Raw genomic sequence first — 288,358 nt, forward strand, 5'->3', positions numbered from 1 at the left:
GTGTTAAAATTTTATGCTAGCCTAAGAATGTGTTGTGGACTGCTTGCAAAAATGCTAAATATTCAAAATTACCTGATCATATATTTATGGCTTAGAACACTGCATGATTTATGCCGTCTACTATCCACTTAAAGGCTTCATCATTTATTTTTTTGTCTCTTTTACATTCTAGTCTCAGAAAGGCACAGGAATGGTACCATGGTAAAGGGGGATGCCATTCCTTCATCTTAGAGGATTGTATGGCCTAAGCCGTGTCTGCAGAGCTGAGCCAGATTCTTCCCTTGCTGAACGTAGGCCTGCAGCTCTTCTAATGACTTGCATCACGGGTACCCAGTGGAAATTAGATGAGAATTTGGCCATTGCATCCAAGTGTTTCACATCTATCTTTTCTGATAATGTTATTACTCTAATACAAGGGGTATATCGCAGTTCAACACCTTATCTTCAGAAAGAGTCCCACAGCACTTCACGGCATAGTTATGCAGTGCTGCTGCCCATAATTCACTAGCGTCCTACTAAAGACCTGCTAATGGGATTGCTTTGGATTTAAATTCGAAACAGGTCCTTTGCTTCTGCTACTCGTCAGTAATGGCCCATGCTTATGGGAAAGAAACCAAATACATCTTATGTGAGAAAAACAAAGCATATGGTGCTAGGACAACTTTATAGGGCCATCAAGCTCGGTGACTCTTCAGCAATTCATTCCTCTATCTGCCTCAAAATCTGTTTTCACTGTATTTCATGCATATCTCAAGTGTATGAGAGCACTCTTGTGAGTTCCTCCCAAGCCTGTAGCTCCCATGCTATGTGCTATATATGCTTGTTCTAGTTAGAACAATATGGCAGTTTTGTACCTCACTACAGGATGTCTAGTTCTGATTAAATGAGATTCTCTGCATTTTGCATGTTTTTTGTCTAGAAGCATCACTTTTTTGCCATAGGCCAAATTCTGACCTCGTTGGGCATCCTTTATGTTTGCAACAGCCAAGTCTTGTGTGTCTTCCTTTAAAACAAACATTACCTCTTCCTTCAGCTTCATCCTTGCTGTGTGTACAAGTCCTGCTGACCAGGTGGTTACTGATTTCACCATTGGAACAGTTTCTTGATAGCCTTCATTTTCCCCTTCCTATAACATACATGGCAAGAGGTCCTGAGTTTGCAAAGCCAGCTGCTGCCAGCTTTGTATTATATGCGCAGCACTTGTACAGATGCCATCAGCCAAAGCCCTGTTTGTCATCTTCAGCCTTGCACAGGGATTGGGGAACTGGCAGCCTCAAAAGCCTTGTTTCTTGTTCATCTCTTTTCCCACCTCTTGCTCTGAAACATCCCACAGAGGTTCAACAGGGTCCCTGTTGTGTAGCCCCACATCTTCTGCTTGTGAGAGTTTTAACAACACTTCCTAACAGTCACGAGGTCTCTGCAGACTCATAATGTGCAATCCCAGACCAAAAGACCATTTCAAGTAAGGCTGCTGTGGGTCTCTGATGTCAGATCAACAGCTGGAGAAGAGACCTCCATATGAAGAGCAGGGATAGAAATAGCTCCCAGTAACGGTGTGTGGGCAGAGCGCACATTTCAGTCTAGGGGAGAGGGGTAGGATGCTGGGACATGTTGTGACAGGTCCTTGTTTGGCAGTATTATACCATCTGCACACCGTAACTAATGAAATACCATTCAGAGCATGGAACAAGAATCTGGTTGCCCCAGTCTGTGGGAAGCTGTCCAGGTGACAGAGGGGAGCTCAGCAGAGAAAACTAGGATGGTCACTTATGACAGTAAAATGACTACGTTGGGGATTGTTCACAACCTGTTTATGCAACGCATCTTCCTAAAAATTAATGTAACCCTGGGCACTCATTGGCTGCGTGAACATCTACCCTATGGGTGGGGTCAGCACAGAATCCCCGATCCGGAAAGCAGAACAGACTCTGTTCTACTCATTGAAAACCGCTGTTCCCATCACCTGGCTAGCTCCCACTTGCAAGAGTCTGAAGGACTTCTCAGCTCAAGTGTGGTGCTACAAGGTGACTTGTGAAATGCCTGCTAACACCATTTAAAGCTCAGGCTGAATGGGTGATCTCTGCAGTATAATTGTCAGCTTTCCTTACCACACGGATCAAAGATGCTGCGTTCTGGGAGGTCAGAAAGTCAGATTCAATGTGGCCAACTGTGATTTTAAACTGGCAGCTTTTGCAAACAAGGGAGTAGTGAGATGCAGTCCATGGCCATGCATGTGCGGTATCTCTGGCAATGCGCTTACCATGACGAGACCAGCCTTCTCCTCTGTGCGAGTAAAGTTTTTGTTGACCAGACATTGTACGTCCACTTCGAGCTGATAGTGGTTGAGTCCCAACGCAACTTGGAAGGGAAATAAATGGAAACATGAGACCCTTAGTTAAAATAACATTTGAAAAAGGAAAAGAGAGTTTCAGTGATTTGTATTGAGAATTGTGACAGGGAAGAAGAGAGGTCACCCTGAAAAATTTAAGGACTTCTAAGCAGGCTTTAATTTGTACAAAAGAATCTGCAGTGCACCTTGAAGCAATGGAGCCATAAATCATGCCTTTCCAGGGCTCATTTATCACTACAATTCACTCCAGGATTTGGAAAAGGAGGTAGAAGCATCCCAGCTGTTTTGTGCAGCGAAGTGTCATTGATAAACGCAAGTCTCCAAAGTAAACAATAAAATATCAATTATAAGTAAGACATTTGCAAGGAGGCTGCATAGAATTAGGTTTCCTGTGCACTGCAGAGTTGTCTAGATAGTCTCGCCTTCCTTACTGGTGACATTGATTCCTCCATACTGGAGCAGTTCTTGCATCTGAAAACAGGCTACCCAGACTTCACACCCACTTTCTTATCAGTAGCAGGTGGGCAAAGCAAGGCTCAAGCGAGGAACCAGTCACGCCGTCCTTCTGTCCTTGTCACGCGCCTGGCAGTGCAGCTGAAGCCAACATTAACACTTGTAGTCATTTGCCATCGCAGAGGTCTCTCTCTTTTGAACCCTAACATTTTCTCAACAACTCTGCACCCCCTTCCCAGGGAGGGAATGATAATGCAATTAATTCAAAACATATACACGCAAATAAAGCCACGGATAAGCCAAGTACCTTCTGGCCACTTGGGTAAGCCAGAGCTGATTTTGCTGCCCTTGCAGGCGCCAGCCCAGGCAGAGGTGTACCGGCCGCGTGGTGTGCTGGTGGCGAGCTGGGACCCACCCCGCTGTAGCAGCAGTGGGCTTGGGGAGCTCCGCAGGGCTGGACGAGCTGGGGGTGATGGTGCTACCAGGTGTGCCCGTGAGCCTCCTGCTCCCTCTGACCGCGGTGCGTGACAGTCAGCCATCAATCGCTTGCAGAGCTGCTGCTGACTGCAGTCATGGAGAGAGCAAAGGGGCATTTTGAATTCACTTTGCGGCATACTACACTTTACGTGAGGGGAGGGGGATACCGCACTCTGTTGATTTTCCAAAGTAATGTACAGGAATGTAGCTGCATAATGAATATCAAAGATTTTAATAACCTCTTGTGTGACTAAATCACACCAAAATGCCTCGGAGTTCCACATGTCCATACATTGGTGCAGCACCCGGCACAGTGAACTCCCACTTCTTGTATCTCAGCAACAATAATAAACTGAGAGTATAAACTCAGTCAGAGTAGCTTGTGACATGTTCTTCAGCAAAGGCTTTTTTTGTTTATCCGAGGTGTTAGTTGCCATTGCATGCTAAAAACTCATGTAAATTCCCTGCAATTCATTTAATTTGTAACACTATGTAAACACGCTGGGTAAGAGAAAATGCACGGTGCGGTGGAAAGGTTTCACGGGTGCGAGGCTGCCGCAGCGCCTGTAGGAAGTTAAGGTGTTGCCAGGGGTTAGTGCCCAGAGGCCGGCGTTAAGCAGAGCCCCGCAGCAGAGCGTGCTGCAGGCGACCCAAGCCAGAATCCCTGCACGCTAGCACTGGGCCTGGAAAAGGACTTACCCTCGGCAGTTTCTGGCTGCATCGGGCAAAAGAGCGCGCTGCTGGGCCTGCGGCACTGCCGTGGTGAGCACCAGCTCAGGGATCGCTGTGTGGTGCTGCACAGAGCCTGCCGGGTGCCCAGCTCCCAAGTGTCTACAGGTCAAGTGTGCCTCAGGGCTCTTCCCTGGCCGCTCTGGTTGCGGGGGACTTGACTGCACACTCACTGACAACTGGGATGTGTTAAGGCTTCCTGTGGTTTTTGGTGTGGGGTGGTGTGGGGTATCCTAAGCTCAGTCCCTCGCCAGACCCGTGCTTGCATGGAGAAACACTGTTCTAGGCACTTAAAGAGGAAGGAGGAGTGTGCCGGGCTTTGCTGCGGCGGCTCGGTGTCCTGCTGGAAGCTGCAAGAGCGAGCAGCCCTCCAGGGACACCTTCCCCCCCTGAAGCTTCTCCTAAAGACAACCTGTTTGGCACCACTCTGTGTCAAACATGCAGGTACAACCTGTCCCTCATGGTTGAATGAAATCTATAAATAAGATTCAGCCCAGCAAATCAGCAGTGACCCAGCCCCAGAGGGCCTCACGCTGCCCGTTTAAGAGGCAATAATGTCTCTAACCAAGAACAAATTTTCTTAGGCATCCCCTCTGAAAAAAGAGGTTTGCCTTATGCTGCTCTGCTGCTGTGAGTGCTATAAACCCAGTGCAATACCACAGCGACGGTTCTCAATTGATGCTGGTGCAACAGAGCAGGTTGTAAATGCAAAGAAATACCCAATGTCGGTTTAGAAGAAAAAGAGCAAGTTATTTATCATCAATAGATAATAAGAATCCTATGGACTTGCTTTAGTATCTATTTGCTCTGGGGGAATTCAGGCTGCAAATTATGGATGATTTCTTAATTGCAAAGATTTATAATAAAAAAAATTACAGCAGTTTCTTTTTAATTGCTTGCAAAAATTCATGAATATTATTAAGCAGCATAATTTTTCAAAATGCTTTTGTCCGTTATTTTTATTAGGTATTATTGTATTGTAGGACTATTTATGTTTTGCCAGCAATCTAGTTACTGCATTATTATTTAAGCTCATTAGCCTAAGTGGCTGAAGGAAGACTTGTGTGCTACAGAAAGCTCCTCTGTCTCTGCAAGCTAACCAGCTTGTTGCAGTCCAGTTTGTCTTGGATGCCTTCTGCTGGCCAAACAAATCCAGCCCATTTTCAAGACACCATTGTTTTATGGTGGTACAGAAAACCATAGGAAAATAGCAGGAATTATTGTTGGTTTTCTTCTTAAAATTTTCACTGTTAGGTGGATAGAGAAGTTGTGTTTGATTCTGTGTTTTTCTACCATTGTAGCTCCAGCCAAGCTCAGATGAGGTCAGGGCTGCTTTGTGCCAGGCGCTCACCTGCACTGCTTAAGACTGTGCTGTTTAAATAAACGTTTTGGAGACGGATTGAACTCCCTGCGTGTACAGGAGAGGGAGAAGCTGCAAGGTAATCACTTGGGCAGGAGGCCGGTAAGGCAAGCCATGCTCCCAGCTGCTCTTGTGACTGCTATTTATGGCTGTAAACAGCCGCTGGTTCGTAGATGGTGGGTGGCCTGGGCGCACCCTTCAGTGCTGGCCTGTGCAGCTGTCTGAAATAAAATGTGAATGACATCCAGGTGCTCACCGTTCACAGTGGTGTCTCAGAGATGTTGAGGTTCACGTTCAGGTCTTCACATCTGGGCCACCCTGTGGCAACTGACTGCAGAATCTTTAATATAGCTCTATTTCTGCCACCAAATTTGTTTGACAAGGACCCTTAGTCCTGACAGGGCAGCTTTTCACCTACCGTAAGGGGCTGGAATACCTTCAACGCAGTAAAACTCTGCCCCACTAGTTGCATCACTTCATTACAAACAGCTGCTGCAGTTCAAACTGATCAAGTATGAAACATGTATGTGTTTAAATCTGAGGACAAGTACATTTGTTGGTATTTTATTAATTTATCAGCATCTTGTGAATATCCCTTGTTTTCTGTAGCAGCCATCGGTCCCTCTCCTAGAAAGCACAAGATGCATAACCACACCATGTAGCTAACCTGAGTAAATAATAAACAAACATAGCAGAATTCAATAATTTAAAACACTATACTCAGAAAGGATTAGGTAATTTCAGGGAAATCAGCCTGGTTAAATGTGGCTAATGCACGAGGGCTAAGCGCCTTGATGACTTCGATCTGTTTCGCAAGACAGAAAGGTCTCCAGGCTCCGAGCTCCCCGTGGGCAGGCGCAGATGGACCATGGCCAGGGGGAGGCCAGGGCTCCATTAGCTTCCCCCAAACACCAGCCGGGCTCGTGGCTGCTCGCCACTGCACACCCTTCTCTGTTTAGGTCAGGGCTGCTGGTCACAGCCTTATTTTATTTTAACGAGCCTGCATGTTTTTTTTTTTTTTAACTTAGTCCCTGATGAAATGTTTTCCTTTCTGTGTTGCCCCTAGTTTTTTGTTTGTGGGGTTTTTTTTAAGGAAAATTCATTCCAACAGTTGTTGTCTGGTGTATCAACTAATCAGGGTCTCATTTGGTTTATAGTTGGACAGTCCCAGTCAGTAGGCCAGGTTCAGCCCTTCTGTGAACCTTGAGGCAAGGTCATAAATATCACTTCTTCTGTGTCTATGCCGTCAAATCACTTCTGCTTGAGTTGTAGGGCCTCAGTATCTCACAGAATTTGGCTGGGAGGTTATACGGGCTGTTAGTCAGTATAGAATTTTAGATAAGATACTGAAAGTAATTGTTTTCCAACTTACTCTATGATTTAGGAGACAAAATGGAAAACAAACCACCCCAACTTTCCCCTGCCCTCCTCGTTAAACAGTGTCTTCAGTATCGCCTCCAAAACCAACCTGAGACTGTATCCTCCCAGCATTAGTTCCTAGCAGACATGTGAACACCTAACAGGGCAGGAGTTAGAGACAGTGTTGTGGTAGCCTTCTTCACTTGCTTGTTAAAGAGAGCTGAACTAATTTATTCAGCAAAGGTGGAAGCCCAGACAGCCCCAACTGAGCCAAGGTGAAAATGGGATCATTGTGGCTGATGATGAGGCTGCGTAAATTGTCTGTTTTTTCCAGATGGATCCCCCTGTGTTGGGGCTTCCTACCCTACAGTTCTCATCTGGGATGTAATTTGTCCTTTACGAAAGGCTCACACTGTCTTAATTCCTGGACAGGACTGGATTTGAGCCTGGGTGAACCCTAATCACTACTTAATGCTCCAGATCTGGGGATTTTTCTGACCAGACTGAAAGCTGTGCTGAGCCGTGCACTGGTGATTTTCTCTGTCTCAGGAAACTCCCCCCAAATGTTTCCTGACTTGCCAATGAGCCCTAGTTTTCCAAAGGCAAAAGGCCAGTACATCCTTATCCCAGCAAGTTAGTCGACCTCCTGCAGGTCCTGATGCTCTGCTACAATCTGTTATCTTCATTGTTTCCCTCTTCCCATCACTCTCAGGGTGTAAGTTATTGATTATTCTGCCGGGGGTTGCTAAACCAGAAAATTTTGCTATCTCAAATGAAAGTGCGTATCACAGCTTATTTGCTGACCTGCAGCCAGATTATCCAAAACATTTTTCCCTTATATGTGAGCAAGATTGACTGCCATCAGGCATGACAACAAATTGTGAAAAATAATCGTAGCGTGCTTCTTTATCTCATCTCAGATAGAGGGTATGGCCAGATTAAACCTGACCTTCATTACTAGCGAGGACTTGGAGCAGTCTGTTCCAGTTCTGTCCTATGTGATTCCGTAATTTTTCAGTTCTGGTTCGTAGCCACATTACAAGAAGGTGGTTGTTTCACTGAAGTACCAGCGCCCATTCGCACAGAGATGCCCAGCTGTATCCCTCCTGCTGCCTTTACTGCCCTGTGCAATGCAAAGCACAGTCATTGCTCAAGAGTCCAGAGCACATCTGCAGGATCCCAAGGGGATCTGGGGAATGGTGTGTGGAGCATCTTGTGAACACCAGACTCCAAGCATGGCAAGTCAAATTTTGGCACTTCTGATGCAGCCCAAAGTTGCTTTTGAAAAACTCCTATGATAGAACGTGATCAACAGATTTGTTGTAGTGGGAAAAGTTGGAAAAGTGGCTTTCGTGCTGCCTCTTCGCTGACTTCCCCTGGCTTTCTTGACTGGGACAGCAGGAGCTGTCAGTGCCAGCCTGGCCTTGGCTCTTGGTTTGAAGCAGTGACTATGCTTTATGGATTTGTCTGAAGATGTATTAAGTCCTACTCTCTAGTTTCCCAGCTGCATTCTCTACAATCAGCAGCACACATTAAGTGCAATTCCAAAGCAAAAAGAGCGCTGTGTTAAAAGTAACAGTGCTGGGTTTGGGGGCAAAGCAGCACCTTGTGCATTTGCTTTAAAAACATAAAAATAAGTTTTAAAATCTTGACTCATTTTAAGTGGTGAATTTCGGAATATATTCCACAAATCAGAGCAGAGATCTTGGATATTTTACAAATAATTCCAAGATTAATACAGATATATATCCCTGAGTGCAAGGACTTTAATATCAATCCCTAATCTCCCAGAGAAGCAGTTTGACTTTACCTGACAGCACTGTGAAAGATGATCTGCTTCTATGTGACTAGTATAGAAATAGCAAAAGCCATTTCTTCTTTTTTTTTTTTAATTCAGTTTTTAGTATAGCTAGCCCACAGCTGCTCAAAGCCACATTCAGAGCCTTCTGTTGAATACAGGAGGCTTTGGATCAAGCCATTGGAAACTTTCCCACTAGTAAATTAGACCTAATGAAGTGAGCGACAGCCCTCCATGTCGGTGGGTCCTGAAATTCAGGCACTTCAACATAAGACTGAAAATGCACCTGAAAACGAGGGAGAGCCGGCAGAGAACAGGGAGCTGGGAACCGATAGCCGTGGGAGATCTCCACTCTCAAGTAGTTTGTTTTTCCTCGCTCCGCAGAGGATCGCTGCCCCGTTCTTTCATTCTCCCCAAGTCATTTACGGCCCATTTAATTGGCTGCCAGTGGCTCTCGCTTTTATACGTACAGGCTAAAGCAAGACAAACTGTTTTTGTACAGCCTGTTTATGCATCGTCCAAAAGAGATTTACAGCCAAACCAACCCAAACCCTTACCGGACTAGACCAGAGAACATGTGTATACGCCGAGTAACACTGCGCAGCCCGAGACCCGCAGGTCCACCCAGGAGCAGGCACCCTTGCTGAGGGCCGTGGGGTTGCTGCAGAGTTTTCGGGGCTTGCTCTTGCCGTAGCGTGTACCAGCGTGGGCCCTGACCGCTCCGGCGGGCTGGCTGTGCTCTTGACCAGGCAGCGCAGCAGAAGGTGATGGATTGCCTCTGAGTCTTCTCCACGGCGTTGCTTTGCCACTGGGCTAACCCAAGGCAAACTGCTTGCTTTACTAGCTAGCTAATTAAAATGAGAGACCATAACATATCCTTCTGTACAAAAATAACAACAAAAATGTAACAGTTAGGCAGCTCTGTGAGCAGAGGTTGTTTAAAACTCCAGCATATTCTGCCTGATGAGCTTCATTAATAACACACCAAGAGACCGAACATATCCTCTGACGAGACATACCGTGATGACTAAAAATTTAACAAAATATTAATACAAATTCTATATATTGGCTCATTGATACATTCTTATATAAGGGTATATGTTATTTATTAGCTATTTTATTAATATATTAATAAAGGCTTTTTGCAATAGCACTATAGAGGATCTGAGAAAACAGCTGCTTATAAACATTTTCACTCTGGTTTGGATTGTGAAACTTAAGATATGCCCACAGCAAAACAGACTGACTGAATGGATCCATATACTTACGTTCTGATCATGCAACATCCAAGGTATATATGTAACTTCACCTGCTATGCACACTTCTCTTGAAACCAATGGGATGATTCACTGTCTATAAATTAAGCCTAGAGTGATATAACAGCATTGTGAATGCTTACTCTAACCATTTGTTATGATCATGGCTACATGCTAGCTGAGAACATGGTGCTGTTGTGCTTAGCATTGTACATGATTGAGAGATTCCTGAAAGAAATTTATCATTTAAATAGAGAAGATAAGGGTAACCAGACTTAAAAGCAGGAAAAAAACAAAGCAAAACTTAGAGAAGATAAGGGGCAGCATCAACTGAGTCAGTCATGTTGTAGGGACAATTCCTTTGCACCAGGGCACGTGGTATTTGATTGCCAGGTGCTGCTGCAAGAAATACAGAAGTAGTAAAAGCTGCCCGTACCCTGAGAAGGAGCCTGGTCTTTTATTTGAAGAATCCTTGTATGTGCCATTTCTATGGGGTTACCCACATAAACCTAAGTCTGAATTTCAAAACCCCATTTTGCTGAAGTGGGCTTCTGAATTCAAAAGCTAGCATATAGCAGTTAAAAGAACATGGATAGATCCATTTTAGCATCCCAATTTGTATGGAAACAGGTGTATAATATTATAGAACAGTTATATTAGCAGATATATTTTCTGTAAATTTAAATGTCCAGATTCAGGTCTGAGAGGAAACAAGGGGCAGTTACTCCCTTGAGAAACCTGTAAGTGACTGAACACAGGGTTTTCCAACAGAAGTGCCAGGCTCCCCAGTGTAATTACAGCCTTGCCACTGTGCCAGGGGAATGCTTTGCGGCAAACCTCACATTACGCATGCATATTTCCAGCAGATTGGGAATTTGCATAACCCTTCCATAAACGACCAAAAATCTAATAAGGAATCGAACCTAGTGTCGGCTATGGCCACTATATCACGGTATCCGAAAATACAGCTGTGCTGTGCCTTGACCTTTTCTGTTTGGAATTCGGATTTTCCAGCCCCTCTTCCATCTGTTTACAGAACCAGCCCCTCTGGGAAACATAAATAAATAAATCTTATCCCCTGTGCATGCTCATGACATCAAATGATGTAATAAAATGAAATCTCTCTCCTTCTTTCTCCCCTTTCAATATTTATTCTGGGGATTTATTGTTTTCCCTCCTTTTCAGGCTTCAAGGTTTTCCTCTGATAGATCACCTCACTGTGGAGCATTTCTCATACTCTCTGTGCAGTACCTCTCAAGCTATTATTTTAAAATGTAGTTGGAGCTGCTTTAGGCTGAAGACAGTGCAGAGTTTTTCATTTTTCTTTCTAGCTATACTGGAGCTGCTTCGTGAAAATTTCAACTCCATTTTTAATCAAAATATTGTTAACATTTAATAGTGATTTCAGGAAACACCTGGAGACCAAAACACTTCCGTATGCTTATATGTGGGTCCTGTTCCCAGGGTTCTGTTACTGTCATAAACATTTATGCCATCCTGAATTCTCAACTGGCATGAATGGGAATTTGTTTTGGGATAGAGATGGACTGATTTAGATCCTGTGAGTATCTAGGATTGTGATGAAAAATCATAAAGTGGAGTGCACAAGCATTCAAGAGGAAGAGCTTTTATTTTACTTTCTGTGCTGTGAAGAGTTCCACAAAGATGCTTAAAGCTATTACACAATTCAGGACATGCATGGGTCAATACAGGGTGATATTAAGGCTAAAAATCAAGGAATACACTAAAAAGTGCCCTAGCAGAAAATGGCTCAGATCATCTCACGGGTCTTTTCTACTTATAAACTTGTCCTAGAGTTTTCTGAAATTAGAATACAATATTTTTCCAATCAAGGTATTTTCCCAGCGATTTGCAGTAACTATGCCCCTGGCTGGCAGGGGTTGTGAGTAGCAGAGGCTGACGGGATTACTGCACAGGAGCGAGGAGGTAGAGGCTTACACCAGAGAAAGTTGCTCCAGAGAATGTGGCACCTAAAAGGACATATCACTGAAAGGTCGTTTAATGATGCCATTTGTCCACCTTTGAGCCATCAAGTCTCCAACTGAGGAAGGAAGCCCCAATGCTGCGGGCTGGCTTCTTGTCTCCATCTCCTCATTCTCCTTACTCTGTAAAATACAAGGTTGCCTCTCCCTGGGTAGGACAATGACTTTTTAGAAGGCAAAGGCAGACCACAGACAATTAGATTTCTCATCTGCATCATAACTGCAGCAGCAGTTCAGGGTATTCAGGCTTTGGTCAGCACCCCCACCTCAGAGGGCGGAGGCGGGCGGGGGCCTCTGGGCCGCTGGAACGGCCGCGGGGCTGGCGGGGGCGGTTTGGGCACAACCAGGAGTCGTCGCACCTGGCCGGTCTCCGGTGTTCATGTGCTTTGCGGGAATGCCAAAATGGGATTATTGCTGGCGTAATATTGAAGCTTGTGTGTACATGCTCGCTTTCAACGTCACAGTTGCTTAATTTCAAGGGAGGATTAAACAGCAAAAATGTAAAGTAACTTAGGTCTAGATTTGATCCACACAGGGGTTTAATACACTGAATCCAAAGCACAGGAGCAAAGAAGCTACCTGAGGCAGGGTTTCTGTAATGTTTAAGCATCAGCATTGCCATCCAGACCCCCCCCGAGCGTCGGTTGCCTGACTCCTGAGGGCATCTCGTTTCCCTTGCCCAGCCCACGTACAGGTAGGTCTGCCTGGCAGCGCCCAAGGCAGCTACCGGTGCTGTCTGGCGAGCGCTGCGGGGGGCTTGCCTGGGCAGGGAAGCCCTGCTCTCGTCTGGCTTTCCTGCGGCTGGGGAGCCTCGGAGAGTCTGGAGCGGCTTTCCGCCCTGCGGGGCCTGGGCTGGGCTCTGGGCACAGCCAGGGCACATCGCTGTGGCCCTTCGCTGGAGTCAGACGTTGGAGCCTTCCCGTACGGCTCGGGGAGGAAGGGTGCCAACTGTTTGTATTTAGTGCAGAGATTTTGGGGTTTCTTTTTTCCTTTTTCCTTTTGTGTATTCACTGAATTTCTCAGTGAAAGTGCCTATTTCTTGGTGTTGCCTTTTTTTTTTTTTTTTTTTTTTTTGCCTGTTGAAGATAGGATTGCTTCTCACAGTGCACTCTGATGCCAAGGAGCGCACGTAGGAAAGAGGAGAGAAACCTGGCTTCCCGTCTCTGCCCGAGAGGTTTCCCATAAAACAGTAACTATTTGTGTTCTTTTTCTAAATGCAGTCAAGGGAGTTTAAGGGTGCCCTGTGCCCTCTTAACACTGACTAACTTTTTTTTTCATAAGAAAACTAGAAAATACTTTTATCCCATGAATTAATTGTTTAGCTGTATCAAAGCTTTAAGCTTTCAACAACAGGCCCATTGTTGAGTTCGCGTTTTCCGAATAATCCCCTGCAATAAAAGCCACTGTCTTTCCCTGGGAGCTTCAAGGCAATGCAACAGCAGTTGCTTGACAAAGGAATAATTTCGCTACGATCTAATTAGCAGCTCATAAAAGATACAATCTTCTTGAAAAGAGTATATACCATGGGTGGTAATAAGAATTTAAAGCAGTGACATATACACAGAGCTCATTCAGAAATTGAAGCGTATTGCCTTTAATTTGTAGAACAACTTATAAAAGTAATACATGTGTTACTGCTGCATTATCACCGTGAATACATTGCAGATGAGCTGTGCAAATAAGCAAGAGTTTACAGTAACTTTATTTACACCGTTTTTTACACAAACTTTGTTATCACTCAGAGGGTGTCCTTGTGGGCTGCTGGAGAGTACTGAATATGAAATGTTGCAATTCTGCATATTCAGGTAGAAATAGGATTCTGAGAATCTGTTTAGCCAGCTAAGGTACGAACAAGTACAGGGACCTCGCTGTCTTCTCAGAGCTACTCCTGTGCTGGGATGTGAGCAAGCAGCAGACCGAAACCCTGTTTGCTCAATAAGTTCTAATGACAAGTTAAAAACAGTCAGAGGTCCTTTGCAGATGAGTCATTAGAAATGAAACAGGAGACATTTCTTAGGTGCACAGAACTGTTAGCCTGCTCCAGCTGGTGTCACCTCCTCATTCAGAGCTGACACTGGCTGAACTGTGTATGACTGAAGGACAGATATGCTTGTTTTAAGATGCCTGGCTGAAGATTACATCTGTTCTTCTAAAATAAATATATTCTCTTATATTATCAGATCTTGAACTTTCCATGTATTGAAATCAGCAATGAAGAACCTTGGAAACCTGTCCTTTCTGATAGCGGCTTGCAAACTGAGCTGGTCATCAACACGTGGCCAAAGCTTCTATTTCTGGCTTGCCAAGAAAGCATAAATCCACATACTGCCTGGTCATGTGGGTAGACCTCCCTCTAGCCCATATTTCAGCAAAAATCACCGGTGCGTGGCCATCTAGATAGCTCCTGACATTTCACAGTATTTCTGATCTATAATACTTGCCTGCGGAGGTTGGCTTACAAATATGATTGTAAGCTCTGAGCCCACTGTCACAGTAGTTGCTCATTCTATAATATCACCTTCTCCTGAGAGTGCATAGCTCTACTAGTTTAATTCACACATGCACTTAGATAACACCATGACATGTGAGACAAAATACAGAGACAGGAATAATTTGTTTCGACTGTATTTCTAGGTCTAGTGGTTTTCACTGATGTTAAGCAATCTTCTGTCATCAAGGGATTTTTTTTTCCCTGACTTTCTTGGTGCTGTCAGGAAAGCTCGCCTAGCCACTTACAGTCTAGCTCACAGATATAATAAAGGGCCAGCTTCACCCCTGTAATAAATTGGTATTGCTTTGTCTGGATCAATAGAGCTGTACTGATACACTCCAACTGCAGACTGCCCACTGGTGCAAAGCATAGACCAAGGAGCAAGTTTTAAAACTAAGTAGAAGAGATTAAAAAACTGTACTCATTTTTCCGCTCTGTACCCTAATCTTTCAAAAGAAACATTACGCACCAGAGCCACAATTAGAGACATTGATTAGGAAAATGTGGCAAGAGCAGGGAAGTATGTGTTTGATAATTAGGATCAATTTCTGTGTCAGGGCACTCCTATTTTAACTGAAAACCTGGAAAATATCCAGATCCTGGTGCAATGTTCTCTGCCAAGGCATTCATGCTTATGCTGGACTTGGGTTATTTTGTTGTTTTATCACAAATTTCATCTCTGTTTTCTCTGAGTGTTTGTGTTTCAGTATGTTCAGTATATTTTAAACAGTTTTACTGAATGTGAGGGCAACCAGTGACACATTGGACATCAGCTGTGTTTTGTTAAAGATCATTGAAATTAATGAAAGTTAACTGTTATTTGTAATATCAGATAGCTTTGATCTCTGACCTTGATTTATGTACTTTTGCCATTGGTGCTGAATACGTGATTTCTGGGATGAGACACATAGCAATTCCATCAGCGTTATGTGCCAGGAAAACTCCTGGATTGCAACAAGGCTAAAGTGTTGCTAAATACAGTTTTTTATCATTTAGTGAAATGGAGAAAGATGAGAGAAAGGTCAAGGGGAAGAGCATGTTAACCGGAGCCGTAGGGGATGACCCCAAAGTCCATGAAGGTTAATAAAGTTTTTCAAATGGTTTCAGACAACTTTGGGGAGAAATGCAAAAGCCTTGTGTCCAGACACTGCTTTGTAGGATTGCACTGGTACGTGCTGACGAGGCAACATCAGCATGGATGAGGTCGCAGTGGAATAAAACAGAAGTGTGCTCCCACCTTTTTTTCAAACCATTTTATCATCTGTGTGAAGATGGAGTTCAATGTGAGCCTTGTATTCATATCCTGGAGATTATTCCTCACCTCGGTGAATATGATTTAACATAATGGAGGACATGTACCTGTAGTTGTAGTTTCTAACCTTATAGGTTATTTCACAGGGCATCAGATGAACGGGATAAAAAATGAGAGATGCAGTTCTAAAATAAAGTGTCAGTTCTAGAAATGCAGTCAGCATGACTTAACTCTCCTTGCATCGGAAGTACAGTGGGAGCAGAATCCGGCCACGTCTGAGAGCTCCTGAAAATCTCGTTATGTGTGTCCTTTTTATTGTTTACATCTTTTACATATATCATGTAGCACCAGGCTAATAGCAGTAGATAAGAATTACTTCTTTTTTTACACAGATCCTTTAATTTAGGGACACCCAGCAGTATTCTAGTGTTCAGGTTCTTTCCTCCACTATTTGTAAATCAAAGTCTTAAGCTGTAGTGCTTTATTGAATACAGTGACAAATAGGGATGAACTGCATTCTCCCCTATAGTCATAAAATTGATTTAATATTTCAATTAATCTTTGCTACACTTTCTCCAAAAATTTATGTGAATACATTCTGAGTAAGTCATCTTCAGGACTTAAATAAATACTAACATAAATATCACTTAATTTATTTGTTCTCTATAAAATTTCTTTATATCACTCTTGCAGTCAAATGTAAGTATTGGTTCCACCAACCATAACACAGAAGTATCAGACGAGATTGCTTTAACAAAGGGATTTTCACATTTTCATTAAATACTTTTGCATTCATCGTCTGGTTTTGATATCCAATGAAATGGTTCTTCACAGCTTTGCAGAGGATGGAAATTATATCGTAATTTATGCTTTAGCATCAAATTAAAAAAAATAAATTAAAATAAGTGAAATTTTTCCAAAGAAGAGAAATGGGAAGGCTCTCATCATTAGGGCTTTTCTTATTTTCCCTCTGATACAAGATTGCAGAGGAGCTGACAATATTTCATGAAGCATTCTTATGTATGGGCATTTTTTGATGTGAAGTGCTATGGTTCATATTTTTTCTGTAATGATCCTTCATGGTCATAATTGGGTGAAAAGGAAACATATCGCTCCTACTAGACTGTGCTGAGGTAGTCCAGAAGTTGCAAGATGGGTTGGTATGTGGATGGATGTGTTGTTAACATAAGATTTCTGAAATCTGATGCTTTTTGCATAAGTACTTTTCCTCTAAACCAGAATCTTAAATTCACTAAATGTAGCGAGCAATTAACTGTGCATTAGCAAGCTATTTGTGGAAGCACACGGTATGAATCCTCCCTCCCAAGCTCACCAAACGCCTCACCCTGCAGTCGTTGCAGTCCTTGGCAAGGGATTTACTGACTTCACTAGAGTTTAGATCATTCCGTACTAGTCTCCTACTATGAACGATAGAGAGTTGGATTGAAAGTTAGGGTTTGGGTGTTTTGTAAAATGTAACATACTGTCCTGAAAAGTAGTCTCTAATGAAAATAAATTAAAAAATAGTATATACAGGAAAGGGCTTCTTTCTCTCTTCCTGGGTCTGCCCTTCTGGATATTCTTTCGGTACTAGTTTGTGATCTAGTGATGGCTTTGAACTCTAATGCTATTAGAGATACTAAGTAAGGCCTCCATCGGGTAGGAACCACAAGGTCCTGAGCAAAGCCCTTGCTCAGGACCTCCACACCCAGTTGCAGACACAGTGCAAGGTTCATTTCTTCATATTTTTCAGAGGGAGTAAATTAGAAAGCTGGTTTTGTTCTAAATGCAGAAATGATCCTATTTGTAAGAGTCCTAGGGAAATACTCTGGTGGTACAGAGTTATATTAACAAAAAAGAGGGTGAGCTCCCCTATTGCAGACCACGAACTGAGAAGCGGTCAGGCTGCCCAGGGAAGGATGATGGCACTTCCCTACGCTTACTCGGAGCAGCAGTGACTGGTTTTCCGTACTACATTTCATATGACTTGTAAATGATACTTCCTTGTGCACATGACTGCAACAGATAGTTAGACATATTTACAATACTTGAAAGAAAAAGTACCCAGTACACAGGGTTGAAAGAATTGTTGAAATACAGATTTCTTTTTCTCTTCTGTTTCCTCACAGTCTTCCCATTTTGCGAACTTTACAGTTTAAGAAATTGCGTTAAGGGCCTTAACCTACGTTGCAGTTCAGCTCGTTGAGCTCAGCTGCAATTGAAAAAGCAGGCTGCTCACTCCGGCCGATGGGGGAAGGAGAAGATTCTCTTTGAAGTGGACCTGTTGGGGCGGGGAACTAGTAAACTGGAGAGGCTGCTGGGAGTAGTGGCAGAGATTGTCATCTTGGTAAGAGCAAGCACACTTAGTGCTTATTATCCCACTTTACAACGTAGAGACATATTAGGCTCTAAAATATTTGTGGAAACAGCAGGTACAGCTAAGATAGTTCTTTCATCTATCGCTAATGAAATATGTACAAAAATGTTGAGGGGCAGCACTGTTAGCTGTGCATTTGATGCTTTTAGAGTCATTAGGCAATTATATGGCTCCTAACAAGGAGTCTAACTTGGGACCACCATCCGTAAACTTCAGCTAATGCACAGTGTATCTGTCCATTTATTAAGTGGTGCTTTTACACTTGGGCTCGCTGGTCTCTGCTTTCCTGCTGCTGGTCGCCAGATGGAATTTAAGTCTTGCTTCATTAAGCCCTAAACGGCTTGGGCCATGTTTGACTTTCTTGCCTTGTGGTACTGTCATGCATCCAGCAGAGGCACACGAGACATCGGTGCCATGCTCCAAAAGTTACTGAGACCTTTGCAGTAAATGTGCTGCGAGGAGTAATAGGTTCTTTCCCCCTCTCAAAGCAGAATCTCAGTGTCTTGACCCTCAGCTGAAGAAAACACTCTTCCCTTCTTGCACATATCCAAAGAAGGGGTGGGGTGAGCTAGCTCAAGGCTGCATGGAGGTGAATCTTACCTTAGAGGGACAGCTAACCAAAGCTGATGGGGAGACTAGTCTGGTGAAGAGCTGTGAGGAGGGCAGGGGGAACCTGTAGTACTTTTAAGTTGTGTGTGGCATATCTGAACTTGAAGGAAATGTGAAAGGAAATGAAAAGAAAGGTAAATGCTGATATTCTGATACTCAGTAAACATTCAACTATGTTGAAAGCATGGATCAAATATGATATTGGCATAACATTAGCCTCATGAAGCTGATGATAATTCTGTCCTAATGCTGCTACCAAGTTCTGTGCACAATTATAGAGGTCCAGTACAATTAGTGTCAGCTAAATTAGGTTAAAAATAATCAATAGAGACTGTCATTTTGTGTGTCCGTTTAGATCACACAGGGGCTTTTTATAAATCTCAGTGGGAAGAAAAATAGTCGGTTCTTTTCCATTTTGGTTCACACAGTGAGGGCACAGATGTCTGGCGTTTTTCAGTTGCGTTTTTGCAAGTGGCACCATGTTGCCACGGGGTGCAGTGCCAAGCTGGCATCCTCGCACTCCTCTCTCTCAGCTCAGGGGGAAGTCCTCACTTGTTCCTCCTCTCACCTGCCAGCATGGGCTGTCAGTGAGCAAACATGGAACAGACCTATTTAAAAACAGAACATTGCTCTTTTCATGCTTTCTTCTCTGAATCAATCCACAATATGTGCTGGGACTACACTCCTTTTAAACACAGCAGCGAGCCCCAGCAGCTTCAGGAGGCTGTAAGGCTGAGCACGAATTTGGTCTCCTGCACCCACATAACCTGGGCAGGAAGTCTGACGCCTCAGCGGAGGCTCTGGCAGCTTCCTCTGGGTGTGCTTGCTGCAGCGGGCAGGACGGGATCCACCCTGGAGCTGGGCAGGTAACGAAAGGTCCCCAGCAAGCCCTACCTGAGGTGGAAGTACCGGTGTGGCATGCACAGGGAAGGCATGGGCCTGAGATGTGCAGGATGCTCTGCATGCGAGAGCCTCTCTCACTTGAGGCTAACTAGTCTTCAGGGCTGAAAAAAGGGATGGCATGTACCTGCATGTACCACTTAGCTTCTCTCTGTACCTCCTGCAGTCTTGAAAAACTTTCAGCTTCCTTCCTGCGCTCTGGCTGGGCCTGGTGCCTCCTCCCTGCTTGGCTTCCTGGGCAGGGGCATAACAGAGCTTTACATTTTGGAAACACAGGAGGGAAATCCCAGAAGAAAGGTAGCCAAGGAGAGAAGCCAAGTAGTGAATGTGAGGGGAGTGGTACCCACGGCTGCAGCTCTTGTCCCAAGTTTTGCCCAGTTTACCAGTTGCTTTGTGTCTTCCCCCACACACTCCACTCTCCATCTGCACTGGACTGAGCCAGTCAAATCCCTTGCTGCTGATGCCAGCAGCTTTTCCTCTTCTGTATTAGTTTTGTTTTCCAGCATTTTTTTTCATGTTCTGTCATATTAACAAAGATCTCCTTGGACACACGCTGCCTGCCGCCTTCTGCCACGTAAGTATCTCTGAGAGAGGCGGAAACTTTGCCGCTGCCAGAGTAGGGCAGGGGACCCACTCTCCAAGCACCTCTCCAGCTCTGCGCTCCCTGCAGAAACGCCAGTGAGCCGCTGGCCACGTGCACCGCTGGTGAGCCCAGGCCTGTCCCTGGGCACCAGCTGTGACCACCAGCTCATCTCTGGGCAGATCCTGAGGATCTGTCACAAGGCAAAATCACTGTAGATGATGAGAAGCAGCATTATGGTTGCTTTTTGTGTGTGCCCTCCTTTCTAAAGTCCTCTGCCAGCAAAACCACTCTGAATTCATGGTTGTGCAGTCAGACTGCAGAAGGGCAGAAAAGTTCATTCATGGATTAGCTTGTCAGTCATTTGCATGTTAAGGGTTAAATGTGGCACAAAAAGCCTGTTTAAATGTCCTTTAAGCATCCCTTAAACTTCCTGCTTTCCCCTCTTCTTGGTGCATAGCCAGGGCTTTGCCCTGCTGTGAGGCCAGAAGCCTGTGTGAAGCTGCCAGGTCTGCCTACAGCACAGGGCAGAGCAGGAGGGACGGAGCATGCGGCTGCCTGCTGACAGCCCGCAGCTGCCATGGCCTGACTTTGGCACGCTGCCCGCGGCGGGCACGGCAGCCAGGCCGGGGCACGGTCACACTGCTCTGACTTGCCTTTGCAATTCTCACCCATCCAGCGAGAGCAGTGAGGATCCTGTGTATCCCAGGTGGATCTTGGCAGGAGTGGGGATGTTGTATTACATCGTGGGCTGTCCGGGTGGCCAGTGCCGCGGGGCTGCTGGAGAGCAGACTTTGTGACCTCTCATGGTTCACCCGCTGAAACAAAGCAAACCAGTGGCATATAGACACTGACATGGGTGAGCAATGCTAGCGATCAGTATGTTGCAGTGTATAGTTAAAGCACATACAGCGGCCTGGTATTTTCTTCAGAAATGTATCTGCCTCTGGAAGGGCCCCCTGGCACTGGGAGTCCTCGTCTGGCCATGACGGTGCTTTGCCTGGGCTCGGTGCTAATCCTGTTCTTGGAAAGGGGATCCACAGGGAGGGCAATACCAGCTGTAGCTTATGCTAAGCTAGAGAGGTACCTAAGCTCAATGTCAGCCTGCAAACTACTGGGGGCACCTGCTGGGTTGTGGTCTTTTTTTTTTAAGTAGCTATTACAAGAGCTGAGCATCTGATTCCCTTTGAATCTGGAACGCTTCAGATGGAGATCAGCTCTGGCCAGCACATTGGTGTTAATCCATTGTTTTGGTTGTGCATTACTTGTACAGCAGAAAAGAGACAGACCCACCTTTCCAAAAAAACCCAGCTTTGTATTTCCCGTACTGCGGCATGCAGGCTTCCACATTGATTCTGAGATCTTTCCCAAGCACCTGAAGTAGTGGAAGCAAATAGTTCCTTATTTTATTGACGTGGGAGAAAAATCAGTATCTCCATGCAAATCGGATCTTTTTTCCTTTTGATTAAATGATATTGCATCCACAAAAGTCATTAGAATTCCAAATACTTTGCAATTAATCATGAAGAGAGTAAATGAATCATTGATTTAACATTAAGAGAGATTTTTTTTTTTTTTGGCAGTGTATTCTCCTGCCAACTTACGTTACCAGTAACTATTCAATAAAGAATAAAATTATAAATTTGGTCTGTTTTAGCATGTGCTTCAAACTTCATAAATATCAATACAGATACAGCCAAGCAAATCTTCTTGCTGATTGTGAGCTCTAGCTGACAATATACCTAGCAATACAGGTTTTCAACAAAAAGTAGTGATGGATATAGCTTTCTGATTTGTCTGTTGATACAGTTTGGGCAGTTTTATATATATTTGCATGGTTTAGGGGTAGCTCTTTGGGCGAGAAAGGGTATGCGTGGAGGTGGCAGGGGGATATTATCTGGCCTACACCAAAAGACCCACTGGCTTTTTGTCGGTAGTGCATGTGTGTGCGGGTGTGTGAAAAACTGCTTATCAGCATATGCCCGAAAATCCACAGAGGTATTGGTGCTGTTGACTGAGTATGTATTTGTGTCCATATGGAAACTACCTTCATTGGAAGGGAAATCCAGAGAGCTTTACAAATACTGCACATGTACATAAAAGGTGAAGGTTATGAACTTAAGCACTCAAAAATTAGGAATTGTGCTCAGTGCTGTATAACTGACCTATAGATTTTACTTTTGTGTATTAGGCAGTGCGACTTCTGGACGACGGTGTCCCTGCTGTTGGGGCGTTTGCCATTCGTTATATTGAGTCAAATGTAGGTGAAGAAGGCTGCAGCAGGCGAGGGTGGAAGAGAGGTTTGAGCCTCCCACTCCATGCTCTACATCTGCCATGTCCAGTAGTTGTGTGACGATATGCAGCTGGATCAGCTTGCCGATCTGGAAGAAAATGTCATTTTTATTTTGGTGAGTTACTTTTCTATGAGCTCAGTGAGCTGGATCCATGCAGTGAGCTGGATCCATGCACTGCACAGTTGCACAACCTCAGGCAAGAGAAGCTGCCAAAGCATATGGCAGGAACAGGAGAGAAGGGAGAACAGGACCACTTTTTTCAACAAGAACCCGCAGCTAGACTGGATGTAACGAAATTCAAAGCCGTAGCCTTAAAAGGGAATATCGCTCATGTGTCTAATGGAGCATGCAGTCATGCGGCAGCCTTTTCTTCATTAACGTGGTCCCCAGCCAATTCTCTGTCCTCGATTTACAGAAACGTCATTGTACTGAGATTTTTACTCATCTGTGAAATACAGTCTTTGGCCACTGGTTCACAATGGGTTAGTTCCTGTGCAGGTGCATGTACAAACACAGAGACTGTGCACTGGGAACCAGGCTGTTGAACCAGGGATGGTTCATTTCCTCCCTTTTCCTTGCAAACAAGACATTACATATAATCACTGGATAAGATAAAGAAACAGATCAGAGAAAATACTAGAAATAATGGAAAAGGCACTCTCAATTTAGGACAGAAGAGTGAATATTTGGAAATCTGATGTGTATTTATATCAGAGAAAACTGTTAAAAGGCTAGAGGTTTATCTAGCATAAGAAAAAAGTGCATTAGTCTATAATGTGCTCTAGTAAGATCCTATAACTTTATGCACATGAATATTTACCACTGAAGATAATGATACTGCTTTTGAAGTTAGGTACTTGATTTTAGGTACCTTGCTCAATCAGAGCCCATTGTATCAACTTCTCTTAATGACTGTTGCTTGGATTTGGTCATAGAAAGTTTTTATGGGGCTCCAAGGTTAATCTACCAGTATCTTTCTTTTCTCCCATCCCCAAAGTGCCATAATAACGTCAAGCTTCCTTTGTACCTTGTTTTATGTTTTTGTCAGGTCTGTCGGTCCTTGAGCTTAAAAATATTCTCCATGCTTATAATACATGATGGGGGGGAGGGAAGGCAGTTGGGGCCAGAGTATAATTACCCTCTTCTGTAGCTTTTGGTGCATTTCAAGTCCCACTATCACCTACAGGTGAACTAAAATGTCAGGCTTATAAAAATACAAAAAATGTTAAAATATGTATATATCCATAAATCTATTTAAGCAGAATCAGTGATGGATGAGTGCGTTTAAATTTTAGAATCATATTTCTGCTAACTTACTGGAAGAGGAATCCTATAATTCACTGGAGAGTCTCATTCCTGTGAATTATTGTCTTCATCATTTAAGGAATATTTAATCTCCTGAAGATGATCTCCAGCCACTGTAACCTGTATTTGGCTTTCAGCTATATTTCTTTATCTTCCTTAATGTATGTGATCTTGTGCAGTTCAGTCCGGAAAATTGGAGTCCCTGCTTTCTAGTTTCTGGAACTTGTTTATTCAAGAGTACTGTTTAAGTAAACAGAGTACAGCAGTAGGACCAGCTTCTATTTTCTCCCTCCTTCCTTGTGATCATCACTTTTTTACTTCACCAGCATTACCTGCGGCTCCTGAGCAGCACTGTATGTATCTTACTTCTAAAGGAGCTGACCTGGGAGTGCCTCAAGCACACAGAATGTGCAAAAAAGGAAGCCGTTTAGTATGCCTAAATGTCCAGTCATTAAACTAGTGACAAATGGTTTGGTCTAACGGTTAAAACACTGGGCGTGGTGACAGGATTAACAGCTGAATTCCTGGCCCTTCCACACCTTGGGCATGTTACTCACCGTTCTGTGACCTCACGTCGCAAAGTGCAGGATAATGTCTTCTACCCTTTGCCTGTTTGCATTAGCGACTGTAAGGTGCTGTAGGCTGTGTAATTACATCTGCTGTGCCTGCCAAAGAGACCCTAATCTTAGCTGGGCTTCTAAGTGCTGAGTAAAGTTCGTCTCGGAGGGACTCATTTAGAGAGGATCCACAGTCTTTGTGACGCAGATATTTAATATTTTGTTCCTTATTTTGAAATGCAATAGCGCTGGTAAATGCTACAGTTGGCAGGAAAGAGCTTTAAAGAGCAGTGCGGTGGACGTAAGGAGGGGCCATTGGACCAGGCAGGAGGCTGGGCTGTAACCACAGCGTTCAGTCCAGGGCCCCAGGAAGGAGGGAGTCCCCAAGCTGGCTTGGAGGATGTGATTCCCAACATAAATCCTCCTGGGAAGAAGCCCTGTGCTCTCAAGTCGTGTCTTCCCATCCTTGCTCTGGAAAATAAGGATAATAATAGTTGAGCTATCTTCTCTGAGTGTTGCTTAATACTTGAATACTGCTTTGATCCCATGGAGTGTTGAGGATTATTGCTCTGTATAATCCCTATAATTCTATTATTCCATGAGTGAAATGATTCAAATAAAATTGGAAGCATCTTTTATGCAGACCCAGAGCCAAAGTAGAACTGAAATTTTATATCTGTAGGTAGTGGAAGAAATTAAGCTCAACCACAAAAACTTTGTTTTATATGAGTCATTCAAAGTCTGTGGGAGTCTGTCTTCATGCCAGGGGGCTTTGGATGGGAGCAGTAGAGGCAGGTAAACCAGCCAAAATGGAGAAAGAGTCGCTCTGATACTACTTCCAGTTCTCCTACATGGTGTTCACTATGCCCTAGATCTCTTTGAAGCTTCTTGCTATTTTTTGTGTTTGACAATCTCCATGGACATAAGAAAGGAATAAAGTAATGTCCACAAAATTACTGAGGCTACCCTCTGAGCCAGGCTTCAAATCTCAGGTCTGTGTCAGCTCCAGTTTCACCTCAGATCACCCTTCGATAGGCTATGAAGATCTCTCTAGGAAGTTTTCATTTGGGTTCTTTCCCTGCACTTCTTTTTTACCAAATGTGCCTTTCTGAAACTTCTCAGAAATGTTTGTGTCTGGTGAGAAGTGGAGCCATTGGAGATGGGTTAGTGGGCAGAGCAAGGATATTTAACGTGGATGATAGATGAACGCCATTACAAAGCTATTACCATCACACAACGTGTAGCTTAAATATCTTGAGGATACGCATGGTTTTGCTAGTAAAGAAATGACTATGTGAGTAGAAGACATTAGTACGGGAATGATTATGCTAATGGCACTGTGCCAGGCTTATGAGCAAGGAGCAGGGGAAGCTGAGGTCCCTGGAAACCTCTGCACCCTGCAACTCAGCCTCACCATTTGTGGTGGATATAAAGAGTATCGTGTCTTCTTTCAGGCTTGATTTCTAATTGCGAATCAAATACTGTGGCTGAGATTTTATTATTGCTTCAGAAAGTGCCACAGGGTCGTGTAAAAATCCTATCATCAAACGTTTGCCCCTGTGTGGTAGGGTATGTGCCTGGGATTTCCTGGGTGGCTAGGTTCGAGCACTGGCGGTCCTGGCGGTGGCTGGTACAAAGGTTGGTGTGAGGCAGCAGGTGAGGTCTGTTCCTTCTTTGCTCATGCCTGACTAAAATCTGTGAGATACTTTTTAGAAAGGATGAGCACCTTGTTGGGTTGAAGCCATAGGAAGCTTCTAGGGCCAACAAGCACTGGATGTGCAGGGCCCCCTCTGAATAGCAAAGAAGCAATTTCCAGTTTAGCTCTCTTCTTGCTCCGCCACCCGACGACTCTGCCTGCCATCCCGCAGCCCTCGGTGCCGCTGAGTAATAACACAGTGTTTTGCTTCTTAGTAAATATCTTTTAAACCGATGAATTCAAAAAGCACTTTAGATGACATTTAAAATTTAGAACCAAATGACTGAGCCGTGAATAATGAATCTCGCACAGTAGATGGATGGCACGTTACCGTGCAATTCTCTCCCTCTCAGTCATTGTCAGCTGAAGCATTTTTCTCTTCCGCTTGGTTTGCCTCCTTCCTTCCCTCCCTCGCCCCCAGTATACACAAGGCCTATTTGGAAATACTTTATTTTGAAGAGCATGTGCAGAGGGAAACTTTCAAACCAGTCAGACCTAATCACAGATCCATTTTTCTCCTTCTTTTCAGTCCTCACCTGAGGGTGTTGTTTCTGATGCCCATCTTTAAACCGGGACTTTCTCCACGTACCAGCCCGGCCTCACCCGCACATTTGCCAGCAATGTCTCTCAGGTGCACAGTGGGGCAACGCACCGCCCGTGCCCCTCCACCCCCTTGGACACACTGCCTCTGTCACATGGCGGAAGACAGTGAACAGGCAGGCCCCTGCTATACCATAGCTTGTCCGGACAAATTGGAGGTGCCACCTTCAATGCCCAGCAGCAGCTTATGTTTTGGGGCAGCACAAGGTTGCCGTGGCCTGTCTGCAGCTCGGCCGGACAGGTGACGGCTACAGCATGCCTGTCCCAGCTGCCATGTCCCTGGCCATGGCAGCTCATGTCATGCCGTCCCCTGGCCTTGGATGTGTCTCCTGCCGCTCATCACTCTGCCAGACCCACCGCTGCTGATCGACACTGCAAAGAAGTGTTTGTTTCCTGGATGGCCCCTGCTTAGCTCCCTCACTCCTTTACCTGGCTTAACTATGTCCCTTGCTGCAAACCTTCAACCCTCCGCAGGCAGGGCAGGCAGTACTCACAGCACCCCCTCCAGCTCCCCGCTGCGCCCAGGCCTCTGCACCACGGTAGGCAACATTCAGCTGAACCCCCAAGTTAGGCTGTGAAACGTCGGGTCATGCACCCTCCCCCCGGCAGCCAGGAGCCCCTTCATTGCCAGCAGGACAGGGAGCAGAGCAAGGAGAGAGGGGGCGATTAGGGGAGGGCTGCTCAGGCTCTAGCAAGCAGGCCAGTAACAGCATCCCCCGCACAGACAGCGCTGAACCTGAATTCTGCCATCTCGAATTGAGCTGGGTCACGGGGGCAAAGGAACAGATCCTTTGTGTTGCCAGGCCCCACAACTGAGGCAAAGGGAGATAATGAACTGAGCAGGAGGCTCCATCAGATGGGAGCAGGTCTTCAGGCTTGAGTTCCCCGATTGCCTTCAGCTGGGAGTCAGTTGTGTAAGGGCTGTATTTCCACCCCAGAAAGGCTGGGGGTTGTCAGCTTTGCTTGCTTGCTGTGTGTGCTGTCCCACTGTCTGGGTAGGGTAGGGCAGAATTCTTGCAGCATGTAAGAAGTCATGCTAAAAAAGGTAAAAATCTCTCTGTATTTATTATGGTATCAGTTCCTTTTTGCATTCTCCTTTTTCATTGATTGAATGTTTCTATTTGGAGGGGTTTTCAATACCGTATTGTGTGTTATCTTCCAGTGCTATTGCCTTGTTCCAGAAGGAAGCTGTGGAAAGTGCAGATTTTGATATTACTCTTATTTTTTTGAGGTAGAAGAAATTTTAGTGGAGGACGATCAGGCTGGGTGGGCTACTGTGAACATCGGCCCCTGGACTGACCAGTCAGACTGGAGGAAATGCAAGGCTGGATGTGAGCCCTGGGGCCCTGCTACTGTATTGCTTTTAGGTGCCTGGCAGCTCCTGTGCCTCCTCTGGCAGTTTTAATGCTGCTGTGGTAGTGTTTGAATGCTAAAGCCAGTAAATTCCACCCAAGGATAGAAGTAGCAGCCGGTCAAGCTGGCTCACACATAACTCAAAGCAGGAAAGGTTGTGTTTGTTCCTATTCTGCTGGTTGCTCTGCTAAAAGTAATTTCTCTGAGGTAAAAAACACCTTCTTCTATGCCTGAAGTCTACTGCTTTGCTTGTGCTCCTTGTCTTATCTTCCTTGAGACTTTTTTAATGATTAAATTAGAAACGTTAGTGAGGAAATAACATATTTTAGGACTAACTTTCAAATTGACTCCCTTGGTTGCTCTGTAGGTTCTTAAAATATTTTTTTTCTCTTTTAGGGTTTCCTATTGTTTCAACACCCAGATTAGAGCCTCTTTCATGTGGGAAATGCTTTTCTTCTATGAAGACCTGCAGAATATTTGCCCAGAGTGGATGTGAAAGAAGTGCCCTTGTGTGGTAAGTACCCTCTTGGAGGCTAGTGCTCTGTAGTAGGATGAACTTCCAGCTCTGTGTGGCATCAAGTAGCAATCAATGGCTATTTTGCTCTGTATTTATGAGGAAGGTAAATGAATGTTGCAAACTATTGGTTACAAACCCTGCTTTCACATTAAGGAGCAAGAAAAAAAGGGGATTTTTTTTTTTTTTTTTAGTATATGTTAGCTGTCAAAGCTGCCTCTTCCTAACTTATGTATGCAAAATAACAATGCAGAGCCAGACTAGAAGATGGAAAATTGTCTTTTGAGACAGTTATTTGAAGCAATAGCAAAGTAGCACTAACTGTATCTGAACCTCAACCCATTCAACCCTGCAAACCTTAACAAATAATTAGTCTCTGCAGAGTTACGTGAAAAGCAATAAAGCTTATTTTTGTAAGCAGGGAGGAAAAAAACCTGGAGAGCTAGACCCTGCTTTCAATGTCTAGGTATTCTAGTGTGGTTACAACTTCCAGCTGGACTTTGAGATAGTCAGAGGAGAGATTTCCCCTTGAGTATGGTATAGCTGAACCAACATAAGAAAGGGTGACTGGAAAAGGGCCTGCAATTGGAAATCCACCGATAAAGATGAGGGAGAGGCAGTGTTGCAAATCCCAGGGTTGTTACAAATAAAATAAGATTTCCCAGTTTTCATTAAAAATAAAAACTTAGCTGAGAATTTTAAGTCAGGAAATGGCTTAGTGGTATTGGACTGCTAGTGAGCTGTGAACTTGACTGAACCAAATATATTGATTAGGGTAATAATTTCTTAACACTTATTTACCCTTCATTAAATTTAAGAAAAAGTACTGCCGAAGATAATGCACTTAGGACTCGAGGTAGCTACAACTTCCTACTGGTCAACTCACTTTGTGCTCAAACTAAGTAAAAATAGATAACATGGTGCAGTTAGGTATATAAGGCAAGCTGGTATCGTGAAGTGGGAAGAGCCTCAGGTGTTGAACTATACACTGGAGTTACGTTCAAGTAAATCTGTATTCTGTGCACATACCACAGGGTATTGCATCACGTTACTGAAATGAAGTTTATTGCCGTGGCATGTAGAATAGGTAGTGCTTTTATATCCCAAACATTGCTGGCTGCAATAGCAAGCGTAAATGGGATGACTGTAGTTACCAGGGCCTCTAATAGTGTTGGAGCATGATGTGGGAATTGTATTGTATTCAACAGCTATTTGTTAAGGTCTCGGAAGTATAAATAAGTAAATGGTTTCCAAAGGCTAAATAGGCTATTCTGCTGAATTGGTCTTAACCAGCAATGTTGACAGAGCATACAAGCCCATGTGCTAGTCCTTGGATAGCTATTCAAGCTGCTCTATGAAATCAGGAATCTTTCTGTAGGTTGTGGGGGTTTTTTTATCCAGTCTGTGCTGGAAATGCTCAGAGTGACAGTCTCCTAGTGTTAACATAGTATTTTTACTTTTTCTGTATTTTAGACGGGTTTAAAAGCAAAGGAAGAAACACAGACATTAACCAAAGATCATTTCCAGGGTACTGATTTAACTCTTAGGACTACAGTGCTTTTAGACAAATTGACTCCTATTTGCAGCTCTCTTGGGTTTTTTCTTTGCTTTTTTCTTTTCTTTTTTTTTCTTCCTTCCCCTCAAAGATGCTTCTTCCCTGGCTGTAAAGGTTTCCCTAATTCCTTACCTCACACCTCAAAGGAGGAAAAAGGGGGAATAATCAGTGTCTGTATGTGCTCAGAATGGATGATCTTTTACAAAAGACATTGTACGTCATAGCAATAGATGCTGAGAATGTGACCTTTGTGTTTAGAGAGTGATTAGAGAACATGAGCCTTGGTTCAGCACAGCACTTAAGAGTTTACTTAAATTAAGGAACTGCCTTTGGTGGCTTATTTGCAGTCTGTGCTACGTCAGGGCTTAACACTCACAACTGGATAAGATGTTTTGAAATATTAGTTGATTTATTTTACAGAAGTTTTTTCTTTACACTTGGAAAGTGTTCACAACAAAATGTTTTATTGCAACATCAAATGTTTTAGAAACGTGATTAATAAAGAGCTTGCAGGAATTGAATTAGCAGGCAAGAAATTGCTTGTATTGATTTACTCCATGTATATGCAAAAACTCTTATTGTGACATGAGCTGCTTCTCCTCTCGCCACAATTCCTGGCACAAGGAGAAAGCAGGTTTCTAGCAGATGGTATGGGGGCAGTTCAAACTCTGTGCTATGTATGTGATGGCAAAGGCGTGGGGCTGTAAGACAGAAGGCCTCGCTGAAAAAAGCCAGTGTATTGCACACTATGGCTAGGACCCAGGAACTGACTCTTCGTTGGGCTGTTATTGACACTGGAAATACTAAAAACAGTTTTGGAGCATATTCTGTTGTGAGCAGGTGTGTAACGGCAGTACAGCTTCAAATCCATGAGTGTAATGGACACGGAGATTTTTTTTCCTGAAATCCTTTACAGGTAAAACTGTGACCAGAAGAGAAAGTTTTCTGTTACTTACTTCCCTTCCCTGGGAGTATATGTGGGTTTCTAGTTATGCCGTGAATAGCATAGTGTGAACAGTTGAAAAGCTACTGAGCAGCACAGGTGGGTAGCTTGCCAAACCCAGGGTGGACCAACTCGAGCTTCCCCTTCTTTGGGGGAATGCAGCTGACACAGCTGATCTCAGCCTGATGGTGAGAACTCCTGCAAGCGAAGGAGAATGCTTGCTGTGCATTTTTGCATAACCAATCCTGTGAATGATTTTCTACTTCATTTATTTCATAGCAGAGCTTGCAGTGTCTGAGCTTGGACTAAACACACAGGACTGTTTTGGACGTGCCTGAATTTCTGCTGAGTATTTGTATGCGTGCAGTCCTGGGTGCTGATTTAAACTTCATGTGGCAAATGTAATGGAGGGCGTAAATCTTCATCTTCTCATCCAAACCATAAAAATTACATAATCCTGTAGCTCATGCTCAAATGAGTCTATATATGTATGTGTTTATATAGGGGGTCATTACTGAAGTTCCTGCTGTTAATAGGTTCCTACACAATCCCTTCCAAGAGAAGTAAGCCAAATAGCTTTGCTCTCTCACCATTCCTACAGAGGCAACCATTGGGTCCCAGCAGGGATGTTAGCACCAACCAGTCTGTGTTTTGAGTGAGACACCAGGAAGCACAGCTTTCTGCGCCAGTATTTCAAGAAAACATATGGCAGTATCCGATGCTCATGAAAGGCAATCGTGTAGTCAAATACTGAATCAGGACTTTCCCACTGCACAGACTTAGAGGAATCCAGTTTTCCCACACCACTGGATTCTAGTGCAAAGCTATTTTGCATTTTCTACTGTAGGCCTAATATAAACTTTCTTTGCAGCTAACCCGTGTAGAGTTTGAACTCCCTATCATCAGCATTGAAGTCTTGAGGCTAACAAAGCCCAAGTCCATTAGCTAGCCACAGGAATAGATAAGTGAGCTTCTTACACAAAGAAACCACTGAAGACTGTCTTCTGTTGTAAGCTGTATTTTAATTTCTGTGTTTTAACACGTATCATGTTAAATGGAATTACTACAGGGCAAACACTGTTGTTCCTAATATCCCATTAGGATGATGAATGGGCTAGCACTTCAGAGCAAATCTGGGGGAAAGGATGCTTACCACTGCTGTACCTTTACTGTTTGAACTTGCATTGAAACTCACTTTGGTCTGCCGCCCTGAACTTTTGAAATTTCTGCCTCATTGCTATTGTGCTGCCCACATTGAGCTTTTTTTATAATTCAGTGTTGAAATAGAGTTGTTGCAAGTGGGCCTCTAGACTTATGGAATAAGTTTAAATATATATTAGTTGCCTTATTCTGTAACACAGTCATGTTCTGACAGCTCTTCTTAACAGGATAAATAACTTTGTCTTATGAGAATCTCTTGATTATATTCCTTTGCTAAAGAGCACTTTCACAACTAGCATTAATGACTTGGTTTCTAGTGATAGAGTATTCCAACTTCTTTGAGATCCCTAGCAGTTTGAGCATCAGGTGACTGCAGGACAGCAGGAACTTTACTTTTAAGCACCTACTGTAGTGTTACCTGGCCTAGTAATTTTTCTGTCCTTCAGGGCTCGGCAGTAGAGTAGATTTTGCTTCAATGTAGAATGACTTTGTTATGCAAGGTAATTATTTTCTTCCTTTAATTTTGAATGATGTTTGGGTTTTTTCCAGCCTGTAACCAAAGTATCAGCACAGCGTCAGCTGTAGATGGGATTATAAGCAAGAATTGCCAAAGCGTGTATGGATATTAACGGAGTCAGATGTTGCATGGGGGTTGTCTTCATTAAAGTACTGTATTAGTAGCTTCCATTATGTTGCTCTCCTGTGGTGCAAGCATTCTGGATCAGAAGAGACTTGCCATTTCACATGCACTCCAGCTGTTCCTTTTGCCCACCACACTCAAGCCTAGTATTTTCTTATTTTTAATGAGTTACGTGTGTGGAAAGCCAAAAAAAAAAAAAAAAAAAGCAGAGGGAGATTGTTAGATTGTTTCCAGCATGAAGAAGTTGGGTGAGATCACAGAAGGGCTCAAGAAAGTTTTTTCACAGCCGTGTGAAATACAGAGCTGCCAGGCTGACTCATTTCCTTGGCAGCTCATGGTGACAGACCAGCAACAGGGTGGTTGCCTTTGTCCCTGATGCTTTTGTTTTTGAGAGCACTGATGATTTCTGTCCTATTTTCTAGTCTCCTTTTGTTCTTTCTCTTCTGTTTTCTGGGTTCTTTATTATTCTGTTTTGATTTTGGTTTTGCCATCCTTCAGGAATGTTTCCCATCTCCTTATGTCTCATCTTAAAACTACACGTGGTTTAGGGCTCTGACTGATGGTCCCAGGATGCCTGGTTGTGGCTTTGATGCATGTTGTAGTCAAGCGAGCTGAAATCCCAACACAAACCAGTGCCCAATCTAACACAACTATTAGGTTTGTCATGCAGGGAGGAAAAGCTGTGCCCAGTGGAGCCAAAGCAAAAATGAAAGTAGTGTCCCTTTGTAAGGACTGGTCTAAGCAAAGTACCCCAGCCACGACAGCACACATACTGCATGCGTGTGCCCTGACTGCCTTTGGTGGCTCTGGGGGCCCCTTTATCTGTCCTCAGTGGCTCACTTGCACTGGAGCACTGTGCTTTGGTACCTTGTCTTCTGCCAGCATCGTGCCTCCTTCACCCAGCAGAGCCCTCCCAAAACAGGGACAGATCAATCGGAATGTCCTGACAGTGGCGATGTGTGGGTATTGCACTGATGTTCAGAAGTTCTTACCTGGTGGGGTTTGGATCCTCTCAACCATGCCGTATTTGAGGCAGGGGCTTGCAGAGCAGGACTATTGCTGTTTTGAAAGCCTGCTTCATCTTACAAAGAACCAGCATAATCATGACTGCAAACCTGAATGCCAAGCTGTTCCTTGTGCTTCACATCTCTTGCAACTTTGACTAGTTGCACAGCAATCTGCAGAAAGCTTGCTGACAGTAACACAAACACTTGCTGGCTTGTGCATGGGAGTATTCCAACGCCGGGCATGCAACCAACAGAGCATGTAAGCTTCTGTTTCTCTTTCTTTGAAATATCTTTCTGCTTCATATAATCTTCAGAGAAAAGGATTCAAAACCTCCATATTAAAGTCCTCTACCCAGTGGTCATGAAGGACTGCAGAATAGACAAGATGTCTCTGGTAGCAGGGCCAAGGGGAGTGGATGCTGTTGCTGTCATGTTGCTTGTCACACTCTTAGAATGGAGTAGGGCTTGAGAAAGTGGCACTGAGCTGACACAGGTCAAGCAAAGTGGTATTTTTAAGGTCCCTACCCTCTAGCTATGCCTGATCAGGCTTTAAAACATCAGTTGCTTCTGTACTGCTTCAGACTCTGCTGTAAGGGAGTAATCTAGCCCCTGCAGTATCATTTGGAAAGAAGGTTGGGTTAAAGCTCTGGAGGTTTGATAGCGGACCACCAGTACTTGAAATCTGAGAACTCTGTATAGTCTGGAGGCCTTTATAGCTGTGCTGAATTACCACTGGCCTAAAATACTGCCAGAATTCATTACTTGCCTCTGGAAACCATTTGTTTGCATTCACTGCACAAAGCAAAGCAGGCCCAGGGTTACAAACAGCTTGGTCTGTGCCAGGGCTGTAATTCTGTTGCACTGGTAAATGCCATCGTCCTTTGCAAGTGCCATCGCTCCTGACGTACACAAGCAGCTCAGCTAGCTTCACTAGCTTGGTAGCAGAGCTTAGGTCCTTGGGCCTTATGGAAAGGGATGTTTAGACTTAGCTTGGCAGAGGATTTCAGGAAGGGATGTGGGGGTGGTTCTTGTGACAGGCCTTGGAGGGAGGAGGTAGGGAAGAGCTGCAGAGAGGCTTCCTGTGCCTTGGAGCATGCATCTGGGCACTGCCTGTCTCTTGTGTTTGAGTACTCTGTTCACAGACCAAACCTGTTATTGGAAGGAAGAGACATAGTGTGTATGGTGAGCAAATGAGCAGTAAACACAACTATGAAGTATGTATCCACAACAGGTCGCTTCTCTTTAGCAGCCCAGTCCTGCTCTGGTGTAAGGGTCAGATGTTACACCTAGCAATTTGCTGGGATGCTCGGCATCACTAGTACCGCTAGCTGAGAAGCTTAGTGTCTTCATTTTAAATTGTGCTGTAAAGCTAAAAAAAGGGGGATAATAGATCTGTTTTACAGAAGGGGAGACTTAAACTAAGAAGAGCTTATATAACTGTCCTTGTGGAAACTTTTTTAAAAAGCAGAGTGTAAGCAAGTGAATGGTTAACCAGTCCCAGTGTGCACTGGATGAATACAATCACTTAATGGGTAGGATCTGTACCTCAATTCTGTCTCTTATGGAGAATTTAATTCCTAACAACCAGAGTAGTCCCCATTGTGCTGAAGAGAGCTTTTGGAGCAAGGAAGATTATATCCTTGGTAGAGGAGGGTGAAGCTAGAATACATTTAAATGAACTGGACAGATGCAAGTCCCTGGGACCTGATGGGGATGTACCCATGAGTGCTGAGGAAGCTGGTCCATGTCATTGCGAGGCCACTCTTGATCTTTGACAAGTCACCGCAATTGGGGGAGGTTCCTGAGGGATGGAAGAAATCAAATGTCACACTTATCTTCAAGAAAGGCAATAAAGAGGGTCTAGGGCAATAAATGTCAGTCAGCCTCACCTCAATCCCTGGGAAGCTGATAGAGTGAATAATAATGGAAGCCGTTCCCAACATACTAGTTAACAGGAACATGTCTGGGAAAAGTCAGCATGGATTTACAAAAGGGAAATTATGTCTGACCAACTTGATGGCCTGCTACGATGAGATGACTAGTTTGGTGGACAAAGGGAGAACAATGGATGTTGTTTATCTTGACCTTAGTAAAGCTCTTGACACTGTCTCCCACAACATCTTCATAGACAAAGTGATGAAGCATGGGTTTAAAAACTGGGCAATGAAGTGGACTGAAAACTGGCTGAACTGCCAAGCTCAGAGCTGGAGGCCTGTCACTAGTGACCTATCCCAAGGGTTGGTACTGGGGTCAGTACTGTCTCATGTTTTTGTTAATGATGTGGCTGATAGGACAGAGTGCACCCTCAGCAAGGTTGCAAATTATGTCAAACTGGGAGGAGTGGTTGATATACCAGAGGGTTGTGCTGCTATTAACAGGGACCTTGCTGGGCTGGAGCAGTGGGACAATAGGGACTTCATGGTGTTAAGCAAAGGAAAATGCTAAGTCCTACCCTGAGGAGGAATGATTCCACCTACCTGTACATTCTGGGGGGTGAGGGGCTGGAAAGTAGCTCTGCAGAAAAGGACCTGGGTGTCTTGGTGGACACCAAGTTGAGCAGGAGCCATCAGCGTACCCAAGTGGCAAAGGCAGCCAACAGTATCATGAGCTGCTTTAGGAGGAGTGATGCCAGCAGGCTAAGGGAGTTGATCCTTTCCCTCTACTCAGCACTGGTGAGGCCACATCTGGAATACTGGGCTTCCCAGTACAAGAAAGACATGGACTTACAGGAGCAAGTTCAGCAGAGTGACACAAAGATGGTTAAGGGCTTGGAGCATCTCTCATAAGAAGAGGCTGATAGAGCTCAGATTGTTCAGCTTATGAAAAAAAAGGCTCAGGAAAGGTTGTATCAATGTGTTTAAACCCCTGATGGGCAGAGTGAAGAAGATTGAGCCAGATGTTTCTCAGTTGTTCCCAGTGAAAGGGTAAGAGGTAATGGGCACAAACTGGAATTTGGAAAATTCTATTTAAATGTAAGAAAACTTTTACTGTGAGGGTGGTCAAATCCTGGAACAGGTTGCCCAGAGAGATTGTGGAGTCTCCACCCTCAGGGAGATTCAAAACCTGACTGGCCACAGTCTTGAGGAACCTGCTGTAGGTGACCCTGCTTTGAGCAGGGCATTGGACTAGATCTCCAGAGGTGCCTTCCAACCTCAGCCCGTCTGTGATTCCCTGAAAGGGCAGTGGTTCAGTGCAGACACAGTGGTTAGAGCACTATCTTTAACATAACTCAATGCTCTGCTCTTATTCCAAGAGGCCTATCAGCAATCTAACTTGGAAATCTGCATTTCCTGGCGTATGAGATCACCCACCCATGGAGGTAGAGTCTCATTTCCTGAAATAAGAGCCCAACAGATTGAGCAAGCTCTTGCCCTTTGCTTATCTGTTAGTTATATAACCACATAAATATAACAGTCACTTTTCTTAGCATCAGGTACTTACTCTGTAATTGGTATCACTTAATGTAATGTGTTGTTCTCCCCTTCTCAGTTTTAATGGTTGATGTAATTGCAGTTTTGCAAACAGTGGTAGCATACCAATGCAGTCGCTTCTGCATCAAGTACTTGGTGCTATTCAGGATACGCTAGTGTAAGACTCGGATGATCACAGAAATAGGACCAAATTGTGGATGTAGATGACTTGTTTGGTATCATGAAAGGAATAATACTAAGACAGTCCTTCAGAAAGAAATCCACAATACTTAAAAGATGATTACTTTATATATTTTTTCCTACATTTTTCCCATGAACTTTTCCTATTTTTTCCATGAATTGTGGTTTTTATTTCAGTTAGAGAAATTGCTGCAGTATTAACCCAACTACCTGAATTTTCATATGGGATAGGCAGAAGATGCCACTGTAAAGAGAAACTCTGCAGACAGTGGGATGCAGAAAAATTACAAAAATGTATTAAATAATTTGAAAATTCACAACTGCTGTAAGGGGTGTATGTCAGGTGTTTGAGCCAGCACTTTGGTTACAGTTGCAGAGCTTGTGGGGAGTATCTGGTTTCACTGAACATGCTCACCTGTGTCTGACATGAGCTCCACCAGGCTTTGGAGCTGCTCCTGTCTCTGCTTCATTCAGGGTGGAAAATGAGCTACTTGATATCAATAGTGATTGGATTAATACTGACCCTGCTAGAGAATTAAAATTGCTCCCTCTTCTCTAGTCCGGGCTGTAGTGCCTAGCTGGTGGCAGTGCCATTTGCTGTTTCATATATGTGCCCGCCACATCGAATACAGTTAGCCTTAGCAGGTCACTCACTAGGGGACTTTTGGATATAAATGACATGATCAAAAGCTCAGTCTGAAGCTGTGTTCAAATGGCTCGCACCTGCTGCACTGAGGACAACTGCTTAATTAGAGGAATATCATAGCAAAGAAGAGGAGATCTAGGATGGAAATGAAGGTTTGCATTCAACCTTGCCCCAGGAGTTGATCAAACTCGCATGTTACTTACTTTTTCATTTTATTGTGTCCTGTGAGAACCCCTGCCTGCCACCTGGCCTCCCACTGCGCAGAGATGAGCAGAATTGAAGATGTGCTGGAGGCACCAGACATGACAGCGGCAGAGGGAACTAAGGCCTGTGGATTTGCCACTCTGTTAAAGTTACAGCCTAAGCTGTGAAGCAAAAAGCTTGCTGGATAATGGGAAAGGAACCTTAGCTGGGGGAGCAAGGATCATCTCAAACATCTCAAGCATGTCTGAATAATGCTTTCAGAAGAATAGGAGCTTTTGTGCAAGAAATAAAATCTAATCTTTGTCTACTTTGTACTGGACACTGATATTACCAGTTTTGAGCTGGGGAAGAGGAAAGAAATTGCTATACTTCATTGTAAATCATCAGCAGAAGAGTGAAATCTTGGAAAGGCAGGCAAGGTCCTAATGAGAGCTGTCCTTTGAAAACTTTCCACAGAAAAGAGTAGGGATTAGCTCTGGTCTGAATATTAACTCGGTTTTAGTAAACAAAGTGTGCTTTCATCTGCAGTGAGGTCCCAACTAAAATGCACTTGCAGTTGTTTATACCAGTGGTATTTAGGACCTCAGTTCAGTGCGGGGACAGGACACTTCCCTGGAATTGCCTCACCATGTCTCATTAACTCAGGTTTACTGGGATTTGATCAAAACCATAATCTCACCTCCCTGCCCACAGTGCCTTATTGTCTTTAACAGAAACAATCAAACACAGCGCCAAGCTGCTAATTTTCCCCATGTGCTGTTAAAATACAGTGCAGTGTCTGCAACATCTGTAGGTGATTCCATGCATGAAGGAGTATATTGATGCCTCTGCACAATACTAGGCTGGGGTCACTTCTGAAGCATTTGGTAATACTTCTGTTGAGGGAAGAAGCAGACTGTTTTGTTGATAGCACAGGCACTTCCTTTACTTAAAATGGATCTGAGAGCCTTCATTAACTGTAAAACCAGGGTGCAAGCTGGCATGTGGGTTCATTAGTGTTCTGCTCGTTTACCCTGGTGCAGATTTTGGCCTGTTTTCTTGCACTATGTATAGACAAATCCAGCAAGTTTGGAGGGTCCCCCCACTTTCCCACTGAATAACTACGATGTTCTTGGGAGCTTTGTTTTTACAAAACTTTCAGCCTATCCAGCAACACAAGTGTGTGAAGATGTACAGTGTGCATGCCGTTAGAGTCAAAGCAGTTATTTCCATGCCTAAAGTTAAGCACACTGACTGCTTAGAGCTGGCAGAGCTGGAATAATGGAAATATTTCTGGATTTCTTTTTTGTGGTGAGGACAAAGCAAGCGCCAAAAAAATGTTTGTTCTGCTAAATTGACATATACCTGTCCCGGAAAGTAGCTGTGCTTTGCATGGGTTGAATTTATGTGAGGTTTTCTATTGCAATTACATAAGGAAAACTCATCCTAGCCTGACAGATCATAGGTGCATAACTTTAATAGCAATTAGTTCCACTGATTAGGTTATCTGAATGGCTGCCAGAGATATCGATCAGGAAGAAAGCTGCTTGGAATAGCGACATCTGAAAGAATTGGTTTTAAAACAGTCAGAAATATAGCTATTGATTGAGTGAAGGGGATTCTTCTGGCCTGTAAGAAAGCAAAATCGTACACTTAACTCAGCAGGATGCTGTGGTGTGAGCTTTGAGAATAATCTTTAAAGAATGTTTAAAAAAAAGCAGCAGGGGCAACTGAACATCTTTCAAAGAAAATTATGAAGGAGTATAGGAAGCCAGGGTCATTTTCCTGTTTTTTTTTCTCAGCCATCCAAATTGGAGATTAAAAACATTACCTAGATTTATTTGGGAAGATGTAAAAGGGAGCATTGTTCAGAATCTGTCAGAAAAGTCCATATCCACATCAATTTCAGGGGAATAGGAACTTTCCTGGGACGGGGAGATGGCTAAGTCATATTTGCAAACTGAGGAATATGGAAATTAAAAGTGCCTTGTGGTGTTGAGCAGCTAATTGAGAAGTCAGTACTAGGATTTGTTCTAGAACTAGGCAAACAGTCCTCTGCTGGTGGGAGGGATTTTACCTGGATGTGTTTTCTTCAGGCCTCTGATTATCTGCCTTAATTCATGCCCGCACAGAGGGATGGCACATGGCATTATATTGAACCTCCACCAGGAGGAATTTCAGGTAGTAAAATGGTTCACTCCAGTATTGCCCAGAGCAGTTAAAGAAAAAAAAAATGTCTGTTTTCCCCATTCTTTCTTAGGTAGTCATGGCAAAAGCAAACAAATTTAAAATACAATCTGTAAAAACTCATGATCCATACATTTGATGCATGTACTCAGAGTCTGTCTGTTATCAGCCATGGTCTGATATGCACGACAGTTGCATACGTGAACTAAGCAGTTGTTTGAAAGATGGTAACAAAAGTTATGTGTTGATGATGCTTATGTTGCTGTGAATTGAGCATAGACAGTCTCTAAACTGATCTCTCCTGTCTATATAGCTAGAATGAGCTTGAAATGGAAAAATTGAAATTTAACGTGGGCTTTTAAAAAACTCTGTCCAAAGAGAATTGTGTTTCTTTCCCTTTCCTTCCCGCATGCTGGAGTAGCGTGCAGTCTTTGCCCTGGATGCCCGCATCAAGCAGAGGTTGCATACCATGGGTCTCCCTAGAGCTGGGGCCTCTGGGACGGCTGGGTTTGCTGCGTGTGGGCAAGGCAGTTGGGCTGAGCCTGCTTTGGAAAGGGAGGGTTAAAATATCTTCCAGCTGTTTTGTCCTATACTCTGTGTGTAAAGAAACACTGTGCTGGTCTTGAATTACCAGCCCTTACCCTCTGTGTTCTAGGCTGGTTCTTATTTAAACACTGTTAATTGTTGTTGTTTATGAACACATCAAAGGTCTCTGAAAACGTCAGCCAGGACTGATACCCCTGCCTCCTCAGTGCATGCATGGAGTGGAACAGCTTACTGCTTTTCATGAACTTGTCGGCTCTTTTCATGTCACCATCTCTCTTTTGGGAATGGGAGAAGCAAGATGTGACAACGTAAAGTGGCTTTTTCCAACATCATGCAAACTGCCTATGACAGAGCTGGGAAAACTGACCCAGAACATCCCAGTCCCAGGCCAGGGCTCCTGGCCCATCCTCCCACGTTAAAGTGCAGGCGGGGGAAAACGCAGATCCCAGAGCCCCGCTAAGCATGTCGCCAGCTCTCATTTCTCGTGCGCTCGGCCAGCAGCCCCTGCAAGGCTGTGTAAGGCTGCCAGTCTCTTTCCGGCACAGGAGGAACACCCTTGTTGGGGGGCTGAACTTTTCTGAGCGTGGTAGCTGCTCAAGAGTTAAGACTTTGGTTAGTGCTAGTTCATCTGCTGGCTTGGCAGAATGAGGCGGGGAGTCAAAATACCCCCTCCACTTCAGCAAAAGAAAAATCCTGTGACTTTAGCATAAACAGCTCCTCAGCTGAAGCAGCTAGGGATTTGAGCATGAAAATTTGGCATGGAAATAGCCTTTCATTAGAATCATGTCTCTGAGCATTCCTGTGAAAAACTGCTTTTGATCAGCAGCAGAGGTGGAAAGTACTGCCTGGCAGAGACTGCACCCCGGCCTGCAAACTGCAAACCTGCAGGTGCATTCACTACCCGTGAATATGATCGTTACCCCAGGCTGTTGTTGGCAGGGCAGGATTCGCTGCTCCTGAGAGGGCTGAGGCAACACGGATACACCCATTTATAAACGGGGACGAGAAATGCCGCTGCTTCTCTGCAGGGCTGTGCTGCTGCGGTGGGGGCGTGAGGGGGCCGTCCGGGTCCTGCCGGTACCGGCTGCGTGGGGCCGCGTCCCCGCGCGGGAGGCTGTGGGCCGGTCTCCCCCCTCCATCGGCCGCGGCCGCTAGCGGCGTTCCCCGGGCCCGCCGGGAACGCTTGCTAACCGGAAGAAGCGGGCCGTGCTCGCGCGGGGCCGGCGGCAGTTCCCGCCACCGCCGGTGCCGGGCCGCCATCTAGCGGGCGGCGGCGGGGCGGTGCCCGGCCGGGCGGGCGCGAGAGCGACCGTGGGGCGCGAGGGCAGCCGTTGGTTTCAAACGGCGAGTGCCCGCTGGGCGCTAGGAAGGGGGTGGCGGGAGCCGCTCCGCGCGGGCGGGCGGTTCAGTTCCAGAACACCCCGCTGTGCCTGGAAGCCAGGCGGCGGCCGCCGCCGTCCCGGCCGGGAGAGCCCGGCGCGGCCGGTCGATTTGCAGCGAGCGCCGAGGTGCTGTGCGGCCTGCTGCTCAGGGAGCGCCCTGGCAAGGTAAGCTCTTCTCGGCCCCCGCGTGTGCAGGCGCCTGAAAGCTTTGGGTGCTTGCCGGCGATCATTTTGGGTCACTCTCTTCTTGACTTTATCTGTTGTAGCTAAAGACCTACTACTTTTCAAAATGCATAGTTAATTTTGGTACCTAAAGTATCTGGAGAATTAGGCGGTATCAGTATTGCATCTACCATATTCAGTCAGATTAAGCCTAGTACTGTCAGTCTGAAACTTTCATAACCTGCTACTTAAAAATCATCATCAAATGGATCTTAAGGTTTAGATTATTAATGCCGATACATTTGGAGTTTTTATTTGCCCTGTGAGTCTTGGAGCCTTCTAGAGGTGCCTCGAAAACTCTGAAACCTAATAAGATAACCTGTGGTAATCAGAAGACTCCCAAACCCAGTGCACTAGCATCAGTGTGTTGTTACAAGCTCTTGTTTGTAATTAGTAAGTGCTCACAACATACTGGGAGAAACTTCCAGCTCCACTGAAAGGCAGGGAACAGCAAATGCTCCATGCTCATTTCAATGCGTTGTAGCCAAACTGCAACAGGACAGAGGGACAAATAAAGCCACTTTTAGGATTACAACCCAAGTTAATTACTGTGGTCGCACTTAGTGACTGCCAACAGGACAGGGAATGCAGTAGGAGAAGGGAAAGCACTAATAGAGGCAAAGCCCATTCTCTAAGCTGTTGCCAGTTCAGGAAGGTATGAAGCTAACTTGTTCTGGCGCAGAAATTTCAGTAAATGTGGGCTCTCTGGTGGGCAGGGTTAAGTGTACATAATGGTCTGCTTAGCCTAATAAATCCATCATACAGAACTGATGATTGATAAAATAAGCACAGCCAGCATAGCATGCTGGGGAGAAGACTGACATGTACTCCTACATTAACTGATTGGTTGAAATAGCAGTTTTGTTTTCATTCCTCCCCCAGATTAGTGGCTAAAAAAAACACCACCCCTCAACAGTAAAAACAAAATGTGCATAAAGCAAGGATAATGGTTTACAAAACGTACTGTGGTCCTTCTGACAAATAGCTTAATTCCCAGCAAACGTACAAGATAGTTTGCCTTTAGGTGGTGGAGCTAGTTGTGGTCATTTAGTGTCTTTGTCTAAGCAAACTTAGTGATTGTACCCCACTCCACTGAAGCAATTCATAAACAGGAAATACCAATACAGCAACCAGTAGCATTTTGCCCAGAGCAACATCTGTGCTCCAAGCTGCTTACCGTAATACTAAACGGTACAAATCTGTTGATTTGATAACACAAAGACAAATGGTAAATCTGGATCAGCATTGCATATATCCAAGATTAAGCATTTCTGAGTCAAAGCCTTCAACTCCATTAAAAAAGAAATAGGCCTTAATTCTAATCTTGGTATAGTGGTGTTAGTGTGGAGTTACTTTGCTGATTCCACAGACATTACATCATCTTCATTAAACGTTAACTGAGATGATTTGAGGTATGTCAGTCTGAGCTCTAACTCCACCAGCCACAGTTGTCTTAGTTCATTTTTCTACCAAGTAAAGTCAGCCTTGTAGTTGTTTAGGAAAGACTGGAGGTGCACGGAATTCATCATGGCACTGTTTCCTTGCAAAGGAAGCCTCCTGTAAGCTGACTACATGTTTGAAAAACATATACCTGTCTACACACTAACCAAATGAGAGATGTCAAAAAAAAGCTAATAAACATGTCAAGACAAAACAATTACACTTAAATATGAATTTTATTGCTAAGGGTATTTTGCTATAAATTAATAATGAGGACATGTAGTAAAACAGCAGTTAAGATAGGGAATGCACAAGAACATGAAGGATCTCAGGGGGGAAACATTTGCTGCATGCTACCCTCCATGACTTACACATATCTTAGTCATATCATGAAGAGGGAAAGCCACAAATACATTTGAGGAACACTGGTGTGAACCTTCTCCTCTACTCAGCTTGCTTAGCTGGTTCCCTCCCCTGTTGAATCTCTCCTGAAGAAGAAACACAATGAAGCCAGTGTTGTGTGACATCAACGGTAGCTCCATCTAGATGCAGCACAGAATGTGCTTCAGCACTAGAAAAGATGCGTCTTTGCCAAAAGTCAGCGCAGTTGCTCTGTACATAAACACTTTCCACTCCCTCCTCTCCAGTTTGTAAGCCTTTATCCACTCACTAGAACAGACTGGCTCCCTAGCCCCCCATGTTGTAGCAAAGGCAGCCAACAGCTGTTTTCACATGGAACTAAGAATTTGGGAGGGGGCCCTGGTTCACCTCTTCAGTGTGGTTGGACTTAACCAGAAGGCTGAGCATTTGCCCCCCACTTTCAGGAAGCCTGGCTCTGTCCAGCTGTCTATAACTGAGAATCCACAGGTAACTAGTCACGGATGAGCATAGAGACTCGAGACCTCTGTAAGCACTGCCATTTTGATTCCAAACGGGCTGTAATTGATATACAACAGATTTAGTCATCCTTAACCCATATGTGTACACTGCAAAAAAGAGTGGCACTGTAGTGGGAGGCCAAGTATTGGGGCCCAGGCAGGACAGCATATGCTTGGGTGCTGTGCAGGTGTAACTGGAATCAGAGCATCATGAATAGCACTATTCAGAAACAAACACCTTTGTAGGACTATCATTTCAATCTGTTTTGAAAATTATCTTCATGCACCCACTGCCTCTTCCCATCACTGTGGTGTCACCTATCTCCAGAAGCTGGCAGTCCCTCTAAGCCCTGAAATCCACTCTGGCCCTGTTCCTTCAGCTCAAGCCAGCATCTACACAAACGGCAGACAGAGGAAGTAGTGAACTAGGCAGAGAAAGGCTAGTGAGTCATGACTATGTATCCAGCAGGGTATGATTATAAATGTGACCAAACCTCCATTCTGTTCCTGAGCAACAGGAGCTATGGCCGTGTCTTCAGGAAGCAAGTTTATGAGCTTTAACCACCCGTGAATTCAAGTGGCTATCCCTGTGCTGCTGCTTTGTGCACCAAGATGTTTCCACTTCTGTTTCTTCAGTGAGATCAGAAAGGCTACAAGCACCTGCAGTAAGATAACTACTCTCTTGATTTTATGCTCTAGCACAGTTTTGTACATTTGCTTTCTAACTTCTAAATGCATATGGTACTGGCATAGAAAAGTAGCTCATGATTTTAGTATAAAAGAAGTCTATTCTTACCAAGATGGAACTAGAATCTTCAGCTTCAATTTTTCTTTCCCTTGAGAAGGGGTAAGGTTATTGTTTTAATGGAGACTTACTTCAATTTGAATTAAAAAGATCATTTCTTGCTTTGAATTCAACCCAGAAATGTTTTGCAATCAACAAAGTCGTTATCTTACACACTTCACTTGAAGAAACTGGGGACCTAGATACAGTTATCTCCTGAAAGCACAAAAGACGTTCTCCTGCTGTGATCAACAGCTCTTGCAAAAAAAAAAATCAAAAAACCCACCAAAACAAGAAGAACACCCAACAAAAAAAACACAATAAAACTCTGAACTTAAAATAAATTATTAGCTGATTCACTTTGTGCTGCTCTTTCACAATCATTATGAAATTCAAAAGAAATTACAATGATGTTCAATTGTTTTATTCTCCCCCACCCCTTACAAGCAAAGTATCACACAGGGAGAAGAGGAGATGGAGGTATTCTGCAGAACTAGTTATATTGTGAAGCGCAAACTAAACAGCAGTGTAGACCTGTAATCAGCTTCAAGGTTATTATCTCAAGGCTTAAAAAGGATAGAAATGTTTGTTCACTTAAGTTCCAGACAGTCACCATCTCCTCCTGAGCTCAAGGGTACCAGGCTTCTAGGAGAACTTCAGTAAGGTAGTCCAATTTCTTTTGGTTTGGACTAGCTATAGGAAACTTCTGCTTTAGTCCTCTTTTGAACCTCCAACAAGCCCTTTCAGTCCATACCACTGGCAGACCTTATGCAGCTCGTATTAATCTGTGAAAGGACATGCATGCACATTGGTTTCGGCTCTGAGCCAAAGTTTCTTGGAAGAAGTTTACATTCCCTGGATTAAGCCCACTCTTAGTAATGTATCCAAGATTACATCTGTGTGTTTCCTTCTGATGATTTTGGTTTGTTGAGTTGGACTTAAGAGTCATGAAAGCTTAGTGCTTCCCCCAGCTGCTATCCAAACTCTTGTCCAAGACATTGGACATTGCTTAAATATATAGAACAGAGCCAAGACAGCTTTAGGATGAAATAAAAAAAGTTGGGGCTTGATCTAAATTTATATGGGTGCAAATTCTCATTCTTTTTCTTCTTTCCTGACATACCTGAAACCCTGTGAACCTTAAGGAAATTAATCTACTTTTGAATGAAAGCATAAGAAAGACTTAACATATTAAAACAGTATGAATACAGGAAGCTGAAAGTGGAAGTATAAAAATAAGTCTTCTTACTATAAAGCATTCAACTTGGGCACCCTGCCTCTTTCACCTGAATAAGAAAGCATGTGCATTTCTTTAGAGCTTGCTTTCCCCTGCCAAGCACAGCTCAGTACAGATTATAACAGGATAAGGTAACAGGCCACATAACACATGTAAGAGTTGCACTCCAGGTTACAGTCCATAGCACAGCAGCCAGCAGGAGCACACTGTGTAAGGAACCAGTCATACAAGCAAAGCCAGCCAGGTTCCTTGGGAGTGTTTTCCTTAACAAGTCATGGAGGGAAGAAGAGACCTGCTGAATGTGAGGGGGAAGTGTACATAGAACAAAGGGAGGCTCAGCTGTGCTCAAAACTAGATGCAAATAATGAACCTGGTTCAGGAAACCTTGGATGCTGAGAGGCAGACATTATATCCTAGCCATGGCAAGGCAGCTGACATCCAAGTGCCTGTGTGCAAGGTCTACTTGTGCTGTTTGTCTCTCCCCTCCTGACTATTACTGCCTGCAGGTGGGTTCTGGTAGGCCCAGTGGGACAAGGGTTGTTCAAGTTAGTTCTCCTCCTGCAGACTTTGCAGAGCGATAGCAGTAATAAGCAGAGACATTAGACAGTGGCCTCATCCTCAGCAATGCAGTCAGTACAGTGTCTGAGGAGACTGTTCTATAGACAAGGAAGACCCCTTGCAAAGCTAAACATCCATTACTTCCATCTGACCAGAGAAGAGTGATTCAGGATAAAGAGAGAGGTGAAACAACAAACATTGATCTTCCTTGCCACTGGTCATTCACATTTCTGGGAGAATAGAAGAACTGAGGAGTGCTACTGCTTCTTAGCGGTTTGCTTACACATCTTCAAAGACAACCTCACTTGGATGGTGTGAAACAGGTATAGGACCCCATTTAAGAAAATACACTACCATCTGCAGGCAAGTTTGAAAACAAAAAAATCCTCAAGCATAGCAGATTACTAATGCCAAAGAGTTTCTGCTGAGCTGTGTGTTTGTACAGGGAATGTTTAGAAGCCAGTAGTACATATATACTAATGCAGGGCCCCTGTAAACCTCCTATTTGGACCAGATTTTAGACCCTCAAAAAAATCTATTTTTTCCACAGTTTTTACAGTGCCAGTCTATTTATAAAGCTAGTGACTGCTACAATGTTACATTGGTGCTCATGTTGGTCCTTATCAGTACAAATCCTTGTAACTCCAAACATCAGAACAGAATTCAAGAGCAGCACATGCCATCTCCAACCACGTAACTAAATGGTGCCTTTAAACTCTCCTTAGGACAGTTAAGAATCAGGTATTAAGATGTCACTACCGAAAAATAACTATTGCGTTTCTTAAAGTTTAACAGTAAACAACATTGCCAATATATTATTGCACACAATAAAGGTTTTTGGAACTACAAAGATAAGGAACGGGTAATCTAGAAGACCCAGAATAATGATCCCAGAGCCATTCCAGTCGCTGCTCCAGCAAGCATGCCCACTGCAAGATCTCCATCGCTGTCACGGTAACGCTCTCGAATGATGACATGGTTTGCAGGGGGTTGGCCATAAGGTCCTAGGTAATAAAAGATTGTTAGGATGAGGAAAAAAGAAATCTGTATCTTAATGCTGTGCATTGCAATTTCAAAATGTGCCCGTTCTTTCACCCTCTTCGTTCTACTGAACACTAAGATTATGTCAGCTACAAAGGTAGAATACATCTCTGCTTTGGATTCAGCTTCCACATTTATTAAATAAATCCAGAGACCTAGCAACACTTCTAGCCTCCTAAGAGTTTAGTATCTGGGAGAAAAGCTCATCACAAATGTAAAACTGAACATTGTTCTGCATTTATATTAGCAAAGAACCTATGAATTACTTGTATCATTCTATCAAATGCTTAGTGGATTTAATGCAAGAAGTGGGTCTAAAAACTGATTCCACCTTGAAGTTAAGGCAAATAGTGTAGTTCACCCCACAAAAAAAATCTTTGGCAGCTCTTAAGACAGTGGTTTGTCAGAAACTGTGTATCAGTTATTTACAATTACTGCCTACTACTTCAACTCAGCCTTCACATCCTGTTGTGTGGCGACAGCTGCTACGTTTCTTTTCAGATGAAGATTGGCCCACTAGTAAGGAATTAACCTAAGACTCAAGAAACTACCAATTGACCCAACAGACTTGTGCAAGCTCCACCTGTCATGTTTTGTGACTTAGCTCCTACCTCCAAAGCAACCATAATAGTATTGCTTTCCCCTCCAGACATTTCAGGAAGATTAAGTATTCTTGAAGATATTGCATTGTTTTTTGTAACAGATACTGAAGTAATTCAACTAATACAACTGGAGAAGGCTCACACTGACTGTCAACAATGCATGACTGGGAACTTCATGAGAAGGATTATGTCAATTCAGAGAATGAGCAACGAAGCTGAACGTACACGGGTTATGTTAGTTGATGGGGGTAAACTTGACCCCTAAGATTTACTTGCGGTACCCCTAGTGAAGGAAAACATTGGGGCTTAGTTACTATGCCCAACCTCTAACTAGTATCTTAACCCACTGGACTTGCAAACTTTAGGAGAGTTACTATTTAATGCTGCATTTTTACCGTACAGGTTTCTGAGGCTTGATTTTCAAGGCCTGATGGTAGTTTTTAAAAATGGTTTTTGGGACTTTCAACAAGCTGCTGCTTTTCTGAGAACCAGCAGAACACCCCTTCCTCTGTGTTTGCATATATATATGTATAGCTTAGGACTTCGCTAACTTAGATGGGGAAAGCATCAAAAGCTTCAGGCTGATGCACCTCCCTTGTAACAAAAAACAGAAAAGGCAAATGAAATAATCTGACAAATGTCAAATGAAAAAAAAAGAATCTCCCTCAAAACTGAAAAAGATTCTGAACAGAGATTCTTGTTTGCAGAGCCAGGACATCTTACAGTTAGTAAGTTAAATCTTCTGATTTATTATTACCCATACTACTCTAAAGCCCTGATTCTGTAGGATTTGAGCTCTCTATGCAGAGCTAATACTAAATTAAGGTGACTAAGCTTAAAAGCACACCCTAAAATTTTAGTCTCTTTCCTCTTATTGGGATTGAAAGCTATACAAACCTGAACAGAGAAATAGAAGACTTCACAAGGCTGAATGTACTGCCTTACAGCAATTTCAGCATGTGGGGAACGAACCAGTTACCACCCTGCTTGGGGAGCGGATTTATCTCTGAAACTTGCATTTAATTCTGAGGTCATAGCTGAACATCAGTGTTGAAATAATTAAGCTAGGTATAAGAGCAACAGATGAATCAAAAGCTCCATCAATGCCCAGTATGGAGTACTGAATAAATCTCGTTCTGGCTCTTCTATCTTTCCTTAGAAAACATGCTGCCTACTGTAGTTAGAGAGTTCTGTGTGCTTGAGGCAGAGAGTTTATGAAGTAATGTAAATACGTTGGGATCACATTGGGAAGGTTAGATCACTTAATATAAATCTCACTGCACTTGCTTTGTTGTGAAAGCATAAGGGTTCCAGTTACAAGTCAGGTCAGGTTTCTTTCTACCACTCTGTTCTGCAAGAGTGGTGGGTGATAAAGGATGGTGATTAATAGAATTAAAGCCAGAAAGACTGACTCAAATAGCTTCTACGGGAAGGTGAAGGATATGATTGATACCGATTACCTTGGTACGGATACTGATAGGGAACAGCATAAGCTTGTCCGTTGGAGGCATAGAAGACTTGAGGACCAGTAGGGGCATACGCACCATTGTACTGATCATAGCCGTAGCCATAAACCTGGTGAAATTAAAAATACCCATTACAAAAGTCATCTTTGTTATGTATCCGATTATGCACTTTGTTCAATTGTTCATTTCTAATGCAGTTAAAGTTTCACTAAAGTATCCAGTCTGTTCTGGTAGAACCTATCTACTCCCTGGAAAGGATTTAGAACAGCTGCTTGAAAAAATAAGTGCCTCTAAGCAGCATTCACTCTTCACCCCTCCTGGATGGTAAATTTTAGAGGCAGGGCCTGGATCATCAGGCAGAGTCACAGCAGCCTTACCAGCTTCTCCTCTCTGCCCTCATGCCAACAACAGCTCTCTGGAGAGCTCACAAGTGCCAGGTAGGCAGCAGCTGATCCCAAGAAACTCCAACCAACTTTCCTCTAGCACACTGCAAGTAAATATCAAATTCAGGACAAATACTCTGTAGCTGTATGTTTTGGAAGCAATTTTGTTCTCCAAAAGAGGAGGCCTGCTGCTAGTCCTGCTACAGCTCCCAGTACCACATCTAGTTCTTAACAACTATTTTTAACAGTGCGGGGCTGGAGCAGAGCACCTATAGTGCAACAAGTAATACTACCCTAAACTATCCCTTTGTGTATCACTGCACCTGGGTCAGAACATCCAGAAATCCCCAATATATACTGATTCAGCCCTGATGCTGCTCCTTCTCCACTGTAGAAGAACTGTGCATCCAGAAGCTAGAGTTCCTGTGTTGCTATGACATGTTGGATACAACAAAATCCTTATGTGTCAGAAGTGACAGCTCCAGTCATTAAGTCCTATTTTTAAAACTTCTGATTTTATATCCTCCCAGTGCCTACACAGTGTGAAAAGTGTAGTCACACCTCCTTATGTTAAAAGCTGCATGGCCAATATTTTTCAAGATTAACTAAATAACTTCTGCCCTGTCTTTAAGAAGCTTAATTTTCCAAGTTCACTGAGCAGCCATCCCTTTATATAACTCCAACCAGCTCTGCCTCATCCCTTTCCAAGGAAATCCGTAGGAGTGACAGTAGATTATTAGTGCCTTACTCTCACTCTCCTTTTGTACAAACCTTAAATCTGGCTCTAACTGTGAAACACTGCGCTTTGGGAGTAGTTTGGGTGCTTGAAGGATGGCCACTTTTGCAACCTCACTTATTTTAATGCTTCCCGACTGCAGCTCTTACCTCTGGTGATGGTGTGGCATAAGCTGTATAGGGAGGAGGGGCTGAGGAAATGGCTGTCTCATCATACATCACGTCAGATCCCATGTAGCCCTAAACACCATGGAAAGGTAGCAGTTATCACCTGTTCCTACAGGCAGCCAGTGAGAGCAGTGCAAGTATTAAAACTCAGTGACCCTAAGGAAAGAGTAACCTTTAGACATGCTGCATGTTAAGAAAGCAGTGAGTGCCTTATAAAGCGCTGCAAAAAGAAACTACCTGGAGAGCAGACCTGGGAGAACACAAATGCCTATCAACCAGAGGAAGCAGCCATAAGTTCTTACCTCTGTGTGTGTGCACACACACGTGCATACATGTGCATGAAAGCACACCAACTCCTTCCCTCATTTCATAGCCTCAGTTTTAGAAATTACCCTCTTCTTCATCCTCCGTTTTCAGATAAAAAAGCCTTCACAACTAACCTATCTGCTTTCTGGCACCCTGGAGTGATATCACCAAGAGCAGATAAAGGAAGCGAATGCAGTAGCCAAAAGTGATACCTGAACATTTTAGCAGAACACTGTCACAGTTCTTAGCCACCTCTCACTTTCTGGCTGTGAGGAGACTTTAAAAAAATGCAGTAACAGCGGTTTAAATGTAGGGATTTGAGGGGCTTGGTTGTTTTTAGGGAATTACTTTGCAAATGCCACCTATAGTTCTGTTCCTTTTTGAAGGCAGCCATGAGGCAAAGGTGATAACTTACTTGAATCCATCAACAAGTTGCTCTCAAAGATAATTAAGGTTTGTTACAGTAGCCTTGTATTCTTGCCCTTAATACCAGGAATCTACAGTGGTGCTCTTAGTCAGTGCCCTATCACAAGAAAAAAGGATTTATTTTTTTTTTAATTTACCAGTGAACGCTTTAATAGCTTGATAGAGAATGTTCTTACTGCCTTTTGTACCTGGACTGTAGAAAGACTTTTGAGGGCATACTATGGCCGTATCCCCGGTCAAATTTGTGGTGGAGATTCTAAGGATCACTTGAAACACACTGTTGAAAGCACTGTATGAAGAGGCAGGTATTTCTACCACCTGAGAAAAAGTCCAGCAAATGCTTACATCTTAGCAATAAATTTATTCTGTTCTGCTACAGGGAATTCTGTGCAGAATTATGACATTCTATGCAGAATTATATGACACAAGTCTGCAAACGTCTAAATGACAGAGTTCTCAAAGCTAGGGTGATCATCCTGCTATTCCAGTAATGTTATGAGGCACTGCTGGATGCTCGGTGGTTTTGAAAGCTGTGTCAGACACCTACAGATGGACTCAAACCCAGTTACCCCGTTAGCTCAAGTCCTTGTTGGAGACCTTAAATAGCTTTGGAAGGTGCTAATTCATGATATTACTTGTGCAGAGGGCTACCTTCCCTACTTTCAATAGCAGCCTTGGCTGACAAAGGTGGTGCACTGCCAAGTTTTGCATGCCATCTAGCAGGGCTGGCAGCTGAGTGTGAGACATGAAAAGCAGCAGCTCCTGTCTCCTGAAACCAGGAGTCAGTGTCTCACACGTAAGCCAGATAAAGCCCCTAAAACTAGAGCAGACAGACCATGAGTGTTGTGTCCTCTGCGTGAGGACAATTCCTTCACTTCTCATTTAACACCATGGAGCAGCATCGCATGGCTGCAGTCAGAGTCAACTGTGTCCAGAGTAGTTTTGATACAACAAGTGCTTGCTTTGGGTATCTACATATCTAAGTTATATCATATGACTGATGCCTCAATACAGTGGCAATGTTAATGTGACCCATGAAAAACTGAGGTAAGCTTCTACAAAACCCAGCATTTCCCCATGAAACAAACATCTCAGGTTGGTTTAGTCTAGCCATGTAAGGAAAGCTAGTGCTGAAAGAGTACTCTGGAAGGCAGTCTGGAGGAAAAAAAAATTGATGATACCCACAAGGGGATGGGTGTGGTTCTTTAGAGAACTCCCATAGAGGCTTTTACGATTCCTGACCTCTTCACTCTCCACAGCAAGCATGCTGATGCAGAGGTAATACGCTCCTTCTTGGCATGCCTGCATTCCCCTCCAAGCACCTCTAGCTCCTCCCCTAGTCTCTGCCAAGAAGCATTCCACAATGTAATGGATCTGCATTAACAAACAGCTTCTTTGCAGTAAGCTTCCTTTAGCACTGTGCCTGGTAGGCAACAAACACTAGGAGTGGAAAGTGCATTTTTACTGGTTGCAGAAGATTTACTTTTGCCCGCAGCCTCAGTGCCCACTTCCTTTACAGACCAGTTTCCCAAACATTCACTTCCACCCAGAGAAATCATTCCCTGAAATTATTTACTTTCACCCACCATGTATTTGCCTGGACTTGGCTGCAAAGTGACAAGTCTTTGTCAAAATGACTGCAAAATGACAAGTGCATGTGATCCAGAGGGTCGTTCTTCTCCCCACCCACAAGCCTTATCATCATGCTCATGACCCTCTTTGTCTCTAGCAGAGAATGATGGAACAGGATTTCAGAAGTAAACTGCTGGACCACACAACACTGATGTGTTGCTTCTCTACTAGTCTTAGGTAGTACACTTACTGTGTTTGTTCTGGCATCCTGGAGAGCAATCTTCCATGCCCTGCAAAAAAAAAACCCCATTATTTAGTGGAACACTGATAAAAATTAATGCCAGTTTTCTTTTTAGGACTATGAAAAAACCAAGGTTAGCAGCCAAAAGTACTCCAGGAGCAGAGTTTAATCAAAGCCTAATGATACACTAAAATGAATGCACAAAGGTGTTACACCAAGACTGAGAAATAATTACTTTCTTTGCAGAGCTGAGAAGGAATGAGGAGGAACACAAGAAAGAACAGATGCAGTTTTGGAGGTCCTCACTGCAAACACAACAGCCAGGTAATACGCAGCTATGCTTAGGATAAGGAAAAGGGAAGAGATACACCAAGAAAGTTGTATCTCCTGCCTGAACAGTTGCATCTGTGCTAACTAGAGGGTGTGGGTCTTGATGCTATTACAGTTTGAACAGAAGGTACATACACTTCACACAGATACTCCAATGCCATATGTCTGGGAGCGTGCTCGATGCACCACGCATTCTTGGCAAACATTCATGATAGAAGTTATCTAACTATACACAGCCAGGCCCAGATGAGAGTTCACAATAATGGAATATTATTCCTTTCGCTACTGGTTGGAATGTCCTTGGGCTATGCAGGGTCACATACAACTTGAGGAATGGGAAAAGTGAAAAAAAAAATCTGTTTAGCAAGTCTTGCATTAACCGTATTAATAAGATTCTTTTACTCCTCCTCACCCTTTGGTGTTTTCAGTGACTTAACTTGCAGTTAGTTTTTTATGAGCTAGGCAACTTCTTACAGGAAAGCTATATTTTTTGTCACTGAAAGCCTGCTTTTACTTGCTTGAAAACCTTCTTAAAACGTGCCTCTGAAAGTCCAAAGGAAGGAAAAAAATTAGGGGGAGAGAGAAAAAGAAAGATAAAAGAGAAAGAGGCAGCAAAAACAATATTCTCTGGCAGACTTACAGGCAGTCATCTGCACTCTCTGCACAGAGGTTGACTGTCTTCCCATCACGGCAAACAATCTGCAGTAAACAGTCTCTCTGCTTCCCCTCTGGAGGCTGGAAATCTGAGTCAGAAAAAAGAGATGAGTTATGAAATATCTGTAACCAGAATTCCATGATCACATTTACAAGAAGGGAGGCAGTTCATGCAAAAGTCTGGACAAAATAAACTAGGGCCAGTTGTAGCTGCTTTCCATGGCATCAGAACAAATTAGAGAAGGAAATAACCTGTTCTCACTCTTTAGTGTCCTGAAAGTAAGGAATGATGTTCAGAGCTACTAAGAAATGCAGGTGTCTTAACAGCAGAACCAATCCATACTTAGCAAGAAGTACTCTCCAACACTTGTGTCACATCAACTGGAGTACTAACAAATGCTAGAAGTGAACTTAGCAATACTCAAAAAAAATCTGGTTTCCCATTTCTAGTCCTGCCTCTCACTCCAGCCAGCACTATAATTACACCAGTAACACTCTATCATCAGACACTGAAGTCTACTGTGAACATCCCATTCTCATGTGCGTGCCTGCCACCTGCATATATGGTACACTGTCCTCACTGAGTTTTAAAAGGAAGTGTCGAATCCTAACCTAATCTATCCCATGGTGATAGCACGCCCTGGGTATCTATAAGAGAATTTAGTAGTTGGGGGAGGGGGGTGCAGTAGCGTTGTAAATGGTATGCTGGGCAGGCCCTGAAGTTGTAAAGAATCTCTGAATACACAAATCCTGCAGGTTTCATTATTACCTCGACATTCATTCCCCACTCTGAGGTTGATGCAATGGATTCGCATGTGGATTTTATCTTCTGTATCATGGCGATTTTGATCATCATAGAATATTAAGCGGCCATCAGACCACAGGTCAAACCAGTTCTTCTTCCAACGCCGTAAAATAGTACCTTAAAAATCAGACAGTCACTTTTGAGGGCACATATTGTGAAGTATTTATGTCCTAGGGTTATTAAAAAATAATCCAAGAAATACTTCACAGTTGCCCCAGACATTCTGAGGTGCCAAGCAAAATGCTGTACTACAACACCTCCACTTCAGAACATTACAGAATTGGGTTCCATATTTTATCTAGTATTCAAAGTCACAACTAAGTTTATTTTAAATGCATAACCTGGCACTTTAGTTCTAAATTGCTGCAAGAACAAGCAGAGGGCATGAATAATTGAAGACATTAAGTTAAGGTGTCAGCTAAAGTTTCGAAGTCTCCCCTTATACAGCACTAATTACAGAGCAGCATCTGAAGCTGAATGCCAGTCAGACATCTCAGATACGGTATATCCTGTTTCCCACTGGTATATCCAAAAGGTCACAGGGAAATGCTGTCATGACAGGTTGTTTTGTGAAGTGTCGTAAAAAAACCCAAAAACCAAACCCCAACAAAAAACAACCCACAGAGCTAGAGACTTGTTTTAAGAAAGACCTGGGAATTACTAAGTTGCTCTGATGTTTTCTGAAGTTAGACACAGTGGGTAGAAAAGAAGGTAAAAGGCCCATGACTTACTTTGCCGGAGCAGCCATCCGCTCTTCACAAATGCCATTGTTGCTTAATCTAGTGGACAGAAGAGGAAGGTGAGGGGAAGAAAAGCAGTCTTCAGTATTTCACGGTACTACATTAGAAAGAGCAAGAGGCATCTAAAGGTATAATATCATATATTATAGCTGCACGTACCCAGATAGTATTGCAGAGAGACAAGGTAGATCTCAGTTGAAGATATTCAGTAAGGCACAACTAGTATTCTAGGACTCAACAAATGGAAAAAATGTGCTATTGGAGCAATCTAATGTGACTATCAGAGACCACTTTTAAGTTTAACTGGAAAAAGCACAAGCTTACAGCTCCCACTCTTGCAACATGGGGAAGAGACAGACTGGAGTGACTGTTTCCTGACTCACCACCAGTTCCTTACAAAGTTGTGTTCTTGACATACGTGTGCTTCCTGTATTCTGCAGTCTCAAGTTACTAAGTACCCTCACTTCTTCTCTACCTCCCTTTTTCTGTAGTTCCTCTTCTGGTTTTTTCATTCACTGGCTCAAAGTCCAGCCAAAACAGAAGCTGAAACAGTTTAATCTTAAACAGGAAGGAGAAAGCTGTTTTTATTACTTGTATTTCTTCCAAATCGTCACTAGCTCCCTCCAAGATGAACTGAAAGAAGTTCAGCCCATAAAGTGAAGATTCTCATTTCTCTTCAACTTATAAATGAAGCCTGAAATGGCATGGGAAGGACCCTGCATTAAATTCAAGTTATCACACATGACATTGGCCACTACACTCTGGTTTATGAGCATACTAAAGAAAAGAGATGAAGCATCGGACATATTGGAGGATGAGGTTTTATTTTATAGCATAATGGTGTTCTGACTATTGTTCTAAAATGGATTAATAAAAACACAGCTATCTGGATGCAACTGAACTAGAAAAGCAAGAACAGAAGCATTTTAAGCCTTCCTTAAAGAAGGCTGCGTTTTTTAGAAATTATCTGCGGGACTTGTAAGCCAATATGAGAGACAGATACTTAAACCTACCAGATAACATTCTACTTGTAGCAGCATAAGAAGAGGGGAGGGAAGGTAGCATAGCAGATTTGATAGAGAAGCTCCTCCCAGACAAGAAATGTGTTTAAAGCTGGGGGAGGAGGGAGGGGAGGAAACAAAGAGAGTTTTGTTATCTTCTAGTAAAACAAAGTTTGTAAGCATCCACTTATTTTCTGATAGATGTACATAATGCCATCTATTGGCTATTACTTGTAGCTGTGTCCTCTTCACAGTACTGGGCAAATACTTTAACACACAAATAAAGACTATAGCCAGCAGGATTTCATATATGAAGGAATGCCACATCCACCACAGGCTCAGGTGTGATAGTGAGAACTGCCTGCAGGTAAACTTTAAACTCCCAAGATAAACGTCTTACTCTTGGCTTTTGTACCAGCTGACTGGGAAAACAAACATTTAGCTGACAACCCATTGAAAGGGAGTGTCAAACTCCTATCCTGCTTTAATCCTGGTCATCAGGTCCTGCTCTGAGGTCTAAGCATGCTGTTGTTACCTGTCTGCAGAGGGAGAGCTTCAAAACTAGAGGCCAATTTATTCTTCCAAAGTAACACAGCAGTACAAAGGACCTGAGCCTCATTCTCCCACCACCCCAGTATATGCTCCTCTGCCCCTAGATTCTCCTTTACAAGGAAATAGTCTCCTTGCTCTTCATTTTCACAGAAATGTGTCTCTCCAATGGTCCTTCCATGTCTTCCCGTTTGCCCACTAAGGTGAAATCACTGTGTATTTCCAGAGGCCTTTCAATAGTCTAAGAGCCAATAAAGAACTTGCATGAACTTCAGTTCTGTTCCAAGTGCTAGATTAGGCCATTTAATGTTTGTTGCTGCTTTTAAACGTACTCTGTTACACAATAGCATAATTAGAATTAACTTAGACACATAAAGGGGAAAAAATGAGCAAGAAAACATTTCTCTTGACAAATTAAGCTTGCTTGTCATTACAGACTGCCTCACAATCAGAGTCTCACATTACAAAATGTATCACAGCTACCTAGGGCTGCAACGGCAAAAGAGGCTTCAGCAGCTGTACCGCACCCAGCATGTCATCTCAGACGCAACAGCTACATTTTCCCAACACGGAATTTAAGTGCCCAAAACTTCAGCTCTGGATAGAGAGCAAGGAATCACACGGAACAATCTGTCAGCACTGAAGCAGGAGGTGCAAAAACAATTAGATATTCTTGTCTGGCCCTTGTTAAGGACAAGCACTCACAGGAATCCCTATACAGTATTCACAATCAACCCACATTACGTTTAAAGGAGTATCTGCAGAACTAGAAGATAGCCTGGCAAGATCAGTTGCAACTGCGTATTGTTTGCTTGTTAAAGTTGCTCAGTGCAAACCAACATGGAAAATGGGATTTAAACAAAGATAAATCAATTTATCACCAACCTCTATAGAAGTTCCTTGCTGACTGAAATCTAAAACTAGTAGCATCCTGAACTGAATACAAGAGTAAATGCAGGAAAGGGGTAGGGCTATTCCTTCCTGCTCCCTAGAATAGCAGTTTTCCTTTTCTGCACAGAATATAACGTGGAATATCCAATAGTCTATTCCAGTTCACTGCTTGTTCTCAAACCCAGCTGGCTGGTGCGAAAAGCAAACTTAAAAACAAATCAAGTGTTTCTACCTGTAGCTTGCAATTACTAGAGCAATTTTGATGAATGCAGTCAAAGTAGGAATGGACACGATTCTGCAATCCATGTAGATGGGAGAGGCACAGCCATACAGACCCGCTGCAGAGCCGAGGCCCAGGCAAGCAGCTGTGCCCACCACAGCTCGCTCTTACTTTCTTCCCAAGACTTCAGGTAGAGGTGTGTTCACATGTAACCCTATTTGCCCCCCTCCCCCTTAAAACAAAGCCAGTTTTCTATATTTGGAACTCTGTGACTGCAACTAGCTACATGCAGGCCTAATTTTCCATGAAGTTGTGCTTATTTGAGGCAATGCCCGAGAGACGCGGCGCTTGGTTCATTGGCCGTTCGGTGCTGAGGCGCAGACGGTTTGGAGGCACCGTCCCACCTCCTCCCTCTCCCACTGGGGCCGGCTCCCCCCGCGACAGGCCTCCTGCGGCAAGCTGGCCCGGGCCCGGGCCGGCTCCCGGCTCTCCTGCCCCGCCGTGACGGCCGGCAGCTCGCCCAAAGCTCCGCGGCCGAGGCACAGCGGCAGCTCGGCTCCCCGCGCCCCCTCCGGCCGTTCGCACGCCCCAGCCCCGTCACCCGCCGCCGGGCCCTCCCCCGAAAGCTCCATCTCGCCCTCCGCGCACCCGCTAGCCGGGCCGACGGCAGGGGCCCTGCCAGCGCTGCCCCGGGGCGGGCCTGCCGACCGCGGCCTGCTCCGCGGCCTCACTGGCCTTCGCGCGGCCGCCGGGCCAGGCCGCCGCGCAGAGCCGGACCCCCTCGCCGTGCCCCGCCGCTGGCGAGGCGCCGCCGCACCCACCTGCCGCCGCCGGCCCCGCTCCGCCAGCGGGCAGCGCCCGCGCGCCCTGACGTCAGCCCTCCGCGCTGCGCCGCCCCGGCCCCGGGCTCCCCCCGCCGCCGGAGCCAGGGCCTTGCGGGGGGTGCCGTGCGTTCCTTGCGAGTCCGCGGCGCTCGGTGGGAACGCGTCTGTCCCCGCTCGGATCCCTCCGCGGGGGCAGGCGGTGCGGGACAGCGACCCAACGGCGGTTACCGTCTTCTTTCCCCAAGACGCGAAGCTCCTCAGCATCTTAAATGCACCCCCTTCTGCAAAGGTTAGCACTTGGCACAGGGTCAGCCCCACCACACTGAGACAGTTGGGCTTTCCTCTTTTCCTCCTATCTTATTTATGATGATGAAAAAGACATTTTCTGATCTCATGGTATGGAGTTGCAACTGAGAGTGACAGAGCCACTTTGTTCAAGCAGGCACACAAGTATTCAAGGACCGAAAAGGCCTGCTAGTCTGTGACCTCTTATACAAAACAGCCAGAAACTGCATCTCGGTGATTCTTGCATGACTGCTTTAAACTCTGTTTGGGTTAGTGCTGCCTACCGACTGCAAAATCTGAACTGATAGGAGAATGCACTGTGTCACTAGTTAATTATCCTCACAATTCAAATTGTGTTTTCCATTTCTAACCCAAAATATATCACATAGTTACAGTTTAAAATGAGAAAATCCTCTTAGGGAGATGTAATATTTCCCCTGGACAATGGCACTTCCTATTAGAACTTTTCACAGGCTCATCCTGATAACACAGGAGGGAGCATGACTCCTATCATCACAGTTACTAAAAAGAAGAAAAAAAAAATCATTAATTGGTTGGCTTCAGCCAATCTATTTTTGTTTAAGACTGGACAATATAGGAATAGTATTCATCATAGTTAAAATTTCACTTTCACATCTGTCAACAAGCTCCTAGATTTCATCTATTCTCTTATCTTGGACACAACAGCAATTCTAACTGGAAATTACCTAGAAAGCCTGTGATAGTGTCATTCACGGCAGTAGTGTAGTGAATGCTTTGATGCATCTTTGAAGTGCCATAAAAGTGGTGAAGACAGAACAAGAGGGGTAAAGAGATCATCTATTTGTGAGTAGAACTGCACATTTCAGAAACAACCAGTAAATGCGATTTGTGTAGATCAAATTCTACAGCAAAGTAATTCCTGTTTATGTAGGGGTCCTTTCTCTGAGGCTAAAACTGTTCACTTTTTGTTGATGAAAAATTATTTTCAGAAACATGGATGTACTGGGTTAGAGGTGGAAGATAAGACAAACTTTAAACTGGTGGAAGGAGCAGTTTTCATCTGGAACAAAAAATACTCCTCTTGAGGATTTGGGAGCCTCAGCAGATCCTATCCTTGGTGAGCAGTCACTAGGGGACAGCTGCCTTTTTGGCATTTGTTCAGTGTTGGCTCTCTGGGTTCGTATAAAACTTCAGTTTGCAGATTAAGTTTAAAACCATTGTAGAATTCATTGAGAAACTGTCATGGTGTTTCCTGAATTAATTACCTCCATGGGCACAAGATTTTGTTTAGTGGCTGTTTGGGACCATGTCCTATACAATGTTGACCTTAGAAACTCAGTTAGGGCTGTGAACCCAGAGTCAGGGCCAATGTCACCGAAGTTCTGTGCCACACAGGTCCTATCTGAAGGTGCACTACAGAGGCACAGATCCAGGAAACACCAGATCTTTAGTTTGCCAGAAACTCAGGTTCAGTTCGCTGGAAACCCATGCAAATATATATTAGGCTTATAATGTCATTACATTCTGAACTGGTTTGAAATAAATATATTGGGCTCTGCATTTGCTCATGAAACTTTCATCAGGAAGTTTCTAACTAACTGTGCTGCAGAGCTGAAGGCCTGAGTCTTAGTAACCTGAGCAAAAAACCTAAAATATTTAGATGAATACTATTACAAATGTGGATTGTTTTCAAATTGTTTGCCAGTGAAGCATGGAAGTGAAGGCTTTTGTTGAAATTTCAAGCCTATTCATAACTGCACCTTCAGTTTGGTCACGTTCAAAGCATGGTGTAAGATTCATCCCTCACTAAAACTTCCAAAAAATGTTCGAAATGTTACCACCCCCACCCCCCTTTTTACTACAATTCTTGTCCTGAATCGGAGAAAACAAGGCTGAAGTTCAACTTGCCAGTTGTAGTTAGAACAAACCAGTTAAAATTCAGTTGGAAAATTAAATTTCTAAATGCCTATGAAATTTCTATTTGGAAAAATGTATTTGGAAAAATTGAGCCATATGGTGACTTCTAATTCTTTGTCATAACGCAGCTGACAAAATGTATCTTTTCAATGCATGCTAAATTTTGACTGTCACCAACGTAAGCATTTGAATTTTCACCGTCATTTGAGGGTCTTCATAGATTCTTTATACGCTGCTGAAATTTAAATTTCAAATTTCCTACTTTGGTTCATAAAATATAATTCGACTCTAAACCAAGCAGAATAAACATTTTCATTAAGGATAAACAAATTATTTTAAAGAAAATGCATGCCAGCATTATTAAGTACTGTAATTAATGCTGTTAGTACTACTACAGCTAATACAGTACTCAACCAGGCTAAAAAAATCATATTAAGAATCATCGTTGCGTGCAAGTTAATGAAATGAAAAATATTAAAATCAAGAAAGATATTAATAAACTGAACAAACATCCATGGTTGCAACGGAAAGATCAGGCGAGCTGCTGCTGGAGAACACCTGAGTAAGAAATTAAAAGAAGTAGGACTCCAAATTTGTTATATGGTTATTACTGTATTTATTAGTTTTTTCAAAGCCTAAATATGAAGTTTATGGGCAAACTGAAAGTATTTAGGCATGAGGTGAGAATAGCAGAGCAGAAGATAGGTCCAAATATAAAGCAAGCTTGATTAAGTGTTTGTGAAACTAAGCAACTCTGTAATAGTTTGTACATAGCTTATAAAGTTTCCCTGATGAGAGGGAGATGGAAAAGAACATACTTCTAGTTTTCCAGAAGGTTGTATTGTCTTAGCCATGTATATAATAGTCCCAGACAGAAAAGTAAATCATAGACTTGGACAAAAATCTTTATCCAGACTGCCTTAACATACTTCCTTTTCTCCAGTGGAAAAGACTCCTAGTTAAGGAGGAGCTCTTAGCTCTTACCATTCCTGTGGTTCAAAAATTCCTTGGTACATTTTACCTGCAGAAATGAATCTGTGTGATCAGCTTTTGTCACATTGTTCAGATGTGAGATGAGTGTCTATTTAGCAACAGAAGGGGGTTCTTGTGGTGTCATACAGAGGTCCTGAAGACGACTGCAGTATGCAGGTAGTGCAGGACAGCATTCCCTCTGAAGAACTACAATCCAGTCAGGTCTCCTAATAGGAGTATTGTCTTACATGTGAGGAGCTGAAGTGAAGGGCCCAGATCTTTAAATTGCTTTGGGTTTTGTTCCACTCAAATTTGCAAAACATAATGTATCCATATAGCAAAATATAACATGTAATTGCAAAACATAGCATATCTGTATACCATATCTGGAGGACCAAGTTGGCTTGCAGACTGCAGAAACATTCTGCTCCAGCTGAATGTAGCTAGCAGCAAGACCCCAGCAGTGCAGACTGTAGCACTTGCTAGCAGCCAGGCTCCCAGGGATGGTGGAGGCATATTATAATTGCAGACTCACAGGAAGGGCTGTGCCACTTGCCTTCCCAGCTCTCGTCAGCCTTGAGAGCTGGGTTTTGCTAAAGGTGGTATGGGCAACAATCGACTGTGTTGACAGAACAGATAAGCGTTTTTGGAGCAATTCAAAACTTAGACATCTGTGTCTTAGGAAAATCTGTGGCCCAAAGCTTCAGAGAAAAGCCTAAATTGATTTTGACAATGGGACTTGCCTTTAAGCAGAACTATGCCTGAATAGCTCCAGCATACCAACAGCAAGACTGAGAGTTGCCCAAGTGCATGAGAAGGCTGTGGAGAGGTGGAGGATGCTTCTTCTTGACCTATAACTGAAACCGTGCTTCCTCTCACTTGCCTCCTTCTGGCCTGTGGTTTGTAGAGCACTCCAGATGCCTCAGTATGCTTCTACAATGAAATGATCTCTTCAGACACTTAGTCCGGAGAAAAGAGCATGGGGAGTTACATGCAAATAAGATGCTGTCTGCAGCTTCCTGGTGCAAGGCCAGAGTAGCCCTCCAGGCAGCAGATTGCAGAGTACACTCAGAACACCAGACAAACAGAAAGTCCAACCAAAGGCTGAGGAATTTTCTGGGTGAGACACTGGGATTTCATTGTCAGCTTCTATTGTTCGGATCTGATTAAAAACAAACTGGCAGGAGAAAGACCACGTGCTTATCAGACATCCCTGCAGGTCACGCCACTAGAAAGCCATTTCACTGTTTGTGATGTGGCTTGTTTGGCAGGAGCCAAGTTTTGGATTTCACTTTTATTTGTAGGCAGTTTTGAAAAGCACAGGATTATGAGGGATGGGCTAGGTCCTTTGCAACTTGCAGAAAAGTCCCTGTCTCATCACAGCCATTCTGAAGAGGAAGAGGAAAAAACCCTTGTACGACATACCTCTGTTTTCCACTAATAACTGTGTTTGGGCCTGACAGCCAGCCATCATCAGTGGGGTGTTTCCTCTGACTTATCTGGGCTCTGACTCTCACCTTTACTTTACATTGGCTGTACTATTCCATTAGTATTTAAAGACAGTACTACATGCACAAAGGAGAGGATTTGCACTCATAGCCAAAAGAAAGACATGGCAAATTGAGAGGGAGAGGTCAAAAGAGGAGTTACGCTCCATTTTTATTGAAGGGACTAAAGCACAGGTACAGTAAGATTTAGACACAGTCACTTAGAAAATCTGTGCCAATGTGGTGAAATAGGTCTACACCTCCTATTGCCAAGCCACCACGTATTTGCGTTCTCTCATCAGACTGCTATAGCCCGGTGGCCACCACTATACTTGCTCCTGATCTATATTTTAGTCTATCACTATATTTGAACCTAGGTAAGAAAGCTTCGGTTACATGCTGCTTGTTAGTGAAGATTTGGACTTAGGGCAGGAGTTGGCTTTGGAAGAACTGTGATGAGAGGGCATCTGTTTTGCCTAATTTCTTTCTTGAAGCTCATTGGAACTGCTAACTTAAAAGTCAATTCCCTTATCTTGCTCTGAGGACCCAGCTCTGTATTGTCTTCAAATGCATATTGAGCCTGCCCTCTTAAACCCAGCCTGATAAACACTGGAAATCATCATATCTTCAGAAGGTTTTGCATTAGGCCCCATATTTTTTCCTTTCTCTTCCAGCCGTCAGACATTAAAACACCTTGTGACAAAGTGGAGGGTGACTACCCGTTTTCTCCTGGGAGTTGCTGTGCTGTGTACTAGATGCATTGAAATGTGTAGGAAGTGTTTGTATTTGATTCCTGCTTTTTATAGGGACAGACTCAATATCTGCATCTCCCAGAAGCCTCTGCATGCCTTTTGATTAAGCAGCAGGAGCTCTGGCTAAGGATAGAGCTTCTTGAATAACAGTGTTTTATTTCTACAGCTGAGCTCTGCTATACAGTCCTGAGGCGTTCTGGTTTTCTCCAAGTGAAAATAGAAAATCTGACAGCTACTTTTCAGAAACAGTCCTGAAAGAAGGCCAGCACATTTTGCACATCCAAACCCAGGTACTCTGAATTCTTTGCTAAGAATAATTTCTGCCAAACTATGTATTCCCACTGAGACCCTCTGACCAAGTTGCAGTACTAGGGCCACCACACAGCATAGGGCCATTTGTTGTTGCTAAGACAAGCCAGAAGCAAATTATCTCCCATCAGAACAACGAAAAGGTGAGCGTGGAAGTGTGCCTCAGAAGTGTCTCTCTTTGTATGTAGGTATCCTAAATGACCATTCTCAGTTAATTCTCCTGCTTTTCAAACTTCCACTCTATTACTTCTGGGACTGGATGTTTATCTTGCACATACACAGACATTGAAGCAGAAACGTTTTAGGCCTGTGGGTTGCAAGAGGAAGAACAGAGAATGCAGCACCTAGCATCAACATTCAACTTGCAGAGTTAGTAGAAAGAGGTGGGCACCCAAAGAAATATACAGGAAAATCTACTCTGTCTAAGCAAAACTATAGATTGCATATCAAGCTGAAATGTTCCAGATATGAATCTGACTGGCATGCAGAGTAGTTCCCTTCCAGCCTGCACCTAGGTTTCCCTCTTGTAGAAAGGCTGCAAAGGATGGAAGTACATGCCTAGGTTGAACTAAGAAACATCCCTTCTCTCCTTCGCCACTAAAATGATAGCACAACAGTGCTACAGGGTCTGGCAGCCTAAACTTTGCTAAGATTTGAGTCAAACTGGATTTGAGTCAGAGAAGAAATGTTATCTCCTTTTGTTTCCTTGCTGTGTCAGGTCTGGAAGCGCTTGCAGGTTTCTATAAAATGCCATCAAAATGAAAATTGTAAAGATTTCTATTTGAAGCACTGAAGGTATTTCCCCTATGTTAATGTGTTGGGCCAGCACTGGAAGAGACAGCCCTTAGTTACAATGTAGTGAAAAATACTATTGCTGCATGTTTGTGCAACAAATGCCTATTTGTGCAGTAGCTGATAAATCTAGAGAGGATAGTGCTCTCCATATTGTACATTCTTTGCATATACAAAAGCATAAGAGACAATTACTTGACAATTTCTATGTACCCTGCAGAAAGCATTCACCAGAAACCAGTGAAGGGAACAATCAAGCTCCAGGCATGGAGCCAATATGGAACTGATTTTTACAGTGCGTGGATCGATTTCTGAAAACCTCATCTATATGAAAAAGGCTTCTGAGCACACACTAAAAGCTCTTTACATGATTTGACCCATGATCTAACAACAACCAGTTCTGTTACTGTTTGTATCACAGTAATTACAGAGGCTTGGGCGTCTCTGTGCTCTGTATGCAGACAAAGAGGCAGCCCTTCCTCCAGTGATTTATCATTTAACAGATATGGTACAAAAACAGTTGATACAACCCATCTCTGAGACCAACTCACCAGATAAGGTGCCATTTACTTATTTTGACCAGGTTGGTAAATGGGCTTCAAAGCAGAAAACTGTTTTCCAAAACCATTCAAGCAAGAAAAACAGAGAGAGTAATTTCAGGGATTGAAATCCTGAAATTAACTGCTTGTGCTCACTGGTCATTCTTTAAATCCAGAGTGGGACAGCTTTCTGGAAGATATGCAGTAAAGGTGAAGGAAAACATGCTGCATACATGGATGAACACGTAGTGGGCTCAGTGTGTGCAAGTTAGATTAACTGAATGTGCTTTTGGCTTCAAACTCAGTCAATGAAGATAACTGCAAATCTGGAGACACTTCATTTCTGAGTCCCTTCATGATACCCTTTTTTGTTGCCAGCCACTGAGCCACTGTAATATGATAATTCCACTGCTGACAGAGCCTAAATGAAGCCAGCCAAGTTATAATCCAAGTTAAGATTTCCTGGGAGCTTCCTCAGGCTGTCCCCATTTGTATAGGTAGAAGTCCAGATTTGCCAATTTTTAGGTGCCTAAAGAAGCAGTTAGGAATCAATTTTATAAATAATCTAAGGAGGTGCATCATCTTGCTTCCTAACTTTCTGAGGCACTTTTCAAATGCTTTCTATGGTACCAATTCATCTCATCAAACTTTGGACACTTCATTTAGTTACTGGGACAGTGATGTAGTTGCTTTAGATTCCCTCTATAATCTCCAGAAGACAGAAGGGCCTCTCCAGGGAGTGCTTCCACCCATTTTGATTTCAGTCACTTCTTAAGGGTGCCGTTCTCTCTCCACTGAATAAACAGAAATCCTAGAGTGATCCTTCTCCTAATTTAGGTGTATCAGGGGCCTACCACTAAGTAGAAGAAAACCTGGATCTAGGGTTCCTCACTGTATCTTGAAGTGTTTTGAAAACATGGTCCAAGACAACTTCTTTCTTGAGAAGCACAGAGCACGGGGGTTCATGCACTCATTTTGACTCAAAGAGAACATTGTCTTCAACTTAAGTAGTGGCTCTAACACTCACTGTTGCTTACCTGAGGTGGTTAGTGCAACAGTGTAATCATTTCTCCAAAGCCTGCATAAGAATCTGTTAGCTCTTTCCTTGGGGAAGAGGGAAGGGCTTAGAATTATATTTAGTACTCTCATTAATACTGCATTGCCCTGCAACAGCACTGAGCTCCACCCCATACCTAAATAATGCTTGTCGCGTTAAAAAGCATAGGTAAATTTTAAAAATGCTGGAAGGCATTAATATTTACATTACCCTTAAAATGCACATACGCAGGTGATGACAGCAAGTTCTCTTTCTTTGTATGAGTCTAGTACACGTTCCTTTTACCAAGTTGAAATACCTAGCGCTTGTGCACTGTAATAATCATTCTTGGAAACTTCTGTCTTCGGGGGCTGGCTGCTGTCATTGCCACGTTGTGCTGCTAATTGACTTGCATGCTTCCTCTTTGTTTTATCCGTTCAATCCCTGTATGTCATTAATGGTCTTACGCCCGGCCTTTGTGCTTTCAATTCAAGATGATGACAGAAAGAGCTGTAAACTAGATGACCTACAGCAGTGCCCTTTCCTTATGAGACAGTAAAAAGCCTCCCCAACAGTTTACTTAGGAACTTGTCAATTTTCTTTTATACTTCATTCATGGAGCATGTGTGAGAATAAACCACATCATCTCCACATCTAATACAACCATAACAGAAATACAACATGGAATTCAGGCTTTGCAAGTGGATTTTTTTCCATTTACCTCCATGCACTTGCCCTCATCAAAACTTCCCTTGACCTCCTGGGAGCCCTTTGCTTTCACACAAAATGGAGGCAAAAATCATGCCAAGTTTAAATAGGACTCCCATTTTGTACTTGTCTCAAAAGACTGCCAGCTAGGGAAGAAGAGGATATCTGGTTCCTGTTGTCACTCTTTATACCATGAAGCTGAAGAAAAAATCATCACTGCTGGAGTCATCTCTGCCAGCCTCAGCTGAGAGGACTGGCAAGGAGTGAGGTACACACTGAAGGGATGGAGACAGTAGCCTAATTATTTTCATGTCAGTGACACACTGAGTGCCCTCAGTTTACCAGGGTATAAACAGAGCTTTCAAGGGGCTGAGGAGAATACTCTTTTGATTTACATCTTCCAGCACTCTTGTCACATGCATAAGTTCTATGAAAGCAGCATGTATATGGAGGATGCTTATTGCAGCTGAGAAGACATTACTAGTTTCTTTAAAAACTCAATTTCACAGGAAGAATAGATCCAGTGTAATGAAGCCCATCATGACTGACTTGCACAGAGAAAGGTTCTCACTCTAGGAGCTGTTATTATGGTGAGATACAGTTGTTATAAGCCAGCAATACTGCAAAAATGTCTGACTGCCTATCTAAACAGAAAACTTGTGGAAATATAACCCTCAGAGGATATACTGTCTACCAATATGTGCTTATATACCGTCTACCAATATGTGCTTATCAGCAGCTTGTTCGTATTTGCTTTGGACTTGTTTGAAAGTAATTGAATAGGGGAATAATTGACTATTTTGTTTCCATATTTTGATTCACTTTAAAACCTTAAAAACCTTTTAACCTTAAAAACCTTAAAACTTTAAACCCTAAAAGCCGCTTTAGGCTCTGGTTCATCAAAGCCCAGCAAGGCGCCCTGTGTCTGTAACATCAGGGTAGTTTGCATTCCCTCTTTGTCCTTCACCCCTCGGTGTCTACATCAGTTTGTACCCTGGCTGTAGTCTGCAGAGAGCCAGCTGGATTTCAGGGTGTGCAGATGCAGGCACGGGTAGTGGGAGTGCAGCTGGCTGCTGTCATGGGACTCCAGAACAGGAGCTGAATTGAAGCATCAACAAGAACAGTGTGGCTGCAGCCACTGTGCCTGTCATGAGGATCTCGCGTTTGAGGGTTTTGTTTTGTTCTTAATCTTTGTTGATGAAAGCTTCTGCAGCAGCAGAGAAAAAATCCGTGACTCTGAGGTCAGCCAGCTGAATTGGGAGGAAAGTGCAGGGGCAATTCCATGGAACTGATCAGACTTGTGCCACAAGGTCATGTACCAAGAGGTTGTTTAGATAGGGTGTATTTGGTTGATATACAAGCCTTCTTGTTGCGAGTTGCAGACTTGACACGGTAGTTATTCACATGAAGCCTCTGGAAAAGCAGTAATGTTCTGTTCTTATCTTGAAAATGTGACATATTTTACTTGGTAGAATGAATTGTATTCTAGGTACTCCTTAGATGCACAGCTTAGGAAGAGTTTCTGCTTGAGATTTTTAACATATACGCTAGCAGATTCAGAAATTGAAATGTAAAATCCAAGGCACTGTGAAGATTTGAAATAGTCTTAATTTTATGTGGTAGTTTAACATCAAGTATGAGAGAATGCAGTTGAAAACACTGCTTATATCAAGATAAACAATAGAGTATTTTTATTTAAGTAATAACTTACAGATAAGTCTCAGTAAAGTCTCACTCTTTGCTTGTTCACTAAACAGAGTCACAATGCGACATCAACTGAGAACTGTATTTTTCTGTGGTAGAGGGCTATGAAACATGAGCTATTTCATTAAAAGTAGCCTAATTTTATCATAAAAATGTTTTCTGAACCTGAACAAATATTTGTTTAATGAGGGACTTAGTCACAATAGGATTTCACAATTTGCAGCATCAGAATAATGAAAAATATCCCTATTGAATGGAGTTTCAGGATACAGTACTTCCCTGGATATTACTCAACAGTAAGAAAAAAGCAATGCAGAATGTGATATGGGGGGAATATGTTTACCTGATAAAGGTTGTGTCTAGATCAGATAGCATGAGATTGGTAATTAAACATGAGGGGGAGGCCACCAATTTTGTGGGTCAGGCTTTCCACTGAGAAGTGAAATGTATTCAATATTGTCCAAACCAGACAGAGCTGAAGTCCATTTCCCTGTGCTTACTCACAGCTTCACTGCTGTGGTCAGCCTTGTGGCTAATGTCTAATTAACAATTAAATAAGTGACTCTTGCTGTTGGGATTGGTGTTACAAGAACAGAGGCTTGTTATAAGCAGGGTTTATCACAGGCAGTCTGTGCATGCCATGAGACCTGCCAGTATAGCGGACTAAAGAAGGTTTTAGGTACAGGCTTGATAGAGAGTGAACACAAGGAAGAACTATTTAATAATTTTTAGTGAATATCAAGTTCTCCTAATTCTAATAAAGTTCTGACAGTAGTTCTTGAAGAAACCAGTTCTCTGTGGGACCTTATTATTATCACATAAGTGTCAGCATTTGGCTGGATTACTTGAACTTCCGAAGAAGAATATATCAATAGGCAAACGGTGAGCATTATCACAGAGGAGGTGCAAAGAGCACTGAATGTTCACTGTTTCTTTAAAATGTCATGGAAATGTCTGGCAGATAATTATAATTTGCTTTTCTACAATAACGATTCAAGGCTGTCATCTCTGCCATTATAAGTCCTTGGACTAGGAACTGTCAAGCTGAGTTTATTAATCTTAGTGGATGTTTCTGCTTTAAAGTGCTTCAAATGTGTGTTTGAGTAAGACAGGTATCTATCAGAGCAGAAGTGTAGAATCATTACCATCTGGAAGTGTCTCAGTGCAGTGTCTCACTGTCGTTAATTTTAATAATGTGGAATAACTTCAAAAACACTGTGAAAAGTGACAAAGCCGAAGGGCATTCAGCTGGCAAATAGCACAGCTTTTGGAAAGGAGTTTGCCCCCCAAAAGAAGAAAAATAACAAGTTCAGGAGTTTTGCAACTGGTATTTCTTTCCAGATAGCAATAACACTTCTTCCCCATGAAATAAGTAAGAATTGCAGCTGATGTAAATTGGACTCTGTCTCTATAAAATGAACTACTGGCTTGTAACCTGCTGTATATAACAAAAGGAACGAACTTACTATATAAAAAAAGAAAAAGTAATATCAAAGAAATTTAAGGACTCAAAGTTTCAGTGTACATCCACATGCCTGCAGGTCTTGACCTGCTGCCCTTCTTTGAATGAAAGACTTTTTTGAATGTGGGACAAGTGGAGCTGGTCATCAACTTTCACCCCCTGAGATGGGGACAGGGATTGCAGTCAAACAGGTGCAAATTTTACTGCATTCAAACTCAGGCTGGTTTCAGGATTTTAATCACATCTTTAAAGGAACTTCCAACCTGTGGGAACAAGACCTTTCACTCACTGATTGTCTAGTCTTGGCACATTGAATATGCCAGCTCCATTTGTGTACAGATACCTGGTGAACACTGGGGATCCAACACAACATTGCCAGGAGCAGCATGTGTGTCTGTTAGCAAACACTTCTGTGGCTCTGAGCATCTGTCTCAGAAGGGTTTTTTTAGTACCGGAATGATTCCCAGAAGACAGACAAGATGGTACCATCTGTGTAGTCTTCTGATTTCCAGCCTTAGTGCTTGCTGCAATCTCACTGGGTATATCTTTTATGTAGGAATAACTTGCTCAGTTTATGCTACCAACTGATTCACGTTTAGAATCGTCCTAAAAATTTCCAGGGCCAGTGGTCATCTCCCTGCCTCTTTTGTCATTCTCCGGAAGCTTGTTTTGATGGAAATGAGTCATATCCTTAGAGCACGCTTTACTCATTATATTGTCAGAGCAGAAACACAGATAAGGAAAAAATGTACTCGGGGAGAATTACCAGGCCATGTACTTAGATGTGACACAAAATCCCTTGAAGAAGACTTAGAAGAGAAAATGTTTAATAGTTACCATTTCAGTAAATAGCATAGGAAAAATAATAAATCATACTGTGCTGTGATTCTTAACAACAGATGTATCTATTATCCTAGCCTTATCTTCATTTGGTTGCAGTTTTAAAACTTTGCATAGTAGCTAAAAATATGGAGAAACATATTGTACATTCTTTAAGAGGGGCAATTAGTCTCCTACTGGAGGAATGTCAGGTACTGTTTTCCTCCCAATCAGGGCAGTTTCAAGATGAAGCTAAACTGGCTTTTTATTTTCCATCCCAAGTTTCCATGGTAACGGCATGTAATCACCATATTTGTAAATAGCAACTACCCATTTAACTTCACAGCCACTTTGAACGTTTTTTGCCACAATTTTAACATCCTTGAAATGTCCAACACTGTCTTCTTACAATTTTACTGCCAGTATATATAATTATTTGTGGATATTTCTGTTTATGAAAGCTTCAGTGATGTAGTAGCACTGTAATATGTATGTGTATAAGTGTGTGTTGTGTGTGTGTGTACAGGCATACGTGCACGGACACATATTTATGATGAACATTGTCTGGTGATAGCACATTGCATTATACATCTTTATTTTTCAACTTCTTATAACTTTGCCCAGTTGAGGCCACTCAGGTTGAATGCCATGCAGCCCGATTTACATTCCAGAGATTTCTTTTGTGCTGATAATGTGACATTTCAGCTAACCTTTTCCGATTTTAGCTCAGAATGTGGCTATGGAAGAAAACGACATTTTGCCTTCATGGGGAAGATTCTTACAGCTTTTTCAGCAAGCCCTGGCACAGGTTTGTAGAATACAGGGATGATGCCTTGCTGTCACAGACAGAGCTTTTTGCTGTCCTCCTAAGAATTAACCCACATTTGGCCAAGTTTTACTCCTCTGAAAAATTTAATCTCTCATATACGCAATCTTGCCTTCCTAAAATTCATAGCTTGAATTTGCTAACGTTTCTATCTGCATAAAGCACTATTTAGTCCCTGAGAACTCCTACGTGCTGACTGGCTGCACGTGCGCCATCCCCGATGGACTGAGTGCGCACCAGTCTACTGCTCCAGGGCTGAATGACACTCCATCTCTAGCTGCCTGTGCTGGGGCTCAGTGTAGACACGGGACAAGAAGTGAAAGCCGGAACAGAGAGAAAGGGAGAAGGGCTCTTCTGTGAGACCTGCACATATGGTTAACATTAAACAGGTATTTAAAGGCTTTGCAGAGTAAGGATGCAGTGCATGTTTTTAACAAAGCCGTTTCCCTGAATGTCTCAAATCACATCCCTTGCAAACTTCTTAGTCTCTTTCCCATTTCCACCCCATCCACCTTACATCCCCAGAACACCGCTTCATGTGGAATTATAAAACAAAATTATAGCTTTTCGTTTTGACCTAAGTGGTCTGTATTGGAATCTTGTCAGATTTTTTCTGTTTTCCATTAGGAGAAACTGGGAATGAAGTAGGGTACATTCTTTGATGTAGCCCTTTTTCTTCCCCAATACAAAGGTCCATTTCCTTGGGCACAAGAGGAATTAAGCAAATACAGTTTCTCTACTCATAGTATATAGTCTCTTCCAGTTAGCAGCTGGCAAGACAAGTTCATTCTGGCCATGATCCTAAAGCTAGTCCTTACTGCCACTTTAGCTTTCTCTGGCTCCTCTGGTGTTGCCACTGTCCTGGACACAATGCTGTCGAACTGCATCAGCCTGCCTACTGCTGCACTTGCATGCAGCTGTCGGTGAAATCACTTTTCCCACCCAGCTTGGGTTGCTGAGTGCTCTAGTATACAGTCTGTATATTGGGTGGCGACACGTAACGTTTATGTGGTCTACTGCATAAAGAAATGTAGGTTTCCTACATTTATCCTGCATAAAAGACAACTGTTTATACCCATAAATGCCAGAACATAGCCCTCATTCACAACAGAAAATTATTTTTAAGAAAAAGAAAAAATACCAACAGAAAAATCCTTGCAGGTACACCGAAGTTAAACGATTACACGGTGCAAAAATGCATTCATGTACTGTTAACAAGAATTACCAGCGCCGGATACATTTGAAATGTGCTTCAAACTTGGGAATACCAGAAAAATACTCATGTTTTCTCTTTTCTTACTTCCAGGTTCTAAAAAATAATCCAGATTTTTGCAGACAGACTTTTGTACTGAAGCAAATACCTTTTGGCATTTCTGCACTAGTACTGTTACCTAGTTTCCAGTAGGTTGGAACATGGGCAATACAAGCTTTTGTCTGTCTCCAAAAGACTCTGGAGACTTAAGCTCCTAACTTCTTGCTGCTTGATTTAAGTCATTCTTTGTTGTAGTGTCTGGAAAAATAAACAGAATCAGGAACTGATGACCCTAATAATAAATAAGATCAAATATACTCCTTCACTTTAGGAAAGAACAAATGAAAAAGAGTGCCAAAATTAATAGATATTTTTGTTCAATATATCAAAATGATAACATTCTTTGTCTTTCCTTCTTCACAACACTGAATTCACCCTATTTCTCTTTCTTCTACAAAACAAATAAAAAGCAACAGGTTAGTGACAGTGCTATTATTCTTACTCTTGATTCTGACAAATATAGGACAAAATTGAATATAGTATTCCATAACGCTCTCTGGGAATTGTAAAATATTCTACTGATACCAGTCTGAATTATAGTAAACATTTATCTGTAGGAGTTTACTTATCTTGAAATTGGGGGAGGTCTAACTAGTTCTATGCAGAATTTTTATTCTTAAATTCTAACAAAAGAATTTGTTGGTTCTATTTGTAGAGGGTCATGGCGACTTACAGCGCTATAAAAGCAGAGCAGGCGTTCACTCTGCCAGAACAACTGCTAATGGCCTATAGTTCTGGGAAGTCTCTCTCCTCTGCTTTTGAAACCAAAAGAGATTATTACAGTGCTTTCAACAGTGTTTTACAAAACGGTAGCTGATGATTTGTATCTTTAAAATAAGTCACAACAGTAATGAACATTTGTAAAGGCCCACTAAATGCCACAATGGTCCATGTTGTAAGCTCTTACTAATAGAAACATAGGAAATATGTGTTTCCTTATTATTTGCTCTACCCTTGAGCAACTATATACCTAGTCTACAAAAGCTGTCCATGTGTTTATCAATAGGACACAGTGGCTTAAAATCTGCCTTCATTTAATGGAAGAGAAATCTAACCAGTAGGTTAAGGATTTTACCTCATAGTTTTATATTTATCTGTGTAATAACAGAGTACAGTTGAGATGATTCATGAGACCTTGATATTTACATACATTCCAAATTCTGTTTAATATCATGTCTGTCTTTAATTTTGTAATTCCTTGCTTTCAGATGTTTGGGACCGTCTTATCATGTTTTCTGTTACACATTTTCAATCCCCACTATGATGCAGATAGTATTTTGTCTAGTTATTTAACTATATATATTAATTACTTCCATCACATTGTGCTTTGGAATTAAGAGCCAACTTGACTGCCTGTGAAAAAACCCATGTATATCATGGAGAAGGATGTGCTGTGGCATAGCATACTTTCCTTCTGTTAGCTATGCATAAAGTAGGTATGCACGCAGTGAAAATACTTCTGATGCCCATAAAACAGAATCAAAAGAAATGGTTCTACTGAATAATATATCTTTCATGTCTGAATTTGAGTTAGATCAGTGCTACAGCTGGTGTCCATATGGACTATTTTTCTCAGAGACTTTTGTGTACCTGAAGATATACTGTTATGGACTTGTCATTGTAGAAAAGCAAGTGTCCCATACATAAATCTTCAAGGAATTAAACTCATATAAAAGGGAACGTGTCCACTACTGAGGAAGGGAAAGAGTCAGGGAAAATAGCATTCTGAGATATTTTCATACGGTTGATATGTCAGCAGGGTTCTGGCATATGTCCTCAGAAAATCAGAACACATTTGCACATTTCTTCATCCGCGTAACACCTTTTGAATTGTGTTTGTCACCCAAAGCGTTTGATCAAAAAATATACTTTTTAAAAATTTTAATGATGGAGAGAGTGATAAGGCCTACAGAGATGGCATTTTGATCTTGTGGAAAAAAATAAGAATGAGAAGCATGAGGAGAGGTTCTGGATGGTGAAGAAAGGGGTAGGAATAGGAGAAGCCAAAAACGAGAAGTGCTTGTTTTTTATAGCATTTACCAGTCTTATTGAGGGCAATGAAAACTGCCTACATCTACTTTTCAATCAAGATACCAACTCTTAGGGGTATTTTTTAATTACACGCTAAATTGAGACTACTGAACAATGTAGACAAGCTATTAAAATTTATCCTGAATTAACATGACCCTCCACACACCTCCATTGCATGCTTTTACTTGCATGCCAGTAAGTTTTGCTTCCTTTAGAATGTGTATTATGGGTTTGAAATAAATATACAGACAACACAGTTCAAAACCACCAAAAACCACCAAACAAAGTATTAAGAAGACAGTAAATGACTATCCATTAGTTTATATACAAAACTGGAAAACAGCTACCCAGATAAAAATAATTGTCACGCTACTGCAATAGCTTCTAATTGCCACTGGGTGGTGGCTATCCAAGTCAGTAGGTAGGTATTACAGATGCACAGATTTCCAGAACAGTGCAAGCAATTCCAAATGAGACAGATGATAACAGAGGACATTCTCAGCAGTGCAGAATAGTGGGGGTTGGGGTGTTGGGTGTTTCAAATAGTGTGGAATATTCCGCAAAACATAATAATTCATTTTGGAGCAAGTATCATCTCACTGTAGGTGGTATCCTTCGCTGTACTGCCTTTATCATCACTTTACTAAAAATTGAGTGCCCTCCAAGAGATATATTGAAGTGTCTAAGATGACATCTTCTCAAGCAATTTTTTTGTATCATTAGTGTGATTACAGCAGTTATGACCTCTGATCCCCCAGACAGGTCTCTCTCCTCTTACCCAAACAAACCCCATTCAGAGGAGAACTATTGCATTGTAGTACTGGAGACAGTATTTCTGAGTCACCATTATACTCATTCCTGTCTAGATATTAACGGTAACATTCTTTTTGTATTGTAGCTAGAGTCAATGCACTAGCTCTCCTTTTATTGTAGTATTCCTCTGTGACTGACCAGCATGATTGATGAATGTCAGTTCACATTTCTGGAAAGTGTATTACAATAAGATGGAAACATCTGAGAATAATTAGAAAAGAGCAAGCTGTCCTACCTGTCATAAATGTCAGTAAGCTGTGAATCAATTTGCAATCCTGCTACAGAGAACATTATCACTTCTACATTTTGCTACTGAAACTATGACATTGTACAAGAGAAATATCAGGTGGTCTTCAGTTTTATTAGTTTTTAAAAACAATGTCCATGTTTTTGTAATTTTTTTCCAGCCACATTTCTATGTTTGTATTTTGCTGGTTGACAAGGGTTGTGCACCATAATACCAATTTATAGTTAATATAGGAGACTAATAATTGCACAAACCAGACAGCAACTGGCTTATATATGTGCTGCCAGTGTGTAACAGTTCAGATTGTTGCTTTGTCATCTCTTTGTTCTTACATTTTTGGTTTGGCTTGAATATTTTCCACTGTGGTATATAGTATTACACCATGAGACAAGTTTCAACTTACAATTTAGGCATAGTTTGCAGAATGCTATCTAGCGTAAATAGGAATACCCCTACGGTTTTTAATAATAATGCATGGTGGGATAACAGAAAAGGGTGTTAGTAGCATTGCATATCCCCAAGCAAGGGAAATTTAAGTGAAACTAGTAACCCAAGTTCAGTAGGTTTCTGAGGTGCCCTGTAATGTCAGGTAAGCCTACGGACGCCAGGCCCATCTGTGTGGGCTGCATATGGGCCAGGGCTCAACCTGTTGTACTGGAGACCTTCTTTAAGAAAAAGCTTATCTGGTATCTTTTATTGTCATCCCTTTTGGGGTTTAAGGAGTTGTTGGTTTATCCATAACATTCGTCTATCCAGACTGGCAGTTTGTAACAGTATAAAATACTATATTCTGCTCAAATACCCCTGCGGTGCGCAATCGCCAGTTCTCACCAGAGGTATGACGCTTGGCCGTTTGCCTCCTACCTGTCGCGGTTTTGATGCCAGTATCATGCTCTCCGGCAGCACGCAGGGTTACATATTCGTGCACTACTTTACTTAGGATCAATTAATAATGTATTTGCTGTCACGCTGGCAGTCCACTCATTGGTAGTATTAGTCATGGTGCCTGTCAAGAACAGCTCTGAACTAATGGCACCGTTTGTACAGACTTTTCTGGACAAATTCTCTCTGTTCAGGCTGCCTCCAGATGCTCACAAAGTTATGTTTCCTTAACAGTTGTTGAACAGTGCCAAGTGTTGTCTTGGCTTGGGCGTTTAGCACAAGTGTGTGCAGCTTCATGTGCCATTTTTTTAAGGACTGGCAATATGAATCTGCGTGGCTGTCACTTTGGTCTCTTTTGCTGCATATTCAATAACATCCACAGTCTCTGAGCAAAATTCATCTACCCTGCATTGCTACCTTGTCCCATCCTCAGCAGATACTTAGTGCTTATCAAAAGGTTAATTCTAGATCTTTTAAGATGAGAAGTCTGAGTCAGAATCAAATCATGACTTTGGCAGTTCTGGTTAGGTGTAAGAGTTGCAAGGTTGGCTTCCATCAATGAGTTGGAGGATGGCGAATTCGTTAGAAAGCTCCCTGACCTAAAATCATAAAATCTGTTTAAGCTGGCCTTGTTCCTCTGTTTCAGTTTTGTACCAAGTTCAGATTTCTAGAAAAGCTTCATAGGTTTGCCTGCTCTGAGCAAACAAAAACCACTGAAAGTAAAAAAATTCATGAAGAGTTACTGCATTCACAGAACTACGGTCCAGGTGCCTTACTTAGCTACTGGCATCCTTGGAGGGGCTATTTAAACCATTTATCTTTTTCCTCCCAAGTTTTAGCTTAGGCAGATCTTCACCTTCTCCATTCTGCCACTCGTTTTGCCGGTGCGGCTCCGCAGGCGTGCCGGGCAGCCTGACAGAGGTTGCCTTTATTCATTGTCTGAGCTCAGCATGTGACGTGACCTTTCTCACTGCACAGGAACTGTTCGGCACGACCTTGGCCCAGGTCCCCACACCACCAGCGCACAGCAGCAACTGTCATGCCTGGTACACGCCATCCTTTTCCCGGCCGCCCAGGTAGACCCAACAGCCATTAGTTCTCGACACTGTTCTGTGGGCAGAGCGAGCTGTGTGGCTTGAATGTGGCCCAACCCCAGGGCACACCTGTTCCAAGCAGGAACCGGGGCTTTGCGGGTGCTCAGCCAGGCCCTTCCACCAGTTGTGCTGTGCTGTGCCGGACCCCGAGCCGCCGGGAGGGCTGGCACAGGCAAAGCCCCTTCCGCAGGGGAAAGTGCTCGGCGCTGCCGGCAGGAAGAGTACTGCTGCAGCTGGCAGGCGCTCGGCGCTCCATCCTCTGGGCCGGGACCACAGCGCCCGGAGGAAACGAGTGCCCCGTGGCAGCCCTGGCCGGGGGCTCCCCCCGCCAGGAGGGGGGCGAGACCCGCGGTAACTCCCTCGGCCCTTCCGTGACTCCCGCCGCTGCCTAACGCTAACCCTAACGGTATCTCGAACGCTGACGCGGCCCAGGTGCAGCGCGAGCCCCTCGCGCCTCTCGCGCTGCGCCATTGCCAATGGCGGCGGCAGGGAGGCGGTGTCACGTGCTGGGGGGGAGCAGCCCCCGACGGCTTCCGCGCACGTGACAGCGGCTTCCTGCCCGCCCCTTGGCTAGGTGCGCGCGGCCCCTCCCCCGCGGAAGTGACGTCGGCCGCTGGGTTGGTGCGCAGTTGTGCGGTGCGGCCGGGCGCGGAGGAGCCGGAGTCACCCGGCGCCCACTGCCCCCCGCCCCGTCCCCCGCAGGCAGCGCCCGCCTGGCTCCGCCCGCCGCCCCGCCCCGCTGACGCCTCCCGCACCCGCGTACGTACGTACGCACGCACGCACGCACGCACGCACGCACACACGCACGCAGCGAGACAGCTAGCGACGGCCGGGCCGCCACCACGAAGCGCCGCAGCCCGGTGAGTGTGAGGCGCCGAGGCCCGCCGCGGGTGGCGCCGGCTTCCGGAGCTGCTTCCTCCCCGCCGCGCCGGGCCCGTTATGTAAGGGAGCCCGGGCCCGGCGCCACCTCCGCGGCCTGCGCCGCCAGCCTCTTGGGCGGGCCGCGCCGCTTCGCGGCTCTCCTTCAGCCATCCGGGCGACCCCTTCTCCGGCGGCGGGGCCATCCCGGGGCCCGGCACAGGGAGGAGCCCTGGCACCGCCGCGGGTGATGCCGCGGAGAGCGCTGCGGCCCGGCGCGCCGCTCTCCGCCAGGCGGGGCAGCGAGTAACCTTCAGCGTCGCTCGGGGCCTTGGAGCGCTTTCCGTAACAGGTGTCTGGAATGGCCTTTAAACGGTGGCAGGTGATGGGCTAATGGAGCAGGGAGCCAGTTACCGGCCGCCTCGCGGCACCGGGGTGGGCAGGGCCCGCGGCCGCCCCGGGTCTCGTCCCCTTGTTGCTTTCTGCTGCTGCCGGGAGCTCGGGTTACCTCGGCGGAGTAGGTGGTTTCTGAATGCATGGGGCGGCCCTAATGCTGGTTTACTGCTGTGGGCTGAAGACTGTCCGGTTGATAACTTAATAAAAACTAAGTATAGCTTCATGAGAGGATCAGCCGGTTGGATTTTCAAATACATACTATCAGCAAGCTTCAGCTGTGTGTGAAAGGCTGTGTGTGGCTTGCATGCTGTATCTGCCCTGTTACCTTTATATCCGTGAGCTGGAGGAAGGAATAAAATTTTAGTTGTCAGTAGCTTCTAGGAAGAGTTGTGAGACAAAAAGAAAAAAAGGCCTGGTGCAAACTGTGCTTTTAGTGCTTTTTTAGAACAGAACTATAAGCACTGTCCAAATGATGAAATATCTGTTCTGAGAAAGTTAAAAACTTAGGTTTTAAGTAAGGGGTGGTATGCGTCTTTCAGCATGAGAAGAGCTTGATTTAATTTGTTCTTAAATGTTCAGTAGTAGTGTACATGTTCCCTAATTTGACTAGACTTTCTGTCTGCTCTAATGTGATTTTACTGTAAGATGTATAACTTTTACTGTCACAAAACTTCCATGCATGTATAAGGCACGCTTCCCAACTTATACTTTTTGTGGTAGTAATTACGCACTTTAACTTTCAGGTTAAAAAGCAGGAGGAATTAAGAGGCCTTTGGAAATTTTATCTCAATTTGGAACTTGTGACAGTTTCATCTTATTTCAAAAAGGAATGTGGAATAAACTGAAAAAAAAATTCATGAAAAAATGCTTGGTAGGATAAAAATTTACCAAGCAGTATTGCTTCAGGATTTAACCAGAAAGTTGAGAATATGATTCCTTTGTGTAGTGATGTCTTATCCTTCCAGGTTTTTTTTTCTCTTTCTCATAGTTAATTAACTTCCCCTAAATTTGGTAATTTGGCTTGTAAGATTCTTACTGTGAGAAATTGTTAATTTTGCTGCACTACTCTGCTTCTTTGAAATGAGAGTATAAACTATCTCAAAGTTATGCAGCAGATGCAAGGATTTGAGCTGACAACTTTTGTCCCCTTGTGCAGTAGCAACAACGGAAATTGTAAACTTCAAGAAATGCTGGACTGTTTGTTTAATCTATCCATAGGTAGTGGGGTTTTTGAAGAAAAAAGGTTTTGGTAATGTTCTGGGTTTTTCTGAAGAATAGAACAATGTCACTAACGTGCAAATGAAGTTGGTTCACAAGCAGGATCTTAGTATTAAATTTTTGGTATGGGTTTTGTTTTTGTGAATGACATATAGAACGAATTCTGTTGAGTCTCTGATATATAATCGTATTGTCTCTGTCCTTACTGATACTGGGTACAAGTAGTATTGGTGTTACTGTATATGTATTTAAAATCTGCTATTATTAAAAAAAAAAAAGGTAACAACAAACCGTTAGTAGAATAGGCTTACAGACAAGAACTGTATTCATTAGAAAGGATTAGAAAGTCTAAACTGCTCTATTCTTTATAGTCTTAAAAAAAAAATTGCACCCACACAAAACATAGAAGGGTGATTGCAGGTGTCTTGTTCTTTCTGTTTTTTGACAAGAACATCTGCTAACTTGAGCAGGGGAGGAAGACTTGTATGTGAATAATGTTTCCAGCTTTGTATTTTACTTTACGTGTGAGCTTTGCCCAAAGTTGTCAAGTGTCCTTTTCCAGGCTGCGGTCTACAGCCTTGGTCTGTACTGCCACTGACTAGTCCTGCTCCCCTCCTTGCATTGGAACTGGTCCTGTCTTAGCCTTTTGGTGGTGTGTGTCTGCTCTCTCACGCTTGGTAGGAAGAAAACGTAGCAACCCTCTGCCCAAAAAACTCTAGCAAAACCCAGAATTCTGCCAACTGACTTAGCTGATGTAACTTACTGAGGGGTTAGAGTGCCAGTGCTGTCACAGCGCAAGGAGTGGGATTGCTTCCCAGAAGAATGGCAGTTCTGTGTAAGCATTGATTCCAGCTGGCTTCAGTCATGGACTACCATAAACCCATGCCCTCTTTTGAACAGGAGTAGTACTTGCTTCCTGGTAAAATTCAGTGACCTTTTATGAGGTCTTGGATGAATGGAAGAAATGAAGCATACGCTACCTGCAAATATCAATGCAGTGTGGCAAATGTTGTTTTAGACTTCATGAAATCTTGAATGCCCGCTGATATAAGCCCCCTTGTTTTTTAAAGTAAGTGTGACAAAAGTGTCTGTTACTTGGCCTAGGATTTGCATCAAATGGCCTATTTTGGTGGCTGAAATCTTAGCAGAACATAATGCAACTGAGACTTTAATCATTGTCAGATTTGAAGAGCAGAAGTATCTTGAACTATTTTCTTTGTTACTTAGCAGTGGAAATTATTTTATTTTTTTTTACATTACAAGCTACGAGACTTTTAGGAATTGCATCTTACTTCTGTTAAGCTTTGACTGGAAATCAAATGGGTAAAACGTAGAACATTATTAAGATGGTAATGAATAGTTAAGGAATTGTATGTAAGTGGAAACTGGGTCGTTTGTACAGTTTCATAGCAAACAGCATTCTAAAAGTATTCCAGGATGGATAGACGTTAAATACTGTAATGACTTAATGTGAATCTGCCTAAGTTCCAAGAATGAAAACATTAGTGGACCACGATAGTGTGCTTTAGGCAAGGTACTTAGACGTTCTTCCTCAACTCTTGTGATAGAATTGTCGTAAAATGAGCACAAAGTGGCATTCAGTAGATCTTGTTCTGATAGTGTTTCTGCACAACTTTGAAAATAAATAGTAAGAAAATATATCTGTTACAAAGGAATGTGCAGTTTGTTTTACAGTATTTGCATTGATCTGTGGGGTTTTATTGCATGTATCTCCATAAAATGATATATAAAGCAGAATTTCATAGAAACGTGCTCATTTTGAGTGCAGCAGGAAAAGCTATGTGCAAAAGCATATCTAATTCAGAGTGCTAGAGCTTCAGCATTAGCAGTGGTTGGCCTTTGTGCTCAGCTTCCTGAAATGTGGATTTAAGAGGAGGATGATTGTCCTGGTATCTGTCCCAAGATGAGATTTAACAGGCTTGATCAAAATTGAGTTTGATTGTTTGGCTTTGGCAAGAATGGAGGGTGAAGCATTTGCGCTTCCCAAGCATGCTTGCGTGGTCTTTAATTGGAGCATCTTTAAGTATGATTACCTTCATTTCAACTAAAAGAATTAGTTGGCTGTAATACAGTTGACTCTCTGTAATTTATATACAGATGATGCACGGTAGGCACTTATTTACATATACATTAACATGAGAATGCTTTGGAGGGGATGCCAACAAAAAGGTTGAAAGCCACGATTCTTTGGGTTCACTTTATCCTAGTTTCCCTAGCGTTTGATGTGGACTTCAAGCATTACAGGGAAGTGGACTGCAAGGTTCCGTATTTCAATGCAACAGATATCCTTCCAAGTAAAATTACGGTAAGAGTGGGATGATTGCAACCACTGGGTAATACTATATAATTATACTTACACATGTTGCGTCCTTCAGAAAAGACATGAAAATAATTATTTTTAATTAGAAGTGATCTGAAGTTTTGTCTGCATTAGGAATACTCTAAGCACTCTTTGTAAGCTGGTGGATCTCCACTTGTATTTCAGTGGTGAAAGCTAGACTGTGAAGGCAGATGTGGTGAAAGTGCATACCTGTTCAACCAAAGCTGAATTAATATGTGTAGAGACACATAAATTTCAAGGTGTGGATGTATTTGAAGTGGAAGTTGACATTGTTTCCAGTAAGAGGCAGCTTGCAGGCACCCAGTGCCACAGGTTGTTTTTCCCCTTACTTAAGTGGAATTCCTTTCTCTTAATCTCCACTTCCTTTGAGATCAAGTCTGAGTTGTCTGACCTTTTCTATTCATTTTCTGTACCTTTTCAGCTTTGTGTGGCTTCTGTTTAAGTCATCCCCCAGAACGTATGTCCCTGTGTTCTTCTGCATTCATTGACTACTAATATTTCTAACTTTTTAAAATTTATTTTTCACCCAAATATTTGCAGAATGCTCTTGCTGGTTTTCTAGTCCTCTCTCTTTATTGTCATTGCCATTCAGAATGGCAAGAGCATTACAGGCTCTTTTTTCCTCCTAAGTGCTATAGAGACTGCAGGGAGGAGCAGCATATTTCTAGGAATATGGGGGTGTGGGAGAGTGCTGTTTAGACTTGAGTGGAAGGGTATATCCACCTCCCTCGAGACTTTTACCCCACAACTTGGAAATGCTGAGACTGAAGTGAAGCTTGAACCTCTTGCAGGTTTTCTAAGTTTAGAGACAAAATGTGACAAAACCAACATTGAAAGAGGCGTAGAGATGCAAATGAGAAGGAAATGCAGGGAGATAGTAAGGCAACAGACTGAAAGTTTTCAAGTATCCTGCTTACTTAGAAAGAAGGATACACAGAAGAAAGTATGGGGAAAAAAGAAGTCTTGCTTCTTCCAAGTGAAATACTAGTCCAGCAAAAGATGTCTGATAGTTATGGTACAGCAGAGTTAATGCTATTGAAACTCCACGGGGCTTCAGTGGAATATAATGCCTTATACTTGAAGAGGACACATTTGCTGTAGAACATTTCCAAAGAGGTTTGTGTTAAACTTCTTTTTTGATTTGGTCAGGTGATTTAAAACATGCTGCTCTGGGGAACTTTCTTTATACTAAACTGGGTAAATGGCAGGTTGGCTGTTTTTTAACTCATTCTTAATGGATTCTCTTGTCTTGATATGTAATCAAGTATGAAGCTGGAAAAAAAATATAAGCTATTCTGTTTAAGTTAGTATTATTGTTAAGCGGGGGGGAAGTCCAAGAAACTGGTCTATCTTGTAATTCTCTTACATTGAGTTTCATTGTTTTGTGAACCTGATGATAAGCTTTCTGGCAGCATTTACTTTCTGATTTCCTAATTTTGCACATGTTTCTTTTACTTCTGTTGTGTTCTAGGTGCTGCTAAAACTCCTGGCAAACAGATGTTTTTTAGTGTTACAAGTTTTTTAGTGTTAAGCAAACTACTTAGGCTTTATACAGTCACTTAACATGGGTTTATCAGTGCAGGTATAGTAATAAACTTAACTGATTCCTGCCATGATGTATTCTGGAACTTAAGTAGTACATGCATAATTCTGACTCTTTCTTGCTTCGTAAACTTTATTTAGAAAATTCTGTTAAGCTGTGTTAAACTTCTTAATACACTCTTTGTTTAAGTAAGACAGCATCTCAAGATGTAGAAGAGGAAGTGACTCAAGTACCAGATATTAGCAGTTAGCAAGAAAGTCTGGTTTCATAGTGTGACCTGTCTTGCAGTTGGAGGCTATTTGTGGTGAAAAATGGGCACTTGCAGGAGGAAGAGTGGTGAATCTGTAAATATATACAGAACATCAGATTGTTGAAGGTATTTGGGTTAAAATATGTTTGGGGTTTTTTTCTAAAATATTAGAAAAGTAGTTGGGAATGGTACTCTCTTGAGAGGCACATGGTGGCCTTGCTTGTGAGCTGTGCTGCAGTGATTTATATTCCTAGAAGTATGTAGGCATACTAGAAAAAATTGAGAAACATCTTCAATGCCATTTTATTTTCCTTGGCGTTTATGTACAAGATCCTTTTTAAAACTGGCAATTTGGTTTTATTCCTGCCAGTGATGCTACCTATAGGTGCCTTTTTGGTGTGTGAATACGTAATGCAGAAATGACTGGACCCGACTGTCTCTGAAGACTTTAGCAGCAAGTAAACAAATAAATGTGAGCTAGCTGTCTAACACAGAAAGTCTTTTGCTGCTTAGTGCTGTGACACTTGGGCTGGTGACAGTGGATGAATTTAGTGCTGGTAAAGGACTGGAATCCCAGGCTTGAACTGCCAGTAGCAATAGACCATAAGTATTTGCATCCCTTGGGCAGCTGCTTCACGAAAGAAATGGGAAGAAACCAAGGTTGATAGATGGTAGATAGATGACAAGTGACTGATAGATGACATGGGGGGAGAAGTCCAACACATTTGAACTCCTGCAGCGGGTTATGAATTTGCGCACCATGGGGGAGCAATATTGGAAATATTTTGAAAGTATGCTCCGCAACAGGGAATGTTTCATTCCTGAGACATTTCTCTAGCGATTGATGCTTTGGAACTTCTGCAGTTTGTAGCTACAGTTCTAATGTTGATGAGTAGTGGAATTGCTGCTTTTTCCTCTGTTACTTATTTTCTTCCAGTATGCTTCCCCCATTTCCATTTCCATTTTAGTTGCTGATATTTCAAGCTTTCCCTATGCTTGAGTAAATACTTTTTTCTCTTTTTTTTGCCCCCTAATTCAGTTACTGAAATCATGAATCCTGTGTATAGCCCTGGATCTTCTGGGGTTCCCTATGCAAATGCCAAAGGAATTGGTTACCCAGGTAAGTAACTCTGTTTTTTAATAAGTTTCAGTTACACTGATCTTTCTTTGTAATCAAGAAGAAATAGTCACTTATAAATGGCTTCATGTGTGGTAATGTGTTTTGGGATTTGGGTGGTGGTTTTTTTTCAATGTAAAAAGTGACATTTCAAGAGTCATGTTAGTTGTTCTGATGCATTTCTAACTTCAGTATCTCTTCCAAAGCAGATTATTTTAGGAGCTCTAATAATTACACACTGTGAGGAGAAGAGTCGTCAGTCTATTTCTGCTGCTAGTTGGCTGACACTGTTAACCTTTCTGTCCTCTGATTCTTGTTCATGCTATCTGTTTTATGACTGCCTGAAGCATAGCATCAAAGGTGGGATCAAGAAAATGTCAAAAAAAGTTTTAAAAACAGAATTTAAATGTGTTTCTTGCTTTCTCTGCTTCTCATTTTGCTTCAAGCTTCTTGCCAGGGTTTTTTCCCTTCCTCTCCTAACGTGTGTGTGAGCAGGCTTCATTTCTGATGTCTCTGTAGTTCAGAAGTTGGATAAGGCAATGATTAGATTTGGACAGAACTTTCCAGGCCAAAGAGAAAGTCTGTGTGTCTCTGTGAGGCATTTCAAGCGGTATGTCTTGATGTGGTCTTTTTTTCTGATATCTGTGGGGCAAGGGAATTATTCCATCCTGGGAGAGGCTGGAGGGTCATTCAGCTCAGATGTCATGCATTGTAACCAATTAAACTTTTGTAGCTTTTACAGGGAGGCTGTTTTGTGATTTAGCTGGTGTCTGTGTTGGGAGCTAGAAATCATTCTGTGCTGTTACTGTCTATATTCTTTGCAGCTGTACTGTATTTTCCGACTGGTAATTACAGTGCTTAGATTTGGTTTTCAGCTTAGGTAGTGTACTGGAGTTCCTAGTTTCCTGTTCCACTTTTTGCTGTTCCTTCTTCTAAATACTGGTGCATAAACACATTTTCTTTACTGTTGATTGTCTCAAAAACCTTTTCATGTTTATTTTTGCTTTTCAGCTGCTTTCAATTTTTTTCCTCAAAGTAGTGTTTCTTGATTTCTACAGTATTAATAAGGGGAAGACACAAACCACGTTGCAATGTTAAGTCTATCAAGTGACTGAAATGGTGCAGTAATAAATTGTAAAGCTGGTGCTGTGTAACTGTAAGCCCTGCAGGACGGTTTTATTCTCTGTAACTGTCTTAGCTATATGGACTACAGTAATTTTAGAATAAGGCAAGCAGCAGTGGTTTACTAATTAATATCAGTTACAGTACAGTTATTTCCATATGCGTAGTAGAGGGCTTTTTCAAGGCTTTCTTTTGCTTTAGATAAAGATTATTATGAATTATTTAAATATGACTTTGTATTTTTATCTCCATTCTCTAAACACAGATTTATATTAACCACGGTTCCATTTGTAGTTACAATCATTTACACATTGCATTGGAGCTTGTTTATACTAATCTAAGTGGTACTTCTATTTACTTAGGAAAATGTACTATTGTAGATTCATAAACAGCAGTTTAAACAACATTACAACTTCTAATCTTTTATTCTACTGTTGTACGTATTGGAGTACATACTGAATTATGTAAGTGCTGTATGTTTGCCAGTCTTCACTCTGTTGTAAATTAGCATAACTAAAATATATGGAATTGAAGTAGAATTGTTACGGGAGTGCCTTAAATGTCATGCTACAAGTTGATCACTCAGAATTCTTCCTTACAGCAGGCAGTTTACACAACCCTTAAATTAAGCTGAGGCAATAAGGTCTACAGTGTTAACACTGTTACAGATAGTTTGCTGAGCTGCCTGGTTCAGGCTTAAAGATTGTGGGATAAATACAAAACACTGTAAAAAATGAAAAGTAAATTTGTGTGTTAGGATTTTTTTTTTTTTGAACTGTTGCATGACTAAGTGTCCCTTCTTTGCCGCTCCTAATTTAAAAGCTTGGGGTTGTCCATTCAGAATAATTGACTTTTCATGGGTCACATAGTAATAGAAAATAACATATCACTAGGTGGAACATATTATTTAGAAGCACTGTGTTTCTAAAGCTGTTGCATATTTAAGAGCTGCTTATATCATACTACACCTATTTGAGGTTGTTGGATGGGTTTACAGTGGCAAAGGACTCAATATCCAGATGTTCTCACATGGATGAAAGTTCTGTGTAGAAGGTAGAACTGCTGCTTGTCATATTTACATTTTTCACAAATGACTTGTTTCTTGAGCAGCTCAGAATGCTCTACTGTGGTGCTAAACCTGTGAAGAAAGAATAGAGGACTGAAAATGTATACAACATAAGTAATGTTGCAGATATGTAGAGTGTGAGTAAGGTGTAAAGCTATACTAAAGCTTTTCACTAGCAGCTTGTGAATTTGAAAACTTAAGAGCTATTTACACTCTGAAAAGTTGTTGTGAATTGCATATGTTATTTTTACCTTTGATTTTTAAGCCTAATGCTTTTCTTAGGTGGTCAGCATGGATAAGACTAATAGTAGTGCCAAGTGTATGTCACTTGATTAGTTTACAGAGTGCTTTACAAAACGAGGTTAGCGTATATAGTCCTGAGACAAGAAATTTTTATTGTTAGGAGTAATTGCTAAGGACTGTGGGACTTACAGCAAAATAGAAACCTTGGAAATTTGAATAGGAGCTTAAAACTAGCAGCTTTAAGCCTGACAGTGAAAATGCAAATAGTAATTGCCTTTTACCTGGAGAAGTTGAAATTCTTGTATGTTGATAACAAAATGTGGTAGTAACTCTGTCTAAATACAGACATTACTCAGTTTTACAGTTTGGAATAATGTAAATGATTTCTTGGGAAAATTAATAGCTATGATTAATTCATAAGTTTCAGTTATTACAATCTAAACAAACTTTGTATCTTTCAAGTAACTGTAGCTTTTGCTAATGCTGTTTTTCACCTTATGTTGCAGGCTGGTATATCGTGACATTTGTTCAGCCATAGTGGTTCTTGTGTTCTGGTGTAGAAGTGTTTACCTATCACTTTGCCAATACCTCAGTGAATCACTTGTTACTATTACCCATCATAGTACCTGCCTGAAACTGGGGAGCTTTTTTGATACCCAAGTGTAGTAACAAATCTGTGTCAAATGCAACAAGCATTTTGGACTAGCCAAGGTTGCTTTGTACTCTCTTCATGGGGTATCTCTGATCAGGAGAGTCAGTCACTCAAACTTCTAGGGATTTATTTCTGTGAAAAAGTGCCTTCAGATAAATATTTTATGTACATCAGGTCTTAAAACTTGGCAGGGGAGGAGGGTTGGATAGTTGCACAAAACTTTGTTGTCCAACTTGGGAGATTTGCTGAAACAGGTATGTAAGAGAGAATGGTGCTTGTGACTTCTTCGCTGTTCCTTTCATCTAGCATTCAGCTTCAGGTGGCTTGGGAGAAGAGGAGCCCGGTGTTCTAGTTGAGGAGGAGTGATTGAAGGCCAACTGTTTGTTTATCTCAAAAGTTGTACAGCGAGAACCTTTGAGAGTAAAGTCTGGTTAGACTGTGCAGTCAGTCTAGAAAATAACTTTGACATACTCTTTCTTCTAGCTGGCTTCCCGATGGGCTATGCAGCGGCTGCTCCTGCCTATTCCCCTAATATGTATCCTGGAGCAAATCCTACCTTCCAAACAGGTATGTGTAATAGGTATGTCAAAGCAATAACCTGAAGTTTGGAAGTTGTTAGAAACAAGAATGAGGAAAAGCTGTAGGGGCTTACAATAACATACTGTGGGATAAGTTTTACATTACTTTGATGATGACTCATAAGGATTCATCTGATAAATTAAAATGAGTATAATCTTGTCTTAAGTCATACTACTTTCACCTTCAGAGAAGGGAAAAGCTGAGTTTTTAGCTGCTGTTTCTCTATTTCAGGCTGATGCTTGAGGATTGCATCGCACTTCCCTTCACTGCTTCCTTTGTGATTCTGCTTGCTTTGCATCCTACTGGTTGTTTCCAGATTCCTGTTTTTTCTTCTGTCTTCAAAATTCTTCTTTTTCATCCTTTTCTTAAATCATACCTTTGCAAGTTCAGCTCGCTGCCTTCTTTCTGCCTTTAAAATTGTCTTGCACAAACTAAGTGTCTAGAAAGCCTGGTTGCTGGGTAAAACTGTTTTGTCCGTAGCAGATACTGTGGGAGGTTTTAGGTAACTGCACTTGCATGCTTGTCATTTAAGAGAAAGGGAATGTGGTGAGCCTAGGAAAAGGGAGATAGGAAAACAGACACAAGAGAAACGAAAAGCACTCACTTAAGTTGCTTTCATGTAGTTCTGCTTTCACTAATAGAAGATAATAACAAAATGGCAGCTGGTGGCATTTAATTTCCACTTAAACCAGGAACATAAATCTGATAGAACAGTACTCTCCATGTGGTTATTTTGCATATTAAGGAATTCCTTACATTGCTTTGTTCATGTAGATTCATGCCATCTTCAGGAGCTCTTTCCCTTGCTAGTTTTTCAGATGTACATGTGGCACATAACCACATTTGTCCCTGAGTACCCTCCTGTAACTTTCGGGGATAGGAAAGGATGGTGCTTGAAATTGGAAAGTTTACGTTATGGAAGCCTGCTTGCAGTATTGAAGTTCAATGTTGGTAATGTATGGCATTTCATTAACTGCCAGGAGACTCTTAAAAGGGCGTGGCAGCAATTAGTGCAGCAAGAGAGAGAAAGTCATCTAAAACGTTTGCCTGCAGAACCTGTTAAAAGTGTGTAGCTGTGCAGGTTTCCTTGGAACTGTGGAGTATTTCTGGTTGGTACAACCGGTGTCTCTGTTCAGTTTGCTGCTTAGAGACATAGTGAGGACAGAACTGATTTTGGCTTGTCTTTGGTCTTGAACTTAAGGTGGGGAAATGGATGGATATGATAAGTTCCAGTAATTTAAAAAAAAAAAAAATCTATCCTTTAGACAGGGGGTTGCTTCTGTGCAAGTGTCATATCTAGGGGTACCAGCTTGCATTTGCACTGGATTGCTTAAGAACTCTTTTGAGAGTGATGTTCAAGGGAGAGCAGTTCCCATCAGTGATATAGCTCTAAGCATGGGAATCGAAACCCTATGTGGGCTTGTTTTTATCTGGTTAATTGGGTTTTTTCCTCTGTGTCAGTTATGGATGTTGTAGTAGAAGTTTATGGTTTCTGGGGAAGATTCTTGACTTGTTAGACTTAATTGTGTTGTAAGATTAGTTTGCATTGACTGATCTCATGCTGTACAACAAAGTTAAAGTAAGAAATTTTTCATTTTTGTGTGAAAAAGGAGTAAAGACATATATAGAAGCTGTATATCATCTTTGAATGTCCTTAATTTTTTTTAAAGCTAGTGCTATTCAAGTCTTTATTGCTGTTGAATAGAAAATAAACTTTTATTTCAGAACTAAGAATAGCTTTAATTTTAAGTTACTCTTAAGTTATGAACTAAAGTTCTAAATGTCCAGATCTTCTAATTCAGGCAGATAACAACTTGAAGTACTTTGTCCTAACAGCTGGGATTTATTCTTTTTAATGTTTCTGATGTAACCGCTTGTTTGTAGATTCAAAGCTTTTGTAAATTCACATCATGCAGCAGTGTTTGAATATGCTATGACACTGCTGTTCAGAAAGTGTACCTTTTTACAGGTATCTTTCTTAAATTTCTGTGTTTTTTGAATAACCATGTGGTGTACTTTTAAGGTCTTTGTTCTCTGTAAGGGAGGAAAAAAAATAAGTGGGAAGGCAGAATACCTCCTGTACAGATGTACCACTTCACAAGAATGAAAGTTAAATTGCCTGTGCAGCTGTATCAGCGCATTTTGAGAATGAGAGGGCTTGATTGAGTACATAGTAGCAGTTCAGTAGTGATGCTTCATGCTCAGCGTTTTGTAGCTGAGTTTTTCAACACAAATAGCTCCCCATAGTAGAAATAGAAGTTACTTCCTCAGCATGCTCTATTCGTCAAATACTTAGGATCTCTAAAATCAAGAGTTCCACATAAGTGCTGTGGTAGCTTTCTTTGTGTCTCTAAAGGTGATAGATTCTATTCAAAATAAAACCATAGTAAACCTATTTCTTCATTAACATAGCAATTTTCAGTTTGAAGGGTGGAATGAAATTGGAAAGAAACTCATACTTCTGCAAAAAGAATAAGGGTCATCAGTCATCGTGCTGTCTGCACAGACTGATTTTTTTTCCCAGCACAAATGCCAGTGTTCTCTCTGCTATATGGCTTCAAATCTGTTCTCTGTATTGAAGTCAACATGTTCTAGACAGCTTTTAAAGTCAACCTAATCTCTATTCTGGTAGTCTAATTTTTTTCTATAATTACCAAGTGTGTTTTCTTCCTGTGTTGCACCAGTACTAGTTTGTACAATTCCCACTAAATAGAAATCTTATCTGTGGATGTTTCGCCTCCCTAGTGTGGTGGACCTGCATGAGACCCAAGATCTTTCCAGCATAGCATGGGCTAGGGCCTTTAATGCTTTCTCCAGAATAGGTCATGCCTGTTGTTTACTCCCTAAATGCCATTACTGGTGGATGCTGCTGCTAAGGTATTTGTATTCCCACTCTGGCCATTAAGCCATAGTATAATTGTGGGAGTGTAGCAGCAGCAATGGTGCTTTTCATAGATCTCCTCCATGCCTTGTCAAGCCCTTGTTCTGTTATCCTGAGAGCTTGTCTGATGAGGGCTGGAGGAATTACAGGAGTACTGTCTTTAGACAGGGTCTGAGCCAGCAGTTGCTACTTATCCCTGTAAAAATTGAACGGTTCCCACCATTTAGAAGGCAGACTGATGTGGGGGGCCTTGTAATAGGAATGCAAAATTCTTTCTGATGGCATCTGAAGTCTCATGTAATGTATTGAAGTAATGTGTAAAAATAATTCTTAAGTGATCATTAAGGGTATGCCTATGCATGTAATACACTAAAAGGAGATTTAAAGATACAAAAGTGCCTTTAAAGCCTAATTTGCAGTTGCAATGAACTCTGCAGTGCTTGTGTTTTAAAGGTATGGCCTTTCATATTTATTTTGACCAGTTCAGAAAATGCCAGAAAACAAACGTGAATAAACGTAAGTTGAAGTAAAGGTTGCAGATTGTGTCTCTTTGTTCTCTGAAAATCCATCTTGAGCACTTTACATGAATCTGAGTTTTGAAATTGGTTTTCTTGTGCTGTATCATCTTCTACAGAAGGTAGCGGGCAGGTTAATTAACGGTTACTATGTTTGCCAGTACAGTTTGGGATGCATTGAGAACTGGACTGATACTAACATGTGCCAAATCTTCCTAGGTAGGAATGCTGCCTAATACGCTGAGTCCAAGTATTTAATGATAACCACTACAAAAATCCAAATCCACTTTTTTATCCCATATCCATAGATTTGAAAAGTAAGTTGTACAAAAATACAGTTAATTTTTCATGCTCAGTTGGAGCAGTCGAGTGTTATGTCCAGGCTGTTATAAGCATTATGTAAATGATAGAACTTCTACTTGGGTAAAAATTGTTACCACTGACTTTAGGAGGCAGTGTACTGACAGCTGTTTTTCATGTTTTTAATGCAGATTTACCTTTGTTTCAGGTTATACACCAGGCACCCCATATAAAGTATCTTGTTCACCCACCAGTGGAGCAGTGCCACCGTATTCCTCATCACCGAATCCCTATCAGACTGCTGTGTACCCAGTTCGAAGTGCCTATCCACAGCAGAATCCATATGCACAGGTAAATAAACAAAACCAAAAAACCGTCTCCTTGGGTAGTATTTTGTTTACCTTGCAATACCTGCTTGAACTCTTAACTTTACATCACATTTATTTCTTTATGGATGCAGAGAATTTCTAGCTGCCTGCAGTAGGAATTCTTAAAACAGTGATTTACAGAGTGTGTGTGTGTGCACTTTTCTTTCTTGTGTGACAGTTACTCTGCACTTACTGATGTGTTCAGTCTTTGAAGGAGACACTAGATCACTAGGTTGAGTAGTTCTAAAAATGTGTGCTGGATGCTATAACTACCACATCCCGATTTCATTTTGTCAAAAATTGTCATAAACCTGCAATAATTTTATTTTTTAGGAAGCTTCTGTTGCGATTCAGGGAGTTACAAAGTCTCATATGAGGCAAACAGTTAAAAACTATTAGAAAGGAAAGAATTAAGACACTCCGGTAAACATATTTTGGGAAAAAGTTGGCCCTCTTTTTGTATAAAGGAAACTTGCCTGGCATGCAGTAGTTGAAGTGGTATGCAGTAGTTGAAGGAAGTTCATAAGCATGTAACAAGGTTTATGCAGTCCGCTTTGTGTATTTGGATTTGTCAAAAACCTTCGGTTTTTCAACTAAAAGCAGCTGATTAAAGTTGTGATGCAATGAGAGAAGTTCTGTCATGGATTAATATATGAAAAGATACGAAACGAAGGGAGTGAATGACAAATGAGCCCTTATTGAAGGTACAGTCAGCATTGGAGTTCTACAAAAATAGAATGTTATCCCAAATGCCTTAAGAAGGGGTTAAATGTTAAAAAGTTTGCAAGTGAAACACTAATAGGATGTTTTGGCTTCTGCTCTGTAAATACACTGCATCTTTAGAGTAATGCTTTTACTTTACAACACACTTGTGAAAGAAGACGTCATTTATCTTCCCCACCAGATATACTATAATTACTTAATTTACTTTTTTTTCCTCTCACAGCAAGGCACTTATTACACACAGCCTTTATATGCAGCACCACCCCACGTAATTCACCACACCACAGTTGTGCAGCCCAATGGCATGCCAGCAACTATGTATCCTGCTCCAATTCCGCCACCAAGAGGAAACGGTGTGACTATGGGGATGGTGGCTGGGACTACTATGGCAATGTCAGCAGGTATGTGAACTTACTCTTACGTTTGCTTGATGAATCTCTCCAGTCGAGATGGAACACAGCTGCATTACAAAAATGTGATGCTAGAGGTGTACTTGGCAGAATCATAAAATTGTTTAGATTAGAAGGAACATTCTTCACAGTGGGCCCAGTTAGATCAGGTTGTGTACTTGTTTAGTGATTGTTTTGGTCATCTCTTAAGGATTGGAGATACCACATCCTCTTTTTAGATACCAGTATTATGGTAAAATAGTTCTTGTAAAATATTACGGTAAAATAGTATCTGTATGGCATTTCACTTACTGTTACATCCTTTGCTTCTCAACTTACCAGTGCCAAGAGTCTGACTTGCTCTTCTCAATACATTTCTCTATGCCTAGTTGAAAACACCAACCTCTTAAGGCTGAGGAAAATGCAGTGTTTTCAGCCCACCCCTCATATCTCTGACCATCTTTGTATGTTGAGATGTAACACTTCATGTGTTTGCAGTACCTGCAGCCTTTCTGTCCATTGGGCAATGGTTAGGGATATCTGTTTCCTAATGCCACACTCTTTTAGTGGTAGTGTTTTGGAGAAAAATGTTGTTTAACCAATATCTAGGCCCATCTGTGAGTGTTTACTGAGGGGGTGTCATGCTTTGTTACTCAGTGGGTGTTAACTCATGAAGAAATGTCCACATTTACTCAAAGGACGCTCAATTCACTAATCTAAAAACAGAGCGCCATGAGCTTGTTTTCAGATTCTGAGTTTTATGTTGTCACATTTATAATTTAATTGAGGAATCTCAAAACTAGAGAAGTTACATCACAAACTGAGCTAACGTTGGAGTTTCGTAGGTGGGCAAGCTTATCCCAGGTGTTATTACTGTTTCTACAAAATGCTATAGAGTAGGACTGTTAAGATCCTGCTATTTCAGCCTATTTGTTTCTGAAGCCCCTTAGTCTGTAAAAACCTATCTGGAATAATGCAAACAAGAACTAATTTGTTCCGATTTATCAGTCATCTCCACTATCAAATATTCTTATGGCATGTAAAGCCTGCTGTGGGAAAAGGTTTTGCAGTGAATAACGCTTATGTTGCAGGGTTGCTGCTAGAGCTGTTTTTGAGTAATTGAGTATCTGTGTGTGTACTGGACTAAACATCAAAATGATTCTCTTGCATAAATGTTTGAAGGAAGATTGGGACTGGCGTGCAAAATGATACTGGTAACTTCAAGTAGGAAGATGAGCAAGCTGTAATTGTTTTTTAAATCAACTTTTCTCCTTTTTTTTTTTTTTCTTTTTCTGTACTAGAATTTCTGTTTACTGAAAAAATGTTCTTTTCATCCTAGGTACTTTGTTGACAACTCATTCCCCAACTCCAGTAGCCCCTCATCCAGTTACTATGCCCACATACCGGGCTCCAGGAACACCAACCTATAGTTATGTGCCCCCACAGTGGTGATCATCCTGGCAGTCAGTGTAAGTTACCAATTCAGATGAAAAGCAATTAATCTTTCTTACAAATGACAGCGTTGCAGGTTCTTTCAGGGTGGTATTTCAGAAGGTAAGCAGTCTGGGCTACTTCTACGGTATTCTATTTGACTAAGAGTACACAGAAATTATTGCTTATCTAATAGCTGTTAGCTGCAGAGGAGGGAAGCCTAGTGGGATTTCTTCAGCGGTCTGTATCTTCAGCAGTCGCGAACCAGGTATGTGGTTCATGATTGTCAGATATGAAAGAAAGAGCCTCAAGTTTGCCTTATTGAAATACATCTGGGGCTAAATGTATACGGTGTTTTGCATTCATTGGTAATTGTTAAATTCAGCAGTGCTGTGATTCCTGAGTGAAGCAATGTGTGTAACTTTGTAGTCGTATTTTTGATGGGTTAAATATGTAGGCACGGTAAGTGTTGTTGCCTTGCTCTGAGGCTGAATCTTTCTCATGAGCTGCTGAAACAAATACACAACCTTGAGTTAATTTCATGTATTCACTGTTTCAAGGAAGTCTCAGTTCATACTTCTTGCAGTCAGCATGGAAAGATCATTTCTATGGTGGACTCAAATTTAGATCATGGGTTTTGAGAAAAGGAGTTTAATTTTGAAATCTGCTATAAGGTGGGATGGATTTTGGGGGCATAATATGTGTCAAACTGACACAAAGCCTAATGTTTTGGGGATCCTCACTTTGCATGAATTGAGAACTGCTTTATTTGAAATAAGGGCTTGCCAGGCCAACTGCATTAGGAACTTTCACTTTTAGTCTGTTTATGAGAAAGTTAAACCAAAGTTAACTTTCTTTGGATTTCTGTTTCAGCACTTAAGAGTCCAGAGTTCTGTGATTACAGATGACTCTATTCCCTTTGAGTTAGTAATGCAACAGCCATTTCTCGCTTTGCTGTGATGCTACATACCAGCCTGCAGATCTGAAATGTTTCACATACAATACTTTGTCCAAGAATGACATATTATTACATAAGTGAGAGTTTTGCTGTGACTAAACTCATCGCAGCTGATAATCAAATTTAGCATAAAATACCTTTTAATATTGCACCTTTTTACATAAGACGAAACAGCTAGTGATGACCGAAAGCTGGAATGGACATGACAGGAGAGAACCTATGTAGTGAATTCTTACCCCAGAAGTAGGTTTCGCGTGACTGGATAAGTGCTAGGGTAGCATAATACAAAACTTAACGTTTGTTGTGTGTGCATATCAGTGGTGCATGCAGTGTTAGAATGCTCTGCCACACTCAAATAGTGTTTCATATAATTGAGAAATTTTCCTGCTTTTTCCCCCTCCCTCTTAACATAGGTTTGAAGATGGGAGATATGCAATCAAGAAATTGAGGTTTAAAAGTTGGTGCTGAAGCCCTCATGCCTCCAACCAGGACTTTTCTTCTGAATGCTTTCAACACTTGGCTAAACACTACTAATTCCTGATCACTGAAGATTTTCCAGTGCTGCATATCTTACATCTTGGAACTCCAGCAGTTAGTCTTAAAGCAAATCCTGTTTTGTGGACTGTCTTGCAATTTTTTTAGATAATTATAATGATAAAAAGGGAGTATAAATTTATTCTGATCCATATCTAGTTGAATGCATGTTAAAACACAAAAACAAAGCTTGCTCAATCTACCTGCAGTGACTGATGCAAAAACCATCATATGCAAATCCAAAGGAACCGAAAAGTATTTTACAACTTGTATCACTAATGCACTGTTGTGATGTATGCAGGGTCTTAAAAGGTAGAATCATGAAAATGAGTTTCTTTATAGAATACCATAATATACAGTAGATAAGTGCTTCAGCCTTTTTCAGGTTGATGGAGCTGCCAGTTTAAAGGGGGCATATTTTTATTTAAGTGATGTATTCTTTTCAAATTCAACTACTAAATTGGAGTGACTGGAAAATGAGTCAGACAAGCTGTAGAAATCCTGCACACAATTAGTTTACTTCATACCTTTTCATTTTCATTATATGGGTTCAGTGTTATACAGATGTTCTTAAGGATCAGAATGGAATGACAAAGGTACTGTGTGTGCCAGTAATTAAAGCAAACTTCCTTGAGGCAAAACTGGCTCTTCGGAATAGTAGGAGGTGACATCACCTGCATAATGAGTTGCGTGTCCTGGGGAGATATATATCCAGTACTATCTTTCATATGACGCAAGATGTGTCAAAAGTGAGACTGCCACACAGACTGATAGAAAAACACATTCTTTTAGTTCTCAGTTCAGGAAGTCCGTGCTGTTTTTCCTAAAGAATGTTTTAGTCAGTTGAAAATGTATGTGCAGTTGATCCAGCTTGCTTTCCTGAAACTTAAGAAATGCTCGGGCTTTCTACAACAAACAGGAGGAGTTCAGCTGCGTGTTATTCTGAGGAAAGCTTGTGCGCCTGATGAGTATGTTAAAGGGGAACAAATCATTTTAACACAATTTCCTTATTAGCTACTTGCAGTATGGACTATGGATATGCTGTAGTAGGGCTGCCAGAATATAGAGGTTTCAAATAGCTGTTCTTTTTTTTTTTTCCCTGAAAATATTTGTAATTGAAGTAGGAGCCATTTGTTGATTACAGCATTTTGATGTGTTTTCTTAGTAATTTCTTTTTTTTACCTCCTAAATTGCACTTGGAAGCACGTAAAATAAGACCGACTGCAGATTAGCATTTCATTGCAGTGAGTCATTTCTGATATTCTTTCTTGCAACTTCAATTTCTAAAAAGTACCTCAAAGCAAATGCTGTGGGGATAAAGGGCTAGCCTTAGAACCCATCTGTATACCAAAATTGTTATGGGGGAGATTTTAAATTTTTTAATTTGAATATTGCACATAAACCCAAGGTTTTTCTTAAACCTGCTTGACTTGCAATTCCAGAAAGATGCAATTTTGGTTTTTTGGATACATTCTGCCTGCAATAAATTATGCAGTAAATGGTTATAAAATGTTGTTCCCTTTTAAGCGTTTACACAGAGGTATATCAGGCTGTATTATTCTTGTAGGTTAACTTCTGTTCAGAAGTACATTTTTTGAAGTTGTATGTCTAGTTATGCTTTGTTTTGGGGTGTTCTGCTCCTATACAGATTTGGCAGCTGCTTCAGGGTAGCATCAGTGCTGATTTAACGCTGCCATTCCAGTACTCTGGTGGGAGGCTTACGTACCTTCATAACCAGTTGGTGGTTAGAGCCTTCAGTAACTTTATTTTTTTACAGTGAGCACTCTCCATATTTTGTACTTCCTTTTTTGTTTTGTTTTGTTTAATAAAGTTTAGGTTTATTTTGCATGAATCACTGTCAGTGGATGGCCCCCTTATTTCTAATGCCTTGAACATAACTATGTTGTTGGAATAAGTACTTTAAACCTTACTCATGAGCACTTACTGCAGCTTAGGGATTTCCTTATGTTTTCATGTGGAGCAGAAAACTACCCCAGACGAACTTATTTGAATCTGTACTGCTTTGTTCCAAGTCTGCTTAACAATTCCATTTCTGTAGTAAATTTGCAGCTTTGATTATTCAGGTGTGCCAGGGTACTGTGAACATTAATACAGGCCATTTGTCCATTTTAGCTAGAAGAGAGTGATGTTTTGCTGTCTTAGCATGATTTTAACAAAGAGCTGAGGTATGAAACAGTGCTATATTGAGAAGCTATAAAGAACAAGCTCAAAGCTTTGCTGTTTCCTGTCTCATCATACCATAAACTGAAGCTTTGAAAAATCATAGGAGAGAACTTTAATGAATGCTGCAATAGATAAGTAGTTAAGGAATAAGTATAACTTCCTGTATGTTAGCTCTAACTTCAGATTCCTAAATGTCATCTTGGAATCTGTCTCCGTATAATATTCCGTAATGTTTAGGCAGTCTCACTTGAGCACTTTTTTTTTTCTAAGTTGCATTATGGGGTTCATCCACGAGGGGGAAACCGTACCTTTTTGAAAAGGTACTACACCTTCCAGTTTTGATCAGTTATAATCTACTGGGAGGGTGGAGCATGTCTCCAGTAGTTGATACAGAAAGTAACCAAAAGCACAGCGCAGGGGGACGGGGGGAATAAGTGTGTATATATAACTATCTTAATGGTATTTTGTTGCAAATAGTAGAAAGCATGGATATAAACTGCGGCGGGGGAAATTGTACATCATTAAATAGGTGTTTACACAGTGAGGGTCTTATGAAACATTCTCTCCTGCTTTTTATATAACATTCCCTATTTAGAATTCCTGTATAAATAAATACGCAGTATGTGTTTGCACTAGAACTCCTCAGCAAATGAAAAGAGCTAGTGCAGTAGAGACATTTCAGATCAAGCTTCTCTTTAAAAAAACAAAACAAAACAAAAAAAAAAAAACTTTTATGGCAGCTTTATATGATTAAAAAAAAAAGTACTACTTTAAACCTGGAACTGAAAATAACTGTTGCAGCAATAACAGAGAAGTCCAAGAAAGATTTTTTTTTTTTTTTTTAAATTCAAATTTCAGGTGTTGAGTTTCGATAAAAGTATTTTTAAAAAACAGAGGTATTCCCTATGTCAGTAAGAACTGATGAAAATGTCTTTTAAATGTAGCAGCAGCAAAAGAAAAATGGCTAATAATTGGCACCAAAAATGTGTAGCCCTAGTCAATGGTGTGGTGGTTATTGATGAAACACTAGGAAGGAGAACAGAGAACTTACTACAAGATCTTGCTTATGCTTGTTGTAACCATCTCCTGTTTGAAGTTTCTAGGAGACGTGCAGGAATGCTGTTCAAGAAGCTTCTTTTTGAGTGTGCTGTGCAAGTTAAACGCTTAGATGCAGTGGTAGATGAAAAAAATCCTTTATTGTAGTTGAAGTCCTTCCTTGTATTGCTTCATCTGCTGAAAAAAAAAAAAAACACAAAACACCACCACCACCCGTAAGTACCACCGTGTCTTAGTGTTGTCTGAGAATAGTTCATGGTACAGAGTTGTATACCAGGGTACTCAACACCGACTACTCTTCATGGAGCATTCTGGCTTCACTGCTACTTGAGTAGTAAGGCCGCTTAAGGTATCTGAGCAAGAGATGGTCAGAATTGACTTGTAATCACTCCCCAGTGCTTAAGCACAGTATTATACATCCATTTGGGTTTAGAACGTATTTTTGCTCGAATAGGTAAGCACAGCGATCTAATACCACCACTTAACTCCAGGCTTAAATGCATGCCAGATTAGTAAATGCTGTGTATGTGAAACCTCCCATCGTAGGAACATGAACAGTACTGATGCTTCAGCTGGATCTTGCGGGAAAGAGGACGGATGCTGTGGGGTGGAATGGCAACTGGCAGTTGCCCAGGGGTGGTTTGTGCAGCAGGAAATAGGGATGATCCATGTCCAGCCTTCTCCATCAGGTGTCGCTGGCTGACCTCAGCATGTGCCGAGGGCCAGCAGCAGCCCCCTAATCCTAAAGTTGAAGTCTTTGTGAACACCTGTTCAACAGACATAAAGATGTAAGATCTTTCAGATTGTTCTCATTAATGTGTCAGCTTTCTAATCCTGTATTTTATCAACTCTAAGCTTCCTGCAGAGACCCTCAGGTTTGACGGGGTAGAATGCCAATTAACAGGAACAACTGCAGCAAAGTTAGGGTAGCTTTGTGCATCCAGCCTTGCCAAGAATCGAGTTCATTCTGAGATCTCCTCTGAAGTAGTGAGGACTCTTGGAGCAGGCTGTGTACACCTCTGGGGGGATGTCGAGAGAAACTAAGGTGTGTTTTACAGACAGAAGAGAGGGAAGAGGAACAGTACTTATCTGGGGACAAGGAAACGTTTTCTTGTGTGGGTTGAATATAACACTGAAACATCTGAATTCCACAGGTAGTAAGGGTCCATTTGTGATTTTAAAAAAGTATTTGAAACAATTTATGGGCTCTGAAGTTTCAACATCAAGAAAGTGAATGTGACTTTTCTAAACTGTTGTGACTTTTGGGCACTTAGCAGGCAAACTGGGAAAGCTTTTTTTTAGCTGGCTGCTGTACAGACTTGTTTTAAGTAGAATGGATTTGTTAGTGGGGTTTTTTTTATTGTAACGCTATTATTGGCTGCCCTCATGTCTAAGATTTGAAAAAGTGAGTGCATGCAATGGAAGTACAAGAGGCCCCAGTAATAGTTCTCCATGTTTGTTATGAAATAGACACAGGTTTCCTTTTTATGACTTTTCTTAAAACTGTCTTATGAGCAGTTGTATTGGTACTTTTTTTAAGTTTAGGTCAATGTTGTCTTCCAGAATAAGTTTTAAGGCATCACTCGCTCCTGCATTGAACTATTGCATCAACACAAAGAGTGGAGATTCCATTCTGAGCCAGTTCAATTGTGAAAATTCATACTTTTTTATTTTTTATGCAATTCAATGAGTAGATGAGCTCAGATTTAAATTCTTAAAAGCACGTTTATTGTAACAAGAATTGTTATGTATTAATACTTCAGTTTTCAATAAAGATTGACTTGTGTTGCTTATTGTGGTTTTTTTCCTACTGTCTTTGGTGACACCCTTTTAGGAAAGATTCTGTTGCTGGAGAGCCATACGGTATGGTTAAACTCTTGAAGCTAATGAAACCTGGTAATTGGTCAAAGCAAAGCAAAACGTTGAAATGGTTAAGTGACTTTCCTCAGTAAGGTTTCTCAATGGCTTATGAAACACAGAAGTAAAGGCTTCCCAGTGGGGAATAAGCTGCCCTAAGTTGCCCTGCCTGAGAGTATGGTAAAGATGGTGCAGCCCTGCCTCATTCCCTTTTGAAGCGTTTCCTGGGGTTTGAGTTTTTTATTACTTTATAGCTTAAAGAAAGTAGAATAAATGTAAAATTTCACAATGCTGTAGCATTTACTTGATACCAAATCAATGCTGTTTCAGAGGTGACAGGCCTTGAGCAGAAAGCTGTTCTAAATCGGTGTCCTGAGTGTTCCCCAGGAGGAAAAGAATTGAGTAGGTGTGAGGTGTGGGTAATTATCCTGTTTCTTTAGAGTGTGGGTGGATGTAATACGGCACTAATCTTAAAATGCAAGTTTGTATATTTGTGGGGGCGACAGGACTACACTACTTGAACTAACCGGCTATTTTCATTTATTGTAGGTCTCCAAAAATAACAATAACTTACCTGGTAATGTTCCTGTGAAAAGCAGCGCATGTGGAAGAGGAAGGTATAACGTCAATAACTGCATTGATCCATGGAAACAGAGTTTGATTTTTGAGATTATTGCTACAGGTGGTTTTTGTTGTTCAGTCAAGTAGTTCAGCTTCTAAAATAGTAGCCAAGCACCAGGAATCCCATGGACTTTTTTTTTTTTCCCCAAGCGTGTTTTACCTCAAGCTAATTGCTAGTCAGTTATCCTGGCATCATTTTTATTTTACAGGGAGATAAGTTTGGGGTATTTTTCTGCAGATTATTGGAGATGATGAAAATTCATAATCCCTAACCAGTGGGTTGCTGGAATCTGGGAGGATATAAAGGGGAAATACTGTTCTTCAGATCATTGATTATGATGATTCTTGAGTTAGAAGGATTCTGGTTCTTCTTGTGGTGCTTTGTTGTTATGAAGAATTACTTTGTGCTGTATCTGACACTCATAAGAACGCGGTACTGAACCTTTAAGTCTGTACGTGGGGTTTCTTGCTTGTTTGTTTCAAACGTATCTATAGAACTACCAAAATGGTGGGTCAGTAATGGACTGATTTCCTTGTCGTCTGTCGTGTGTCCGTGTGTCGTCCCCCCCCCCAGCTGATTTTGCAATGACATTGTGTTGCATGTTACTCTCTTGCTTGGTGAGGAGTAGCTGTCAGTTACTTGCTGTGATGGTTAGATGTATTATAAGAACTTCCCTCACTTTGGAGGCAGCTTTGAACCCTTGGAACAGCCAGAGCCCCTTTCAGAAAAGTAACTGCTCAGTGATTGTGAGAAAGAAGGCAAGAAGGTTTGAGTTTCTAGTTTTCCTGTAACTAATGATGGACAAAAAGAAAGTTTGCTTTTTCTAACATCTTGCTTTAGATTCTAAACTCCATGGCTCACTGTAGACAAATTGAGGTAACAGAAATAGTTTTGTTGGTGAGCTCCCCTGGAATCGGGAGTGATGTACCAATGATTATTTAGCCAGCAATTTTCCTTTGTAGGAAATGTCAGTCAGTGCTGGGATAGGTGGTGTTGCTGCATTGCATGGACAAGATGTATGACTTGTGTGTAGGAAGCTAAATGCTCTCCTAGATTTTATTTCAAAATCCATCAGGCTATCCTGTCTTATTCATACAGAATAGAATGAGGTCTGTGTGACTACTTGGAAAAAAATTTTTTTTAAATTGTGCAGCAGTAAGAGGTCTTTGGTAGTAACGGGAGCTTGTATTGTCTGTGTTACAGAAAGAACAGCAGACCTACAGGGAAGCCTGTTGAGCCTTGTGGGTAGAAGTAACCCATAGCTATAGGCCATGGTGGACTAAGAGAAACTTCAAACACAAAATTCACAGAGAAAACCTGGCACCGAGCAGCCCAAGGGTCAGCTTAAATTAGTGCAGCTGGACCTTCATTTTTGGGCTAATCTATTTTGTAGCATTTTGCAAAAGCTTGTTTCTTTCTGGGCAAGAAAGGTAAAATACATGGACAAATCGATGGTTCAGAAAGGGAGGGGAACACACCTCTCCACAATTTTGCTTTTACTGGCCTTATTGTAAGAATTGTGACAATGTGAACCTCACAGCTGAGATCAAATGCTGTACCTTCTTGCAGTGCGTGAATGCTAAGATGGCTGAACCTGGAGGTAAGGTTTTTCTTGATGGTGTGATTTAGTTAGCAAATGTTATTGTTTCAGGCTGCTAGAGGTTAAAGAAATAAAAAAAATATTATCAAGCCTAGGTAGTGGATGTGCAGGCAGGCTGCTGCTTCTAAGAAAAGAGGGGAGAAGCAGGTGTGGAAAGATAGAAGGAACTCTTAAGCAGAATACTGTTGCATAGCTACATTTGACTATGGCAGATACAAAGGCTTATTGTGTATACTCAGTAGTTAATGTTTTATGGGAGGATTACAGAATTAGGCAAGAGTAAAGTTGAATGCTTGTTTATTTCCATCTCACAAATGTGTATGTAAACAGTCACACACAAAGGTACACAAGTCTGGGTTAAGTACCAAAGGTGTTTCATTTGCACAGGCTGTAAAACAGGGAGCTGCTTTGGTGGCAAAGTTGTGCAAAAGAAAAGCTCACTACGTGTGGAGAAGAGAGGCGTAGTTGCAGGGGGGAAAATGACGGGAGTGTTATGCAAAAAGAACAAGCAGCCTGCGCCATGGGCTTTTAGTAATGTAGCTTGTTACGGAAGCCTGTGGGAGACGTGGTGAGAGCTGAAGTGTGGTGTGAAGTGTTGCCCCCAAGGCAGGGCAAGGGGCAATCGCTGCGTGGCCGGGAAGGAGTGCCCTTTGGCCTCTCCTGAGCCTGCAGCGCTGCGGCTGTGAATACAAAGGCGAGCGAGATCCAGGTTGCCGCTGTTCCTGAGCGCGACGTAGGCTCGCCTGTGATACCCCACCCCGATCTGTGCAGCGCTCAGCAGAACGATGCAAGGGTGCGTTCTGGCTCTGACCTGCCGTATTTTTGACTGCCTTCTTACACTAGCCTAGCTCTGAAATGACTTGTGTTTATTTGTGTCTGCTGCTTCGAGGATCAATTCCCTCCCCTGTGCTATCAAACTAAATGACCAACACTGCACCTTCAGGGGGGTAAAATCATCTGAAAACACTTCAAATTTTTTCAGTTAATTTCTATCTGTTACCAAAGCTGTTATTCTTTAACCCATTACTTACCTGAAGAACTGATCTTACAGCTTTGCTTAGGCTGGGAGCTCTGGGGGCAGGGACTTTCTACTGGTAGGCTGGGACAGGACATTGTAGTTGTGACCTTATGATTGTACCGTGTGGTACTGCTACTTGTCAATAGTAGTGGCAAGTCCTGCTAGTTCTAGTAGAAGACTTGAGTAGCAGCAGGTACAGGCTGAGGCTCCAGCAGTTCAATGAAGTGTGAACAGCTCCATTCTTAAAGCTTTAGGAATTGCTGTACTACCATATTCGCTCCCCAAGGTGGTATTGCAATGCTGTAACCCTCATTAGAAGGCGCAAGGCGAAACTTGACGTGAGAACTGAAAGCAGTTGGAGTAAAATAAGAAATTAGCGCTTGCTGGAAGCTGTGCCACCTCACATGCTGACAAAGTTCTTGCGCAGTCTGTGTAGCAGGTGGGACAATACTTGTCCGAAAGACTGATATTCAAAAATCAGTGGCAAGATTGACATACCTAATTCTGCTGTTACACAAAGATACGCTTCCACTACCGTAAATCTGGAGGAGCACAGCCTGATAGTTTGACTTAATATTGCAAAAGATGAAAGGCCTTTTTACTAAGAAAAGCTAATTTCTGTCATTCTGGCATCCCAAGAAATGTAGCATTTTCAGTCTGAAGCTGAGAATCTCTTGGAATGTCTGTTACTCGTAGATGCCTCAACTTCCAGTTGTTCCGATCCCTGACAGGGAGGCCTGACGCTCTGATGTTTTCAGGAAGCTGTTTTGGCACCCAGGTGCAGGCAGCCTGCACGTCGTGGGCTTCTGGGGGACACACTGACGTGCTGGTTCTGCGGAGCAGCGTCCTGGACAGCTGGAATTACCTGCAGTGTGTAGCGGTGAGGCAAGGAACTCGGCCAGACAGAAACAGGGCTCCTGCCCACCCTACACCCAGCCGTTCTTCAGGTAACGGATGAGGGACGATCTTAAAGGCTGCTTCATGGGAACTCTTCTCTCCATGGGAATAGATCTGTTTGTTATTTTGATTTAGTACAAAGACAGTTTGTACTGCTTTTGATGCTATCAAAACTTGAAGCAGAGGCATTTTTCTAGTGTATACACCCACCTTTTCTGACTTGTTTATTCCAAACTAATAGTTCAAAATAGAGATTTTTTTTTTTTTAATTTTTCTTTTGTCAGAGCAGAAACTAGATTATTTAGCAGCCACTAGTTCTCTTTATTTTACTGGTAACTTCAGCAGATCATTCTTCTGATTGGTTCACATGATGTACATAAAATTTGGGCATATTTTACTCCCTAAGAAACACAGCTGTTTTTCACAAGAAGCTTCCTAAATGGGTAGCTACGGAAGGAGGGTAACAGGTAGAGTCAAAACCTCTAAAAAAAACAAAACCCCAAACCACCCCTGGACCAAGTTGTCTTGTCCTCTTTATGTAACTCAATGCAGGAGTATTTTCAAAGTAGTTAGGTAGGTTCTGCCGTGAAATCCAGAATGACTGGTGCTGTTCGGACTCGTGTCATCAGGAGCTTCAGTTTGTTTTGCATGAAAATCTGCATTTCTGGCCATGTAGAGGGCTCATCTCAAGAGGAGTGGGTACTGAAGTCTCACGTCTCTGATGCTTCGTGCTTCAAATGGACTCTTCTTGTGAATCTGGTAACATCATGTTGTCCGTTAAGCTCAGAAAGCTTGACAGAAGCTGTACTTGACCTGTTGTTCCTATGCCAGAAACCTCCTTTTTACGAGTTCAGATGACGACCTTGTGAATCTACGTAATGTGTACACAGACGCTTTTTCCTATGTGTGCGTTCTCCCTGATGCTTTTAACTGACAGTACAATGCGAGTAACTCCATTCAAAATCCAGATGCCAGGGGGGAGAGGAGGGAAATTCAGTGTTGGTTAGTCTGTTACCACTGTCTAACACACGCACATTTTACTATTTAATCAGTAATTTAGGAGATGAGATGACTTTTGAGTGTCTAATCATTTAAAACCAATGGAGGTTACACATGATCTAATGCACAGTTTGTTCAGGAAATAATAGGTTTTGTGGTTAGCAAATCAGGAAGTAGTGCTGGGTAGAAAATAAAGGATGGGGTTTCTTGATGAAATCCTCTTCAGATTTACAAAGTGGTCTACTCATGTGCTGGTGCGTGGGTAGGTATGTTGAGCAGGGTGAGTTTGATCCTTACCTGTTCATCAGTGTCCCTGCTGTAACTCCACCTACTGTGCATGCTACAGGGTTTCCACCTCTTTCAGTGTCATCAGTTTTTACACCCGATTTCAGCCTTGCACAGGGGGACCAGATCCTAGCTCCTGATGTTTCTTGCAAGACTAGAATCCCACCTGAAGACACTGTTTAGGAAGAGTACTGATACGCGGTCAAGTAGCAAATGTATTTCTCTCTACCAGAAGTAAGTACCTCTTCATTGACTGGTATACTGTTTGGCCAGAGAAATCTGTTTTGGCACTTAGAAAGATTTCTATAAAAAGTTTCTCTCCATAAATCATTTGTGTGCACTGGTCAGATGCAAAGTAAGTTCTGGAAGTTCTGGTAAATAATCTGATAATTTAAACAACTCAGTGCATGTTTACTGTTAGAGTATTGCTACACAGATAATTAATAGTAGCTAATACTTATGTGTGTTTTAGCGGGAGGAGAGTGGGGCATTTTCTTTTGCCCCTCAAAGCTGCCACGCTTTAGGGTGCTGTGCCGCTGTCGTCCCCTTTCATTCAGCAGAGTAGGTCAGGATTTGTATTGGCGCGTGACGTCAGTGTAGATGTAAAGCTGAATGTATAAAGCAGCATAGAAATTAAAAATGGATCTGAAGTTACAGCAAGGGAAACTAAATAGAGGTAAGAACTTTTTTTCATAATGGGGACAGTGAGGTATTGAACAGGGACCCAGAGAGGTTTTTGGGGAACCTCCATCCTTGAGCACACTCAGGTAGCAACTGGACAAAACCATGAGCAACCTGATGCAACTTCACAGTTGGGCTTGTTTTGCGGTGGAGTGTGTGTTGGGGGGGGTGGAATTGCCCCATGGTCCCTTCCAGCCTAGGTTCACTGGTCCAGCCCAGCTTTCCTCCCCTGCTTACTTACTTCAAGGTTGATAAGCTCAGAAAATTGATTACTTCTGTGCCAACAGATTGTCTTCCTGGCCAATCAAAACAAACATGGATAAGGAAAGGAGGGTGCAGACACTTAGGGTAAACACAAAAGTGACAACTGGTGCTGGCTGTGGCAATGCAGCAAATGCAATTCAGCCCCGTGGATGCTGTGATGTCCCCCTGGAGTGTTGCCCTGCTGAGGATGAGTGCAGCAGCACTTCTTGGGCTTAAGCTAATGTCTGAGAGTTAGGCTGCAAGCAGTGGGTTGTTGCCTTGTAAGGTGTGTGCGTGTGCAAAGGCTTAAGTGTCTTGGAGCGGGTGAATGGTATTGCAAAAGGGCATTTACGCTAATGCTGGTGCGGCTGTGGGAACGGGGCTGCAGGTGAAGCTCCTCGCGTTGAGGAACACTATCTGCCGTGTCTGGGGTAGCTCAGTAGAGCTTTTGACCTGTGCCCCTGCCAGGATGTGGGGGCAGACTGCGTGTCTGCAGCCTGCGGAGTTTAGCAGAGGCTGTGCTGTGGACAAACAGCTCTTACTCGCATTTAGATCTGGGTTGAAAAATGTCCAAACCAGGTAATGCTTATGGCATGCAGAGCACTGGGGAACTTGGCATGGGTCCAGGAGGTGTCACTGTAAATTTTGGTACATGACAAGTAGTAGTGGGGTCTGAGCTTGGTTGGCTTCTTACAGAGGCTGATTTAAAAAAAAAAAAATTTAAAACCCCCCCCCCCCCCCCCCCCGGGTATTGACAGACTGTCCTCTCAAGTGTAGTGAACAAGTGTTCTGTATCTTAGTTCAGGTTGAGACCCAACTGTCAGAAGATCGTCATGTTGGCTGCTAAAGCTTAGGCTGCCACTAGGCTCTGGCCCGTGAGGGGAGCTTAGCGAGGACTCATGGAGGTGTGTGGGTAGGTGAGGGTGGTGGGTGTAATGTGCAAATGAGGGCTGATTTGGGGTTATTTGTTATTCTTGGTTGGTTGTCTCCCCCTCCCTCCACACCCCCACCCTGGTTTTAGTGAACCACACCTGTTTGTGCAGGGTTTGAAGGTCATTCCTGCAAGGTCCCTCTGACTTGTTTTCCCAACTAACTGCTGCATGCCATTAGAGAAGCATTTTTGACAAAAGACAGACCAGACCTGTAACTGTGCTGGTGCAGGTCACCATGAGGCAGTCAGCAGCCAGCCTCTCAAGGCTTTGCTTCCAGTCTGGTAAGCCCTGTTTTCCTTCTGTTGTTTGGGGTGAGCTGGGGGGGAGGGGGGGTCTAAACCTTCTTGTGCTTCTGTATGAGAGGGGAGTTTGGGGGTGTTTTTTTGTTGGTTTTTGGTGACTAGTCTCTGTAGGACTGTATTGAATGGGAATGTCTCATCTGGTTCTGCCTAGGAGAAGAGCATGGAGTTGGGTGTTTTCCCAGGAAGAAGGGCCAGGGAGTGGGCTGTGCAGGTCCCAGGAGGAGAAGCTGGCTTGTCTTTCAAGTATGTTTCTTACTTCTTGGCACTTGCTGTTCCTCTTTTAATTCCACATTGCTCAAAGTGTGTTTGCATATCCCCCTGCAGCTTTTCTTATGTTTCCTAGATGTGTTTTCCATTTAAGTAACTAGCAGCAATTTGGAAGCTGGTGACTTGCTAACCTTGATCAGTGTTCTAAGTGACCAGCACATCTCTGGTGTGATGGCTGCTTTGAGGGTAACCTTCTAGCGATTAGCGGTCACTTTTTAAGCTGCAAGAGCAGAATCTCCACAGTGACTTTGAAAAGAAACAAGTTCACACGGATAGACATGTTGGAGACAAACACAGGCTGAGAGTCACTTTTAGAAGTTTCTTTATGAAATTAAATGTTGCCCCTGGTCTGGGGGAAAGAGATAGTGCAAGAATGACTTTGTACATGCTACTGAATTCAGATATCCCTGGATGACCAGACTTTGGTCAGCTACAGCATCAACAAACACTGGATTTCTGAGCTCTGCAGACAATTAGTGCTCACTCACACACTAGCCTCATGTTGGAATGAGCAGGTGTCTTCCTTCCAATGTCACAGGATGTCTCCTAAGCTAGGGAATTCAGTCAGTATGGCTTCTAACTCTCACTATGGTAAGGCAAGTCTTTCCTTTTTGCTAACCAAGGTTTAAATGAATTCTTTTTGGGTACAGTTTGGGTAGTTAAAGTGAGGCTCTTGATGCCAATTTTAGGCCTTTTTAAAGGGGCTTTCCATTTTATAAAGATGTCAAAAACCTGTAGTAATACCTCTTGAATTGAGGGTCTGTGAGAATTTGCATAACAATAATGGTTTTAGTCTTTCAGAGTTGAACTGTAGACTCATGACTTCTGGGAGCTAGGTTTGCAAATATTGACCTTTCTTTAAAAAAAAACCAAACAGACAAAACAGGCATCAAGTTAACAACATCTGACAAGAACAATTACAGACTTACAAAATACACAGTTCTGATTTTTACCATAAATAAACACATTACAAACAATGAGCATTTTCATTGGCCAGGAAAGATGGCAGAATGATGGAGAGACGAGAATCTAAGGAGTTGAATATGGTATTAATTAGGCACATTTTTCTCTAACTTGTGTAACTCGAAACCCACTAGAGCGATTCTTGAACTTTTACTCATGCTGCAGGTTGATTGGCACAGTTTAATGTACTCTATAGTTCATCAGTGGTGGTGAACTAACGGGAAGGAGCAGTGCAGTACTCACTGTTGTCTTGTCTGAGCGCCTGCAAAGGCTCACTGAATTAGATGTGTGTAGGAGGATCAGGGGCAGTGGGGGTGAGCAGAAGGGTTTATCCCTCCATGGAAAACATATCATGTCAGTGGACACGGAGCCGGCAGGTGTATCAGTCAGCTGCCATCCCCTCTCTGGCAGCTGCCAGGCAGCAGTAGTATTCACAGCACAGAGGAGGGAGTCAAAGTACAGCTGATAAGCAAAATCTTTTCAGATGAAACATGTCAGGCTCCCTCCTGTGATCTCTTCCTGTAAATTTGCCTCTTGGGCGCTGTGCAAGGCTGGCTCCATGGGACTGGCACAAATGCACATGTGTGTGCAAGCACACACGCGGTGTCTCACCTCAGAGCCAGTGTGGTCAGTCAGTCTGCAAAATAAATAGGGAAGGCAGGAGCACATGTGCCATCCTCTGTAAACACAGGATCAGAAGAACCTGGGCTCCACCTCCCAGGACTGATGGATAAAGTGCTTTCTCAGAAGGGGTTCAGGCACAAACACGGGGCTGCCCTTATTTCCGGAAGGGCGTCAGCCTGCTGATGTTCTGCCAGAAGTTCGAGGGCTTGCGCTTGGGCTCTGCCAGCATGAAGACTTGCTGCTGAGGGAGTGTAGTAGGCAGGGTGGGATGCTTCTGACGCATCAGAAAGTCATAGTATGGCCTAGTGACGGCTGCAGTGAGGAGGAGATGGGAAGCATGTTAGTTGAGCACAGCTCCCTTCCCTGCCCAGTCCCTGGTAAAGCTACAGGGGAGCAAATTGAGTTTGTCTTAGTATTACCCTTACTTTCAGCACCGCTTTTTAGGATTAGAGTTGATGCTGTGCAAGTCCCAGAAACATGAAGCATAACTGACACGTGTTCTGTCAACACAACAGCAGGGCTAAAAAACTCATCATTAGTGACAAACCTAACTGGTGCCTTTGGTTGTTTTGGGAGAAGCAGCTGATGTGCATGTGCCTCTGTTGCCTGTTAAAACTTCCTGCACTGGGGCCAGTGCCTAGCCTGTAGACAGGGCTGGCTTGTGGGGTCTCTTCTACTGCTTTGCTCTGTCTGTTAGAGAGGGCTGCCCTCCTTCCAAATTACCCTCTGTTGTTTGCAGCCAAATCTTTCTTCTCACTTGCTTACTTATTTTGAAATTTAGCCAAACTTTCTTACTGGAGACTTAGCTGGGATTTACCTGCTGGCTGCTACCACCAAGAGGAAGTGGTTGCCTCGCTGTGCATCCAGAAGAAGGCATGTGACATCTCTTCCTCTGGATATAAAGAGGGATGGTGGCATCACAGAATGGGATAGCAGGAATCTTCAGCTGACAGTGCTGTGGGCACAGGAACTTTCCTTTCTGTTGCTTGAGTTCAGAGTCCTCTGGCTGCTGCTAAATGTTCCTTGTCTCTTTACTGAACAGCTCTGGCAATGAGCGTGGTACCTACTGTCAAAGCATCTTCCCCAGGCACAACTGCCCAAGCTGGAATAGTCCCTGTTGCAGTGACTTTTCTGACCCTCTTTGCATCAGAGGGATTACTACAAAACTTAATTTTGTCTTTTCACAAAGGCAGGACCATGCTGCTTGGAGAGCCTGGTTTCTAGGGCGAGGCCGTGAACTAGCCTTTGAACAGAAGCTGACGGCTTCTGCGTAACCAGCTTCTGGCACAGCGTTCAGCAGTTAGGTGCAAAGCAGCTCTCCTGTAGTTAGGAATAGTTACCTGACTCCAGCTATCTGAATCTGCCAGGAACTACACTGCAGATTGTCTGGCCTTTCTGAGGAGTTTGTTAATGCCACTTCATTGAAACTATTCCCATACAGACCCACCCCCGTTCAAGCAGCATTTATATGTGACTCACCCTTAGGCTTCCCAGTATGGTGCTGCTTGCTGGCATTCACCATTGCCTGCTTTTTCTGCACCTCTGTGATTGAAAAACCTGGAAGATAAAGTAGACTTTGGCAGCAGCAGGTCATCATTTTGTACCAGGGGAAAGCATGGCATAGACAGTAGGGGAAATACAGGGGTAGGAAGATGCCTGAGGTGAGAGGTCCCAAGCCGAAATTACTCCCAAAGCTGGAAGGGGCACATACTGCTCCCCCCAGCCCCAGCAGCACAACTCTTCCCTACCTCTCATGCAAGGTTTACTGCCTGCCCTCTCCCTGCAGTGCTTTGCTGGGTGAAGAAGCCAGTCCAGACCACTTGTGGTTCAAATCTCATTACGAACATTCCAGGTCAGGTTGGATGGGGCTCTGAGCAACCTGCTCTAGTTGAAGATGTCCCTGCTCGTTGCAGGGGGGGGTGGACTAGATGGCCTTGAAAGGTCCCTTCCAGCCCAAACCATTCTGTGATTCTATGATTATATGATTAAAGACATATTGGCCTCCCTAAGGACTGCTCGTGGTGGTGTGTTTTGGTTTTTTTTTTTCCATCGCACAAATTCTTTCAGAATGTGCAGTTCAGCAGCCCAGAGCTGCACTGGAGCATGGATTGGCTTCCCCACCCTTTCACTCCTAGGCAGTGGCTGGTGGTTAGAAGAAAAAAAACCCCACAACAAAAAAACACTGTCTCACAGCATTGCTCTTTCCATACCAGTCTCCTGGTCGAGCTGAACCTGTCTCCTTTCATTCTCAAACGCCTTCAGCCAGCGCTGTTTCAGCTCAGGCTTTTTTGCACAGAATAAGTGGACTTCCTCAGCATCTCGGCAGTGCAACTTAAATGCATTTTTCACACTGATATTGAAGTCCTTGTCCTTCCCGTCTTCTACATCCAGTATTTCCATATCATCCATGTTGATCCGACTCTTATAATACAAGATGTCCCGGCGCAGAAGGTCCTGTAAGAGACATCACACAAACCCATACAGACATTACTGTTTCCTGTCCTGTCCCTTCCTTAAACATTCATTTTCTTTGGTATGATGGAGTATGCAATCCACTTGGCAGTCATTACAGTCCTGTAAGAAAAGTTGATACTGGATTTGAATCTCTGGAAGTGCAGAGTGCTGAGCCTGTTGACACGGTTGGCAGTGAGGTTTCTTCTAGTGGTGGGGTCAGGATAGGCTGGCATCTGCTGTTGTGGGATATCAGCTGCCCTGCAGAGCTCTGAATGAGAAGCAAGCCCATGGTATTACACATGATCCCAAATCCTCATTAAGCCCGTGGCAGAAAATAGTGTTTGAATCCTACAAGTCCCAGTTAGAAAGCCAAAAAAAATCCTAATTGGCTTTTGGCTTTTGTGTTGGAAAGTAAATTTGGGAGCAGTTATAAAACAGTGAGGGTCTCTCTCTTGCCTAAGTTACCTTGAGGTACCTGTATGCCATGGATTATGAAAAAGAAAAAAAAAAAAAGAAATTTGGCATGTTCAGTTCTGAAATTCTATGGAAGATCCTTTCATCTGCTCTAGGAAGGACGATTGTTTTTTTTTTTTAAATACTTATGAGAAGTAGCATGGGCTGTACTTGCAGACTTACATATGACGTTAATATGGTTTTATTAATGCGTCAAGGCCCACAGCTCTTCATCAGAGCTGCAGTTACCTTCTGAATATGATACTAATCTCACATGGAAATGCGTATAAACACCCTCCCCCCCATATTTAAAAGAAAATGGGTGACAATACTCGTATTTGAGTTGTATGACATGAAATAAAGCCATATGCTAACCCTAGAAGCACTGCAATGCTTTTCTTTCTTGCTGAAAGAACTAGGCAAATAGTTAGTTCCTGCGGCTTATTGCTGTGGTCAGGTGCACAGCGCACACCAGGATGTCTGAGAAATGCACATAAAAATATCTGTGCCAGAAGCACATATGATGCCAGTAAGTATTAAGGAAACAACGGGGTAGAGAGGAAGTTCACTCAAATTCTTTAGCATTGTAATAGGTAGCATTTGTGCCTGGCTAGTGAGGTTACCTTCTTGCAGCAGACAAGCTGGTGATCAAAGAGGAAGAACATCCTCTGTTGGCTCTTGGCTTGAGGGTGGGAGATTTTGGTTAATTCCCCAGAATAGATGAGTTCTGAGCTTCTGACTAGGACATCTTCACCCTGAGAACAGCACAAAGAACAGGTTGGTCTCAACCATCCAAAAACAGGGGAGAAGAAATAAGCCCATAGTCTCATAGGAGAACCTCAGCTTGGCAGAGGGGCCTGTGTGGCTGTGGGGCCTGAATTCCTTCTGACAAAACTTTCTGCTCGGAATTTAAGTTTTGGAGGACAGTCCTTGTCACATCGAGGTGACTTGGCACCCAGGGAATGGGAACTGAATTTGATAAGAACAATAGTGTGTTAAATGAAAAAAGTCTCCTTTTCTAGGGAGTTTGCTCAGGGCAGGTGGTCCATCCCTGACGTTAAAGGGACATAAGCAGAGAGCTGAGAATTTAGCCTGACATCCTTGGGGAGGAAGACAGTTTGGTTTTACTGAGTCTAGGATTTGGAAAATAAGTACTTTTGTTTTGTTTATTTAGCAGATTTTTTTTAAAAGTTTACAGGGAACCTTGGCTTCCTTTGTCACTATATGAGAGCTTGCCTTTCTGTGAGAATAACGTGGCTTATTAAGCATTAAGGGGCAGTTCTGCTCATCTTGAGAGTTTGAAGTCACTCAAGATAAGATGGGGGGCAAGGGGAAAATAATAGGATTTCATTAACCTACATGGTAATTTTATTCTACAAGGAAAATGGGGAAGTAAAAATCCTAGGGAACATGCAAAGGCAGCTGGTCTAGCTGGGTTATGTGCTAGACCTTTTCAGTTGTACTAAAAGATCACATCTGTTGAAATAAAAACAACAAAAAAAACACATAGAGAGGCTTAGCAGAACTGAGGTAGGGCTAGCCAGTAATCCCTATGAAGATCTTGCTGTAGGCAGAAGCTGTTGGAGGGGGAGAAGAACGGCAACACAAAACATTGAATTCATGGGGAAAGTAGTCTCCTACCTCCCAGTCTTCTATCGAACTCTGCCACTGCGCAATTTTGTCAATGTTCTCCAGCCGCCGCTTTCTCTCATTGATGAGCTGAGCAACGTTCTTCATGGCATCTAAGGCAGCTTCGACATCTTTAAAATCCCTAGGGCAGGGCAGGGCAGAGGTGTTAGGCATGACAAAATGACATATGCGTATTGTAGCTACACTCCAAAGGAGTGCAGTCTAGCATGGCCTAGGGCTGGAGAGCAGAAGCAGGAGTCCCACTTGCAGTTCTGTCCCAGCTGTTTCATACTGGAAGTCGGAGGTACATGTTTCGGTGGGCAGCTTTTCAGAGGCGTGCTGGATTTGAGGCACAGATTATAGTCTCGTAACAAATCCAGGCCCAATTTGTAGAAGGAAAGGGTATAAGCAAACAAATCCAGCCACAGAGGTGTAAGTACAAGTTGCTGGAAGAATCTCCAGGGCTTTCCATGCCTTGTTTTTTTTCTGCAACATAATACAATATATTCATAATGCCATTGTTTTCATACGGGGGCTGGCTCTGCCATGGATGGGTAAGGCAGCTCAGCAATAACTGGCTTTATTTCAAATAGGAGCTGATGGTTTATCTGGAGGGCAGGACAGAAGCTGATCTACCCTTCCCCACGCACCTTCTGCTGCCACAAGCTACTTCTGCCGAGTTCAGAGTAGCTGGGAAGGAGCTGTTTGCACAACTTGACTCTAATGCAATTTTCAAAACATCTGTGTACCGCTTTAAAAAGCTTTCCGTTAAGAGGTCAGCTTCAGAACAACATGCTTATAGATCTAATAAAGACATGCTTAGAACCATTCTGAGAAATACCAGTGCTGTAATTAGGAGGGTGAAATTAAGTCAAGTCATAGTGGACCAATATCGCCACTTTCCTTTAATACAGATTTTTCATATTTTATTTCTGTTGCTAATTATTTTAGATGCTTGATTAAGTGACATAGTTATTTGAGCTGAGGGCAGTGCCTTCACCCTGAAACTGAGCAATGGATTTGGAGGCATCTGAGCTAGTGCTAAAGGGGAACCGAGTGTGCGTGGCTTGACTGCTCTAGGCCACGACTTCCCACTGGAGAAGCACTGGGCAAAATTCATGACTACCACTCAGCCTTGACATGCTATGGTATAGTTACATGGACCTTTTTGGGTATATTCAACCAGTGGTTTTGGAGGTAAATTTTTCAACACCACCACTGGAAACATTTAACTCTGAAGTACGTACGTGCTGGTATCACAGATATATGGGTCAAATAAAATAGAAAAGTACCATTATAAGGAGGGCCTTGCAACTCCAGAGCTGTAACATACAGGAACACCTAGTGCTACTGTCATGGAAAATGATGTATTTGATAGCAAAATACTTTTTTTTTCCCTTGGTTTCTACAAGGTAACACAGAAGAATCATGGTATCGACTGCTCTTGACAAAGCTGCCTTCAATACATGATTCTGCATTAGTCCATTTCTTTGAGACCAGTCTCGTTCCTCCCCACCATGCTGACCTACCTGTGTTGGGGGTTGGTGTATTTGAGCAGTTCAGCCAGCTGCAGTGGATATTTGCAGATTTTCTGCACAGGAGTCAGCAGAAACCCATCCAGAGAGATGTCGATCATCTTCTGCAGCAGGCGGCAGGCTTCGAAGAAGTAGACGTACTTGTTAACTTTGGTGAGGCGGGACAGCTCCATGCAGGCGTTGGGGTGGTTGTTGCAGTATTCAGAGTATATCTGAAACTCTGTTTGCTACAAGGGAAATGAAGGGAGTTACTGTCCCTCCTCTTCAGGTGATGGCCTGGCTCAAACTGCTGCGTGTGCGTTCCCTGTGTAGGTCCTGCTGCTCTATCACATGGGGCTCTGTGGTAATTTGTATCCTCCGCAGACTTTGAAGCCCAGAGATCTAAAGCTGGGGATGGGCAGCGTATATTACAGGTTACAGCACATGCAGCCTATCTGAGAGACTGAGACATTGCCATGTATTCTGGCCTGTGCTCAGCTAAATGTTTTTAATGACCGGATCGGCCGTTGCTGACCCTGCAATGATCTGAAAATATCAAAGCTGTAAGCTCAGGTCCAGCTCGAGATTTTGGAATCTTCCTACATTTTTGCCTAAAGTAGCATGGTCTGGCAGGGAGTACAGTGCTCCAAAGCTGAGGCGCTTTGCAAGTGTTCTTTCCATAGCCACAAGAGCTAGAGGATGTTTCACTGGGAGGTGGGTAGAGGTTGAATGGGGCAGGGGGTGGGGTGATGGCATTTAATTGGTTGAGTGGGGTTTTTTAAACACAGGTTCAGTTCTGTCTAACTGTCGATTTCTAAATCCTCTGGCTTAATCCATGCTCAGCTACCCCTTTCTCATGAAGTCAAATTTACTTACGTATTCCAAGAAGCAGGAGCCAACCTCACTCAAATGTGGGTGGTCTTTGTTGAATTTTTTCTCCAGTGCTTTAACAAATTTCTTCTGGCACCTGTAGATGTCCTCAATATTCCCAAAGATTGTCTTCAGCTGTTCTTCTGTAAACATGTCAGCTCTTTTGCGGCACTGCTTAATGTAACCCTAGGACAAAACCAAATTGGAAGGCTTCTTGGGCGTTTGCTCTGTGGCCTCTAGTTATCAACAGGAAACCCCATGGACTGTAGCCAGTTGTACACCAGGTTCCTGCACCCCCTTCTTGCATCGGTGCATCCATGTTTTAGCTATTATTTCCTCCTCTAATACCACCCCGAGTAGAAAGAGAAACCAAGCCACAGTTACATCACTGCCTTAAATGGTACAGTAATCCACACTTGGAGGAGTCCCAGAGCTGCTTTCTCTCATGTTAAAAACAGATTTACCTGTCTGCAGGCTGTGGGGTGTTCTGACCCCATCACCGATCCACTGATAGATTTCAGCCAATTAAATCCAGTTGTAGATCTGGTTTGGATGCTTGTGTTAGGAAATGCCTGGTTGACTCAAGGGAGGAGGAGTGCGCAAAGGGACACTACAGAAGGAGAGGCTGGTTTGGTAAGTGTGTGCTGCCTTGCCCCAGCTGGCTCTCCTGGAAGGCACTACTTTTTTGTGTCATTTCGGTGAAGAACTATGATTCCTGCAAAACTCTTACCAATTACCTTCATTTACCCCAGTGCATATGACAGCGTGTCTCCTTTAGAAGAGGTGTTGTTGCAATATTCAGCGTATTTGCAAGCGAAAGACCTAATTGGCTGAACATCCCCTAGTTGTTCGATCTGAGCATGACTTGCCTGAAGGCTGGAGTTGCTGATTATATTACCTCAGAACATACATTAAAGAGGACAGCAATGCTAGACGTTTACTTTTCTCTGGCTTGGGAAATTCAATTAATTCCATTTAATCAGAGCCCAACTGGGTGCTCCAAATAGAAAAGCATTTGGGGTATTGCTGTAATGAATTGTCTTCTGTTTTCTGGGCACACAACACCATTTAGCAGAGCAGGCTCTGATGGAAGTACAGTCTCATTTTCAGAAAAGTAAAGTTCCCTGCTTAGAGTCACACTCTGGGCAAGGATGAGACATACTCTGTTATCCTTCAAACACGTTCTTACATTCACGTCCCCCTTTGTCCCGTTACCTCACAAATGTCCTTCAGATGCTTGATGTAGTCTCTCTCTGTGCTTATGATCTCATTGATGACATTGGTCCTCATTTGGTCTTTGGTGGTCTGCCCCATCCCAAAGCGGCGGGTGCCACTGCTGGAGTCGTCCTCTTTGCCACCCTCTACTTTCAGGGGATAATCTTCCATGGGTTCATCCTGGTTTACTCGCAGCTGTGCCAGACACACAAGATGTTCACCATTTGTATTGCTAAACACAGCTGTTCCAAGGAAAAGAACTTTGGGACGGTTGACTGAATGGCAGACAAAGACTGAGCTAGGGTAAGGGAAGGATGGGGAAACTAAGGCCAGATAGTCAGTTTTGGGAGGGCACTTTACAGGCACATAACAGCTGCTCCCACTGTGTGACATGGGTGGCTTTAAGCAGGCCTCTCTTGTGGACAGAAGTCACAGAGTCCTCCAGGAAGAATACATAGAAAATCAGGACACGAATGGTTTATCAAGTGAAATCTGCCTAGGTACTTGTGAGGGGGTGCTCAGGGAGGGAGGGGGGAAACCAGCAAATAGCTGCTTTCTTATATAGCATCACTGTTGTTCTGATACTGTAAATAACACGTGGCCCGCTTCCCCTGTATCTGCTTCCCCAAGATTACTTAAAGAGAATTTATTGTTAATATAAAAGCAGATACAGACGCCAGTGGGAATACATAGTGTGGTAAGGAGTGGGATTACGTTACAGGGCTGTGTGGGAAACTCGCGGTTCCGCCATAGTGCCCATCAGATGGCAGCACAGCATGAGCACAGAACACCACCAGCCTTTTGTAGGCACACCGTCCTACAGAGCGTGTATTGTCAACAATAGCCAAGTACCTTGTACCTTAGTTAATAGCAGGCAACTATTGGAGCATTTCACTTAGGGGCTTTCTTTTATGTACTAGTGCTGTAGCTCTCAGAGTGCCCATGGAAGTATTTTGTGCAACTCGAATGATCAATCCCAGCACAGAAGAAGTGAAGAACACTGAAGCAGGAACATACATAACTGTAGGCATTTTTAGTACAATGACACAAAACTGCTTTAAGCTTTTAATGTAGTTTCTTCTAGGCAGGATTACTTGCCACTTGATACAGAGAGATCTACATACAAAAAATAGTGCATACCCATCCCTTGTCAGCATAAGCACAGATTACATTTACTCACTGTTTCCAGCTGCTGAAGCCCTCAAGATGTGCACTCCTGATTTTCCTTCACCATGAGCAGAACAACATTGGCTACTCTTAAACTCAGACCTTGGCCTGAAGCTTGTGTGGAGTAACTTGAGACACCTGCAGATTTATCCCAAGTGCCCAAACATACCAGCCTTCCCAGCAGTAAGCTTCAGACCCAGTGACAATTAGCAGGAAATCTTCACTCAGATGTTTGAAGAAGTGTTGTGATTACTCTGCTAAAAGAACTTGTTACTGTGCATCCCTAATGGGCTAGAACTAGTCTACTTTCCCCTGAAATTTTATCACGGATTTTTGCCAACCAGGACAACAATTCCACTCATCAGTAACATGAACAGAAAAAAGGCCTGTGTTTTGATTGTGAAAAAAGCAGTTCCATCCCCACCAGTGCTCGGAGTGTGGTCCTAGTAATCTTACTTGCAATAACATCCACTGTTGGTAATAGTTATCCAGCTGAGACTGCCTCCTGCAATCTATAACAAATCATTTCAAAACTTTTAGAGCACTATCTGCCCCACTTCTCCAAGGACTTTTGCTACAGACACCAGACCACCATGTATCACCTCCTTTCATGCTTCACCTGGTTTTGGGTCACTTGTGATCTGAAGTGACCCAGATAAAGAGCTAAAGGGCTGAGGATCTCTGCCCGTAGGCACCTCATGGCCTTTAGAGCACTGAGGAGCCTGCCCTGAAGTGGTGAAAGCAGTTGGGTATCCACACCAGCAGCCGCAGCCCACAGAAAGGCAAAGTGCCTTTCTCCTCACAGCAGGGAAGGAGTTGCACAGACGTTACCAGACTCTTGTTTTACACCTCACTCGCACAGAGAACTCGGATGCGTTTCAGAATGCTCTGTTGGAAGTTAATCCGACCTCTGCAGTATACAGCCGGGACTGTCTGGGATGTTCTGCATAGCTATTTCTATACCGTCTTTATAGCTGGCACCGAGGGAAAGCCTTGACCCACAAGCATCAAGTGTTTCATATCTCCCCTCATCAGCTGTCCCACATAATCTCCAAGACATTTTTTGTGGCTTTCTCCTCCATTTTTTTAAATGCCTGGAATACAGTGTTGTGTGGTGGGCCAGTAGTCTGCTGTTTTGAAGACTCCAGGGCTAAGAGAAGGTGGATGCATGAGTCAGGTGGCTGCATACTTTGAGACGCAGCATTGCACTGGACCCAGCACCAGATGGAGAAGGCTAAATTTGGTGCCATGCTTATCCATTGTCCAAGGTGGACACTAGAATGAAGACCTCTACCAGCTGCATCTGGGATTCCTCTAAGAGAGTGTTTGTTGATTGCTCCTGAAGGGGATGCTGTGTGCTTGGGCACAAACCAGCTGATACACATACAGGTAAGCAGGAGCCCTGGCGCAGCTCAGCTTAGCTCCAGATTCTGGTACTGAACCACCCTTGCCCTGATTTACTCATGTGAAGAGGGACTTCTCCACACTGGTGGCAGCTCAGCTAGGGGGGCCCAATGTATGTAGAGGAATAGTAACAAGATGTGTTGAACCAACTGCCTCTAGCAGTGAAAGTGCTGAGGAGTCGCTACAGAACACTAAACGTGGGGAAAAAGAACAAACACTTGGTGCTAATGGAGAGGCATAAAGAAACATCAAGCTCCTACCCGTACAAAGCTGGCTGGAAACCAGCCTTCGCTGTCCAGAATCCTCCCCCACCACCACTCCTTGTTGGTAGCATCCATTACTTCAATGACATCGCCGGCCTTGAATCCCAGCTCTTGGTCATCCATCGTGACGTGGTCCCAGAGGGCTTCTGCGTACACCACGCTGCCATCACTGATGAGCTGTGGACAGAACAAGACAAACTGTCGGCTCCCTCCAAGAAAGCAGTGCAGTCTGCCAACATGGCTGCAGCTTTGGCACCATTGCTGCTGAGCCAAACAAGTGTTGATAACGCTTCTTCCCCATGAGCAATGTGAAAAGGAGTTGGTGCTAGTCCGGCAGTTGCTTCAACTGACCTTGCTCTCAATAGCATTTATTTAGAATCGCTTGGTCACAGTATGTTTACTACCATAAAGAACATAAATTTGATGCTCTGGAATTTCTTACTGGTGACTTTGCCTCAGCCAGCCAAGAGAGGCTCAGGGGTACGTTGTTGATGGAGGATTCTCTTGTGCTGCCAGTGCAGCTCTGCTTTGGAAAGCCTTGAAATAAAACCTTGAGCATCAATGTTTAGAGACATACTTCAGAGCAGGAAGTACTGTGAGGCCTCCGACCTACTGTAGCATGGATAGAGCCTTCAGTCTTTAAGGTGGTTAAACTTAGCACCTAAGCTGCTTAAAATAAGTCTCCTGGTTAAAGTAATTATACTGAGGGACAACAGTTATTTACCACATGTCCCATAGAGGGCCTACTCTAGGAAAAAAAGGACCCCCAACAATAAAAAAAAACAAACCAAACAAACAAAAAAATCCCAACCCACATGGCTGGAGTCTGTGAGGGGGCTCTTGAACACAGTGACGATTGTGTCTGTACGTGCGTGATGCCATTCTCAACCATTCACACCTTAGCTAAGGCATAGCTAAGTAACACTTGGGCCCTGTTGCAGTGGTATATTTGTAAGCTCGTCCTGCTGGCCCCTACAACAGGGGTGCCTGCCTGATGCCCACAGGTTTATCATGTCAGTCTGTCCTTTGAATTGCAGCAACTGCAGAGTACACGCACAGACTTGTTGGGGCCTGAGCATGACTGTGAGTGTCTGAACACCAAGGATTTCCCCAACAAGGCAGAGTGTATACTGGAGTCCTACTGAAAAGGACTTTACTCAGCCATTCTGGAGTGGCAGTGAAGCCCTATTTTTCTCCAGGAAAATGGTGCAATGGTAAATTCTGGGAAGACAACAGAAAGAGCAGCCTATGAGGCACAAGAGAGAGAGAAAGAGAAAACCTGTATAAAACCCACTGTCCATGGTATATCTCACAACATTGCAGCAGGATCACCACAGCCACATAATGCTCGTGTCATCCATATGGGGCACCTTAGATTGCTCGGTCACACAGTTAGTTATCTACTACTCCACGTTACTATTTTTGCCTCTTCCCAAAGAATAAAGATGCATGTTGTAAAGGAACGTCAGGATAATTGTGCATACAGTAAATCAGGAGAGATTTAACAAAGCATTTGAAGGAAAATACAACTACAGTCTGCTTTTGGATACCACATGCCCCTTCACTGAACCAGAAACAGCTTAATGCAGTGTTTCCACTCTGACAAAAGTAACAGGATGTCGGGGAAGGAGAGGATGAGAGGTTCCCGCTTATCTACATAGCCATCGTGTTGGCACTCCCTACACTAGCTTTTCTCGGCTGCCCTCTGCTACACCACCACGGGGCTGGGCACATCCTTACTGGAGGTTTCTGATCTTCACAGGGGTGAGCTGTCACTGTGGTGAGGCCCAGCAAGCAGGGAACGTAAGGGACATGCTGCTGTCATACAGCCAGCCAGTGGCATAACAGGAAAATAATCCAAGGGTCTTAAACCATGTCTCACTAGTCTAAGCTCCTATAGCAAGGAGAGCCTTTGATCACAAGGCAAGTAGAGAAGTAGTACCATTAGTCTCAGAAAACCAAACTTCAAGAGATATTGATGAATGCACCATACAGGAGAGGCAGCTACACCCAGTCAAATGGCAGATATTTGTCCAAATGAGCTGTGGAGGAAAAGGGTATTTGAGCTTAAAATTAATGCATACAGCTGTTAGAGCTATGTGTGATGCAGTGAGGTGATGCTACATGTGTCTCAGTGGAGGGAGGGGATGAAGAGTCACGCAACAGCAAAGATGCAGGGGTTATGAATGTGTTAGAAACCACAGAAGCACCTGAGACTGGTCACACAGGAATTAGAGCTTCTCCCTGAAAAAAGGGAGAGCCCAACTGAAGTGTATCTACACCAATCAGTGCATGCAGCATGGGCAACCAACAGGAGGAGCTGGAAGCCATCATGCAGCAGGAATAAGGATAATAGTTGCCATCACAGAAATGCGGTGGGATGACTTGCACAACTAGAGCACTGCAATGGATGGCTCTAAACTCTTTAGAAGGGATAGGCAAGGAAGGAGAGGAGGTGGGGTAGCCCCTGGATGTTAGGGAGAGTTTTGACTGTCTAGAGCGTGACAATGGTGACGATCGGGTTAAGTGTTTATGGGTGGGAATCAGGAGGAACGCCAACAAGGCAGGTATCATGGTGGGAGTCTCTTACAGGCTGCCCAACCAGGATGAAGAGGCAGACAAAATATTCTATAAGCAGCTGGGAGAAGTCTCGTAATTGCTAGCCCTTGCTCTTGTGGAGGACTTCAGCGTACCAGACGTCTGCTGGAAATACAATACAGCGAAGAGGAAGCAGTCCAGAAGGTTCCTGGAGTGTGTGGAAGAGAACTTCCTGACACAGCTGTTGAGGGAGCCAACTAGGGAAGGCACACCACTGGACCTGTTGTTTGTGAACAGAGAAGGACTTGTGGGTGATGTGATGGCTGGAGGCTGTCTTGGGCACAGCGATCACAAAATTACGGAGTTTTTGATTCTTGAAGAAGTGAGGAGGCGGGGTTAGCAGAACTGCTGCCTTGGAGTTCCGGAGGGCAGACGTCAGCGTGTTCAGGGGTCTGGTTGACAGAGTCCCTTTGGAGCAGTCCTGAAGGGCAAAGGAGTCCAGGAAGGCTGGACATACCTCAAGAAGGAAATCTTAAAGGCACGGGAGCAGCTGTCCCCATGTGCCAAAAGACAAGCCGGCAGGGAAGAAGACCAGTCTGGCTCAACAGAGAGCTTTGGCTGGAACTCAGGAATAAAAGGAGAATTTATGACCTTTGGGAGAAGGGGCCGGCAACTCAGGACTACAAGGATGTCGTGAGGTTTTGCAGGGAGAAAATTAGAAGGGCCAAAGCCCAACTAGAACTTAAGCTGGCTACTGCCATAAAAGACAATACAAAAACGTTTCTAGAAATACATTACCCACAAAAGGAGGGCTAAGGAGAATCTCCATCCTTTACTGGATGCGGGGCAGGGGGAACATAGTGACAAAGGATGAGGAAAAGGCTGAGGTACTTAATGCCATCTTTGCCGCAGTCTTTAATAGTAAGACCAGTTGTTCTCTGCGTGCCCAGCCCCTGAGCTGGAAGACAGCGATGCGGAGCAGAATGAAGCCCCCAGAATCCATGGGGAAATGCTTAGTGACCTGCTACATCACTTCGACACCCACATGTCTATGGGGCAGATGGGATCCACCCAAGGGTACTGAGGGAGCTGGTGGAAGTGCTCCCCGAGCCACTTTCCAGCATTGATCAGCAGTCCTGGCTAGCTGGGGAGGTCCCAGTTGACTGGAAGTGAGCAAATGTGACGCTCATCTACAAGAAGGGCTGGAAGGAGGATCCAGGGAACTACAGTCCTGTCAGTCTGACCTTGGTGCCAGGGAAGGTAATGGAGCAGATCATCCTGAGTGCCATCACGTGGCACATACAGCACAGCCAGGTGATCAGGCCTAGTCACTGTGCGTTTATGAAAGGCAGGTCCTGCTTAGCTAACCTGATCTCCTATGATGGTGTCCCACTTGGTGGATGAGGGAAAGGCTGTGGATGTTGTCTGTCTAGACTTTAGTAAAGTTTTTACGCTGTTTCCCACAGCATTCTCTTGGAGAAACTGGCTGCTCATGGCATGGATGGGTGTACGCTTTCCTGGGTAAAAAACTGGCTGACTGGCGCAGGCCCAAAGAGTTGTGCTGAATGGGTTTAAATCCATCTGACAGCTGGTCACAAGCGCTGTTCCCCAGCGCTCAGCACGGGGGCCAGTTCTGTTCATTATTTTTATCAATGATCTGGATGAGTGGATCAAGTCCACCCTCAGTTAAGTTTGCAGATGACACCAAGTTGGGTGGGAGTGTTGTTCTGCTAGGAGGTAGGAGGGCGCTGTGGAGGGATCTGGACAGGCTGGATCGATGGGCTGAGGCCAACTGTATGAGGTTTAACAAGGCCAAGTGCCAGGTCCTGCACTTCAGTCACAACAACCCCATGCAACGCTACAGGCTTGGGGAGGAGCGGCTAGAAAGCTACCCGGTGGAAAAGGACCATCATTAAAAATGACGGTTGGCTGAACATGAGCCGGCAGTGTGCCCAGGTGGCCAAGAAGGCCAACAGTGTCCTGGCCCATATCAGAAATAGTGTGGCCAGCAGGAGTAGGGAAGTGACTGTACGCCTGTACTCGGCCCTGGTGAGGCTGCATCTCAAATACTGTGTTCAGTTTTGGGCCCCTCAGTACAAGAAGGATGCTGAGGTGCTGGAGCGTGTCCAGAGAAGGGCAACGAAGCTGGTGAGGGGGCTGGAGCACAAGTCTTATGATGAGCAGCTGAGGGAACTGGGGTCATTTAGCCTGGAGAAGAGGAGGCTGAGGGGAGACCTTATCACTCTCTACAACTACCTGAAAGGAGGTTGTAGTGAGGTGGGTGTTGGTCTCTTCTGCCAAGTAACTAGCGATAGGACAAGAGGAAATGGCCTCAAGTTGCACCAGGGGAGGCTTAGACTGGATATTAGGAAAAATTTCTTTCAACCGAAAGGGTTGTCAGGCATTGGAACAAGCTGCCCAGGGAAGTGGCAGAATCACCATCCCTGGAGGGATTGAAAAGACATGTAGATGTGCTGCTTAGAGGCATGGTTTAGTGGTGGACTTGGCAGTGCTAGGTTAATGGTTGGACTCAATGATTTTAAAGGTCTTTCCCAACCTAAACTATTCTATGCTTTTTACACATCACTTAGCAGGCATATTGCATATAGTTTGACAAGCTTGAAGCATACTCAGCGTTATGAATAAACCCTTTATTCGTATTTTTGAAATGTGTAGGTCTTGTCAGGCTTCTAGAAAGTTAGAGGTTTTAGCTTTCTAACATAAAATACTTCCCAGAGTAGGGAAGAGAGTGGATATAAAAGTGTATATTTTTCCAAAATCAGCTATCAGACTTCAGTTACAGAACAACAGCTGGGCTGTGGATGATGGTGGGTACTAGCTACTGTCAGAAAAGAGCTCTGCTGCTGCTTTGAGCAATCCACCTGTGCACAACCCATCCATTTCGCAGATGGTTTAGCAGTCCGACTTCAGTGACTAGTGACTGTGTGGAACTAGTGTCTTCTCTGCAGGAAGAGCAGAGCAGTAACAGGGTGATGGGGTGGCTGGAGCTGAGCATCTGGCCACCCCTATGAGAGGAGCCGATTAAATACACTGATCTCACACAGAGTGCTGGGGAGTTGCCTGCACTTAGGTAAGCCCTACTACCAGGTCACGCCAGAGCTGCTGCCATACAACGCTGAGTTATGTATCCCTGTGGGTAAGGGATGGCTGTGTCTGAGGAAACAGGCATATGCTAATAAATCTTTGGGAAGGCTGGCATTCAGCAGGCTTTCCAACATATAAATTGTGACCAGCACATAAAGAGCATGGTTCTTTCTGAGATAAAATACCTTTGCTGTGTGTTTAAATATGCCACTCTGGATCAGTGCCCCGAGTATGATATGGTAGCTCACGCACACGCCAGAACTGTGACCAGAGAGAGAATAAATGGACTTCTCTGTAGCATTTTGATGATGACACAAGCAGAGCACTGATGATGTGAAGGCATTTACACCTTACAGTACCAAGCTCTCAGATCTCAGTATCTTGATGAGAAGACGAGAGACCAAGCCTGACCTAGTGTTAACAGCATGTTAGGGTTGATACACTCAGCTCACAAGGCGACAGAGCCACATGGTTCTTCTCAGAGTCACTGAAAGCCATGGGGCTGACTATTGAACTCTCATTTTAATCCATCCACTAATACTAATATCTTAAATTTGCTCTATCCAACAACAGCCATACTGTGAATATGAGTTGCCAAATATAGGAGGTCACAACTGACCAATCACCAGCCTGGCCAAATAGGCACAGGCAAGCAGACAAGACACTACTACAGACAGTTCTCGTACAGAGGAGTGACTACTAAAAATACACCTGAAATACAGGCCAGGATTGATTAACTGACACCAAACACCATGCTTGTAGGGAGCAATGATCAATATGGAATAAAGCAAGAAATAAAGGGTGAAAAAAATACTTTATATACACTTTGGATTGTCTCAGTTAATTTAGTACAGCAGCACTTGAAACACCTCCATCACTGCAGGCTGACAGGCTCTGCCTGGTCTCCGCGCTGCACCGCTTCAGTCTGTGCTCGTATGCTGGGGGTGGGCAGGAAGGCAGACACACACGCTGGGACGTGTTCAGTGATCACCATGCTCAGTGCCCAATTGTCTGTTAGCCCTCAGTCTGTACCAGTCTGTACCTTGTACTACTTTTTTTCAGTTGTAGCTAGTCCAATTCCTAGGCTGATAAAGAAATACCAAATACACCCAGTCTAACAGTCCCTTTCCCAGAGCAAATACTCTGAGCCAGGACTGACGTTTCCATGGCACAGAAGCACTACGGTACTGCATGTCGCAGCAGCAAGCAGAGCTGCTCCAGCTGGGGCAGAGCGCGCTGCAGCATCCTCTCCGAGGAGCACGCCGTTACTGGGGGAAAAAGGGTTGGGACTCTCACTCCCTATCCCAGGAAGGATAAAACACTCCAGCAGGTAAAAAGGTTTTCTGCAAATTGAGCATCGCACAATCAACCGGCTATATCATGAGAGCTGCTTATCTTCCAGAGTAGCATGTATTAAAGGGAATGCTTACCATTTCCAAGCATGGCAGCTCCTCGGCTCAAGAGGCTCATCTCGCCACAGGTTTTGATCTTTGCAATTAAAGCAAGGTTTGAAAAACACCTATTAACTTCCATATGAAACAACATCTGTGTGCTGGCTTTGCAATGTCAAGGACAACCCAGTACACGTTCTTGAAGAGCCCCAAACCAGTCTCTAGAAGAGACACATTAGAAGACAGAGAACGCAAACCCAGCCACCCTACAGCTGCTTTAGCTACTGCAGCTGGCAGCTGTGAAAACAAACAAAAATTGGCTATTTTTCTTTGTTTATAACAACATTTAAGTTTGTAGACAGCAGTGTTTGCAACCCAAAGGCAGCACTAATCCTGATGGTTTGAAACTCAAAACCAACTGCAGCTCTAATACTGTGTTGGCCTTTCTGTGCACCTGCAGCCACTTTCCCTACTGCCCGTGCAGCTACGGCCTCGCTGCTCATTTACAAAGAACGTCAGATTGCTAAGGGAAGGCGCCGGTAGAGCAATGCTTGTGCAGGTTGCGCAGCGTGTCACAGAAAGATGGAGGGAGGAGAATTGCTGCATTACTCCTCCAAGCAATATCTATGCACAGGCTGCCAAAGAGGAGACACAGCCAGGGCTATTGCACGTAGCTGCCCCAAATGAAGTCCATTACAGTGGGCAAACAGCTGGCATGCCAAGGCCCGTGTCTGTCCGCTTGTTTGCATTCCAGCTATTCGGTCTCGCTCAGGCTGGACACCTTGACATAATTACCTCATATGTCCTGGTCTTGTTCTGACAGAAGCTCCAGGCAATATTAACAGAGATAGATGATCTCAACAACTTAGGAGGGATGAAGATGCCCTTAGGAAATATTTGTCTTTGAGCTACTCGGTTCTATTTGAGTAAAATTTGAATAGCTTTCTCTTGATAATGCCAAGCACACTGGATCATAGAACGCTAAAAAACGAGCCTAGGAGCATCAGAAGGTACTGCGAACAGAGCAGTTCAGGGAGAAGGTGCCAATAAAATGGAATTTACTTTTCAGCTCTGTGACTCTAATACAGACACCTTCAATGAAGACCACCCAAACCCAAGCCCTTCCTGGTGAACTAAAATGGTTGCTGTGAAGCCTGTGTTCATTGCTTTCCCCCCGCCCCGAACTTGTGTGTTACAGACTGCAGCTGAACTGGGTCAGCACATCAAACATTTAAACACTGCAGCAGTCCTGACCCTAGAGGCGAAGCCCCCCCCAGCTCCAGTTCCTTCACTCGTCACTTTGCTTCCAGAGCTTCTCTTCTGCCTTCTCTCATACAAAGTGCAGCAGAGGAGTTAGAGAAAACTCTTGCCCCAAAGTAGTGCTTCATTCTCACAAATACTTATTTTTTCTGAACGTGTGTAGAAGCCAGCTAGCCTCTCCCTTGGACTGAACCCACAGGATGGTTTTCAAATTGTCCTGACAACTTGCTCTTGCTTCCTCTCAAAACTTCTAGCTTTACCATTTAATGATGGACAACAGAGCTTAAATTTAGCTTGTAGAGCTTCCGTCATCTGAACAGCAGGCATTTAGTCTGAACGAGTTATCCTGATTGTCTTTACAGAGCATCTCTGCCTTTGTGGAGAGACACAGGCACCCCCGGGAAGGGTTCATCTAAGGCATCTATCTTAGCATGATGAATTAACCAAGCCCCCAGGGATCCCGTCTCACTTCGCTGCCAGGGAGGACTATGGGCTAGCTAGGACTTGCTGCCTGGTGCCAGAACCACTGTTTGCCACAGCCACAGCAAACACTTCACTGCTGCTTGCAGTTCCTCTGTCTACATGTTTCAGGGTAACACAAGCCCTCCTTGCCACAGCATTACACCAGACACGTGTCCCTGTGTGGGTGGGTGGCATTCATTGCTTCAGAAGCACAGACCTACACACCATGCCCCCAGTCAAGCCATGCCCTCGGCATTTGTTGCCCTCCTGCCTACTGTGTCAGCTGCATATTTTTTCAGCACAAATTTCAGAGCACCGATTAAGGACAGTGGAGGACTCTCAGGCATTTACCAAACAGTGCAGATCTCCATTCAAAATATTTTAATTTGACAAGTGATTCTCTGTAACAAGTCTGAGATGTCAGACTGCCAAGATCTTAATCCAGTTAAGTGTGCTACACTGATATTCTATAGTGCTGCTTTTTTAATCAGTGCCTGTAGTCAAAATCCTCATGTGACATCTAGTACAGCTGCCTCCATTTACCAAACTTTCAAAATTTGTCATCACATTTATTTGGTAAGAACTATTTTCCACAAAACCATTTTGACTGGCGTTAATTACATTACTCCCTCTTATTTATATCATCTGAGTCCTTGATTGCCCCTCAAAAGTGGTTTAAACAGATGGGAAGAAGAGGAGGGTCCCCCCGCAGCAGGCAAAGAAAGGCTCTGAAAGCTCCCTTTAAAGCAACCCTTGTAGGAAGCAGAGGAGGCAGAGCTGTGCTCCATGTTACTTCAATCTACGTGTGACGAGCACAGTGTGAGAAAGCATGCCAGGTACGAGTCCATCTGAGTCCAGTTAAATGTGATTTTTCAAACTCCAGAGTGATGCAGGTCATTCTCAGTTCCTCACCTACGATATGGGAACTGGTTATTATAATGCAAAACAAATTGACTGAAACTGCTTTAGATTATTTTACTTCTGGCTGAAATAGGAAATAGGGCAGAAAAGTTCTTATGAAAGAGAGGGGATAGCTCACCTGTAGCTGAGGACACCTGCTCATCTAGATCCTGTCAGTGCCCTCAGCACCCCAACCATCACTCTCCTATGACCTGTACATCAAGGGAGTCTGCTCATTTTGGGAGCTAACATCCTTAAGCTCTTGCATAAGGAAACAAGAGCAAAGCCCTTCTCAAACCTGTCGGCACTCTACAAAAGGGTGTCTTTATATCACATTTTATAGTTAAATGTTGCAGTTTCTGTTAGTGATTACAGTAAGTAAAGCTGTAAAACAGTTTCCATTTTAAGGTTCCATACAAGTTTGCAGAGGATACTTACTCAAACTTATGTCTATAAGACATTTATTTTCTGGTGTAAGTGAAATATATTTTCAAACTCTTTCCAAACAAGCAGATACAATGCTGAGTGACAGGGTGACAAAATGGCAAAGGAAATTCTATGCTGACGAATGTAACACAAGCAATATCCAACAAAAATTACTAACTAAATGAGCTGCTCCTCAGGAATGTCTCTGCAGACAGATTTAAGAAAACATCAGCCTTCTCCATCGGGGTTAGAAAGTCTGAATGCCAGGAATGACTCGGAAAGAGAGAAGGAAGAAGAGAACTAGGCAAGGCACAAAGAGCACAACAAATCAAAGGTGGAAGGGTTTCTAAGCCAGTACAAGCTAAACAGACCTTGAAGCTGCAATAGAGAAAGGTGGATGGAGGATGACCACGAGATGAAGGCTTACAAAACGGTTATTCATAATGCAAGGCTGGTCGGTGCCCAGTGAAATTGCCAGGCAAGCAATTTAGTACAAAAGCAGTAATTTTTCCCTGTGGTGCATAATTAAGTTGTGCCACACGATGCCACAGAGCCAAACATATAGATGATTTAAAAAGCAGTTAAACAAATGTATGTCCTTCAAGGCCATTTAAACACGTCGTATCTAGATAACAGCACACAAGGGAAACCCCGGCCACACTTGCATCTCCTCCTGAGCAGTTACCCCAAGTCACAGCTAAAAGTGTTACTGGCGGGCCCTACAGAGCTGGTCTTAGGGCTTTAGGGTAGCGAAAAACACAGAAGAAAAGAAATGTTGACTATTCGTATTACCCACAAATACCTCTTGAAAATGGCAAGCCCTGAAAATGTTAACTTGACAGGGACAGATATGTTCCCTGAAGTACAGCAACACTCTCATTCAGGTGGAAAATTAGCAATTGCCAATACAGTAATTACAAGGACTTTAGGATGTCCTGTGGGGTAGGGCTGTCACCCTCCTGGCTGAGACTTCTCAGGCAGAGGTAAGTGCAGCACTTCCACACGGCTTCGACATAACATCCCACACGCTCTTTATCCTACCTGCACAACACTCACCAAGTGTGTGGAAGAAGGTCAGTCCACGCACCTGGAGCAGCCATTTGCCCCTACCACATGGATGTCCAACCCCTGGCCTTCCCCCAACACCCCCCCCCCCAAAAAAAAAAAAAAAGGGAGGATAGAAGTGTACCCAGAGAAACTTGGCTGTTCAGACCCTGGCTGGGAGGCATTTGGGGAGGAGTCCCTGAGCGCAGGTTACAGAAGCGGGTATGTGCCACATCCCCGCTCAAAATGTTCAGAAAGGCCTTTACAAGTAGGAGCTCAAAGGACCTCAAAACCTCCTCAAGCACTCAAAGCCAGAGAACTTAAGTCATTCCAAAGCTTTAAATCAGCTTAAACTCAACTAAGGCCTTAAAGTGTTTTAAGCATTTTAAACCCATCTAAAGCCTTAAAGTGGCTTAAGGAGCTTAAAATACTCTAAGGCTTAAAAGTGGTTTAAGTATCTTTAACTTTTGGCTAACCCCACTCCTCGTACCTCTCCCAACTGCGTGTCACCCATCACACCGGGTTAAGGTAGGATCCCATTTACCCCAAACAGCCCAGATCTCTGACAGAATTGTGCTCTTTTTAGCCTCCCTCCCCTTCCAGCTATTCTGGGGTGCTTTGGGGAGCACGGAGCCCTTCTCTCCTGGCTCAGCACAGGCCCCACATCTTGCGGCCGACAGCTCTGACTGCAGAGCGGCTGGAGATGGGTGCACACAAGTACTCAGGGGTTTGTAACAGGGTTTGCTGGGCTGGTGCCGTAACAGCACCTGGAAATCAGCCACACACTTGTATTTTCTTTGGTTTCAAAGACTGGTCAGGAGTGAGGCCTGGGGTTGAACTCTCCGGTTTGAGCAAGACTTTGATCTAGGGCTCACACATCTACAAAGTTTCTAGTTTCTGGTTCCAGTTTGGCTGTAGATGAAAACCGTGTCAGACTGCCTCCCCTCTTCACCTCACCAACAGTTTAAGTCTACATTTACTGCAGAATATGAAACATACCTGGTTAATACGAGTTTTAAATTTTCTGATGCCCTGATTTTAATCGTACAACCTGGGAATGGAAATAGTCCAGGACGTTTCTGTTTGACTGTTCTCACACTTAAGAGTGACTGCTGATGCATCTTTTTTGCACTACCATTTCTTAGGTACCAAAACAGAAACTATTTTCTTTAGAAAATTGTACTTAATGTTATATTAACACATGTTTCTGTCACTGATGCTGCAAACTTGCCCCATTCTCCTCCATACCCTTGCTCTGTGCACTCCCACCAGCACATCCCCTTGGGACGTTTCCCATCCTTGCCCCTCCCTGCAGGACAGCTCCCGATTCTACTGCCTCTCCCATGACTTAAATTAAGATTTTTCCTTTCTGCGTCCTTTTTTGCTTCCTCTTTCACCATTATTTCTTTGGACAAGTGAGGAAATATACATACAGATCCCCCAGGACAACGTATCCAAAACAGTTCAGCTGCGGCTCATCTGACACAGGGATTTATTGAGGATAAATGTTGCATCCTGGCTCTTTGAGGAAGAAAAGGAAAGGGAACCCTGCAGTACCCAGAGCTATCCGCCCACTGATGACTGTTGCTATTCCCTTCCCCCAAAAGAAACAGTAAGTTACAGAATCAGTTATAGCTTGAAGGCAAATTAATCTAAATTTGTTTTACAAATAAGGTTAAAGAAAACATTTTAAAGCAGATACAAACTGCATTGCTAGCAAACCACTCTGAATCATCGAAAGGTCAGCATCTCTTTGGGCTCACAGTGGGCTGTAAGCCAGAAACACAGCACACTGCTTTCCTCTTCATGTGTGTGCATGATTTAATTTTAATGGAACACACTGCAAAGAACATGCTGAAATGTTTTTTATTGCTCCTATGTCCTGTGAAAACATCTCCCTTAGATTAACAGCACTGTGCCAAAGTCTGTACAACACTGGTAGGTGCTGGCGGATGTGCAGGGCCGACAGAGATTGATTAGCAATTTCCATGATCTGGCTCTCAAAGATGGACTCCCTGCCTCAAAAGAACCATGCACAGTTTAGTATCTGTTTCCTTTCTTCACCTTCTCCTGAGACAGAAACCCTGCAGGTTTTTGGTAACCCAAAACTTCGATTTTTGCCCCCCCACACCTTTCTTGTGATCTCTCTCCCAGTGCACAGACACTTTTCTTCACCGAACTAAGAATTGCTGTCCGCCCTTTTCTTTGAAAATGGGGCAGAGGAAAAAAAAAACCTTGTTAATGTCTCACTGTCAGGCAAAGGAGGCTGCCTAGCCTTTGTGTTTGGTTAGTATCTGTAAATATAAAAATAAGTCATATCTTTTGTAGTCCCTACAGAAAGTTCTTCAAGCTAAGTACACTCAAAAAAAAACCCAAACAAAAAACCACTAACCTTTTCATATTGTAAGTGTCCTGTGCTGGGTAAAGAAGATTGTTTCAAGAAGCAGCAAGTTCCTGGGATCTTCTGAGACTCTGTACTGTTATGCTTTTGAACATACCCATTTTATTCATTTGTCTCAAGTCCATGACATCTGGATGAAGATACCTAATGGCCTAAACAAAGCTAAAGCCTCAAACCAGAACCACATTCCTGTTTCCAAGACCGCATTGCAAACAAGCCTTTTAACTACAGGATACTGAAGCACCTGCTGTTCCTCCTGCAGAACATGGCTTCTTTTGTCCAAATAGGAAAAGATTAACATATCTCCTGTTCCCCACAGGTTCTCATTTTAGTCGCCTTGGCTCCCTGCACAACCCTCCCAGAGTGGCCACAGGTTTTTCAGTATGACAGAGTAGTTTTGCAAAAGCAGCTCAGTGCAGAGCACATTCTGGTAAATCAGGCAGCAACAGGATACTGCAGTTCCTGGCTCTCCTCTCTTGGCGTCTACTGCAAATCTTCTCACTACATAATTAGATAGTACTTAGTATAACAAGTCCTGGCTCCTGGGTGCTACAGGTGTGAATTGGGATACTAAAAATACTAAGCCATGACTCCTTAGCAGCCTGTCTTTTCTTAATCTCCTGCTGCAACTATTTCATTTGGTGACCTGAGGAAAGTTGCGTTAGGCTGCTGCTCGGAGATCCTTAGATCTCTGTGTAGCTCTTTAGATTCACGTGATGCCTATGCACAATATTTCTATTTCCATACAAAGCTTGCCACAACTCTGCAGACACACAACATACCACGACTGGGCAAGATCATGATTCAAAAGAACCACAAGGAATCAAATCCAGCTCTACTATGCTGTTCTGAGCCACATTACCACAAAGGCTATAGACACTGGGCCCATAAATAACATTCATATACTGCCCCTGCACAGGGGTCACTACAAACCAGCACCGCTTAGTAGAAGACAATTATACTAATTCCATTCTTGCGTGGATGCAACACCAAACAAGCACAAAATTTTCAAGTGTGGCTGTTATGGTGGTTTGCTCCATGCCCTGTGTCACCCTGGCTTTGCCCAGCAGCCTGCTCTGGATAGGAGCTGCTGCAGGAAGGCAGGCGGGGGGTGAAGGCAGCCCCTGTTCCCCCAAGCCGGTGGAGGCTCTACCTGCTCTGCTACCAAGGGACAGCGGAGGTTCAGGTGCTCACTGTGAAACTGGTGCTCTCTGGAGGGAAAACCATGCTGGCAGGGACTGCGCTAGGGTGTCCCCTCCCTGGAGGGAGAAGGGAAAGATGTGGGACCTCGCTGCTGCAGTAGGTGCGTGGGACCAGAGGCCTGCCCCAGGTTCCAGAGGGGCCAGAGCAGCTGGTCAACTGCAAGGAGAGCAAGCTCCCAAGTTTCCCTCTCCACAGTCCTTCACACCTGTCTCCTCTGCTGAAAGGTTCAACAACGTCCTCTTGGTACCTGGGAAGACATTTTTCTTTTAGCATTACCAGCATAGCTGAGCTGACTATCATGCTCAGCAATTATGAACGCAGAAGGCTTGCATGCGTGCAACAGGATAGAAAAAGCCACCATGGGCCTTTAACAGGTCCACGCTTCTGCTTCGAGTCACAGTTCCACCGCTGCCCAGTGCAGGGTGGGTGCACTATATGTGACAACCACCATCATGCCTGGAGTAAACCCAGCCAAAGAACAGATACAAAGACTCAAATAAGACATAATTTTATTCCAGAGCTTCCAGCACATTCTGTACTTAACAAGCCCAGTGACATGGCATAAATAACAAGTACTGCCCCTCTTAAAATCTTTCTAAAGAAAGATTATTACCTGCATAATGGGACTTCTTTGGTTGTTTTTTCTTTCTTCAAATCAAAACAGTGGAAGCATTAATTAAAAGTAATTGTTGATGGTATCATCCTAAATGCTTACTGTGTTTCTTATCTGGCCAGCTCATGCCTTAGATTCCAAGAATAAATCACAAAGACAGCAGATACCACATATCACCACAGAAATGAATTTAGCCTGGGAGAACAAATTAAGAAAAGATACAATCTAAAGCCCAGATCTCCCTTTGGAAACGATGACTTGGTCTCACTCCTGTTGACTTGCAAAGCTCAAAGTAAAGCAGTAGCAGAGCAAAGCTCTTGCCTGTTAAATGTTCTAGTGAACTTGCCCCACGCAGGGGCAACACAAGCCACCCGTGCAGGGCTCGGGGAAGCAGTGCCCTGCCCCATCGCTGCAGGCTGCTTTGCCACGCAGCTGCAGTACACCGGCACCGCAGTGCCAGCGGGGAAAAGCCGAGGCACAGCTGGGGAGGAGGAGGAGACCAGCAGCCACAAAAGGGCCCGGCTGAGGTGACCTGGTCCGCAGCAGGAGCAGAGAGCACAGTAGGCAGCAGGCACCCCAAGCGCTTTGCAGAGGGGCAGAGACTGCATGGTTCCCCCTTCCCTGGCCATGCTGCTCCCTCCCCTGCGGCCCAAATGCCACGGCAGAGCCTGACGTTCAGATGACTGCAGGGAAAGCAATCACAGCCTTCCTGCAGAGCACCCATCTCTTGTGTCAAGTAAGTGCACTGAGAGCAAAGAAAAAAGCCAGCTTTGTTGACTGAAATGCCAAAAGCTTCTCCTCCCCACCGTCCTTCTATCACCATCTACAGCTCCTGCACATGATTCAGGGATCCTTCACCAGCTTTATTTCTCCTGGGCTTTATCGGCCATCACAGCTTCTTCAGCCAAGATCTGAGGCAGGCTTGAATGAGTCACAACTAAGATCAGACTGATTAATGCTTATATGTCAACCGCAGCTTCCAGCTGAATGTATACGGCCATAGGTGAAGTTGAGGAAGGAGAAAAACACTGGGTTCCCCATAACAAAACTCAACACAGATACTTCAGGATTAGTCAGGTATCAAACACCTAGATAAGTAGTGGAAAGAGAAAATTCACCTAACATTAAATATTAAGAGGAAAATTGTTCCCAGGCTTTTAGCAACCATCCTTAACACCTGCAGCAGGCAGCATTATAGTACATATCTCCATTGAGTACTCTGTAATCTTGCAATTTGTGTTATCAGAATTTTTAAATGCAAGAAAAATTCTACTACTTTTGCTCCCAACCATTCTGGTACCAATAATCTGGTGAAATTGCCCTATGCAGAGGTAACGCAAATTACCCCATACAGGGAAGAGGGAGGCAATTTCAGCAGGGGTTGCATTACCTTTTTCTATAACATACTTTTCTCCCAAGTTGTCCCTCACTGTCCTGGACTCCCCAGCCCTTGAAGAAAATAATTCTTTGCTTTCTTTCTCCAGCAGCAGGCTGGTCTTCTCCCACGGGGGAAGACCCACGTCCTTTGCGTCAACGACTGCAACATCTGTCAGAGAGGAGAGCTGCCTGCAGGAAGCAATGTGGCAGCTCTGGACCTCAGAAGCATTAACTGTCCAAACTCATGTTATTCCCGAGACCTACGTTTTCTCTCTAGTATCAGCAGTGAGCATTCTGGGGCGTGGGATCAGCTGTCAGCAAGACGGTCCCACCTCCCATTACATGCATTGGCTGCTTCTGCACAAGCTTTGATGTGTCGAAGAAGCAAAGGCAAATGGCTCTGGCTCCCACAGACACAGATGCTGTTAGCAGGGCAAAGGGAACTTTTTGGAAGTAAGGATGCCGTACCAGGCATGGTGTAGATATAGTAAAAGCAAGCCAGAGACAGAAGGGAAGGAGGAGGTTGCAGTGTTGCGGGAGCACTTGCCTGCTCACAGCAGGGCTGTGCCTGCCCCGGGAGCCCTCCATCGCCAGGTTTGGCATTCGATCCCTTCCAAACCCAGCAGAGTCCTTTAGCGAGCAGCGGAAATAGGGAGTCCGCAAGCAGAGCAAGCAGCAGCTAGCAGAGGGTGAATTACTTCATCACCACAAGACCAGCTCCAGCTACCTAGTAAATTTTGCGGGACACTAAATAAAAAGAAGTTCCTGGAAGACATCCTTGAAGCACCTTCCTAGGCAGAGTGTAACAGGCAGCTACAGTTTCCAGTTCAGTGACAAAAGCCACCCAAGGAGCATTTCAGTGACCTGGCACCAAGATAAACGAGAGCACGAGTCACTTCATGAACCTAGGATCAGTCTTGGCTAGCAGACGTTTGTGCTCAGCTTACCACTCCACATGGCTTCTATGTGTTGAGCCAAAACATTTGGATTATGAACGGAGTTGATCTACCGGATATTCTCCAGAGCTACATGTGTACGTGCAGGCCCTGTGAATAACCACAGTTCTCATTTAACATCAGATGTGTTTTTCACTATTTCAAGATACAGAGCAGGCGAGAGAGCAATAGCTGACAGTTTGAACACGTTGCAGGGGCTGCCATGATGCTGAGGCCTGTCACGGCTCCCACTGCTATCGAGAGCAAAAGAGTCACCCACTAGATGAGGGGTGAAAGCACTCAAGCACTTTCAGAGCCTGCTCAAAGCTTGTGCATGATCTGCCCTAACAAGCAGCTGCCAAAAGCTTTCTGTCACAGACACCTATGACCCCAACGCCATACTTTGGTCCCCCGTCTGTCATTTGAAGACTGAGCTATGCGTTCACATCTTTCACTTGTCCTTTCCTATAAACAATCTTTTTTCCACCTTACACCATAAAGTTCTGATTCCAGCTGTAACTAGGACCACAGGTAAGTTTAGAGTGGAAAGAAAACAGATTTGTTTGAAAGCCAATGTTGTATGCTGAGGTTTGGGATTTTTTTTTAAATGGTAACTTCAGAAAACAACATATACTGGATGGTTCCAGTGGCTGTTTATCCCAACGTCTAGCTAATAAGAGTTAATAGCCTAGTTTGAGATTTTTAATAATTCAAAACTGTTCATGTACATAAGAGATTCCCATAAAAGTGCAGAGAGCTGGGGCTTGCTGCTGCCCCACACCCAGCACTGCAGAAGACTCTCCTCTCTCAGGAAAAAGGATGTTCCATACTCACACGTAACAGAAAGGAGCTCAGCAAGTACAAATTTCATTTCTTTGTGTGCTAAAGTGACATGGTTTTGTACAACACTAATGTATTACACACAATCACATAAATAACTGTTACAGAGTACATCACTCATGATGACAGAGACAACATCACCATCCGGCCTTTCTCAACATCAGATCACACTCCAGGAGCCATAAGCATTCAGGTCTGAAAGGACTGCAGTAACTTCAACCATTAGTGCCAGAAAACGCGCTGCCCTCATGGAAAGCTGTACTTAAAGTGCAGATTACCTAACACACGAAATGAAGGAGCCTGCTGAATTTTAAGGGCTTGGATATTTTGCACAGTCTCCAGCACAAATGCAAGCAGCATCATTAAGAACAGTTGCACCGTGGCTTCCTTTCCAGTCTGTCTTCCTCCAGGAATCAGTCTCCTTCAATGCCATCAAGTAGAGGGTTGCTCCATTGAGGTCAACGCCCAAGCCTGGAAGTGCTGCGATGTACAGGGCTGCCTGAGGTGAACAGGCCTGGAGCGAGCATGCTGCTTTGCTGCCCTTCCCTCCTAGTGGGTCTACGAGAGTGCTCCTTGAATCGCTTCCCCGCTGTGCATGGCTACCACTGGCCAGCAAGAAACTTGTGGCCTGCAAGCAGCGTCCTGTGCTGTTGTTCTGCCAGCCATTTTAATACACGTAGCAGATAAGCATTGAGATTTAATAAAGGAAACAGGATAAAAGCCAACTAAACACTCCTTCCACACTGCTGCAGTGTTTATTCAGCCCAAATTCCTGATGCACGCTATTGATCGATTGATCTTTGGCTAATTGGGCATTACTCACACCACCGCACAGTGCAATGTTCACAGCCCTCCCGATCACAACGGCAGAGCAACAGAGGCATTACAGGGTTCCGCGTTTTACAGCAGGTGTTTACATGTAGCAGGTCCTTGTGTAAGGGCTCATTATAGGATGACTGTCCCTCTGCAAACCAAGCGGCAGCACTTCGGGCTCCTCCAGGGCTGGGAAGTGCTACATATAGGCACAGTATCATCATCGTTAGGAATCGAGGCTGATTAGTGCCACAGAAAGCGGTTACGATTAAGCAGGTTGGCTCCGTTACCTCTGTCCCTTTCTCTGGTTTAACAGTGATCCAAACCGCAAGGCACAGGTGATGACAGGAGGAGGGTGAGGGGAGCAGGGTGGGGAAGGAAGTGATGGTTAAAAAACAAAGGAGGGATACTCCGAGACACACAGTTACCGTAACGGCAGACAGGCAGACCAGAGGCAGACAACGACATGCTGACCTGCTGATTTGTCGCCCAGTCCTGGAAACCCCCATCCACCACACCACTACCAGCAGTCCTCCTTCAGTGGAACGCCAAAAGAAACATCAGCACCACGTTGACGATGATGAGGAAGAGCAGGATGACAAAGACCACTACCCGCTGGGTCTCCGGGTTCATGTTGCAGCGGAGGAAAGTGTGAAGCGCACTCCATTTGTGCCTGCTTCGGTCGGGGACCTTTGCCATGGCTTCAGCCCCCGGACAAAAAGAAACAAAGCAGCGGGCTTCTTAAAGTGACTGCTGTACAGCCCACAGCAGGGGCACGGATGGGGGCAGAGGGCTGTGAACAAAAGCTGTTTTGCAGCGCTCAGAAGCAGAAGTCTAAATGGTTCGACACAGCCATTGCTGGTCCCACGCGGCACGTGTGCCAAAATGCCCCCTCCCCACACCCTTATCTCAGGGGGATGCTTATCAGCACATCCGTGGGGCTCCACATCTTCTTTGCCGAAGGAACTGCCGCCATCGGTTTGGAAGAAGGAAGACACGGAATTCCTTCTTGCAGAAAGCCCGAGCGTGCCGGAGCACTGCAATCCGGGCTGCGATACTGGCTTTCCAGAGAGCGGCTCAGCTATTTGCTGGGCGCCGTCTCCAGGATACATGCAGGCCTTAGCAACGCGGCAAGTGCCAGCCCGACGTGGCGGTGTGCAGGGGAGGCTTTTAAGGAGGGTCAGGAGTGGATTAGGCGGCTGCTTTTTTAAATCCTTCCACCCCGCACTAAGAGCGCGCCAGCAATAGAGACAAGTGCTGCCAGAAGGCAAATCCCACCGCTCTGAGCGGGGCTGGGGAAAGCTTTCCGAGCGACAGCGTAAGGGCACAGCGAGGGCACGCAGGGCTTCTGCACACCTGGGTGTGCAACAAGCTGCTGTGTGTCTGCAGCGGGACGGGGGGAGACGCAGGCCTCTGACTGGGGGTCCAGAAGCGGCTCCTGTTGGACTCTGCCATCCACCTCCTGGCAGGACCCTGGAGCCAGAAATGTCTAAAGGACTTGGCTACCTCTGCCAATGCCTCCGTGGGACCGAGGCACTTAAAACCCAAATCTCTGCAACCAGAAAACATCTAGTCAGCTCTGCAGAGCCCTAAAAGTGCTTTTGTGAACTTATGTTTTGCGGCTGCACCATGGAGTTCACCAAGCATCAAGCTGGCCAGGGTACACTGACAGATGTCCAGCCTAAGCGTAGCTCCCGCCACTGTCTGATCAGGATCAGGATGACAAGGCACTCCTCCTTGGAAAGGTCAGACATGGTTCTCGGAGGGCACCCATCACAGACAGGCTCTTTGACTACAGCTGCAGCCTTTTTCTTTCCTCTAGCCAGCAAAGCGGGGCCCACCTTCCACTCAAGAGCCGGCAGTAATAGCACTCCCCAGGAAAGGAAGAGCAGGACCCAGTATTCAGGACCTGCATTGACGGGAGGTGACTCCACATCTTCCAGTTCACACGCGCCCACCCACACAGGCCCCGGGGTGAAACTGAGAAATATGACTCCAGCAATCCAGCCCCTGGAGCTAGGGCTAGGTGGATACGGTAGCTAGTGCATGGAGCTGGGCGCAAAGAGGGTGACACTGCACTTTACCCAACAGTTTCAAACATGAAAAAAAAAAAAAATCTCCAAACCTGATGTACGTATATGTATTCTACATACACATTCCTAGGAGCAGGAACCAGAAGTCACAGCTCCCCCCTTAAACGTACTAACTGCTAAACACCTATGGTAGCATCCATCTCTGGGAAGGGCAATGAGGGAGCAGCCACGTGATGTGGGTATGAACAGAACGCAGTTAGCTGCTCTCACAATTGAGAGAATGTACATAAAAAAAGCTGTCTTTTTTTCAGGTGTTTGCACGTCAATGCCCATAATGTTTTTTGAAGATCTGTGTAGCTCTTGTATGTATCCTGGAACACAGCAGGTGAGAGATTTAAAAGGGAAAAGGTTTAAGAATTACAGTCTGGCTGAGTACTTCTCTTTCATTTTGTTTTTTCCCAAATTGTGCTAAGCTCAGTAGGGTTTTTATCAAAAGTGCTAAGCAGTCAAACAATTTCCACTGGCTCCTTATGCTTCTGTAACACTTAAGATATCGGTCTTTTTTAGGCATTATAAAATCAAGTCCAGAATTATTTCAGTTTGCTCCGTATGTGAAGTTCTGCTTATCAGGTCTGGAAGCTGCACTGAGAACATAAGCCCTTGTCCTACGCGTTATTCTCCTTGTTCTATATTTAGGTTGGAGACAAGAAGATTTGCAGGATCTTTAAGTTCAGAAACCAGCAAACTACTGGGATCCACAGCCCAAGCTCCCAAGTGTTTTTGAGTTTTTGGCCGGTATTCGCTTAATGGCTTTGAAAAAACAATTATCCCTGTCATATGCACTACAGCATAATACTTAGACCCCTAAGCTTGCAGACTTCAGTTTAACAAAAGTTCTTCAAGTCCACAGTTGACTCACATCATTGCATTGCTCAGCTCCTAGGCATTCTGCAAATCTTGTCTGGTTTTAAAGGCTTTTCATGAACAGATTGAGTTTGGGCATAAGCCACCAAACAGTATTTGGGAGGGATGTGGATCTTCAGGAGAAGCTAATCATGGTGAATGGGAAGCATGATCACACATGCTTTTTTGAAACCTGCACAACAAGTACCATCTTCTCTAATCACTTAGTTGGGCAGAAAAGAAATAGATAAACTCCAGTGACCCACCAAGACACACACTGATGAGTCACGCTGGCAGAGGTATGCTGTTGGTGCCACAGGATACTGGGCAATTTCTAAAATCCCTGAAGATGTAAACTCTCCAGTAATCTCCTGAAATCTTTGCCACTCATGAATCTGCTTGAGCATTTGAAGGTGAAAGTACAAAAAGTTTGACTGAATATCTATAAAGACATCTTAAAGGTGAAAGTAGTTTACTTGGACACTACTCTGAGACAGCCAGGAAGGGTAAGTTGGGTGGAAACTGATACCGAGATTAAAATGCAGAAAAAAGATGCAAAATTGTAATGGTGGGTACATTTTCACCTAACTTCATTGGAGCTGGCTCTAAGAAACATCCTAAGCCACAGCTACATTCCTTTGCTTTTCTGATGTACAGACCTAAGTGCCCTCCTGCACTACATTGCCTGGGCACATATAACATGTTTACCTTGTGTTCATCAATTAATGCTAAGTTGGAGCCGCCCTTCCAACCCCACAGCAAATAAGCAAGCAAGAGCAGAAACTGGTCTTGACAAGCACAAAAACTGCAGAGTGACTCTAGCTGTGACCTGGCTTTTGTTTTCACCCCCACACAGCAAATCCCGTCACACAGTCCTTTGCAGAGTTTGAGCACGGGGGAGTTACTTCCATGGTAACTCAAAGTGTTTGTAGTCGGGCGGGCCTTTCCAGCTCCTGCCGCGCGCTGCTGAACACCATTTTTCTATGAAAAATAAATAAATAAAATTTTAAAAAATAAAAATAAATTTTTTAAAAAATAAAAAAATAAATTTTTCTATGAAAAATAAAGCATTCTTATTCCTCACTGATCAGACGTGCTTCTGTGGTAGGCGGCATCACCAAGAGATGAAACAGCTGAAGGTTTTACCTTGTGGCTTGTAGTAGAGTGGGGTTTAGTTTGTGTAACTATCACTGAGGGAGCATATTTCAAGTAAGTGTTGCACAATCTTCACTGGAATCTAATTTGCAATTGTAATAATTGACTTCCAATCCTACCTCTAAGAGCCATCCTCAGCCAGGACTGCACCAAGGGAATAACGCTGCCACTCAAGCGGTGCAAGTGGTGAGCGCAGAGCGGCCTCGAAGGCCTGATCGCACACAAAGCCGTGCTGCACTCTCAGAAGTTGGTCAATGACCAAGCCTCCAGGAAGAAAATTATTCAGGAATGCCCAGTCTAACATTAGATAAAGCAGAAACAGAAAGACACCCCTTTACAAAGCAAAGAGTGCGTGCCCCAGGGTGAGGCCCCGAGGGCAGCCGTACAGAGGGGACCAGCCCCACCACCAGCACTTCCCCCTCGCTCGCAAGAGAAGAGACTTGCAAAGCAAGGCTCTGAGTAGGATCTGCTTGCTACAAGTACACACAACGCAATTCAACTCCTCTTCAAACCCAAGGACACATTAGTATTGTAGGCGCAAATTAACTGCTCTAAAGATCGCTAGAGGAAAAAAGAACGCTCTTACTGGTTCATTTATCAACACCCTCTCTCCAGTGAGGTGAAAAATGTGTCAAAATATTAACAAAGACAGGAGAAGTGCTAGAATTGAGCCTGTATGAGGCCCACCTGATACAGACGCACGCTTTCTGCCCCAACTGCACTGCCTCATTCCCGGCACCGGGCACAGAGCATGGACAAACCGGACAGTCAGCTCCACCGTGCGTTTGCCAGCTCTGTTCAATAGAGCTTCGCATGCCATGCAAACACAGCACTGAATATGCAAATGCTCAGTCTTTACAAGTTTTTCTAAGATGTTTCTAACTAGAGTGTCTTCTGAGATCGCATTACTCTTTTTGCACCGATGAAGCCAAAGACACAACTGTGAACTTCCCAGACCCTCCAGCTGGCATCATTGGCTGTTGGGATGCTGTGTATACAGAACTACAGAGGAAGAGAACATGTTCAGCACAGGCAGAAACCTTCAAAAGTTCAACAGCCAAAGTAACAAATTTCACCTGGATCTATATGCCTGGGTTCCCCACCACCACCACCTCTGCCCCCCCACCTTTAACCTTTCTTTGACATTAAAACTCAGCAAATTATTACTGCCCCTTTTCATATCACAGAGCTGTTGAAGGCCTTCTTGGGGAAGAAGCTTCTATTTTTTTAATTGGGTGATGAAAATATTTCCACCTAATAACCTTTCATAAAGAATCCAGGCTCTGAGTGAATGTTCAACGGACAAATTCCTACCCAGCTTTCAGTTCAGAAACTGGAAACAAGGACCAAGAATTAAATTGTGAGAGTGGAAAACATTGCTACCTGCAAATCAATCCATTAAAACCAAGTTTCCTTAACTCTCAAATATCCCACTATCACACTTCGCCCAGCATCCAAACTAAGCAACTATCAACCCTGTTATGCATTGAATTAACCCTCAGTAACAACTGCAGCTAATGCCTCCCAAAAGGATGTCATTCACTCCTGAGCCATGGCCAGAAAACACCAGAACAAGTACAGCTTCTTAAATTGCATATGATCATGTATTTCTAAAATGGAAACCAGTCTGCCAAGGGCCCACAATTTGCTCTGAATTTTACAGTGTGTAACACTGTGTTACTAGAGCACAGTTACTCCCACTGCATGTTTCTCTAGTTAGTACTGCATGGTTTAAGCCCACACAGCTTTTACAGCCAGTACTTCCCTGGACAGTTTACTCGTGTGATGTGCCAAAACGTTACAAATTGTTCTCTTGCTTGAGTACTAAGATTCACAAGGTAAGGAAAGAAAACTGGCCTGACAGTTTCTTTGTGTAGTGCACAGATTAAGGCATGGCCACACTGGTTCACTGCAAGAAAAGCAGCCGTTCAGATGGGCCACCTCTAACAACAATTAAAAAAAAAAAAAAAGACAGAATCTGCTTAGCAACCAGTCTTTTTGCTTTCAGACTCTACAAAAGCTAGAAAATCTCCCAAGTTCTCCTAAAGCAAGTTTTATTTTTAAGAACAACAACAATAACTATTAACATATTTGAAGCATCTGGGAATTATTGTCATGGCCTAGAGCTCTGGTGTCAGAGGAACTGTGTTGCTGCTGTGAGCCACGTACCGACACAACACATCCCACACACTTCTGTGAGCTGAGGCAAGGTAGCTTCCAGCATCACACACAGAAGATGACACATTTCCAGGGTGGGTTGGGCTAGTGCTGGGCATGCATTTGGGTTTGACTAAAGGTGGAAAATTCTCTCTCAGTATTGAATGATGGATGACAGGCAAGGGGTACAGACAGCAACAGCTTGGGAAAAAAAAAGCAAGCATGTTATGATAGATGTGGTGGAGCAAGGAACAAGCAGAGAGAAGCAAAGACAAGCTGGTACTGTCAATGCAATAGCCTAGGAAAACAGATCTTTTAAATACAAGATTGGACAGAGGCAGAACAAAGGATGCGGTATTAATGATGCTCTGAAATAAAGACAGGCTGAATGAGCTACATCATAAGCCAGATTGGATAGGAAAGGATATGCTGCATCATAGAGACCTAGCAAGGTTAACAGCTTGAATACAACAGCTAGAAAAGGGTCTGAATAGAAGATGACACTCTTGTTGCAGAACTGAGGAACAGGCAGGATGGCAACGGCATCCTTAGTGACCAAGGGAAGATGTGTTCAAGAGGTCCTAGAAATTATTTTAATGCTTTTTTTTTTTTTTGCTATCCTATTTTTGACATGAAAATTTGACAGCCATGGATAACACAGAAAGCTAAGAAATGGTCTTCATTTGGGCACTACATGGGCTGGAACAGAGAAATAAGGGAGAAACAGAGGCAGAAAAATGCTCTGAGAGAAAGAACAGGCATGAGTTGAGTTGTGGGACCTGAAGCAGGTAAGGTCAGAAGAAGCTGCAATGAAACCAGTGAAGACAAATAAAGTGAGTGAGAAGGAGGGGATGAATAGCAGTGCAAGTGACAAGATGAATGTGGTGACTAAAATGCGGTAGAGGAAGATGCATAATGTACAGAGCCCAAAAAAACAGTAAAAGGTAATCACTGTAAGAGTTTTTAAGAGAGGTGGAGGGAACAGGGGCAAGGTTTTTTTCTGGTAGTTTCTAGACCATAAGACTCCTTTCTTTCTGACTATACAGGAGTTTTCAAGAAAGCCATGTAGTTTTGAGCTGTCTGGCATATTCTGTTGAGCCCACACGTTATAAAATATGAGCATAGGGTTCCTTTAGCTGTCATCTTTAAAAAAATGCCTTTGATTACAGAGCAGTGTTATGACATTTCTCTGACTGCTCAGCCTCCTCACCTCTTGCAGAATATACCAATTTTGTGGATGTAGAAAACAGCTTCCAAGTAACAGTTCTATAAAGTTCTTCCAAGCTGGCGTGTAATAATGTCAATTTGAGAATCCTCCTTCATTGCCTTCTGATGCAATTAAAGAAGCCATAGGAGGGCTAGGGAGAACAACAAGCTCCATGGAGTATGAGAATGAGAAAAGCTATGAGAAGGTAAAAGACATATATGAACTGTGTATAAGAAACAGGCTAGACATTTTTATGTCCTACACAACAGAAAAGCACCACAGAAATTTTACAAGGTCAAGCAGTCTTCTAAGACCATCTTTTCCCAATGCCTCTGTTTTAGCCAGCAGGCCAGAAAAAATGCAGATAAACACACCCTGAAGAAGAAGTCTTGATGCCTCATCAACCAAAAAATTAGCAACAATCTAAAATACAGCTCAGAAGCAAACTTGGTAAGTGGCCTTCAAGTTGTTCAACAAGGCAAGGATGGGAAATTGATAGCCCCAACAGTAAATGAACAAGGTACCCCTCTGCTTTACTTAGCAAAGCATCCATTAGGGATAGAGGAATGTGGAAAAACAGGACATTCAGTCCATATTAGATAGCTCAAGTAACTTGCTTTCTTTTTACAAAACCTGTTGACATGAAGACTTGCCGGTGGCAAGTAAGTGGAATAGCCAGAAGCAAGATCCTCTCTAAAGATTATAGATAAAACCAGCTAGAAGTAGGATTGAAAAAAAATAACCCCCATCAACACCTTCCTAGGTCACTGTTCCCTACAACTGCATCTGCCTGTCAACCCAAAACTTCAAGGAAGGTTACACTTGATGTTCAACTGCTGTAAAGCAGCACAGCTCTACTGCTGTTTTCTGAGGCCATGATCACGCTCCACAACTCCACGCAAATCTGCCTGACAAATATGTGCCACATGGAGGTGTGCCAGTCAGTCAACAGACAAAGGCTGTTCTGTTTGCCTGCCTATGGAGTGCGCGTGTGTTCAAACGTGGGAGTAGTGAGGTTAATGCAAGTAACATTTCCTCAATTCTGCTGCAAGGAGCAGGCGTATGACTGACCTGCACTGAAACAGTGGCTCTCCCAAGGCATGCCGAGGGCACCAAGCCAAGGGCTGGCCCCAAGTGCCCCAAAGGGAGAAGGAATCTTTCCATAAACCTCAGGAAAAGAGGGCTGGCACTTAAGCAACTTGGTTGTTATCGCTGATCTTCCCCCTGCTTTTGTCAGAGCGGTAATATAAAACTGCAAGGAATATGCCAATGCCTTCACCGCATTAAAGCATGGCTGAACTTGCTGTTAACTCTGCCCCTGGTTTACTGAGTGTAGGACAAGGGGCCTTGGTCGCAGGACAGGGCTGAAGCTGACAGAGAAGATTTTTTGAGGGATTAACAGTGCTCTCCGAAGGGCCAGAAGAGGCCAGATTTCCACCCCCCCCCAGGGATCAAATGTCTCCTGGAGATTAGGAAAAAGAAAACTTTGCAGAGAGGAGCTGCTATAAAACAGGATTTGGAGAGAGGACAACAAATCCAAGAAATGTTCTGATATCAAAACCATGCTGAGAGGAACCTGAGGCACAAGTATGGTACAAATCCAGATATATTCACTCCTCTGTTTCTATGCAAACATTTAAATCTGGAATAACCTCTACATTAACCTTTACCCAGCAGCTTTCCTACTCTGTCACATTCCTTCTTCATCCCTTTCTCACAGTAAATCTTTGGACTCCAACATCTACTTTGTTATTGTGCTGTTATTCATCACAGGTGTTTCTTGAACTAGCGAACTGGGGCATGGACATCCCAAAAAATATTTTTAAAACAAAGACATTGTCAGAGCATTGTAACAGCACGATTGTGCAAAACACCCTTGTCTTTGCACACCATTAGGTTACCATTTCAAGGATTTTTTTTTCATTTCAGAATAACTGCAGTTTAATTTATGCCGCACTTCTGAAATCAAATCTTAGGAGGGGTGCAAATATTGCAGTGTTCCTAATGCTCTTCCTCCCATAGAACAGTGGTGGAGAGTTAGGTACCAAACCAAGGATCCCTGAATGCCAAACAAGGAGCTCCCAAGGATAGCTAGTGAGATACACCAAGGACAGGGGCAAGTTCCTTCTCTGTATCGAACAGAGGGTAGGTTTGAAAGCAAGGCTCCCACTTCACACGAATGATGAAATCACTCATCTTCACCTGCTCGCAGGTTATCCTTGGCTGTCGTTGCACAGGGCCTGATCGAGTGTGTGCACTCCACAGTCAGGTCCTGCAGGCAACACTGAAGGATGGCAGATTAGAAAGCCTGTGATTAGGTGCATGTGAGAGCCCTCAGCAGGTAGGGACCATCACGACCTCAGAGGGTTAGCGCCTGCCTGCCACACTAACTCAAGTGCAGCAGAGCAAGGATTTGAAGATCTCAGTGGCACCACGGTAGATGGCCCTTGTGCTAGAAGCAGCAGGCAGGAAGCCAAGACCTTCTGCAAATGTAACCCTTAGCCCTACAGGATACAATGCTACTGGCACAGATTAAAAGAGCTCTTTTAACGGGGTACCAAAGTACTGGACGCCGGTTGCAGCCTTCACCATAAAGAGACCACCACCTCTTGTGATTAGCATCAGTAGACATGCCATGTTTTCTTTAAGCGGTGGGGAGCATCAGGCAGAGTTCTAGGAACCCATGGATACACTGGATAAAACACAGGCAGTCTTGAAGATGATTTGACACAATTAACTTCAGGAGTTAAAACACTGTTGGATCATTTTTTTCTCCAAGGGGAAAACTGTTTGTGGAGCCAAGCCTCTCTCTACACCCCAGTAAGTGGGTACACAGTTAATGCCGGCAAACAACAGACAATAACACCCCCTAATACTCACAGATATCATTAACAAGCGTTAACAGAAGCTGTTAGAACCTTTACAGTTTAACAGCTGGCAGGACTGATGTAAGAACTCCAAAGCCATCATGCTGTCTCCAGTTACTTCCTTTGAGTGACGTATTCAGGTCTGTTTTACAGCCACAGATGAAAGATTGGACAGTACCTTCCCCTCTTTAAACACGTCTGCATGTGTGTGGGGACATGCCCATGCCCACAAAGAGGTGAAACACAGAGACTACCTTTCCTGTTCTGCTTCTTCAGTTTGGCTCCTGGAAGGAGGAGTTAGGTCCATTCAGAGACCAACCCCATAAGCCAGTCATTGCCCTATACATGTGCAGGGCCCCTTCCACTGTAACACCTCAGCATTACTGTTTAAGAGTTAAAACTGTGACTGACCGTCATGTGCTATTCTCGCCCCAAGACTAAGCTAAGCCCTTTGCTTTGTTTGTGTGTCTGTCCCTAATGAATATCACATTAATAGGGCTATATTTAGAGAGAGCATGGGTCTAGCAAAAAATTAGATTTTTTACAGAAACGCTTCTATGTGGATTGGACTCCTGCTGGTGGTCTGTGTGTACGCTACAGACCACAGCATTCATGGTATGGGAGCTACCTACCCACACCTCACACGTATGTGTGGGAACAAGCATTCGAATTGCTAAGGGCTCACTGCATGACAGCAAGCGTGAAAGCTTATCCCATTTCTCCCACCTTTCCAAAAAAACCCAACATCCACTTGCAAAATAATCTCTTATCAGATGAGGATAACGCACAGTGCTTAGTGAGCTACACTGGCTGCCATCACCCTTGCTTCATCTTCAGCCTGCTGGGGGAGATCCCTTGCGCAGGGGATGACCAAGTCCTAATGCTGACGAGGGCACGAGAAAGCGGCTCAGGACAGCTGCCCATGGTAGAAAGCAGAAATACGGCTCTGGGGACCCTTGGGACCACTTAGGTCCTGATCTGATGATCAGACATAATTGCTAGAGAGTATTTGAAGATACTGATTTGCTTTCAATCCATTGCAAAAAAAGACTCTCAAGCAACTGTATAAGTTTGCAGACCTGAGAACTGCAAAAAACAAATCCATCAGGCAGTAAAAGAAGTTACAATTCTGACTCCATACTCTGAACATTCACATCTGAGCCCCACAGAAAGTTACGCAAACACTTGGGACCAAAATCTTGGATCTGGTAAAGATTTATGTCTGTCAGGGAACATTATTTCTTGTCCTTGACAGCACCGAACCTTATACAGTACTCTGCAAATAAACCATAATTGCTGCTTCTGGACAACAGTTGTCAACCTTGGTTGCAGAAATACGCAAGACACAAAAGTGGGAATTGAGCCCTCAAAAAAAAAAAAAAAAAAAAAGGGTGGGGGTGGGTATTTGTTAACTGGTTTCTATTTGTTTTAGTATCAGTTGGGACAGCAATACACTCACATTAAGAGATGAAAGTGGTAATAAATCTCCTCTCCCAGATTACGCAGGAATGTTATGTATTACTTCCATATGATCCATAATTCTAATTCTGTTTTCACTGTGGAAATCTGTTGCGACCATAGCTTTTTCAACCTATTCTGTACTCTTTTTTTTTTTAGAAAAAAAGGGGTATCATCATTTTGGGGCACTATAAGTTTTTCCTGTCTTTTGAAATTTGTCCTCATATAGTACACAGGCGATTTCTATTAACTGGAATATAGATAGATAATGTGAAAAATGCTAGGAAGGATATTATTCACGTTTAACAAAATTAAAATATGTTGTTCTCATTTAATCTGCATTAACATTTTATGAGTTTTGGGGTTTGGTTTTTAAACAAAACACAACGGTTTACATGTCTGTCTTTTTTAAAATTGGCTGTGCTTGGAGGAGTGCTGGGTGAGCCTAGAACAACTTCCCAGTGAGTGAGCAAAGAGTTTAGCACAAGAATAATGCTTTGGAGACTCAACAGCCCCAGCTGTACACTGCTCAGTAAGACAAAGAGAGGACTGCTACAATACCTGCTGCCTTTGGTACGTGGCAGATGTATTGTTTGCACCACTTCCTGAACATTTTTCTGTACGAATTACTTTGTTAAATCAGGAACATATATGTTGGAACCAATTAGGTTAATTGCACCTTGTCAACAAGCACTGGCTAGCACAGACATCTATAACATACTGCAATATTGTCACTTTAAAACATAAGGCAATGGTGTTACATGTCTTAGATAAAATCCTGGCCTGGTGAAGCCAATGAGTCGTGCATTTCCTCAGGAACAAGACTTCACATACCAAATTCCAAACTTAACAAACACAGAGCCATAAGAGATAAGGAAAAAAATGGAATACTTTCCATTATATTCCAAACATTTAGTACTTTGCTTTCACAAGATGGGCATGGTACTGTTCATCTAGAGCTGCAAGGGACTAAACACGGCACATGTTGAACTGCAATAGCATTTCTTTGAAAGCACAGAGCCAATATGGATCCTTCGCACAGCAGGACAGAACAAACCCTTTGTACACATCAGTTATTTCCAAGCACACAGGCCTAAGCCTACTTGTCAAGGCCGATTACTTGATAAGCAGTATAGTTTTCCCCATTATCACCATGATCGCCCAAGAGCTGGGCAGGCAGGCTTTTTATATGCTTAATGCCTCACGTTCTCTACTTCAGCCTACATATGACACATTTCATGAAGCTTGAAGCTATGTCTGCCCTATACATAGTATTTCTGCACTGGAGGGACAGAACCACAATGCATTTGCAGTATAGATTTTTCTCCTGCTGCATTTTACCTGATTGCACTGTGGAAGCAAAAAGATACAAGGATAGGATCTTTATCTGGAACAAACAACAAAGTAAACTCCACCAAGTACAATCTAAACACAAAAAATCTCTTCATGAGCATCAAGAATGCATTTGAAAGAATGTCAGATGCCCCAAAGAAAATTACTTCCCCTGCCTCTCTTCTCAACCTAAACCCTTATTATTACTTTTTGATTGATTTTTCTTGGCTCTTACACACTCTTATGCTGATCTTCTTAGGTGGGCTCTATACAACCTTCCCAGCTTTCTTTTATCCTTCTAGTCTTCTTGCCAGTAAATTATTCTAGTTTTATGAAAGGTTTCTTTTTTATTTCATAACCATTTTCTCTTGATCCAAAATGAGCTAAAACTCAGTGGTTGGGTGTTTTGTTTTTTAATGCAACACTTGGTCTGCCAAATGCCTTAAAAATGTATTTCAACCTTCTCTGTTTATTCAAAAGCTGCTCCTTCCAAGAAGGCTAGGAATACTGCAGTTACCATAGTTTCCTTACCCACGACCAATAAAAAGCTATTTGGAATAAAATAAGACAAAGGCAAGACTTACTCACAAAACGTGACTAAATGATTGGACATTGATATCTTTACCTTACATCACTTCTAACACTACTATGGAAAATACTCAGGACTAATCAATACACAGCTTTTGGTCCAGCAGGGAAGATGAAGATAAGCCTTTCTGATTGCCAGCTGTTTGAGATATTTCATTTTCAACACTTAAGATGTCTATTATTGTAAAATCCCTATCTCACAGATTTAGTATTTCACCTCAGAGATTTTGTATTTCACTGTACTCTCTTGTTCCAGGAAGTGATTGTGTAGGAAAGCACTTCGCTAGGGCTCAGTGAAGATAAGTGATGGATTAATTACCCGTAGGAACCGGTTGACAAAGTAAATAATGTACTGCCTGTTCATACAGTTTTGTTGGCCCCTGAACAGGCAAGCTTCTAGGGAACAAGCCAAAAATAATCTTTTTTCTTCCAGTCAACTGGCCAACAAAACCCAACCCCACATACACTTCAAAGACCATACAAATTACACCTGCTTTGGACACATCCATTTGGTTTCCTGATTAGAAGTTAAATGACTGAATTTTACTCTAATAAAATGAAGTTTTAAGAAAAGAAAGAAAAACAATTGTTCTCAATACTAATGAATGACGAAAGAGAAAAATCACAGCATGCATGATGGATATACAGACCCACTGCCAAGTTAATTTTTTCCCTGATTTTGAAGATTTGTAAAGATTGCCTTTAAAAAAGTAAAATATTTTACTTTTTCCTTTAAAAAAAGGAAACAAAAATCCAGAGGATGTGATGTTTGATGAGACACACTAAGAAGACTTTACCAAGGCGATCACCTGAATGGGAGGGAAGCAAAATCCTCCTCCCACACTCTCAGTGCACACTATGGGACTGACTTCTGTGGTACCTGGGACTCTCTCACAAACACACCAGGTAAATGTGGGAGAACACGACGCAAGATTTTCTGGTGTTCTACCAAGATTTGCTTGCCAGTGACAACAGCTGAGGTTAATTCAAAAAGCTCTGGACATGGTTTGATAACCCATGGATGTAAGCAACAGGGAAAGAAAATACAGCAAGTCTCTCCCTTACCCCAAGCACCCCAGGCTGTCATCAGGGATTCTGAGCACTAGGATAGAAGAGCATTTTGCTGCTGTTGTTTTTGAAGAAAACAGTTATCCTCACTGTGCAGCTTTCTGAAGTTTTTGCAGGCCCCAGAAGCACCATTACTGTATATATCAAACAGGCGTACAGCCCCAGTCAACATAGTGTCAGTTATAGCTTAGCCACCAGAAAATATAATATAACTTTTATCCTTGCCTTCTCATCTTGTGAAGGTCACATAAAGGTTACAGAGTATAAGGAAGAGAGAAAGAAAGTGTAAGAGTGCAAGAGATCACTCATATGGTGAGCATGCTCCACTATTCCAGTGAAAAAGCTTATTACTTCACCCCATCAAAAAAGCATTTTGTGCATAACAGGATGCCAGTTCTAACGCATTAGACAAAGCCGTTGTATCTTTGCAGAAGAGACACCTTAAATCCTGTTAGAATGTTGCTCATCACATCAGTTAAACTACGTAGTACATTTTTAAATTGCTGACCTCAAGTTAATCAGTGTCAGCACTATAAAAGAAAATAGCTGAAAGCAGTGACTAAAAAGGCATGTCTTTCACATTCCTAGAGTGAATTTACTGGGGAACAGGAAGAACCAGTGAAGACGAAGCCTATGTTAAACTTCGCACCCTTCTCATCTACCAGTAAAGAAGTATGTAGACCAGGGTTTTTTTCAACATTTTCTTTATGCCTTCAGTACACCACATTTCAAGTCTCACACCAGCCCTGACCAGGCTGCTCGTTAATGGTTTTAAACTTCCTGTCCAAAAACACACAAGAGGAGAGTTACCTGCTCAGGACCTGTGGCTGTGCATTACCTTACATTGTTGTCCTCTACTGTTAGGGACAGCGCCCTGATGGAAGGCCCAGAACCCTGTCCTTACCCACTTGTAAGTGGTACCAAGAGTAAATGACATTTGAAGCCCCATCCACTTTGCCATTATTCATTCGGTTGTTGACCTCTCTTATGGTTCACAACAAGAACCAGCACCCTTCCTTATCCCGTCTGTCAGAAACCAACCAGTGCAATACCTCATTGATGGCAAGCTGCTCTCCACCTCCCCCAGGGTGGCCATAGCGGTGGTTGGAGCTCCGGAAGTCCTCATACAGGTCCTCCTCGCTTCCCACATCATCTGTTAAAGCTGTCTTATCCAGTGCCCCATCAGCGATCACTGCAACAACAAAAAGAACAAATTAGTATAGACCACAAGATCCTCAGCAGCACTGCATCTATTAGGGGTGAGGGACACTATAACACAGCATAAAGGAAAAAAAAAAGATAAGGAAACTATATAGGCAATGTCAAGGCACAGTTGCAGCCTGGTGTATGCCCATTTTTCACAGATTTTTTTCTCCATTCGTATTTTGTTACCATAATTTATTGTGTCTTTTTCTAGACTAGAAAGTAGGGTTTAAAAAAAAAAAAAATCAACTGCTGCATGTTGCAAAGAAAAGATCAAGTAAGAATAAGAAAACAGGCTCTGAAAAAAGGCACAGGGCAGAGATGATGCAAACATGATTTCATTATGACATTGCCACGTTGACAGGAAACTTGACTAGGTAACAAGCTCATGTCTGCCAATTCATACCTTGATGATTACGATCTACCAAATCCCATCAGACCAAGGAAATTCTCAGCCTTTGGGAAAAACATTCACCTTCCTCTTTGTCACCACATTTATTTAATTTGAGAACCCTTTTTGTTGCCTAAAAGGGTGTTTGCTACAGAAGTACCCATTATTAACACAGGAGGGCCATTCTGCTCAGCACAGCCCAGACAAGCTGCAGATAATGGAGGGTTAGTGATCTGTAGCTAGAACAAGCACTGAAGTCTCAAGATATAAGCATAAGCCCTAGAGAAATAAAAAATTGGCATTTATACTCCTTGCACAGAAGAAAATGGCACTTCATCTGTTTCACAGGCAGGAAGCTTTTCCTAAGGTCTCCTCAAGGTATTAGCAAATACCCTTCAGTGGCATGTTGACTGATCATTCATTCATTCCATACCTGTATAGGCTACTGAGCATAAACTTTCTGTTCCCACGATATGTGAAAAGTGTCAATGATTAAAGAAAACATTTGCTGACATATTCATCTGGATTATTAACTGCTAGGACAACAGTTTCTATGGCGAAGCGGTGGGCTTCACAAAGATTTCTATGCATGAAGTAAGTAGCTAACACAAACACGATGCAGAGAACAACAGCTGACATAACCAGCAATTTTAGTTTAACAGACTTGACATGGCCACAGTAGTAGAACTGAATGAAGTGAAACACAGATATTGCTATCAGCACTCCTGGTGACAGTCTTGGCTGTCCAAGTTACACATGATTTCACACTCAAAATTTTTGCAGAACAGCTGAAAAAAACCCCTTTGAGCTTGATCTTGTACAGCTTAGATACGAAAAGCACCAGTCAGAGTCTGGGGACACATAAGCCTGTTCTTGAGCCCTTATTTCATTCCATAATGCAAGTGCATCTTATGAACCTAATTGTGTCAATGGGCCAAGAAAAAGTGCCTAAGCATTCATTAGCTTATGAAACCCTGGAGTGTTCAAGGCCAGGCTGGATGGGGCTTTGAGCAACCTGATCTAGGGGAAGGTGTCCGTGCCAATGGCAGGGGGGTTGGAACTAGGTGATCTTTCAGGTCCCTTCCAACCCAAACCATTTTATGAATACAAGCCAGTAGTATAGATTGCATATAAAGCAGTTCTGGGGCTAAGACCTAGCCCTTAATATAAAACTAAAAAACAGCTGGAATGCCCTGATATTATCATTTTACGCAGAATTACTATGGTTTGCACTTAAATTTAAAGGGCATTAAAACATCACTTTTTGCTCATACACTGTCTGAAAAACGTTAGTTTGATAGTAATGAACAACTTCCAGTCTATTAGTACAGAAACAAAAACAAATTAGAACTTTTTTTAAAGAAGAAATAAAAATAAATCACTTATAAGAAGGGACTTGGCAGTCATTTATTCCAAAACTTTCGTTGCATTCCTCTGATCTTATTCTTTTCCCTTATTTTATGCATGGCTTCATTGCTTTTGCCTTATGCATCTTCTGCTATTTTCACTGCTAAAAGTAATTTTCAGCCTGAAAAATGTTCATTGACATCTTTAAAGCTTTTGTTCCCTCCCCCTTCTCCTATTTGTCCTCTGATCTGTGCTTTGATGAAAAAAGGAAAATCTCCAGGGAGATATTTATCTGTATTACTTAAAATGCTCTATACCTCTGCTAAGTGCCATGAAAGCTGTGTTTGCTTTTACTAGAGATGTGTTTTTCTCCTCTGATCTTACCAAGCTCATCAATTTTCCGCATACTCAAAATCTGCTCCTGCATTTTGGTTTAGTTTTCCTGGCAGAAAAGTCCTCATGGACATATTTCACCAAAAAATGCAGTTCATACTCATACAAAAGTTCCCAATCCTTGAGGAAGAATGGCCCAAGATAGCCATTATACATTTTCCCAAATGAACTAATATTCCAGGGAAGAATAAAACTAATGATAAATAAGAATTTACTCTGAAGCAGCTTACATGGGAGACATGATTACAAATAAATAAATAAAACAGTAGTCTGAAGTGGTGACCCAATGCACTAGAAATCCATCAAGGAAGTAGGAGAATGAAGGCTTTTAACGTAGGTAGTGACTCAACATGCACAACATAAACTAGGTCAAGTAGAAGAGAAGCAAGCACTATACAAAAATCTTTAAGGACAAGTTAGCAGAGACTGCTGAAATAGTCCATCCTCACAGCACAGTACTAGTCAGGCAACTATTAAGCTGCATGGTAGTTGACTCAGATGCCTCATTCCCACCCACTCAGAGGCTCATCTCCGTTTAACACTGAACTCCACTGGTACAGTCACAGCTGGCTTTTTCGTGTCTCTCAAACCACTGATCTGACCTGTCGCTGGCAATCAGGCAACATCAAGAAGCAATGTTCTGTCAAAAAATAACACCAAGCATCCAATTAGCTCAAGCAGATTTCTTCCATATTTTATATGTCTGTCCTGATAAATTTCACTAAATACAGCAATAAATTGCATACATAGGAACACAGGGAGGGGTTGTCACCAACATTTAGTACTACAACCTTCTGTGCAAGTATTAAAACTCAACTTTATACTGCTAGTCCAAGCCCAAGCTTGGGATTTATGTCATTAAAGTACAAAAGCAGATCGATAATCTAGCAATAGTAGCTCATGAAAGAATGCCGCACAAACCCTTTTTTATGCACCTGAATAGAGAATAAGGTGTCAGGAGCCTGGCTCCACGAAGAAGTATCTTGAGGATATGAAGCAGCAAAATTCACACAAAAAATGGCACTGAAAACAGTGACTGGCACAGGTGGTCTGCATGCAAGTGCCTGGGCAGACAGCACTGAGACAGGCTACATTCAAGGACAGTCACAAAACCAAAAGGGAATAGTTCTATAAAAATCAAATAAAGCTTGATCAAAATGGTCCAGAGGAAGAAGGTATATGGGTCCACCGTTACACCTTCCTATGGGCTTTGGGATGCAAGCATAAGCAGTCAGCAGTGGGAAGGGTCCTGACTGGGCTCCACTTGTGCCCCCACCTTGCTGAAAGAGAGCGTGTAAAAGGTTGAACACCAAGCAACCCCGAGAGGTACGCATAGAAACACGATCTGTTATTTTTTCTCTCTGGTTTCATACAGAAGAGCATTCTGTGCCCACAGTGAGACAAGTCGCACGATGGCCGCAGTATAAACCACAGCTGTACAACTCGGCCACCTCAGCCAGTGGCCTGCCAGCTGCATCCTGCTTACAGGTAAGTTTGGATAATTTGAAATGCATACAGGCAGCTGCCTGTACGGTAGGATGTTTACTCTTGGAAGCCATGATCAAGCCTATCTGACACTGGAGAACAAAACAGCTGGGCTACATTGGGACAGCCTCCATCTTAGTAACCAACAGAAGATGACGGGGAGGGAAAAAATAAGAGAAGCCTTGTGTTGTTCATCTAACTGGTGGGAAACCAAAGGAAGTTGACATTAGATGATCTACTGACGGTCACAGACTGAAAATTAATATTAACCATAGTCCAGAGTTCAGCTAAGACTAGTGTCACCTAGTACAGGTGACACTGTTTGCCGTGTCTGAGCTTCTCTCTCCTCTCAAAGGACAGACCTGCTTCATACATTCCAAGTGCCAGGAATTAGTGAACACAAGTTGTTGTTGGCCAAAAAACCCCAAACCAAACCAAAAAATACCACCACAAAAAAAAAAAAAAATCCCATTGTCTCACTGAAGAGACACAGAATAAATTTCTAGAACAGTTTCCTCTGAGTAGCTGGGCACTGCAGCCACAAATCTAGTACAGCCTTTTAACAGAGATCTCGCAAAGTCACCCAGGTTTATGTCTCAGATGGAATAAACCCCAGTAGCTCCTCATTGGCCCATGTCAGGAGCCTGAACAATGACCCAGGACTGATCAAAAATGGGCTAGAGGCAGTTTCCCAAAAATTTTGGTTATCTGTTTTCACTTGATTTACAGCCTACAGCTTTTAGGGGTAAGGCTGGGACAGGGTTCCATGATGATTACAGACAGCTTGGAAATCCAAGAGCATCCATAGTTTATTAAACACATTATATTAATGACAAAGGGAAAAAACTTCTGTGTATTTCAAGTATCTCTCAAGTGTGCTTTTTCAGTATCACATCTACACATTTAATTTGTCTCTGTAGCATTTACATTTAAAATAATTCACCGAAATAACAGTAGGAGCCTGATTTACACTCACAGAGCAAATTAATTCAGAGCTAACAACATCATTCCCTCTGCCTCACTGAGCAGACATGGCTGTGGTTCTGTGCAGTGGCCACAGGAAGGTGCCTTACAGTTGGTGGAGGGAGATGATAAACAAATCAAAGGGTTGCGTGAGGTGGAGAAACCAAACCCAGACTACATTGCCCAGGTGAAAAGAGCCCCTCCACCCTCCTCTTTGCCCACTCTGAATTGCTAAACCCTCATCTCCCTAAGAAATAGCTGCCACAGTGGTGCTGCAGCCTCCATCAGTCCTCTTCTGAATTACATGCTTCATTTATCAGCTGCTTGATATATGGAGGTCCCTATGCAGCTGCCACAGTAAAATCCATCAGAGTGATGTCATCCCACTTCTGCCCCAGCAGTGCAATTCTCCAGCTCTTTACTGTGCTGATGGACCCTCTCACATCATTCTGCTTATGGTTGTGGGCCAGTTTAACAGGAAGAGGGAAGTCTGGTGGGGAATTGGCAACAAGGGAACAATGACCAGTTAGTATGAGCTTCACAAGAGGGGGAAGAAAACCAAGGACATGGGCCTACAAAGCCAAGACTTATAGAGCTAAGGTCTTCATGATGACGTTTCTGAGCAGGTAATAAAACTGCGTTCAGTGAATCTTTGAGGAAAAAAAGAACACAGGATGGGGAGGAGAGGCAGAAAATATTTAAGTGGAGAAAGCAAGCTTCATCACCTCCATTTTAAAGAAACATTAAGGGAAAGGATTCAACATATCAAAATTATATTAGCATTTTGGTATAATGGCACAAATGGAATTGCTGTTGTGAATGAAACCAGTTCCTAATTAGCTGAGGCAAACAGCAAATCCGCACTCACAAATAAAAAGGACACAGTTCTTCAATGGAAAGCTGAGCGCAGGTCCTCTGCGGGTCTGCTGGGCGCATCACCCAGGGTAACATTCATCAGCAATAATGCACTGAGCCACCCACTCAGGTTTCAAGAGTTTTTAAATCCCAATTAGAATCTAAATGACTTGCAGGGAGACTTAAGGGAGTTCTCAGCTCTCTCGGGTAGCGGAGATAATTATGGGGAAGAGAGATGTAGATTATGAATGGCTCTGCAGCTCTGACTCCCACGTTTCCACTTGCTACACACTTGCAGCTTGGTTGGCTTTGCCTTAGCAGACATGCGGCAGGGAGCTGCCCCCAGTCCCTTCCTTGCTTGTTGAGTGATGTTACGAGTGGGAGAGAAGAGGGGGAGCAGATTAACTAGATTCGAAGAAGAGTGGAAATGATTGGAAAAACAGATAGGAATTCACATAAATGTACTTTCTTGATCCAAAGCTGATCCTTTGTTGAAAAGCCCCTCCCTTGTACTGCATACAAACTATTAATTCACTAGTCGCATTCCTATCACAGCTACCGACTTGGAAAAAAGCAGGCACGTACTCCTACTCTACGTATTTGTTGTTTATTTGCTCAGGTCTGATTACTCATGTATACTGACCTGTTTGTTCTCATTTTTCAGATGGAAATGCTATTTACTTTATGTCTGGACAATGTTGAACATGATGGGGCCAATTCTAGTTCAGTCCTTTAAGCCCTATCACAATCCAAACATTTAATCAATTGTAGCCATCAAAACTAGCAGACAAATCCCTTCTAGTATCCAGGCACATTCTTTCACGTATCTTCAGTAGGATGTACTGGTTTGAATGTCTGGTATGTCATTTACTGCCCCAACAACAAATCTTATTCATTGGCGGGTTGGGGAGAAGTGTAGATAAAATCATCCATCATAATTTTTTGAAAGTTTCCTTTGTGGAAGACTAAAATGGTTGGTTTTTGTTGTTTCTAACAGGTAACAAACACTGATATTCCAAACTCATGCTGAATTTTTACCTGTCCATTTAACTCTGCTTAGCCCTGTGCCTACTATGCCTTGAAGTAAAAATCAAACCCAGATCAGACCAAACTCCTCTCCCTTGAAGTAACAACAACAACGCTGCCCCTTCATCAGACAACTTGCCTCCCAAAATACTGTCAGGCTGCTGGTTGGGAAACAACCTATCTGACACTGTCTAGTAGAGCACAATCAGAGTCAATTCGGATCAGCAGTAACCTCGGATGAGCTTTCAGCTCACCTGCAAAGATGAAAATACCATGTCCATGTCTCCACGTGCACCCATTCTTACCCAAAAGTGTAACAACAACTGAGGAAATTCAAGGAAATGAGCCAGGAAATCAGAACAATAGTTATTTACAGTGGACAACACCTACTTCAACAAACACAGAAGGTAAAAGCAACATCAGAGAGTGTTAGTGCAGCTGACAAGCCTGACAAACATGAATTTGAAAGGGCTTTCTTGAGTAACATTTCAGGATTATTATTTTTTTTAATTTATTTTTAGGAAAGCATCTGTTCCAGCTTTTCAAACCTTACAGGCACATCCCACAAGTTGGAAGATCAGCTATCTGTCAAAAAAAGACACACCATTTTCTTAAAAGATTATTTCCAGATTCCCCTATATGATCTCAACACTTACCACTACTTCAGTGCATGGTTACATGTGGTGTCACTCCTAAAGGTCACCTTTGGGCTTCTCTCATCTTATGCGTGCACAAGTGTATGAAACTTGCCTGTGGGATCATGCAGAAGCAGCAGTCACACTATCTTACTGCTACTGAGTCTTTCTGCTTACTTAAATCTGACTTCATCTGAATCAAAGCCCTGGTTCATACTCAAATGTATTAAAAATCTGTGTTTTAATCTTTTTTTTTCTTCCTCCTCCAGAAAGCAAACAAAAAAGCCTAAAACAATACGGACAGAATCAAGGCTTCTAGTCATCTCCAGTCCTCAAATGAAGACCTTGGATAGAAAATGTTCCCCCATATTGTCTCGGGCATTGTTATTCCTCCTACCTCTGCAGCTACTTTCCAGGGACTTAACTGGCGTTTTCTTAACACAAGTGCTGTTATTTCCCAAATCTCATGCTCCCCTTGTCTGTTTTAATTATATTGATTTAGCTGTGATGTTTGTTTCACCTCTAAAACAACTTCCTAAGAGCACTCACAGGACAATGTTAGAACCCAAGCGATCATAGGTTCTCATAATGCCTCCTTTCTTGTACCTGTTACTTTAACAAAGAAAGGAAAGAATGTAAATATACTGTAGGAAATGATGGTTGATTTATATTTCCAAAGATTCTGTGCTTATGTTATATCTGTACATCCAAGTACACCCTCAGAAGGCCAAGAGCTTGGAAGCCAAGTCTTTGCTAAAGATTTTGTTGACAAAAAGGATATAGTTTTCTTCAGTCTTAAGTCACAGTCTAGAAACAAGAAAATTCCACTCTACACTAAGATTTAACTACTGGCCTGGAAAAGACCATGCTGTAAAGAATGGTTAAGGTCATTTTAATGAAGCATTGTCACTAGGAAGTAAAACAATTCATATCACAAAAGCCTGTAAATTGTTGCACCCAGACATGCCAACTTTGCATAGAAATATCAACTTCCTTTCGCTATTTTCACAAGTCAAACCTAGAGCAGGAAAAAAAAAAAGACACAGGTCTTTCTTATAATGGCGTAATGCTTGAGTAATAACTTGAACGATTTAGAATGAAGAACTGTCTTGACAATAATTTAAAACCTTTGACAATGCAGCCACCTTTGCTTAAGACAAAATTATTTAACACCAGAACCTGAAATGAGGCCTGCAAGCCTATAGCTAGCTAACTCATATGATGAATAACACAGATGCGCAGGGCACATGCTATTTCCAGCAAAGTCAGCACAAAGAGCCACTGCTTGGCACTTCTGAAAAGCAGGCTGTTTATGTAAGTGTCTGAAGATGGATTTAAGAGGCTAACTTTGAACACTTAAATTTGAAAAATGTGACCTTTGTTTTTTCCCAGAATTCTGCATAATGCTATAAATCTCGTCTTTATCTTTGTGAAGCTATCCAGGCTGACAAGTGGCTTATATCTATGACCTTGTACCACAGAAGTAATTAAAAATGAATGCCATGAGAAGACTTTCAATTGCTCTTGTGCATTATCAATTATAAGTCTCAAGGGGCAGCAAGACTGTTTTGTTGACATTACTTTGAATGACCAGTCTTCATGTAACACACAACAGATCTTCTGGTTTCATACTGGGGCTACAGTCTTTTCATTAAAAGCACTGGTAAAACTGCTTTACCTTTAGGACATACATCTGTCCCTATTTTTTTTTTTTAATCTGAGTTCTAAGAAAATCCCCAAGATCAAGCTACCAAATATTTCTGAAGGGAAAACAGGAAATCAAGGATTAATATTATTTAACTGCAACTGCCATGATAGCTAAGGGATCAGGCTCTTTGCAGCATACATGTTTGAATCACACAACACTACACAACGGAGGCAAAGTCAGGCTCTGAGTTAATCAGGGTGATTCTTTGGTGTTATTCAGAACAGATTTGGGAGATCAGCTCTGAGCAAGCTACAGGAGAGATGCTGAACATGGCCAAGTGTAATCCAGTCTTTATATTCTGAGTAAACGAAGACACAAGAGTACCTCCACTGGAAGATGGGTGCAGAATGGGAGGGTGCCACATTAGCTCAGTTTAGAGGAATCTCATGGACAGAGGTAAGGTGGAAATTTCAAAACACACTCAGACGTTGCATATTTACAGTTCTGTGAGTGTAAACTTCGCTGCCAGAGTCTAGGACTGACTGGTTTTAATACTCAGTACTGCTACGTCCCCCGTGTTGAAGACCAGCTCTACAAACTGATGGAAGAAGGTTGGAGCACAGAGGTGACCTGCATGAGATCCTCTGGATGAGATGGTGCAGTCTCTTGCCCTCATTGCATGGCTGGGAGTGTACTTCACACCAGCTCCAACAGTAGGCTCCACACCAATCAGTCCTCATTACCTCTCCTCCCCAGGGCCTCCAGACTTCCCTGCCAGCGATATATATGAAAGACTCTGCACCAAAATAATTTCAAACTGTACATGGACAGCAACATTCTTATGAAATATATTTAAAAACCCAAGGACAGGCCTTACAGCCTTATAGATTTGATACTCTTCATTCTGTAGTAGGAACAGAGCTGCCCACTGTGCAGTGTTTGCTCTCTGGGAATTTGAGGCTGCAGATATGATACGTTACTGCAAATCAAATTTAAAGAATTAAGCTTGAGATACTGAACCTGTTGATTGATGCACGTCAATAAATTTTAAAATATCACAGGGAAAAAAAAAGAGACTTCACATTCAATAATTTTAAGTTTCCTAGGATACTGGTGTGAGAAGGTAGCTTATGTCAGAGTGTTTTCACAACATTCAGCCTCAGGTACAAATTATAGCCGAACATGCCAGATGCAATCCCACCCTACAGCAAGAAAACTCTTCCAAGGAAAAACATTATTCCTCTTGGAATACATCACATATTCCATTCAAAGCCATTATTAATCATCCCTTTAAAAGGATAAAGCATTCTGGCAAGGTCACATTGGTCAGGGTGCCTTTAATAGTTAAATTCATTACTTAGGATGTTTACTGCGGCCTTCAACAAGGAAATAATAATAGCAGAATTGGTAAGATCAGCATTTCAGCAAATCATGAGCCTGAGATGCTAAGTGTGCATTCTGAACGATTAATTTAAAATGACACATTACCATTTACAGATCATTGGATGCAACACAGAATATTTTGGAAGCTTTGGAGACTGATTTATAAGTTGAACCTATCCCCAGCTAGAGATGGTAAAATTAAGTGGCAAAAGTATATTAACACAGGCAGCATCGTAATCTCAATACTAGCTGATGAAAGAGCACTGATGATTAGCAGTGATGAAGCTGAACAAGGTCTCTTAAAAAGGTAAAGGAAGATGAAGCCTTTTCAGAAGTCACATATACCTAAAGCAAGTCTATCCTTCTTTTGACCAGTACATACAGCCTCCAAATGCAGCTCTACCTAACGCACATGCCTGAAAAGGGACATTGTTCTAGAGAAACACTCATTGTTCTGAAACACTCAAAATAATCTTTGCAAATTTGACACTAGTGGTGTAACTTGCAAAGTCAAAAAACAGGCTAAACCAAGGACAGTGCCTTCCAGAGCAGCTCTGTTCACACGTTCTAGTGTACAGCACTGGTCAACAAACCTGCAATTCTTTATCAGTTGTTTGAACTTATAAAACAAAAATAATAATCCTTTCACTTAAAGGCAGATATATCAAATTTGACCTTTCCTGTGATTAGCCAAAATTTAAAACATTTAATTCCACAGTGTCACTGTTACTGTTTCCATTTATGAATTGAATCTTATTTAGAGCCCATATACCACTAACGAAAATAGGAAAATGCTTTGTTTCTGAACAGAAACTACATTTACTCTTTCTCAACTCTTTTCCAAAGCAGCTGAAAAAAAAATACAAATCACTCGCTCCAGACTCTGCTGCACACTCCACACTCACAATTCCAGAAACATGTTCTAGTTTTCCAAACACCTCTTCAGCTACATTATATCAACTGAGGGCCAGCAGAAAAGAAGCAACAAACCCAAACCCCATGGCACCTAGCTTTCAAAAGTGCTTAATGTATAAAATTAACTTTATCCTCAAATATACTGAAGGATGTGCTGTGATTTAGTCATTGATTTGGTCTTTCAGTATCTAAAAATCACTGTTCCTCAGAACTAAAGCAAATGGCAAAGGAATTTTTTCCAGTAACAACTTGCCAATTTAGAAGCGAAATTTAAATTAACCTTATTTTCCAAAGGTCTTATACCTGATGCATGTTCACTTAGGAATCTAAGTGTCCAGTTTCTCTTTTCCCTGACAATTTAACCACGCTGATTTCTCTATCTTTGCAGCCCACTTTTTACCTATGAGCTTTACTCTCATATATCAAAATCTGATCTTTTGAATAAAGTAACAGAAATTCTCCAGGCTCAAATCCTATAGGCTGGTAGTCTTACTACCCTTATTTCATTTTCAAATGAAGTTCCAAGGAAAACAAAAACAATCCCCCCATATTTACGAACAGATTATTTGCCCCAAAGAGAAACCTGTTACAGAGCAGGATGTGGTTGAGGTATATTAAAAAAAATTATGCAGCGAAAAGGCTACTTGTAAGTATCTGTGTATTTTAAGTTGGCTGATGACATAGCCTGAATGAAGTATAAGCACAAAATCTGTCAGTTTAGATTATATTTCTGTGAAACCGAGCTGCTGTGTTATTTTCATATTCATCATGAATGGTTCTGTGCAGTAGCATCTTCTGTTAAGTTAAGGCATAGCTGTTGTCTCTGTCTTCTAGATTTAAATAATTATTTTTATTTTCAGCTTTGGCGGTATTCCCCTGCACCAGAAGCCCAACTTCATCATTTCTGAGTGACAGACTATGCAATGCAGGATTATTACATCAAAGGATAACAATGAAATATCGATAAAGAAATCCTCCTGGGGGAGGCACTGTCAAAAGATATAAATTTCTTCCTCCAAAATGAAAAAAAACCCCAAACAACCAAAACAAACAAAAAAAGCCAACCTCTAAAATAAATTCCAAGAAGATGTCCATCCAGCCTGGAAAGCCATCTATCTTTGCTTTGATGTTGACCGGTGCTCTCAGCACCAAAAACATGTTTTATTTGACAAGTACAAAGAGTCACCTGAAGAGACCAAGAGGAGGAAACCACCAGCAGGGCAAGGCACATACTGCATGGTGCACTGCCGTACACACCACGGCAGGTCTGAGGTGGCTCTCCTTAACATTCACTTAACTTCTCCAGATTTTTCCTCAGAAGCAATCATGGGAGATACTGGTCTACTGCTTCTCAGTTTCTGTAAGATCCAGAGTTCAGGGACAGAATAGCAAGAGTATTGCTGATATATTCTAAAGGAGCTTTAAAAGAGGATTATTCTAGTGATTAAAACCAGTGAGTGAGGCACGTAGCATGTACCGGGGATCATGGAAGGTTAGTGTGCTGTAAAATTAATGAAAAAATTTAAGATGCATTTTAAGTCCACAAGGCCATGTGGGTGCAGGAATGACAGATACCCCACACGCATACATTTGGTATGTGGCATACTGCATTCAGAGCGTGTGGCTAAACTGCAGCACACCGTATCAGCTTGACTTAGGGGGCAATGCCGCAATGCAGCACCTTTGTGATAGCCTAGAAAAACAAAATGATTAACAGACCTCATCCCTTACTCTTGCTGAAGATAGCCAGCACTGCTGGCAACTGCAGTCCTATACAGGACAATGGCAGACAAATGCAAAGCAGATACTCTTTAGCCATTCAGGTATTCCCCTTCTACTCACAAACCAGCCCAAAGTAAACTCACAAATCTTTACAAATTAATTTTTGTTTATATCGACAAACTCTGTTGACCCTTGGTTCTCCCCTTCTTTATCCCAGGTCTGCAGTGATCAGAACAAAACCAAAGGATGAGGGAAATGGGGACCCACATCACCCTGTGGCAATCTCCCCACCTTCACCTGCCTCAGCCTTGTAGAGCTCTAAATTCCACCATGTTAGACAGCAGCAACTTCATAGAGGCTGTCAGGCAGCTGACAGAGCCCTTAGACATGCAGATGATGTACATAAATCTCTTTACAATCCTGTTTCCTCACACCTTGATTAACTACATTTCTGTCTGCCTTCTTTCCTTTCAAACACAAACGCAAAGGACAGGCTCCGAAAATGGGACTTTTTTTTCCTCTTGAGTCCCTTTCTGAACTCAGCAGGTGCAATTCTACTGAAGGCAGGAAACTACCATTTCTAGACTATGTTCCTGGCATCTGCTTATCTTTCCTGCTGAAAACGTAGTGGATGTCATCAAAGTGTATCAGAACTTAAACAATCCCCTTGACTCCAGTATCCCTTTGCTGTAAATACAGTCTGAGCTTGTTTGAACTGGAAATTGTTTTTCTTGGGAATAATTGCTTTGTACACAACACTGTCTCAAATCGATTCCAGGACACATTTTCTGAGCTGTATGAGTTTTCATTTTTAACCTCACAGTAACCTTAAAGTCTTGAGCTCATTTTCTTCACCAAACTGTATAGCTCCCCAGTTGCATAATCTCAAAAATGTCAACAGCAAAACAATCAAAGCAGGCACAACTGTGTTTGCCTTTCAATACAGCATGGCATTTCCAGTCAGATAAAGATGAGAAAGTTCTCTCAGAGGTAAAAGAAAAATGCTCTCCATGTACACATACCTCTTCTAACGGTGAAGAGAAGCTAGAGGGGAGGGACAAAAAGATGAATTCACAACTAAACAAGGTATTAGTAGAGAGATTATGAAAAGTATTAGTACTTTTCATAATTAGTAGTCCCAGTCCAAAGCAACAAAATGGCATCCTTTGATGTTAGCCTTCCCAGATTTTGGCTGAGGTGAAAGCGATATTGTAGGCACAATATGTGAATTTTTCACTTGTACCCATCATTTCTCATCACATTCTGCAGCGGTTGGGATCACCAAAGGTATGAGTTGTCACTTAGGAGTGGGCTTGGTCACTGACAACTGAAATGCAGGAACGTTTGGCACTCAGATACTATGGTCATGAATCATCACAGTTCCAACAACTCCACTACTAAATCTACAACCTCACTTTTCAGCTAACTCCAGTTTAATCTAGCTTTTTAGCAGGCAGAGAAGCTTGTTATCAGGATGTTACTCTTCTGAGCAATGGGTTCTGGGACTGATAACAAAGACTGGGGTTGAATATGGAATTGGTGGGCTTCCTCTGTTCCAAAAGATGACAGCTGAAGAACTGACCTGGAATTGTGAGGAGAAGGCTTCTACAGCCCCAGTGACAATGCTGCGGTCATGGCTGCCTACAAAATAGATTTGATTGTCCTGGCCCTAGCTATTGCTAGAATACGTGAAAAGCTGACCTGTGAAATCAGTCAAACCCAAGTGAGAGCTGAGTTTGGTCTGTGTGAGGCTGGCTTCTTGACTTGACTACTATTTTCCTCTCCCTTTTGGGGAACAAAAATTGCGTGAACCCCATTTCACCATAACTTAGGCTACTTCCTCAATTGAGCATCCACCTTGTTGCTTTAGGATAATCACAGTTAGATTTCCCTTTTGAAAACAAACTGAAATACAACTGCAGGAAGAGAAGTAGTTTACTGTGGTTTTGTTTTGTTTTGTTTGTTTGTTTTTTTACAGTTGCATCTAATTCATCCTCCTGCCAATATTTTCCTAGACATAAAAAGCAACATCTTCAACATGGTCACAGAACTAATTACCTGGAAATAGGAGGTTTAGGCAGAAAAATTTCTCACATTAAAATTCCAGATATTTCCACAGTTGAGAAGGCAACAAAACCCAAAATTCTAAAATGTGCAAAGAGACTCCAGAGCAGACGCTATCCCTAAGCCACCATAAAGGCAAGATCACACCAGGAGTTAGTGGCAAGAGAAGTAAGCATACAGGACTGCTCAGTGGACTCACAGCTGACCACCTTGTCTTCCATTGGAAAGCAAGCAGCAGCAGCTTTATCTAATATTAGCAAGAAAAGGGAAAGAAGCGTGCAGGCTGCACCATACTGTGAACACATCTACCCGCCCCAAAAGGACCCATGATGCAAAATATTTTTCTCCCCCCAGTTATTAACATATTTCCAACATCAGCGAGTGAGGCTATTATACACATACTCAAGTAAATTCTCGCTTTGTGTGATGTCGAAAAAGCAAAGCAAGACCAAGAATGCTGCTGAATAGGAAGACAAGCAAACAGAGTCCTGAGCATCACAGTACTGTTTTACTCCAAATCACTACAATTACATATTTTTCCTTTCCCACACTAAGGCACACCTACAAACAGAAAATTCTCTTCTGCTTTTAAGAAAGGAACTTTAAAATTTGTACTCAGCCTATACTCCTCTCAACCCGTGGTCCTGTCTCCATAATACACCTATGATTCAAAGGTCTTTTTCCCCTGATGAGGAAGAATCCACCTCCCGACATACTGGCAGGGCAGAATACTTTCCGAATACATCATAAGTGCAGTGCAGCTACGGTATAAATCTGTAAGAGTATGCCACTCCTTTTTCTATTGCATTTATTCCATTTATTAAGAAAAAAACCACAATCCCTAAAACTACAAATACTATATCTGAACTTGGGATGTTCTGGAATTCCTGCTAATGCACCAGCTTGCTTTCTTGGAATCACTAGGTAAACACTGCAGGGAAGAGAGAATCTTTGACCAGATCAACATACTCTTCACCCTTGCATCATCCATAGGCTTTTACAAGGTCATGCTAGCAAGATACTCCGCTTGTTTTCCTACCCTCACCCCAGGGAGGGGAGCGTGTGCCCCAGCCCCATAGCCACAATTTGTATTCTGTAGAAGGGCCAGATTCCCTCTTGCTACCACTCAACCTAATACAATTACTATCAATCTCCAATGTAGCAATAAAAGAGTATTTGGGCTTTGGAAACAACATACAAAGCCACATAAATTTGTTCCCAAAACCAGTTTGAAACAATTCAATTACTGGAACAAGTCCCTTCAATCTCTGACTAATGGATTGCATTTATCCAGTGAGAAGTAACAGGCAAATTTTGCCTTGAGAGAACAACTTGTAAATTGTATTCCCAGGCCCCATGAACAGCTTATGGAGAGTTCTAATGAGAAAGATGTTGAGAGTCTGCTTCAATTTTCTCTTGGTCCAGCAGTTGATTTATATCTCCTTTAATCCTTCCCCACTTATCTCCCTGCTGTAAGATGACCAAGTCTGCAGCTGAATTCAGCTACTTAGAGATAATATTCAACAACATAGAGATGGCCCCAGAGGCATCACAGCAGAATCTGGAACCCTCCCTCCCAGTGGGTATACAATACCATTTTTAGTAGTTGCTGACCCATGTTAGAGAAAGAATGGGGTCAGGAAGGTAAGAAAACGCAGATGTAGCACAGCATTGCTGGAAGACAGTGTGCGAGACAACCCACCAAAAATCGCATGTACCATTAACTGCTTTGCTGCTGAAAACATTCCCTGATAACGTTTGGTGTCTGGATTCTGTCTCCCACACACCGGGAACTGATGATGTCAATAAAAAGGTTAAATGCTATCATATCTAAATTAGCCACGAGTGATGTTTTTTGTTCATTTTTGGAACAGAATGAAGACTCACCACAGATAAATTCTCCAAGATGGTGTACTAGGCTACCTAGAACCCCAATGTAGTACTTCCACCCTACATGTCTCAGGTAGTTTGAATTACCTATGGGACCATTCAAATACCCTACTGAGTTCTATGATAGTCATGACTCAAATGTCTACATAATATGCCACTGAATGCAGAAAGAGGACCCTGTAAAGTCATCTTCACCCTTTACAAACACATAAAATGCTCTCAAATACATAACAAGTTCGCAGGAAATATCTTGAAACCATAGCTGTGCTCCTAACTGTGCAGAAAGGATTTAATCCAACTCTTTGCAGAGTTAAGAATGTTGGAATGGAATCAAAGTTATTTACTGTGCAGTAATAAAACAAAAAGATCAATGAAGCCCATTACTTGAATAGCACCTCAAAGCATAGGTGGTGGCCCAGCGTTCATTCTGACCTTGTCTACAAATGACAAGACTTGAAGGGAAAAAAAAAAATCACAGTCTCCTTGCCAGTTCATCTGCTCCAAAGCTGACAACAGCCATAGTAGCTTTTGAGAAAGGTTTCCCCAACCTCCTTCTCAACATCTTCACCAATTGAGACTTCATAGTCTCTACAGATAATCTTTTCCCAAGGCTTCTCTTAGCATCCAACCCGAGCCTGCTTTGCTACAGTTTTCCTTGCCCCTTCTACCCCTACCTCATGAATAAGAAACAAATTATTCCCTTCACAACAGCACTTTTAGGTATTTCAAGATTCATTTCTTCCCCCATTCTTGTCTGCTGCACATCCCTAAAATAATCCAAACTTCTCCTGTAGATCACGTTCCACAGATTACTCTCATTACTTTCTTCTGGATCCTCTCCAACTCATCCTACAGCATTCTTATTGTGGTGCCCAAAAATATGCACTATATATCCTTTAAACTACACAAACACTTAACAAGTCAGCCTACACACTGTTTCATACTTAAAACTAAGAATATTCAAATTATAATGTTACGAGTTCAAGTCAGCTTTATTTTAAATTATAGAGAAGATCGATGTAGCACATTTTAGATCAGACTGGCCAACAAGAATATATTTGCCATGAACTCACTCAAAATTTAGTTGAATTAAGGGCACTATATTTCTGGCCGCCAGTAGGCACTGCTCTCTTCACGGAAGTTCAGCGCTATTCCTTGGTAAAAGTTCCAGGCAGTCACACACCTGCTCTAGAAACCCAGTGCAACATGTTCTAGCACAACCCTGCTCTGTAATTTGGAAGTTCTCTTATTCACTGTGCCTCTCTTGATGTGCATTGAGCACACAAAGCACAGTCACTGGTATCCACTTTGGCCTGAACTTTCCACACACTCCTTCGGAGAGCTCTGCTGAACCTGGATGTCTGTCATTTTCTCTTATTTACCGCAGCTCGGTCAGATCCTGGAAAGAGACCTGACAGTTCTTGTTGTGTACAGCTCAGTGACCTTCAGGAGATGCTCTTACTGCCGAGCATTTTTTTTAGTAAAGAACTGAGGAAAAAAGCACAGAGCCAGGTCCCTGTCTTGCAAAGTCACACAGCTTGCTGCTCTGCTCTCCCTAATGCAAAAGGGCAGAGAGAGTATTCCCTTCCCTTTTTTTCTACCCAGTTAGCTTGACTATAAATGTGGTTGCATGGATAAACATTCACAGCAAGAGATCATTTGCCCAAACTAATTAACTGCTGCCACCAAATCACCATGCAATATTTTCACTAGAAAAGTGCAGGCTATGCTACTGTGTGACATTTAGCTTTTAATTGTACTCAGTCACCGGCAAAAAAAAATTTCAGATATTGTTATTTGTGTTGGTTAAAGTTCTCCCTCTAGACAAAACATGGACCCTGTCAAATGCTATTGTAGGAGCACTAGTGCACTGGGTTAAGAAGCTGCTACTTGACTCCTGCTGCAGCAGAGGCTGAGGTCAAGGGGAGCTGCCCAAGCAGTCCGCAGGCCTTAGCTGGGCTGCACTCACACCAAGGGCACGGTACACGCGGGCTCCCCCAGCTCCCAAAGGGAAGAGGACATGGGAAGCAGGAGATTAGGACAATCTGATGCACCACAGGAGATCGAGCAGCCACTGGGGCACAGTGGGGAGGGAGGAATGCTTAGGGCCGGAATTCATGCTAAGCAGAGTACTCCCACTCAGCCTCATCTTCAGCCAAGGGGAACTTGGAGCCGCTCAGTCAGACGGCGCAGAACACCACTCTCTCAGCCTACAGCTCTCACTGGATTTTGCAAGATTTTGACCACCAAGGTTTGCTCTGAGTGATATTCACCTGTGCAAACGATGACAGAACAGCTGCACTGGATAATGCTGTCTTGCTCCAATTAGCTCGTGGCTGCTCACTAGCCAACTGTCCCAAGAACAGCAGTTTGCAGTTGGAACATGACTTCTAGCCTCACTTCAAGCACCATTAAGAAATTGCTCTGGCCGAGTTGCAGTTTGCATTTTATTCTCTCAATAAATCTGCCTGTTGATTGTGCTCTGATGCAGCACCATGTCTATGCTGTGGTGTGGAGACCAGAGAATCCAAGGGCCTGAAGCCATTCTGTAATACAAGACACTTAGCTGTTGCTGATAGTTGAGACCAACAAAGAGTTAAGTTAGGCTTGCACCAAAATTTTACCGCTCTCCTTGATCCTAGGATGGGCTGTGTACCACGGCAGCAACCACAATAGCTTTTTGGGTTGTATCATGTGTAGTATATTGTGGCCACCAAAGCAGCAAAGCTGTGCCAGGGTCAGGAATGAAGCTATTAATTAAAGGGAGTGTCTCAGCTTACAGTCACAGCACCCGCATCAGGAAGGACAAGGTGATTTTGAAGTTTTAATTCAAGACTGGAAAGATCAATACCCAAGTTAGCCTGCGATGACCTAAGCTCCAGAAGGAGCGCAGATACATCAATTCATTGTTTCAGCCACATTGATTAGGCAGGCTGTTAATCACTGTCCCTGTTGCAACCTGGCTACCAAGATCTAACCCACACAGACATATCTGTTCATGCATAACTACCCTGGAAGTCTTTAACGATGCTGCGTTTTGACAGTTGGAACCTAACCTTCAAGCTTTCTATCCATAGATCTCTCCAGGAAAGAAATACCAAATTCTACTTAAAGTTCTGGTAAAACAGGGCCCAGAACAAACAAAAATTGAATGTCACAGGCTAAGCCATGAATCCTTTGTCACCTTAGTATACAAATCCTCTCTGCTGTTGTGCCTTGTAAGCGGATCCCCGTTCACACTGTTCTGCAGCACAGTCTGGAGCAGAAACCAGCCTGCGTCCCAGCCCCAGGTCCTGGAAACATGACCTCAGCTGCCCTCTTATCTTTTGCCTTCTGTCTTGAACTCTATTCCTGTTTTTCAATAAAGCCTTGTAATCAAGCACAGAAAGTGGGGACTGTGAGCTCGAGAGATGTGGTAGTTTACTTAAGCAAGCAGTGTTTTGAAAAAACTGGGAGTTACATGCCAGAAAAGGGTACTCAAGCTGCAAACTCATTTTTAAAATAATTGAGAAAGACGTTCCTCTATTTGTTCGTATGATTTAGGCCATAACTGCAGCCTGCCTCTCTTCCACGTAGTCTTTAGTGAGGAGAAAGACAAGCGATACCAGCACAAGTACCTGGACACTTCCTGGAATTGTTGGGCTTTTAATGCAAATGCATAAAATCCAGGCGCCGCAGGGGTTTTTACAATATAATCCCAAAGCTGCTTACAGGCCAACTCAAAATAAAATTATTGTTGTGCCTGGCTGGTTACAATGAACATGCAATAACCTCTCAGATGCTGGTGCCAAAGAATATGAATTTACTTCAATGTATGTGTTTTATATACCACAATAAGTTGTCATTAAAATAAAGCTCCACAGAAGTCACATCTTAGTCATGGTCTGTAGTTTCCCCTTTGAAACCATTTTGCTGCCCATTTACTCCAAGAATACAATTACTTTTTGCTGCACAAGTTGCTCGGTATGAGCACGTTCCAAAAATGCAACAGGAGTTTTTAAAAAAAGAAAAAAAAAAAAAGAAAAGCTTTGCATAGCTCCTTGTGTTACTAGCGTGCAAAGAAACTTCAGAATGGATCACAACCTCACTCTGCTAAGAAATTTAAGGAGAGATTCTCTGCTAGGTGGGAGTACAAAGGGGGACAAACTGTGATAGAAGGCTCACAGGAGAAAGCAGACAGACAAAGCAATTTGCTGGTAACAGTACTGAACCTGAAGCAAGATCTGCTCATTCTTACTTTTGTAGCTTTTGCTGCACCACTAGCTCACGTATGTCATTACCCGCAATCACACTCAGACAGGACTCAATATTAATTTCTGTAAACTCCCCTGCTGCACTCCCCAGTAGAGTAGCTCCTGGAGCTCTTACCACTGGGAGAAAGACTCACAAAACACTGGAGCAGGCTTCCTAGAGAGGTGGTCAATGCCCCGAACCTGTCAGTGTTAAAAGAGGCATTTGGACAATGCCCTTAACAACATGCTTTAACCTGGTCAGCCCTGAATTGCTCAGGCCATTGGACTAGATGATCGTTGTAGGTCCCTTCCAACTGAAATAGTCTATTCTATTCTATATCATGGCTTTTGTAAACAGGCCTGAAAGCTCACTTGGTTTTGTAATCATCTTATACAACTGCTATCAGCCATGGCAGCATCCTTTCAGATTATGATGTCCCAAGACATGCAGATAGGAAAAGACTTGCCTAAGGCTACTCTTCTACCACTTGGAAAAATATTAATAAAAATACCTAAGCAAGGGCTTGATTTTATTGCTATAGATTAAAAGAAAAGGCAACTTTGCAAGAAGTTGTCCACAAGGATTACATTTTTATTCATCTGGTTATTGTCTGATCAGGTCAGTAGCAAGACTTACATTCATGCTACGAAGCCCAACCACTTAGAGAAGATTTGCCATCCTAAGGCAGACTCGCCTCCACAGTCTGCTTGTGGCACACAGAGTGGAATGAGGCTGTGGATTGGCAGGACGCCACTGCTACTGCAATACAACATTTGCAATTGCCTAAAACTTGCTATTTTGGCTGCACTTTTTCAAGCTACAGAAGGAAGCCCAGATGGGGAAATGGCCACATATGTGGTTTGCCCGAAGGAAAAAGTGCAGCAAATCCTTTGAAAAAAGGAAGCAAAAGTTGGGTTTGCAGCATTTGGTGGTCCTTCCATTGCTGTGCATACCTCAAGTTGAGGCATGCAAAGTTTGCTTTCTTAGGCAGCAGCAGACACCCAGAACGCCTGCCTACTCCACTATATGCACAGACAATAGGCATGACACCAAAGCCAGTAAGCTGGGTCACATACCCAGCAGTAATTACAACGGAGGAAGAAAATAGCAAGGGAAAAGACAATACCCAGAATCAAGTGGTGGGATGCCAGAACCACACACTTTTGTGCTTCAAAATGCCCACAGAATCAGCTCTCTGTAATTCAGTCTGCACCATATCCCTTCAGTCCATACTCATGCCAGGATACTCCTCTGATTTTGCTTGGGAATACAAGTGCCTTGCAAACAGTCACGTTCGGGATGTACATCACAAGCTTCCTAATGCACACAAGCATGCTGTTTCGCTAGCAGCAGGTCAGGATGTTATTTTTCTCATGGACTCATGCTGGCAAGAAGTCTCCCCTCCACCCAAATCCACAAAAAAACCTCTCAAAGTTAAAATCTCATAATTACCAGTTTTCAAATCCCTCCATCCTAGACACATCACAAGCTGAACATGCTGAACAAGCGTCAGACTTGCACCAACTGCAACATGGCACTCCACGGCCTGGTGGTCCTGTGCTTAGCTACATCTTGCTTATGTTGGAACTCAAAATGCTTTTAGTGTGCCTGGGTTTATGCTGCCCCTGTTCCCCACTATTTAGGCAACTTTGGATGAAAAAGGAAAACAAAACACAGAAGAGAAAAAAATAATTCTGAAGAAGCCCTTTCTAGGCTGATGGTAAATACACAATCAAGAAACTGTGGAAACTTTCAAGTTGGGAATAACAGAGAAGCATGGAAGTTTTAGGTTAAAATACTTCATTATACTCATCCAAACGAAATAGTTTAACACAGATTGTAAGTCTCACCTATGGCTTTTTGGGAAGGGGGGCGGGGGGGAGGGCAAGAAAAGAAACCCACAATTTATCTTTGAAAGCCTGGTCTTAAAACTGCTTTGCTGTAGATGTGCAAGGATTTGGGCTCACAACTGAAGCGTCCAAGACAACTTAACAAAACATTTCTCCTGTGGCAACCCTTGGTGTATATAAAACACAAACCCTATACCTGTTCTGGGTATATCTCTTTATTGCATACACTAAGAGGCACCACTCTGTCTTTGCTACTGCAAGGATGAGCGCCTCTCCTACAAACCAAGGGTCCAGGAAAGAGCCTTTAAAACAGGTAGAGAAGAGATTGTGTGGCAGATAGCTCCAGGCTGAGGCCATTACTGAGGTGAAGATGATTCTTAGCCCGTGCTTTCTATTTTTCTGAGATTGCTTCAGATGTTCAATATCCCAGCTATAAAAACGTTCCTCTTAGGAGTAGCATGGGCGCAAGAAGAGAGAGGTCTCCTTCAGTAGCATACACGCAATAAGGAAATCCAAAGCAAAGGAGCTCAAACTCTATTATATTATAGAGCCTATAACATTTATGCCACAGTTAATGTCATGTTATCTTGGCAGATGCAAAAGACTTGTTTTACATTTCAGGTGAACATGAAATACGGCTAAAAATTCAAGTTGATTAGTAAACTGTAAGACACAGTTTGTGTCTCAACCACAGAACCTGTGACACTATAACCTGGCTGGTATAGGATATGAATGCAAACGTATCGGGCAACGATTAGCCCAACCTCCCATTCTTGCTAATGGAGATTTCTTGCTTAAAACACAATACACAAATGCATTCTACGATTTTTAGGAAATCAAAGCAAAAATTATATCCAAGTGTTCAAAGAAATTACCTAAAGATGATGGCTGACAGAACAATCACTAAAATCATGAACATTGAGGAAGAATTACTCTTTTTAAATTGACTCCTTAGACAAGGTTAGTCCCATGCTGGTCTTAGCACAAGTAAAAGACATGCTAGGAAGGCTGTAATTCAGTTGTCTCCCTGCACAGCTTAAGCTAACATATAGTCTATTCCATCATCCAATCTGTTTAGCCTCCATAGACATAAACAAATCTCAAGGAATGTAAAGAATTAGACGGGGCTATTAATACAGGGCCTAGAAGCTCCAAATCTTCGATTTGACATTAGTGGTAATTGTCAGAAAAGCATGCAAGATAGAGGCAGCCAGATGCTTTAGCACAAACATATTGTTTGTTCACAGTGTTTCTGGAAAAAATTTGCCCTTGTGATGCAAATGCAATGGTAAGAGTCTCTTCAGTGCAAAAGAACCACTAAATTATGTTAGTTTTAATTATTGCTTGACTTTGACACCCCCAAATCCCTGGCACTCAAGCCTTTTTCGCTCAGAAACATCTGGCTCATTGGTTACCTGAGCATTCTCTTTGCTACATGATCACAAAAGCTAACAAGTCTGAAAATTCCCACATGGGGGATTTTTATTTAAGAAGGACATATTATGTGAGAAGAACTTCCACAGGTCAGAAGAAGCTGAGGTTTTTTTCAACTGTTGGCATAAAATTCACAAAGCACAAAGTATCCTTGTTTGAGGAAATAACCTTTAATGCCAAAGCCCAGTTCTCCTGGCACAGAGAAGGCCCCCTGTGACAAGCAAAGCAATAGGGGCTTCTCGGAAGAGAAATGCCTACGTAACTTGAGGGTGGGGAGGGAGAAGCTATTCAACTAGAAGGACAACCCTGGCACAAGGACAAATGTGTACAAACTCACTGTAAGAAAGTTTAAGACTGGGAAGACATTTTAGTTGCAGAAGACTTGTAACTCCCCGAGCAGTAAGGTCATGCAACAGCCTCCTAAACAGCAGTGATGAAGGCAGGACAATCTAATTGATTTAGAGACACTGATGGAAAATAAGTTATAGAGGTGTCCCAGAACAGAGCTGGTTGCAAGAGAAAAAGAACTATTCTTACTTAGACAGTGACTCAGCAAGTCCCTGATGGTCCTGTATTTTCTTTTAAAAATAAAGATGACAAATTAAGGAACAGTCACCACTGAAAAAAAAATAAACAAAACAAAACAACCTCATAAACAAAGCACCCAAGCTGGACACTTGTGCCAAACACTATTGCCTGTAAGGAGATTGATTCTACTCTGCGGCATGTCACAAACCATTCCATATACCAGTCAGGATGCTAACTCCACACACATAGGAAGAAGTATAGGGGAGCCAAGTGTATAGGCAGGGGAGTCCAAGAATACTCTATCAAGCATTCTGACTGCATAGAAGACATTCAAATCCCTGTCTTAGCACCCTCAAATAACAAGCACATAAAATCCCTTATCAAACAAGTATTATTGGACAATGTACAAGAAAGTGTCATTAAACTGTAAGGGAATCTGGATATTTCAATATGCCAGGGTATGTCTCCAGCTTCTTTAAAAGTAGTATTTTTAACTACTTTGCATACAATGCTTGAATCAATAAAATGTTATGATCACATAAGTCTTGTAAGGAAATGTATGCTAAAATTTAATAAAGATGAAAGAAATAAGATCCTCTTGTCATTTTATTTCTCTAGTCTAAATTGACTTGATCAAATTTCCTTTCTGCAGACCTCTTCACCTATCCAAGGAGAAATTACAGGAAGGTCTGTAACTCTTGCCTGTACAACTTTATCCTTTAACACGCCTCAGGGTGCAATATTTCTGGCTGACTAGGGGATAAAAGACTCGAATCTTTTTCAGCCTTTCATGCAAGTCTGAGGCGCTGCCTGCACTACAGAATTTTGTTCAGTAAGATTTTGCCACAGCCATTTCCTGGTTTGATTCAAACCGAGGAGTTCTTTCTTGCTTCCTTCAAAGAAACTGATGAGTTCCACCTTGTAAAGGATGAGGGCATGAGGGGAAAGACTTCCATTCTTCTATTAATCTCTTTCTGTCCTTCTCCCATTGCCTTATCCTTCATGTGAGGCTTTTCCAGCTCTCCCTGAATACTACTGGTTGAGGACTCCTCTTTCTTGTAGGTGGTCTTTCACTGTAAGAATCCTGGCTGAAGATCAGAGTTTACCCTAGTGAGCAGAGCAGAAAGCAGAAAAAGAGACTTTTCACAAACCAAAGAGGCATGACTTGTTTGTTTGCCGCCTCTTCAAACTCTGGGTGGGAGGCACTGGCAAACAGAAGCGCACTTGGGCTGCTGCAGCACTCCCACTTGTGGGCTGGAGCAATGCTATGCAAGAAGACAAAAAAAGGGAGTCTTAATTACTGCAGCTGCACAACCGAAACAAGGACTGGAGTTTGAGCACATGACTGATAAGCAGCTAGATAACAGACCGGTTAGTCTGTCATCTGTAGTCTGTCAAAGAGGTAGCCAAGGTCTGTACCAAACACGCCCAACATACTACGTGCAGGCTGAAAAGTGTCCAAATATGGTATTCAAAAACATACAACACAAACAGAACAGTCACAGCTAAAGACCGGAGCTTCACATACACGTGAAGTAACCAGAAGTGCACAGCAGAAGGTGATAGCTTGAAGGAAGACATAAAGAAACACTAGATAATGAACTGACAATACACATACAATAGAAGTCAAGGCTTAGGTTTGGGCCACTGAACTGAGGGGTTTTGCCTCATCTGGCCCAGAGCACAGTGTTATCTTTCTATCCACCATGCTACCTTGAACAGGAAGCCTGTATTACACTGAGCTTTGGAGGTGCACAAAGCTAAATTATCCAGGATCCCCAGGACTTTAAAGGAGCCAACTACAGCCAGTAGGCGATACACACCACTCTGCCATTTCAACAACAAACAGAGGAGTAAGCAGGAGAGCCAGATGCACAAAAAAGTGGCCACTACAGGTTTAATGTCTGTAGCCTAATGTCACCTTTCTCCCCCCACCTAGTGTGAAAGCAGTAGGCAGTGAGATGAGAGAGTTGTGAAAAAAAATTAATCTCTATTCAGAATTTCCCCTGTTGCAATTGAACCTACAAACTTACGCAGATATTGTTAGGAAACATAGGTGAAGACATCATCTTTCCGCACCATCAATACGTATGATAAACAGCTCAGCTCTGGTACCAGAGGAAAAATCCCTCTGAGTATCTTTAGGTTAGTCCTGTGAAACAGCTTCTTGCTTCTCTTCCCATCTCAGAAGAATCACTACCTGTTTGCCAGGATTATCCTTTTATACTCATGAATGGACTCACAATGTGGAACAAGGCTGGTGAGAACATGTTTTGCAAAAACTTCTCATGCATAGGAACTGTAAAGAGCTCTGTGAGGTTAGAATCCTTTCTGTAGAACAAAGCATCCGAGATAGCTTCGTGATAAAGATTGGACGGGAAACACTAACCTATTTTTCAATGGAGCTGAGATTTCCCTATTTGAATAGGGTAAGCATCTACTGAATTCTCCACAGGAGTTAATGGAAGACAATTATTTCAAAAATATTTGAAACTTGCTTGTAAAAACTATTACTATGCATTACTTCTTTAGGTATGTTATATGGCTAACCTTGTGATCTCAGTGCGATCAACTCAGTGAAGGCATGCAGGTCTCTAAACACAACTATGCAGTCCTCTTGCACTAAGTATTTTAAGATTTTTTTTTTTTAACAGGGGATTTTAATTCACACTATTTTTAATCCACACTGCATTTAGTTTCAATAGCCCATTGTAGTCACTTTCACATCACAGTAAATCTTGTAACAGGAATACACAAACCAGTGTTGTGACCATGGCATTTTATACTATGAAGAATTCCAATGTTTGATTAGCTGTTTATAACAATCTCAGTTATGTATTTCAGTCTGGCAAGGAAAGATACCAATACATCTCAGAAACTGAAAACCAAACAAGAAAAATCCAACAGAAAACCCCAATGTTTTCCCAAGTTAAAAGAAAAATATTACAAGAAAACACAAATAAGGAATTTGGGACAGAAAAGATGGAATTAAATTTAATCTTGCTTTTTAACAAAACCCAGTATCAATATATATGCTTCTTGTATACTGATGGTAAATATGATGCAAATGTAATGGTGGTAACAGGGTAGGCCACCGATCTATGAGAATCCTTTTATACTAACCAAATTCCAAATCCCTCTGATCTGCTTTCAATTGTAACTTGGACTAGGAGGTTACATGCACACAGTGCCCTGATATTGTTCAGCTGTAAAATCCTACTCACAAAACTTGCTAGGCGAGCTTTAAATTTCCAGGAAGAACAGATTTAGATCTTTAGATCACAAGAGAACATGAAAAGTTACGGGATTTTTTTTTTTTCTTTTTTTTTTTTTTTTGTAGAAAAGATTACTATCTCCAAGATAACACATCAGCTCTTTAGGTAAAACTGTGCATGCAAAGGTAGATTTTGATCAATATTTGAACAGCATAGCTAGCAAAAAATGTAATGGTGTTGCAGCTTCTGTTCAACAGGGATTTGGAATTCAACACTCAGAAGGTGGGAAATGAAAGTTAACTCACTGCTTACTATGACATTGCATATCTTCTCACTTCTCCAAAACAGTCTTCCACTGGTGCTCAGAAGGAGGGTATAGCAGCCATATAGCACATAACAAGAGCCTTACCCTCTTTGGGAAAAATAGGTGTGTCTCTGGTTCAAGCAATCTCTTTTGTACAGAGAATAGATTGAAAAAGCAGTGGTATACAAATGTCATGCTATAGCTTTCCAGCAAGAGGTCAGCAAGGAATATGGAAGGGACTTCCCAGCTGAAAGATATCCAGCTACAAAGAGCTGTACAAGAGGATGCAAGCCATAGCCCACTATGCATCAGCCAGCAGTTAGTAGCTTACTTCACAGGGATGACACAAAACTGCACTTCTGGCACTATCTTTTCCTTCAGTATCCTTTTGTCATCAAAAAAATTACAGAGTGAAATTACAGAACAAAACTCTGTCTCCATCATCACATTACTTTAGCTAAGAGCAGACAACAAATCAGGTGATATGATGAAGTAAACCATTACTTCTCCCCACTGAAGTCAGAGAAATCAGGCTGGGTATGGAGAGAGTGAAACACTGTTTTTAAGGCACCTGTAGCTTAAGTAAGTTTCACAAGAGGAAAAACATCAGAGTTCAGCAGATTTATAGAACTGGGACAGTATTTATGATTGTAGAGATGATACTACTAGTAACTTCTTGTCCTTGCCTTCAGTTTCCACATTACAGCCAACACTGCCTTCAGGATAGAATTGAATCACATAGTTGACTGATTAAGAGCAGAGTCAAAAAGGCACTGTCGGGCTGAACTCTCGCCTTGAAAAAGAATGAGATAAACAATTCTAAAATTAAAAGAAAAGAAGGGAGAGACTCACTGTAACAGACAGGTAGTCGAATGAAATGTGACACATCATCCCTAGAGGAAAGGAAATTGGCAGCCTGGCTGGCTTTTCCTCACGACAACCCCAGGATATATGACTGACTATCTTAGTAGAGATTAGAAAGAGGTACTATACTTGTCCATATCACTGCAGACCAATTTAATTAGCAGTCTGATAAAGAGCTAAGTTTCCTAATTAATAGTGATGCAAGAAGGCCAACAGCACAACAGAAAAGAACTTGCAGTGTTCTTCCAGAACTAGCTGACTAATCCATTTTGCGGATCATTTTAATGAACATTTCCAGTGAACATTTCTGACTTCCAAACAGTTTCGAAAAATATGGGAGGCAGCAAGGGAAATATTTGGTATTCATTTCTGCCTGCTGACCAACCTGCTCTTTCAGTTTGTTTGCCAACCTCCTATCAGATCAGGCATCTTATTTGCACAAAATGTTCACGTCCATTACAGACAAACTACTAAATTGTTCCCTCTGGACATCTTGGATAACACCATCTAGGAGAAGAGGAAATAAGTTTGATTCATAAATATTTCACAGTGGCAAGCATTTATCTCCCCACTAGCTATTGCGCTGATACGCTATGTTGGGTACTGTCCTACTCTTGCCGAAACCAACAGATTTTTGACTGGATCCATAATTCAGGAAACCAAGGTATGCTGGTGTCAAAACAGTAAACCAAGGTCTAACTTCCTCATATAGCATAAAGATCCTTGATTAGCTGAGGAAGCAGTGTAATCCAGCTGCCCAGGGGCAGACCATGTCCGGCTTCCCTTTTCAGATTATGAATTCCAGGGTGTCTGAATTTAGCTGACAGAGGGCTTGTCTTCACATTATGATTTGCCTTTCAACTACTAACTACCAATACCTCAAATAAAGTTTCCTCTTCCTCTTCTTTTTTTTGAAGTTCAAATCGACACAGGAAAAAAGCTCGAGAGTCCCGATCTTCATAACTGTTTTCATGGGGCAAGACTTCACATTGCCTTGTGGAGTTTGACATCATCTCTTGTTTTAATGCCTCCTTCCCCCCTCCCCCCTTTTTTTTTTTCCTTTCTTTTTTAAGATAACAGGTGCTCAAATTGGGCTGAAAGATTGTTAACAGGTTTTCAGATTTATGTCAGGACAATTGTTAGTTCCCTAAAATAATACAATCAGCACAGAGGTATTCTGACACAGAAGAGGGATACTTCTCCCCGCAGCCCCATCAACTGTTGTATAGTCTTTCAAAGAGATTCTGGATTATATACTGCTGGAGTGGCACAAAGAAATGTCATAAAGCCAGCATAAGCACTGATGCAGAACTTATTCTAATTGCCAGTTATTCATACACACACATCACCTGGCAAAAGAGATCAACCTGGAATAGCATTTCACTTTATGAAAGTGCAGAATTTCACCAGTTACTGAAGATGTCTGTTGGTGTGATGCAGTCAAAAGTCTGGGAGAACAGCCACAAGAATACTTAAATGAAAAAGTTTAAATTAACTTTTAACCTCAAAGGCAGTCCAAAACTGAATTTTTGTACTAAGGTCAGCACAGCAAACTACAAAATCATGGCCAATGCGTGGGAAAGAGCTAGTGAAGTTGGTCTATTCTCTAGTGGAAAGAAAGAGTCAGTTTTGACTTCAGACCCTTCCCAGCTTTTAGCCTGTACAGACAACAGAACATTTCCCATTCCCACCTTCAGACTTATTAACATGCGATGGGTCAGACACCACTTTCAAAAAAGTGCATTTTTTTGAAGTAGAGTAGAGGCATTGTTGCTAACACTGTCACAGCAGTCATTTGCACAAGCATGACTTCTCTTTATTAACACTACTACAAAATGGAAAAGCTGTTCTTTTCCAGAGAAACAAAACAAACCAAAAAGTCAGCCTAGTTCAAAAGTCTTTTTCTGAGCAGTTCCCCTCAGACTTCCCTTTTCTGCAGTACTAATTAGCACATTCAGCCTGAAGGTCTGTCCCAAAGGAAGCTCATACTTCATAAATTCCCCGTAGCGTCTGACAAGCAAACAAGAGGTGTGCAGTCAGCTTCTGGAACCACATTATTAGTCATGTGTGCAGGAAAAACACTTGACATACTGGCTTAGGCTGATTCTGCTGGGGATCGAGAGAAGGATACCAAAAGCAGCACTAAATCTGCCTGTTCAGAATCCAGCATCCAACTGGAATTGCTTGTGGTGTTCATGACAACTGTGAGCGGAAGTGCTTATACCACTAGAAGGATGACCTTGCTGAAAGATGGATACCATTCCCAAGCTTGGTTCTGCAGAGTAGCCCCTCTGGAAAACTGTATGTGCTACTTCAATAGTCACTAAAAAACCCACTACTCAAAGTTCACAAGTATCTGGACAGACCTGAAAGTTATTCCCCAGTAATCTCTCTTCCAAGTCAAACCAGAGTGATTTTAGCCCCAGTGTTTCTAAGAAATGCTTCAGCTGAAAGTCAGCATTGGTTTGAATAGCCTAAAATAACCACCCAAAATCTCACCCTGTTTCGTGAGACCTCTCTCACTATTTTATTTACCGTTGACAATCTGTTGTGTGTATCAAGCTCTCTTTCTTTCTACTAAGAGAGAATTTGCAAGGAAGGACATTGTCCTTGCTTTACCAGAGGCTATGATATTAATGGATACTTGGCCAAGACTTGGTGATGAAGTGGTATGTCTGTGAAATTGGTTTAAATTATTCCAACTCAAAAACACTTCACTGATTAACAGCCTAATCAATTTGACTAGATCTGCAGTCAGAAGCGCACATTACTTCTGACTAAAAACAGTAGGAGTGCTCATAGGTAAGGGATAGGAGCTATAAAACTCATGCATCACGTTAATAGACTTTTGATAAATTAAAGTCAACAATGCCATTTAGCAAAAAGTCTCATTCACCAAGACAGAAACAAACCACTGGAAAACTACACAAACACTCCAAAATTCCACACACACCCCTTTTTTTTTTTTTTTTTTTGCAAGAGATAAATATATACTTAAGAAAATAAATCTCTTCAGCCACCTTTACCACTGGATTTCCTAGTCTGTGTTGTCCTCCTTTTGAGCAAAAAGACATCAGCATCATGTAAAAGATGTCTGTGCATCTTTCTAGCCTGTGCTCTGTGGAACAGAGCTGTCATCTCCGCATTTTATAACACTTGGCAGCAAACCCACATTCCTTGTGCATCACAGACTTCCCCTAAGGCCATCAAGTGTGTTGGACACGGACAGCACAGGGTTAGGGCTTCCAATTATAAACACAGATCTACTCACACTTTCTGCAGATGAGAGATGCAGATCCCATGATAGGCATGTATCCTAAAGGCGTACAGGCTATATCAGTTCTGCATACCTACAGTATCAGGGGACCCTCACCGTTTCAGTAAGATTTTTGACCCATTTTTCCCTGTGAAATTATGACCTACATTCTATGTGTAATTTCTAGAGTAATAAAAATACCTTAAAACCCCAATCTAAATCTTTCTGAGATCTAATTCTGTACCCTACAGAGTCACCTCATCTGGTAAATCTGAAGGAAAGCATGCTAAGCAACAGTATAAATTTGTACTGGACTTGCTTACCAGCTTGGAGCAAAAGGCACAGAAGGTGCCTGGGTTTAGACGTGCAGTGTTGAACTGGGGTTCAAATGCGCTTCTCTCAAGAAACTTTCTAGAAGAACCAGCACATCCAGAACAGGATGAAAACATGCTGGCTGCAGATCAACATTGTAGATTGAAACTGTCAAAGAGAAGAGCCTAAGGCATACATTCTAAAAAAATAAAGTAGTGACTCAAGAGGCAAATTATAATCTCATGGAAAATATTATAGTAAAATGTTGCTCCCCAGATTTAATGGCACCATTACATAACATGCCTACTAAGCAAAGACTGATTAGACAATGTATTTTTCTTCAGCACATCTGAAACATACCAATGGATTGGTCTTGGCAAATGGGCTCAAACATGATCAACAAATCAGTTTTCCATAGGAAAAAAGCTGGTTATTCTAGGCACAAAGCAACATAATTAAACATTTACAGAATGCTCAGAAAATAAGATACGGCTGTAAATAAAATATTCTCCCTCCTCCCTGTTTCTTTGCTTCATGAAAAATCAAGGCAGCAGGTGGGAAACAGTAGCAGAGAAGGGGTCACAACATAGCTTTATCATCATCTTCTCCCTCATTATTTAAAGAGATGGGGTATGATTCTTGAAGGCTTCAGGAGTTAGCAGAGGAATCAGAATCCAACTTAAAATGGCTGGTTGTTTTCTTTCTGAAACACACATTCTACTGCATCTACAGATATTAAAATACAAATTCTGATTCTACTCCAGAACTGCAGTAGAATTGCCAGAAATCTGAGAATATCTTGGTTATACTATCGCCAACACTGCTTCCACTCTCTGCGTATTACCTGGGATATGGGAATGGATTTTGGCAGTTTCAGACCATAAGCAGGTATACGTCATCATCTGGCTCCAGTGAGCCTGAGATTAGTTTGAAATGCACCCTCTTACTCTCAAGTTCCCCAGATAACTTTCTCCCAGCACTAATCCAAAAATAGCAAGTGGTTTCTAGGTGGCCAGAGAATGAAAGGGACAAAGAACTGTGAGAATTTCAGATAGAGCTTGTCTCTGGCTATTAGACAGTGAGGAGCCAAAAAGAGGTCAGCTAAAAAAAAAAAAAAAGGAGGTATTCCTCACTCCATTATGCAAACTGAATTTATTCATGTAGAAAAATCTCTGGGGAAAAAAAAAAAAAAACACTTTGCTAGCGGGATTGCTATTGCTTGTTGCTACAGCCAATTCCTCTGTGTCTGAACTCTGACCACTGGGAACTTCATTCTGCCTTACAATAAAACCATGAATAGTTTGTGCCACTGAATAGTCTGTTCTTCTGCAATATGCTAGACAATACTTCACTTTTTCTTTCTCTCCTTTCTTAAAAGAATGGTCATGCCTACCTCCTTCATCAGAGGTTCCTTTATTTCTCTTTCAGAAATCAAATCCTAAATATCTAAAAATGAAAGAGGGTGAATCTGGATGAAAAGGAAAAAGACAAGACAGGAAATAGAGCCAGCAATCTGCTGCCTAGCTGTGGATGCAGGGAAGTCATACAGAACACTAAGAAGTAAAAGGAATTAGTTCATGTTCCTGCTGTGATCACTTCATTACAGGTTAGCAAGGGCATGTTCCCAAATAGCACCTTCATCTCTGATGGGAAGTAAGCACTTGCGAAACATTAGTAGCCTGCCAAACCCTTTAAAGTGTTCATCATCTGTTTGGAGAGCCAGTGGAGCAAAGGCAGAGGCCTTCTCAGCTGTCTACAGGAGCTCACAGTTCTTTAGTCTTATTTAGGAAGGAACTACTTTGGAGGAATCGACAAACCTACTCCAGAGCCTGACAAGAAGAAACCCCCGTTCGTGTTTATCATGATGTGGACACTTGTTCCTGAGGATAGGGCTGAGACAGTGAGCATGCACTACACAGCTTGGCTAAATAAAGATTTCTTATCTACCTGAAAAGCTGACCCAGCTGAGCTCTTCCATAAATGGTACCAGACCTAACTCTGTCACTCTACAGTACTCACAGAGAATAAAAAAACTCTGCTCTTGCTCTTCCTGTGAGTAAGAGCTGCATCCTTGTAGCTCAATTATTTAAAGCCTTGACCTGTATTTTTAAATTAAGAGTGGAAGTATGATCTTAAAGTAGGAATCATTCTTACTGAAAGGTCTGGTAAGCACATTTGATCACACCTATCTTTTTTAATGAAAAGATAATACTCTTCTTTCCTGTTAATTTTACAGACCTAACACAACCATGGGAAGGTGATATTGGCCAAGACTTGGTCATATCATATTATACACCAAGAAATCCACTAATGTCTTCAACTGATGATCATATTCCAAATCTTTATTGCCACCTCAAACATTGGAGGTATGTTTTTTTAATCACGTTTTGCAACCTTACTGCAAAACCACAGTTACAAGCACTGAATTCCCCCAATCTTAATTCAGGTCAGGTTTCTGTTAATTTTGGTCGGTGGTCTTGTTATAGTGCCCCGATATATCATAAGTTTCACAGTTACACTCTGTGATTGTAAAATGCAAGCTACTAAGATTAACCTAAAAATCGAGCGTAGTGCTTTCTTCTTCCAGTTAGCTGTCATTTTCAGGAATAAAAACTAGGTGGTCACTGACCCAAGACAGTGAGACATTGTCCTCTATCCTGCAAAATGGCACTAAGATGTTTGAAGCACAAAGTTAGAGACTCTTGGGTAAAATACAAACAGGAGAATCTTGTCTTTTTATTGAAAGACATTTGAGTTTAGAACCAACCTTCAACTTACTGTGGTGATGTGTTCTGCACAAGTGGAATCTAACTGCACATTTCACGGCTCCCAGTGAGGTTGACTAGAGCCAAGAACAGATGGGAGCAGGGCAGAACTTGGAACAATTTTTGAGCAATCCAAGCAAACCTACCAAATAACCAAAACCAAAAATGCAGAAGTAGTTTACACAGCTTGTCCAATTTCTAAATTTAAAGTAACTCCCTCTGCGATGTACAAACTGGGTCCTGAATTTCTCATGTTCCTGTGCCCTTACTCTTCACAGGTCACAGTACAACAACATATAATAAAAAATTCAGTGCTTTCCTAGTGAACGGTCTCTTCAAAGGAGTGGGGAAAGCAGAAGTAGTATTTGTCACCTTGGGTTACACGGGTTTTTTATGCAGTAATAAAATTTTCTCAAAGAGCAAACCTTGGATTTATAATAACACACCTCATGAAATCTTTGAACAATGCATTTGTTCTGCAGTATTTTCTCAGTATTCATGTAGTTCCAGCTTTGAGCTAGCTGATTAATTTCTACTTCATTATAGTTATTTCTTCCCAAATATACTTTGCATAAAGATTCCCAGGCTCCTCATTTTTCAGAGCCAAATAGTAAATTAGCTTCACAGGTGCCAAAGTGATTAACTCTGTTTTCTGCAACTTTTGCAGCCAAAGTTCTGGAGTTCCGTCTGCCATAACATCTGGACAAAAAGAGCCAAATAGTTTCCTTCTATTACTGAAAACTGGAGTGATAAGATATCCCACTAGGTTTCCTCCTTCCATAAATTATGCCTGTCTCTAGGATCAACCCTCTGTACTTTTCTTTCATTGTTAGTATAACCAAATTCCATAGCACTAAGGAAAATAGTATGGCTGAACTCAGAACATAAATTAATCTCAGAAAATGAACAAACTGAGCGAGTACATCTTCATTTCTAAAGTAAACATTAATAAAATAAAGCTGTCACACTGGCTTAGGAGGCTAATGCTTTCAGCTTCTTTCATCTCTGCTATGGGTTTAGGAATGATAGCCCTTTTCTGTATTCCGTTTTAGGTGTCAAGCTAAGATTTTAGAAATGCTCTAAATTCGGTTCCTCAGCCAAGAGTCATTATCATTAAACATCATTCCTATTCCAATGAAAGCAAAAGTGCACAGAATTATTCAAGAGTTCAGCTGGCATCTGCAAAAGCAGGCACCAAAGATTGTTGTTCTTGGTTAGACAAAAATCCCATTCGCAACAAAAGTTCTGGTGCCCATTTAAGGATGACAGTGCCCTTTACAGGCACTTTCAATCTGTCCCTCTCTCATCCCCGGTCTAAGCCTAGGCAGCCCATCAGATCAAACAAAGTAAGAGTGTGAACACAAATGAGTGTTCCTTTTTCTCCCAGAAAAGATGTCTATATATGGTAAGTATACTCAGAAGGCAAAGCATTCCATATGTTCTCAATCAAAGATGAAATAGATTTCCCTCAAAACATGGGATCCACTAAGCAATTACAGTCCTACTTCTGTTCATGGTTAAGTGTCACAGGAAAGGTTACACAAACTTAGGTGAGTATACATGTCCTGCCAACCAAGGTCACACAACACAGCCAGCAAGAGTGATGGAACTTCCTTCCACAGCAGAATGAACCCAACACAGAGATCCACCACCCTACTAAGAGAATCTGAAGTCTTTTGGTTATAGGTCTCCAAATAGCACAGAACTTCTGGAAGCCCATGCATGGAAAATAATAGTGTCTTCAATCTCTTTCAGCATTAATGACCAAGACCTCAGCCTTAGCATGTACAGTAACTAATACTGCTAAACCACAGATGAGAACACTGAGGTAAACAGGGATTAGGGCCCAGATTCATCCAACTGAATTCCGCTCAAGTTCCCATGCTCCAAGTTTCTAAGCTATCTACCTCAAAGCCTTCATGAACGGCCAGCTGCCAGGAAATACCAGCGGATTTTCCATGGTAAGTGGTGGTCTGTTGTGATCTAGCTAAAGTGCATGCGAGACATCAATCCACTGGCTCGTGGCTCCAGGGGCTGAACTACGTCCTTCCTCCGGCAAGTGTTCCAACAAGAAAAGCTAACAAATCAAGGTATTAGGTACTCGTAAGGGCTAATTGAAAATCTTGAGGAAATTACATTAAACACAACATTAAAAGCCTTCACTATTAAGACACAGAAAAGCCCCCAAATAAAACACAGTATTTTTCACTATCTCACAGTGTCTGCTGCTGCTGGAGAGAGAATGCATAAAACCTGGAAGTCCAGCACAGGACTATAAGACGTGAGCACAGCTGAATTACAGGAGCACCAATCTATCTCCTGCTATCACTAATAAACCTCCAATAATTCCACCCATAAATAGATGCTTCATTTTAGAAATTAATTACAGTCTTTGTCTGACATCAAAAACCAGCATCAATATAAACAAAGCACAGTTCTCCTCAGGAACTTACAGCTTTGTATGCTAGCTTCTGTATTTATTGCCTCATCAAGTGTGAAATGGATACCGACCACTCCTTGAATTCCTTTCTGCATGAGCAATGCCAGAGGTTAAATGCCTCTGCCTGTGAGTCTGTAGGAGGGAATACAACCAGCTATGCCAGCCTGACAGTGAGCATGTCCATTCTTAACCTGAGGCACAAGATATTCACCAGAAAGGTGCACTGATAGAGAGATATTCCAATCTTGGTCACAAAACCCATGCTGTATTACACAAATCTCATGCTTGTCTTGTTTCGTCCTTACTTTATCCAGTCTCCCAAGCAACAACTGTCACAAAGCAGAGGTAACATTATTTTAAGTCATAAATTAGTGTTAACTGCAAATAAGCGGACTGACCATCAAGTCTATGTATTACAAAGTTTTTCACTGGATGCAGACCAAAACTATGCTACAGGCATAGTCGAATTAATATTGCAGAGCCCTTTTCTCTCTAGTGCTAAGTGCTCTACTTGCAACTTTCCTTCTGCATGCTTACCTCTTTTCTTACGTACCAATTAAGAGCTTCCTCTACCTCCAACCAGTTAACTCATGCCCATTTGCATTCTAATAACAGTGAGAAGTTGCCCACTGTAAACCACTGGTATTTCCTGTTGATTCCACAGAAAATCTTCACTTCTGTGGGCTCAAATGTGGCTAATTAATTTTTCTGATACCTCATGCTAATTACTTATTCACAGAGTAAGTCACCAATTTCAAATGTATTTCCTTGCAGGCCACAATAGGAGATCCATACATCAGACAACTAAATGGATTAAAAGTAGATTAAAAATAGAATGTCAAGGACTAGCAAGAATAGTTTTATGCAAAGTATTATTGCATAGAGAAGAAAGTGAGTACAGGTAAAAAAGATTCTCCCAACTTATGTCATATGTATCACAATTGCTATTTATCTACAACTGTGTTCAGCTGCTGAAGGAGGAAAACTAATTTAAGCAGTCATAAGAAGAGCTAATCACAGAATCACCTTCCAGAGCATGAGGATCTCAGAATGCAACTGAGACACCTGATGGGGAAAATCACTACTTTAAATAGTTTTAAGAGTTGAGCAGAGCCAGATTTAGTGAGTCAGAGCTAACTTCGCAGCAAATTAGCTTTAATTTTCCATGTCACTTTTGTATTATACAACTCTTTTGGAAACATTCTCTTTCCTTAAGATAGCATCTTCTCACCCGCATACTTTTCTTTCTTTCAGGAGGTGATACCAGTTCACAGCAATACAAGCAGATTAAGACCCACTTGAAAGCCTAAATTTTAATTCCGGGCATACTTCTAAGGTTTACTTTTGGAAAAGTAAAAGCTAATTAAAGTCAGTTAACAATAGTTACAGGTTACTCTGAAAGTTGTAAAACACAAGGATTGGATCCACTTTAAGCACACAACACTTCTGTACTGACAAAGGTCTGATGCCCTCCAGACACAAACCTCAATTCTACCCTCTTGATAGTTTATCTAGACCTGAAACTGAAGAAGCTACACACATGACAGCAGAGGATACAACCTAATGCTGTTTACAGCAGTAGAGGCCAGCGGTACAGCATTGAAAGGTGAGCAGAGTCACTCCTGCAGTAAAGCCACAGGTTTATTACAGGATGACTGATAAAGAGTTTAAGGTGCCTCCAACAGAGGTGGAGGTGTCTGGAGAACAGAGAGAATAGATCTGTGTGTCAAAAGTTTTCATGGAGCCCAAATAAAATTCAAGGGTCTCTTCCCACATACTCTTAACTAATCAAACTGGAATGACAGGCTATATTAGGAGCACATGAGATTGGTGTTCAGCAATGGGAAAGCGATAATGGAGAAAGTTTGGGAGGGGAAGACTGCTGATTAAAGCTGGTCGTATATGGATGACAGGAAGAGGAAATCAGTATGTCTGAGAAGAACTGAAGACAGATCCACAGTAACTGTAGCAACCTGTGAATTCTCAGTAGGCAGACTGGGAATGAGTGACTGTGCAAGCAGAAAATGTAGGAGCATAAATGAAGAAGTAGACCCTATGGATACTCTAGGGGAGAACATCACACTGACAGAGATCCAGGACATGTTACTCACAAATGCTAAGGACAGCCAAGAGGTCACCCACCTGAAAACATCAATACATTCCGTATTTCTATTACCATCTTCTGCACATTTAACTCCTCAATCAGAAGTACCCAACCAGCCACCCAATCCCATTTCCTCACTGATGTCACAAAAGTCACAGGCTCCACAGAATATATCAATTAGTTACTCAGAGGCCAGGGGGCAGGGAGGTGACAACAAAACAAGACAGTAAAATGCTTGGCTGTTTTAACCATAATTAGTTGCCTATGCGAATCTGATTACAAAGCTTTATATTGCTCCTCCTGAATAGACCTCCCAGCCCTTAAATTCTGGCTGATAAAAGAATTTCTGAACAACTCAAGATGCCTACCATAACCGCAGCCATCAAACACATGCAAACTGGATACACCAGATAACACGGTGAAAACACTGTCTCTGTGAAACTGGTGAGAGTTGCAATGTGTAACCGAGCAGGTTTGGGCCGGGCGAAGTAGCTTGTGTGTCAAATGCCTCATGCAATAATAGAGAAGAATTCCTGTATTAGCCAAGCTGGCATCCTACAATCAGGATGACGACATTTTTGCATTTGGCATTTTCTGCTTCTGCACTATATCAACTTTTCCACTGCAGCGTCAGGAGAGATTTCTACCTACTTCTGCTGAAAGAAGCCACGTAAGGACAGCGGTTCTATACCTTTGTCAACTTTATAAAAAGGTTAGTTTGCAAACTGCCTTCATTTTCTACCAAAGCCAATGTACAGCTCAACAGAACAAATATCCAAGTTCACAGTGATTTCTTCACCTTTCCTGCTATGCTACCAAAATGGTGAGCATACTTAGAATAGTCGCTTGACATTTGCCTCAGAGGTGGTCCCAATCAAAAAAAGAAAACAGAAGTGTTCTATATTGCCATTGTGAAAAAAATGAAAAAGTTAGTTTTCAAAAGTTCAAAAAAGAAAAAGTTCAGCAGAGAGATGAGCTGAAAGCAGCCAATTGGCCCTCCATCCCTGGGTGAGGTCCCTTGATCTGGAAGGATTACTTCATAAGGTTAGGAATACCTGCAAAAGTGCCTTTGCTCCAAGAAAATGTATATGAAAATGGCTTTTTAAAGGAAAATATTTCTTCTTAAGGTTTTCCCCAATTTCTAACATGAAAAGCTGCCTGGGAACTTGTTCTGATTATACTTCATATTTTGTTTACTACATTCTTCAAACATAATCACATCCTGCAGACAAAAGCCATGCAGGGCCCTCATCAGCTGTGCCCAGGGCAGCAATATAGATGTGCTATCACTAATCAAGAGAACTATCTTCCTAGAAAGGAGGAGAAATTAAGATGCACTTTATTTAATAAATGGTATCTAATAATAAATAGATGATGGCATCTAATAATAAATATTGACCATGTTTCATTTCACTTGTCATGACAATTGAAGGCCAACTTCACAGAATATTTTTCAGTATTTGGGTTTATCAAAGATAAACACAAAGTTCCAGGTTGCTGCTGTTGATGCTTCTTTTTTGAACACCAACAATAGAATGGGTTCCATAACCCTAATCTGACAGTATTTACAGGGTGACCAGTTTGTGCTAGGGCCACAGAACCCTGAAGGAAGCAGAAGCTTTCTCGGGCAGAACAGCTGGCACAGATAAGCAGCTAAAAAACTATGAAGATCTTAATCTTGCAAATTTCTACACAAACAGAAAAATCCTTCTAATCTGGTTCCCTTCAATACACACACAATAAAAGCACCAGGAAGCAGACTATTGCATCAAAACCTTAAGCAAAACAGTAAAAAAAATTTTTAATCAAATATGCAACGCAAGATTTGAAAAGTTAGATTTTGGGAAGCTCTAATTATAAATACCTTTCACCACCCTAATATGGATTGCTCATATATGACAAAATCTGGAAAGCTGATTAACAAATAAACATTCTGAAAAGAAGAAATCCATTAAAGCACTTAAAAGTGGTTGGGAGCACAGCAAGTGTGGATTCTGTGTAAGTCCTGCCCTACCTTCTTAGAGGAGGGTCTGGAATGCATGGGACAGTTGTCATGCCGGGGCAGGAACTGCCTTTACTTGCATTCTGTCCAATCTGCAGGGGCCATTGTAATAAGTGGAAAATTTTTGACATGGAACCAGAAAAGGCCATCCTCATCTACAGTCTGACTGTATTCATTTTTGGATCATGATGGATACATATCAGACTGCATTAGAAACAGCATGGCTTTTACTAAGTATGTACCAGCCTCTATTTGCATGTTTAACAGAGAAAAAAAGACCCTAAATATCTGATTAAAAGCACTGAAACATGATCCCACCATGTTCAAGATGCACAGGAAGGGGGAGGAACTCCTCCCACAGATCCAGGCACTAGAGGAAAGAACCCCGCAGAGCTCAGTTTTGAGTCACAGGATGCAGCTTCCCTCACTGCTTCTGAAGTTTCTTCTGACTCTTCTTGGTGTGAAGCTGAGAAGTTCCCTGTAGCAACAGACTGTGAAAATACTCTGACAGGAGGCAAACAGAACCAACGTTCATTCTTCTATTCCTTCTGCTTCTCACAGATGATGACCTGTCTTGGGCAAAGTGCAGGGTGGCCTGGCAGCAGCAGAAAGCACACTAGGCATGAAATCTGCCAAAATTACTAACTGCTACCCTCTAAGTTCACCTTCATTAACTCTTCAATATTACTCTTTTCCATGTGTTCAGGAGGAAATATCTGGCTATAGCCCCTGAAGTTTCCAGCTACAATGTTCAAATGGAGAGCACAGAGGATAAGAAGTGGTTTTTCCTACTATTCTGAAAATGGTAGGTGCATTTTCTCTTTGTAGAAACATGCAAGATCTCACACGAACTAGAAACAGAGGGTAAAAAGGATTGAGCAGAGATGTTACTGCTCTACAATGGTACTAATCAGTAGCACAATAGCTATGTAGGAGGCAACTATTGTAACTGGGGATCCTGTCTTGGGTGATGTTCAGTAATGCTCTGTGTTAAAGTCCAGTTAATGTTGGGTATTGTTCTACATAATTACTTCAATACTGACTTAAAACAACTAATCCAACAGCTGTAGGCCTTCCAACTGGAGCTAAGAAGCTGAAGAACAAAGATGATGAACGCCTGAATGCTGAGAACAGGCCTCTTCCTTTCTCACCCATTGTCCTTCTGATCCTTCTATACAGAACAAAGCTGCTCTGCTATGGGTGTGTCAATATAACCATTTCCATGACAACAGCCTAGGATGTGCCAAATATAGATATTTGACTTCAACAAACAGAGAAGGAAGAGACACATGATGAGAGGGCGTTCCCGCTGCACTGCATATAAACCCAGTTCCTTCCGTATGTCTGTGGGCAAAGTCAGAGAAGAATTAATGGTGGCACTTTGAGATACCAGCGCTCTCAGTTGCCAACCACTACATTTCTGCCAACCATGCTCTCTCCTGCTGCAGAGGGGAGGGAAACAACTGCCTAGCTTCACCCTAAGTTCTCCAGTATGGAGTCAAACAGCTGAGCATTAAATGCTGACAAAAGAAGGTTTAAATTTATTTTCCCACCCTCATTTTGAAAGAGTTGAGGCTTATACACTTGTTTCATTTCACTAGCTCTTCTTTGAAGGTAGAAGACTCTGGCAGAAGGAAAGAACAAACAAATTCTTAAGTACGTCAGGAGGACTCACCAGCATTTTCCTCCTCATAGCCAAGTGAGGTTCACACAGCAGAGTACCGCAAAGACCATCACCCACTGAAGAAACCCCATTACAGTGCAGGACCTTACCTGAGGTCCTTATTGCCAGCTGCTGCCTTAGCATAATACACTGCATGTTATCAGACAAAACGTAAACGCCTTGCTCTTCTTGCTGTACTGCAGGCCCCTAAGTAGTAAATGCCATTCCTGCACAACTAGAGCTACACAATGTGTGACTTGCTTGGGCTTTTGACATCAATCCATTTAAAACAGTGAATGGGTACATACAGCTACTGTTCAATGTTGAAAATCTGCTAAGACACGCCCAGTCAATGTGGCTCCGACATCCTTGATCAATGCAATGCAGAGAGCCAGGAAATTCCAACCTGCAGCAGAGTCAGAACTCTTTCAACGGCCCTTGTAGGGTACTTGAAACATGTTTTTGGTCTATGGCCCAGCTCTGTTTTCCTTTTGATTATCTTACAGACAGTGCTTGGCAACCCACACAAGCTTGTCTCTTGTATTTAGGCTTTGTAGGAGAGGAAAACAGAGCAGGAATGAAGCTAATGTGCCTGCCTGCCACAGAGAACACAGTTAGTAATTGCCAAAACCCCTTTTTCCCCCCAGTATTCCTGTCTACTTCAAGTCTCTCCTGAGAACCTCCCAAAATCTGGCCACCTCAGGTGCTCTGACAAGAAGCAAGTACCCTGGATCAGTGTTTACAGGAGAAAGACCTGCTTTAAATCTAATGCTTTAAATTGTGTAAGAACAATTGCTAGATTGACACCCTTTCTGCACAACAGGCTGGGTGACAAGGGAAGACATTCACAACTGAGGGATGCTGTGTTTAAACCGAGTTATCCATGGAATTTACTCACAAGTGCTCATTCTAACAAGCACACTGGCCTCTCACATAGGTTTCTGGGATTAATAACTACAGTACTGCAGCAGTGAAACAGTAGGCTGTTGTGTCCAATACCGTAGGTCCCTTCTGTGCCACGACTTGTTACTTATTAAGTGCTATAAATAGAGAGGCTGAATGAATCTCAGTGTATATATTACAGAAATCACATACAAGGCTTGACCGAAGAGCGCATAGCCTCAGTGCTTTCTAGAGATACTTCAGACAAGTCTTTACCTTTGCATAAACTACTTGTGCAACCAGATCCCTTTCACATGCACACCAAGGTCTGGCCTGACATATGCCTGAGGCCAGACCTTACAGCTAATATCTGCCATTACTCTCAGAAAAGCAAAACCAGCACCAACCAGATGTTAGCTCTCCCACTTCCCACTAGCTTTCTTAGCAAGTACAAAAATGTGCATCAGGAGGCCACAAAAAAAACCCCACAAAAAACCAACCAAACAAAAATTGTATTTTGTATGAATTGCCCACATCAGGCAATTCATAGTCTAGAAATATCAAACACTATTTCAGAGCTTTAGGCATCAAACACTGTCTATACAGGCACGTCACCAATGAACCATCAACTACAAGATCTGCTTCAATTAAGCAACTCCAACCTGTCTTGTCTCCACAAAGCTTCCTCTCCAACTATGTGCTCACCTGATCAAAAGGAAGCAACTTGTGAGACCTGCAGTGATCAAAGACTGGGCGAACCCTGGCCCTCAGGATCAAGGCAGGAAAGATTTGCTTCTGCTTTGTGTTTTCAGAAAATTTCATCTACCTACCTCCTTTGCCAAAGAAAGCACTTGCCAGATAAAGCTTCAGATGTGATACCAGTTGCTCTGCTACCCACAGGGAGAAGGATGACCATTAAAGTGGGTAGGACTCAAAAAACCCCAGCATATTAAACTCAGCCATGACTCAGGTGACAACCAATGCAAATGAGACTGCAAGGAAAATACGGTTGTACTGGAGTGGGTCCAGCAAAAGGCTGGTTAAGGCATTGGAGCACCTGGCATACATGGAGAGGCTGAGCAAGCTGGGATTGTTTAGCCTGGAGAAGGAAGGCTCAGAGGGATCTTAATGTGTATACATACCTGATGGGAATGGGTATAGAAGACAGAGCCAGACGCTGCTCAGTGGTGGCTGATAAAAGGACAAGAAGAAATGGATACGAACTGAAATACAGTAAATTCTATTCAAGCATAAAAAGTTTTTTACTTGTAAGGGTGGTCACAGCCTGGAACAGGTTGCGCAGAGAGGTTATAAAGTCTCCATTCCTGGAGATATTAAGAACTCAACTGACCACACACTCTAAGTGACCCTGTTTTGAGCAGGGGGATTGGACCAGACAGTCTCCAGAAGTGACTAAACCTTTCTGAGGTTCAGCGTGGGAGGAACACCTGTTTAAGAAGCCCTGAAAAACTAGAACTTTCTGCAGTAGGCAAAATTCTCAGGAGCAGTCCACTGCATAGGATGCTTCTGTTCTCCAGGACTCTGGAAACAAGAGCATGATTAAAGAAAATTAGTATCAATCATACAAGTTAGCCTCCTTGCCAAGTACTGTGGTGCAGGGGGGAAGCTCCCATCCCCACCTGCTGCTTGACCAGAGAAGAGGATCAATACTCCAGCCAGCAGAGTGAACCACACAAGTCAAGGTGCTATTAAAAACCTTTTTCATATGTAAAGGCTGGGAAATAACTGGAAGAAGTTACTTTTGCCTTCATCTGCATACAGTTTGCACTTAGCCAGGACTAATTTTCCTCTGAGCACTGAGAACATGCTGAACTACCCCTTCTTGGCTCAGTATAATAAAGGAACTGGGTCACAGTCAGCTGCAAAGTTAAAGCGCTGGTGCCACTGCACATCAGTGAGTGCCCTAATAGAAGTGTAAAGCATAAGAATAGGTGACAAGTCCTCTGACAAGTGGACAGAATGATCCCCCTCTTCCCTGTATTTGCACTATATTCCCATAAAAACAGAAGTCATCCTCACCTTTTATTTTTATTGCACTGGAAAAAAATCTTTACAATCAAGAGGCCTTTCTGAAAAATGAAAGCTGAGAAAAGGAGAGGCAGTGCCTGAGAGGAAGGCAGAATGCCAGGCTGGAGATTCCATCTTTATTCAGAAAAAAACCCTTGTATTTGGCCAAACAGTCTTTTAGGAATTGACCTAGCAGTGCTCACACTCATCTACTTTTATGATTTCAGAGACATTAAGAATGATTAAGATGAGTCAGAACTAATGACCTGGCCATTATTAATTCAGTGGATTTTTAAATAATTCTGTTCAAGTGTCAAGTCACAGGCTTGAAAAGCTGTAATATTTCTTTATCTTATTCTTGAAAGTGAATTGTTTTTCTTCAGAAAGCTAAGTTCTCCAGATCAGAGGAGCTACCTAGAGCACACCATTGCAAGTGGCTGCCTAAAAGATGCATAAGCTGTCTTACATACAATCACTTTGGAGACCTTCCTCCAGTGGCTTAGAGATGATGGTCCAGTGGTACTTGGGGGCCAAACGGAAGCCCCAGGTGCCTAGTGCATGCTCTCATGTGAGCGAGAAAAAGCAGCAGCATGAACACAGGTGGGCATTACACCACCAACTGTGACCATAGATGCATAGGAGAAAGGTTGACCAAATCCCCAGAATTCAGCCTATGGAGAGTACTTACATGAAGCCAGCATGAAACAGGACTGCCAGGCCCTAGATTTACAGCACTGTAGAGATTGTGGTGAAGCTCAGAATTGGGGCCAAAAATAGCCCAAAAGAAATGATTTTGCTATCTCTAAAGAGAGCTGACAGATCCAATCAACAAGTTTCAGTACAGATGGTTTCTGTGTATTTTTAATTTATTCAGGCTTTTAAGGCTGGTAAGAATGTCACATTTCAAATTGATCCAAATCCACTGTTTTCAGGGTATTAGTAACGCTGTGTTTTCATAATAAACTCTCTTAAAAGGTTTATTGTCAAAGCTTCTTTCAGACATGCAGGGTAGGTTTTTGCCTTGAGCAGGATGTACCATCAGTGACCTCAAGATGACATGCAGCTCAACTCAGGGAGAATGCCCTCCTGCCAGAGCACCAGTCAAGTCAGCAGGAGCTGAGCCAACAGAGAAACTACTCAGTGCTTCAAACAAAAGCTCCAGAATTCATGCTATTATTTTCCTTTCCAGGTCACTCTATCATCAGAAATTGAAACACACTGAATATATCCATACAACAAAATCTGCACCAGAACCACTTGAGCAGTTTTGCCTGCTGTAGGACTGCAAAACAACCCAGGCCTGGAGCTGAGTGCTTTACTCTTGGACCATGCTCCTGCCTTCAGCATCCTGCTGTAATCTTCCAACTTACAGCTGAAACCGAGGTCAGGTCTGAACACCACAGACATATTTTTCAGATGAACTCTGAACTGACCACTTCAGCACACAGCACTGAACAGCATTTCTGACTTGTGTGATTCTCTTAAGCCGCGCTGTGTCCCGAACTATACCATATAACAGAATACAACGGTAAGTTACCTGAGAAACAGCAACAAAAGTCACACAACAGAAGAAGTTCCAGCAGCTCTGACTAATTCTCACTGCATGCTGCGCCTTATTGCTACAGCTGAACTTGTAGTTTCCACACAGCTTTTTTTTTTTTTTATTCAATAAGTATGTAGACAGCTTTTCATCCTCCAAACTTGTATATGCTTTGATTTTTCTAAAGATCACTGCAAGGAAGAACCTCAATGACAGCTCCAATAGCAGGCAGCCATGTCCAATGTGCATACACGCTGTTTGTACTCTTCTTCTTAAAAGAATCTATGAACTGCAGTTTCTGAATGCCAAGTATGTCTTTCTGCATGTGCATTTGAGTAGTGATCTTGGTTTACGCTTAGCTGAAGGCTTTTAACAGCTAGCATGGAAAGATTTCATTGGCAGAGGGACAGCATAATCCTACCCATTAAAACAGATCATTCGGTGTTAACTGGGCCTCCTAGCACATCATCTTTTTGCTTACCTTTGTAAGGACAGGCTTCAATAAAAAAAGAGACTAATTCAAAACTACCTCATGGAAACTATTTCCACTATCCAAAAGGGAAACTTGCTATTTCACTCCCATGTAGAAATACATCTCTGCCAGCTGTTATGAAAACATAGCCAGCGTTTATTTATTCTCAACATGAAACATTACATTGATGTTATAATGATTAAAAACAAATTAAAATAATATCAAAGCTCTACATTTGCCTGATGTTCCTAAAACAAAAACTTTTTTCAAGTTATTTTATAAATACTCATACGTAATTTACCTTCCAATACAACAGGATGGTGCCAAATATCTTAACAGTACATTTAAAACGTATTTCAAATTATTATTTAGGCGTTTATTAGATCCCTTAATAATTGTTTTGAAAGAACCCGTATCCATCGGTAGATAAACAAATTTAGAGCCCAAATCTAGAAATACTTGTTTTCAAGAAATCTCCCAGGCAGTTTTGATAATAAGCGTGTGGAATACTCTAAAGCTTAACCAGTGAACGACTGTATATATACACACATTCAAATACGAGATAAAAAGAGAATTCAGAGTAAGAACAAGAAGGACATTCAAAACACTGATAGGGATTTTACTTTTTGTGTACTCAATTGCCTTTGACACATGAATTGTCTCCTGTTACACTACCTACATCATGCTTAGAGGCCACAGAATCCAGAAATCCACCTGCACGTGGGGCTGATGCACCAGAGCTTCCATGAGTGCTCCTTGGGATACAGCACAACTTGGAAATGGCTCAATTACACTAGCAAAGCAATTACTTACTCTTTGTCAGTACTCGATGGGAAAAACAAACAAACAAAAAAAAGTAAAAGGTTACTTGGTTAGTTGAGCTTTTATGAGCCAGCATCATAGTCCAGGTAATCTCTTGCTCCTTGATCAGAAGGGATTGAGAATAACAACAGCAAAGGTCTCTACCTGTTTAGGCAAATATACCCAGAGGTATATTTGTAGTGACAGCTGCCAACAATTGTATGTTCACACAATGTAATTCAAGAGAGTTAACCAGGTGCAAACTATGATCCTACCAGTTTACGCTCAAGGTAATGTCTTGCTTTCATGTGCATACACGCAGCTTTTAAGAACGGCACAGCCACCGAAGGCATTCAGTACTCACAAATACAGCTCACCTTCAGACTTTGGGGTTGCTCAGAAGAACAGTATCCCATGCAGTCTAGCGCACCCAGCTTGTCCTTAGCACTTTTAAGCAAACCACTGAACTAGTTAGTTGGTTTAATAAACCTCAGACTATGAAGAATTTTGAGATGAGGCAGGATTCTAATTAAAATAGAAACTTCCACACATAATTACTGACCCTCAGAAGAGGGCTGTATTTCTCTAATCCTTCAAAGATACTTCTTGTGATGCAGATGAATTGGAGAACAAGACCTTAATAGGGAATAAGTAAGTTAAAGTCCCCATGGCAAAGAAAAGGCGTGATTGTTACCCATATTGTTTAACCTAACTAACTGCTAAGCAGTAATAGTGAAGCTTCATCAAGTGTAGGCAACAAATATACACTTTTTTTCATGATCACTGGGCATATACACTATTTGCCAGCACATGCTATAACCCATTTTTTTTCACTGCTTTTTTTTAACCTACATGAAGTAGGTCCAGATAATTCAAATGAACAGGCACATTCAACAGTTACTCCAAGCCTTTGCATGTCTACCCAAAGGTAGAGAAAGGAAGGGTCAGGTAGGCTTCACAGTACCACCTTATTCCCCCTTCCATTTACTCTATTGGGCCATGCAAGTTTCCTTCTGCAGGAGCTGTGATGCTGGTAGTATCAAAATCAGGTGGCTTAAAGCTGTTTCATTTCCATCTGGAAAGATAACCACAATCGAGGCATGGATATACCCAAAAGAAGTGTTGGTCTGAAAGGCTACTTTAAAGGTCACTGAATCTTTTAGGAAATACAGTCTTAGAAGAGGTCATACTCCTTAGCAAAGGGAATAGTACTCACAACCTAAGTGTTCTTCATGGGAGTTCTTTTAACAGCAGAGAAGGAAAACAATGAAGATGGTGTACCTGAACAGGGTGTACACCTGGGGAAGTCTCACAGGCAGCACTCCCAAAGATTTACCTTTTTCCCCCCTGCAAACACAGCTTTGGCAAAGATGGGAATGTTTACCTCTTGGTAGGCACAGGTGGTAATCTGTGCCTCATGGTTTTTGTCCTGATGAGAATAAGCATTTACTCCTTTTAAAACAAAACAAAAAAAATCTCAAGGGAAAGTCAACTAACACCACATCCCCCCAACACATTAAAATGTAGTTAGAACTACAAAATAGTTGAACTTACAAAAACTGGTTCTGCTGCAAACAGAGGTATAGAAACATGATTAGACTTTTCTACCTACTTTAACACTATTTCCTATTCCTTTTTATGGAAAAGCATGATGCTAGATGATATTTTCCACTGAAAAGGCATTTATTTAAGTGTACGAAATGTGTTAGGTGGCTAAGTTTACACACGCTTAGCATTTACTGAGATTGCATTCACTAGAATGAACTCAATCATTAATGTAGATACCCTCACTATTTGTGTATGATGCCAAATCACAGTTCAGCAACACTCAACACATTATTCGGAAGACATATTTTCAAATAAGAATTCTTTACTTAAGCTTTAGGGCAGCTCATTAGTTCAGTCAAGAGATGTTAATCTTGTAATTCTTCCTCAAAAGTTCAGGATCTCCCTTAGGTTTACCTAACTGTATCAGTCACTATTACAAATTAATCCAAATAGAGAGAAAAATCAAAGTTAATTTAGTATGGATTGTTGTATCTTTTTAAAACTTATTTTTAATTCATTGCTTAATTGTTCAGAAGACAAGTGGAAGTTATTCTGGCACGTGACACAGGAAATGGAGGTGAGGGGGAAACTTAAAGGACATGCTACAATGCCATCAATGAATCCGGCTGAAACATCCTAGCTCACATTTGCCAAGTCAAGGGTGAAACATAACATCAACATGCTTTGAGGCACTAACTTTTTTTTTTCCCCTGCTCTCCTTTGGAAGCATTCTGAAACACTTTGAACTTTAAATCAATCTCCTGTTGTGTGACCTCTTTAACTCCTGCTGACTATGTGACCCTAGAGAAAGAAGGGTCAGTGGAATTATGCACTGCAGTTCGTGAACACAGCTGCAGACATCAGTACCAAAAAGGCAGGGCTAGGGAAAGAAAAAGGAAAAAGAAAGAGCTTGGAAGAAAATCTCTCGTCAAACAAGAGGCAAACCATTTGCCACAGCTCTATTACCAGGTCCCTCATCAGCCACAATAATGAAATGAATGACTTGAAAAAACTTTCTTTTTTTCCCCCTAGGGTATGAATGAAAAAAACCCACTCCCTACCCATACTCCATGTTTTCTTGTTTGTTTAAAGACCATATTCCCAAGGCTAGTAGATGAGCATATCTGCATATCAGGAGCCACAAAACTGTGCAGAGGTGCACTGAAGTGTAGTCTGTACAATTAAATTGCTACATTTGCACAAATACACAGAGGATCTCTTTGGGAAACTATGGCAACCACTAGTCCAAGTTGCGATTCCCCCTTTGTCCCCTACTTTTCTTTGCTCTTCTAGTCCTTCGCGACTTGGACAACAAAAAGAATAAACAACTATTAAAGAGGTTGGGATTGGACCTGCAACAAAGGAGATGGAAAAGCAGAGAGACCTACTCACAAGCTTGAACCTGGAAATATTCTAAAGGAAACAAACTTTTCAGTAGAGCTGTGCAACAGTGATGAATGGGATAAAGGCAGCATGAGCCTAGGATACAAAGTCTTGCCTAGGAAACCGGTATTAGAGTGCCTATAGTGCCACTGAATCACTTGCTGGAGTACTGTCACAATTGACCTTTAATTTGGATGCCTCATCTCTTTTTGTCCAGCTGAGATACTTAAGGCCTGATTTTCAGAACTGCTGAGCAACCCCAGCTCCCAGTCATTTTCTCACTGGTCTACTGCATCAGCAAAACACTTGCAAATTGCTTGTAAGTATTTAAAAATAGCAAGGCTACTATCCAAGTATCAAACAATATGTACCTCTCTTTCTATCCTAAACCAAACTTTGAAAGCCTCTCAGGCCTTCTGTGAGGATTATTGATGCTTATGAAGTCCTCTGGCATCCTCAAATGGAGAGCCTGGTAGAACTGCAAAGCATTCCCTCTTCTCATGTTTATATTTGGCCTCATGGAGAAGGGCCTCCTCATGTAACATAATGTATAATGACATTTAGACCAAAAATGCCATGGACTGATATTAGAAAACAGTAGAATTTTTCACTTCATAAAAGTCTGAACTATTTTTTTGCATAGTTTTTTCAAATGGCATTTGCACAGAAGTTTGTGCTGTAACAATGGGTCTTTTCTCTTTCAATTCTGTATCACATTTAACTTCCCCTCTTGATCAATATATTACAAGAAAGTCAACTCCAGAACAAAAGGAATCGTACTTCACTACTGGTTGCAGAAGAAGACTATTATCCAAAGACAGTTTTTTCCCCTTGTGAGCCTGGGAAAACACTACCTGTCTTTTCTCTATAGGGGATGTCAGTATATATTTCTGAAATCACACGCTGTCAAATACATACACATGTAAACATACATACATTTCTGTCTCTTCACTCTCTTGCAACCTAAATTATGTAAAAGAGAAACTCAAATGGCTGCATTCCAATTGTACTGAAAGTCTCTCACCTTCACTTTTCAGTCACTTAAATCTGGTTTCCTTCTCATCTTCTCTGAAGTTTTAGACAGCAACAGACTCAGTATGAAGATCCCTATAGACAAGTTTATGTCGCACTGGGAGAAGAAAAGCAAAACTCTGTCTGACAAGTCCACCTATCCAGCCTTAAGGCCACTACTGGAAATGCAGAATCCTTTTAAACAGAGAAAGAGACTGACTCATCTTCCAGCCATTTTTTAATGCAGCAGCAGGCAGTTCATAGTGTTTACACACAGTTCATACTTTTTTTTCCCCTTGACTTCTTGACATGACACGTGCCAAGATGCTGGAGACCCCCTGCTCCTCCAAGGTGAGGGCATTGCCATGCATTCTAGTTACCACTACTCTCATGCACCTACAGCTGCTATTGCTCCTGGGTTTTTTTATTTGTTTAACCAGAGTATTAAATTTGACCATTCAAAAATGTTATTTACCACATGCTTTAAAGAAATCCTGCCTCACTTCTCCGACAGCCAATTGGCGTTTATGGAGAGGAGCATTCTCCCACCACAGCTTCCTTGGTTTAATCCAAAGAAGAATACTGATAGAGCAGAATCAAAGCAAAATAAATTATTTTGGCAGACACATTGCTCCCAAGGTTTAGTCCCAATGCTGACTTGAATTTTGTTAGTAGTTAGAGGCAAACTACTCAGAAATCTTTTGCACATGAGAAGACACTTACCAACCATAGTATTTTGAGGCAGCAAGGAGCTGGAAATGCAGTGATCTGCTTTTATTATTGTATTGATATATCAATACTGTAATTATGAAACCTAATTTGGTTTCTCCCTGTCTTCAGTCTGTCTCTATACCATTTTTTATTATTTTCTATTTCCTCGCATCTCTGCACTTCCTGCTAAATGCATGCAGCATCCACAAAATGACACCATGCCTCACAGCCTCTGGAACAAGAATATTGTGGAAATGAAAGAGCATCTACAAAAAGAGACTTCAAAGCTTGCTTTTGCTATCAATCTTATTTCTTTTATACCACTGTATGCCACTTGTATCAACTGACCTGATTAAGCCCAAAAATGCATCCACGGAGGACAGCTGACAGCAAATCCTCTAAGATAGTGGGGACCAAACTACCACTACTGCCCTGTGTGCAACTAAGTCGTAGTTTGAAAAAAGGATCCTTTACTTAACTTCCAGGGTTACTTTATGTCAATGTCAGAGCTATGCTGGGGATTATTTGCATTACTAGTTACAGGAGAACATGAGCCAGCAGACACTGCTGAAATGCAGCCCAGATCTTTCCCCAAAAGAGAGCACCAACGGCCTGATCTCATCCTGAGTCTTTTTTCCTGCCCCTGGACTCTCAGGACACACTGACAGTGTTTAGTGTTTCTTGACCACCTGGAAGGTCTGGTGTGTTTGGGTTGGACAGTCAGATAGGCTGGCCACCCTGCTCTAGTCCTTCCCCGAATGATAGTGCAGTTACTCTCACTTCAGCAGAGGACTCCAGAGCAGTAACAGAGATTTTTATTAAACAGCCCCAAATCTACAGTAGTAGATGGAACTATAAGACCTTTCAATAATTAAAAGTATATGTGACTAAAGCAGACTACAAAGAACTACACCTAAAATTCTTCCCAAGCCTTGCCTCTAGCTGGTAGCAGAGTATTTTCACGAAGGAAATGGCAGTCACTGGTGGCCTTGAAGGCACTTGTCTGAATTTATCTAAGAGAAGAACTAATTTGCTGCAGCTCTACTAAAAATCTCTCTAAACAGCAACAGTCAAGAAACAAACCGAAGAGCTCAGCAATCGCTGGCCATTAAAATCATTGCCAGGCTCCTTTGCTAGTATCAGTTGGGAATGAGAAATCTTCTTTCCCATGCTTGCAGTTCAAACATCCAAACCCTAAATAGGGACATCAGTGATGAAAAACTAGAATGCCAGATCCAGGCAGGCTGAGCCAGAACAGATCCAGAACATGTCTCCAAAATCTCTGGTTCAAAAAGGAATTAAACCAAGGATGGGAAAACAGAAACCTAACTTGAGCAGCTGGCTCAGGGAACTGCCTCTCCCTCTTTCAGTACACAGCAGTGCAAACCTACCTAGCGCTCATCTGCTGCACAGCACCTCGCTTGGACATTTTCTAAAGGCAGCAATACTCTACACAGAGAAATGCCAGCTCCATATAATTAGAGCTGAAATAAGAAATGCTATTCCAAAAGGAAAGGACAGCTTTAATCAGGTAGAAGCCTAAGCATTGTTTCCAAAGCCACTAAGAACCCATTTCTTGCCTTTTGACTTAAGAAGTATATTAAGGGTCTATGTCATTTTGGTCTAGCTGTAAGTGTGCAAGGGGGACAACTAGCAAACACTGAATATTTTGGTCATTCCTCATGACTAAGAGGCTGCATTTCCAAATGAAATACTTTTTCCAGAAGGTTTGATTTGGTTTCTCAAGGTCAGTGCAATATCACAGAGCAGGGTTTTTTTGAGTTTTGTTTTTTTTAAAAAAGGAGGTCCCTTACCTGTGGCAGAGTGAAGACTCTCCAAGCTCCAGTATCTGGATAGGACGCCTCTCATCCCACCACCGCCACACACCACCCCACTGCTGTCCGAATCCGAACCCGGTGAGAGCCCAGAGCTTCCACTGCTACTGCAGTTTTCTCCACTGTGTGCCCCGCTGGACTCACTGGGGCACTGCTGGGTCCTCATGCAGGCAGGTAAGAGGGAGAGCCAGGGGCTCTGCTCTGCTGGGGGAGGAAGCGGGCAAAGCGCGCTGTGGCAGCTCCCAGGGCAGCGGTACCTGGCAGTGCAGGCTGAGGACTGAGCTGGATTCCTACCCTCCTCTCTGCTTGTCTCGATGCATCCTGACATCATAGGGGTCCACTAAGGAGGCTCCCTCTGTGGCAGCTCAACTGCTCTCAGCTGCAGCTTCTAGCAGCTGATTTTTATTAAAGCCGATTTCAAGGCATTAAAAAAGCAAGGGTGGGACAGAGATCTTTCTCCTAATTTAGCAGAACTGTCAGATTAAAAATAACTAAGTGGGAATAGTAGAATTTCATGCATTTTAAAAATGCCCAAGTGAGAGAGACCTTGTGTTATCTGCTTCCCCCAAGAACTCAGAAAGGACTTAACATATAAACTAATCATGTTTAGAACTGGCTGCGGCTGCCGCTATTAAAAAACTATTTTTGTAAGTCCTCAGAAAAAGAATTCAAATTTAAATCAAAGCCAGAAAAACAGATTGAGATTTTGGGAGGTTGCAGCTGGGAGCTTTGAAAAATCATTTAGCATCCACTCCCAGCCTGTAGACCTGGGATGGTCCTTATTTCAGTGTGTGATCTTTGTAAGAGACCTCAGTCCCAAGTGAAACAGCATCACTAAGTACTTTCTAATTAGAAAGGCTTATATTCTCATTACCTAACATGTGATTCAGTGTGTCCCTATAAAAAGAATTCTGAAAGAAAAATTCTGAAAGTTTCCTGAGAATGCAGAAATACTTGTACTGTTTAACAGCAGCTTTGAGACACTACAGAGGTTTTATGATAAAGGACATTTCTGGACTGCCACTCTGCTAAAACACCTGCCTTATAATGGCAGATTTGTCAAACTATCAAAATAATTTAAGAGTAGCCACGTGGTTTCGTACCATATGCAGCAGAAAACATTATAAAACTTCTTATGCTAGTTACCAGAATAAGTGTAAGACCAGAACTAGATTGCTTCAGTGTGAGAATATCCAGGTCAGCTCAAATTTAGCCAGGTGAGATTCTGCAAGTAGGTTTTCGGACTGAAGTGCAAGAGGCACTCAGCTCCACTAGCACAGCTGGGAGGGCGACAGCCGCCCACGGGTGGGACATGGGAGCATGCTGGCCAATATCAAACTGCTCCTACAAAATGAACACGTGCCTAGGCACCCAAATCGAAAACTAGGGAGCCTAACTTCACACAAGAATGCTTGTTTTACTATTTCTGTGTAAGGTAATTCTGTCCAAAGTAAATAAAGCCACATTACATGGCCATCACAGCCTGCTCTGACGGAGAGACCCCTGTGACTTTGCCTCATTATCTGTGCAATAGCAGGGTTATTTTATTTCAGGAAGACTTCTGTTTTATTGAGTATTTCCTAAAAGAAAAAACCTTTGCCCTCCATCACTGCAGGTTACTACAAAGCATACAACAATGCTGAACCAGCTTTTGAGCCATTAAATACTTTAGCTATTCTTTACAAGACAGGTCTCTGCTGTAGTAGCAAAAATAACATTTTTAGTGGCCCGTAACAAAAAAAAAAATCCTTCCGTTATCTTCTGAATGTAATCATTTAGATCAAAATATCTTCCTTTAATGCCTCCCAATACAGAAATGGAAATGTGTTCTCAATTTGACTGCAGCAGAACCACTCTTCTGCATTGCTCTGGTCCTTCCAGGGCCTCCTAGAACTGCCTGCATTAAAGTACAAATGGAGGGAAACTCTTCTTGATCTTAATAATGGGGGAGAAGGCACATTAAGCATTAACAAGAGAGATGAATGCAGCTGTTCTGTGGATGTGGAGCACAGGGTGTTGAGAAGAGGAAGGAACAGCACAGCTCTTCAGACACAAAAGGTGCTAAGGGCTAAGGAGAGGCTACAATTCAGTCCTAGTTATCCTACCCCTGCTCCTTGAAATCCATGCTTGGTACGTGAGAAGTAAGGAAACTCCACGAACCTGTGTTTCTCCTTGACTGAACTACTAAACCAGACATTATTTACAGAGGCTCTGTAGCAACTGCCCTTGCCTGGGAGATCTCTGCCCTCAACCTGCTTAAATCACTCCATCTGTTCCTCTGCTAAACCTCCCACTCTCTGGACTGAATGCTCTTGGAAAATACCAAAAGATGTTTATTCAGTGCCAGAGACAATAGTGCTGTAATCCCAGCTGAAGGTGCCACAGAGGTATGCATATTGTATGTATGTACTGCATAGGCATTTTCTAATAGAATGGAAAGATGAGGAAAAATACTACAAAGCCAGGTTGTGGAAAGCACAATTTTGTATCAGAGTTCAAAACTGCAACCCATCACAGAGGGCTTCCACCTGACTACAGATTTTTTTTTTTTCATTTTTTAATTTTTGTTAAACCCACATAGAGATTTTCTTCTGTGACTCTAGAGAGAGAAGTTAGCTAAAGTTGCTCAGCAGCAACTGACTACAATAAGGATCTCACTGCACAGCGATCAAGGTAGTCAAGCTAGTCTAAGCCTTGGACAGCCTAATCCTAAATATCTGCTGGGTTCCTGTAGTGTCATAGCTTTGAACAGTGATTGCCAGAATCATTCCGGATTTGCTAGGATCTTCTTTTTCACTCTTTGCCCCATGAAAAGTTTTTAGTGGTATACTAAATCTTTCACCTCAGTAGCCAATATACCCAATCCCACTCAACCTGCTAAGGCAAACTTTCAGGAACTCAGCCATCACTTGGCCCAGCTTTTAATGTTGGGTGAAAATCTTTGAGTGAGCACATGTTATCAGAGACCTCACAGAGTGCAAATATTTGTGGTTGTGGTTAAACAGAACCAGGATTGACATAGCAGGTCTAATCTTTCTGTGATTCAGAGACAGAGTGACAAATACAGTAAGCAACATAATTACTTTTTAGCCACTTAAATTTAATGGTACTTCCATGGGTTAATGAGGATGGAATGGACATTTCATGCTACAGCTACAATGATACACTTCTGAGGACTTGCATACCACTTTTTTCTGGGTCCCTTCAAGAACTAAAATGACAAATATGGAGTAAATAGCTCAGCTTGTTATTTTGCTGAACTACAGGACTGACAAATATTTATAAGACATAATGAAGTCTTGCTATTAAGTTAATATTTTCCCTCTTGAATAGACTTCTCCAGTGGCTGTCAAACATCTTCACATTAACCGTTGCCAAGTGTGAGCTTAACAGCCCATCTATAGCTGGGAAAAGAAGACGAAAGCTGGCCACATGATTTTGAGTAAACAAGCAGTCCCTTTGCCTCTGAGAAATACTTTCCAATATACCAGTGAGGCCAGAGGCCAGCTCAGTATTGCTAAGTGGTCACTGTTTTCCAGACTATCCACAAAAGATTCAGACTTTGAGAACTTGGCTTGCCTATTCTTATTGCTTATGCAAGGTTTCCAAGGCCACCAGTAAGTTCATTGTCAGTACACATCAGTCAGAATGAACTCATGCCTCTTTGGTTGGCATAACCAGCATCAGCACTGTGGTGGAACACCTGGGCATCTCTTGCAAATATCTGACAGCAGGAAGTTTAAAGATCTTAGGCTGTTTAAATATGAAAAGGCACAAGGAAAATTGAAAAAAAAAAAAAATCAGCCTGTACTTAAATGACAATTTTAAATAATACAGGTTTAAGATCTGTTATAACACAACTACAAACCTGATCTTGTAATACACTAGGTACAAGTTTCTCCCTCTATGAGGATACGACAAACCTTGAAGATTTATGGTCATATGGATGGTCCTATCAAAAAGTTTCACAAATTCTCTGAGAGGTAGCACGGGGGGAAATATGTGGGAGAAGGTAACGAGGGTAGGCACAAGAACAGAAAAGTCTCTCACTGAGAAGCACAGAAAGCAGCAAGAGCAGGGACTTCAAGGAAGTACACGTCTAATTCTCAGACACTTACCAGTGTCTGTCTGTCACTGTCTCACCTTGTGATTGTCTCCTGCTGAAAAGCCCCTATGGAAAAGCTCAGAGACAGCAGCACCTCCCCAGAAAGCTCCCTCTGCTCTAGACCTGTGGGATAGTAGCTCCCACACCCAGAACTGCTCATCTCCTAGCTTCAGCCCAGTTGTAGCTACATTCTCACAGCTGCATCCACTGTTCATCAAACAGCTTCCCAGCAACATCCTCAATTTTAGGCAATGTCTTCAGGTTACAAATAAACAGATATCAGACTCAGGAGAGAGATGGGGAAGGAGAGGATAAGTAAGATAGCCTAAAGACAAACATGCTGGTCTACTGCTTTAACCCAAAGCCTTGTTACCCTACCACTGCTCTCTCTAGTACATTTTGGGCCCTTTCCTCTCACCCCTTTCCAGGGGTGACTCCTGGGTCAAATGGTCTCTCACGATCTTCAGAGGCTGCCAAAAAGCAGAAAAGCCTTCCCATATTTACATTAGGAAGTGGCTTGTTTCCTACACTGGTCTTTCACTCTAGCTCGCCTATTCAAACCAGGCAGTCAGGAACGGTTACATACTGCAAGGTACAAATGAAGACATGGGCATAACCAGACAACTCAAGGGGGAAGGCACTTGATATTCATCAATACTACCTGCCAAAGTGCATGGTGCAGCCAAGAAGGTCCTTCCAAAGTGTTCAAACATTCCTAATATTTGAACACAACAGTTAACTTTGCTAATCTCGGGGTGCGTGTGAGCGTGCGTGCATGTGTGTGAGTGTGCGTGCGTGTGTTGATGGGGGTGTTCAACCTCTATACTTCTCTGGAGTAGGGTCAAGACTCATTCAACCTTCGCTGAATATAGAGATTAGCACCACCTCAGCTGCTCTTTATTTTGCAGATGTTAGAGCCATCTACTGGTTCCTTACAGTTTTCTCAAGTGGCTGCTCTGGGCAGGAGAGGTGACAGGAAGGCAGTCTGCAAAACTTGATCAGCGACCAAGAGCACCACAGTATGCCTGATCCCAACTGCTGGGATATCCAAATGACAGGTTTGAGCCTGCCTCATTTCTCCCAGCATGACATAAAGGCAGAGAGAACAATATCTCAGTGCTCTAGTGCCAGTGACTGGTCAGAGGAAGCTAACGAGCACAGCAGATACAGCATTAAGACTAAGCTCTTCTCCCAGCACTTCTGGGATGTTCTAGCTGGTATCAGGCAGCCTCACCTAAAATCATAAGTTTGTGCCCAGCTAAGCTCTTGTCCTCATGTAATGGGTAGGTGCATGACAGAAGTCTCTTAGCTGTGCATGGCACCTTTTGGCCTGGGATCATGACAACCATCTTTTCATACACGAAGAACTAGAAAGGGCTCCAAAATACCCCATCATCTACAGTCTGCAGCATTCCCTGCAGAAGGTGACCAGGTGCAGACTTTGAGAGTGAGAGCTTTATCTATATTTTCAACATGGAAGTATATAGTATATTTCACCGTACTTTCATATCCAGTGTCTTTTATGACTAAAGCATATGCTAGGATCATTAATACAAGGAGTTGCAATTTTAGAGTTAGGAACCTTAAAATTAGACTAAATGGATTAATAATTTATATTTATCTTAAATGACCTGCAGCTCTGTCAAAAGCAACAGGTATCACAACAAAGCTGTGTGGTAACAAGAATCAAAGAGGGCATTCTGCTGTACTACTGCTGCCTCAGGGACATTCCCAATCCTAAAGCTGATCGAACAACTTAGAGTATTGCTTCAGTAATTTGCAGTTTTCTTCCTAGCCACATCCTACCACAGGAAGGACACGTGCACACGCTCGTTACCCCCAAAATGCTTCACATGAAGCCCGCAAGCAGTTAATAGAGGTGGCTGAGGTAGAAGCATTACAGCACTTTCTCTGTTCATCAGTTCTCTCCCCCACTAGCATGTTTTTGGGGGTGGAAAAAGGGTTCTGCTGCATTTCATTTGTTTTGCTGCACTTACACAGAAATTCTTGAGGTCCAGGCTTAAGTCATAAAATGGAATTCTCTTGTACCTACCTCAGGAATATTGTGTGAATCATAGATGATTTGGATTTCATGCCCCTTTTCTAGATAGCATATCAACACCTAGAGCTTTACCAACTGGTCAATCTACATTTACTCTCCCTATTCACCCTCCAAAATTCATATATGTTTTTAAGTCCCTCAGGTTCCAGTTGGGAGCTATCATGAAATTTGTATCAGCTGTGACTCAGAACTTACTTCTATGACAGTGGCACTTTGGGATTTCAGCTAATGTCAGAGATGCATAGACAACTTGACAATGATGGGTTTCCATCTGGGATTTCCAAGGGGTAAAGCTGCAGCTTTTTTAATTCAGCCAGGGAGCTGAATTAAAAGGTCCTAATTGTTGGGGCAACACCAGATGCTTGTGACAGCAAGTGATCAAAGCCCTTGGTGCTGAGACAGCAGAGGCAGGGCTCCTGACACCATGATAATAAGTAGTTTGTTTTCTTATTTCCAGATGAAAGCTCATGGCTCTGTGCATGAGTTGTACAAAGTGTCAGAAAGCAAACCAGTTTTGCATGACAAAATATTATGACCATATAACTCTGACGTAATTAGCACAATGCTATGGTCCCTTAATTAGGTAATTCCAGCAGTGTTTAAATGATAGTAGAAAAAGACATTCTGAGGCAGAAATGGCAGCTTGGTACCCAACCGGTTGGCTTTTCCTGGCTAGATTCCTAACCGCCAAACAACTCCTCTGCAGTCTGCTTTTCTTATCCCACCCCAAAGTGCTACATTAGAGATATCTGCAGTGTTTGGGCAGGCACTGTCAGATGGAGAATTTAAAAACCTGGCAAAGATACAGGTTTCACTGTTTAATAATCTGTGTGACTTACATTTTAATTCTGAAAAAGTGTCAGTCATTGGAAATGAAGCAGACATGATATTTCATGCACATTCCTCATTAAAATACAGCATGCTTGTTCTTTAAGATTATTATTTTGAAGTGCAGGAAACTTCTACCTCTAGAGGCTCATTTAGTTGCTTTAGCGCCTAATTAGCAACTTGAGAGGAACCTCACCATACCTACTGTAGTGCTCTCCAGCAAAGAGAAAAGCAGGGTCTGTTTCATCTGCAGAAACCTAATTCAAGAGTGTGATATATATGACATCATCCTAGGTGAGACAAAGTTCTCATGAGAAAACACAATGTTTCTACATCAAGCACACTATCATTGCTATTAGTGATCTTTTCTTCACTAAAAAGCCTTTAAACAGCATGCTGGTTATTCGCTCAGGGACAAAACAAACCAGAATATGAAAAGCACGTGAAAGAATTAACTCTAAAGCAGATTTCTGCTCAGACATGGATGCAGCATTCAACATAAATAGGTTAGAATGCTTATCACTTAGTTTCCATACTCAATAAAACAGAGCTTAATTCTCTCATACTTCACATCCAACTAAGACTAGTGTACGCACCAGGAGAGGAGATGCGCCGTTTCCAGCCCACGCAGTCTAAGCCTGTTGGAGTGCTCTGGGAAAATGGATGTAGTTTCAGCGGTAGGATGTCAAAGGCAACACCAGACATGATGGATGGACTTACTACAGCCTGCAGCAAGAGAGGGAAAACAAAGACAACAAACATTAAACTTAGATGCCCTGTAAGACAAAATACAGCGTTCAACACATTTCCACCTCTGATGCCTGCTCATGTAAGTAAGTAGTATTAGTAGATACATGTAGATGATTATGGCTACGGAGATTAGAAAAGAGCGAGGAGGCAGGAAAACTGCAAGGTAGTAAGAGCAGATAGTGGACTCATACTTCACATACTGCCACACATACCTACATTCACAGGCAGTTTCACTCCTTCCTGTGAAGTCTATCTAGTGGGAGGGGAAAGCATATCACTCCAACAAGTCATCCCCTCAGCTACAGAACTGTTTCCTACAATTTTATGACTAATAATCCCTGTTCTGGTATTTAATGTGCAAATAAAGCTTTTCCCTTCAAAGATTTACTGGTGCCGGCCCCCAACCATGTAGGATGTGGATAACACATTATTCCCTTCAGTTAAAGGTACATTGCTCTCTCTTCTACCTAGCTGATTGATTTTACAAAGCTTACAGAACTTCATGAAACTTTGAAGACTCCATACCATTGCCAGATCTCATTGAATTAATAACTTTGGCTTGCCTAAGTGGGAAAAATGCATAAATACATACACACAGCTCATGACCTCTAATGCCTCACTAAGTCAAGCTTAAAATAAACAAAAATACAATATTTGATTGTTTGGTTTAAGAAGTCACACAATCATACAAACCACTGCCCTAAAGATACTCCAGCCACTCACAAGCTAACCCACTCTGTCACACAGACATTCAATTAAAGTTGAAAAAAAACCCCAAACCAAACAAAGAACGATCAACAAAATCCAAAATGTAAACAAGGTTGTTCTCCTTTTCTGTGTCAAAACCAGTATTTCCTGCCAATTTTGCCACACCAAAACACTTTCGGTGTTTTCTGTCTCCTCTCACCCACCCTGAAACAGAAATAATGTCTTCTTGATACAGGGAAATGAGACTAACATTCCCCTGCTACTTCATCAGGGAATCACAATATACTGGGAAAGATCCTACAAGAATATATAGATCATCTGACAATGAGCAATACAAATTGTAGTCAAAGTCACTGAAACCTGTACTACTTAATGCATAATGCAGATATGCTTTTATTACTTTTTACTTCACTCTCTTTTCTCCATCCCATAACTCCTATGGCTGGCGCCCACAGAAAATACCAGTAACTGCAGGTGACCGGGAGATCAGCTGGTCAGTAAGCACTTGTCCCACGGGCGTAAGCATTTTTCATCTCTGTATTGCTACTGCCCCTTCCTTTTGCTTCTGTGACATATCCATCCCTCACTGAACCAAGAGTTTGGGATACTGAGGTCCAGTAGAGTAGCAGTTGAGATCTAGGATCTTTCCTTATCACTACCAGCTCACACTATGTCCCATCAGCATAAAGTGTGATGACTAGCCTTGATGCTGAAGCCTCTTCTTGAGAAGATGGCAATTAGTCAAAACATCCTTCCAAAACTAAACAGCAATCTAAGCCCTCTGAATAGCCTCAGACTGCCCAAGCAGCTGAAAGTGCTGCTGCTCTGCCTGGTTTGCTTTATTCTTCCTGGACTTACTTACCTAAAACAAAGAGAGTACAGCCAATACTTTGGCACAAATCACCATCTCCTGAGGGATAGCATAAACCCTGTTCAAATTAACCTGAGCAGTGCCTGTTTGTCTAGAAAAGTCACGGCAAAGCCCCAGTGGGAGCACATGCTATTCCAGTGACAATGAAACCAAGCAAAACAGGCAACTTACTGGGCGACAGCTCTGAAAATGCCAAGGGTAAAGTCTAGGTTATTTACATGAAAAGTGATAGAACGCATTATTGTTCTAAGACTAGGGAGGAGAATACTGCCTTAGGGCTGTTACAATAAAAACTGCAGGCTTCATTCTTATTAATCCCCAGGACACCAGAGCAAATTTCAGGTACAGGCATCATTTGATTTCTATAGCAGGGGAGCCAGGCCTCTACAAACCAAAGTCAGGAGAAGAAGCATTTTCAGAGATTTTAGTAATATGTGGGCAGGGTTTTCCCCAGCCTACAAGGGAGGGGAAATGAGGGACTAGAGCATAGTAAAGACCCTCTATTCCACATTTTCTACTATAGGTTCAAGGGGGCTATTTCTATGCTCTTACGCACAGCAGTTCAGTCCCTGGGAGAGGCATTTACCCCTGTGTGTGTCTGTGCCTTGTCAGGTGCACACCAGGGGGAGATATGTCATTCAAACCCCTCTCCAAAGTGTGTTCATTACCCTCTTGAAGTGTATCCGAGTGCCCACAACCATGGTGGCGCATAGCAAAACTTAATTTTTGCTTGTTTCAGACGGGGTAAAATCAGATTTCCAGGAGTCATATTCAGGACAATAAGCTAAAGATCTATTTTTCACTGCTTCTCATTTCTCTTTTTCTGCACTACACCCCCTGCGGCCCCCCAGATGGGCCTTTTAGGAATCTCTCTAATTTGGCTCTAACGAATGCATGTAGAAGTCATGTCTGTGCTTCTGTTGCTGTGCACTAGAGAGGCATGAAGCTTAACAGTCAGGTTTTAACTTTCTGTCACAATAGGAAAGAACAGGATGGGAGCAGACAGGCTGTTCAGAGACACCACTAAAACAAATTTTGCAAAAATAATTCCCAAACAGAGCCCATTGCCATTACAGCATTACATGTATCAGTGGTTTGGGGCATTGTCTCTGTTCCAGCTACAGAATTTATATTGCATTAAAAATAAGTAAGACGACCCCAGGATAAACCATGAAACCCATCACCATGTGAAGGGCAAAACCTACAGCCAAGCAAAAGAAAATAAATTCATCCACAGCCATGTGAGTTTCTTTTCTTCCACTTCAGGGGGTGCTACCTTCAAAGGCTCGCCACAACCAGTTAAATGTTAAGACTTTAAGATACACGATCAGGAGCTGCTCAGCTTGTTACTGGTACCATTTCATTATAAGGGACAGCTGGGTCAAGCTTAGAGTCTGACTCTAGGGATTACCACAGACAGTTTCCATTTAAAGCAGATGAGCAGCTTACTGAACCTAAGCAAAACAAAGACCAGTATATAGAATTGTTTAGGGCTGATATTTCAAGTGTTTATTTTTTTAGTTTAAAGGTAGTTTCTTGACTGTTTGTCCATCTCCCCCTGAATCCCAGCTACCAGCTTTCAGAATAGCTTCTTGTTACCACTATACTCATTTGTGTATATTGATCTGAACGGTAAGAGTAGTATCCAAAACCAGCACTTGAAAAATCAAGAATTTGTTTTTTATTCCTCCCTGGTCTGACCCATTAAGTTGTTTCCCCAATATTGCATCATTACATCACCTTGTATGCTGACCTGATCTTGACTTAACACAGTATGACTTGTCATAACTGAAGCCACACATCCCAAGGCAGCTATGTGTCAGAAAACATCAGACTTGCAATTTTATATCTCCAAAGCCCCATACAGTTGCCTTGTTCCATTCACAAAACCACAACAGACAATGAACATCCTACAAAGCTTCTTTTGTGATAATTTATTTCTCCTCACAAAAAGGAATTTAGCATCCTCCTAAAACTGCCCTCAAACATTGCAGCTTGTGACGGTACTCCCACCACACTTGGGAGTATGAATAAGCCAGCATTATTACAGGAATAGAGCATTGCAAAGACAGAACAAAACACAACAGGAAAAAGAAACTATGTGATGACCATTATAAATGAACAATACGGGCCAAGAAATGCAGTTATACTGAAAACAGCCCTTGAAACCCAACAGGTCTCTCAATAAAACTTAACATTGTGCTCTCTGGACCTGCCCACAGAGTTAAAAAGTGTCAATAACCTACATAACACACTTAAATCAACAGAAACAGTAAAAACCAAATTTACCTATATGCTACTAAATATCTTCTACTCACCTCTACTACCCAAAGAAGAATGAAGCAGAAAAATAACTCGAGCCTGTAAGCCCCACGGGCAGGTGAGGGGGTAAGTGGGAGGGCCGCAACAGGCACAAGGGGCAGCTGCAAGTCATTACACAGCTGACCACAATTTAGAGGTAAGTTTGCACCAGAAAATAAGAGTGGAAATGCTTAAAGGGGAAGATGTTTTCTGGCAGCATCAAAATGTGTAGTCAATCACCAAAACAGACAGCATTCAAGCTGAGTAATCTGATGGCTCTAGGGGAAGCTCTTGAGGTAACTGGTCACTCCTCTTAAGAAGCACTAATGTTCTCAGTGCTGGCCAACATATCCTGCAGCATGGGCTAGATTTCCATCACTATCCATGCTTATCAAAGAAATGTAAGAAATATTTTTAGCATGTTTTACTGACTTCTGTTTATCACTGAGCCACTTTGTCTAACATTGCATGCCTGTACAGCACTAAGCACTCAGAATTCTGAACAAGGTAGAAAAGTAACACAGTTAATGTCTTTTTGGTTTTTTTTAAATCTTAACACGCACATGCATGAGGACCATCACTCATTGCCTTCAACACATAGGTAGCAGTGGGGTTCAGCCAGGAAAGCATCCTTACTGAACTGAGAGTAGGCAACATATCACAGAATCGTACCCAGCACTCATCCAAGCATCAACTGGCAACGTTTTGTTTTGAAGAGCCCTAAAAATACAAAATAGCACAGATTTTTAGCCCCTTTTCTTGAGGAGGGGGAACAGTGGGCAGTTTTTCAGAAACCCGGTTTCTGGAATTGGCCTGGCTTTCTATCCTGGGTGTCCATCAGCTTCGACAGGAGGCTCTCCCAAGGCAGACAGATATGAGGCAGCAGTTTACACCTAGCAAGCAATAGTGGACAAGCTGAGCTGTATCAGGTGAATGTTTCCCCCTACCATCCGCAGAACTATTTGTGTGCATAAGCTCAAGCATGTGCTGAAGTGGTGACAGGACTGGGGCCTCAGCTCCCCTCAAATATTGTCATTTTGATGCAAGACCAACCAGAAACAGACAATCAGGACAACAGAAAGGGAACCAAATGCAAGTAACAGACCAAAACCCTGAGGAAAGTTTTTATTTTAGTATCTGCTACTTGTTTTCAGGCTTGCTCAGAAGCTTTCTCCATATTATCATCAGACACTGCATGGAGTGTCCCTCTATCTCATGACCTTTTTCCCCAGAAGTTCTTTTTTATGTATGAAGGCTAAATTTGGCTCTTGGATTCAGATTCATGGCTCTCCCTGAAGGGAACAGACCTTAGCTCTGGATCCAAAAGTAACAGATGCCATCAGTGTGAGTCACAACAGCCACAAAGTTTGTCACAAGCCATCATAACACTGATCTAAAAGTCTCCCCTGATGGAGAGGAGAATACTAATAGCTAAAACTCCAATGGCAATGTTCACTCAAGCATTTCACAGCAGGAATTTGCCTCAGTAGGAAGTGTGGAGTTGGCCTCAGATACAAGGGAAATCTAATTTAGAAGTCCCTTTTGAAAGTGAATACAGCAATGCCACAGGGCACAGAATGAGATTCATCAGTTTAACTTACATTGATTCAAGGCAGTTTTGATTTCCTCCCTGCCCTTCCTATCTTTCAGCTCACAGAGCAAACTGACGCTCCACATCCTATTGCCTAACACAGCACAGGGCAGGAACTGCTCACTTAGAGCAACTAAAAACTGACCACCTTTAGAGACCATCACTTATGGACCAGTTTAGTGTTTAATCAGTCTCCACAGACTACCGGGCCCAAAGAAAGCAGATAGAACTGGTACCAGACAAAGTGCAAGGACAGAAATACGACGACAGTAGAAAGAAGCAGTTGGAGCAGAGAGGAAGGCAGTGCCAGAGCATGAGGAGGATGATGTACGGTTTCTTACTTTTAACTGGTCTTCTGGGAGATGTTGCAATTGATTCCCTCTCTCTGGCTGTGTCTTCTTCTCTAGCTTCCTTTTTTGGTTCTTCTCCATCCAAACATCATCGAAGCTGAAGCATTTATAGAGGGGTTTAGGTCTCATCCTCCTCCTCTCTGGAATCTCCTTGGCTTTTTCATCTGGAGCAAGGAAGGAAAGCCTCCAGGCTTTGCTCTCAAGGGTGGAGATAGGGCGTGGGGATGGTGGAACCTGGGGGGGCCTTCTTTTGCGATGGGGAAGCCATTTCTCATTTGGCCTCTTTTCAGATGGTATTTGACAGTGCTGTTTAGACTCCTGTTTTACAAACAGCAGGTGAAAATACAGGGTTTGTTGGCTGGAAATTTTGTTTGCTTCAAATCAGGTTGAACAGAAGATGGTACAGCTCCGTTATCTAGACCAAGAACCATTCAGAAGAAAATGCTTTCCCAAGACTGGCTGGCCAAAATCAGCCTGTCTACTCATTCAGCCTTCTCCACAGGCTTAGGGGATAGTCCACTTTGAAGCAGAAGCTCTGCTACCCTTTGAGAGTGTAATATACACTCCCTCTGCACAGGACAATGCCCTTTTCACCCCCATTCTAGATGGCATATTACAGTAACGTAACTACTGGGATTTAGGTCACTCTGTCTGTACAATATTATTTACAAAGACAGACAGTGTCTCTGAAAATAGAATAATGAGCAGTCTTGTCTGTCTGTGCTTTTCCAACTGTATTTCAGTTATACAATGTGAAAAGGCTTCCTAGATGCCTGCAGGCCTGATATACTAAGTCCTGTGCTTCCTGATGTGCTCTTTGTGCTATCCATTTTATTTGCTTGACGTTGGGCCAAGAGCGAGGAATTGCACAGCTTTGCACTTCACTCTCATTTGCTTTTAATAAGTGGCCACACAAAATTACAGCTTTTATACTGGAACAACTTGAAAACAAGCATGTCCTGAGGCATCTAACTACCGCTCCAGGTAGAGTCAGTGTTAGAATCAATAATATTTAAGGTGGGAGATAACAACATTGAGGAATGAACTAGGAGTCTCTTTTTCATGCCAAGAAAATGTTGTGTCCTGACAATAGTATCTCTCCAGTTTCTCACAGTTCATTTGAAGAACCCAAATATAACAAACCCTTAAACCACTGCAGACACTTCCTATCTGCTCTCAGTTAACCAACAATCCCAGATCAATTCTTCTTTGCCACTGGCAAGAGATGCCACAGTCTAGAAACACTCCTTATCTACTAGATGCTATGCAAAAAGGAAAGTGTATCCTGCTGGTATTCTGTGCCTAACCCCATCATATTGGAGATCAGCAAGGAGGAGAACTTACAAACATGGGATATATTAGGACAGTTTGCTCTTGCCTGCTGGGTAACACAATCATGTAAGTAAAATCATGCCACAAACAGTCAGATTAATTAAATATGTAATGAAGGCCCTGCCACATCAGCAAACTGGTAATTGTTTTGTCTTGCTGTTTTCGGCATAAAATCTTCGTCCTGGATATAACTTGGAGAATGTTAACCATTAGCAGGTAACATGAGGGGGGCTGGTCTGTGCTCCATCAGGCTATGAAGGGTTACTTACCAGTGTGGTAGCCAGAGGTGTCAGGGGCAAGCTCATCCATTGCAGTTTGGTACAGCACTATAACACAGACAAAGCTGATACCACTGGAAAAACACCTGGCTGGGGGCTTGGGGAGTATACACATATCCCCATAATGGAGAGCCCACTGGTAAGTGAGCTCAAGGAACTTCACAATTATGCATTTGTTTTCCAATAATGTCTTTACTGATGTGGAACAGAAAAGGACTTTTCTTCAAATCCACTCTTAAACTTAATTTTATGACTCCTTTACTTAGCAACATATATAAGGAAGACCATCCTTAATGTTTAGATGATAATTATATTGGAAAGACTTAACACGGCACATATACTTTGCCCAATATCTATGCTGTATTTTCAGAGCGCCCTGAAAAAACAACTTCACTTACAAAACCCGGGGTGCAGTTCTACTACATTTCACAATGTCACAAAAACGGAAATTAAAAAAAAACCTATCTGTTTTAATAAATTAGATGATACGTCCTGAAAGCTGGGACATTTACATTAAGTTCTAGGCTCCAGCTACTCTGCAGCCTCCAGAAGAATCAGGAAAATTAAACTGGTTTTATATAGCTTAGATACCATTTAAGTTTTTAATGGTTTTCTTTAAATTATTTAATGTAGCAATCAATTTAAGTATTTATGTATTTGCTCCTAATGCTTACATTATATGATATGGGCTTGCCTATTCAAGGATTTACACATGCCTTATCTCTCCACTCTTTTCTAGATGCTCTTTTGGGTTATCATTTACATGTCAATGATTTTATTCATCCTCTGAGAGGCTTCATCTGTTGACAGTGTGTATAGTACAAGTATCTTGCATTTTCCCAGGCTGGTGTAAGACTTCAGTCTCTTGTTTGGAATGTGGTGTCCAGTATTAAGTTTGTAAGTTAAGTTGATGCCTATGAAAATGATTTTCAAGTAAAGCAAAAGGCAGAAGGGAATAAAGCAAATTCTCTTCCCCTTCTGCCCACAGCGATCCCAGTACTACAGCCCTCACTTCTCAAACTGCCACCCACATGCTTCCTTAGATCCCAGACAGCATTAGCTAAAAAACCCAAACCAATCAATCAAAAAACTTCCATTAGGAATATATGAGGAGAAGTTGAAGGAACTGGGCTTATTCAAGCTGGTAAGAAGGCACTGAAGGCAATATAAGAGCAATCTGCAGCAATTTTGTAGTTTCATGGATGATGGAGCCAAACTCTTTTCAGTAGTGCCAGAAAATGCCGCAACACAATGGCCAGAAATTGTAGCTTGGAAAGTTCTGGTTAGACATTAGGAAAAAAATTTTCCTTGGGAACTTATTTCCCAGAGAGGTGGTGAAATCTCCAGTAATGCGGGTTTTCAAGACTTGGTTAGACAAAGTCATGGTTTTGCCTATCTGGTGTTGCCGCTACTCCTGTCTGAAGAAGGAGGTGGGATTAGATGACCTCCCAAGAACTGTTCCAACCAACCTTTTTGTGTTTCTATACAAAAATTAGGGAGTTTCTATTAAAAAAATAAAGAGAATAGGTACTATACACCAGTCACAAGGCTCAGTTCTGCGTTCTCTTAAGAGGGGTAAAATCCAGCTAAGAACTAGAGTTGAACACAACGTGGCATCTATGTAGCCTGTCTGAGGCATATTATGCACTAGTGCTGTTATGATGACTCCACTCCTTCAGATTTTTGTGGTAAATCCTCCCTTAAAGAGTGCATGAATTCATATAGTCTTGTACTGAACAGAAAGATTAAGTAGTGCTACCTATCTTAGACAAAAAGGAATATTTATGCACCCATCTAACCCACGTGTTCACTCAGCCATTACAGAGTTTCACTTGAATTCCCTAAATCACATTAAAACAAAAGAGTCCACAAACAAAACCACCACCTGATCATTCCCAGAAAACAACTCACCTCATCTCGGAGCATGTCACTAATGGAAGAAGCTGTGTTTAAGCTGATCTGGGATTGACTGCTTATGCCACTGTCATCCCTCTGGTATTCATTGTCCAATGAGTGTACAGAAAGTAAGAGACTACCTCTGGGTTTCAGTGTCTTTGGTCTCTCAGGAGCCTCCAAACTGCTTTCAAGTGCAGAGCTGTTCCCAAGAGAGATCATCGAAGTGGCACATATTCTTCCAGGATAACGGAAGCTCTTGTGTTGAGAAGTGGATCGTGGACTCTGCGGTTTAGGACTCATGGGCCTACAAGGCATGTCTTTACCATCAGAATTTGAGAGCTGGGGACATGATGGACTTGGCTGACTAAATGGCAGCTGTAAGTCAGTGGGGCTAAAAGGAGATTTCATCCAGTATTCCTCTAGAGAAGTATGTAAACTGTTGCTCAGACCCTCTTGTTCATCACAGTCTGAACTCTGTGAGTATCTGATGCCCAAGTCATGGGACTGTATTCGTTTTCTCCACATACCTGCAGGTGAAGAGACATCAACAGGCTCCACAGAGGTGTCAAAATAGTTGGTGTCTGTTGAGGAGCCATTAGCTGTTTCTGTTTTAAAAAACGTGTGTCCGTTGGAACTATCCTGTCGCTCTACTGACGTTCTCATTACGTTGCCTCTAGCTGCATTAAGACTCTCCTGTGTTGGTGATAAACTTGCTAAGACAGGCCTTTTTAGTCCATCTGCCTCTTTGCTTTTTAGAAAAGCTTTCCAAGTGCTCTGGCGAAGTTTGGCTTTCTCCTTTTCATTTTTCAGTGAAACTCTCGAGCTTTGATCAGTATTTTCCTTTTCTGGAGATTTGGATTCAAATAAGCTTGAGAGGGATTTGTGTGCCAAGGCCAACCTTGTCCTGAACTTCTTACCTTCAGTGTTTTTGTTCCTTCTGTATTCATTTTCAGGGAATGCTTTTCTAATCTCAGAGTATTCCACAGGTTCACTGTCATTGCTTTCAGATGAACCTGAAACTTGTCGATCTGCATATTTAACAGCAGCTAGTGTGGGAGAAGTTGAATTTGTATCTACATCTTCCATCAGTATCCGACCAGAGCCAGAAGCCTTCCTCAGGCTCATTCTGTTGAATAATCCTGCAGGTCTCTCATAGAATAAATCATCATCGTCAGAGTACTCAGAGGCATAGCTTTCCTTCCTGTGGAAGGCTGAACCAGATGAAGAACTTTTGAAAGACTGTAAACTTTCAGTGTCTTCATCCTCTTTCCCAGCATCCAGTTCTTCCATCTTTGCTTTACTGCCAAAGAAGCTGCTACTTCCCCGATTTTCTGCTATGACAGGCTTAGTTTTCCTGAAAGATGTCATTTTTGAGAATACTAAAAACCTGGAAGCTTTCCCACTATTCCCATTCTTTGTTGGCTTTTGCATAGCTTTATAGAGACTGCTGTTACTTCCCAGGATGTGGAATGAGTTATCATCCATTTCCTCACTGTTAGTGCTGCAGGTACTGATATTATCTAGGCCCAGCATGCAAGTGTTATGGGTCTCCCTTTTCACAGAATAGTTAAAGACATCAGACACATCCAGATTCGGTGTACTAGGGCTAGGGCTAGCTGTGTCTTCTGCAGAAAAGCCCCCCTTTCCTTCGCTAGGAGAAGGTTCTTCACAAATACCTATTTGATCCTTTGAACTATTACAGCCTTCAGTTCCTTGCCTGCATACTGCTTGTTCAGAGACGAAGCTGGGCCCTTGAAGGTCAACATCAGCACCATCTCCCTGACACAGATTGCTTACACTGCACATTTCCAGTGTTACTGCACTAGTTATATATAAGCCTTCCTCTCTGCCTTGATGTGCTTTGAATTCCTCTTCCTTAGACACCTGGTCATCTCTTGTTTCAGTCCATGACTGTCTGAACTGTTCTGTCTCTAATTCAAAACCAGTCTTTGTTTTGCAGAGCTCTGTCTCAGAGATCATAACACCACTTCTGCTACGTGATTTTAAGAGCACTTCTTCACATTGATCTGCCCCACTTCCTCCGATAAGTGTATCATTGCCCAGTGGTACAGCAACACTCCTGAATTCCATTTTTGCACTTGTAACCATGGAATTACTACAGATGAACCCTAAGGATGAAACTGCATCTGTTTTCTCTCTTTGCTCTTGTGAATCTTCTGGTTTTTCTTCAGCTTTAACCCTACTAGGGAGTTCCTCTGCACTACCAGGAATGGAGTGGGTGGCCAGAATTTGTTCTTCACAGCTACAGCTTTCACTCAGAACTCTCTCTGGCTCATCGTGAGCTTTGCTGACAGTATGAGAAGACATTAAATCCTTGCTCCCTACACTTCCCAATGTTCCAGTTACCACTTCAGTAGGAAGGTTACCATTCAGTGTCTCGGAATGTAATCCTTGCTGCTCTACAGATACTATAATTAGGGTAGGCTTTAACTCTGGAAGAGTCATTAAATGCCTTCCCTGGCTTACATAATCTGATCTGGGAGTCATTTCAACAGCAAACACACTGTCTTCCTCCTTTCCTTTATGAGTAGGATGTTCATTTGTTACTAGCTCAGAGTGACTCCTTAAGGCACCAGTTTTACAACTTGTACTTCGCTGCGTTGACTCTTTGTGCTCTGCCTCAGCGTTACTGCCACCTGGATGCAATGTGGTTTCCAGGACTTTCCAGTCGAAGTCAAGGTTAGAAGAATCATCTACCCATCTTTCCTCTACCACAGTCTCCACATCTGACAATTCAGATTCAAGGACATTTTCCTTCAAACTTTTCTGCTGTATTCTACCAGTGGAAACACAGTTTACAGAACAATCACAATCTCTGTTTTCCACAACAGCAAGAAAACCTACATGACAAGCTGCTAGGTTCTCAGTGTCACCAATGCCAGATTCAAAATCAACATCACAAGGGAATCTGTCTGCTTCCAGATCTCTTTCAGCTTTGTACTGGTCACTTTTTATAAGTTCTTCAGCATTTATGATCACTGGCTCACAGTCCAGGGCAGATGAAGTCTCCTTTTGTTTCAGATTGCACTCAGAAGCCTCAATCTGTGTAGAAAATAAGCTATCAGCATATGTACCTACTGCTTCTGGGCTAAGGCCACACATCTCTGGTTTAGAGTACAAATAACAATCAGCAGGAGAGCCTGCTTGTTGAGAAAGCTGACACTCATTTGAGTCTATGTCAGTATTAAGAAGAAATCTTTTTATGCCAAATTTGCCCTCTATTTTTATTGCCTTTTCAGGGCTAACAGGTACCCTTCCTAAGTTTTTCCAAGTATATTCAAAATCCAGCCCTTCAAGATGTATTCTGGAACATGACCATCTAAATTTGTCCGTCAGATGAACACAGCTCCCCAGATACTCTGTCCTGCTTTGAGCACTGATATTTTCAGGTACACTGTGCCATGTTTTACTTTCTGTAATCTCTGACCTTGTAAGTGGTGGCTGAGATTTTGGTTTGAAGCAATGCTGGTAAAAGAATGAATCTGATGTCAACACGGTCTCTGTACTTCCATGTTTTAGCCTTTTACCTGTAGTTTTCTCACTGTCAACTGAGTTCCTCCTGCTGCATTTTATACTGGACATAGAATCTAATTCACACTTATAGTCAGATGTCTTAGTATAACTTTCACGGATAGATCCATTTGTTTCAAAATGAAGATTAGGCAAACTACAGCTTGATGCTGCATCTGACCGGAAGGAAAATTGCTGTACCTTAGGAAAAATCAAACAACTTTCTGAGCTTGCTTTGAAACAAGCAATGGCTAATACTGCAGGACGTTCTTTCTGTCTTGTAACATCATCTTCTGTAGGTACTGAGTTGGTACAGGATTGCACTTTACTGCTTTCAAACTCTGCTTTATTTTGCAATACTGCTACAAACTTTCTATGTGTCTGTGATATAATGCCCTCTTCACTGACTTGGTTCTCTGTGTTGGAAATATCACCAGCTAGTGTTAGCAATTCGTCACCCAGTTCTTCACTTTCTGACTTCACAGATTGTATGCAAAATTCAGTTTTGCTTGGTGCTGCTTTTATTTTGGAAGACACTGGTAAGTGCACTTGCTGGGTAAATTCTGGTTGCCTTGAGCGCTTAAGTTCATGGAGGGTTGTTTCTGCCTTTGCTTTAGGAAGACTACAGCACAGATTTTTTTTTTCGGTAAAAAGGCAGTTTGAATCCAAGCAAGTTTCCCCAGTTACATCACTGGAAACAGATTCTGTGTCTGATGCACTCTCATAAGGGTCAGTTTTTACATCTGACAAAGATCCACTTTGATGTGACAGCGTCTCAAAATAATCTTCATCTGTTTCTTGGCTGGATCCACGTATCTCCAGCTCTATCGTGCTCGGGGTAGAAGAACTCAGATCATCTTCAAACTCTCCTTCGCTGATGTAGTTTTCCACTGGCTCTGGGGTCTATGAATAAACAGAAAAGAATGATTTAGCAAAGTTTCCCACAGCAGCAAGGTAGCATGAATTATTATTAGAAAAGGGACTTAGGAACACAATTAATACATACTGATGTCTTTTGAAGTTACACGTGGTATTTTACTTAATGATGGACCTGAGGTCTTTCTATTTCTTACTTTTTGTTTCTTAGTGTTTCTTAATTAATATTTTTTAAATTTTGATATGTAATTATGCAGAGGCCAAAATTTGACTTTTGGCCATACCTTTCATAGCCAAATACCAAGACACATTTCACATTCAAATAAGTCAAATGGAAATCATTCCTTGCCGGTAGATCTAAAAACTCTAACAAATCCATCTTCAAATCTGAGAAGGAGATGCCATAAACCTGAGAAGTAATTGTTACTGTCCAAATTACAGAAATGTGACATGAATATATACAGAACAATTGTGCACTTGAATAACTGGATACTACCCATACCAAAGCCTGAACCAAAGGTGAAAGAAATCTTTTATTTCATTTTGCAGAAGGCTTATACCAGGAGCACTACATATATCAGTTATGAGAGCATATCCAAATCAGTGGCTGAGAGCACAAAGATCAAAACCACACTGTCAATATTAGGAAATGTCTTTGTCCCAGACAGCTACCCTGGGTTAGAGTCTCAGTCTTCTTTTCTTTAACCATCAGAAAGAAGTCTGGATATTTCTTGAGTTCAAAGTAGAAAAGGAAATCACAGAAGCTTTCCTGAGGTACTTGCTGTCTGTCAGCTTCAGGTACAGCTATTGTCAGAATTGCTAAAAATGTACCCAACAATGACATTTAGCCGATTCCAGCCAAAGTCCATTAACATCTAGAATGAGAAGATATATAAATATAAATGGCAGCCTTTAACCCTAGTGCTGCATATCTCTTTAACCAGATTGTTTTGATAACAATCATCACAAGAATGATCATCACATTTCAAAACCTGAAAACTGAGATCATAAACAATAAAAGACATTTCTAAAAAAAAAACAACCCACAAGCGAATGGCAGCCATCAAACTAGAACACAAGGTCCTTCAGCCTGAGTTGTATGTCGACTTCACCGGGGTGCTTTGTCACAGAGGAAGCGTGAGTCCTCATATGGGAAGCCAAATTCCAAATCACATCAAAGGATATGTCACAGAGTTTCTGACTCTAAACTTCAAAACATAGAGAGTAAATTGGAAAGGGGAAGCCACTACGGTTATTTCCAAAAGGGGGTCTCAATAAGAAGATCGGTATTTTCTCTCGACAAAAGAAGGAAAATATAAACTGAATGGAAGAAGGAGGGGGAGGATTCAGTGCTTCAAACCAAGCCCAAAAATCACTTTCACACCATTAAACCTGACCAAATTGCACTATAACGGCAACATGAGTCACACAACCAGCAGAGCAACGTGTCCTTTAACTGCATGCAATCAGTGATACATGTAATTGAGGTCCTTTAATAACGTCAAATCCCACTATCACCAGGACAGAAATGACCAGCATTAAAGCAGCACAGACTAGCATTTCACATAATGATCGAGCAGCATAAACCGTGAGCAGTTGGCTCATGCAGCAGTGAGTACAGCAGCGGCTGTTCAGCAGTACCAGCACTGCCTCTTCAACAGTGTTCTGAACACAAATTTACAGATGGCAATAAACTAAGATAAAAACTGTTGAGGCAAGTAGGAACAAAGTAATGAAGATGCTCAACTGTCCCCAAGGATAATTATGAATTAAAATGACAAAAAAAATCAAGGCAGAAATCCCTTACAGTCCATCTATCCTTCCAAATATAGCTATGTCCGGATATTCATACTGTGACCCCTCAAACTCATTATTTGTATTTGTATAATGGGTATTATACAAAATTATGCAATTAAAGTAGAAGCAGAGACCCCACAATTGCCTCCGCACCTTGTGGGAAATGAGGAAACAAGTTCTAGGTATGAAGGGCACCAACTAGTGCCAATTCCTGGACTGGGCCCAGAACTGAACACATGCCCCCAGTGCTGCTAAGGTGAAGAGCCAGCATCAGGATCGGCCTGGTGGAGCCTACTCTACCAGATGTACTCTGGGACGGAGTTCCCCTGAGGAGGGAGAGGACACAGAAGTTTCAGTTCTTGCTATGTCTATCAAAGCCCGCTGCCTAACAGACAAGGGAGGCCTAGAGCTGACCTCTAGTAAACCTGAAATTCATGAGCCCACTGAACTTCCCATGGTGACCACAGAAGGCGTCCTAACAGGGCAAACAACATGCAGATGGTGCCACTTAAACCTTCTTCTATGGGTCTTTGACTTCTTAGTGCCTCTGGTTCTATAGGTCTTTGATTTCTCAGTGCCTTCCCAGGCCTTTACTCTGACCAACTGTCATATATAGTTTAATTTCCTCCCAACCTGTAGTTTGTGTATTTTGTTAGGATTTGTGGGACTACTCTTTGTACTTTACTGGTTTTTTTCCTGTAAAATTTGAGTCTAAAGGACTCGGAGCAGAACGGGGGAAGTTTATAGCAGGCAGGTCCTTTGATATAGCTCTGTCCTCCCAACACAGACAATCACAGGTTTGAGAACTGAGTAGATATGTGGCAGTGATCCTCAACTAGGCTGCTGATCAGACAACAGTCCTCATGTCTTTAATTTCTATGAGATTACACTGAGAATTTAAAAAGTCAAATTACGTCTCTTTCCTGGGAAGGGTTCTTGAGAAAACCCTCAGCACCCATGGACAGAGTTGTGTGTTTATACATCTCTTCAATCTCAAAGCAGATAAACAGTTGGAAGACAAGAGTCTGGAATAAATACGAAAGAAACTACTTCTGAAATAAGGCTTTTGCACCTCACAGACAATAGACAAAGCAAAGCAAAGCTCCACCTGCCTGCTTTCCTCTTGTGTCTCTTTCACTGTCTCTGAAATGTGCCAAGAAAACAGGATGAAATTGAAGTTACTGAATCTGTCTTGCTATGACTGGGTGCAGCCATATATAATCCTGTCAACCTAAAGTCACCAGAAAAATAAAACTTCTGATTTTCATGTGTGAATTAAAGACTTCTATCTCCATAACATAAGATGTTTTCCATCCAAGTTGCCCTCTAACTGAGGACTGAAAATGCTTGTATGTGACATCTGCTCCCTTGGGCCCAGCCACTCCTGTCTTGTGAAAACTTTTTATTTGGTGGGAAAGTCGTGTATCATTTTGTCTCTAGATCAGATTCTGTATTTGCATCATTTTCTCACACTTACAAGATTATATTGCAACAATTGTGAACTTCTTAGATATTGTATTTCCCTAATTTTCTCTGCCTAATAATTGGTAAGATAGGCTAAACAGACAATTGTATTACTTCAGCTAGTCTTTCAATGAAGGATTTTATTTTTAAATCTCACAACCACCAAAAAGCAGCTGACTGTTTACATGCTCTTTGCTTTTACTTTGAATGCAAGTTCCCTAAGCAAGCCTGACTTGTGCTGGGTTTATCTACATGTTCTCTCTCCATTACTGTCTTTGAGAAGGGTAACGCTAATATAGCCACTTAAAAAAGGGGAGAAGAGAGAGAAAGATAGACAAAACTAGTAGATGAAACTGGACACTTTACTGGCAATATAGGATTGTTAATACGGCTGCTTCAGACTTCAGCTGTGATGTCACCTAGGGTTACTTTTATTGGTTTAACTTGTGTCCTGTGTATTTAAATAATAAGCTGAATGGAATTTCTGAAAAGATTGTGAGTCTCTGGAACTCCTCCTTGGCTTCCCGGGGATAGTGACTGGGTATGAAATTCTTAAATTTCATGATAGCTAAATGGTAAATATTTGAGGCACCCTAACATGGTAGCATGATAGTCATCCACCCTCTGTGTAATGAGAGCTGTGAAAAGCTGAGCTTTTTCTACATCCAAGTAGGTTTGAAAAATGCTGATCACAGAACTGTTATAGTGATTATGCATATCCTGAACTGAGGGCACAGAGTAAAAGCCAAAGGTATGTTCAGTCACAGGACAGAAACAGCATTTGAAATGCCCAGCTTCTCCCTCCACACTTTTCATACACCTCTGCTCTGAAAGGGACAACCTTAGAGAGAGGGGGTGGGGGGGGGCGTCCAGCCTCAAGGTCCTACTAAGCCTTGATCTCTCCAAATGGGCTGGCTAAGGTTGCCTAAGGTAATGGTACTTCTAGAAACTTGGATGTTTGCTGGGTTGCAAATGCCTGAGAAGATCTAAGACCACCAAGTCTTTCCAGAAGAACAGTCATAGAAATGTTTTTTCATGAGATAAATTATGTTCTTGGGTTTAAGGTAAACACAGCACAAAAAGTGTTCCCTTCACAAGAAGTTCTGTCACAGTTCAAAAGTGGTTCATGGCAACGATGGAGCACAGCTGCCATCCTGGGGAACCATCACACTACCTCAGTCACCACCGAGCTACAAAGAAAAAGCCCTTCAAACACGTTTGTGGAAAAGATACAGACTCAGAATTAATGGTTTCAACTTAGCTACCCTCTTACATACTTAAATAAATACAAAGCATGTCCAGAAATCCTTAAAGCATGTCAGTCAGAGGTTGGATTATATATGATATAAAGAGTCATAGGCCTAGCTCAGGGGAACTTTGTGTGGCAAATTAATTCACATGTAAAATTCTATTATCTGAAGGGAAAATGTACAATTGTTTGGGAGAGCCCTCCCACATGTCCAGAGTTGTGTTTTTCAGGGTTCGCATAATACAGAAGCACAGACCTTGGCTAAGGCTCTTAAATTAATGCTGACACAACCAGCCCCCCCAGAAGCTACCATTGGGAAAGGACTTCAGACAGGAGGTGGTAGTGTAGAGTACAGAGCAGTAGCTGCAACGTACCCAGAACCCCTCTGCACTGATCTACTGGGGCTTGAAAAATGACCCAGCAGAGATTCAGATTAGAAAATATAAAGAAAACATAATGTAAGATAGACACATAATGTCCCCAAGGCCTCAAATTATCTTCCTGATCAAATCCAGCTATCCACACACTTTTCTTAAATTGTCTTCATCATAAATATTGGAAAGAAGGGAATGAAAAAGGAAAAGAGGACACACTGGCAAAGCCTTCATTTTCTATTACTTCCTTGTGAAAGCAAACCTTGTTACACTTAATGAGTAAGAAGTAGATTTAGAGACATCAACTTGAGACAGAACTTTGGTTTCTCAGTCAGCAGAAAAACACTTTTTCTGAACTATCTGTCATTTCAGTGGATATTATATACGCTACAGATGTTTTTGAAGAGCAAAACAGTGTGAATAAGAGCAGATGCAGCACTGCACCTTGGTAAGGATTGCTGAGAAGCGACACTGTTGTCAGCAGTGGTTCTGAACCTTCAGACTGATTCTGCTCTGTGCAGAAATGGCCATTCGACAGGCAGTCTGAAAGACACTAGAAATGACACTCGGCAGGTAGTGAGGAAAGTGCTCTATAGCCATCAAATGATAACATTTTACTTGCAAAACATACTCAGTTTTTGATGCAGGGCACAAAAATTTGCATCTTAACTGCACAAGAGGAAACAAAAAAAGATGGAGGTGAAAAGCAGAACTTCCCCAAGAGGTTCTTGCTTCAGTCAGTGCAGATGTGCACAGGCATCCAAAAGTAACTTTGGCACTAAGTTGTTTAGCAATTTGGCAACAGAATTTTTTCACTAATCATCTATACACAGCAACTTTGCAGGGCACTCAAAGCCTGTTCTATTGATTTATGAGAACTTGCATTACACTAACAACTAGTGGCATGAGGAAATAACATGAAGACATTCTCTGCATAAGTGTCTTGCTCTAGTTGTATTTAGTGCCTTTACTGGAAAGCCTCCAAATGGTTAACCAATTCCACAATCAGCAAGACTACATCAGCAATTGCATAAGGCTCTGGCAGCTACCATCACTCGAGGTGGTAGTGCCAGATGAAGGCAAGAGGGAGAAGGAGTTGGAACCGATGGCAGAACAATGCACAGAACCAGTGTAATATCTAAACATCATAGCAGCATCATAACTACCAAAACCTCTGCGCCTTTTGTCCTCCTGCCAGCTTGAGTGACCATGTTCTGTTTCTGTTCAGTGACTGCTTTGACATTACAGCCCAGAGGTAAATCTGGGCTCCCACCATGGTGTTGTCTCATACTTGGTAAGTACAGGACTGCTTCAGCAGAAAAATGCCACAAGCAGGGGGCCTTGCGGCACTCCACACAGCTTCTCCGATTCCTTTCAACAAGTCAATTCCAACATGAAAACACTTGTATAGCCCAAAGCCAAAAACATTATCTCCCTCCTTTGACATTAACACTCCTACTACCACATACAGCTTAGCAGAAATGCTGGCCAAGATAAAACGTTGGCCAAGGTGTAGTAGTTTCTAGTAACAATGCGTAATCTGGGTGCCATCTAGAGGTTACGATGAGCTGCCTGTTCAGGCTGTGCTTGCGCAGAGAAATACGTACTCCTTCTAATAAATACAAGCTGCATTCCAGTCTCTTACTGTGCTGCAGGTCAAGCATCTCTTCAACAAATTCAGTACTGCTTTAGCTCCAGCCAGATAAGGACTGCCCAGCAGATGAAGAGGTGAGGCAGTGAAGAAGCATAAAGATTTATTGTGTTAAGTAGAAGACAAATATGCAAGGTATGTCATTTGTACAATATGATTGCTCAAAACTGAAAAGTTCATGGCTCCCTGTATCTTGTATTTGTGGTTGATTTCTTCCATTAAGTTTTACAAAATGCAGTTTGCATCAGAAATACATTTTTATCAGTGCAGCAATATCAGACACAACTATTATGAAAATATTTGTAGATTTATTCTCACAAGTACATTAAAAACTGACAGCTTATTTGTACCAAAAAAAAATCCTACATTTTAGCCGAGGGACTAACTATGTAGGCTCACTCTTGAAATGTAAAGTTTAAACAGTATCAATAATTAATATTGTTACTGTTCTTAAATATAAAAAGATAATATTTGGTCAACACAACTGTATAATATGTCAAATAAAACTTGGAATGTGAACAGCTAAAAATCAGACTCAAGCAACTTCCCTGCTCTTTGAAACTGTCTGCATTCATTGCATTACAATACTCCCTCTACTGGCAAATTTAAAAGGGAATATATTGCTGCATTGCACTTCTGCACATGCAAGGCTTACATTGTTATATTTCTGATTATCTTTTCATGAAAACATGAATATGTTTTGCTTGCCTTATAATTGCCAAGTCAACACTCTTCCTCCCTCCCTCACATCCTTCCTCTATTTTTTAACAGAGAAAAGCTCTGGACTGCCCCAGAAGAAAAAAATCATAAGTTACTGTGTTCATGCTGAAGATACAGTGTAAAAGATATGAGCAGGTAACATCACTGCTCCCATGAAACAGGGAACTAAGCCTCAGTGAAAACACTTTTTGTGCTAAAATGGAAATTCAACTTGCTTGGCCACAGAGAAGCTCTTGCCTCAGAGTCATGGACACAAATGTACATCTGCCTCGGTCTAAATTTTGCCACTAATCTTTCTCTAAGGCAGATGCACTTACGCGAAGCTGTCTAGCAGAAGCAACATTCAGCTCTGCACAGTCCAAAAATCCTACCCAGAAACTATGTGAATCTTTCTCCAAAGACATGGCCCATGCTGAACTCTTGTGCTGTGCAGCTAGGTGGCTTCTAGTACTAATGTCCTTCTACCAGTGGAAGTTTGTATACTCTCTAAAAGATAATTTTGGCCTGCTACTCTCTGCTAAATGAACATAACAGAGTTAGTTTCCCTTCAGAATGCTGAAGGACATGCTTGAACACTTTTCTGAGTGGGAACCTTTAGGATTCCTGGTAAAAGAAGTGGAGACTTCCACTCTAGAAGGTCAGGCAGAGTCTGCTGTGATGGTTTGTCCTTCCACTGTAAACTTGCTTCAATCACTTTTTTGTGAGTACACTTTAGCATAGACATATTTACCTTTTTTAAACTCAATTCTTTTTTCCAGAGAGCATTCTGTTTTCTTGCATGCCATTGAGAAACTATAGAAGGAATGCCAAATTGGAGGAGTAGAAAGACAGCAAATACTTTAAAGACAGGGAAAACTCCTCTGAAGAAGAAAGCTTCTGGAAGAAAGACTACATTAAAGACAAAGAGTGGTCCAAGAAATCCTAAGTTTATGTGTACACATGTAGCCACAAGACATCTACTGATGTTCCCTGAGTGACCAGCAATTCAGGGCTCAAGTGTGGGACTGCAATGAAGTTGGAATTCAAGTGCAAAGTCATGAGAGATATGGCTGTTTGTCTTATAATCTAATCACTCAGCCCATTTTTAGAACCATAGGCTTTCTTTGTTTAATCAAGAAAATCAGTCTGCAGACAGTTATAAGTCAGACTGTTAATTAAAAGAGCACTTTGAAGGAAAGGGCCTACATTAAGCCTGGGAGACACAGGTAGTGACTGATACAAAATCCTGACTTTCTTGACCTCCTCCTACCATTGCTGGAAACATCATCACAAATTGCCCAATACACTCAGCCACTGCATCTCCCTCTTGATTATGTTGTTTGCTTTTGAACTAATATTTCTGTTGCAGCCCTGTTGCAATATTATTACACTAAACATCCTTCCTCTGGCACATCATACCACTGAGTTCCTAGATGCTACAAAGCCCATGACCTAATTGTGCTAAGTGCTGGATAAACATCGTGAGAGTGTCTGCTTCATAGTGTTTATAGTCTAATTATATAAGATAAAGGGAGGGAAACAGAGAGAGGAAGTACTGTCTTAATTTTACAGATTCAGAGTAAATTACTCGCTCAAGTCATACCAAAGCACCTGCAGCGGAGCCAGGAATTCAACCACCTCAGCCCCTGCTCATTATTTTTATCTTTTCATTTCTCTGTTGAGTCTAATGCCTCTCTGAGGGTTGAGGTCTCCTCATGCAGACTACTATGTAAACAGAGCAGAAAACCTCAAGGGCAGTAAGGAAAGAGACATGACTAAAAGGTATGTATATACATTAGCTGGCAACTCACAGGGCTGACAGCATAGAAATGCACCTAACATTCGTAGACTCCTTCTTACTGCATTTAAGGAGGAATGGCCTCAAGGAAAAGGCAGTAGTGAGATGGGCATCAAGGGGAAGAAAACAAGTAGGAAGAAAGATCAAATGTGTAAGACAAGTATAGTACTTTATTTTGTACCATTCCAATGAGTTTAATGGGGCTCAGTGAGACATTCAGTTAAACATGCAACCCTATCATGAGATATGAATAATAAAAGTATTATTTATGTCTCAGTCTGACTTTTCATTACTAACTGCATGTTCTTGATAGCTTTAAGTAAGAGCTTTGCTAACAAAGCCAGCCTGACCTTGGATAGTCAGACAAGTTTTTTTCCTCCTTTTCTTGTCATTGCCCTTCATCTTCAGGTTAACTCCTGGTCCGTATCACTCCATGTGCGTAAAATACATGAGGACTTCCTTTCCCCAGCTGCCCCTACTGACCTTTAGTAGTTGCTTCTTACACAGTTGCCCTGAAGGGTATAGCCTGGCCTCTGGACTCTTGCTAATGTTACACAAACAGAAACTCAGCTGAGAGGCTTTGCAGACAAAGGCAGCTCTTACAAGCAGGCTGCATCAGATCTGGAGTCAGCAGTAAAATGAGGAACATGGGAAGGATGATTTTCAGACATGGGACAGGCTAGGTCTTGCTCACAAAGTTCAGGAAGTGAACTGAATCCAGCACAACTTTGCATCCTCACACCTTATTTGAGTTTCGCCTAGCTCGGTGACATGAGATATTCCACTGCCAACAGTCTGCTAACTCTCTTCCTCCTCTCTCCACAATGGTTGGTTGACAAATCTTCTCGATGAGCTTTTAAAAGCAGAAGAGATCAAATAACATGCCAATTTGTATAAAACAACTTTCAAGAAAAACTTAGCTAGCAGTGCTGTTGCAAAGCATGGATTCAGCTGCATGAAGTTGTACCATTTGCACAGACCTTTTTTGCTCTTCCCACATAACAGAAAGTAGAAGGGCTATTTACAGGTATTTTAATGCGTTCACTATAGGCATAAGAACTGCATCAGCAGTAGGCCTGATCTATAGCTGAAACATCTGTGATCAGGGTGCACTGCTCCTATTCAAGCTCAACCCCCTTCTATGTCCACATTGCACACTAAGAGGAGGAGCAAGTCTTTCTTGTTGAGTATCTGCCAGGGTTTCAGACCTGGATTGAAGCTGAAGTGTACTGCATACTATTACACATGGGCACAAGCCATCCAGCTGCTGGCGCTTAGGAAGTGACTCAGGTGCCTTTTTTTGGTGTAGCTACTCAGCATCCAGCTTAATGCCTCACTTCTCCTTTGACCTTGGATACCTGATTTCACCCATGTTCCTCCTCTACAAAAAATAGGAACACCTCCCGACCACAGAGCTGCACTGTAAATACAAGATGCAGTGACTAGGCACAGGGGAATGGAATCTCCTGACTCATGAGATGAATTGAGGTCACATAAGCCTTGTCTTACATTTCAAGATCCACAAGGGTTGTATGAATCTGTGACCAAAATGGCCCTTTCTCTCTCTGGAATCTTTTATCCCAGTGATGACTTCATTTGATGTCACTTGATTTGATTTTGATTACATATACTAACTCACTACATGGGTGAGTTAGTATAACTCAACTGTGCTTTTGCCACGAGACTCCAGCCCCATTCATGTAAAGGGCTTACAGGGATTTTCTGACACTCCCAACAGTACACATGGCTAAAACAATAGATACAGTAGTTACAGTGGCATGGGGAACCCGAGCTTAGCACAGGTAAGGTCTCAGCTGGAACCTTCAAGAAAGCTTGATGTGTATTCTACATGGAGGAAGTGGCAGTAGTCAGAAGACAAGAAAGAATGATCTAGGGTGAATAAGCTATGGGGAAAGACTGAAAGTACAGTTGTGAATGTGAAAACAATATGAAAACAGTCTCTAACTACTGCTACAAGGTAGTAATCTTCTCTATAAATGTATGACAGACAAGAAAAGACTTAAGGGATTTAAATTGAAGCAGAGACACCTGCTTCAATTTCAAACCTGAAAGTTAGAGAAAAGCAAAAAAACACCAACAGTACTGAAAATGAAAAACTGGGACAGATTGCCTAGGGTATAGCATAAAGTCACCATCCCTTTCTGTCTTTAAGTACAGATTAGATACACATCTGACAGGAATGACACAGGTAATGCTGATCTCCAGTGGAAGGACAGATGAGAAGGCCTTTTTTAGCTCTTTGTAGCCCTCTAATTCAGTAATTATTAACTTGTAGGTGCTCATTCAATTTTACCACAATACACAGGCCCAGGCGTATATACCAGTATAACACTGAGGTGACATAGAAGAGCAGTCATAAGCAAAGAACTCCTGTAGCAATCCAGATCTACAAGCAGCCTATGTTTCTCTTTGCAACTACAGGCAACCACGTATTAGGTGCAGAGCTCAGAAAGGGCCCAAGAATGTCCACTGAAGAGATGAGAGGACTAGAAAGCATGACATAGAACAGACTGAAAGAACCAGACCCATTGCTTAGCCTAGAAAAGACCTCACACTGCAAAATGGTACCACCCAGTCCTTATAACGTAAGTTTTTTTTTATTTCAAACCTCAAAACTGCAATATAATAAAGAAGACAGCAAAAGGGACAGAAGTTGTCCATATCCTAGGTCCTTTGGCACAATCCATCTAGGCACAAATGCCCTACAATCTGAGTTGCACCTCTGTCTCATGGGAAAATGGACAGTAGGTGAAGATTCTTCCACTGGCAGAGAGCATTATATATCCCTAACGAGGATCACAAATTATATCCATTTAGTTCTTCAGATGGAGGAACTGCTCCTTGTTCTGTCATACCTATTTAATACTAAGGGGGATTCAAGGATTGCTGCTGAAGTGTTCATTTTGGCTTCCCTAAACTCTAGCAATGAAGCAGTAATTTATTTTTTTAAAACAGAAGAAGCAGAAACTTCTGCCCCAAAAAAGTGTTAACTTCAAAAGCATGTCACTAATTAGATCAGTGGGAAGGATCTGGCGTTCCGTATTGTAAGGTTAGGGAGACGGCTGGAGAAGGTGAGAGAAGTTGCGATACATCGTCACAGACAATTTCTCCAACTTGGCATTGTGCAGAAAGGAGGAAAAGGTCTTGCAGAAGAAAATCCAGGGCAGCAGGACTGTGAGCAGGAGGCAGGAATGAGTGTGATTATATCAAGTCATTCATTCCTCAACTGTTCCCAGGCTTCCAAACTGCCCTGTGTATCTGCCTAGGTATTAGCAAATACCCACTCCATGTGGTAGGGAATACAGAGTCAGAGGTGAGCAAGATTCAATCACTCGATTCATACCACAATTCCTCACCTAGCCAGTGCTAACTTGAATACACAGAAAGATTTGGAAGCTTATCAGTTCAAACTGAGAGATGTGCATTTTAAGCCAAAATCCAGCTTTCAGCACTGTAAAATCAGGAATACAGTAACTATAGTCTCCTACCTAGTGATTTTGCTTGGCACAGCACTGACTTAGAACTGTCATCAGATCAAACAAGATCTTGCAAAAGTTGTGTTTCATATGATACCATCTTAAGGTCAGTTCAAGAAAAATGGCACACAGACCTGCATGAACATACAAAAAGCTGTAAACTTGAGTTAACAAAACAGACCTCAACTTTGCTCTTAACCACAAAGACCAAGTGACATTTAAAAGTAAACAAAGAGATGCAAATCATACATTTTCAAGTCTTTGAAGATCCTGCTGGCACTGCTCCAGGTCAGAGTACTTCTCAGTACAGTTAATTTCTCTTTAGTCAGCCTTTTCACTTGCTTCAGTGATGAGTACACAAAGAGCACCAGACATTTTTAACCTCAATAATTTTTTCATTACCTGTCAGGAATAGCACTAACAACAGGCATTAGAGGAACAATATTCAATTGTTCAGGACAGCCTAAACATTTAATTACATTACAGTAGCTAATCACAAATAATTGCCTTAGGGAGGATAGGCCAGCTGCGAGGGGATGCAGCTTGCCTGTTTTGTTTATGGCACAGAATTCAGCAAGGGCAATGCAAGTAGCACAGGGAGAAACATCTTAAAACCACGCACAAACCCTATTTCCTCTTATTCTTTTAGACTCAGACTCTCTTTTAGAGAGAGACTACTTGAGCTTGCTTCTGTGCAGCCCAATGATGATCACTTTGTTTGAAAAGAGCCTAGTTCCACATAAACTGTGCTTTGGGTTGTCTTATTTTATTATCACTTCTGCTAACAACTGTCCTTTTCTTGGATCTGTCTCCATCAAGTTTCCTTATAATTGTTTCCTTTCTTCCCAGCCCTGTTACTATCTTACAGAAATGGCTAGTGCCACTGATCTGCCAGAGAGAAATCAAGTAGAGGGTGACTGTCAGAATCAGACATGTTGAAATCATATGTCTTTTAATGAAAAAGAAAAAAATAAAACTAACTAACCAAACACACACAAAAAAAGAAATAAGAAGAGAGGAACTGATCCTCCTTTCTTCTGCCACTATATTAAAGTAGGAAGTTTAGACTCAAATAGAGCAGAATACTGTGGACAGAGATGTTACAGCAGAACTTCTATCACTCAATCTTATTTCACAGGTACCTCAGATATGGACTCAAATCTGCGATGCCCATTGGCCTGTCCCCTCCTTATATGTTATTATTTATGATCTTTTATACAGACATCTATATAAATCTGGTGCTTTATCACACAACCATTCTATTCCAGAGCACAATGGCTATGGAGTGATGGAGGTTTCCACAAATCCTGGCTCTTACAAAAATGAGTTCTGTTCCTGTGAGTTACAAAGGGTTAAGAAGATTTTCTTCAGGCAGTAGACAGCCTCTTCTACTACCAAGTTCAAAACTCCATTAATAACATTATTTCTCTGCCAGCTCTTTTAGTAGAAGCCTCAAGCTAATACATCAGTACACCAGAACCAGTGCAGACACTGCTTTCACAATTGTTAAATCCTCACAAAAAGCTTTCATGCCAGATTTAAGTATTGCAAAAGATTAAAAGCAAAAGTGATAGTACATAACACCATGCAGCCAATACCTTCATTACAGAGAGGAAAGGATTTTATTTAAGTGTTCAAGTAGTGCAGTATAACCTGGAGGATTGCAACTTAGTCTAGAGTTAGGATTCCGCATAAGCAACAGACCCACAGTTTGAATGGTCTAGTCCCAGGTGCCCTTGTTTAGTTTCCTGACACTCTTTCCCAGTCACTTTGCAATCAGCAGCCTACCTGGAAGTTCCTGACTCTCCCGTGTTTTGTACTTGAAGTGGCAGGACACCTCAGTTGCCAGCCCAAGTGCTGCCCCCCCATAGCTGGTGAGGATGACACTGGGTTGTGACAAGATGGGATGAATTGATTTTGCTTCTCTTGGTGATATTTTGTTGTGAGGGCTGGGGATTTTTTCAGTCCCCGGCAGTACCAGATATTACAGCAATTATAATTTCTTATCTTCCAGATTTCACTACTGCCGCTCCAGTTCTCCCACTGCTTTGTCAGTACTGAAATAAACCCAGGGCAAGTTTTCTGCAACAATCTCTCCATCTGCGACCCCAGCTCCACTGCCTGGGTCAGAGTCAAGGTATCAAGTTCCATCAAGAGCTTCTCCCGAATTCGCCAGTCTGCTGCTTTGTCAATTAGCTGATCCAGGATCAGCTCTTCCTGCCAACAGCCAAAAGCACAGGCTGATGCCAATTCTTGCAGTGCCAAAGCAAAGGCTGCAAAGGTTTCACCTGGCAGTTGTGCCCGCTGCCTGAACTGGAACCTCTGCAATACCACGCTCTGTCTGGGCTTAATGTGCCCTGAAAGCTTCTTCATTGTTTCTTCAAAGGAGGCAGCTGAAACCAGGGTTGTAAAAATCCTCTGATCTTTCACATCCAAAGACTGGAGAACAGTCCTCAGGGAGTCTTCAGGTTTCACTCACCTATATCAGCCAAATCTCACAATCAGCCACTGACACCAGGGGCCTAAGAGATTTCACAGTTCCAGCAATATATAGGACATAAACCAGCAGCAAGATGCAACTGGAACTGCCAGTCTTCACTGCCACTGCTGCGTAGGTCCACTGGTATTCCCACTACCTCTGAGCAAGAGCATAGAGGCACATGACAAATGCTTTGCCTCTTGTCACAGGAAGATATTTCTTGTCACCTAAAAGACTCCTTCCTTCCAGCCCAGGTTGTCTGGCTGGGCAGGAAATACAGTGCTCCTCCCATGCAGGCAGTGAGGGTGGGGGCATGTGAGCCTGAGAGGAGAAAACAGAATGGGAAGGAAACAAGAAAATGAGATGGAAAGACTCTCTCCCCTGCTCGGAAGCTTTTGTTGCATGCCCTAACATCCTAAAATAAAGCTTGTTAAATGGGAATCAAATGCAAAATCAGGTTTAATGGTTTTACACACATTGCTCACAACAATTAACAGCACAATCTTCACCAGCAGAACAACTCTCACATGCCACAAAGGCATATGTAGAAAGTGAGCAGAACTTCAGCGGCAATGAGATGGTGCTAAAAGTCACGGCTGTCCTATGTTTGCCTTCACAGATGCAGGCTGTCAGCTCTTTATTCTTTGATACCTAACAATCACGCCTAAGAATATCATCCTCCTGTGCCAGAGCCTGATCTGTTCAAAAGTGGCACTATCTCACTGTCAGTTTACAGAGAGCAGTCCCACAGGCATGTAAAAGCAGCAGAACTGTAGAAAGATCTTTGTATGGGCCATTTTTCTTCTTGGGACTGGAGTCTGCCTCCATTTTGCAGTGTTTTTCAGCCATCACATAGCATGTCCAACTGGAAACATAGCACCTCAACAGTGTCTGTTGTAGAAAAGATAGTAAGAAAGAAGGAGGAGATGTCTTGCTTGCCGTGCACATTTGTGAACTAAGAAACAATTTTTAGCCATTTTTCATATTTTGGTGGCTGTGTTCTGTAACCCATCCGAACGGACCAGAGGAGTCTCTGCATCCCATCCTGTAATCACGGAAGGTTTAGTGGTTCTCTGCAGCAAATCTCTATATAGGCCAAGACAATGGCAGTTTTAAGGTACCCCTTCTCAATGAACTAGCCAACTCCATTAGTTCAGGAGCACTGATCAATTTTTAAATAACAGTAACATAAAACACTTTCTTTGTCTAAAAATAAAATCCTGAAAAACACTGGAGAAGTTCACAGATTTACCTATACCTGTCCACTGCTTTACCATTTCTCTTTCACAGGAACATACTGTTTCACTAAAGTCTTGGTCACCAACAAGCTTAGGTGGAGGTGGTATGGTGAATTACTCAACAGCTTTTGCATTTTTCAAAGATTTGAACTCTAAGAGGTTTATAAAGTATTGACCTAACAATATAATAAAGGAGGATTTAGGTTAAAATTAATCTGGAGAGTCTCAGCCCCATTTTTAGCAATAAGATTTACTGTACACAGAATAATGACACAGATTTTTGTTATTTTTATAAGAAAACCCTAAACTTTACCCCATGGGCATCATTTTTATGCCACTCAAAATTATCAGTGTCCACTATTTTTAGAAGATTGTCAATTTATTTACAGGGTCAGCTGACTTGAAGGTAGTAAGCTAAGTGAAAAAAAGGAGATGAAGGTGAACTTCCCCCCAAAATATGCAAAATTTTAAATACCAGAATGCCTTGAACTGCTTTGCTCAGAACACTGCAGTGTACAGTTGGGTTGTAGTCACCAAACATAAAGCACAGAAAATGGATGGAGAAGAGCAGGGAACTCTATCCAGTGGAGGCAAAACAGGCATCTCAAGTGCTGTACCTGTCTTTGCCTTGCAGGGGTGCTTGCCACAGAAGACATTGAGCAAAGATGCAAGGGATTACTCTTCTGTAGCACAACAGTTTAGGAAAGCCACTGAGGCTAGAACTAACCTGCTAGGATGTGGGTCTAACACACTTGAACATGGGTTTAAATTATTCATCAGTAGTCTGTGTGCTGGTTTACTTCCTTACTTCCATTTAATTAATGGAGCTTTAATTAAAAAGTGGATGTTGCCAAAAGCTGGCAAACAAAAAAGACATGGGAAGACTTGGGCTGTAGTTAACATACACAAAAACAATGACAATCACTTCATTAAGTGCATGGATGGGCAAAAAGAGAATAAATATAATCACAAAGCCTTTTGTCTGAATTCCTGTGAAGTAAAATTCTTAATAGCTCTTTATTAGAGCTGGACAAAACTATCAGTGAAATACACTGATAATATCCGATAATATTAATAGGTTGTGAAGTTTAAGCAGCATAACTAATTTTTAAAGTATTTTCCTTAAGTGGAAACTACTACTCATGCACATTGGAGGAATAAGAAGAAATGTTCCTTTTCCTAAAAGATTAGACGACCTAGAAGAATAATAGTGCAGAAGGGAGGCAGAGGTGATGGACTCTCGATCCTACTGTTACAAATCTATTTCTGGACCAAATGAGACATCCTTTAACATATCAAGCATCTTCACACCATGCTTCATGCCATCCCTAGGTCAGTACTCCCCATATCACATAGAGAAAGGGAGCTCAGAGACACTGTGTGACTTGCTCTTGACAATAAATGAGACAAAGCCAGGATAAGGAGTTAGAGCATCAGTATCATATGCCCCTTTCTTCAGCAGCTCATTAACCCTATAGCCCCACTGCAGCCCTACTTCTGGAAATGAACATACTAGTCAAAGGATAGTCAAAAGCTATTGCCACTCCATCTCTTGATAACCAGCCCTATATTGAACAACAACTCAATTTAAAAGACTTCTCTGACTGAAGAAGAGCCTGAGCTACAAATTGTTGGCAGTTGACAGAAAGGTCAGGAGAAGCCTCACTACGTTTCCTGTATTTTTATACTTTTTCCTGGACATCTTATTTTGATCACTTACAGAGACAGGATATTGAGCTAAATGGAACAGACTTCAGATCCGTCTGGCCACTGTGGCCGTTCTTATCTTCTCACTTCCCACAGAAGGAAACAAGTTCAAATAGGATGCCAAAAAGCGACCACCTTCATGAAGTTCCAAGATTAATTTTTAAACATAGAGACCTGAATCTTGATGCCTCCTTTGGAAAACTTGCCTATAAAAATCAGTATTCAAAGCCTTCTGCTGTGAACCATGGAAAGTCAAATGAAGCAACCAGGTTAGGTTAAGAGTAAATACACTGCAGAGTGACCTTGAGTATTTAAATTAGAACTACAACAGCTCTTCAAATCAAGAGCTCTTACCCTCTACAATGTAGTGGGTCAAACACGTCATCTGACGTGGGTCTAATGACTACAAATAATTGGACATACTGGGGATGTCCAGAAAGACTGTCCTGTACACACAGAGTGTGTTGTGCTCCTTAACCATGGCTAAGTGACTCCTCAAGAGATCATGCCAGTAATGTGTCATTTGACTCATAATCTTGATTAACAGCATTAATTTGGCCATCTCCATCCACTCTCTTTCCTCAGAGCTGGAGAAGCTGCTCTTGCAAGAGTGGTTTACTCCCAGCCACCAACTTTCCCAGGAGCCATCAGCATATCACCTGACAAAGTAGTGCCAGAAAACCTGCCCAGAAACAGAGTGGTCATAGCAGACAGCTGTTGGGACAACTGGGAGTGGACAGATTAACTGACCTGTCATGCCAGACACACCCTCCAACTGTACTCAGACACCCCTCATTTAAACAGCCAATGCTTTGCTTTGTTTCTTGGCTTTAATTATGAAATATTTCCAACTTAAAGCACTTATGTGGATTAGCTATAAGGGGTTCATGTTCTTCTCATGAAGCCACTCAAAATGCTTGGTAGAACATTTCATTACTACTTAGCTGTTAGGAAGTTTGCTTGTTTTCAAGGTCTTAATTATCTTTCTGGGAGTTCTGCATTCAAAGTCCGCAGGAATGTCAGTGTATTTGCTGAGGAAAAGCAGAGCACCCCACCTGCTATCTAACTTAGGAGGAAATAGATGTTATATGTGCTCATGGCTTGTTTAGAGATGGGAGTTCAGTGAAGAGAAACGGTTGACTAAATGGGAGGAGACACTTCTATGAGCCTCAAAACAGCGGCTGCCCTGGTGATTTACAGGGGAAAAGGAGAAAGGGAAAGAAGACACATTTCTTCCGAACTACAGAGAGCTCCTTCAGAAAAACATTCTTCTAAGACTTATGCCTATGAGGCAAGCAAGATATGTCAATAAGGCATAGTCACTGACTGTGCTGGTTCTGCTCCATGTCACAGAGCAAATGAGTGGCGGCAGCGAGGAAAGCGCTGGGTGTGCTCGGTGTTCCCTTGTGTGGGCAGGATGCCACTTATACAGGAAACTGTTAATCCTATTGATACAATGGATAATACTCCCCACAATTCACATAGGCATATCATTGCCAGCAACACTTCAGTGTTAAGAGCAACATTGTGAGTCAAGAGAAATGGCGTTAGCATTCAGGATGCTTATCTAGGCTCTACTCATTAACAGTACAACAAAGACAAAGTATAAAGAGCTGGCTACACCCTAAGCTTCCATTTACTCTGGCTTCACTGCTAAGACATGACTAAACCTCGAACACTGTGTTCAATTTTGGGCCCCTTGCTAGAAGAAGGACATTGAGTTGCTGAAGCATGTCCAGAGAAGGGCAACGATGCTGGTAAAGGGTCTGGAGAGCAAGTCTTATGAGGAGCAGCTGAGGCAATTGGGATTGTTTAGTCTGGAGAAGAGGAAGCTGAGGGAATACCTCATTGCTCTCTACAGTTGCCTGAAAAGGGGTTGTGGTGAGGTGGGTGTTGGTCTCCTCTCCCAAGTAACTAGAAATAGGATGAGAGGAAATGGCCTCAAGTTGCACCAGGGAAGGTTTAGACTAGATACTAGGAAAAATTTCTTTATGGAGAGAGTGGTCAAGCATTGGAACAGGCTGCCCTGGGAGGTGGTGGAGTCACCATCCCTGGAAGTATTCAAAAAGTGTGTGGATGTGGCACTTCGGGACATGGTTTAGTGGGCATGGTGGCGTTGGATTGACAGTTGGACTTGATGATCTTAGAGGTCATTTCCAACCTTAATGATTCTATAATTCTATGATTCTATGGTTCTAAACCACATCATGCCGCATCATGATAAAAAGCCTGGTGGGACAGAATTATGTGAAAAAACTTTGGGTAAGATTAAAAATAATGCACAAATAGCATTCTGAAACTTCTCGTCTACAAACCGTGATATCACAAGACAAACCTGAGTAGGCAGATCAAGTGTTCCTGCTTTCCATCACACTCCAAACTCCACTGACTTGGGAATATAAACAACCCCATTATATTGCAAAGAAGAAAACAAACCAGACAAGAACTTTAGCCAAGTTCTTCCTTTCTGTAACTATTACTTTGCTCCATGTTGGTGTGACTGAACATGAATTATCAACACTAATTACAGCTGCCTTGCATAAGAGGCGTTTTCTCTGTCATTGCCCACCCACTTCTCAAAGATTGCATGTGTTACTGTTCAGAGGAGTGACTGCACACTTGCTCATGTACCAGGACACATCACACTTGAACTAGAAATACCGGAAACACAAAAAGTGCATTACTTGTAATACTTGCTGTCACTGATTAAAGCCAAGAACACTGCTGTTTCTTTGCCCTCGCTGTAAATAAGGCACTAGGATTTTATAAGTTTGTGATAAAAAATTGAAGAACAAATCCTTTTCTTTAAAGGATTTCAGATTCTATGGTGACTGCCCATATTAAACAAGGCTCATAACATGATCAGGCCAGGGTAAGAGATATAGATTGTCTCTGGATGTCCTATTGGCTGAAAAAAACATACTACAGGACTTTGTTGGGAACATGGAAATTTTCACATGGATATGTTTATCACTGTACATTTCACTAATAAACCTGCACTTTTTTAATTAATGTAATCTCTCCTCTTTCATCCTCTTCATTTCAGCTGCTTTCTCCATTTCAGCAAATTCATTTTGGGGGGTGGATTTAAATGCCATTTGGAGTTTGTCACAGATTGTATCCTCAGTCCCTGTGGTTGTAAACTGCACATTTCCACAGGCTGGCCTTAGTGTGAGCAGCATTTCTCCAGTTCTGCCCCAGTACTCCCAGGTATATTATGCAGTCTCACCACTATGGAAGTCTGTCCTTCATGCAGGTTGGCTGTGGAGCATGCTCTTCACTTTGACAACTATTGAAGGACATTTGTATCTCAATGGCTTAGCAATACACCACTGAAATAATCTTGACCACATCTCCTGGCCTTTTGTCTTCTGCAGGACAGCACTGAGGTACCAAAGTTTCTGAGACTTCGCCCATCTTAGCTTGCTGCATTAACTACTCAATTACAAAAGCCAGTATATCTGTTATGTGTCAGCTAAGCCTGTTATTTTAAAAGAAATGTCTGTGTACCTTTGCACTCAGTGTTGGGTAGCCTCAGGGAAGATGGATTCAGTACCAAATGCCATCGCATCTAGCCAACACCTCTATATGTTTCAGAGCAATGGAGAACAAGATCACGCTTTTCTGTCAGTTTTTGTTCCAGGGCACAGTGCAAGAGTAGTATTTGCAGGTCATTGCCTTTAGGATCCCTTCCCAACCAACACTGTTAATGCTACGTATGCCTGCTCAGGCATTAAAAAGATCATCACTGTAAACAGTGTCAGGATTCCTTGTGACCGAGGTTTCCCGGTCAAGAAGTCTCAGACAGCAATAATTAAGAGTCTGATTTGCTGTGAGGCCAAATTCCCCCTCTACTGGACATTAGCTGAAAGAATTACCACCCTGCAGCTTATTGTGGCTTCCAGTAATGTTCCAGATGGCAGACAGCTGGGCAGCCCATTGTATCAGTTTATACCAGGATCTAAAATTAGACAAACTTTTTCTGTTGGTGTTTGAGGTCAGTTATACTTTGTAAGTACCAAACAAAAAGTTCTGTACAGCCAGAATTTTGTTTCTATATTGATTACTTTCAAAGCTTGACAAACATCTCCCTCTGTTAGTGGAATGCAGAAGAACACATGAGGCATCTCTTGCCATACCAAAATTATTACAAATGTTCCAGATTTAAGCCTTCAGAAACAGAGCTGTGGGTTTTCAGAGATGCTCATTTCAAAGTTCTCAACAAGCAGATTTGTCCTTCCAAAGTAGTTAATTCTCTGAGAAGTGCTGCAAGCTCTCTGGTGAAAGAATTATACAGCATCTACAGACTAATATCAAGATTTTCCTCACTTTAAATAGTAAATTGACTCAAAAAACATCTCTGAGGTATGTAATTCCTCTGCTCATGGCTCAATGGTTGGTTTTCCCATTCATTGCTTGGCTGAACTCAACAGCCAAGAAGTGAAGTCCTTGCCATATTTTGAGAATGCAACATTTATGCAGTCCCTTCAGGTTTAATTGGGAGCAGAGGTATCTGGGTTACCTGAGCCAGCCATGACACAGATCTACCTGCAGTTCTCCTTAGGAAAGACAGACACCCAAGTGGCTGTGAACTGTGAAACCTCAGTGGTATTGGAATATAAACCAGGAAAAACAATGACATAAAGCAGAGAAAACTCAGATCAACCAGACAAAATGGACAAAACCAAAAGGTTTGTAGATTGTTTCCCATGCCCAGTGTCCTTGAAGGACAAGTCCTTTTTTTCAGGGCTTCTTAGTCCAGCAGCATGCAACAGCTGGTTATAATAAACCCACACAAAGGTTTTTCTAGGAACCACTGAGTATTTTCTGTCATCTCTTAGGTACAGTGGTTTGTCTGCTAATTGCTCTCCCAGTCGTTGTCATGCTGTAGGCTTCTACTGGCTGTATCTCTGTCATTGCATTCTCCATCCCTCCCCTCAGCTGCACACATGCAGGCACTTCCCTATGCTCTTCACTCCAGCTGTCTACCTAACCTGAATTGTAGAGCTCCTCTCCCGCCGCTCAGCCACAGACTTTCCAGGGAAGAGAGGAGGACATACAACACACTACAAACAAACAAATGAATAAACTAGCTGTCAGAGAGCCCTTTTAGATAAACTAAACAGAAGGTTGTTGCAACCCTGAGTTCACATGTTAACAACATGAATCTGGCCAGACATGGACATTGGAAAACATGACATGAACATCTTATAGCACAGCATTATGACATCCAACCTTCCCATCACATATGAGAGAAGAAGCCGCGCGGCCATAAATCAGAATTTGAGATAAGAATGTGACGCTACTGTACACCCTGCTGAGCTCAGCAATGTACTTCTTGATCCAGAATAGAATTTAAAGACTTAGGAAACAAAAAACCACTCCTCTTTCCCAGATTTGCCTTAGTATCTGCAACTTTACAAGGACTACTTACATGATAGGTCTCCAAAACAGGACCCCCAATTTCACATGGCAAAAATGTGTCCATTGAAAGAAAACACCGGAGCAGGGAGGCTGCCTCTGCCACAGCACTACCCCTACTACAGCTGAGGTGCCTGTCTCACTGAAGAAACAACATTGAGGTTTTGAAAAAGGAGAGGATGTCTGGATTAAACAGAAGAGGAAGACATCTGGGGCCCTATGGAGCAGGAAATTAGTATCTGCAAGTATTCAGTAAATAAAAGGAACCAGGTGCTTCAAGAATTTCTTCACAGGTTTCCTCCAATGCGAATTGTCCAGCCTGGCCAGAAAGCCTAAACTTTGCCTTTCAGAGTGCTGTATGGGAAGATAGATTCTGACATCATTTCATTCAGTTCATTTAAGTGAATATCACAAAGCAGCTTGATTTGTCCTCTCAGCACATTCACCATGTGATCAAGTGAAGGAAGGTGATGTCGCTAACACCCTACAGCACTGAAACAGGTCCTATAGGATGAACTGAAAAGGGCTTTTTCTAATCACATACCTCACTGAGCATCAACATAAGGGGAAAATTGCAGGTGGCATTTTCTACAGCACAGGGAAACATACCATTAAAGCTTCTACTGCAGAATCACATGTCAATATTCATGTATAAAATAAAGATAATGAGATTAAAAATAAATTTAGGTTTGTATAAAATTAACAAGAGGAGAAGGCTGGCATTGTATCCAGACCTCAGTAAACACTGGGAGCTGCAATAATACCTGTCAAACTCATAGATACTGACTCTCCAGTTTGCATTTCACAAATCCCTTGCACTGGTGACTACAGCTCACTAGGGGCAATGTTCAGCTCCTACTGAAAGCAGTGGTATTTAAAGAAGGAGGCACTGGCAGGATCTACAGTGATATACATATCTATAGAGAGAGTAATATATATATATATGTTTCTGATTTAAAAACATAAATTGTGCATCTTAGCAAAGCTATGAACCCTAGGGTTACAGGACAGACAGGATGATTGTGATATTCACTAGAGAAGCAGTAACACTAAGAAGAACATGACACCACAGGGTGATGCTTTTCTGCAGTCCCACAAGGCTCTTCATAGAAGATGTCAAAGCATTTAATATGAATGACCTAACCCTCCTGGAAGCAATGATTCCCACATTGACAGCATAAGAGGTCAGTTCTGTTCATTATAGTTCAGAAACTCCTACATTACTATAAATCCAGGAGCTTGCTACATGACCAGATCAATTCAATAGTCTGAACTGAAAATCTGCATCAGCTATTTTACAGTTGCATGCATTCCATCAGTTTCAAGACTGTAAATATATGAGGCTGGCTCTCAGGAGTGTTATATTGCCATGAAGACCTGTATCCATTAAATTGCTTATACACTTAATGAAGTTACTCAGTATGGTATCACTGCCTCAAACAAAGGTGGAATCTGCCTTTCTCTCGTTCCTTAATACGAGCAAGCAACTAATGGATCAGGCCCAGGGACTATAAGAGCTCATTCCAGTAACTACTGCTGAGGAAGAGTTGTATTAATTCAATTCTCACCTACCTCTGTAGATAAAGACTATTGTTCCAGTTCTTCTTCAGTGGCTGCTGGACCTACTGTGCCAAGTGATCATTAAACACCTCAGAGATACAGACAGTATGGCAAGCTTGATGCAAATGACTGCTCTAGCAAAACAGTACTTTTTTCACCAGCTGTGTTTCATTGAGCTATCACAATAAACACACTGCTCACTAGAAAGGCTCTCTGATGAGGCACGCAGATTGTGGCTCCAGCAGTCTTACCTAGAAGCCTTCAAAAAATCCCGTTCATTACTCATCAGGCACTTCACAGTTTCTGAAGTACTTCTTATGAAAAGTGTGAATCAGCAGTACTAGGGATAGCTGAAAGACCTCCTGGGTAGGGAGAAACCCCTTCTTTTACTTCTCTAAAATTAAAAAAGACTCATGACATAATTGCTTGGGGCCTCTTTTTACCAGTGAACCCTGCGCAATTTTACGGAGATGTCCAATTGAAATGTATATGGTGTTAGGAATAGGATCATTTATCTTCAGGTCAGGCAAATATTCAGATTTGTTACCATACAGTGGAATTTGTATATCTGTATAAAGTTTGCAGCACTGAACTAGGTACAAGTGAAGTCTTGCATGCTGAAATGAGAGGAACATTTTCCTGTGTCCTAATTGCCACTTTTACCCTTGCCCTCTTTTGTTTTCATTAGGCACTGGAATATATGGCTTCTTTCCAAAGCAGAATGCTCTGTCTGCTTCACTGCTCAACTCTGTGTACCAAGTTGAGATAAACAGTGTTCTGATTTAACCTCTCCTCTGGGACCCAACACAATTTAAAGAACTCAAATTCAGTTGGACTTGGCCAGATCTCCAGTATTACCTTGGCTTACTACATGTTATGCCATAATGCTTCTATCTGCAACATGAACAAAGGGTGAGTGTGAATCCACTGGTATTCGCTGTCATTTGACATAATAGGATAAAAGAGATAGAATAGGTTTATTTAAAAGACCTAAACATCGCTGGATATGCTGCCAGGATATCCTGGATATCCTTGCCTCTTTTCTTCATTGTACCTATGTACTTGGTTCTCCCATATCACTTCAAGTGTTGAAAAGCTGAGGAAAAAATCTGACCATGAAGCAATGGCAGTGCCACCCTCATAGCAGTTGCCATATGACTATAATATTGAAATATTAAGTGATAACATTGTAATATTCAAATGGCAAAAGCTGCCCATAGAAAGAAACATCTAAGATGTGCTTGTGCTGGTATTTTAATGAATGACAATTGTTTGGGGGAAAACCTGAGGTTCTTCTTGGTTTTTTTTCATGAGGTGAAATAAAGATAGAAGGGCTTCCTTTTTCAGCCTTAATGGGTATCCCATTATTGAAAAGCAAAGACAGATAAACCAATATTGCTTTCACACCCTACAGTCTAACAACGTATTTCAGGTTTTCCCAGTAAAAAAACTGGAGTGTCAAAAGAGAAAGAAAGAAAAGAAGAAAGAAAAAGAAAGAGAAGGAGAAAGAGAAAAAAAGGTAAAAAAAGAAAAAAAGGAGAAAAGGAGAAAAGGGAGAGGGAAAGGTAGATAGCTATGTGATATTCTCCAGGTTATAGTGTGAGAGACAGCAGTTAAACTCAAAAAATAATGATATTCATACCAAGATTAATATCAAGATTATCAAGATCAATACCAAGATTAACGTATCTGACCACAGTTGGCCACTAGTGCAAGACCAGTTCTGATATCAGCATGATCAAGTGTACGTTTAGCTCCCACCTGAAGTCTAAGATATAGGTGCAGAATTTGTGCTGCCAACTTCATCTGCTATGGTGTAAAACAAGTATGGGGAATTAAGATAAAACTGAAAGCTTGAAAATGTTAATTTCCACAGATGTTGGATTTTTGAACAAGGCCTTGGCTATAAGGTCCTTCCTAAGAAAGGACATTTCTAGAGGTCCCAGAAGGTGATGAGACGTGTGGAATGTATGCTGCAACATTTCATTTCAAAGCTCTAGTATCCGAAGTTTCATATAACTGAAATGTATGGGTTTATTCCTTTCATTTGAGAAAAAAATCTTAACTGTGCACCAAACCAGCTGTTGGAGAGATGAAACACATTTCCTGCAGTACAACAAATCCAAATACATTCCTTTTATTCCCAATACAGCAAGAGTTGGAGGCCAAAGGCAATCATCAGGCTTGGAAAAGGCAATGATTGATGTGTACATGGGGATTTGTGTCTCCAAAGTGATCAGAGACCAATACCTTTCTTTTCCATCTTCATGACAAAGAATACCATTGTGCAATAGTGATGGGAGCAAGGCTCACTCTTTCAACAACGGCACATAAGGAGCTAGTTAATTTCTTTGGCTGGGGCAAGACTAGAAACGCTTCAAGATCATTTCTATTTCCAGAGTATTGAGAAGCCTAAGGTCAAGACTGTGTTTTGCAGAAAACTTTAGTGGGTCCACTGGTAAGTGCCTGAATGCTTGCTGCTGCTGGGGAGGGAATGGTTCAGGAAGAGGAGAGAATTGGACCCTCACATGCTGTGAGCTGAAGGAAGCTACCTTTCTCAAGCAATCTTGAAAGCTCCACCAAATTAAGTATTGCGAGACAGCACTGAGCTTTAAGCTGTGACTGCTTGGGAAAAAAGCTCTTGAGAATCAAGAGTGTGAAAGCCTTCCCACCCCTATGAGTAACTGTGTAACTATTATTTTTTTTGTCTCCTATAAAAGAAAAAACCCTGGCACCACATTATAAAGATAGACTGAAAACATGTGCTGACTTGGCATCTAGTTGTGTCATACAAATTTTAAGCCACAACAATGCAAACACAGGAAAAATTTGGATACTACTCGGCAATAACAGGGAGCATTGCCAAATCAATTATGCCCTCACAATAATTAATCAGGACAGCTCACTGAGGGAAGCACACCTTTTTTATGGAACCCTTGTATAATAATCCAACATGAGTTACCATACTGAATCCATAACACTAACCAAATACAACATGAACTTTATAAATCATGTTACACTATACATTTAGACACATATACTTGTATAAATTTACTTAAATCAATGTATATATTTACTTAAGAATTGGTTTACAGGAATATTATTTTTTGGCACTGCACAGTTACTCCTCAATCTCTCTCAAAAGCATTGTATCCCAAGGTGGATGCTAACATTTAAATCCCTGTCAAAAAAGGAAACGGAAATACTTTTTCCTTTTCAAAGGTCACTTGATGAGATTCTGTTAGCTCTCCTTGGATTTTTTCATGTAAAGTCCTTGTACTTCAGCCTTCTTCGGACAAAGTCTGTGATGCAGAATGCAGCTTCCTATTTTGACAGCATCCCTGAACAATGAGCCTTGAGTGCATTTATTGCATCTTGGTTTCTCTTCTACTAGAATAGTGACTTACACTTACTGCACAAGACACTAGTTTTTTTAAGACCTTCAGAGACAATATCGAGTTGTGAAACAGAAATGTGTTTCAAGAAATGTCAGATACAAAATCTGATCCTTAGCACAAATGTGGAAGACCTGCAGTGCATCAGTTTAGCAAACAATATTACACTTTAAAAGTGCCTCTACATTCTTGCTGCCACTGCTTCAGATAAAGGCACATTAGGCCATATTTTTTTGCTGCTACAAATTACCACAGCGTCTGTGAAACTCTGAATATCTAAAGCTGGAGTGTGCCCTGCCCATTCCCTTTAAGCAGTTTTATCCCCATTGCATATGCAAACCCACCCATTTCTTACAAACAACAGACAGTGCCCACAAACTCTTTCCCCAAAGTCTCTGCCTCTAAATCACTCATGCAAGTAGCCCTGAATCATGGGAAGTGCCCTTCACGAGTTTCAGCATGCAATTTTCAGTCAAAAACTACAGATCCTCTGCACCAGGGATTCATCATAGGAGGACTTATGATTAATGGAAGATTTTATGCTGAAAGAGAAAATCCTACATACATCATGTTTACATGCAGGGGGGTTGCCCCATAGTAATGTTAAACCTCATACAAGATTCACTGGGCGTGGTATTTCAGTGAGCAGCACTATGTTATCAGCACTAGGAAATTAAGAGAGTCCCTCACAAGTGAACCCTTCAGAGAAGGCAAGGAGGAAAGTGATATGGGTGGGTAAAGGAGAGAAACTAGCAGCTAGTTTGCTAGTTGCTGGAAGATGAACAGCAGCAGCTCAAAAGGGAAAGCAAAACAACATTCTACTCTTCAAATTGAGCTTTCTATATGAAGGACTATCTTTAGCCTATAACAAAAAGCAGTGATGAATCAGAGGAAACTGCTTAGACACAGTCTCATCACTTGGCACCACGAAGGAGGTGACATGCTCTGAACCCACCCCTAGCTTGCACCGCAAAGCCTGTCAGTGTGCTGACACCCTTAGCGACTGCACATGGGATCTTCCCACTCCCCATCACCGCAGAATGAGGTCTGCCAGAAACTATTCACTGTCCTGGCGAGCTGTAGCCACAGACCAGATCTACATTAATCCAACTCAACAAGTAAGGTAAACATTCATGCACAGTTTGATTTACTCACACTTAATACAAATACACAACCTCAAGAAACAGAAGAGTAATCTACTACTTAAAGTAGCAGTTTCCACGGAAAGCTTGTCTCCAAATGGGGCTTTTGTAAGTTCTCAAGGCTAGCAAAAAGAAGGGCACTGTCCTCTCCACATTTAAGAAGAGTATTTTGTTTGTTATTCTTTGCCCTTGGCCACCTTTGTGTTCAGAACTAGAAACGGAACAAAAGCAAAGTGCAGCTGACTGGTATCTAGAAGCCATCCTTCATCTCTCATCCTCCAGCCCCTGAGAGATGCTCAGCTCTCTCTGAGGTACTGCAGTTGTAGTTTTACTTTTGAGTTGAGGTGAAGGTATGTACCCAAAGACATTTGTCTAGTTCTTTGCAAGCCTCAAAAGTTTGAGATTATATGCCAATGCAACAACAACTTGTCATTTCTGCAGTTAATAAACTCCCAACATGGTTTTTTTGCAAAGCTGCTGTTTGCATAACTTTTTTGTGCAAAGCAAGATTTCTAAAAGTTAGGTTTCCTTAGGTGACGGAATTACACTGGCAAGGGCTCAAAATTAATAGAAATACAGTTTTGCTGGTTGAAAGGACAAAAAAGCAATCCCAGCTCCAACTATGGTTTGTTTAAAAATAATAATAATGAATCGCCCATAGTCATTTACTCAGGGAACAAAACCAAATTGTCAAGCCACTTGAATTTGAAATATTTTATCAGTCTGGAAAGTATAAAATGAATGGTATTGGTCAAAGTTGAGAAATGGAAATGCAAGATGAGTGCAGCAGGAAAGAAAACTGAATTCCTTTCGTTGTGCAATTGTTTGATAAGATGCACCACCATTCCCAGCAGGGTACTATGGTTCTCAGGCTGGGCCAGAGTCCCCTTTTCACTTGGGAAGGAGGACAAGGGATAAGACTACCTGTCTCAATGCAGAAAGACTTAAGGAGATAATGGGAAGGTCTAAAGAGCATACGCTGAACCATCAGAAAAGTAAAGAGAGAAAGGAAAATTCTCAACACAGAATAAAACTTAGGTGTGGGAGTGATCAGCTTCACACAGAGAACCACCATCCCAAGACCCTCCTCAGCTCCCCTGGAAGTTTCCACTGTGGTACCTGGCCACTGCAGAGACAGGCTCTGGAAAGCCTGCATCCAGCTCTGGAAAGACATGGACCTGTTGGGGCGGGTCCAGAGGAGGCCACAAAAATACTCAGAGGGATGGAACACCTCTGCTGTGAGGACAGGCTGAGAGAGTTGGGTTTGTTCAGCCTGGAGAAGAGAAGGCTCCGGGGAGACCTTATTGCAGCCTGACAGTGCTTAAAGGGGGCTTATAAGAAAGATGGGGACAGACTTTTTAGCAGGGCCTGTAGCGATAGGACAAGGGGTCATGGTTTTAAACTATAAGAGGGTAGATTCAGACTAGATATAAGGAATACATTTTTCACAGTGAGAATGGTGAAATACTGGCCCAGGTTGCCCAGAGAGGTGGTAGACGTTCCATCCCTGGAAATATTCAAGGTCAGGTTCGATGGGACACTGAGCAGCCTGATCTAGTTGAAGATGTCCCTGCTCATTACAAGGGGATTGCACTAGATGACCTTCAATGGTCCCTTCCCACCCAACCTATTCTATGATTCTATGATTCTAAAGCACTGTGACAGCATAGGTGACAGAGGAAAAGCCCTTTAAACTAGGAACAAGCAGCTCATACTTTAGAAAGCAAAAAACATAAAAAGGGACTGGGAGCACACAGTGGTAAGAGAACAAGAACATTTATGGTTTCCCATTATACCTCTCAAATCCTAATTCTCAACATTGGAATGTGTTATTCAGCTGCCACAAAAGACCAGGAGAAAAGGACACTCACTCTTCTTAATGATCAGAAGTCAACTCCATTGATAGACATGTCCTGTCTTTCCCTATTTAGATTTCTTCTATTTACTCTGTTTCTGGGGGGCATTCCTCTTTGAAAACAGTATTTGGGGATGTTTAACGTGTTAGGTTTTCTTTTGTTAAGAGCTGGATTCAAAGCCAAGTCCGTCTCAAAGAAAAATAAGCGTGGGCAACTCATCCTGTTCACCAGTAGCCACCAAAAAAGCAACCCAGAACTGCACTGAAGCAGAAATTTCTGCCCAAACAAGTCCTAGAACTGGAAAAACAAGTGTGGATGCCTTGAAAATGTTTCAGTCCTGAGCAGTATGTGGGCAGTCCAGCCAGCACCTGACTGTGATGTATACAGCACAGTCTGCTACCATTAAGTGCTCTGCTTATGACTGAAAGCAAAATGTAGCATAATAAAGAAAACTGAATGAGGGAAGGGGAGAATTAACTGCTTATGCTGCCACTTTGTGGTTTGAAACAGCATTTATTGCTCAGTTTACACAGCCTCCAGACTCTCATAATCCAGCCTCAGTCCTGACACCCTACTCAGAGACAGCAAGAAAACAAAGAATTGGTAAGAAACAAAAAGGGAAACTCCATTACATGTGACGAGGCACAAAGCCTAAACTGTAATGCAAGCTGCAAATGCCTGCTCATCAAGTTGCCTAAAAATGTATTCAATGTGTCAGTATTAGTGAACATTTAAGGACAGTTTTACTTTTTGTCAAAATCACACTAGGACGAGAATTATGATTTTTTCCTCGTTTGCCTCCTTTGCTGTGTTTATATAGCACCAAGTTTACTACGAGCACTTCTGAAGAAAACTTATTTAACTACAGCAGTATTAAGACCGAAGTTATTTAACAGCGCTAAGAAAAGGCACTGACTGATGCTGCGAAATATACAGAACTCAGCTTTGTTAATCTTTCCATGCTCACTGGGAGAATCCCCAAAGATTTCATCCAGATGACTAACCATTAACAACTAAAGCTCAGGCAGTTTCCAGGAGCAGATACTGTACTACGTACAAATCTTATTAATACATAGAGGTCACAACTGATCTGTAGAATCTGCTGCACATTTACATCAACTGCACAAGAGAAAACCCTAAAACAAATTAAATTTACAGCTTGGGGACAGGAAGGACACAATTTTCCTTTCTGTCATTATTTCTAATTTTTGGACAAGAGAGCAGTTACAAACAAGGGTGCGATCACCGCCCGCTGGCCTTTCCGCACAGGCTCTACCAACGGCAGCGGCTGGCGCCAGCAGCCCGGTGCAGAGGGGCCCAGTCAGCAGCAGGTGGAGCCCGGCCATAAAGTTCTCCCGTTCAGGAACTTGCTCTCTTTCGTCCGCACTCCCTGATGGTTCTTGTAGCTGATTTTGACAAGCAGAAGTTGAGGAATGGATTATTCTGACACACAAAAAAATTATACTTACTTGTCCTAGAACTGCGTAGTACAGAGACAAACTCTCCCCAATATTAAAGCACCTACATTCATAATGTTTTCAAAAATCCTTTCCCAGATGATGTGAAGGAAACCAGGGAAGTATGTACTGAGCGCAGTTTCCAGAGACACATGGCTCCTCACTTCGGTATAGCTAGTCAAAGACATACCAGAAATCTTACGTCCAACATGTTCAACAATTTTGCAAGGACTCCAGCCCAACATTTTATACATAAGAGGTTCAGACTGCTTGGATAAGCAATTCCCAGCATCTGGATATACATCTGGAATTTATAGGACTGGGATCTAAATCTCTGGAGAACCTTTCAGGCCTACCATCATGCATGTTGCATTTCCCTCCTGAGAGACTTTCTCATGCCTACCTGAGCTCTGCAACCAAAAAGGAAAGGGAAGCCAACATTCTATATGAAAAGAACTTGTACCTCCCATGCACAGCTCAGCCCAAGCCTGACCTTTACAGCTGACAGCCTCTTGCTGTTTGAGAATACCTCCAGTGAATCTGATGGTCCCTCCTCTACTAGCACTGTCTGTCCAGAAAGTTGGCAAAACTGACGAAGGCAGAGTAAGTATTGTCTGGAGCATGAAGAGCAATACTAAGGAGTCGAACTACGTTAATTATTGTTAAATTACTGGGGCTCATCAGGAGTTTGATGTTGCTGGCTCTTTGTTTTCCCCCAACACTGCACAGCTGAGTCCAGTGACTCTTTGCTTGTCTGTCAGAGAGAAGATGACTCTTGTTCTGGAGCCTCTTCCATCATGCTGGAGATGAGAATTGTAGTCCAAAGTGCAAAAAAACCTGAGCAACTGAACAAGAGTTCAGTTAGATCAGGCAGGTCTCTTGGGTGCAGCCAGTGAGCGTCCCCACCTATCTGAGAAGCCAGATGTGCCCAGGCTGGGGTCTCTACCGAAGCTGCAGCACTGGACTGCTCTTCCACCTAACAAAGCATGCTGACGTGTGGAAAAGCTCAAAAGCCAGTCCTACCTTAGCCTACCCTGACTCCAGGTGAAGCTGAGCTTCAACCTCCAGACTGGAAAGCCTGTTTTCTGAGGCTATTAAGTGTAATTCAACCTGCTATTTTCTCCCTTCCCAGGCGAAAGAACAAGCTTTCTAAAACAAATCATCCACCGACAGAGACAGCAGATCTCCACAGTATGTGAAGATAGTCAGAAGGAAACGGGCGCTTTCCAGCACATCAGTCACTCAACCCTTTCTTTATCCTCCTCTCCCCACAGCTTCCTTTTAGCCTTGCAGCTAGTCTAGGCTCTCTGGACCTAGCCTCACCTCTCCATCCTCCAATGCCCCTATTTTCTTTATCCTTGGCCGGTCTTATACTAGGCCATCTCAGGCTTCCTTGATGCCCTTCTGCAGAGAAGGAAATTACTTTTTGGACCATGCTCAGCTGCCTTTCCTAGGAACAACAGCTCCCTTTCCAGGCTACTATTCTCCTAGCTTTGTTCACACTGAGGAGTGTCAGGTTTGCATCACACTTGGAAGCCCTGGAAGGCTCTTACAGAGACATTAGGGCTCCCGGCCTGCAGAGAAGTTAGGTACTTGAAATTACTCTATTCTACATTTTGCTTCACCTATTTAGACTTAGGTTTTGTTACTGTTATAATAGTACCAATCAGCAGTACAAATCCATACACAGAACAAACTAATGTGAAAGCCCTGGCCAAAGCCAAGTTTTTTTTTTAAGAAGCTCACACTAGATTCCAGAAGGCAAAACCAGAAGCATAGTTCCCCCAGTATCTGGGCAGGTAGGATCTTCCTGTACGCACAGAAAGGCTCACACTGTAAGTGCGGGATGAGATCAGCCCAGTGGGGAAAGAGAACGATTGTCCCCAGTGGCAAAATTCTCTCAGTTCAGGTGGCCAAGGAGACTAGGTGGAGGAATCATAGGATGGTTTGGGTTGGAAGGGTCCTTTAGAGATCATCTAGTTCCAACACCCCTGCTGTGGGCATGGACATCTTCCACTACACCAGGTTGCTCAAAGCCCCATCCAACCTGACTTTTAACACTCCCAGGGATGGGACATCTACAGTTTCCCTGAGCAACCTGTTCCAGTGTCTCACCACCCACATAGAAGGAAGACAGTAACTTCATAATATTTCACGTGTCTGCTGACAAATCTATAAACATTACAAAACAGGACGGTAATACCCTCCATTCCTACAAAAGAAGAGTCAAAAAAGGTCCCTGGTCAAGCTCTCCACAGGGAATGTCTGACCCATATGGTATGACATCAGATTAGAAAGCCCTGAGCAGGCTACTGTACCTGCACTGTAACATTGAGATACTAACTCAGACCCCAAGAAGTGTGTTAGCTCCAAGCTACACCACATTAGAGCTGCCTCCTAGCAGAGGTGATGAGCATGTACAGCTTCAGAAGCCAGCTTGCCCAGAACAGCTGCTGCACAGCTTTCCTTTCTGGGCATAGCCTCAGAGTCCCACTGCTCTCAAATTCCACTGCATATTATTCCATCTTGGGGAATAGAGAGATGCCGAAGGAAGGTGGGCAGCCAGACTTCCTCAGTCAGACCTGACAGCGGGGCTGGGTATCTGCTTTTCTCCCCAAATACACCAGCTGTTTTAACAAAAGATAGTAACTCTCCCTCTGAACCTTGGCTTATAGCAAAAGTAAAAAGATCAGGTTTTCTGACATATTAGAAGGCACAGGAGGGGGCTTGGCAGGAGCAAAACAGCTTTGGACTGGATCTGTGCAAGTCACAAGTGGTTTGGCAGAATTTCACTTGCTCAAACATTCAACTCCAGGTGAAGTGCATTGGGCATGAAGCTGAAATTCAACACGGGGTAATAATCCTCTAAAGCACAGTGTAAATCAAAATACAGCGTGTAAAAACATGCAAGATTATGCAACAGTACTCCAGAAAACAGTTCCTCAATTTCTTTGATAGATTCAGTTCTTTTGTGGGTCTCCAAAGTAGGAGTTGTCCACAAAGTCCTTAGTTTCCAGACATTTGTCAGCAGAAGGAGTATCCTTCCCTATTGTTAGAGAAAAATCCACACCAAAAATGAGTTCATGGGAAAATGCAGCCTTGTTCTTTTCTTGCACTAGGTCCATTGTACCAGCTGTGTGGCTGTGGGGGGCAGGAGTATGTCATAAAGTAACAGAAACACTTCCTTGGGCATCCTGAGGGAATTAGGAGCTCCAAGGCAAACCACACACTCAGTGGCTGGGTTTGCAGGGCTCCATCACAACCCAAGGAACAACTCTGCAGCCAAAGCCAGCTCAGCACCACTTCTGCCACTCCAGCTTCTTTTGTCAGTCATCATTATTCTTGCACAGGTAGTCTAAAGTTCAAACACAACTCTCAAACCCTTTTCTCAGAAATGGGCTCACAAGCACTTCTAAAACCACTGCTACTTCTTTCACAAGGGAGGCACTGTAACAGTAACCCTTCCTCTGGATTCAACCCAGAGCAGCTAGAGCCGATGCCTCCTCTCTCTCGCTGCTCCCCTGGATCACCTCCAAACGAATCTCTTTTTTCCTTTTTCACAGCTTCTTTAAGCTCCAAGACCAAACACAAAGTTTTAGCCTACTGGTCCAAAAAAGCCTATTGCTCTGTTTCAAATCAGCTGCTTGATCACCATCATGGTGATAATTAGATATTTGATTAACCATGTCTGGACAGCTGCCATGTAGGACACTATTCCATCAGGATTTCAGGCAGGATTTCTGTCTATGGCATTGACTGGCAGAAATGGGCATGTCCATGAAGTTTATCAGCTGGTGGCTTTGCTATGCAGAAATGAGACCTAGAAATACAGCTATGCCAGCATGGTATTATTGCATTCATACTGCTATATCTGTTTTTACAGTATTTACCAAAGTAGAAAGGCAGTAGCTGCCTCTCTTCTCTATTGTGTTCTTAAAAGAAAAGGCTAAAAAAAACAACCGATAGGATTATACTTGGACTCCAGTCTGTCCTTCCTCAAAAGGTCAGACACTTCCACAACCTCATGAACACTTCTGTTTTCCTGCATACATCTGTGATGCTGTTTCACTGGCTGTCTGCTCCTTCTCCAAGCAGGGAACATTATGCTTCAATGGTTGCAGTCTGTAAATGACTCCAATATAACCCTGCAACTTTAAGTAATCCAAGCATCATGGGAGCAGCTCTTCAGAACAACATCAAGACTCACTCCCCATCCAATAGTTACTACCATGCCAACACTGAAATTGCTAAATTCAGTTGTGATCAATCAGCTCACCACCATCTAAAACCCCATTATACTGGGTCATGGGCCCACTCTTCCATCCTCATCCCCCCGCCAACTTCACATACCACACAGAACGGACATATGGAGCTGTCTGTAACTGCAGGAGCAACGTTGAGAACATCTCGCTGTGAAGCTCCCATATCCTGTGCTAAAAGACCTCCACAATACCCCTGACATCAAGAATAGAGCAAGGAAGATGACTGCAAAAGGACAAAACTAACAATTCTACCCAAAGGACACAGTCAGCTGATACACTCATACATGGGCTACCACCACCCACTGAAGGTTTCCCTCTGGTAGCCAGGCTGCTACTGCCTTGTTTTTGACTGTAAAACCCAAATGGTTCAAGGACTAATCAAAAAATGAAAATCCAAACATCACATTATTCCACTGCTGTCTTTAACATCAAAGTGGAGGGAAGAGAGATTTTCAGACACAAGTCTTTTTATCAGTGCTTCCTGTTACCTTACATTTCTGGAATTAAACTTTGTAGGAAAGTTAGTTCATATTCATATGTGTGGGTGCCAGCAGTTGTGCATCATTCATCTGTGTTACAAGTCAGGACATACTAGTTCAGACTCAGCTTTATGGTGAAGATTCTCTGGTGGAAATGGGTCACATGCTTCCAGCTCAGAGATACAGAAAACTGAGCACAGGGTTGGCCGTACAACTCTGAATAACATAATCAAGACATCCAAACTGGCATATCAAACTCCAGCACATGTGCATGGTGTCCTCAAAGGACCTGTCTCTAAGTTATTTGTATTAGGAACCATCAATATAATACACTGTTCTTGGAAGAAGTAACTGAGGCTCCAAAAGTCAGAGGAGGAACCCAACACATTTTTTCAAGAGAACAAAAGGCACTGACAGCATATTGGAGCTTCTCAGTTTGGGCAATGATCTAGACATAAAACAAATACAACTACGGCATTTCAAGCAGAATCCTTTTAGCAGCCCTGCTATGTTTTAAGCCACAGGGACTTAAAACATAGATGAAACGCTTTACTGGCATCTCCTGCAGGGATATGCTTAATAACAAGCAGCATGCAAAAGGTGTCTTTGATATAAATCTGTGTTTGCCTATGCAGCAAGAAGAGAAGGAAGTTCTAAAAACCAGGCACCCAAAGAGCATGATCTGCTATTGAAACATCCAGTTTATGTTATTATCTGTGGTCAGAGCCTTCTTCATATTATCCAGAGACAAGAAGTAGATTCAGTGTCCCCTTCTGCTCAAAATGTGAGAGACTATTTCACATTTATACTATTTAGAATCATTTTGGTAATCACTAAGAGTCAAAACTAGCACAGTGGTTTCTATCCGTGCCTGAAAAAGCTGGCTGAAGTGTCAAGGCCTGTGCCATGATTCAGCAAGAACAGAGAGGGCAGACTCATTCCAAAATCTTCACTGGCAGGAGTACACACAGAGGTAGAGTAGCTCTGTTTGTAAAGGCATTCCCAACATCTTTTCTCCATTTGGAGTTGCCAAGGAGACAGAGCTGTTCAAGGAAGGTGAACTCATTCAGTTCATGTTTGCAAGCATAAACTGAAGATCCCGAAGGGGTAAAGTACCAACATCACAGTTTACTTTCTCTATCAAGGCAACTTCTGCCTCAGGGAAAGACAGACACCAATAAACCTGATAACAAAGCGGTACAACATACACACAAAACCCTGCACAGGGAAACTCACCGTTCTGTCTAGTTGTAAGCAGTTAAACACAATTTTCAAGTTCTTCACAAAGACCATTACAGTTTTGAATTTTCCCTTTCCAGGGTCTGGGGACTTTTTCTCCAAGAGCGTGGTAGAAGTAACTCCCCTGGCATCAGCTTAAAATTTACAATGTACACGTTGTGCAATGTGTAAGTTGTATGACAAGTCCTAAACATTTAGGAATAATTTTAAAATAATGTTATATCTCTGTATCAAAGACTGAGAGTGACTGAGAGCAAGATCTGAAAAGGTTCATTTATTTCCAAGGCTGAATTCTTGCTTCAGTGGGGTTTAATAGTATCCCACTTGCAAGAATACAGCTTTGTGTTCTGTTCCCCTTACTATTGGGGCAAAAAAAGGTCCCTATTGATTCAGAAGTAAAAGTCTTATTTCTTCTTTCTTGAAAGCCTCATTTATGAGAATGACTGGAATAGGATGAATGCTGTTCTCAGAGAGCAAAGGTTATTCTACTTCCACAATTAAAGGTTTCTTTCAGAAAAAAACAGTGAGACAGAGAAATTTTGTTGTCTATGTCAAACTTTTCCACAGATATTACCTGTGAAAACCTGCAAACATCTTGTCATTTTAAAGATGATAAATACATATTTAAACATCAATAAAAACATCACTTAGATTTAGCAGTGCTATGCAAGTGTGGATAAGAAGAGGTGGATTTACTCAGAAGACCTTTTGCCCAATAGCCCCTGCTCCAGATCCCCGTATTCTCCGCTCCCAGGCCTTAGTTGCTCCCTTTGCTCGGGAACACCACTGCCTACTGACAAAGGCCTCTGCCTCGCAGTCCTCCCTGTGCTCGCGGAGGAGGGTGTCACCTGAGGATTCAGGATACCTGAGGACTTGTTTTCAAGCACAAGTTATTTTGAAGGGTGACATAGTATCTGAGGTGCCAGACGTATGCATGACAATAATTCATGCTGATACCAAACGTTCAGCATTTTTTATACTTTCTATTGTGTCACAGTTAATGTCATAGTTTTTGAAGTTGAAAAAATTTCTAGATTGTTCATAAATTCAAGCTGAGAATGAACTGAGCATAGAAATGAAGCCTCTTAACTCCCCCCTGCTGAAAATAGTCTCTTTTGAAAATCACATGTAAATTGCCTAAATATGTCACCAGGAGAAACTGTTCATTCTTAACACATTTGGGGCCAAATTTCATACCAGCATATTAATCTCTCCAGAAAGTGACTAGTGGCTACAAATGCTTTATTTACTTCAACCTAGCATTAGTCCCTCGTGCCCAAATCTGTGTCTTTACTCTTGTTTGAGAAACTGATCTGATTGACGAAAGACCCCTGTAAAAAGAAGCAGGGCACATGCCAACAGGCTAAAAATTCTTGAAGGTGGAGGAGTTATCTATCTACCACCATAAGAAAAGGCAGAATAAGTATCATCGACAAAATGAAGAAAAGTATCTTTTCCAAATAATCTGACATAGAACCTCTAACCCCGTAAAATTTTCAGTACAAAATACTGGTGATGATCTCTACAGTCCAGTATCGGAAATAATCTTGTCAACAAAAACACTTGCTGCATGTGTTTCTTACTTGGGAAGTCAGCTGCATTTACATTAATCTCTGCATTTGCAGAGAGATCCCAGCTCACACGGTTCTTTGCATGAAGCAGTAGTGTCATGCCTGTTGAAACACCGAACTCCTGGAGTTAAAAACACGTGGAAAATTTGCTCTTAGAACAGCAGAGATGTGTCAAAATAGAAACAGAAAATATGAGAGGGAGGAACAGGAGGTTGACAGTCACATGCACTGTGAAGCAAAAGCAGAATTCATACATTTTCAAGCGACACCTTACAAAGTATCAGTCCAGATCCAGCGCCATAAACCCAGAACAAATACAATTCACTGACAGAGACCCATATGCTGCTAATTGCAGTGGAGTTCCACAAATGTAGGTTAAGATAAATGAGGGGTTAAATTCTCTCTAGGATAACTGTGTCCTACACTGACATCTAACTCTCCTGGCAAGACATGTAAATATTTAGCATGCTAGTTAGGGATTTTAGAGGTATTGCTTAGGCAACAAGAGCACAACAGGAATGAGACAGGCTTTGGACCACAGCTTATCCAAGTTGCAGTTGGGAAGCGAAAGTGCCTTTGCTGTCGCCCTGCCCTGGGGTTGGTACAGGTTTGGGTGTAAATTATCCCCGCTCTCTCACTCGTATAACCTTGTTCTTCACAGCATCCTCTCTGCTGGCTCCGAGACACCAAGATGAAATCCCACTAGAATCAGGTCCCTCTCTGTGGCTGGCATAGGGAATAGAGCCCCGTGCTAGGGAGCTTCTCCACTGCTGGCCCTGTAGGGCACAATCCAGCTGTGTACATCTGCAGAAAGGCAACTCAGGCTATTCCTCAGTTGCTCTCTGGTTGACTCTTAAATACTGAGGCAAAGAAGTAGTGACTAAGTTTTATGTATTGAATAACAGATACTGAGAATTTGTCAAGAGCCAGACCTTTGCACTACAGTTAATGACATGATTCTCCACAGCTTTCTTGGCAGTCGCATTCCTTATTGCCTTTCAGGCCAGCTTCCACATTATCACCATTCTGCCCAATGCACTCTGCTATGATGCTATATGCTGCATCAGTTAATTTTCTGTTTGCAAATGCACGTTTCCTCCTAAATGTGGGTGGTCTTGGCTTATGTCTCAGCTTTCAAGAGCATGGTCCTCATTCCCAGGGCACCAAAAAGTACTTGGCACAGTTCATGCAAATGGGATGCAGCACTGAATGGCTACAGATACAGAGAGACCTTGTAGAAAATTGTTTTGTCAGTCAAGCCTTGCTTATTGCATGCAAGCCTAGTGAGAGAACCTGCTTTACTAAAGGAAGGACAAAATAAATCTATTCAGGAGATATTTTTTCAGTTTTTTTAAGACTTTTTTTGTCAAAAGGTTTATGATAGATAAAATGGAGCTCGGTCTATTCACAACGCATCAGAAAGCATCTGGAACCTGATGGCTAGCTGAAAGGGGCACCCAAACCAGTAAGTTTATAACTAAATGTCACCAGTAAAAAGGATTTCACTTGCAAAAATGCTGTGCACAATAGGAAGGTACAAAAGTCAAGGCAAAACAAAGCATTTTGCTGAAGTGTAATTCTTAAGCAGTCACTAGAGTACTACCACTTTTACGCAGCTCTACACCGTTACTGCTGGGAGAATTTTCTCATAACTTAACATGGGGCTGATGTAACCTCGAGACCTGCCAAGTAGTACCTTACTGATTCAAATAGGTAAGGCACAGATAGAGAGAGAGATCGAAAACAAAACTTAAGATAGACTACCATTCCTGTTTTTTCTGTTTTTTGATACAGAAAGACAGCAAATGCATGGATGTAAGGATTATATTCTCATATTACAGAAAGCCACCATCTTTGATATAATCTAAAACACTTCTCTTCTAAAACCCTTTGTTTTAGTAAACAAAATGAGTTTCAGGTTGGTCAGATATCCAAGTAAAAGCAAGTGTAAACCATCAGATTTTCCCTGGCTTGCACTTACAAAAAAAACACATAGGCTCCCATTCAGGCAAGTATCACCCCAATGTGTTTGAAACCTACAGCAGATGTTGCCCAAGTACAGCTTATCATAAAAGTCCTTAAGAATAAAGGAGCTTTGACGCCTGTCTTCCCTTTTCCCATGCATAGAAAATAACAGCATTGCTAGCAACTTCACAGTTGAGAAAAGGTTAAGTATGAAATAAAATATTTTTTTATTAGTACAGAAAGTAATTTGGCAGGCAAAATCCAGATTGTTTTGGAAGTCCCAGGGATACTTCTTAGTGATATAAGCGGTACGTTACATAGTATAAGAATTATGTTAAGATAAGAATTATGTTATATTGTGTTATGATACCTCTTAGATTATTAGCAATATAATATCACGCATTTCACCGAAATGCCTTTGTTTTAACACCGTTTAGCTCTCTGTGGACCTAGGTTGTTCTTCAGCTAATTTTAAAGGTACCAAAAGATAAGGAGGGTGGTTTCCTTCTATGTCCTTCAAACCAAAAGTTGCTGCGAAATTCTCACCTACTAAGGACAGGTAAACAAACGACAAATGTAAGAACTGGGAAAATAAAAGCTGTCAGAAAGATTTCACCCCTAATGGGCTTCCAGGTCTGGCTATAAATGAGAAGAGATTGCCTGTGGCATCTCTCTGACAAGACCCAGTCTCCAAAACCAGACCAAGAGATTATCTACATCACAACACAAGATGTAATTGAGTCTTATGCTCCATAAGAAAAGCTAATCTTTATTAATTAGTTTTCATGGAAACTCTCATCCTTGGGAAGGCTATGAATGGTGTACCAATTGGTATATAAATTGGTTTTAGTAAATGCCTTCATCATGATTTGGATAAACAAACAGTAAATAAGGCAAAAGTTGGCCTATCTCAGAAGTCTTGCAGGGACACAAATGCCACAGGGGTTCAAAAAGAAAAAAAAAATTAGAAAAAGTTTAAGATATTGCAAATAACAATTATTCCAGTTCTTTCAGGCTTTCTGGCAAAGACCTGTGATATTAGCTAATGGTGCCTGAATGATGAACAACTGAAAATATCAAACCAGCAATAGCAAGTATGAAACAGCACTCCAGAAACAGGGTGTGAAGGCCCATGCTCTTACCGCCTGCGGGATGATGCATTTAACAGGGAGAGGCCAGGTGTGATGGTAGAAGGCCAAGGATCTTAGCAAGAGTCTTAAATTATTTCTTCACAGAACATAAGACTTCTGGGAGTACACTATTCAAGCTGACTTTGGCTTCTTTTCCTCTTTTCAGAACTGTCTGTGTAGAACATACTTTTCCAGGAGTTTAAACCTCACACCCAAGAGAAAAAAAAGATACACAAGACTGATCTCCCCCAGCACTGAGACACAGCACCTCATCCGCAGAATAAAGCTGAACAAAACAGAGCGACAGCACAGAGACTGCAGTATCCAGCTGAACCTGCCGAGCAGGCAGAATGCAATGGGCAGAGCTGAGCTCTCACAGACATGATAAAAAAAAGCTGAGGAAGCAGATCATCTTATTTCTATGTAAGGCTGGTTTGTCTATTTTCTGTTGCATTTGGGGGGCGAGTGAAGGAAGGAGAAGAGGGAAAGACACAAAAATTTTTAGGCTTCTGGTTGATTCTTCTAACATGGTGTTATCAGCTATGTTATACTGGGAGTAAATTCAGAAACAAAAAACCCCGTGGAGCACGCTATGACCATAACTGCACACCTCTGCAGTAACAGTTCTCTGCTCTGGTACTGCAACACCACATCTCTGGCTTTCACTACAGATATAATTTGGAATGTCCGTTGAACTTTCTCTTGTTTAAATAGTGGATTACAGCAACGTCGGATGTATGTTATGCATATTATGTATATACATACATGACTATATATATAGTTATAGCAGCACAGAATGGCTAGCTTTGCTATGAATTTTTAAATTAAACTTTACAGGTGAGTTCCATTTTCATTCAGGAAGCACATGACATTACCTGTAGGATTATTAAATGTTTTATTCTGGATCAGAAAACTACTTAATTTTATAAATAAATGAAGGGCAATCAAATAGTTTGATTCTTCTGAAGATGGTCTAAATTGGAATAAGGTAGCATTTACATGTCTTCTCAACTAAATCAGCTAGCTGTTCCAAAATAAAATAAAATAAAATAAAATAAAATAAAATAAAATAAAATAAAATAAACACCCCTACAGCTAACTTGGCAGATGTTAATTTCAAAATTCAGACCAGCTTTTGTTGCAACAGTTGCAGACACGAGCCAACAGAGGAGTTGGCAGCAGGGTGAGAGTGCAGGCATGGCAGCAGTAGCTCACACAAGCTCATGGTTCACTTGTTTACCCAGATACTGAAACAGATTTTGCTGTGACATCAATCCCTATGTTGTCCCATGTTACTTCACTGTCAGCAAGCAAGCTAGCTGAGGTGTTACTGCAGGATCTGCAACTTCTGAATAGACGTTCCCTCTGAAGAAATAATTGTCTTCATTATAATTGGTGACAAATATTTAAAGCCATCTGTTTCAAAACAGTCTCCTGAAGCTGGAATGAATCTTTTCATCAGTGGATGTTATGCTAAGATTCAAGTGCCCGGGCTTTATGGCACTTGTTTAACTGAAATCTAGAATAAGAAAAAATGTATTATGTTTGTTGATGGGGGGGTTACCTGATTGTGAGTGGAGCAGAAGGAACTTATGCATTATCTTCACGCACACTTAGAGCAACTGTGATCACCTACAGCATGCACTACAGACAAACTTTGTGTGATAAAAAAATGTAATCATTAATACTGATATGGTATCTGATACCAGTTGAAACGCTGTAGTAGCCATGAGTGCTCTAGAATAACTTTGTGCCTGATTAAAGAACAGTATGAAATATACAGGTCTTATCCATTTGGTCATGATTATTTCAGCCTGCTGATGATTTCGAGTGCATTCCAGTTCTTTTCACTGCTTGAAAGTTACCTGCACACTAAATGTCTGCAGTAACTACCCCAAGCAATCAATCTAGCAGACAAGCTCTGAGATAAATCTACAAAAGGGAGAGTGTCAATTAAAGACAGAGGGATCACATTTATTAGACAGTGTTAAGGCTGACTTATCCCAATCATGAATTGCCTTTCCATCATTTTTTATAATTTCTGTTACAGAGGTCCCTAAGACTTTCAACTCATGGAATGTAATTCCCAGGAAAAATATAAAAAGAATATCCCAAATATCATTTAGTAACATATCTTTGCCATTTAAATGTCAAAGTAAAAACTGGAATATACATAAGCTAGCATTTGAGTTAGCAGACAAGAATTCACCCCTTATGTAAATTGCAGAAGCTTATGTCCATTAATAGGGATACACTGTGAACTGAAAAACTTTTTTCCCTTCCCAGAACTGCAGAAATACCCATTTTTTATCAAATCTCCATTTGTTAATTTTTGAATGCTCATCTGATAATGCATCAAATTGTTGCTGCTGTTGTTACTTTTCAAAGGACGTTCATTAAATCTTTGGTTTCTTCATACAACTGGTTATTTGCTTCTTAAATTATTATACTTGACCTCTTTAATAAACACAGGGAATACACAGGGCTTGATGCTCACCTCCTATAAACAGATTTGTTGAAGTTGTACTTAAAACTGGAAAGGTCACGTTGCAAGCTTGATCAGAAAGCTGTCTGTTGAAAATGTTAAATCTCAGCCAGGTGAGAGCGCCAAGCTCTGCAAACAAGGCTTATCCGAGGTCCTCCACAACCACAACATCGTTTTTGAAAGGAGAATTTTTTAGTACCAGAGAAGCAAAGATGCTTGTGAGACCCCACTGAAGAGGAAAAGACCTTGTTTTTTTCAGAAAGGTCACATGTATGATCAGGTAGCATTTCACTCAAATTTAAATGCTGTCCTCAACTTGCCACGTGCAGGCATTGAGTGAATGTCTGTGGCAAGCCTACCATGGGAGATTTCAGAGTAACAGATTGTTCATTAGCCCCCACCTATTTAGCATCATTGTAGAAAATTGGTCAGGAGAGGGGCTTTGAGACAGAGAAGTGTTATGATCAGAAGAAGGAAGAATCATCATCCATTGCTGGAGCAACTGTTGCCTGAATTTCCACCTTTAATCTTGGCAAGACCTGTCCTCTGAAGAGCACATCAGTATTTCACCTTCATTTTTATGTGTGTGATCTGAAAGACACTGTTTCAGCTGTGAAGCATTTCAGCTAATTGTTTAAAATGCCTCCATAGGCTCCAGTCCCTGTTGGTTGCGGTGCCTGGAACAATGCTGTCCTATTCAAGGAGCGCTTGTGTGTTGCAAGGAACTGTTCATTATTTTAATCTTCTTCTTGCATTTTGCATAAAACCACAAAAACACTGTCATTGACAATTAATCTGATGCAAATTCTTGTCTTGTCTCGTGGGGTTTTTATTCAGGCAATAATTCTTGCGGGGTCAAAAGTTGAACCTAAGGCTATATATAGGTCCCGGTAATTTTTAACTTTGTGGTTTAATCATACGGGTTTTCATTCTTCATTTATAGGTTGTGTTCAGGGTGAAATCCTTTTCTTAAGGAACACTGTTTAAGTGCTACTAGATTGCAATCATGTTAATTGAAATTCTGCTTATCTAAGTAATTATATACTCATCTGTATGACCTCAATAATGTTACTGGAAGTTTCTCAGCAGCAAGCCCTATTCTAGCTGTGCAGGATTCCATCTCTGAAGGCAAAAGAAAACTGTGACTCCCAAGGAGCTTGAATTCTTTGGATTGTAGCCAACAATGTCACAATTCGGGTGATTTGGGAAACCGTTGACTAGGTACCAGTGGTCACTTTGCAGAAGATCTTGATCTCAACATAATGTGAGCTTTGATTACACAAAAGCTGACCAAGACCTTCAGGACTTTTCCCACACTTTCACCTGTAAGCAAACCGCTCTTCACCATTGGATGTCACTTTTCACATGTATTCTCTTAATGGGCCAAGTTTTCTTTTCTAAAACATAAGATGCTACTTTTATTGGAACATCTAGAGCCTACAAACAATTTATGTTGCCACATACTGAGATGCAATTTGTAAATAATCCTAGTGGCCAAGAAGTCAAAGTGATTCCATCAAATATAATCTCACTTACTACCTCCTCTCACGTAAAAGTCTGAGCAAATGGATATATTTGTTAATTCCTGTCAATGGATGCGTTATAATTGTACCCATTGTTACACTCCTATTTAGTGGACATTCTCTGCAAATATAAGTCATGCATCAGCCTGTCCTGCCTTAAAAGTGAAAGGCATTACTCTATACTGAAATAAGTATTAATCACAATGTTAATTATTTGGATGCAGGATTTGCTTCCACCCTTCTAGACTGATAATAGCACTCGCGTATTGAAGACGAAGACAACTTAACTCCTGCACCAGTATTCCAGATGGAGTTAAGTGTGTGTGCATTGCCCCTTTTAATTTACATACATACAGGCAGGTTAATCAGGAATTACCTGGCTGCCAATAATTCCAGTTTCCATTACTGTCAAAGACTCATTAACGCTTCAGAGATTTTGTCTTTTAATTATTCAGATACTTTGCATACTAAGCAGTTCTACCTTTCCCTTTATATCTCCTTAAGCCTCTTCCAGGCAAAATACATTTCCTCCTTAAAAATAGTGAGAGTTCATCTGACATTTAGTTTCCTTACTAATGTATCTTCACTGACACAATAGCTATGAATGATCCAAACCTCATTCTATTTTTCTGTTAATAGTGTTTTCAGGCTAATTCTAATCTTCTGATATGTGAACGAGCTCTTAATTTAATCCCACCAATTTATTTGCTTTTGATACAGAAATGGATAGCTCCTGTACTCTCATATGGTATCATCTTCCTTCCTGTATTGCAGTATTTTTTTTCTCGATGAAAACTACCCATTGCCATGTGCTATGCAGCATTTTTGGTTTAAGAAGGTACCAGACAACTGTCTGGGATAAGAAATTCCCAATCCTGATGATTTGTCATGCATTCTGAAGCTTAATTCAGTATCAGAAAACAACTTAATGCTTTTTATATGGAAACCATTGCAGGAATAAAATATATGAATTTCCATCCTTCCTTAGTATCCAAGCTATTATTAGAAAATTTAACTCTGGTCATGATACTCCTTGTGTCAGTGGAAAACGTAGTTCAACCGAAGCATTTTACTTTCTGTGGAAAAAATTAAGAGTATGTGGTTACCTCAGTTGAAATGTATTAATCTACAGCTACTTCATTTCCCCCGAAAGCAAGATCTTCACAGAGGCATTTTATATGTGAATTTATGCTCCTAAAGCAGCTGTGTTTTTAAAGCCATTTAAAACCTCAACTAAATTTTTTTACTATTTTTGCAAGAACAAATATTCACAACATTGACTACAATACTAATTCTGAAGTTAAAGACATGTATATATAACCCAGGGGTTCTTACAGTCATATGTGCAATCATACAAATTTGTTGTTTTGCATATTAAATGAGACATTAGCAGCCCTCTTTAACTTTTTAATGAAGAGGTGTGTATTCTGGTATTACTTGCAGAGTTGTTACTCAGGTAGTATGAGTTGCTATAGACATTACTATAAGATCTAAGCTGACATTGTAGGATTGTCATTTTAGTTCCAACTCAATATCGGCTTGGTTTAATTTATGCTACAAGAAGTTCATTAGCTAAACACTGACAGTCTTCTTCAGCCAGTTTTGCAAGAAAGCAGTTCCCACCCAACACTGAAATGTTCTGCTTGACTGTTCTTTATACTTTTTATTGCTATTTAGAATGCTGCAGCATCAGTGCACAGAAATCCCACTGCACAGGATGACCTTGATATCTAGAAGATTGAAACGTGAGATTCCACACACTCACAGGGTGCCAAAGGTCAATACACTGTTAAGATACCTGCACCATATCTGCTTGCCTGACAGTTGAGCGTGCTTAAAGATCACATTAGTACACTACATCGTCTAGATTACATGATGAACAACTGATAAACACATTTTTAAAACAGCTGCATGTTACAGCCATTCCTTAGTTTTAGGCAAAGCCCGTAAAATCCACAGCTATTACTCAGCTAAATATGGTACATTCAAGACATGGCCCCATGCAATAGCGTTTTTACAGTTGTATACAACAGGACCAATGCTTCTGCAGATAACAAGGTACATTTTCAATGAGACAACATTCTGAGTTTTCCAAGGGAATGTCCACTCAGCAGGGTACTTGCCTCTGTGTAAATGTCTGGCACAGGTCCACCTGAAATCACAACTTTTTTTAGAAATCGCTGCTATAGTTTTGCTAGAAGGAAACAGGAGCTGATCCTCAGAGCAGAATAACCAGACATTATTTTAGTACTCATTTCACAGGTATCTTAGAGATGTCAAGACTGAGACTAATAAAGGTTAGCCCAGCTAAAGGACTGATGGTCCTAAAAAAGGAACTAAAGCACAAAGTTTAGGAGTGAAACCTAACTTTTCAGAATAGGTAAATATCTAGTGAAAAAGATGCAAGACCTAAAACTACTACAAATGTGATGTTTGATTTCTTAAATCAGAACAAAAATCCTTCAGAGAAACACATATATTGAGAAGAAATTCTTCAGTCCGATTCATGCAAATGCAAGCTTGGCATATTGTTCAAAGGGAAAACCAGCAAAGTTAGGTTCAGATCCAAAGTCTAAGCTGGACGGGCTGCAAAAACTGACCAAGTAGATGACACAGATTTCTGAGCAGAATTAAATTAAAGTTGTGGCCAATGAGGGAGAGAAATGTACGTCACTGTGAACACTCAACCTGATACGAATTTAGGATGTTCTACAGCTGTGCAATACTGTTTTCTATGACAGCAGCAGCAGGGCTCCCAAAAGCTCTGCCCCCAACTGGGGACTGCGGCAAGCACTGCTCAGGCATACACTGGCCTTTTAAAGTGGCCAGGAATTGTTTAGCTGGTATTAGTGGCCTGGAGCTTTGGTTTAAAGAGAACAATAGGCGTACTATTTTAGAGGCATTAAAGGTATTAGTGGCAAATCTGCATCCGTGCCTTGTTTACTGCTGTACCAGTGGTATTAGACAGGAATTGAAAATGACTGCAACAGGCTGCTTGTTTTGAAATGCTCCATGCTGTAAGTGAAAACATTATTCTTATTATG

General features: G+C 42.3%; 3 protein-coding genes across 3 annotated transcripts; 1 reads left to right on the forward strand and 2 right to left on the reverse strand.

Moving 5' to 3' along the window:
• Positions 1–48,160: 48,160 nt before the first annotated feature.
• On the reverse strand, positions 48,161–56,790 carry PLEKHB2 (pleckstrin homology domain containing B2; the record flags this gene model as incomplete). The annotated part of the gene is made up of 7 exons (XM_082003895.1): positions 48,161–48,297; positions 50,397–50,511; positions 51,671–51,760; positions 54,243–54,282; positions 55,204–55,306; positions 55,987–56,139; positions 56,754–56,790. 7 exons carry the CDS (start codon positions 56,788–56,790, stop codon positions 48,161–48,163), a joined length of 675 nt encoding a protein of 224 aa, XP_081860021.1.
• A 30,838-nt stretch (positions 56,791–87,628) lies between these two features.
• Positions 87,629–98,740, forward strand: FAM168B (family with sequence similarity 168 member B). The gene is made up of 5 exons (XM_082003909.1): positions 87,629–87,963; positions 91,527–91,610; positions 95,527–95,669; positions 96,633–96,810; positions 98,138–98,740. The coding sequence occupies exons 1-5, from the start codon at positions 87,894–87,896 to the stop codon at positions 98,248–98,250; spliced, it is 588 nt and encodes a 195-aa protein (XP_081860035.1). The 5' UTR covers positions 87,629–87,893; the 3' UTR covers positions 98,251–98,740.
• A 15,581-nt stretch (positions 98,741–114,321) lies between these two features.
• Positions 114,322–216,724, reverse strand: ARHGEF4 (Rho guanine nucleotide exchange factor 4). The gene is made up of 11 exons (XM_082003667.1): positions 216,377–216,724; positions 160,349–160,488; positions 125,218–125,397; positions 122,387–122,581; positions 121,178–121,357; positions 120,317–120,549; positions 118,800–118,929; positions 117,782–117,913; positions 116,462–116,705; positions 115,731–115,808; positions 114,322–114,563 (listed from the first exon to the last, which is right to left on the reverse strand). Exons 1-11 carry the CDS (start codon positions 216,561–216,563, stop codon positions 114,406–114,408), a joined length of 1,857 nt encoding a protein of 618 aa, XP_081859793.1. The 5' UTR covers positions 216,564–216,724; the 3' UTR covers positions 114,322–114,405.
• Positions 216,725–288,358: the final 71,634 nt, after the last annotated feature.

The sequence above is a fragment of the Phaethon aethereus genome, assembly GCF_964289735.1.
Source record: "Phaethon aethereus genome assembly, chromosome: 9".
Lineage (NCBI taxonomy): Eukaryota > Metazoa > Chordata > Aves > Phaethontiformes > Phaethontidae > Phaethon > Phaethon aethereus.

Coding starts and splice junctions, on each gene's coding strand:
- FAM168B (XM_082003909.1), top strand. CDS start 87,894: ATGAATCCTGTGTATAGCCCTGGATCTTCTGGGGTTCCCTATGCAAAT. Junction 87,964..91,526: donor CAAAGGAATTGGTTACCCAG/GTAAGTAACTCT, acceptor TCTTTCTTCTAG/CTGGCTTCCCGATGGGCTAT. Junction 95,670..96,632: donor AGCAGAATCCATATGCACAG/GTAAATAAACAA, acceptor TTCCTCTCACAG/CAAGGCACTTATTACACACA.
- ARHGEF4 (XM_082003667.1), bottom strand. CDS start 216,563: ATGAGGACCCAGCAGTGCCCCAGTGAGTCCAGCGGGGCACACAGTGGA. Junction 117,914..118,799: donor GTTCGATAGAAGACTGGGAG/GTAGGAGACTAC, acceptor TGCTGTTCTCAG/GGTGAAGATGTCCTAGTCAG. Junction 116,706..117,781: donor AGCTTGTCTGCTGCAAGAAG/GTAACCTCACTA, acceptor TGTCTCTTACAG/GACCTTCTGCGCCGGGACAT.